Source organism: Camelina sativa, chromosome 12 (genome assembly GCF_030686135.1).
Source record: "Camelina sativa cultivar CO46 ecotype springtype chromosome 12, ASM3068613v1".
Classification (NCBI taxonomy): Eukaryota; Viridiplantae; Streptophyta; class Magnoliopsida; order Brassicales; family Brassicaceae; genus Camelina; species Camelina sativa.
Window position 1 is genome coordinate 16966395 of NC_141891.1, and position 270015 is coordinate 17236409.

General features: G+C 35.8%; 28 protein-coding genes, 8 long non-coding RNA genes, 1 other non-coding gene and 5 pseudogenes across 48 annotated transcripts; 20 read left to right on the forward strand and 22 right to left on the reverse strand.

Annotated features, from left to right (window-relative positions):
- Window positions 1–6153: 6153 nt before the first annotated feature.
- Window positions 6154–7735, reverse strand: LOC104732012 (uncharacterized). Of its 2 annotated transcripts, XR_015574126.1 has the most exons (5): window positions 7170–7735; window positions 7018–7086; window positions 6811–6915; window positions 6613–6652; window positions 6154–6506 (listed from the first exon to the last, which is right to left on the reverse strand). It is a non-coding gene; the product is annotated as an uncharacterized LOC104732012 (long non-coding RNA). The 2 variants fall into 2 exon arrangements; XR_015574127.1 differs by lacking the exons at window positions 6154–6506; window positions 6613–6652 and having other exon boundaries at window positions 6719–6915; window positions 7170–7338; window positions 7432–7636.
- Window positions 7736–9186: 1451 nt separating this feature from the next.
- On the forward strand, window positions 9187–12111 carry LOC104733598 (F-box protein SKIP17-like). The gene is made up of 12 exons (XM_010453164.2): window positions 9187–9558; window positions 9665–9834; window positions 9932–10024; window positions 10139–10249; window positions 10718–10797; window positions 10874–10986; window positions 11076–11140; window positions 11246–11318; window positions 11414–11476; window positions 11554–11609; window positions 11713–11838; window positions 11918–12111. Exons 1-12 carry the CDS (start codon window positions 9202–9204, stop codon window positions 11964–11966), a joined length of 1356 nt encoding a protein of 451 aa, XP_010451466.2. The 5' UTR covers window positions 9187–9201; the 3' UTR covers window positions 11967–12111.
- A 900-nt stretch (window positions 12112–13011) lies between these two features.
- Window positions 13012–15255, forward strand: LOC104732013 (protein GAMETE EXPRESSED 1-like; annotated as a pseudogene). Its single transcript, XR_015575631.1, has 6 exons — window positions 13012–13491; window positions 13593–14180; window positions 14261–14387; window positions 14470–14656; window positions 14753–14897; window positions 14994–15255. The product of XR_015575631.1 is annotated as a protein GAMETE EXPRESSED 1-like (transcript).
- A 2773-nt stretch (window positions 15256–18028) lies between these two features.
- Window positions 18029–19596, reverse strand: LOC147930634 (uncharacterized). Its single transcript, XM_087476965.1, has 3 exons — window positions 19354–19596; window positions 18484–19293; window positions 18029–18343 (listed from the first exon to the last, which is right to left on the reverse strand). Exons 1-3 carry the CDS (start codon window positions 19594–19596, stop codon window positions 18029–18031), a joined length of 1368 nt encoding a protein of 455 aa, XP_087333091.1.
- Window positions 19597–36955: 17359 nt separating this feature from the next.
- LOC109128129 (uncharacterized) lies at window positions 36956–38084 on the reverse strand (annotated as a pseudogene).
- Window positions 38085–41223: 3139 nt separating this feature from the next.
- On the forward strand, window positions 41224–43061 carry LOC104732017 (uncharacterized). 2 transcript variants are annotated; one of them, XR_758710.3, is made up of 4 exons: window positions 41224–41456; window positions 42196–42407; window positions 42519–42676; window positions 42856–43061. It is a non-coding gene; the product is annotated as an uncharacterized LOC104732017 (long non-coding RNA). The 2 variants fall into 2 exon arrangements; XR_015575537.1 differs by lacking the exon at window positions 41224–41456 and having other exon boundaries at window positions 41489–42407.
- Window positions 43062–45030: 1969 nt separating this feature from the next.
- On the forward strand, window positions 45031–47482 carry LOC109128069 (uncharacterized). Its single transcript, XM_087479034.1, has 7 exons — window positions 45031–45304; window positions 45422–45505; window positions 46590–46652; window positions 46758–46805; window positions 46928–46990; window positions 47079–47141; window positions 47296–47482. Exons 2-7 carry the CDS (start codon window positions 45449–45451, stop codon window positions 47311–47313), a joined length of 312 nt encoding a protein of 103 aa, XP_087335160.1. The 5' UTR covers window positions 45031–45304; window positions 45422–45448; the 3' UTR covers window positions 47314–47482.
- Window positions 47483–53688: 6206 nt separating this feature from the next.
- LOC109124802 (AMSH-like ubiquitin thioesterase 3) lies at window positions 53689–57471 on the forward strand (annotated as a pseudogene). Its single transcript, XR_015574000.1, has 13 exons — window positions 53689–53911; window positions 54174–54238; window positions 54312–54387; window positions 54487–54681; window positions 54794–54888; window positions 55302–55407; window positions 55516–55565; window positions 55651–55978; window positions 56297–56386; window positions 56494–56556; window positions 56659–56733; window positions 56879–56941; window positions 57033–57471. The product of XR_015574000.1 is annotated as an AMSH-like ubiquitin thioesterase 3 (transcript).
- A 77-nt stretch (window positions 57472–57548) lies between these two features.
- Window positions 57549–61254, forward strand: LOC104732019 (importin subunit alpha-2). The gene is made up of 11 exons (XM_010451544.3): window positions 57549–58072; window positions 58189–58285; window positions 58384–58475; window positions 58574–58705; window positions 58815–59000; window positions 59083–59246; window positions 59346–59424; window positions 59826–59954; window positions 60101–60228; window positions 60338–60712; window positions 60864–61254. Exons 1-10 carry the CDS (start codon window positions 57848–57850, stop codon window positions 60708–60710), a joined length of 1605 nt encoding a protein of 534 aa, XP_010449846.1. The 5' UTR covers window positions 57549–57847; the 3' UTR covers window positions 60711–60712; window positions 60864–61254.
- Window positions 61255–62066: 812 nt separating this feature from the next.
- On the forward strand, window positions 62067–63622 carry LOC104732020 (GATA transcription factor 17). Its single transcript, XM_010451545.2, has 3 exons — window positions 62067–62277; window positions 62366–62536; window positions 62977–63622. Exons 2-3 carry the CDS (start codon window positions 62366–62368, stop codon window positions 63361–63363), a joined length of 558 nt encoding a protein of 185 aa, XP_010449847.1. The 5' UTR covers window positions 62067–62277; the 3' UTR covers window positions 63364–63622.
- Window positions 63623–66242: 2620 nt separating this feature from the next.
- Window positions 66243–67239, reverse strand: LOC104732021 (uncharacterized). Its single transcript, XM_010451546.3, has one exon. The coding sequence runs from the start codon at window positions 67081–67083 to the stop codon at window positions 66580–66582; it is 504 nt and encodes a 167-aa protein (XP_010449848.1). The 5' UTR covers window positions 67084–67239; the 3' UTR covers window positions 66243–66579.
- A 1325-nt stretch (window positions 67240–68564) lies between these two features.
- LOC104732022 (L-arabinokinase) lies at window positions 68565–75921 on the reverse strand. Of its 2 annotated transcripts, none has more exons than XM_010451547.3 (29): window positions 75161–75921; window positions 74932–75039; window positions 74780–74848; window positions 74595–74678; window positions 74409–74485; window positions 74118–74184; window positions 73925–73982; window positions 73754–73821; window positions 73611–73673; window positions 73384–73437; window positions 73184–73286; window positions 72990–73099; window positions 72777–72896; window positions 72600–72656; window positions 72271–72446; window positions 72028–72196; window positions 71656–71739; window positions 71417–71542; window positions 71154–71284; window positions 71003–71084; window positions 70676–70763; window positions 70535–70578; window positions 70361–70456; window positions 70150–70226; window positions 69760–69960; window positions 69485–69650; window positions 69275–69346; window positions 68971–69171; window positions 68565–68862 (listed from the first exon to the last, which is right to left on the reverse strand). In XM_010451547.3, exons 1-29 carry the CDS (start codon window positions 75263–75265, stop codon window positions 68749–68751), a joined length of 2970 nt encoding a protein of 989 aa, XP_010449849.1. In that variant the 5' UTR covers window positions 75266–75921; the 3' UTR covers window positions 68565–68748. The 2 variants fall into 2 exon arrangements, with proteins under 2 accessions (XP_010449849.1, XP_087335593.1); XM_087479467.1 differs by having other exon boundaries at window positions 74118–74245; window positions 74292–74485; window positions 75161–75405.
- Window positions 75922–77308: 1387 nt separating this feature from the next.
- LOC147930635 (uncharacterized) lies at window positions 77309–81305 on the forward strand. The gene is made up of 4 exons (XM_087476966.1): window positions 77309–77590; window positions 79717–80653; window positions 80741–80836; window positions 81142–81305. The coding sequence occupies exons 1-4, from the start codon at window positions 77336–77338 to the stop codon at window positions 81303–81305; spliced, it is 1452 nt and encodes a 483-aa protein (XP_087333092.1). The 5' UTR covers window positions 77309–77335.
- Window positions 77825–79341, forward strand: LOC104732023 (uncharacterized). 2 transcript variants are annotated; one of them, XR_758712.3, is made up of 6 exons: window positions 77825–78174; window positions 78252–78357; window positions 78602–78695; window positions 78804–78869; window positions 79047–79100; window positions 79180–79341. It is a non-coding gene; the product is annotated as an uncharacterized LOC104732023 (long non-coding RNA). The 2 variants fall into 2 exon arrangements; XR_002034533.2 differs by having other exon boundaries at window positions 78252–78695.
- Window positions 81306–86386: 5081 nt separating the features above from the next.
- On the forward strand, window positions 86387–89681 carry LOC104732024 (COBRA-like protein 7). Of its 2 annotated transcripts, none has more exons than XM_010451548.3 (2): window positions 86387–87295; window positions 87991–89681. In XM_010451548.3, the coding sequence occupies exons 1-2, from the start codon at window positions 86740–86742 to the stop codon at window positions 89415–89417; spliced, it is 1983 nt and encodes a 660-aa protein (XP_010449850.2). In that variant the 5' UTR covers window positions 86387–86739; the 3' UTR covers window positions 89418–89681. The 2 variants fall into 2 exon arrangements, with proteins under 2 accessions (XP_010449850.2, XP_087335842.1); XM_087479716.1 differs by lacking the exon at window positions 86387–87295 and adding an exon at window positions 87407–87819 and having other exon boundaries at window positions 87870–89681.
- A 349-nt stretch (window positions 89682–90030) lies between these two features.
- LOC104732025 (two-component response regulator ARR2) lies at window positions 90031–93788 on the reverse strand. Of its 2 annotated transcripts, none has more exons than XM_010451549.3 (6): window positions 92959–93788; window positions 92312–92464; window positions 91813–92220; window positions 91644–91720; window positions 90410–91564; window positions 90031–90310 (listed from the first exon to the last, which is right to left on the reverse strand). In XM_010451549.3, the coding sequence occupies exons 1-6, from the start codon at window positions 93101–93103 to the stop codon at window positions 90242–90244; spliced, it is 2007 nt and encodes a 668-aa protein (XP_010449851.2). In that variant the 5' UTR covers window positions 93104–93788; the 3' UTR covers window positions 90031–90241. The 2 variants fall into 2 exon arrangements, with proteins under 2 accessions (XP_010449851.2, XP_087335594.1); XM_087479468.1 differs by having other exon boundaries at window positions 92343–92464; window positions 92959–93663.
- Window positions 93789–99594: 5806 nt separating this feature from the next.
- TRNAT-AGU (transfer RNA threonine (anticodon AGU)) lies at window positions 99595–99668 on the reverse strand. Its single transcript has one exon. It is a non-coding gene; the product is annotated as a tRNA-Thr (tRNA).
- Window positions 99669–99787: 119 nt separating this feature from the next.
- LOC104732026 (uncharacterized) lies at window positions 99788–102378 on the reverse strand. 2 transcript variants are annotated; one of them, XM_087479336.1, is made up of 7 exons: window positions 101813–102294; window positions 101346–101557; window positions 101081–101173; window positions 100747–100975; window positions 100521–100606; window positions 100336–100427; window positions 99788–100249 (listed from the first exon to the last, which is right to left on the reverse strand). In XM_087479336.1, the coding sequence occupies exons 4-7, from the start codon at window positions 100933–100935 to the stop codon at window positions 100005–100007; spliced, it is 612 nt and encodes a 203-aa protein (XP_087335462.1). In that variant the 5' UTR covers window positions 100936–100975; window positions 101081–101173; window positions 101346–101557; window positions 101813–102294; the 3' UTR covers window positions 99788–100004. The 2 variants fall into 2 exon arrangements, with proteins under 2 accessions (XP_087335462.1, XP_010449854.1); XM_010451552.3 differs by lacking the exon at window positions 101081–101173 and having other exon boundaries at window positions 101813–102378.
- Window positions 102379–104208: 1830 nt separating this feature from the next.
- On the reverse strand, window positions 104209–108289 carry LOC104732027 (putative disease resistance RPP8-like protein 2). Its single transcript, XM_010451553.3, is given in 6 exon segments — window positions 104209–104346; window positions 104348–104731; window positions 104734–105821; window positions 106026–106172; window positions 106268–107145; window positions 107576–108289. Coding segments are annotated over 5 exon segments (2511 nt in total). The 5' UTR covers window positions 107136–107145; window positions 107576–108289; the 3' UTR covers window positions 104209–104322.
- A 291-nt stretch (window positions 108290–108580) lies between these two features.
- LOC109124760 (topless-related protein 2-like) lies at window positions 108581–116520 on the reverse strand. The gene is made up of 25 exons (XM_087479469.1): window positions 116144–116520; window positions 115866–116045; window positions 115529–115642; window positions 115278–115436; window positions 114749–114923; window positions 114515–114647; window positions 114173–114288; window positions 113720–113852; window positions 113516–113625; window positions 113220–113289; window positions 113069–113139; window positions 112890–112985; window positions 112700–112792; window positions 112381–112508; window positions 111888–112122; window positions 111613–111771; window positions 111428–111523; window positions 110943–111092; window positions 110728–110838; window positions 110414–110590; window positions 110108–110236; window positions 109795–109890; window positions 109526–109708; window positions 109076–109251; window positions 108581–108973 (listed from the first exon to the last, which is right to left on the reverse strand). The coding sequence occupies exons 1-25, from the start codon at window positions 116221–116223 to the stop codon at window positions 108766–108768; spliced, it is 3378 nt and encodes a 1125-aa protein (XP_087335595.1). The 5' UTR covers window positions 116224–116520; the 3' UTR covers window positions 108581–108765.
- A 4218-nt stretch (window positions 116521–120738) lies between these two features.
- Window positions 120739–121715, reverse strand: LOC147930636 (uncharacterized). The gene is made up of 3 exons (XR_015574384.1): window positions 121314–121715; window positions 121174–121222; window positions 120739–121094 (listed from the first exon to the last, which is right to left on the reverse strand). It is a non-coding gene; the product is annotated as an uncharacterized LOC147930636 (long non-coding RNA).
- Window positions 121716–124952: 3237 nt separating this feature from the next.
- LOC147930637 (uncharacterized) lies at window positions 124953–126936 on the reverse strand. Its single transcript, XR_015575265.1, has 2 exons — window positions 126547–126936; window positions 124953–126470 (listed from the first exon to the last, which is right to left on the reverse strand). It is a non-coding gene; the product is annotated as an uncharacterized LOC147930637 (long non-coding RNA).
- Window positions 126937–134236: 7300 nt separating this feature from the next.
- LOC104732029 (uncharacterized) lies at window positions 134237–135482 on the reverse strand. Its single transcript, XM_010451555.3, has 2 exons — window positions 135423–135482; window positions 134237–135319 (listed from the first exon to the last, which is right to left on the reverse strand). Exons 1-2 carry the CDS (start codon window positions 135480–135482, stop codon window positions 134237–134239), a joined length of 1143 nt encoding a protein of 380 aa, XP_010449857.3.
- Window positions 135483–136920: 1438 nt separating this feature from the next.
- Window positions 136921–138649, forward strand: LOC104718781 (uncharacterized). The gene is made up of 3 exons (XM_087479788.1): window positions 136921–137257; window positions 137355–138052; window positions 138143–138649. The coding sequence occupies exons 1-3, from the start codon at window positions 137201–137203 to the stop codon at window positions 138525–138527; spliced, it is 1140 nt and encodes a 379-aa protein (XP_087335914.1). The 5' UTR covers window positions 136921–137200; the 3' UTR covers window positions 138528–138649.
- A 259-nt stretch (window positions 138650–138908) lies between these two features.
- Window positions 138909–143530, forward strand: LOC104732031 (uncharacterized). Its single transcript, XM_010451557.2, has 7 exons — window positions 138909–139677; window positions 140094–140291; window positions 140774–141046; window positions 141476–141578; window positions 141729–141847; window positions 142255–142431; window positions 142594–143530. Exons 1-7 carry the CDS (start codon window positions 139387–139389, stop codon window positions 143407–143409), a joined length of 1977 nt encoding a protein of 658 aa, XP_010449859.2. The 5' UTR covers window positions 138909–139386; the 3' UTR covers window positions 143410–143530.
- A 573-nt stretch (window positions 143531–144103) lies between these two features.
- Window positions 144104–146028, reverse strand: LOC104732032 (uncharacterized). Its single transcript, XM_010451560.3, has 8 exons — window positions 145664–146028; window positions 145463–145593; window positions 145235–145312; window positions 145101–145145; window positions 144949–144993; window positions 144805–144856; window positions 144627–144723; window positions 144104–144396 (listed from the first exon to the last, which is right to left on the reverse strand). The coding sequence occupies exons 1-8, from the start codon at window positions 145962–145964 to the stop codon at window positions 144231–144233; spliced, it is 915 nt and encodes a 304-aa protein (XP_010449862.1). The 5' UTR covers window positions 145965–146028; the 3' UTR covers window positions 144104–144230.
- LOC104732033 (uncharacterized) lies at window positions 145986–148322 on the reverse strand. Its single transcript, XM_010451561.3, has one exon. It carries the CDS (start codon window positions 148243–148245, stop codon window positions 146104–146106), a length of 2142 nt encoding a protein of 713 aa, XP_010449863.1. The 5' UTR covers window positions 148246–148322; the 3' UTR covers window positions 145986–146103.
- A 957-nt stretch (window positions 148323–149279) lies between these two features.
- LOC104733605 (TNF receptor-associated factor homolog 1a) lies at window positions 149280–151404 on the reverse strand. The gene is made up of 8 exons (XM_087479908.1): window positions 151225–151404; window positions 151007–151118; window positions 150821–150909; window positions 150660–150728; window positions 150453–150585; window positions 150177–150335; window positions 149600–150080; window positions 149280–149499 (listed from the first exon to the last, which is right to left on the reverse strand). Exons 1-8 carry the CDS (start codon window positions 151286–151288, stop codon window positions 149329–149331), a joined length of 1278 nt encoding a protein of 425 aa, XP_087336034.1. The 5' UTR covers window positions 151289–151404; the 3' UTR covers window positions 149280–149328.
- An 8557-nt stretch (window positions 151405–159961) lies between these two features.
- LOC147930638 (putative F-box/FBD/LRR-repeat protein At1g22000) lies at window positions 159962–190389 on the forward strand (annotated as a pseudogene).
- On the reverse strand, window positions 166203–167832 carry LOC104733606 (nuclear transcription factor Y subunit C-8-like). Its single transcript, XM_087479515.1, has 7 exons — window positions 167677–167832; window positions 167509–167563; window positions 167306–167376; window positions 167003–167062; window positions 166624–166725; window positions 166458–166529; window positions 166203–166319 (listed from the first exon to the last, which is right to left on the reverse strand). The coding sequence occupies exons 1-7, from the start codon at window positions 167824–167826 to the stop codon at window positions 166317–166319; spliced, it is 513 nt and encodes a 170-aa protein (XP_087335641.1). The 5' UTR covers window positions 167827–167832; the 3' UTR covers window positions 166203–166316.
- On the forward strand, window positions 171500–172003 carry LOC147930639 (uncharacterized). The gene is made up of 3 exons (XR_015575209.1): window positions 171500–171534; window positions 171633–171829; window positions 171912–172003. It is a non-coding gene; the product is annotated as an uncharacterized LOC147930639 (long non-coding RNA).
- LOC147930640 (uncharacterized) lies at window positions 173430–174919 on the forward strand. Its single transcript, XM_087479514.1, has 6 exons — window positions 173430–173619; window positions 173685–173955; window positions 174060–174174; window positions 174298–174440; window positions 174523–174607; window positions 174704–174919. The coding sequence occupies exons 1-6, from the start codon at window positions 173578–173580 to the stop codon at window positions 174783–174785; spliced, it is 738 nt and encodes a 245-aa protein (XP_087335640.1). The 5' UTR covers window positions 173430–173577; the 3' UTR covers window positions 174786–174919.
- Window positions 190390–211817: 21428 nt separating the features above from the next.
- LOC104733608 (large ribosomal subunit protein eL19z) lies at window positions 211818–212911 on the reverse strand. Its single transcript, XM_010453175.3, has 3 exons — window positions 212848–212911; window positions 212402–212643; window positions 211818–212291 (listed from the first exon to the last, which is right to left on the reverse strand). The coding sequence occupies exons 1-3, from the start codon at window positions 212909–212911 to the stop codon at window positions 212250–212252; spliced, it is 348 nt and encodes a 115-aa protein (XP_010451477.1). The 3' UTR covers window positions 211818–212249.
- Window positions 212912–213762: 851 nt separating this feature from the next.
- Window positions 213763–219433, forward strand: LOC147930641 (uncharacterized; annotated as a pseudogene).
- Window positions 219434–224087: 4654 nt separating this feature from the next.
- Window positions 224088–224782, forward strand: LOC104732034 (uncharacterized). The gene has a single exon (XM_010451562.3). It carries the CDS (start codon window positions 224150–224152, stop codon window positions 224555–224557), a length of 408 nt encoding a protein of 135 aa, XP_010449864.2. The 5' UTR covers window positions 224088–224149; the 3' UTR covers window positions 224558–224782.
- A 2147-nt stretch (window positions 224783–226929) lies between these two features.
- LOC104732035 (uncharacterized) lies at window positions 226930–227571 on the reverse strand. The gene has a single exon (XM_010451563.3). The coding sequence runs from the start codon at window positions 227494–227496 to the stop codon at window positions 227257–227259; it is 240 nt and encodes a 79-aa protein (XP_010449865.1). The 5' UTR covers window positions 227497–227571; the 3' UTR covers window positions 226930–227256.
- A 5335-nt stretch (window positions 227572–232906) lies between these two features.
- On the forward strand, window positions 232907–233607 carry LOC104732036 (uncharacterized). The gene has a single exon (XM_010451564.3). It carries the CDS (start codon window positions 233005–233007, stop codon window positions 233275–233277), a length of 273 nt encoding a protein of 90 aa, XP_010449866.1. The 5' UTR covers window positions 232907–233004; the 3' UTR covers window positions 233278–233607.
- A 4990-nt stretch (window positions 233608–238597) lies between these two features.
- On the reverse strand, window positions 238598–240107 carry LOC104732037 (uncharacterized). The gene is made up of 3 exons (XR_758714.3): window positions 239933–240107; window positions 239717–239849; window positions 238598–239362 (listed from the first exon to the last, which is right to left on the reverse strand). It is a non-coding gene; the product is annotated as an uncharacterized LOC104732037 (long non-coding RNA).
- A 1531-nt stretch (window positions 240108–241638) lies between these two features.
- LOC104732038 (uncharacterized) lies at window positions 241639–242481 on the forward strand. Its single transcript, XM_010451565.3, has one exon. The coding sequence runs from the start codon at window positions 241727–241729 to the stop codon at window positions 242144–242146; it is 420 nt and encodes a 139-aa protein (XP_010449867.2). The 5' UTR covers window positions 241639–241726; the 3' UTR covers window positions 242147–242481.
- A 2674-nt stretch (window positions 242482–245155) lies between these two features.
- On the reverse strand, window positions 245156–246329 carry LOC109128136 (uncharacterized). Its single transcript, XR_002034596.2, has 3 exons — window positions 246268–246329; window positions 246078–246168; window positions 245156–245492 (listed from the first exon to the last, which is right to left on the reverse strand). It is a non-coding gene; the product is annotated as an uncharacterized LOC109128136 (long non-coding RNA).
- A 986-nt stretch (window positions 246330–247315) lies between these two features.
- On the forward strand, window positions 247316–249966 carry LOC104732040 (putative pectinesterase/pectinesterase inhibitor 43). 3 transcript variants are annotated; one of them, XM_010451566.2, is made up of 4 exons: window positions 247316–248019; window positions 248133–248850; window positions 249007–249391; window positions 249482–249966. In XM_010451566.2, the coding sequence occupies exons 1-4, from the start codon at window positions 247348–247350 to the stop codon at window positions 249780–249782; spliced, it is 2076 nt and encodes a 691-aa protein (XP_010449868.1). In that variant the 5' UTR covers window positions 247316–247347; the 3' UTR covers window positions 249783–249966. The 3 variants fall into 3 exon arrangements, with proteins under 3 accessions (XP_010449868.1, XP_087335829.1, XP_087335830.1); XM_087479703.1 differs by having other exon boundaries at window positions 249043–249391; XM_087479704.1 differs by lacking the exon at window positions 249482–249966 and having other exon boundaries at window positions 249036–249266.
- A 3266-nt stretch (window positions 249967–253232) lies between these two features.
- On the reverse strand, window positions 253233–254689 carry LOC147930642 (uncharacterized). The gene is made up of 2 exons (XM_087477963.1): window positions 253558–254689; window positions 253233–253267 (listed from the first exon to the last, which is right to left on the reverse strand). The coding sequence occupies exons 1-2, from the start codon at window positions 254687–254689 to the stop codon at window positions 253233–253235; spliced, it is 1167 nt and encodes a 388-aa protein (XP_087334089.1).
- Between the last annotated feature and the right edge of the window lie 15326 nt (window positions 254690–270015).

A 270015-nucleotide genomic window follows, 5' to 3' on the forward strand; every position in this document is an offset into this window, starting at 1 on the left:
TTGGGCAAAATTAATCGATTCGTTTAAAGACTACGAAAACAAGAAACAGATGTTGAATAGTTGCTTTGATTAATCAAAGTATCGATTGCAAAGTACAAGAAATCAAGCACAGCAAGTCAATCTATGAACTGAGTTGCGCGTCTTGAAGTTTCGTGAAGTATCTTGCCTTTGCTATTGATTTCCTCCCGTGGAGTCTCTAGTCGTCCGTCTTCAGTCGCGGTTGTTGTTCGGGTAGCTTCAGGAGTTGAGTTGAGGTCTTGCATCCGATTTACTTGTACGCCACGAAATCTTGAGCTTGCTTCAGTAAACATTCTTCCTACTGTCATCAGCGAGACGTTCTCCTCTCGTAGCCTAGCGTTATCAGCCTCGATCTGCGTCAGCTTCTGCACCGTCTCGTTCATCTTGGCAGTTAGGGCTTCCAGCTGGGCGGCGACAGTCGCTTCAACATTGGTCGTGTCACATCTGTTTCTTGTTTCCGTAGTCTTTAAACGAATCGATTAATTTTGCCCAAACAATATCTTTCGGGATAAGCTCTTCAAGCATCCCATGAGATGTATTTCAAGTCATCCATATAGCATCCATTTTGTTTGATAAGGTATTTTAACAAAATATGGCGCGAACACCATTTTGTTATATATAATTATACCCTTCTGATGCTTGGACCAATAGTCCAAAAATTACTCGTTTTCATACGAGTTTATATAGACTTGATTACCTCTTTATTGGCCAATATATATCTCTATACACTCACAGAGCGGAGATTTATGATCCTCATTAATCACATTGCACGATATAATATTTTTATTGTCGACAATATGTCTTTGGTTCCATATTTCCCGTAATGACATGGTTAATCGAGATCTCTTTAATCATTATATAAATGATCTTATTTAGGTACCTGATTTCGTTATTAACCATATCAATCGGTTTCTCTACTCCTCTTGAGAAGTATCTTGCTCCTTTTCTTAGGAGTGTATGTGCTCCTCTCAGGGAGTCTATTAGCTCTTCTTTAAGAGTCTATCTACTCCTCTTTAGGAGTTCATTTGCTCCTCTTTTGAGAGTATAAACCTCTTTTTAATTTGCTCCTTTTTCTTTTTGAGGATTTATTTATCTTAGAAACCAAAGTAGTCTATCACGTTTCTTATGTGTCATAGACTTAGTATTTCATCCGTCAGAGACATATTTTATTGGAGCATTTTTAGCTGGGATGTAAGATTTCTCAGAACTACAAGTTCATATTCATTTATGTGAGGATCAATAATATGAAATCTCATCCATCAGCTTTTTGCAATGTATGTTTTGAATAGTGATTTGTTAAACTTCTGAACTTTCAAGTTCATATTCATTATATTCATTTGTTCAAAGATTCAAACTATTCAATGATTCTCCCATAATGATGGAGAATTTTATCATCCAACATGATGATATGCAAATCTTGCAATAGGCACATCTCTCATAAGATGGCTCAATATTATTATAGTGGAGACTCATCTCCTGCATCTATATATTTCATCCTCTGTGGATGATATTTTTATGTGGTGTGGAGGAGCATTTTAAAATATATATCACACACCCATAAGATTCAAAATGAGAAATATTTAATCTCCAACAATGAATATATAACTTTATAAAATGTTGGCCTCATATATAAAATTTACTACATGCAAAACTGCATCTTCCATGTTTTAACATGGAGATTAAATCACCAAGAACCGTTTTACAATCTCTTTGAGTTGCGCTATGAACGATTCATTATAGCTCATTTCAAGAGTGAACATCATGGATGTTCCACTTCATCATATGTGACATATATATGTGATAAACTAAATGATATGACTTCACCAAAGTTATATCGCTCTGGGGTGTCAAATTCACCAAAGTTTATCGACTTATTGTCGATGTGGGATTCCTTGAATTCTCCCCCTTGAGATGATAACTCTTGGAGTTCAATCATCTCGTACTGAATCCCACTTAAGGATCAACAACATACCGATTTCGGCTATGTCTATTATCTTAGATCCTAATAAGATGTGAGATTAGTATTATCCCCTCTCAAGATGATGAATTTTATGTCCATTCACCTTTAATCGAATCTTATTTTTAGATCAGTTATATTTGGGGTTTAATTTGAGGATTTATCAAAGAAATCAAATCATCATATATATACAATAAGCTTGTTAATCCAAAAAGGATGGTGAATGAGCCAACATTATATGATTCTGGAGGCATAGCCTACCACATAATTAAGGAGGAGGTATACAACCATTGACTCTATAAATAATAAATAGAATTTTAAAATTAATTTTAATAAACTGATACGAACATAATATAAATGATATTACCTCATAAAATGTGAATGGAGGCATGCAATGCTTGAATAAGCTTCTTTTTCTTTTCATAAATTTCAATGATATTTAATATCATTTATAGATCATGATGGATTGATTAGTTATGCTATGTTTAAAGCAAGCATTAATAAATTTCATATTTTACTATTATTGTACCATCTTTGTTTTTGCATGATATAATTATATATACATGCGTGTCTCCAATATGGTTGAACATGCGATACCATATTTATTTATTCTCTCAATATAATAATTTTATGCAGACAAAATGTCCTTAAAACTCCATAAGTTTATTTGAGACTTTGGAGAACACAAGACATCGATAATTATGAATCTGATGTCTTTGGAAGTCGAGAGACTAACTCATCTAGACCTTCCAAGTATTTTTTTGCACTGTCTAAAATATATTGACATGTGCTTAATATATTCTCATAAGAGAAATATATTTTTTATTAAAGACATTTCATTGTCTTTAAATCTTATATAACACATATAATTATTCTTTACGAATAATTAAAATTAAATAAACAAACATATAAATTCAGAAAAAAAAATTAAGAGCTATAGCCTTATATATAAGAATTTAATAGACATAACTTTTCTTTGATCGTAGGCAGAGCCTATCATATATAATGATCAATTCATAAAAGATAAAGCTTTTTATTTGATCATTAATGAGGCAGAACCTCTATATGTATAATGATCAGTCCGGAAATGACATAGCCTTATATTGATCATATAGGAGGCATAGCCTGCCATTTTTAACGATCTTTCCGGAAAAGACATAGTCTTTTGTTATATCTGGAAGGAGGCAAAGCCTACCATATAAAACGATCTATCTATCCGGAAAAGACATAACTTTTATTTGATCGTGAAGGAGGCAGAGCCTACCATATATCTAACGATCTTTTCGGATATGATTTAGCTATAGATTTTATCATAAAGGAGGCAACACCTACAACTTATGATGATCAATCCAGAAAAAGGCATAATTTTACGATGTCTATAATATTTGTTTTCTATAAACATAATTGAAACAATATAAACTTACTTACCTCGTAAAAGCTCCAGCGGTAAAGACATCGTGCTGATAACGTGTTGTAAATTATAACCAAAATACACTTAACTTATGTTTGTAATACTTTGTAAAGTAAACAAGAAATAACAAAGAGAGAGAGAGGGAGAGAAGAGAGGCCACGAGAAAGGGAGAGAGTTTGGGAAGGTTTTGATCAAAGAACTTATGTATTACTAACTCTTCTTACATAACCTCTTATTTATAGTGTACTACAAAACACATGAGTCACTACCTATTAGTTGTGGTAATGACAAGTGGAGAGATGTAATGACAAATGTTAACACTTCAAATATTACATAGACAAGTGTTATGCCATGTGTCTTGTGATGGATTAATCACAATTATATTTCATAATAAATACTAATTATTTTGGGTTTTAGATGACATGTTTTTATTATTTGGTGTATTTTTATTCCAATCCAAAACCATTGGGTATTAAACTTCCAAATAAAAATAACTTCGGGTCTTTTTTGGCATTTTTCCCATTAATATTAATACAAAATTAATAATTTACTAATACCCGCCGTATACCGTAGGGCAAAATTATTTAAATTATAAGTTGTATTTGTTGGTTAAATATGTTATAGTTTTATAATAATTGTTAAATAAACTATAAAATAACGCAATATAATTTATTTTTTATATAATATTTATTTAATCAATTTAATTATATATGTTTATTCTCTGACAGTGTTAACAAAATAATGAAATGATGTTTTACCCGTCTAACACCGAATTAATGATATTTTTTAATTTATATAAATATCGATAAAACCCGTCCCGCTATATAACCCCGTCCCGAGATATTTTAACTCACACTATATCATCTTAATTTTTAATATTTATTGTGTATCTACGGTATAATATTTATCATATTTAACTTTTTAAAAGTTTCAAATATTTTTCATATTTAACCTTTTAAAAATCTTTAAAATAAAGAACCGGAATAAACCAAATAAAATTGTTTAAAGTTTGAATGCCTGATAAATCAAGGTTTCTACTCATTTGTATTCAGAATCATTCTGGTCTCTTTTATAGTATGACTCTAAATCATTGTCCAATCTTTTTAGACAATGTGGGATATTATACCTGTATTTTATATTCATCTATTAAGTAATATATGTCAGTTTTTAAAATTATGTATTACATCATATGCTGGAAAAAATCACAATTTTTATTAACTAAATGTATTATAGAATAATTTAAGATAATTTAAATAAAAATTCAAATAAAAATGAAAAGGAATCATATATTTATATATTTATGTTTGAACTAAGATAGTACCCGCGCTACGCCGCGGGGTTGTTTTTTGTATTTTTTTTATTTTAATTATTTTAAAAATAATTTTTATATGGTGTTCTATTGGTAATATTTTGTTTTTAGGTTTTTGTTATTATTTGTTTCTTGTTATTTTTTATTTTATTATTGTAATGAAAGTATAGACTAAAATCAGTTTTGTTTTTTTTGTATTGTGATGCATTGAAGCACCATTATAAGTGTTAGCTTTCTCATCATAGCTCATAAAACCTATGAATTATTATAATTAATCCTAGCGACATGTATAGGAAGAAATTTAAACAGCTCTTCCGTATATAGGTAATGAACACAAATCACTGTTAAAAAGTAACTATTCTTGGAATATACCCTATATGCAAATGCAACAAAAATAAACAAACAACTTGATTGATATTCGCGCTACACAGCGGGATTGTTTTTTATTTATTTATTTTTGAATATTTTTATTTTTTATGTTTTTGAAAAAATAATTTTATATGTTGTTTGTAATAAAAAAATCGTGAGTAAACATAGTTTTTGATGGTATTTATTGATAATGTTTTAGTTTTTAATGTTTAGCAAATGAAATAATGAAGAGAGGTTAGAATTTGTGTACTTTGGATTCACTCGGATCCTACGGTTTGAAAATACGCCATGTCAGCTATCTGAATGATCTCTTCCCATTGGCTCTCGTTTTATGTATATTTTTATTCCATTTTAATCTCTTTTTCTTAATTTAAAATGTTTTAAAATACTATTATCAAATGGAAATGTGTTATCATAATGAGAATATGATCATAATTTTTTTTTTAACAAAGATTTCAATTTATAAGTATTTTTTTACAAATAAAACCATAAAACACAATGTAAACTATTAATGAAAGAAGGCTTACAACTAAACAATTTTTATAATTAATTTGTATATTTGTAATATTATATTTATTCCTATTGTATGTTATTATATTTACAAGATAATTTTTAGTTTCATTTTATTTTGTTAATTTATAAATAATAAAATACGTCTTAATATTGAACTTTAAATCCTAAACCATGAAATCTTGAAATACATTTCACTATTTTTAAAATAACAAAGTAATATAAAAAAACATTTAAAACTTTTTACTTAAATTTTATTTATTAATTATTAGCATATGAGGCATTAATATATATATATATATACATTAGTTTATTCAATTTACTTTTTTTTTTATATATGTCAAAGCTACAGAACTATCTTGGTTGTTGTATTTTTTTTTTTACTATAGAAAATTTAAACATTTCATCAGTCAATAGGATTTTAACAAATCCAAGTTATTCACTCTAAACTGAGGAAGGAGAGAAAAATAGCCCATCAAATATGTAGTAAGGTTTAGTGTATATTATACGATTAGTAAACTTCAAAGACTTGTTAATTTTAATGATTTTTGGTTAAAGGCTAATTACGAATATGTAGTATTTTTCACAAGTGCCAATCATTCTTTTTACATAAATATTGGTAAAATTTTATTTACAAAATAAAGGTACCGAAGAAAATAACGACATTTTGAAAATATATACAAGAAAAAAAAATCAAAAAGTGTAAATTTATAATATTATATAGTCAACGACATCTTGAGAATTTGGATTTTTTCCCTTCACTATGTCTGATCCAAAACTGTGGAAGTTCATCTGCAATATCTTCTTCCAAACCGTGCAACTTGGCAAAAGATATGCATTAGCTTACATTTCAATTCGTTAAGTAACCTCAGGAAATAAATAACATAAATTATTAATTTCACTTGTACATAAAACTGAAAATATGACTACACCTGCAAGTGTATAAAACGAAAAATATGTTAAAGTTTGAATCTCAATAGCAAGTAGTAATATAAAAAATTTTGTCAAACTTTTGTCAAAAAGAAACAGAAGTCTTACCATTCACATATATCAACAGCAAAACTCGATCATTTAAACACTGAAATAGAACAAAATTGCTAAATCTAATCGAAACGAGGAATAAAGTAACCAAAACCAAAAAAAAAATAGTCCAAGCTGTTGTCAATGAAGTAGAGCTGCAAAAAATTCACATTACAAATAGGGAAGACAAATAACTATAAAGAATTGAAAAATTACGCTGGCTTTGGCTTCAATAATCACCACTCTGAAGGAGTAGTTTTGCAGCTTCATTGCAACCGGCCAACCGTCCTCGGCTGCCATGTGCAATGGAGTCTCACCATACTGAAGACAAATTATAGAACAGCAAAATAAGTGACAAAATCTAAAGCTCAAGAAAAGAAGAGTCAGGGGAGAACTTAAATCTAAAACAAACACCAGACTCACAATATCCATTGCTTCCAACTTAAATTTATCATATACATGTTAGTTCTTCGTAATAGGTGCAAAATTCAACTGCAAGAACAGTCAAAGACATATCAATTAGAAATCGGTTACACTGAATAAATCGACTCTTTACCAAAACCAAAACGTGATACCTGGTCACGTCTTTCTCTACCGACCAAACGATCCTGTTTTCCCTAGGCTCGTGCTCGGCGGCAGTATGAAGTTTATCAGAAATACAAAATTATCATCAGAAAAATCAACTCAAAAAAACATCAATCGAAAACCCAAATTGAAAGTAGAACTACTGAAATTGAAATCTTCCTGCAATAGAGCGAAACAACTAAACGGATCAAACCCAACATGATTTAAACACTAAATCACTGCAAATAACGAACACCCAAACATATATTTTACCCTTCTGTGTCAATTTCGAGCTCACCAATTTGATTTGGATTGATGCATGTGACTCCTCACTATGAGAGGGTGTTGTAGATCGTCGATGAATCTGACTCAGAAGGATAATGACTGAGAGGGATTAACTGAGACTGAGAGGGATCGAAAGTGAATGATAAGACAAACAAATTTGGGATTGAGTTTGAGGGGTTTCCAATCGAGTTTCAGAGAGATCGACGAGAGAAGAGATTAGCCAAAAAAGGTTTAGATCTCTAGTTTAAAATCGTCACGAGTTACTAAGTAAAAGACAATTACGTGACTTGGCGAAGAAGAAGCTGATCTGTATTATTTGTTATAATTTTATTGGCTAATAATTTTAACTGATGTGTCAATACCAAGTTGAAAGTTAAGGCTGAGGTGTCAAGCCCTGGAGATAAACGCATTCTGTTTTTATAGTATTGATGAGATAAAAAGATTTCCTTATTTTTTAAAGTCTTACCTATAATTAATTTTAAAGTTTTGGTAACTAATATTAAAATCAATGCATTAAATGTAAATACTTTCCAAAAAGTATTTTTGAGCAAAAACTGCTGCAAAAATACTAGTATAGATATCACTTAACCTATGTTTACTAATTTTTCATTTTTTAACATTATTTTTAAAGTGATATAAACTTCATCAAACATCAGCCTTCCCACAATTGGATGTGGCCAACTACACATGTGTGGGTAATGCAGATTTTGCTGCTGAACTAAAAGCTGAAGGCAGACTAGGGTTGTTCTTTGATAGGGCCAGATCTTGTCGGCGACCGATTGCTGTCACCCTCGACGTGACTGCGTATAACAATGGAATAGTTTCCACCATCTTCGAATCCATGATGACTCACCTACTCTAGAAGAAGAAGACAGAGCTTAGCAACAACAGCAATATCACCAATCGGCTCACTCAAGTTTCGAATCAACTCGCTATTGGGGCATGTGTTGCAACTTATGTCAAACTACGTCCTCTTATAGTTACTGAATTCCCCGACAGGTACACTTCAGCTTATCTCAAAAGGCCAAAAGGAATCACGGACGACTTACCTGTGGTCGTTGCACCATTTACTTTTGCAATTCAACAACTCGGCGCTGTCAACATCACTAACCTCCCTCATAAGGCACGTTATGTCCCAGCTCTCCCTCCTACAAGACATCAGTACGGACTTCCGAACAACCAAGTTTGGAACCCCGAGGCGTACACCCAAGCTGTGGAATTTGCTAGAAACTTTGGACTTCACTTTCACGTGGTTGATCTTAACCTGAAGACCGGTACCCCCTGGTGGTTACTGAGACAACACACTTGTCTGAACAAAATGTTCGAGTTGAAGCTCCCGTTCCCCGAGGTAAACTACACTTCTGACATGGCACTCACACACCCATCAAATGCTATTTTCGATCTCACCCCTTGCGGAGAGTTAGACTACGGTTCCATACTACGTGACCCTCACCCTGGCATCAACGTCACCACGTTCATGACCATTGATGAAAGTGCCAAACAGTTCGTTTCTTAGTTCTTACATGTAACTTTTGAAACCACTTTTGAGTTTTTAAAACGATAATGTTGACTTTAATGGCTAAGTTTAAGGACTCCTAATCCTATGTTAAAATTGTTTCATTCTCCTCTGCTTTGTGGAAAAAAACTCACAACTCCAAAACACTCTGTTTAGTAAAACGCTGCGTTTTATAATTTGGTGTTGTAGTTAAATTGAAAGGGAGTCTAATTTCGAAAGTTGTCTACTTGTGTGACTCTGTGATGGAACCTTCTCAAAACCCCAGCAAGCGACTTTGCAGAATCCAAAACCCAAACCCTAATTCTCTCCCTAATGTTGCCGGTTACGAACAGAGCCACGTCGATCTGATGATCTCCTCGTTCCTCTCGTTACCGGATTTGCCTTCCTTATCCTCGCCGCTCTCCATCAGCTCCTCCTTCGACCGGGCGGTTGAGAAATTGTTCGAAGCTTCCGGCGATGACTCCGTTCAAGATCTTCTCACTGATCGAGAACTCCAACTCGCCTCGCTTCTTCAAGATTCCACCAATAGATTTTCCCGAAAGCGCGCTTCCCTCCACAATTCCAATTCCTGGTCACTCTCCCATGACCTCACCGTTAAGGTAACAAAATTGTGACTTCCTAATTGAGGATTCTTAAGATTATACAGTGGATAGTGTGAATTTGAGGATGTGTTGATGTCTCATGTATTTGGGTTTTAAAATGCAGGTGTTTTCGATGGTTGATACAAAATCTCTGATGCAAGTTTCAGCTTGTTGCACCATGTTCAAAAAATGTGCCATGGACTCTTGTTGTTACTCCCACATTGACTTGACAACTGTGAATGTTAGAAGTAGTGTTGTGTGTAGTATGATCCTTAAGGCTGGAAAAGAACTCAGGTCAGAGATTTATTATTGGAAGCTTTTTCCTTTTTCTGATTTATTTGAAATTTTTGGTGTATCTAATCATCTCTCAGGGTTTGTTTGATGCATGCAGATCCCTAAAAGTTGGTTGCTTGGAAATATTTGCGACACCTTTGCTTTCAAAATCTTGTCTCGCCGCACTATCCTATAATGATGGGTTTCTTGGGTATTGGCTTTATTACCAAAATTCTGTTTTGACTCTTTTACCATACATAGAAATTGGTTTCTGTGGCCTTGCATCTTTGATAACTTGTAGTTTTTTTTGTTTCTATTCAACAAGGAATCTCGTGGAAAGCCTACACATTTATAATCGCAATTGGTTGGACGAGGAGTCCTTATGCGGTGCGTTATCGGTCTGCTCAAATCTAACCGATTTAAAGATTGTTAGATTGTAAGTTGCCCTTACCTGTTGCTTACCATGTTCCTTGTATGTTAGTTTCATGAATTCTCCATTACATATCTTTTTGCTTTTCATCATCTATGCCTTACATTATTTGTTCATTTGATACTTTTTTTTTTATGTCTGTTGATTTTAGAATCTACTAGTTCCTTTTCTACCATTTTGATTAGTTCCAAGAATTTATTAATTCAGTCACCAAAGAACGACACCATAGAGAGACTTTGGCAAAGGAGAGAATTCCAGCTCTTAACCTAAACCCTATATAAGCCAGAATGCCTAAACTTATCTGCCTAGTTCCCCTTTAAGCCTACCCACTCCACCAACCGATTGAAACGTCTATTACTGATCTTCCAAGTCTCGATACATCTCATAGGCTAGTTACAATAGTCCTAAGATGGACTAAAAAAAGCTTTGTCACATTTTTCTCACGTTCTGCAACATTTGTGTTTCCTCTTACAGGGTTCAGTCATTAGATAGCGTATTACGCCGTCTCACAAGAAATTGTCAGCATCTGTTCTTAGAGAAAGAGCTTGGATATGGTAATTTTTTTCCACTGTGATGCTTTGCTTTTGTTTTCCTTTCATGTTTGCTTACGCTGACCCTAATGTGTGTCAGTTAAACCGTACCGTATACGTGGTTTGTCCTTTGAAAGAAACTGCCCCAATATGACTTCACTATCACTTATAGGTTTTGACCTAAGTGATAGAAACGCCTACCATCTTATTAAGGTATGACTCTTTTGGTTTTGTGGTATTTCTTCTATTTTCATTTGGTGCTATCGAAATGTTTTACAAAAATATTGGATGCTTTTTTGCAGGGTTTGCGTAAGCTTAAGTACCTGAACCTATCCAGAACAAAGAGAATCAAAGGACGCTTTTTTAGGTTGATGTTTGCTGAGAAAACATATTTGATGATGATATCCTATTAAGTATTTTTTTCTGTTAGCAAAATTTCTTATGGTGGAGAGTTTTTTTTTCTGATGGGTAGGGATGTAAGCCATGACTGCAAAGACTCTCTGCTCGAGACTCTGATATTGCAAGATTGCGATTCTCTAGAGGAGGTAAAGGAATTTAAACATAAGACAGTTTTTCTTTTGTTCTTGCATCTCATATTAATGTCACTAATATTTGACCCGTTTGAGTTACACATTTTCAGAGAGATGTTTGCCTGTTTTTGAATTCGTTACTCATAGGAAACTTCAGATTCATTCGACACATTGTAAGTTCACAATAACTAGTACTTAACTTGTTTTGGTATAAATACTGCTGGTTACTCATGATCTTTTTCTTCAATAGGACGTTTCAAATACTTACGGATTGATTTATGGCGACAGGAGATGTAGCAAACCAGTGTAACTGAATTTTTTAAATATTGTTTACCATTTAACAAACAGTAATCTAATAACTCGGTTTTAGTGACGTACTAGTTTATATGGCTATTATTGTGTGTTGTAGGTTACCTCTGGAAAAGCTGAATGAAGAAAGACCAGGGTTCACTTTTGTGGCAGAATTTAGAACACCAGCATCATCATCATCATCATCATCAACATCGACATCATCATCAGCATCGTCATCTTCAAGGTTGATCAATTTGTTGTTAGGCTTTTAAAACAATATATTAGGAATTGAAGTTAAATAATTTGTTGTTTGTAAAATTCAGCTCAGGGAATTCTTCCTCTTGCAGTGGAACTGACGACGATGAAGACTGAAGTGTGACTTGTGAAGTTGTGATAATTGTCTCGTCTTTTTTGCTGAAGACAATATTATTAGGCAGTAATATTTTTTAAAAAAAGACTTTAAACCAATAGACGTGTAGTAGTAAAACCTTTCATGGCAAACAAACATTGCATCGAATTTTCACTCGTCCAAGAGAAGTACTCAAACCCAAGATCCAAATTAAACCGAACCGGATTAAATTATAATCAAACCGGGAAGTAAACCAAACCAAACGTTTCCATCTGTTCATGTTACTTTTTTAATATCCCTTTTCTCACTTTCATCCTAATCACCGACTTAAAGAAGACAAAAAAAAAAAAATCAGCAAATTCTTCAGTTTTCTGGTAAGCATTGGTTTCAGTCTCTAATCCTTTAATTACTTGCTAAACTGTTTAGAATCATGAAAGGTTGTAGTATCTGTTAAAGGTTGAAATTACGTTTCGTGTTTATTTTGGTACTTGATTTGTTTTGCCACGTCTCTGTTATGAAATTGAGTGACAAAGAGGTTGAGAGTCTTCTTCTCTTATTCAAAGTATTAACATAACTATTTTTAGATTTTTTGTGTTCATTCATTATGTTTTTTTTCCTCTCTCTCCTAATATCGACTCTGAATTTGACCTTGGTCATGTGATTTTCTTGTTCTCTTTACGATATTATTTCTTAAGAAATTTTGTGTTGTTGGTTAATCTTTATTGATACGATTAACTTATAAGATCTCAGAAAACGAAAAACAAAGTGGATACAGAGATTCTTCCTTATTTTAGAAAGATTTTTTCCTGAAACACTTTAACGAAGATTTTAAATGTCTTTTATATTCTTCTTTTTTAATTTGCAATTTGGTTCGTTAAAAAGATAAATTTCCATTTATCTAATGGGAAGTTCAAGGGGTTCCCTTTTTCTTGCGCTCCAAGTTTTTCTTATATTCACAACTCTTGTAACGTAATAATCTTCTCTCTCTTTTGTTATTTTGTAGGTGATCGATCACACATCTCCTCCAGAAGAAGAAGATCAGAAGAGACCAAATAAAAACTCGATCAAATGGATCGTTTGAGCAGAAATTTTCTTCTGTTTATATTGGTCTTACTTATAGATTCCCCTTTGCCACAGTTGGGGATGGTTCACTTCTTCTTCATCGGAAAACACTGACTCTTCTTCTTATTCTCGGTCGTCTCATCGTAGATCCAACCCCGAGTTCTCCATTGAAGTTTTCAGTGACCAGAAGGCGGTTCGTGTCCTTGAAGACGCTAAAAACAAGCTTGTTGGTCCAAACAGTTGCTGGCAAAATGCTTATAGATACCTCTTCTCTGGCTGCAAAGAGACGATTGCCACAGAAGAAAAGAGAAAGAGGTTTGCTTGGCATTTAAGCGATTGCTTTCTTAAAGACTCTGGAAGACCTGCTTTTCCAACTTGTAGTGATGATTCAACAATGATGAGTTGCCTCAAGAAGCTTGATGATCATGAGCATAAGATCTATCTCGAGTTCATGCTTGAGACCAACACCATCTGCCAACAATTACAGTAAGATGACTCTCTCAAACATGAGATTTTATTTCTTTTGATTTGCGAATTGGTTTCTTAATTTGCCTCTTTCTTCTTCTTTTTCTTTTTTTGTATGGCAGGAGTTACGCGTTCAAGAACGAGATAGAGAGACTTGTGAATGAGCTGAAGAGTTCAGCTCAGAATACAGAAGATAAATTGGATATTTTGGAGAGTAAATCTGATTCTTTAATACAGAGCTCGAGCTTGATTCATGATTCTCTAAGGTCAATAGATGCTCGGGTTCAAAACGTCGCTCATGTGACAAACACCATAGAAACTAGTATGAGTGGACTGTCTCAACAAACTGCAGAAATATATCAAGAACAAAAGAGTATTGCAGAATCACAGATGGAGTTAATGGACGGTCAAGTGAAGATGAAAGAAACGTTGAAAGATGGAATGGAGATGTTCAGTGATGCCTATACTAACATCCAGGAAGGAGTTGATAAGTTGAAAAGCGATACAAAGCAGATTGAAGGGGAAATAAGTGTACTCGGAGATAACCTATCAACTAGAATGAATGATTTGCAGAGTAAAACTGATGACACTGGAGTTAAGGCTGGTAGCTCATTGGATAAACAACAGAAGCTTTTAGATGGCCAATCCGTGGCTCTTGACGGTATCCAGTTTCTTACCCGGTTTCAGTCTGAGGCACTGCAAGAGAGTAGGTAAGTTTCAGTTACATTAGAGTAGTTTTAAGTTCAAAGGCAATTATTTTTGTTTTCTAACTTTTGCTGCAACTTTGTAGGAATACATTGCAACGGTTGAAGGAATTTAGTCAGGAGCAACAGGAAGATCTTGCAAAGCGGCAAGAAAAGCTTCAGGAGGTTCATGATCATATGTATGAAAATTCAAAATCAATGTTGGAAGCTCAGGTCAGTCCTCTAAACCTTTACACAATACTTCAAGCACATAAATCAATCTTTTATTTTTAACAATGTGTTTTTTTTTTTTCAGGTAGCATTTGAGGCTAAACAGGCGAACATGTTTGTGGCTTTGGATAAGTTGTTTGCTTTGCACAATGCCATGCTACTCGAGTCCCGAGTGATTAAAGCCTTCATCATCTACTTCTTGTCCATCTTTGTCATCTACATGTTTACAAGTACAAAACAAACTTATATCACAAGGCCAAAGCTTTACATTGGTAAGTATCATATTCCAAATCTCTTTCCTAATACTATATTTATAACAGTGGAAATACACATTCGTTTAACAGACCTTTTCCATTTTGCTGATGCAGGTTTGTGCGTTACCTTAGTATTAGAAGTGGCAAGTTTACGCTACGTGAATGATGCAGAACGTCAAGCATGGATTATAAACATTTTGAGGTCTTTATTCGCTATTCTTGCGTCAGCTCAGCTTCTTCATTCTGTTTTCACATACAGGTATGACTAATTAAAATGATAAAAAAACAGGATATGTTTAGAACAAAAAAAAATCAGAAGCTGATCTTATTATTATACTCTTGTCTGAATTTGCAGGGACTATGACGTACTAAACCACCAGATCCTGTTAGGATTAGTTGACAAAGTTAATAACATGCTAAGCAAGAGAGAGATGTCGTGGGATGAAGAAGATACAGAGAGCGAAGTAGACTGGACATCTTGGGTCGATACAGATCTAACTGATGATGACAAAAATCTTGGAGATGCTGATTTCAAAATCCCACAAGTGATCAAGAACAAACCGGATATTACTTCTCCGACGATGACTAGAAGAGTGTATAACTTGCGTCCGCGGTAGACAGGAGCAAAGTCTTTTTGACTTTATATAATTGTATGCTATTGTGTTGTAATAATGTATCTCCACATGCCTTGACTAATACTTAAGCTACAAATATATGCATAGATAAATATATATATGTACTTTAAACTTGTGGAGAAGGTTTTGCAATTTTTCAATCTCATCTTAATTTTTGCAGTAATCACATACATTAAACAATATAGGTAAACTACGAGTGAGAATGGGGAGATGTAGGTAAATTACGAGTGAGAATGCGGAATAAAGGGGTGAAGAAAGTTCCAGGGTACAGTTGGATTGAGAGAGACAAGATTTGTTGGAGGACCCTGGAACACAGTGATCTTGGTAAGAGCAATTGCAGATTTCTCTGAAACACAGGGTTCTTGGTAAGAGCAATTGCAGATTTCATTGAGAGAAACACAGGGTTCTTGGTAAGAGCAATTGCAGATTTATTGTCAACTCGTATTGTCACTTTCTCACTATCGGTTCCGGTAATCTCAGCAAAAAGATCTTGAAGCCATATGGCCTGTTTAGCCGCTTTTGTGGCCGCCATAAATTCCGCTTCACAAGAAGAGAGTGCTACAACCTGTTGCTTCTGAGTACACCAAGTAATCAAACAGTCATTGAAATAAAACATGTGTCCGGTTGTGCTTTTACCATCATCTACATCCACGGCAAGACTACTGTCGCTAAAACCTATCAGACCAGCTTTAGACCCTAGTTTGAAGAACAAACCATGTGAAACTGTTCCACGTAGATATCGCAGAACCTGTTTCAAAGCAGTCCCATGTGACTCCCTTGGATCCTTCAAGTAACGGCTCAATACACCAACAGCAAAAGAAAGGTCCGGACGGGTGTGAAGCAAGTACCGAAGACAACCAATATTCCTCCTATAAGTTTCTCCATTTATGCGATTCTCATGCGGTGCTTTTGACAACTCCAAACCAAACTCCATCAGTATAAGAACTGAATTGCATTCACTCATACCCGCTTCCTCCAAGATCTTCTTAGCATACTTTTCTTGCGTCAATCTAATCCCATCTTTTCCTTGTAGAACCTCAATACCAAGATAATAAGTAAGCCTTCCCAAATCACTCATTTCAAACTTACTTGACATATCCCTTTTGAACTCAAGTATCAATTCCAAACTCGAACCAGTGATGAGAAGATCATCCACATACACTGCAACGATGAGAAGCTGCTTCTGCACTATTTTCTTGTATAACGAGGGTTCTTTGGAACATTTTTCAAAGTCAAGCTCTAACATAATTTGATTTAGCTTAGTGTTCCAAGCCCGAGGCGCCTACTTCAAACCATAAAGAGCCTTATGCAACTTGTAGACCTTTCCTTCACACCCATCAGTTATGAAACTTTCAGGTTGAGCAACATAGACATCCTCTCTTAATTCTCCATGTAAAAATGCAGTCTTCGCGTCCAGGTGATGCACTTCCCATCCATTCGAAGCTGACAAAGCAATGAGAAACCTTATGGTTTCGATTCGTGCCACAGGAGCAAAAACTTCGTCAAAATCCACACCATGCCTTTGCACATAACCCTTTGCCACTAGCCTCACCTTGAATTTATTGATGTTATTATCGGAGTTTCGTTTAACCTTGAAAACTCACTTTAAGCCAAGTGGTTTACATCCCAGAGGAAGATCTACTAAACTCCATGTTCTATTCTTGGTTATGGACTTAATTTCTTCTTCACATGCGTTTCTCCATGCCTCAAACTTGATTGTTTCCTCATATGTTGCATGTTCCTCATTAAGCATTAACAAGAGATATTCTCCCTCAAACTCTGCAAGTAGCACATAATCCTTTAAGTACCCTGTTTTTGCAGTTAGTCTCTCGGATCTCAAAACTTGTATCGGTTGAGCTGTTTCTACATTATCTGAGTTATCTATCTCATCTTCGATCTCATCATCATCAACATCTCCTTTGTTTTCCTCTGCAGGTTCGGTAACTGAACTCTCTGCAACTCCATTGTTTCCAAAACCACCTAAGTTAATAGTGAACGAACCAGATTCTTCTTGACTCTCCTCAGAAATATTCCACTTCCAGCTTCTACTTTCACCAAAACAAACATCTCTGCTTACTGTTATTTTCCGGCTTGTTGGATCAAGAAGTCGATAAGCTTTTGTACTAGGTTCTGTCCCAAGATACACAAGCATCCTAGATCGATCATCAAGCTTTCGAAGATGTGGAGCTTCAACCTTGGCGTATCCAATGCAGCCAAAAACTCTTAAATGCTCGACATTTGGCCTTTTGTGCTTGAATGCTTCATACGGTGTTTGATCAGTCAAAGATCTGGTTCCAACTCTATTGATAAGATACGTCGCATGTCGTACAGCCTCACCCCATAGGTAATTAGGCATCCTCATATGCTTTAGAATGCTTCGAGTCATACCTAATAGGGTTCTGTTCCTTCTCTCCACTACTCCGTTTTGTTGAGGCGTGTAAGGTGCCGTTAGATGTCTGTTAATTCCCTTTTGTAGACAAAAATCTTGAAATTCTTGAGATAGAAACTCTCCTCCTCTATCTGTTCGACAAGTTTGGATAGAAGTTCCTGCTTCCTGTTCAACGAGTGCTTTGAAGCTCTTGAATTTGTCAAACGCCTCACTTTTCTCCCTTAAGAGGAATGTCCACATGTACCGAGAATAATCATCAATTAGTACAAATATGTAGTAGAAGGTGAAATTGGTCCACAGAGATCCCCATGAACAAGCTCAAGTGGACGTGATGCTCGAAAAGATGTAGATTTTGGAAACATGTTCCTAGTTTGCTTTCCAAATAAACACGTCTCTCGGAGCATTCGGTATTCCAACAACCAGATCCTTTGATACCATTGTTCTGATGGTCTCGAAGTCGACGTGTCCTAGACGAGCATGCCAATCCACTGAGTTTGTAGACACAACAGTCCCTGATTCTTCTGTAGTAGCAGTCTGCAAACATCTTGTGTTATCAACCTCCAAGATAACTTTATACAACCTGTTCATCGATCTGTTTGCTCTTACTAAGAGATTTCCATCCTTGTCATGTAGAGTGAGGTAGTTTTGTCTCATTCTAACATCACAACCAGCTTCAGTGGCCTGTCCAAGGCTTACGATATTGCTTCGAAGATCGGTATGTAATAAACATCAGTTAAAATTTTCTTTTCTCCGCCTTTTGTCAAAAACAGAATGGAACCCTTTCCTTCTATATTGAGTCTTGAGTCGTCACCAAAACACACCTTACCTGTCACAGAAGGATCAAGTTTGTAGAACCAAGCAAGATTCCCTGTCATATGATTAGAAGCACCATTATCTAAGTACCACAGCTTGTCTGAAGATGTATCAAGTTCTTTCGGTTTTACTTTCTTCTCATTGAGATAGACCACCTCATGCATCATAAGGGATTCAGCTTCGCGTGTATCATCTCCTTCTCTGTCTTCTTTGTCTTGTTCCTCTTGAACCTTTATGAGTTTTAACAGTCGATCTGGACAATCTGAAGCATAATGCCCAATCTTATCACAACGATAACATGTTATCTTGCTCTTATCTCTTGATTGATATCCATACTCCTTCTGCTGATAACTATAATCTCTTTGTTGATAAGAGAAGCGTCCATAACCTCTTCTGCGACCTCTACCTCGTCTGCGGTTAGCTACGCTGCCTCGACCTCCTTCATGGAAATAAACAGGGGACTGGGATTCTGAATTAAGATACATGAGTTTGTTCTGTCCTTCTTGCGATTCTTCCTCATCATGAATCCGTTCCTCATAAGTTTTCAACCTGCCAACAATTTTTCCAAAGGTTGTCGTGTTGAGATCGAGAACCTGCTCCAAGGATGCAACTATATGTATGAACTTCTTCTTCGGTAAACTGTTAAGAAACTTCTTAACAATTTTGGATTCCTCAATGTTTTGCCCCAAGGAAGCTGATTTTGTAGCTATTTCCAAAAGCTTACCAACAAAATCATCAATTCTGTCTGTTTCTTTCATTCTAAGTCTATCAATGTTAGCTGTTAAGGTCTGCAGTCTCGCTTCTTTAACTCTGTCGGCCTAAAGGTTTCTTGTTTTTATTGAGTCCCAGACAGCTTTGGAGGTTTCTAGGTCACCAACTTGCAGAATCATAGATTCTGGTATGGATTGAAACAAGAGAGCTCTTGCTAAATCGTTTTTGTCTTCTTCATCTGATCCAGGATCAATCGTCTCCCTTACTTTGTTAACCCGGAGTGTTACCTTCATTCTCATAGACAAAACGATATAGTTAGTATCGTTTAGCATTCGACATTGTATGGATGATGATGATGATGATCCTCCTTCCTTCAAGACAGGATTCGTCGTTACAGTTAATTCACTCATATCTCGAATGAATCCTTTCGTAATAAAACAAAACCTTTAGATATCGAACCTGTATGCTCTGATACCAAATCTAGAATATGAATATAAAGATCAAATATAAAGCACTTCTTTATTAGCTTTAGAAAACTAACTCAAACAACTAAAGCTTTGATCTCTCTCTCAAATTCTTAAGTTATGTCACAACTTTGACATCTCCTTATATATAAAAACTTAGCCCTAATCCTATTAGGAAAACCTATGCTTAGATAACTCCTAAGCACAAATCAAACTTATCTCTTAACCATAACTCGGTTAGGATAATGACACTTCTTTCTTCAAGCTTATCCAACAGAAGAAGAAGAGAAGGAGCGTATGGTTCAGTACCATAGCGAGAGACTGGCTGTAGCGTATGGAATAATGCATGTGCCTTCACGGAGACCTATCCGTGTGATAAAAAATCTGCGTGTGGGTGAGGATTGTCACAATTCCATCAAGTATATGGCGAAAATCATAGGGAGATTGATTATTTTGAGGGATAATAACAGGTTCACCATTTTAAGGATGGTTCATGCTCTTGTGGAGACTACTGGTGAAGTGATGATGATTTCATTTCATCTTGATTCAATATAACTATTGACTAATTAGAAAAGGAAAGTGATCCTTTCACCATTGATGTAAGCAGATTGGGTAACCGTTTCCTTAACTTAGTTACATGAATCTGTCACCTTACATGTTAGAAATCAAAGTAACTGATTGATTGTTAACTGCTGATGTAGATCACGAATCAGTTTGCGGGGTTCTAGTGAGTATATAAGTATCTCCAACGGGACCTCTTAGTATAAATTCTTGGCACTATCCCTTGGCAGTTATTGTAGGACCAAGAGACGATTCTTTAGTAATTCTTTGAACACAAGAACTCTTTGCAACGTCTGTGAAACGCCATCAAACCGAGCATCGAGAACTTCTTATCTCTTGTTGTTTGATGAGTTTGATGCCCAATTCAAACCTTTATCATAAGCAAGACTCGACTTATCTCTGGGCATCGAGCGAATGATATACAATACTAGCATAAATCTAAAAGAGATATGTGTGAATCCCAGAAAAGTATGTGTGTATTATTGATAAACATAAGATATATATAGGTACAATAGACGTGATCCCCAAGTAGAGTATATTGACATAATATATACTAACTAAACAATAGAAACTATCCTTTATCCTAACACTCCCCCTCAAGGTGGAGCGTGTAGATTAAAAACGCCCAACATGGACCGTAAATATTGAAACTGATCACGACCCAGCGCCTTGGTAAAGATATCAGCCGGTTGTTCATGAGTATTAACATAAGCAGTAGCAATAGTCTGAGAGGCAATTTCACCCCGAATGAAATGACAGTCACTTTCGATATCTTTCGTACGCTCATGAAACACCGAATTAGCCGCAATATGAAGAGCAGCTTCACTATCACTAAATAGACGCATAGGATGAGAATGCTGGATACCAAGAAATGCAAGGATTTCTTTAAGCCACAAAATTTTTGTACACGTCATGGCCATAGCCCGATATTCAGCTTCAGCCGAGGAGAGAGACACACGTGATTGTTTCTTAGTCTTCCAAATGAGAGGAGAGTCACCAAGCATAACCATATAACCAGTGAGAGAACAAAGGGTAGTTGGACACTTATTATAGTCCGAATCACAGCAGGCATTAATCTGAAGCGGAGAAGTAGAAGAGAGAACAATTCCTTGGCCCAGCGAGGATTTTAAGTAACGAACCAAATGCAGAGCAGAGTCCCAATGATCCATAAGCGGAGTTTGCATGAACTGGGCCAGAATATTCACCGCATAACTCAGCTCAGGACGAGTATGTGTTAGATACACAAGACGCCCAACAAGTCGACGATATTGATCAGGAGCAGAGAACGGTTTACTCGTAGATGACAGCAATTTATGATTCTTCTCTAATGGAGTATCAGCAGGCTGAGAACCCGTGAGACCACATTCATCAATAATATCAAGACAGTATTTTCGCTGAGAGAGAAAAATTCCGTCGGGTTCACGAGCAACTTCGATGCCAAGAAAATACTTCAAAGCACCAAGGTTTTTCATCTTGAAGCAGCAACTCAAATAATCTTTAAAGGACGAGAGGAGCATAGAGTCATTACTAGAGACAATTAAGTCGTCCACATAGACAAGGACATGAAGAACAACAGACCCGCGAGTGTAAGAGAAAAGGGAGTTGTCTTTATGTGAACGAACAAACCCATAGTCAAGAAGTGCGGTAGATAGCTTGGAAAACCAACAGCGTGGAGCCTGCCGGAGACCATAAACAGACTTCTTAAGCTTACACACAAGAGAAGGATCATCGGGAAGAAATCCCGGAGGTGGTTTCATATAAATGTCTTTGTCGAGGTCTCCATGTAATAAGGCATTATGCACATCCATTTGGTGAAGCTCCCAATTCTTAACCGCAGCAATTCCAAGCAATGTGCGAACTGTAGGTAGCTTAGCGACATGAGCAAATGTATCTGTAAAATCAACACCCTCTTTCTGATGATTACCAAGAGCAACCAATCGAGCCTTATACCTTTCAAGTGTACCATTAGAGTTAAATTTAAGACGATACACCCATTTAGAACCGAGAGCCTTTACACCTGGTGGTAAACGCGTAAGTGTCCATGTCTCATTAAGTTCTAAAGCATCAATCTCCATGCGCATAGCTTCTCGCCATTCAAGAATCTGAACAGCCTGCTTATAAGTTACAGGTTCATCGACCATAGTCACAGCCGCAAGAAACCGCTGATGGGAAGAACTGAAACTGTCACAAGATACATAGTGTGCTATAGGGTAGAAACAAGTACCTGAAGATGCTGGAGATGAAGCAGGCTTGAGTGAGACGGGAGTTTCATCGTGACGTGCAGAGTAAGTAACATATGGTTTTAGACGAGTAGACCTCTGGTTTTTGTCTATGACCGCGACCAAACGGTTCAATACCAAGATCAAAACCCGCAGAAGCATCACCAGAGCCCTCATCAGAAACATCAACAGGAAGATCAAGATGAACTGTGGATTCATCAACAGGAGACGGAGGAGAAAGCGAAGCGGGAGACGAATCCGGAGAGGGCAATACGATGCTCCTCCTGTCTATGACGTTGGGTGGTGTGACCTCATCAAGAAACTCGTCATCATCAAGAACCAGATCTAGCATAAGCGGAGTAGGAGGTGTCGAAGAAGATATTGGCTCCTTTGCAAACGGAAAAACTCCCTCATTAAAGATAACATCCCGGGAAACAAAAAAAATCTTGAGTTTCCATATCTTAGACTCGCCAATCTTTTTGAGTGTGAGGATAAACCATAAAGATACACTTGCATCCTCATTCTTCAAAATTTTCATGACGGGACGAATGGCGTTTGGCAAAGCACAAGCAGCCAAACGCACGAAGATGAGCATATATGGGAGGAGTAGAGTGAAGAATCTCATACGGTGTCTTACCATTAAGTAATGGAGTAGGTGTACGATTTATTAGATACGCAGCGGCGAGGATACTTTCATCCCAAAACTTAGTGGGCAAGTCAGACTGAAAGAGAAGAAAACGCGCCATGTTGAGAATATGGCGATGTTTGCGTTCAACCCTACCGTTTTGTTGAGGAGTGTATACGTAAGAGGTTTGATGTTGAATGCCATGATCCTTGAAGAAAGAGCGTAGAGTCATAAAATCACTCCCATTGTCACTACGAATCACTTTTATCTTTTTACCAAACTGTTGCGAAGCCATAGCTACAAATTGCTTAAGGTGAGTTGCAACTTCACTTTTGGCTAGAAGAAGATAAGTCCATACAGCCAGAGAATGATCATCCACAATAGTTAGAAAATAGCAAGCTCCACAAGTAGAAGCAAGATTTTAAGGACCCCACACATCACAATGTATCAAAGAAAAAATATCTTCTTCTTTATTAGTACTATCAGGAAAAACTGATCTTGTTTGTTTAGCTTGAATACAAACTTCGCAAAAACCACTACTATCACTACTAGGAGGTGCAAGATCGGGATAACTAGAGAAAAAACTAGAAAGGATCTCCGAAGACGGATGCCCCAAACGCTCATGCCAGAGAGACTGTAGATGTCTTGACATGATGAGTCTTTGCGGAAACTGCCCCACAAAAATGATAAACTCTATCACTATCTTCACCGGCGCCAATCAGCATCTTTGAAGTGTGGTCCTGTATAGCACAAAATGCATCAGTGAATGATAGACAGGTTTTCATCCAAGGTATCAATCCCCTATGCAGTTGTAGTACAAAGGGTTATCAATCCAATCGGTTGTTTATTACTAGCAGGAAGGATATGATCAGAACAGTGCAAGTCAAGCCAAGCAATTAAGGGTTTTGATTTAACAATTCTAAAATAAATAAAAGGAAAGAATATAAACAAGAAACCACACGACCTAAGCACTCGATGCAAGCATTCGAGTAAAGGATTGGGTGGGGTGATCGAGTAAGCAAATGGGATATGAACAACTCGAGGTGTTACTCGATGCAGGTTATCGTGTACCTGATCGGGTAAGGGTTCGAGTAATGAAAGAAGATGTAAACAATTAAAATACGAAAGCTTATAAGGATGGGGTAATCGAATCCTAAGTATTCTTGACCAGTACAGATGCCTTACATGCCTCAAGCAAATATTTCCTAGACAATGAATTTCTAAAATCTTGTTAACACACTCTCGCACTAGAAACAATCAACCTTGATCACTCCCCTACCCAACTCTCGTTGGAGAAACATGACCAAGCATGCATTAAGATCCGATTCGTTATTGTCAGTAAACCCCTTACTCATCTAATCTCTTAGGCTAAGTGAGTAAACCTCTAGCATTGGTTGATTCAAGCATCTCATCTACACCTCTCGGTGGTAAAACACCTTAGATCTAATCTCAACATCTCGGTCTGTTGACAGCATTAAGAACAACAACCTAGAAGGAAATCTATCAAATACATACAATCAAACTAAGGCATCCTAACCGATCAAGAACACAAAATCATCTATCCCATCCCTAGAAACTTTACTACACTACTCGGACAAAATAACAAGAAACATAACAACAAATGAGAATGAAAATTGTATTATAATAAACGGTAGAGTAGAGTAAAAAGAATACAAGATAGAAATCTAAGAAATGATAAAAAGTTATGAAATAAAATGTAAAACTAAAGGGAAAAGTGTTTGAGTCGCTCAGTTCTCTCACAAAAGCTCTCTGGTTTGAGGGTCTGCGGCGTGCTCGTTTGCGAGCTAGGAGAGGAAGGGTTTATATATGGAAACCCCTTTGACCTAGCTTCCCAGACCTGCCCGATGGTCTACTCAATGGGGTACACGAGGGTGAAGTCAGGTTACTCCTCGGGTAGATCTTTAGGTCGTTCTTCCGGCTCTTGGATCTTCCTCGATCGTGTTGGGGTTCGGACTTGTTCTTCCAGCTCGATGGCTCCTTCGGGTACATGCTCGGGTTTATCTTTGTTTTTCCCCATTTTAGGCTCTTTAGCACATGTTTTCATCCAAAACATGCAAATGCAAAAATGCAATACCCTAAATAGTCTAAAAGTGAAGTCCTACAGTTAATGACCTAAAAATGCTAAGTTAGAGGTATGAACAATGCAAAATATGGACAAAAAAGGATGCTAAAAACATGTAAGTTAGAGATTTATCAGTGAACACAACATAACAAGATAGTTCACGTAAAAATCGCGCCAAAGAGATGAGAGTGCAAGAAAGATTGGGAACATAGAGGACACGGTTAAGTTGAACGTGATCACCAAGGAGCATTGCCCCTTCTTTAGTAGCGAATGTGTGTTTCCCATTAGGAAGAACAATAACGCTACGAGGAATATCATGAATCTCCACAAGTAGCTCATCATCACCGTTCATGTGATGAGATGCTCCAGAGTCAAGCAAAAATTCAACATAAGTAGACTTACCAGAAAGTTTGTCATTACTAGTTGATTTATCGGATTTCAACAAGTTCACAATTGCAGACAATGTCTCTTTACTCACACCAGGAATATCCAAGAGGTCATCAGCAGGAGATACGTGAGCTTGAGCATTGTTCGCGCAGTAAGAAGAAGAAGACGAACGACCACGACCACGTCCTCTGTACGAACCACGACCCCGACAACGAGTAGACTCGTTACGAAAACCACCACGAGAGTCACCATGCTTCTCAATCCACCAATCAGGTAATCCATGAATTTTAAAGCATGTCTCAACCGAGTGATTAGTGTGGCCACAATGAGTACATGGTCCTTGATTTAGGCGAGTAACAGATGCAATAGCATTCACACCAGATTTTACAGCAAAACCAATAGCATCAATGTGTTCTTCCTTAGATCGTGCAACAATGAGATGTCGTTCTTCAGCAATAACTTCGGAATAAACATGATCCAGCGTCACGTCGGTATCACGGTTAAGATGACTAAGTATGTTGGTACGCGTAGTACCAAACCAAGAAGCATCAAGACCCATGAGAAATTGATGGATATGCTCAAGATCGCGACAAACTTGTTGCTTGAGACGTTGAGGACATGTCGGAGAGCTACAACAACAGTCAAGAAAGGGCTCAAAATCGTCGAGATCATCCCACACCACTTTGAGCTTCCCGAAATAGTCAGCAACGGTTTGTCCATCTTGAGCACAACGAGCGATGGAAGACTTAATTTGATGAACACGTGAAGTGTTACCAATAGAATATTGAACACGCAAGGTATCCCAAGAACCTTTGCGTTGTCAACAAAAGAGATCACATTCTGGACTTGAGGATCTAAACTCACATAGAGCCAGCCACAAAGCATCGAGTTGACTTGTATCCACCGTTGATAGTCCGGGGAATCATGAGAGGGTTTGAGAAGCGCGCCATCAACTAAACCAAGTTTGTGCTTTGCAGCAAGATTGTTACGCGCAATCTTGGCCCACTTCTCATAATTCTCTCCGTTGAGAAGAAACGGAGTAAGAACATGATGTGGCTCAGGGCCAGTCCTAGGGTTAAGGAGGCCTAAAGCATTTTTTAATATGGTATTTTATAAATATACATTAACCATCCGTATATGATACATACAATAGAAAAAATACAAAAACTGCCAATGAGGGGATTCGAACCCACCACTTGATGCTTAATCTAAGTACCAGATAACCAACTGAGCTAAGAAATATTTTGTCAAATAGTCCAAATATTTTGTATTTATTGGGTGGCCTAAAGCAGATGCTTTAGCTGCTTTAGGGGTGGACCGGGCCTGATGTGGCTGATCATTAGAAGCTAGGTAGTATGGAGACCATGTGATAGACTCTTTAGTAGTAGTAGTAGTAGTAGTAGAAAGAGCAGAAGCAGTATCACCAGACATGGTTTAGTAGTAGAATCGAACAAAAAAAAAAAATTTGTGTTCTTGAGAAAAAAAAACAAGCGGCAGAAGATTTTAGGAATTTAGGGTTTCTTAGTTTATGGCTCTGATACCATGTGAATCCCAGAAAAGTATGTGTATATTATTGATAAACATAAGATATATAGGTACAATAGACGTGATCCCCAAGTAGAGTATATTAAACAATAGGAAACTATCCTTTATCCTAACAATATGCATCCTTTAATACTTACATCATGTAGCGTCCGGCCAAAGAAGATCTGTTTCACGTAACACACAATAGATGGATAGGATAACCTGATTTGGCTATTCAACGACAAGGGGATAGGCGGTTCGACTATGATCTTCAGGCTTGGTTTCAAACAAGACAATGAGATTTTTTTTCCTCTTAATGTAATTTAAATTCTGTTCGTTTGTTCAAACAACCGCTGTGCACTAGTTATAAAACATCTATTTTTCTTTGAATATAATTTAACATTAGATTTTTAAAAAAAAAAAAAGATAACCTGATTTGGCTAACACCAGTCATCTAACAAATAATAACCAATAGACAAACAATCAACAATCGGACAACATAGCCGCTAAGTTATTAATAAACGGGTAGGATAACGGTTTATATTTACCGGAAAATGGGAATCATACTGGGTCTATATATTTTGAACATCACATGGTAGTTATATAATCAAAAGTCAAGCAAGCAATATTCATGAATTCATCACATTTGACCAAGTATAAATATATAAACCTCAAGCATAATTTTACTATAATATATAACAGCCTAAATAATTTGAACCTAAACGTGTGCTACTTTCACATGTCCGAGAACTTACCTTCGCCTTACTTCCGGGATAACAACTACTTAAACCATCCCTATTGAACACAATCCGGCCAAGCTTTCTCTAACTCTTCAGGCCGACTACACAACTTTGAAAAATACTCTAGAAATAATATAAGATAATAAGAATAAGGTCGGAACTAACTTACCGGATTCCCGGCTACGACTCTCGGCCAACAATTCTACCCGACTCGTCCTCCAACGAACTAAACAGTTTAAAGAAAAATTTCTAATGGATTTTGGTGTGAGGAACTTGAACTTGAACATGAAATCTAATTTCACTGCTTTTCAAAACCAGCAGACTCTCCTCTCTAAAAAGGTTCTTTTTAAAAAAGGTTCCACAAAAAAAATCTTAATTAGTTCATTGCTTGTAAACATAGAAACAACTGTTCACAATTAACAAAATTTCTAACTTCAGAAGGAATTTTGTTAGTCCTTGTAGTTAATTTATGTTCTCCCAAATACTAATTATCTTTATAAAAAAAAATTGTATGATATAATGTCAGTTATAAAATAAGATATAAATGTCTTAATTGTTTATATGGTTAGACGCATTATATATATACATTGTCTAGTTATCTTTCCTAGAAAGGAAACTAGTTTTGAAGGATTGTACATTTCATTAGCTTTCTTAGGATAGAATCATTTCATGTTTTGAAAGTGACATACTGACATTGATCGTATATCATCTGTGAGTGGTCCGGTGTTAACTTGTACTACCTTTGTTCTTAATCAGCATTCTTTTTCCAATTTATAATATCGTTAATTAAGAATTTATATATGTTTTTTTTAACAACAATTTATATATGTTGAAATACTTAATTTATTAATCTCTTTAAAGTGTATAGTTGTCTAAACCTTTTTTAAAAACTCTCACGGTTCCAAAGCCACCATAATGTTGGTGAGAAGAAATGTGAAATATGTGCATACATACTTCTAATTTCTTCTTACAACCATTCTTCATTTAATCTGGCACGATCTCGAACGCCAATACCATTGAACATTGTTTATTTTGCATCTGACCCCCTTTGATCATTGATTTATTGTCTCATCCCAAAACTGATATCTTCAATAAAGCTAATTGATCTTCGACATTTCTTCAATTTTCCTCGGCAACATAATATGTCCGTTGATCAAAATTACATACCTTGCTTAAAATAGATAACCACTAGATAATTATTTGATTGTTTCCTTCAACTATACCTCCAATAATTATCTCAATAGCCTTAACTGCCTGATAGTCTGATTCTTGACTTTTCGAAAATAAGATAGCCGGTCTAATTCATTAACTTTATAATTCTTGACGTCCTTTTTGGTCTCTTTGTATCTCCATTAGTTTGGGCAAGTCTTGTTTACCCGTGGTTCTAACCACTTTCCATATATATCCCAAACATTTACTAAAGACTTGGTTGGATCTCTCCTTACAGAACCTTCCCGTCTGTTTACTAGTCATAATAAACATGGACATGATTTAACAAGTAGTACAAATATATATAGTTCTGAAAATCAAAATAAGAAACTAATAGTTGATTAGCAAATATTACATGAATAAAAGATTAAAACAATTTATAAATCGTCTAGATCATAACTTTTTGACCAACAAATTTTGTAACTTTAGCACATTATATAATCCTTTCGAGTTGTCAAGTATTATATACATCGGTTTGGGAGGAAAGAGAGGATTTTGGCTTTCACTTAAGTCTTCCAAGTGGAAGAGAAGGTTTGGTTTTAACCTGGACTAATAGGCTCTTAAGAGGAAAATGAGGTTTCACGTAAACCGGCATAAATTAAACTGGGAGCCGCCTAAAAATTTTAAGCTCTTTTGTTTCTAAGTTCTTTAAGGCAATATAAAAACGTGAGTTCTCATTGAAATGTAAAATATACATTAATTCCACTAATTGTAATAATTAGGTATCGGAAAGAAAATGGAAAACTTAAATCTACGGAGAGTTTGGTACCTTCCAATATATAGAGAAACAAATGGAAGTCTATGTCTCTATGATTGGACAGGTGATGCCCAAACATGCATATTTAGAAATATGATGCAAAGGATAGCAAAGCATGATAAACAGACAAAAAACTTTAGTTACCATAATTGGGTGTAATCGGATGAAATATAGAAAGAAGCTCTAAAACTCGTTTTTTATATGCTCGAAATAGGTTCCTAGCGCGAATGCTGCCGTGGATGATGAGTTGTTCACAGTTTTAAGAAGTCTTTAGCAGAGGAAGTTAGAGGAAAGGCCTGACGGGAGAAGTTACACATCCACGACTATTTTCTCAATTCTTAGTTCTTAGAGCCGAATTGTATTTAAAACGACAAAATAAAAGAACTAGAACGTATATCTCACTTTTATTTAAGTGTTCGTGTCATATAATCAGTTTTCATAACATAATTATCATTGGAAAAGCAAAAAAAAAGAAAGTAACTAAAGCTGCACTGGTTATCATAAAGATAGCAAAACGCTCTTAAAATCTCGTAAAATCTATGGAGGGATTAAGTGGTGCGATAAAAAACAAAAACAAAAATTTGGTAACATTTAAGATCTAAATAACTATCTTATAAAGCAAAATAAGAAATTGCCATAAGAAAACTAGACAAAACTGGTAGCCCTAATTCTTTACTTGCTCCGTTTGTGTTTCCGGTCATGTTTATTGGCGGGCCGTAAAGCTTGGTGCATTCACTCACACATCCGTCTTTGTCACCGTAACAGTTGCTGGGACTTGCAATGCAGCAAAAGCAGTAGTGTATATCGGTGCATATTCCTCGGTAACACGTTATGTTACGTAGGCTTATCTTGTTATCTTCGATAGCCTCCACGTTTCTACCTAAAAAACAAACAGTGATTAGACATGATTATAATATAAAGATGGTACGTAGTAATTATGAGCAAAAGCAAAACTTATAAAGATACTAACATTCATGCACACCAAAGAGGGAAACGAAAATTATGCAAAGTATAGCAAAGCGTGCTACAGACATTGTGAACGATTCTTTGGTTAAACAAGTTTTTTTCTTTTCTTTTTTATTGTTTGCTGTGAGATTGTCAAAAGCCCTTGCTACGATAATTCTCTATTCCTGTGCTGCTGTGCATGTATATACATATAGTAATCTCACCAAAATGTAACATACTCATTCCGTTAAGGCATATATAGTAAAGAAATTGGACAATTAAAATCTATGGAGAGTTTGATAATTTACAATATTTAGAAAAGAAAATGTAAGTCTACCCAAAAGGGCAAAAGAAAATATTAGTACACATGTGTTCGTAGTTTGTTATGAACGTAAGAATGTGTGTGTTATTGATAGATGTACAAAAGTATTTATACAAGAGAGATCCTAAGTTGTAGGGATATGATCTGATCCTATACATTATATAGATTACAACAATATGTATGTACAACCATTCCAATCCACGTACTAAGAGATCATCGTGATTATGTACACTATGTAAGGATACAATGTATATAGATTACTTAGGGAAACAATGTATAACATACATATTGTTGTAAAACAATGTAAGCACTAAGAGATCATCGTGATTATGTACAACCATTCCAATCCACGTCACAGTAAGCAGTTAGACGGAGATCAGAGTCGGCGTGAAGTAGAATGCCCTGACCAGGAGAACCCTTGAGATAATGGACAGTACGCAACGCAGCTTCCCAATGAGCCTGACGAGGAGACTTCATGCACTGAGACAAGATGTGGACTGTATAACACAGTTATGGTCGAGTAAAAGTTAGATAAATCAGATGACCAACCAAGCGGCAATAAGTTTTCGGGTTATCAATGAAAGGACTAGTTTTCGGGTTATCACGAAGAAGTTTGTGATTGAGTTCAATAGGAGTAGAAATCGGCTTAGACCCAAGAAGACCAGTTTCCGCAATGATGTCCAAAGCATATTTGCGTTGAGAAATAAAAAATACCTTCGTTATTGCGGGCAACCTCAATGCCAAGAAAGTACTTGAGCTTCCCTAAGTCTTTCATGTGAAAGCATTGACCTAGATAGTTCTTAAAACGTTGCATCGTAGAGAGATCATTACTAGCAACAATGAAATCATCTACATAAATCAAAATATGCAGAATAGTCTTCCCAGTGATAAAAGAAAAATGTGAGTATCAGCTTTGCTCTGTTTGAAACCATACTTCTTCAAAGCATCACTCAGCATAGCAAACCAACAGCGGGGTGCCTGTTTAAGCCCATAGATGGATTTACGCAAACGGCAAACCTTGGAAGGATCAGAACTTTCAAACCCAGCGGGAAAATTCATATAAACTTCTTCATGTAAGTCACCATGTAAAAAAAGCGTTGTGAACATCCATTTGTTGTACTTCCCATTTCTTAGCTGCAGCAATCTCGAGAAGCATCAGTACAGAGTGGGTTTTGCAACTAGAGCAAATGTATCAGTGTAGTCGAGACCCAGAAGGTAATGGGTTACTCCTACAGCACGTCCTTGTACAATGCTCAAGGCTCTAGGCTGAGTAGTAGGAGAACAAGATAGTGAGGAATTGTCCATACGTAAAATCAGAATTATTGATACGGGCCGAGTGGTAAGGCGGGGGACTGCAAATCCTTTTTCCCCAGTTCAAATCCGGGTACGCTGATGATTCCCAAGAGCGACTAAACGTGATTTGTAGCGAGCAATCTTCCCATTTGAATGATGCTTTATTTTGTAGACCCATTTGCTACCAATCATCTTTTTACCTGGAAGGAGTGTAGTCTCATCCCAAGTATGTTGTAATCCAAGTGCAGAATACACATCAGTCATAGAATCATTCCAAACATTATCCTCAACAGCTTCTTTAAAACAAGTACGCTCAACCGCCGAGGTAACAGCAGCTATAAAATCCCTGTGACCTGGAGAAAAAATCAGTTCGAGGAAGATAATCGACAATAGGGTAAGGAGTGGTATCTGAGACCAAAGTAGGAGGACCAAGAGTAGGAGACAGAGGAGTGAGAGGGGGAGAAGCAAGGAGGTGCGAGGTCTTGACAACAAAGTTCTTGAGTAACATAGAAGGTTGTTTCACACGATGACCACTTCCTAGCAACTCTGTAGACCAGGAGAAGAGACGTCGGGTTGTGATGAAGACAAATTCTCGGTACGAGGAGATGTACTAGGAGACGGTGTAGTTGGAGATGATGGTGTGTCGGACGTCTCAGTCACCAAAGACGGTGTATTCAAAGGATGAGGAGTACTAGGAGAGGAGTTAGTATCCATCACTGCAGCCGGAGAAGAAGATGGAGAATGGTCAGCAGAGACCGGAGCAGGAACGACCTCGGGTGGGACCGAAACCACCGGAGCGTCACGAGAACAAGGTAGAGGCAAGGACGACACTGGTGGAGTGAGTGGTAGTAGCCAATCATCAATAGTTAAATCCGGTTGATAAACAGCAGGTGTACTCCGGCTTCGGGTGTTTTACCACCTAACCTTGTTTGTCGACTGAAGAAATCCATCTATGGATTGAAACAAGCTTCTCGACAATGGTATAAGTGTTTCTCTTCTGTTCTCTTGAACAATGGATTTACTCAGACTCCTTCTGAGAATACTTTATTTGTCAAAATGATTGATTCTTCTTTCATAGCACTTTTAGTCTATGTAGATGACATCATGATTGCAAGTAATAGTGATGTAGAGGTCCTCTCTGTTAAGGCGATACTCGCGCAGGCTTTTAAAATCAAGGATTTAGGACCGGCAAGATTCTTTTTAGGGCTCGAGATAGCTTGAAATTCTGCTGGAATATCTGTCAGCCAGCGAAAGTATTGCTTGAATCTCCTCAGTAACACTGGTTATTTAGGTTGCAAGCCTAAGAATGTTCCCATGGATCCTACTAAGGTGTTATTCAAAGACACTGGTGTTCTTCTTCCTGCAGCTGAGATTAATTCTTACAGAGCATTGATTGGAAGTCTCCTGTACTTAACCATCACTCGACCTGATATCACTTTTGCAGTTAACAAACTAAGCCAGTATCTCTCATGTCCTACGGATGCACATTTACATGCTGCTCAACACGTTCTCAAATATCTCAAAGGGAATCCAGGACAAGGTTTGTTTTACTCTGCTCACGATGATCTTGGTTTGACTGCATTCTCTGATGCAGACTGGGGTACTTGTCACGATACTCGACGCTCTGTCACAGGCATGTGCATTTTCTTAGGCTCTTCACTTATTACTTGGAAGTCTAAGAAGCAGAAGATTGTTAGTAGTAGCAGTACAGAGTCAGAATACAGGGCAGTGGCTATAGCTTCTGATGAGTTAGTCTGGTTAACACAGCTATTGCGGGCTTTTCATGTTCCGATACATGGACCAGCTAGGCTCTATTGTGATAATAAGTCCGCCACTCACATTGCGAACAATCCGGTCTTCCATGAACGCATTAAGCATATGGAGATTGACTTGCATCGTACGAGAGATCGGGTGCTTGCTGGTGTTCAACAAGTGCAACACATTTCGACTGGGAACCAACTTGCCGATATCCTCACTAAACCTCTGCAGGCTGGTCCTTTTCACTCTGTTCTTGACAGAATGTCAGTTTCAAGTATTTTCCTTCCATCATCTGATTCCGGTTCAATGCCGGGTGAAACCCATATCCAACATGTGAGATTCAATTTGTTCAAGGGATTTTGAGAGGAGCGGAGGAGGAAGGGTAGGGTTTCGGAGCCGGTGACGAAGTAGGTTGGAAGCGAAGGCGACGATGTTCAAGCTGCTGCTAGCACAACAATTCAGTTTTAGGACAAAGGCGAGTAAATCTAGTTCTATCATCACTCGAATTAGCTTAGATTGAGAGATTAGGGCTCATTGGTTTGAATTTGTTTAGTTATGATTTGGACAATGTTTCTTTTTTTTCTGATGGTTTCTTTTTGCGGATTTTGTTTGCTCTATCTCTGATTGATATTAGGATTATTAGCTCTGCTAAAATTAGGATTCTTAGAGGGATATGGAGTTTTCCAGCTTTTCAAGTGGGAAATGTGGTTTAGGGTTTGAATTAGTTTAGTCAATAAGCATATAAAAGATTGAGAGATTGAATTTTGTTGCGGCTGTGTGAAGATTGTTTCTGTTTTGATGATGCTTCCCTTTTGGAAGCTCTGTTAAAATTAGGATTCTGTTCGGGTAAAGAGGACATTGGAGTTTTCCATCTTTTCTTGTGGAACAAATGTTTTTTTTGCATTTAGCTCACGTCGATTTATTCTTTCTGTTCTAAATATGCGGGTTTTTTAGTTTGAAACGGTTCGTGTTTTGCTGTAAAAGGCATCGCTTCAAAGGTTGAACCAAATAACACTGAAGCAAGAGGTAAGAAACCACTGCGATTTGGACAACTTGTCTGTTTACGTCTTTCTTCCACAGTTTATCTCTATGGTATATACCAGTCAGTTTTCTTAGTAACACTTGACGCACAGGGTTATAGTACAGTATTTGATTATACGAAACAATAACTTGACGTTGATTTTGGTTTCTGTGTAGAGTGCCATGGAACTGGTGAACCAAACACTGAGCCGCAGGTGAGTTAATCAAAACAACCCTGTGAAGGTCTTGTGATGCCTGTGAGGGCAATAAAAACGTGTAAATGAGGTTCATGTTTTATACACAGACACATTTTACTTAAAACGATATGTTGAATTGTTTATTATGAATACAAATGTACAACTTCTTCCGTATATCAGTTTGAAGTATGATCTTTGCATTTCTCTTGTTTCAAAGAAGATATAGGTTTTATATTGTTTAAACATAAATTAGTTTGGAGACTGATGAGAGATTATATAGCAAAGTTCGTTTCTGCAAGATTATTTCTCAGTCTCACAGAGGTTATATATGCATGATAGTATATTTGATTTTGAAATGTTTAAGATATAAGTATATTCTTTTTTAGGACTCTCTTTACATATGTTTCAGAAACAACTAAGGGAGGCATCAACTAGGTCTGATGTGAGCTTGTGATTGCATCTCATGGATGGAGGTTTGATCCGTGAGGAAGCAACAATATATACGGTTAGTTCTGTAGTCTTTTTAGTAGTTTAGTTTGTTTTTCTTTGTTGAGGCTTAATATCGTTTGGAATCTTCTGGTGCCTTATTTATTTTTAGAGATGCTTGATTGGATTGAATCTAATGTGGTATACAAATATAGTCTCCTTATTTATTAGCTTAGCTCTCTCTGTCTCTGTCCTTGAGATGATGTCTTTGTTGCTAGTGAGCTTTGTTCTGAGTCTGAAGTATCTAATATAAAACTTAAAACAGTTGATAAAAGGGGAAAATACTACATTGTCTCGTTTCTACCACGCTTATCTAAGGGATTCGAGTCTATATACCAGTCAAAGTGTCCCAATAACTTTTAGCTCTGCAGCAAGCCTTTGAATTAATCATGCGGTCTCTCTTTGCTTTGGTATGCACTCTTCTTATTACAGAATATGGACTCCGATTGTATGCTTTGGCCTCGCAAGGATGTTACTTAGCTAAGATGATGTTTCTGTTGCTAGTGAGCTTTTTTTGTTCGGAATCTGAAGTGTCTAATATGATTCTGATGTCTGAAAGACAATTGGTAGATGTGATAAATACTACATTGTCTTGTTTGAGACTTAAGGGAACATGATTATTCTGAAATGTCTCTTCATAAATCTGTTAAGACTTATTCTTTCTACTGAACCTTTCTTTCAATTCCCTCGATTAAGGAACCTGGTAATGGAGCGGTTTTTCTGACACAAGTCCCTGAAAGGAAGGAAGCAATCAATCATAAAAGATCAAAGTGACAGAGAAGATGACCGATGGGAAGATCCCTCCAGGCTCATTGGCAGGAACAAACCGGGAGACATAAGTAAATCTACAAACACCAAAACGAGGTGCATCACTTTTCGTTTAGAGATTATAGCAAAGCTTCTGCAAGATTATGTATCAGTCTCACAGAGAATTTGATGTTTGAAAGGTTTAAGAGAGACTCTAGAAGACTCTCTACCTCAATTCCAAACTATTTTTTATGTGTAATGATCTAACACCACAGCCAGATTTAGTGTTTTCCTCTCGAAACAGATTTAGATCTTGTAGCTAGAACCAAGGAGTTATGATCCCAAAGGAAAGTGTACATTTCTAAAGGCACAACACACAGAACACCTTTCGATCAAATGCCTCGTAGTAGTTGGGAAATTTATGCAGTGGATTTATAAAAATAGATTTTGGTGTTTGAAAGGTTTAATAGACTCAAACCCAATACCAGACTGATATCTCTAACAATCCCACTTTTGTTTAGCCAGCTTGAAAATTCTTTGTTCGTCGACATCAAAGATTCTGACGAAGTTAGGTCGACCAAAGCAGAGAGAGGTGCTCAAAGGGACACAGAAAGCTTCAGTGTTGGTGAGGTAAATGCTTTGATCTATGAGGCCTGGAGTGTAAACAGCGTTTCCTTGTTCGTCTATCTTGAACACCATTATTGCTTCTGTTTTCTTTCTCGGAACACCTTTGATGATCTCTGCGGTCTTCTTGTACGACTTAACGATGAAAGTTTCAGTGGTAGTAACTGACTCCACTAGGTGTTCGGTTGTGTAGCACGAATCCAAAAGGTCTCGTTTTGTCTCGGACAGCTTGGGAAGGTTTTGAAACCCCAAGCTCTGCAACTTGGGGTTGTTGCTAGGGTTGTGGAGATCCCATGATCCTACGAGGTGGCCTCCAGAGCCGGCTATGCGAAACATGTTATCTTGGAATACATGACAGGGGAGGAGAAGAAGCATGGGTCTGTCATTCTGATGTTGACCCACTCGGAGTTCCTTCGAGCCGGTCTGCAGAAGCTCAGCTGAGGTCCCAGGAACTTGACAGCCACAACACAGTCCTCTTCTTGGGGAGAAGAAGAAGACATGGCCACGTTGGTGACATATTGGGTTTGGCAATGAGGCAGAGTTACAAGAGGAGGAAGCATAATGCGTTTCGGATCTGTTTCACTGTTTATATTCATTTCTCGGAGACGCAACACGCCGTCCTTCAAAGTAGGTAGCCATCCACAGGGTGATCCTATCGTTCCCATTTCCTTTTTCATCCACAGGATAACCTTTCTATCGTTCTCACTTACCTCTTCGCGCTCTTTGAAAGAAGAAATGGTTCGAAGGAAACCACCAGTCCTCACAGTCGTGGAAAATCCGCGATTACCTCCGCATGGATCAGCGCAGATCAAGACACAAGAATGAGAATGAATTGGCAAAGACAAAGATGAGATGCCATCAGAAAGATGAGGAGAGGATCTCACCATAAAGGTTTCCGAAAGCAGAGCTTCGAGGGCTGATTGAGAAGCAAAGACATGAATAATGTTCTTCTTAATGGGAAGCAAGATAGAAGAGAAAACAATAAAAACTAATTGAAGAATTGGTGATCTTCTCAACCTAAAAAAAAACCATTCATAACTTGCTCACCAAGTTTCCCATCTCCAATATATATATTAATTGCGGTCTTTGTGAATTATTTACATTTACTATACAAGTCCTTTTCTGGAGTGGGTTATTCCACCATACCAATAATTCTCATTAAGTTTCCAAATTCTCTCATTAAGTTTCCAAACATTTCCCTTTTCCAAAAACTACTCCGTAAATAAAGTGACGAACACCCTATCTACGGAGATCTCGACCCTCTTTTTTCACATTCAGAAGATGGGTAGCATTACAAGAAATTCTGTTGAATATGGAACTGAATGGTTTATCATATGCTAGGTTAAAACTTGGGTAGTTGATGGTCATTGTGAATTTTTCATTCAACGGAGAAATTTTGGCGGCTTAACATTTAAAGTGCTTAATTTGTTTGATGCATGTTTGAATCTTGCTAGAGATTTATAATTTAAAAAAAAAAAAAAAAAAAAAATACATATAGTGAATGATCATTATTACTTGTTGTATACGTCTGACATATATATACGTCAAATAAATCTTTACCATATCGATATCTCTCTCTTGGTTTGGAAAAAAATTACTCGATCCATCATGTGATCCAGCAAGATGCACGTCGTAGTCACTCAGTTACTTCTTGTCCAACACCATATCATGGGTTGAATTTTAATTAACAGCTTTCAAGTTTGATATTTGACAACACTGACACAAATTAGAGACCATCGGCTTCAAGTTATGTACTATGTAAATCTCATCTTACAATTAAATGAATTAATAAAGGCCTGTACTCTTAGGCTTTACCACGTAAGGATTATGGTGTAAATATAGTATTATATATATATATATATATAACTACGAATTTGAATAAGTTTGTAGTAGATTTGAATGTTTCTTTTCGTCAAGAATTATTGAGAATGGAAGATTAGCATGTGACCTATGCTTTTAAAAATATTTATAGTCAAGATATACCACAGCGAAATCTAGACTAATCCCGAAAACTTACGGGAAATCATGTAAAACATCCACAATTTTCAACATGATTAAAATCGTAGTGAAAATAATCTAACTCTATATACATGATATATCTTTCAACTCATATATACGTAACACAATGAGTTGGTCTGACGCAATTTTTAAATATGAAAAAAAACTCTCAACGTTGTTTTTGTTAATGATCTATATACTCATAGAATACAACATCGACGACAACTTACGAGTCTAGATTCCTTTGTTAACGGTTAAATATGAAAATTCCTTTGTTTGATTTCACTAAAGAAACATTATCGTATCTGTATTGAAACTATTTAATGTCCCATGCAGTTCCCAAGACCATTTAATAATGTGTTACATACACAGCTTTGTGAACTGCGGACCACTCTATATATAGACCATAGTAAGAGTAAAACACCACATTTTTGTGAACATGAGAATACTCCCTCATGAGAAGCTAGTAATTCAGACGAAGTTATGCATGAAATCTAATTTCACTGCTTTTCAAAACCAGCAGACTCCTCTCTAAAAAGGTTCTTTTAAAAAAAGGTTCCACAAGAAATCTTAATTAGTTCATTGCTTGTAAACATAGAAACAACTGTTCACAATTAACAAAATTTCTAACTTCAGTACGTAGGAATTTTGATAGTCCTTGTAGATTCTGTTCTCCCAATACTAATTATCTTTGGAAAAAATAAAAAATTGTATGATGTAATGTCAGTTATAAAATAAGACATATATGTCGCTTAATTGTTTTTGTTTATATGGTTAGACGCATTATATATATACATTGTCTAGTTATCTTTCTTAGAAAGGAAACTAGTTTTGAAGGATTGTACATTAATTTCATTAGCTTTCTTATGATAGAATCATTTCATCTTTTGAAAGTGACGTTGATCGTATATCATCTGTGAGTGGTCCGGTGTTGTACTACCTTTGTTCTTAATCAGCGTTCGTTTTCCAATTTATAATATTTTTAATTAAGAATTTATATATGTTGAAATACTTAATTTATTAATCTCTTTAAAGTGTATAGTTGTCTAAACCTTTTTGAAAAGCTCTCACGGTTCCAAAGCCACCATAATGTTGGTGAGAAAAAAAATTAAATATTAGGTTGTACTAGGTTAGACCCGTGCTACGCCGCGGGATACGTTTTATAACTATTTTTAGATATATTGAATTATTGAAAATATAATTTTTAAAAAAATTGAATTAACTGTAAAAACTATGGTTTATACAATGATAAAATAGAAAATACATTAATAAAATAAAAATAGAGAAAACTCAAATTTAAGATGACTTATAAATATTTGAACAATTCTTGGGCTCACTCTTAAGGTGAACCCATATGTTCACCTCTCCTTGTTTTAACCAATGAAAATCTGATATGTCATAATACATTTAACAACTTATTCATTCTCCTTATAAAATAAACAAAATCTATATACATTATTATAAAATTAAAAACTCAAATTGCTCTTTCATGAACCTAAAACCGATATATAATTTTATTCGACTTCTATAAATCTACTTCTATAAAAGTTCAGGTACATAAACAATTAATCTACAAAACATAATTTGACGAAAATAAATAAATTAAACACCAGTAAAATTTGCTTTTCTTTATTAAAGTTGGATGGAGTTATCGTCGCACCTAGCGACAAAGGAGCCTGGTCCAATCCCACCCCTAAAATGGGGATCAAATTTTCATATGTGTCTGGTCTAATGATCGTTGGTTCAGGAACGATTAATGGTCGTGGTTTAACTTTTTGGGAGGTGACAATTTGATATATCACAATATTTACTCGTTTTATAATTCATTGTAACAAAATCGTAGTTTTTTTCAGTTAAATTTGAAAGCTTCTCAACGATCTACCGTGAGTATCAATACAATAAAAGAAGAATGCGTTGCATTCCTGGTGTGACACATCAGCCTCAACATTGAAGCTGGTGTTGACACCTCAGTAAAAACCTATAACCAATCAAATTATAACATTAATACACATCAGCTGGTTTTAGTCTTATGCTTGATTTCTTCTTCTTCGTCACCGTTTAGATGAAATTGAGAGATGCAGCTTAATCTCTTCCCATTCAGTTTTGGGTAATCCATTTCTCTTATCTAAACGAACTTGGTTATGGTGCTGAATTCGACGGCTCTAGGGTTTTCTTCTTTCTCCCTTTCTTATTATCTCAGGGTAGTGATGGGATGGATTTGTCTAAGGTTGGTGAAAAATTCCTCGGCTCTGTTAAATCTGTTACGTAGCTTGGTCTCTTACCTTCTGCTTCTTTCTCTGATCATCCTGAGGTAATTTCTAATTCATAACATCAATGGAGTTTGTTTTTAGGAGAACTGAAATTATTTTAAGTGTGGAGATTAAAAAATCCATCTTTTAGTAAATTCTTGCATGTGTTGCAGTCTTGCCACTATGTAAGCATTAATTTTTAAATCTCCATTTAGCTTTCTCGACAAAGCAACGAAATTGTCATCTCTACTACCATTTCTCCGACTTGAGAATTGAGAGATGGATGATAAACTCCGATTTGTTAACTTTTTTTTTTTTATAGTTCTCAGTCACTCTCGTCGTCCTCAATACTTGTGTTAAACTTCAATCATCCTCTATCTATTCATTCTCATTTCCTAGATTTTTAGTACAATAGCTTGATCCAGAATATTAGATATGATGTGATTTGTTTAAACATTGTTATGGTATGTTACAATTGAGGTTCTTTAAGGGTTTATGATTAGGGTAAATTCAAAAACTGGGTTTACAAGAAGAGAAAACTGGGTTCCAAGTAGCCTCATTGGTATTGCTTTGGGTCTTTATCTATTATGTTTTAAGATAAACCAAAAACTGGGCTTATCTGTTGACATTAAAGAGTAACTAACATTTCGAATGCTGGTCCATTGTCATTTTTCTCAATTGTTAATTGCATATGTGTGTTTAGCACTTGACTTGTTTTACATGTTGGTCCTATTTCTCTGGCTATTTTCCCTCCAAAAAATCATGATTTCTTACTTATGCTTATATTTTGTCCTTATACAGCATTACCGTGAGAACATGATGATGTGGGTATTTGGCTATGGCTCTCTTGTGTGGAACTAATGATTTCACTACGATGAGAAAGTGTTAGGGTTCATCAAGAGATATAAACGTGTCTATGACTTTGGTAACTCTATAGTCTTTGGTTAACGCTTTCACTATGAAGCCGCAATACAAGTCACAAACCAAACCATAAGTGTTTAATTAACCAAACCGTAAGTGTTTAATCTGAGTTTAGTCTAGAGCATAGTGTTTAATGTCTGGTAGATATCTCCTTTGGTTTAATGGTATTGAGAAGCAGTAACATGCTTTGCCTTATTACCCAGGTGGGGTTCAAGATGTTCTTAGGGGTCACTGCATCAGTGACAAGCTGGGACGCAGATGAGGCTTGCTGCAGTATAATCTTGGAGGACTTCCCAATACTTGCCAAGGTCTTTACTACTGCAATGTCTTAAGTGGAGTCATTAGAGGAGCTTTGGAAATGGTCAGTCTCCTTTTTATTCCCATTTTTTTGTTACATAAAAAGGCGTTTTTCAAACTTCTCATCAAAACAGTCTCCCTAGAAACTTAAAAGAAACTTCTCTTACTCCTCAATTACCAAGTGTAGAAGAATATTTTTGGGCTGAGTGCTTATGTTCTTATATCCATCTCCACAATGAACAGGTTTCGATGACATGGACGTGTGATGTTCTTCGAGGGGATGATGCTTATGAGTTGCAGGAGAAGCTACTGAAACAAGTCGCAGAGGAGTACAACGATGATGAACAATTTGTTCAAAATTACAAATTTGTGTGAGGGAACAAACTGAATGTAACTACAATAGACTACAATAAAACCCAATACGAGCCAACTTTTTTCTAAAGACCAAATAACCATTTAGCTTGTGATATGAGCGTTTAGTGGAGCAGCCGAGCAGCCGGTTGCTTCTATACCATATACACGATATACTTGTGAGTTGGTATGTATCTTTTCAAATAATGTTGGCCGAGCAAACAAGTTAAAGATAGAAACTTCGATTAGTGTGGTTTGAAAAATTTGTGTGTACTCAATATGGTTTTAAAAATGTAAATATGTGTCTAAGCAAAAACAAAATTAAACATAGTGCATATAGTTAATCAAACGATATATGTATATTTATATGAAGCATTCATTGCATACGTCATTGAATTCTCTTTAACAAATACGTCCCAACTTAAATTTCACTTGAGAGCATACCATAAACTCGATATTATCTCACGCTCAAAAGTATTCATCATTTTCATTAATTCTTCCAATTCTACAGTTCAAGATATGCAAACATTAGCAAACAACAGTTAAAGAGAAATCAAAACATCTTCAGGCAATAATATAAATTTGCTAATGTATCTAAAAGATTTAAACAATTTTAATTTAATTATGATTGCACAGATAAAACAAATATAAAATGAAAAAATCATCCAAAAACAACCCGCGGCGTAGCGCGGGTATCAACCTAGTATCTACTAAATTAGCTATCATCCACTATCTGGAAAAAAAAAGTATTGATCGATTACAAATCATCATATATTGTTTCTTTTTTGTAGGCATTACATATTAGCAAATGTGATAAATGATAATTTTAGGATAAATGGGCTAACCTCGATTGATAGTGCAAAAACCCATATATCAATCAACAAATGCAACACTGTTGTAATATCGAACATAAATCTTTTTGCACCTGAGACAAGTCCCAATACAAATGGAATTGATATAAGTGAATCAACTAATATCAACATATTTAACTCTACAATCTCTCGATCGATCTCAATAGTATTAATGTCAATAGTACATGATGAATTGTATTAATTCTTATATTTTGATTGGTTAACTGTTTTAATTGATGTGTCAGAAGAAAAGAGCAACACATTCTAGTTTTATTATATTGATACAATACATAGAAAGCATAAAGAAATATTACATTCTCATGGTATTCTATTGTATTTAAGATTTGTATAATGTCATTTTAGACAATGACCCATATATATAAAACACTTGTCGGTTGAACATGTGCGAGATGGACCAACCAATAGTAGTGATGTCTTAACGGCATGGAGATATTTGAGTTCTATACAACTAATATTTTCTTCCTTGACTTTGTTACACCCTAAAAACAAATAACGCAAAAATATTAAATAATAGAGAAAAGGGAGTCAGATCAGTGAATCCCAATATACTATTGAGATCGATCGAGAGACACAGGTTCTAGGAGATGACTTCAATCTATAACTTTAGATAGAATCTTATATATATATATATATTGCAAATAACAGAAACTACAGTCTCCATATATTATCATTCTTTGACTCAATCTTCGGAGTTAGACTGATATGCATGTATGTAATTCCCCACTTGTTTGGCAAAGCTTAGAGAAAGAACATTAAACACGCACATACCGTGGAAACAATATGCATCTATCAACCCAACCAGAAAATGTAAAATGAGACCATATCAAAATAATTTAATTTACATGATAATCTAGTATTTCAATATTAATTTCAAAACTCCATGCACGTGTTTTCTTATTTGCAAAATAAGTATAAAAAGATTTCTGGACCCATTTTGATGATATTTTCCATGATAAAATATTATTAAATTGCTTGACAATGCAAATATATCATATTAAATTCAATTTGATCTAAATTTCAAAATATAATTTATTACCCTTTAATAATGGATATGCATACAAGTTATCTAAGATTAGAAAAAAACAAATTTTTATGTCCATCTGTCTATACAAGAGACTATATATATATATATATATATATATATATATATATATATATATATATATATACCAAAGTCTTACTAAATGAGATAAGTATAATAATATTAGTTCATGGGAACTTTTACCACCAAAAAAATAAGATAATAAAAATATCTAAGAAGCTCACACACACGTGTATGTTGCGCTTAGCCTATGTGCCTAACTACTACGCACGCGTGTACAGTATCTCTTAATTATGTGTATATATATATATAAGTTTGCCAAAACGCATATTCTTCAATTCTTCTTTATCATCATCTGATCTCACCGTCTTTTTTTTTTTAATTTCGTCTTCATCATCCTTCTCCTCTCTGAACCTCTCTAACTAAGGTCTCTCTCTCAACCTAATTATCTTCTTCTTTTATAACTTAGATTAATTCCAAAATGCAGTTTTATTTTGATTATTTACTTAATTGATTGTTTTGTTCTGTAAATTAATTTGATCAGAAACGAATAAGGAATTCGACAGAAGAAATGGCGACGGATTACAACAGAGCCGATGATTTCTTATTTTCTCAGCAACAACAAGAGGTAATTTTTTATATATCAATTTTATTTCGGCGATTTTTTAATATTTTTCTCTGATTTCTTGATATTTTTTTTTAAGCCATGGATTGGTGGTGCAATGTTTTAGGTAATTTTTATTTTATATAAGGTAGATAAGATATTAACGTTTTGATTTAAGGGTGAAAATGCATATACGGTTTAGAATCACTCTTAAAAAAATATATTTTAAAGATGGTATTGAATCCGACCCTAAAAATATTCTAAATATTCTAATCAAATGGTTATTCCATTTTTAAAAAATATGGTTTAAGAAAAAGTTTTGACTACAAGTCTAAATTAATTTGATAATTATTAGGGTCGGATTAGTAAGTCAACAAGTCAAAACATTTTTCTTTTGGTGTGTGGTAAATTACCAAACCTAATCGTCGGCAATTTTAACGACGGCGTACACGTTTCTTTTCATCTTTCTTCTACATTTCAAACATTGTTTCACATTTTCTAGTCAAAATTAAAATCTATATACGTTTTACGACATTTTCTAATGAATGGTTGAATTTTTTTAATTTGTCGGATGCAAGATATTTCTGGTACTGGTAGGAATACAATATACGTTTTCCCTTACATAAAAATCTTATGATAAGATATTTTAATGTAACGGACGGTCGTAAACTATAAGCTCATCTTCAACTTTGAGAAACCCCCTTGGCGAGATCAACGGTTTACTGAATTGCCACGTAGTACCTTTGATGACACCTGTTCTCTATCCGGTTTGATCCGGTCCATATGGAAAATGTCGATTTCGTTTTGGTCTGATGCATTTCCATTATGTTTTCTGTCCGATTGTTTTTTTGTTAACAACAATCGAAATAATCGGTTTAGCAAATTAAACCCTTTTTGTTAACCAATCGATATTACGAAGCATTGGTATAGAAATTGCTTTCCGGTTAAGGAATTGTCGGTAGGCGTGTCATGAATGACTCAAATATGATCATTCTCTTTTTGCCTCTTTTAATTAAAGCTATAGACTTAAATTATTGGTTTGCCAAAAAAAAAAAAAAAAATACTTAAATTATTGAACTTCCCGATTTGTTTTGGTGTTTGTCATTAGTCTACCACTGGTGCAAATAAATACGGAGGACTTGTGCCAAAGAAAAAGCCTCTTATCTCTAAGGTGAATCATCTTTAACTTTTAAGTAACCCACTTATTTTCATATTTATTCGTATGATCGTTAGTTTGTTGTTGATTATTGATTAACAAACTTTAAAATCAATGCAGGATTACAAACGTGCTTTCTTTGATTCAGCAGATTGGGCTTTACACAAGGTATATATTATCAATTTATGCAATATATCAAACTGTAATTTAAATATTCATATTTCAATCTTTTTGACATGTTGAAAGCATTCTTGTAATGGTTTTTTACTATATATTTGATATTTTCACAGCAAGAAGCAAGTATAGATGAGAGAACAATAGCGGCAATAGAAAATCTAAGACCCAAATTACAGGTAATAATGCTTAAACCAGTAATTGCATTTGGTTAATAATACTCTTAATTATTCAACTAAGTTTTGTTTCGTTGTATTTTATTTTCAGAGAACGCCTCGCAAGCAACTTCCCCCTAGAAGACCCACATGTGCATCTGGTCATGAGAGTTTGGTGAGAAAATAAGTTGATTTTAATTACTTACTTTTACAAATCCTAATGTGGTTTTTTTTTTCGACAACTAATGTGTTTTCTTCATAGTAAATGTAAATGCAATTTTTTTTTATAAAGAAACAGATATTTATAAAAATTGCTTTAATAATTGCAGACAGAGTCGAGCTTTTAGGGTACAAGGAAAAGGGTTTTGATGTGGAAATGGAACGTGATTGGTTTGGTAGTGAGCCTGCCTACTCATGTGTTTCATGTTTCCATTAAAACTTGTATGCAGCTATGCACAGTTGTTCGTTTTTTTTTTTTCACTCTTGGTTAATAAAAATACTTGTCGTTTCAATAAATATCGCAGACAATTGTTGCTGTTTCTTTCTTTTCTTGTTTGTTCCATTCACAACATAAATGAGACAACACCACACTAGTTGAAAACCAATACCGTAGAAAGTACGAATCAATGATCATTAAGTTTGAAGTTATAATTACTCATTGATTGTCTACATAGTTACTTGTTTTAGGTTTTTGATCAGCCTAATACAACCATATTTATATCACCTTTAGTGATTGTGTTTCCACTAACCTATTTTAGCTTACTGCTTAATAAATGGCATATATAGTGATGTTAAGATGGGCATTAAGCTTGCGGACCTAAACGGGTTCATTGTAATATTTTTAGACCCGAATCCATCTAAAAAACAAATAATGTTAAATAGGTTTATCCTTTTAAACCCGTTTATAAATGGGTTGTTGTAATTAATTTTAAATTGACAATCTGTTTTTTTTTTTTTTCTAAATTTTTTGAAGCAAAACGACAACGTTTGCTCTTTTACTTCACGATTTTCATTGCTCCTCACCAGTTTCCACCGTCACAACGACTCAATTTTTGCTCTTTGATTCTGGTGAATCCTCTCCACCATCACGACGAATCAATCTTTTGCTCTGTGAATCATCTCCACTGTCACATTCCAAGATCAGAAGAAGAGAGTTGCGTCTTCTTTCTCTAATCCCACTTTCAAAAGTCTCTCTCTCTTATCCCTCAATTCAATTTAAAAACCCATCTTTTTTTTATCTCTTTCAGAGGTCTTGTTTGTGTTTATGATTCATTAACATTACACACATGCCTCAGAGGTCTTGTTTTGTTTTATCAGAAGTCTATTGTAGCTTTTGATTGATTGAGTTCGAAATCGAAGTCTGAGGCATGTGTGTAATGTTAATTGTGTGTGTGTGTGTGTTTGCAGGTTTCAAGTTGTTTTGTGTGTGTGTTTCAACCCTTTTTGTGTTGCTTGATTTGATTTACCGTCCAACCACTAAAGAAGAAGCTACCGCAGCTAAGGTAGCAAAAATTAGCTTTTAATTTGGAGTTTTGGACTAGATAGCTATATAAGTGTGTTGATCTAGAGAAGTTTTGGAAAAGCAAAGAGCTATATAAGTGAGATTTGTTGTGTTTGTTGGTTTCCATTTTGATAGCTATCTATGTTGAGTTTTGGCTACTAACTCTGCACTAGATTGGTATAAAGTTTAACATTACACCCAAAAAAAACATATACATAATCTGATCAGTTGGTCCAAGCAACTAAAAGCAATTTGGAGGATATTAAGGTAATAATAAAATCATTCCATTTACCTAATTCCAACTATACCCCTAAGAATTTGATTTTAAAGTAAACTTTGGTTTGGTAATCATGTTGACATTGGTTTCTTAAAACGACACAGTTTTTAATTCCTCATAATTTTAAACCTTAACAATTAATTTCACTTTGATAAAAAAAAAAACAATTAATTTCACTTAAAAAAATTACTATTTAGTTAAGTAATCGGACCAATCAAAGAATATGATGTCATGTTAATATTAAAGTGATGTTTTAATAACTTTGAAAAAATAGTCTTGCAGTATTTAATCTTCTTGTACTTACAGTAAGTTTTGAAAACAAATTTTAACAAAGAAAGTGTAGAAAGCATTGAAGCTATATATTAGTATTGATCATGACCTCACCGGCAAATATTTTTTTTATGTAGATTACTTGCCTATTGTATGGTAATCATCTACTTTTTGCTAATCCGAAAATTATAATAATGAAAGTAATCCTAAAATTTTGATTGAAAATTTTTAAACCTTAACAATCAATTTCACTGACAAACAAAAATTACTATTTAGAAAAGTAACTAGACCAATCAAAGAATATGATGTCATGTTAATATTAAAGTGATGTTTTAGTAACTTTGAAAAAAACAGTCTTGCAGTATTTAATCTTCTTGTACATGCAGTAAGTTTTGAAAATGAAGTTGAACAAAGAAAGTGTAGAAAGCATTAAAGCTATATATTAATATTGATCATGACCTCACCGACAAATATATTTTTTTATGTAGAGTTATCTTGCTTATTGTATGGTAATCATCTACTTTTTGCTAATCCAAAACTTGTAATAATGAAAGCAATCCTAAAACTTTGATTCAAATTTTTTAAACCTTAACAATTAATTTCAATTACAAAAAAAGATTACTATTTAGAAAAGTAATCGGACCAATCAAAGAATATGGCGTTATGTTAATATTAAAGTGTTGATTTAGTAACGTTGGAAAAATAGTCTTGCAACATTGAATCTTCTTTTACGTACACTAAGTAAAATCTGATGTGGCGATGAGTTGTTCATTTTTAGTGCAAATTTGATGAGTTGTTAATTAGAAAAACCTAAAATATGATGTGGCAAAATTTAATTGGCCAAATGACTTGTAATCTATAGTATAAAGCATTTGGTTTAAGAAAAACCAAATTCAGATGCAGTTTTAATTAAGGGTTGTAAACATATACATAATCTAATCTGATCAGTTGGTCTAAGCAACTAAAAGCAATTTAGAGGTTATTAAGACAATAATAAAATCATTCCATTTAGCTAATTCTAACTATACCCCTAAGACTCTGATTTTTAAAGTAAACTTTGGTTTGGTAATCATGTCGACATTGGTTTCTTAATCTTCATTTACTTGCCTCTTGTAGCATTTAATCTTCCTGCAGTAAATTCTGAAAACTAAGTTTAACAAAAAAAGTGTAGAAACTAGAAAGCATTGAATATTAATATTGATGGCGGAGAGAGTATAGATGGAGGAGAAAGAAGTCGGATCTGTGTCATTTCCTTTTAAAAATACACACTATGTATCATACACTCCAGTTAATAGTAAGTTACCCTTAATCCAAAAATCTTGGATAGGGAATATTTTTGTATCTACATTTAAAGAAGTGTGTGGTCCTAATAATATTTATTATCCCAAGTCTAGTTTGGTCATAATAATATTTATTATCCCAAGTCTAATGATTGGTAATGATAGAATCAGTGCCGTGCTTAGGTTCATATTGGTTTAGGGCGAAAAATTGATTTTGTTTTGTGTTAAAAAAAAGTTTAAAATAATATATATATATATATATATATATATATATATATATATATATATATACTAGATGGTTACCCATCAGAAATGTAGATGATATGTATTTTTAATTGTTTATATATTTATATTATTTTGGGACTATGAAAAAATCATCTACGTATATATAAATTATCTGATTGCTTGATAGATTGAGTATAGTTTACATTAAATTTTATATAAATTTAAATTGTATGTGTGATTATTTATATATGGCAGCAAATTAGTCATTTTTTGGTTCTTTGAAATACTGAATATATATTAACAAAAACTAAGCAAAACATATGCAAAATATAAACAAAACATAAGTAAAATATTTCTACGTATGTGTTTTATAATGTATTAGATGTTTGAAAGTAAAATTGAAAAACTACATGAAAGTTGAAAATTTGCAACCACACCAACAAAATGCTAATGTGACAATAAAAAATAGATGGCATGATATTTGAGAGTCTATTTTATTTGTTATTATACATTAGCATTTTGTTAGTTAATTAATAATATCTTTTCGTATAAATTTTTAATACAAGTTCTCAACTTTTATGTAGTTTTTCATTTTCCTTCAAAAATTTAATAAATTATATAATACTTTAATAATGCAAATAAAAGATTATGAAATATGAAATAAGAAGAATTAATAACAAAAAAAATATTATAGATTTTTAAAATAAAAAGTGTAAACACATTTACAAACTAAATACATAAGCTAACGTAAAAAAATATATGTGGCCTTACAATTTTTTATATTATGTGGCCTTAGGCAAATGCTCTTTTCAATATACATGAGGCACGACACTGGATATAATTAGAATTCCGAAAAGTGTTTGGCATATATGTAACTGTTGGTAAAATATTCATATTCAAGATGCGTCAGTTTTCTAGTGATATAATATCCTTAAACTAACTTAGTACTAAATATAGCTTATTTTTAACGGTTGAACATCAGTTGGCTTAAAATTTTGAACAGTTAAATATATTTAAACTTTTGTTCATATTCATAGATTATCTCTTGAACTTATATTAATTATTAATTATGATTTTTATATAAATTCATAGATTGTCTTTTGTTTTTGTTCATTTTTTTTTAAGTAGAAAAAACTAAATCTGATGTGGCAAAATTTAATTCCAAGTGACTTGTAAACATATACATAATCTGATAAATCTGATAAAGGATTTGACTTAAAAAATCCGAATTCAGATGTGGTTTTAATTATGGGTTGTAACTTGTAAACATATACATAATCTGATCAGTTGGTCTAAGCAATTTAGAGGTTACTTTAAAATCATTCCATTTAGCTAATTCCAATTATACCCCTAAGACTCTTAATATCTATATAAAGTAAGGTTTTAGTCTCTTCTTATTGGTTGATTTTTATTTATTACTTTCTAATTTTTTTTCTTTCTAATTGTTTAATTGCTTTAAATAATATTTAAGACCTAATTAACACAATACATTTAATTCATACATTAAAATAAAAAATTATAACTAAAAATAAAATAAATTATGCATTAATCATATTCCACCACTCAATTTTATTCAAACACAATAAATAATATTTGTAACTCCAATAATTCTAAATGTAACTTCCATCAATTCTTATCATATAAATAAGCATTACCTCATTCTCTCATATTGGCATTTTTCACTTTCTCATTTTCACATTCTCTCATTCTCTTCCACTTCTCTCATTCTCTTCCACAATATCTCAAATATTTTTATGTTTTTTTTTATGTTTTCAATTTATTATTTTTGTTGTATGGGTTACAAAAACCAAATGAAATATCATTGTAAAATTTTAATGCTAAATTTTAATTTTAGAGACTACATGATATATATATTTTACATTGTTTTTATTTTTAAAGATTTATCTCCATCATCTAATTTGGATTATCATCTTATAAGTAATCATTCTCTCCTCATCTCTCACCAATATCAAATGTTGTTATATCTAATATGTGTTGTAAGAGTTTGATTTTATATTTTAATTTAGAAAGTATTTTATATTTTAATTATAAAAAATTGATTTTCTTGATTTAAGCTAAATGAAAAAGTGAAATATAGAAAATAATATAATTATTAAAATACCATTTAACTAAATCCTCTAAAGATGAAACCATTAGTATGAAATCTAGCACTATAAATTAAATTGATGAGTGAAAAACAAAAAAAAAACAAAACAAAAGGATTGAAGTTATTCTTGGGGTTTTAAAAAATCTTTAGATTGAAGTTCATATATTTTTTTAAAAAAACTAATTTAATTTTTCACTTCAAAAGTAATATTTTCAATTTGGAATATTATGTGTGAGTGTTGAGTTTATATCAACAAAACAATCAAAAAGTGTAAGTTTAGATTTTGACTGAGCCACTTGGTATTCCTTTTCTTTTAAGTCAAAAATAAATTAAAATATTTATTTATAATTAACCCACTTTTAAAGGCATTTAACTCCATTTAACTCAAATTTAACTCCTACCCAATAATTTTACATTCATTCCTCCAACTAATATATATATATATATATATATATTTTTGTCATCATTGAATCAACAAGGCCCGATTCTCCAACTAATATATTTATCTTTCAAGAAAAATGTTTTTGGTAAAATTTTAATATATTTTTAATTATTTTAATTGCTTTAAACTTTGAAATGAGTAATATTCTATATACAATAATTTTATACGTAGTTACTAAATTTTTGATAATTTTATTTGATTCAATTTTACTATATTACATTCTTATGTTTACAGTGTCATTAAGAAAATATCTTTAAATCAATGTTTAACCTCTATAAAACATGATCATAAACATAGATTCTCTCATATTAGGAAAATGTTTAAATTTCTATATTATTATTTATATTAATATAGCTAATCAATTTGTAATAATTTTTTGTAGTATTGGTTAATTTTTGATATATAAAAACGTTTATATATTCTAAATTTTGTATAATAAATAACTATACCAAAAAAATGTTGACAGAAGTATTATTTTGAGAAATTGCTATAAATTTTTTTTTGAGATTCATATATTAATATAATTTTTTTGAAATTTATACATTAGTAAAACAATTATGCATACACATTGCGTAGACTAATTACCTAGTTTAAAGTAAAACTTTGGTTTGGTAATCATCATGTCGACATTGGTTTCTTAAAACGACACAGTTTTTAGTTCCTCTCCGACTCTTACGTTTTCCTCAGCGCCATTGATCCGTTCGATCTCTCTCAGCGATTTGAAACTCGGATGATACGGTGAAGATGAAGATTGATCTGAATAAGGTTGCTCGTAAGATCGAGGTGGATAATCGTATTCCTCTCCGTAATTACTACCGTATCGCCGATAATCTCCTCCGACAGGTCTGTTCCCGATGTCGCAACGAATCTCAATCTCAAATTCATATGAAGCGTTTCTAGTATTTGATTTTCGCACCGTTAGTTTAGGAAGTGATCGATTTGCTAGGTTAGGGGTGTTTGAGAGTTTAGTTTATCAATTAGAGAGTTTTTTTTGGAGTTGATTGGAACAGTGTTCGATTTCTTGTTTCCGTAGTAAACCTAATCGGGCTACTTTCAATAAATCAGTTCAATTCATTGGCCTGTTGTCTGGTTTTTGATGGTTCAGGCCAGCATATATCGCGATGAGAAGAATGTTGTGGATTTGTATATCATGCTTCTTAGATATTCAAGGTGAGGAGAAAAAGTATTCATTTGGCATACTTGTATTTTTCCAAGCAAGAGCTTACAAGTTTTTGTTCTGCAGTTTGATTTCTGAAACAATTCCATTCCATCGAGATTACCAAGCATCGCTTCCACAAGAAAGACTTGGGAGCAGGAAGGTCAGGTATTTCTGTTTTATCCTTCCAAAAATGTTGTTTGGTGTTATACTATACATAGCAGTGTCCTCAGATGTGGTTTCTTTTTCTTTTGTGCAACAGAGGTTGCGTGCTGTAATCAATGAGCTCGAGTCTCTGAAACCCGAATTTAACCGGCTAGTGGATAAGCTAAACAGAGCCGAGGAGGAATCCCATCGGGTTGGAAATGATCTCCCGGTTGTATCATATAGTTCAGATGCTGTTGAATGGCCTCCTTCCCACAATGCTTCATCATACTCCAGTCCTGATATTAACAAGGTCTAAGACTTTGCATTTGCATCTTGATATAATCCATGTTCCCAAAACTTCAAATCATTGTGCTTTCTTACCAGCGTTTCCTGTAATTTTTCATTTTTTTCCCCTGGTACAGGCAGCCTTGCCGACATCTCAACCATCCTGGACGTATAACAATAATGTAACTTCATCTTCAAATCGTACACCGATTGATCAGCAATTCCAGAAGCTGTGAGTATTTCCCCAAAGTATAGTTGTCACTTGTCAGTAATTCTCTTTGATAGGAAATCAACACCATAAGTTCTCTTAGCATCTGGGAACATTGAGAAATAGGGACATGCAATCCCGTATATGTCATTGGTTTCCTTGCGTTAACTCTGTCTGTTTCTGTGATCACCATAAAATGATGATGTTTGGGTCATATCTTACCAGACAAATTGCCAATCTGATGGACTAAACTGCTAATGCTACTTGACTTTTCTGTTTATGGTATCATGTTTGAAAATGGTTGTTGTTTGTGTTTTGTAGTATTTATCTTTAGTTTCAAAGTATCGAGACAAGAAATAGGTATATGAGACTCAAGTGCTTGTCCATATTAATCCGCGATGATCATTGAGATTTTAATTGTGCTCCTGTACCTGCAGATCATTTGATTTTCTGCCTCCAAACCAAGCAACTTTGTCTAGACATTCATTTCTAGGTCCAAATGGTCTAAAAAGTCAGTGGGTTGCACCCAAGTCGGAGATAAAGGTTATCATTGTTATCCTCCCCACATTTTCTCACTCTTTCTTTCTCTTCGCGGTCCAATCCAGTGTTAATCTTTCAGATCTTAAAATATTATTTTGTATGGAATGACAGGTTCAATATCCGAGTAATACCGACTGGGGTTGTTCTGCTGAAAATTCAGGGTAAGTACTTATCATATGTTGCCTTTTGTAGTTTTACTATTTTAAATTCATGGCTATTCGTAACTTACTCTAAGGGTTTCTACAGTTTGATTGACACTGGACTGAGCGGTTCCGCAGCATCACTTAATGGTGATTCTCAAGAGATTGCAACGCTGAACTCTGTACTCTCCTTAGATGATGGTCGATGGCAGCGTCATTCTGAGGCAGTAAATTCCCAGTTTATTAGTGACGCAACTGAAGACCCCTTTCAGTTTGTTGGTATGAAGCAACCTTCCCCTCCTCCTGTGCTTGCCCAAGTTCATCAAGAGCTAGCCCAAATTTGCCCATCTAAAGTTGCTGATCCTAGACCAGGACCTGCAATTCCTTCTCTAGAAGGAAAAGAGGGCAGTAATACTTATCAGCATTTGCATGTTGTAAGTTCCAGCTATCTCTTCTTTTATATTTGTGCAATTCCCATCAGTTCCATAGTTTTTTGTGAGTGCAAAATAGAAAATCTGAGACGATAGCCCATGATTATTCCCACTATGTGATCAAGAATCAACACATGGATATACCCTGAACTATTCCGTGGAACATTTGAATAGTAGTGTGTTGGAAAATATGCTTTATATTAAAGTATTAGATTTATGTCCATTACATCTTATGAAGAGTTTGCTAGAATTGGTGCAGGAAATATTTCTCTTTTTCGTTTTTTTACTAATGTCGTCTCCCTGTATCTAAATTTGCTGAAGCCGGTGCGCATAATGGATGATTTCCTAAGGCTAGCTCGGTCAAACACAGAAAGGAATTTAGAAACTTGTGGAGTACTTGCTGGCTCTCTGGTACGTTGATGGAAACATTTGCATGTATATTAATTTATTCAAATCTCATGATCAGCTTAAATCATCTTGTCATCACTTATATTCTGTTTGTTTTCCCTTTTTTGCAGAAAAACAGGGTTTTTCATATCACTACTCTCATAATCCCAAAGCAGGAGTCTACCTCAGATTCTGTATGTTCGTCATTTTTCTTAATCATTGACATCAATAACGATTGTTTCAACTCTTCCTGGGATTTTTCTCACACTTGGTCCATCTTCATTTGTTAATGTCAGTGCCAAACACTAAACGAAGAAGAAATATTCGAAGTACAGGACAGGCTCTCTCTATTTCCCTTGGGTTGGATTCATGTAAGTTCTCTCACCCTAATGAAAAGATCTTCCATTTCCGGATGGTGACTTACCACAAAGCTACTCGGAACAGTTCTGAATCCATATAGTATCCACTAGTTGATAAGCTTATCGATTCTTGTGGCTAATTACATTTTGGTTTCAGACACACCCTACACAAACTTGCTTCATGTCATCAGTTGATCTCCACACACACTACTCGTATCAGGTATAACAAACTCCCCCTTTCAATTATCTCATATGTTAATAACTTATGTTGCGACTATACTCAGATCGTTATCTATATCTATTGGTCCCAGATAATGCTACCGGAGGCAGTTGCAATTGTAATGGCACCAACAGACGAATCAACGCCTCACGGAATATTCCATCTCTCAGATCCATCAGGTGTATCCGTGATCCGTAACTGCCAACAACGAGGCTTCCACCCGCACGAAGAATCAGAAGACGGTAACCCAATCTACGAGCATTGCTCACACGTCTTCCTCAATGCCAAACTCAAATACGAAGTCCTTGACCTCCGCTAAAACCAACAACCCTCGTCACCATGTTTGATTTTTCCTCAAAGACTCTTTAACATTTATAAAAACACCTCTAAGAGATCAGATGTCTCTCCCGTACATATTATATATGTGTAGCTTCTTAAAACTTGGCTGAGCCTTCTTGAGTGACGATGATTGTGTTTTATTATCTAAAACGAATATACCTTAAAATTCGTATGTACCATTTCATTTCACATAGCCAAATTTGCCAAAACTGTAATTTCTTATGATATCACTTTTTAAATTAACTATAACGAGTAAACAAGTCAACTCAAAAGGTAAACGACGAATCTAAAAATTTCTTATAGAATTTACCAAATGTATCTGTAAAGCCAACGAAACTCTCACTTCAAATTCTCTCTGTGGCTCTTTTTTCCTCTTTTCTCGTTCCCCTCTACTTCGTCTAGGGTTTATCCTCTATCTATCCGCCGATTCCTATACATACACTTTTTGATATATATATATATATATATATACTCTCTCCACTCGCCTTGGCTTTCATTTCATTCACCGGCACGAAGCAAACAAAGAAGAGGAGAGATTTAGCAGTATCCACCACCACCACTACCACCATGTCTTTGAGACCTAACGCTAAGACTGAGGTTCGTCGTAACCGCTACAAAGTGGCGGTTGATGCTGAAGAAGGACGGCGGAGGAGAGAGGACAACATGGTTGAGATCCGTAAGAGTAAGCGTGAGGAAAGCTTACAGAAGAAGCGTCGCGAAGGTCTTCAAGCTAATCAGTTACCTCAATTCGCTCCTTCTTCTGTTCCTGCTTCATCCACTGTTGAGAAGAAGGTAAATACTTGTAGGGATCTGGAATTGATTTTGAGGATTTGTACTGTGTTTGTTCTCTCTGATTGTAACTGATTAGATCGATTCCGATTTTTTGATTTTGGTTTTTTTTGGTAAAGTTGGAGAGTTTGCCTTCTATGGTTGGAGGTGTGTTGTCTGAGGATAGAGGCTTACAGCTTGAAGCCACTACTCAGTTCAGGAAATTGCTTTCGATTGGTAATTTTTGCTATGTTTGCATGTGGTTCTTTTTTTAGTATGTTTGTATTCGATTTGGCAATTTCTTGAAATGAATCGATGGTTTTGAACTTTGGCAGAGCGTAGTCCTCCAATTGAAGAGGTTATTGATGCTGGTGTTGTTCCTCGCTTTGTGGAGTTCCTCACCAGAGAGGATTATCCACAGCTTCAGGTTTGGTGGATCCGTTATTATGTATCTGTCTGTCATATTTGCTATAGGATTATCATCTGATACTAAATACTATCTCTGTGTGTGTTCTGTGGTTTCAGTTTGAGGCTGCTTGGGCATTGACAAACATTGCTTCTGGGACTTCAGAGAATACAAAGGTGGTCATTGAACATGGTGCTGTTCCGATTTTTGTTCAACTGTTGGCTTCTCAAAGTGATGATGTCCGTGAGCAGGTAAGATATGTTGTGTCTATTGTCTTTTCTCACGCCGGAGTCAACTTTTGTTTGTTTTCGGGAGCAAGCATGTTCTAAAGTTTGTTTTCTTGATCTGTTCATGTGTAAGGCTGTTTGGGCATTAGGGAATGTTGCTGGTGATTCTCCACGGTGCAGAGATCTCGTCCTTGGTCAGGGAGCTTTGATACCATTGCTCTCTCAGTTGAATGAGCATGCTAAACTCTCAATGCTGAGAAATGCTACTTGGACCCTCTCAAACTTCTGCAGGGGAAAGCCACAGCCTCCTTTTGACCAGGTTTGTCTCTCATTCCACTCTTAATCTCTCCCCAAATATCAAGGAATTTTTCTCTTTAATATCTGTGATCTCTTAATAACAGGTCCGTCCAGCACTTCCAGCTCTTGAACGCCTGATTCATTCGACTGATGAGGAAGTGTTAACGGATGCGTGTTGGGCTCTCTCTTACCTTTCCGATGGCACAAATGACAAGATCCAATCCGTCATTGAAGCAGGTGTTGTTCCTCGACTCGTCGAGCTTCTCCAGTGAGTTTCAAGTCCCAAGAGTTCATTGTTTGTTTGTTTGTATAATGAATGTTATGTGTTAACTGTTAATGAATATTATCAAATTTTATTTTGTTGTAGGCACCCATCACCATCTGTGCTTATTCCTGCGCTTCGTACTATTGGTAACATTGTCACTGGAGATGATCTGCAAACACAGGTATGTTTGTTCTTCTACAGTGTTGTTCATTCCTATTATCCAGGATACATAGTCCAATGTTGATGGGAATAATGAAACACCAATGGCTTAGAAAGCTGAATCTGAACTTGTTGATATGACATTTGGTTGTCATAAGTTATTAAGTAGCTTTTGATTGCCCTGCGAATTTTAGGTGATATCTGGAATGGGATTTGTCGTTTATTCGTAGATTTTGTTTTCCATAGTTACCCTAGTTATTTCTATGATGCCTAATGTCCCTTGTGGATAGTCATAGACTAATATAAGGCAATTCTCCTCTAGATGTAAAATGCTATCAAAAAATCTCAAACGTTTACTATTTCTCACTTATATCTCTTTCTTCTTTGGTTGGTTTTGAGCTGATGAATTTTTTTTTTTTGCAGTGTGTAATTAGTCATGGTGCACTCCTTAGCCTTTTGAGCCTTCTGACTCACAATCATAAGAAGAGCATAAAGAAGGAAGCTTGCTGGACAATCTCAAATATCACTGCTGGAAACAGGGACCAAATTCAGGTGAACATTTTCTGAAATTGTTGTTTTTGTTCAGCTTGTCAGTTTCTAATACTGTCGAGCGATCCCATGTTTCAGAAGCCTTTTGTTGTTTGAAAAAAGTTGTTGTGTGTGTTTTATGCTCGATAAATATTCTTTTGGTAATGCAGGCTGTATGTGAAGCTGGTTTGATTTGCCCTCTTGTCAATCTGCTTCAAAATGCGGAGTTTGATATAAAGAAAGAAGCTGCATGGGCAGTATCAAATGCCACTTCGGGTGGTTCTCCTGACCAAATCAAGTAAGATTATCCGATATTAGGCCCATCTTTTCTTGATCTCACCACCTTTGAAATCTTTGCTTGCTCTCTTTCGAATGGTCAGTTATATTCTTTCCTTTTGTGTTTTAAGGTACATGGTGGAACAGGGAGTTGTGAAACCACTGTGTGATCTTTTGGTGTGCCCTGATCCAAGGATCATCACTGTATGTCTGGAAGGATTGGAGAACATACTGAAAGTCGGGGAAGCTGAAAAGGTCACAGGAAATACCGGGGATGTAAACTTTTATGCACAGTTGATCGATGATGCTGAGGGATTAGAAAAGATTGAGAATCTGCAGAGTCATGACAACAGCGAAATCTATGAAAAGGCAGTGAAGATTCTTGAAACATACTGGTTGGAAGAGGAGGATGAAACTTTACCACCAGGTGATGCCGCTGCACAAGGCTTCCAGTTTGGAGGTACTGATGCAGCCATACCACCAGGTGGATTCAACTTCAAGTGAAGGTAAAAAAAGAAAACTCATAACTTGGGAACTATTTAGTCCTGTCCAGATGTCTGAGCATTTGAAGCCTAGACTAGGAAGCCAGAGTAAAGTAAATCTGTGGCTTTGTGTCTTGCTTTTGTAAAATCTGTGAGTCTGGTTTTGTTTCAACAGGAGCTGAGCATGATGAGTCTGAAGAGTCGAAGCAGCTTATTAAAGAGTCTGGGGGGCACTGGTTGAAAAGGGTCTGATTAGAGAGTCTGGTCTTCTGTGTAAAAGTCAGATGGGGGTGCCTTAAGTCTGGCCTGGTCTGGTCTGGTCTGGTCAGATTCCGTGTCAGTGGTTGGTGGGTTTGAGTCATGAAATAAGCTTTGTTGTGGGGGGGAGTTGGGTAGGAGTCATCAAAGGGTAATTTATTTTTATATAAGGGGAAATTTGGGAGAAGGGTTTATATAAGTTTTTTAAAAAGTGTGATGAGAAGAAATGTGTGTCCTCTCTGGGTTTTGTTACATTTTGTACTACACAACACTGCAAAGTCAAACATAAAAAAGTTGGTCAAACTTCATTTGGTCTTGTGGGTGACATAAAAGCCCAATTGGTTTGTCTCTTTTATTTGTTTTTTTTAATCTGTTTTAGTGCGGTCCAGGTCATTTTGGGCTATGGTCTGCATTTGCACGCGTATCCATATTAAAAACATATGTCCATAAATCGATGCTATTAATGGTTATCGTCAATTTCAAGTAGGGTTTTCAATTATAAAAAGACATCTTAATGTTTTAGTGCGTAGGTAACCTTGAACCAAAAAATATCTCGATACACAAAATCGATTACACAAATTTGAAGAGATGGATTTCCCCGCAGAAAAAAAAAGGTTTAAAGAGTGTTGATTTAAAAACATAACAACAATTTTTGAATTTTTTTTTAAAACATTCTCATAATTCTGGATAAATTGTGAAAAGTTCACACAAAAATATCTAAAAGACAGAGAGTAAAAAAAAGTGCATGCATGCTCTAAGCCCAATTTAAGAAACACAACGTGGCATACAATCGAACTACTAAAACAGAAACAAGCAATTCAAGTAACAATTTGTGCGCCAGCTTTTGAAAAAAATTCAAATTTTGGTACCAAGAAGATAGATATTAAAAATCCCTCCTTGGATTGTTGTTATTACTTCATTTCATTTGGTAAGTAACAAAGCTGTAAAAAAGAGTTTCCCTCTTCTTTTTTTTCAGTTTGTGGTTGTTTTATGTTTTTTGGCGGGTGGTCAGAGAGTAATAAAAAGGCCCGCTCGAGGGTAAAAGAGTAAATAAGAAATAGAAATCTAGGGTTTATTAGTCCCCGCCTCCTCCTTTATTATAAAAAGCCTCTCCGTTTGTTTTATCCGTTACTCCTCTGCGGCGTCTCTCTCTCTCTTCCTTATCATCATCTTCACTCTCTCTCTCTCTCTCTGTCTCTCTACGCTTCACAGAGCCATCCGAGGTCTCTGATCGCTCTCTCATTCTCTCATTTCCTCTGTTTCTTAAGCTTAAGCTTAAGCTTGAAGAGAGGGTTTCTATCATTCTCAACCTTTGCTTCTCGTGGATCAATGTGAGTTTACTTGATCATTTTGATCCTTATTTTTACTTACTTGTAGTTGTTGATCACGTTTACTAAACTAGTGAGTTTTGTGTTGTAGATGTCAATGACGGAAGAAACAAAGACGAAGCTCGAATCGGCGGGAGATTCGTCCGATGTAGACAACGGGAACTGTAGTAGCAGTGGAAGCGGAGGTGATACGAAGAAGACTTGCGTTGATTGTGGAACTAGCAGGACTCCTCTTTGGCGTGGTGGCCCTGCTGGACCTAAAGTAAGTATTGATCATGATCTCTCTGTTTTTGAAACCCTAAAAATCAAATCTTTGAGGTCTCATTTGTTAGATCTAGTCTAATAGGTACCTTAAAAGTACACTCAAATGTTGGTTAATCTTTTGTTCTTAGCTCTTTTTGCTAGTGGGTTTTTGCGCATTGATGTGATCATGTAGTAGGTAGCATTATTTAGGTAGGTAAGGATTGTGTTAGTCTAAAGATCATAGAAGAAGAACATAGCTAGATGATCCGTATTTTTTTTTTTTTTTGATTCTGTGTTTGATATATTATGACCTGTTTGATCAGAGGTTAATTGTAAACAATTAGTATTAGGTTAAGTTTTTGTTCAACACTGCTTATGATGATGCCGCCGTCATATGCTCTTTAACTTTAGATCTGCTTGTTCTCTCTGGTCTGATCATGGTTTTTACTTTGTTTGCAGTCATTGTGCAATGCGTGTGGGATCAAGAGCAGGAAGAAGAGACAAGCAGCTCTTGGAATTAGACAAGAGGATAACAGGATCAAGAACAAAACTAGTAACAATCTCAACCTTGAGAATCGAAATGTCAAGATCGGCAAAGGTGAACCAGGAAACGTCAAGGCTAGGATCATCAAAACAGATGCTGAGAATTACAGTAGCAGTAACAACACCAACAACAACAACAGCAACAGCAGCAAGAAGAATGTGAAAAGGGTTAGTAGATTTTTGGATTTCGGGTTTAAAGTTCCGGCGATGAAGAGATCGGCGGTGGAGAAGAAGAGGCTATGGAGGAAACTTGGTGAAGAGGAACGAGCCGCAGTACTTCTCATGGCTCTTTCTTGTGGTTAAGATTAGTTTCTTAACTCCTTTTTTTTTGGTCTGAATGGTTTGAGGGAGAAGAGATTTAGGGGAAAATAAGTTATTAGTAGGGAAATGATGAAGAGAAGAGGTTTTATTAATCCTAATTATATCACATAGTATATGTAATTCAGTCGATATTGTTTTTAGGTAAGCTAATGTTATAATATGCATCTTACTAATTTAATTATTCGTTTAAACTCTTTGTCTAGTTGATTACTACTAGTTACTACCGTTAATTTCTACAAAAGCTGTTGAATTGAGATATGTAATCTCTATATCTCTCGCGCATAATCTTTTCAATTTTCTACTTTAAAAAGTACCTTAATGTTCTTTTTAGTTCTAAAAATGTGAAATTAAGGATATTTTTGTCACTAATTATCATGATTTTTCTTCTTTGTCAACAAGTTATACTTATATTAGAATGATGTGAATATAAACATTTTGTTAATAACCTTTACCCCAAAATAAATTACAGCTGTTGTTCACGCGATCTAGAAGCGCGTGATCTCAGAACCAAAGACAGCTATAAACAGCTCATGATGTCTTTTGGGCTTTTCGTTGAATGAAATGAATATAAAAAAATCAGATTTTGATTAGAACCTAAAATAAAATAAAGAGTCGGTGATTGAGACAATTGCGCCTCTCTTCTCATTTTCTTGCGATTCTTTTTTCGATTTCTATGTCCCACTATTTTCTTTTTCTACAATACAATATATAAAAAAAGTTATATAAAACATTTTTCTGGCTCCCAAAAACTCTAAAATCGAATTTTATACAACTTTCATGTTTCTCATAGTCAATAGCATTTCTAGATTAAAATTTTGCGGCTACGGAAAAATTTATGATAATGAAGAGGCGTTAAACCACTATCAAGTAGTATACTATCAACTAGAGGATTCTGTGTACACTTGCATGCAAATAGACCACCAATGTGAACATGTTGAAAGACAATAATGATTGTAAGACTAGAATCCGCGAATCCATGTGTATGATGTGTTCACAAGATATGTTACTAAAGAGTTTTGAGAATTTTTGATAGATTAAAGTTTTGTAACAAAAGATTACAAGGTTTCTTTGGGAGTTTAGTGAATCTACACAAAAGACATTGATCCTAATTAATGTTAACCAAGCTAAGAGATTCTCCAAGTAAAGTTAAAAGGAGTTTCAAATTAAAATAAGACAAACTTAAAAAGGAGTTTCTGATTTAACGAAATATGTACATGTGTGTTTTACAAACACTAAAATTTAAGTTTTCTATAGGTTTGTTACCTACCTCGCTTAAAACAATGATTAAGAAAAGAAATAAACTTAAATGAGAAATTAACCAATAGAAGACTTGATTGATATGATCTTTATTGCTTGATTTTTGGTAAAGTAAGGGAAATGTGAAGTTCTTTATATATTTGGACAGCTTGAGCATGTAATGATTTATCTTCAGGAGTCTCTTGTACATGTAGAAGGTCCTTCAAGTCGTCTCCAATAAATTTTGAAAATAGTTAGTTGTTGGCGTTTTAGTGCGATTAGATTCATATTAACGAAAGTTTAGTATTCGATGAGTTCGCTTAATTTTATGTAGTTCAATATTGGATGAGTTCGCTTAATTAGATTTGAGTCGTGTCCAAATTGTGTGAAAGAAACCTAACTCAACAGTAGCCATTGGTGATACAATCAACTAAACCTAACTCAAATCTCTGGTCTGACTCCAAAAGAGTGATAGCAACCAAGATAGGACAATTTAAACCCAAAAAAGAAAACCAAGATAGGACAAAAAGCATTATGTTTATATTTCCGTTTCTGATCATTTATTTAGTAACACATTTATTATCTTTGTTTCAATCGCTCTAATCCACCAAATTTCGTTGTCGGAATATGTTACACTGGTTTTTAGAACAAAACATAATTAATGTTGTCGTAAAACTGAAACATCAACTTAACAACATCGGATGCTCGACGTCGACGAGCGTGTAGGCCCAAAAGCACACCTATAGCAGTTTTGGGCTTTTCCCTATATCAAAAAAGAAAGTAGGACCAAAATATAGCCTCGACTGGGTTTATTCACACTACTCATTTACTCACTACCTCTGTGTGTGTGTGGCTCATGATCCTCTTCCTCTACATCATATCTTCAAAGTTTCGTCTTTATTATAGTCATGAAGTAATATGTAACCTTGTATTAGGGTTGTAAATTGGTCTGTCCATAACCAAATGGGCATGTCTATTTGGGCACATACAATTTATGGTCATTTATGTGTCAAGACCCAAATACACCCGCACCCAAATATGTCCAAACCAAATAGGACCATGACCAATTGGTCTGTCCATTGGTTGCAGATTGAAGCAAAATTCATAATCTCATAAACTCATAATTATAAAGCTAAAGGTTTATAAACTCATAATTATAAAGCTAAAGATTTATAAATTCATAATACACTCATAATACACTCATAATACACTTATAATACTCATAAATACACGAAGAAAGAGAGAAGCGGCGAAAAAAAAAAAAAAAAAATCCCCCAAATAGTAAAAACCCTAATTTTTTAGGATTATTGGACAGCCCACATCCAAACTAGTTTAGACAATATATAAATGGACTAAATTGGTTTTAGGCCCATTTGACCGTTTTAAATTTGGTAATAACCAAAACCAGTCCAAATTAATTTGGACCGGACAGCCCATGGTTTTAGAGACCAATTGACATCTCTACCTTGTATGATATAGTTAATGTTATACGACAGCTATTTTATATCTATACTAATATATAAGAAAATGATGCTTTTTATTTTGTCCTTTTAAACCAAACTATTGCGTCAGCTAGTTTGTTGAGATTGGAATATTTTAAGTTCAGAAAATAAATTGAAACCCAATTATTCAAAATATTTATTATCATTATTATTGTAACGAAAGAGTTACATTCACTAAACACAAAATTTGTTAAAAGATAGAAGTAGTAGTAGTACATTTATATATGATTTCTACTTGTACAAAGCAAAACAAAAAAAAGTAGTAAAAATATAGAAGAAACAATAATGTAATCGTTTCAATATTGTAGTGTGAAGATCTCTCTCATGCATAGCCTTCAATCTCTACCTTCTTCTTCTTCTTCTCTGCAAGGATCTGAGGAAAATCTTGTGATACTAATATAAGCTACTTCGACTTCCTCTACATATCATCTTCTTCTTATTAATCGGGGGTATTGCTATATTATTGTAACAAAAAACAAGTGAAGATTAAGACAAAAGTAAATCCGTAAGTGAATCTGTTTCTTGCATCGGATCCGGACATAACAGATTGCGGCGGAGGGTTGTAGTAGTAAAACGGAAAGTACGGAACGATAGGGTTTGGAGGAGGAGTGAAAGGGTAGTTTCCTCCGCTTTTAGGGGGTGGATAGACGTAGCCACCGCCGGAGGAAGATGGTGGTGGACGGTAAGAGCCTGATTGAGAAGGAGGTGGGTAGTAGTAGTATGGACCGCCACCACCACCACTACTACCGCTGGAGCTAGGAGGTGGAGGACAGACTGTGGTGGTGGGAGATGGAGGCGGCGGAGATGGGTTTGAAGGCGGTGGAGGAGAAGGGGTTGGTTGACAAGGGTTGTCACAAGAAGTGCACATTGTACAGTCTGCGATCTGAGATGGTGACGTCAGTGTAGTAGTGATGAATGTGAAGAAGAGAAAAAGAAAAAGATGGAATGTTCTGAAAGTTTTCATTGTCGGATGAATCTGGAGTTTGTGTCTGGTGAGAGAATCTGAGTGAATTTGAGGAAGAAGGAAGAAGAAAGAAGAAAGAAGGGAAGAGGACAAAGAAAGAAGTATGAAGCTAAGCACAAGTGTTTTTGTTTGGTGACTCTTTTTAGAGTGAATCAGTGGAACGTGTTAGATTGTGTCCCAACACTATCTTTTATTTCTCACCATTTGTAACCAAAAAAACTTTATAAATATATACGTCATTTACAAATTTTCAAATTAAACTATATGTAAATATATATATACATATAAATATATATATATGTATACACAAAATCACATGCATAGTTTTTATAACGTGTGAACTCCATTAATTTATCGCTTAAAAGTCACGGAAAGATCCAAACTATAGAGAAAAATTAAGGTTAATATATATTTGGTATTTAGAAGTACATAATAAAAAGTAAAAACAGTAGTCAATGTAAACCAATACCACTTTTACTGAAGTTTGAAAATCTGAAAGCTTCGATATATATAATCTATAATACTATGTGATTTGACGGAAGCCACATATATACTATTACATTGTGACATCAAAATAATTGATCTCGATTTCACTTACACAATGTTGGAATACTATTTTCTAGTATTAAAGAAAATCTTGTTTATAAAACTACAAAAGCCTAGTTGCGTAATTACGTACTGCATGTGTATACAAATATTTGGATGGTTCGTATCGTCGTAACATTGTACGTATGATATTTCGATCGTATTTTTTTTTTGTTTTTGCACGGTACGTGGGTGGGTTTTATTGAACTATGTAGTCATTTTCCAAATGATGAAACGGGGTGAGTGCAGAGCACGTGGACAAATGATGACGGTTAGATGAAAGAAGGCTCATAGGATCCGATGAGAACGCGAGGGCACGTGCATGTCGGCTCGTTTATCAGTAGTAACTCTTTAAGTTTAAGTGTGCCTTTTTCATATTTGTTCGGATCTCTCTATCCTTTTTAAATGTTTCTTGTAAAGAAACGAGATTAAAGAAACGAGATCACGATTTATGTTTACTCCTTCGGACTTCATTTTGTGAGTTAATGATTCGTCAGATTTGAAGCTTGTAAACGAGACTAATAAATTATCAACGAGACACTCACTACTTGCATCTTTTGAAATAGGAATTTCCTAACTTTTTCAAATAAAGGCAGAGGGAAAAAAAAAAAAGGGTATGTAAAGCAATTAAAGGCACATGAGATGAGCAATAATTAATAAGCATCTCGGGTACTGTGTGTGATACTACTAGTCTACTACTACCCGGAACCTTCCCCCAAGCCCCACCCTTCCACTTGCTTTAAGCGTATTTACTGCTTACTCAGTTACACACACACACATAAATCTTGAAGTAAATAGAGAACTACTGTATGTATGCAAACACATTGAACACATTTCAGATTAACAGAAGTGAAAGTGAAGAGTAATTGTACTCGTTTGCATAAGATAAGATAGTATTTGTTTAAAATAACGTTTGTGTATATATTATATATCATTTATCTAAACAAACGAAGATAATTATCATTATTATTATTTTGAAAGTGGAGAACAACGACGACCTACTTATTTGTGAGATTTAATGAAACGTAGCATAAGGAATAAATAAATAAGTTTATCAAATTAAGGACAAGTTGAATGGAATCAGAGAGAGATACGACGTCGGATTCGGAGGTAACCAAACTTGCCAGCTCCAGGTGATGAACCTTCGAATATCAGTGGCAAATACCCTGTCGCAGCTTTGTATCTCTGCTGAATCTGAACATTTACAACCAACACCATTAGGCCTTTTATATGTATACAACTAAGTTCCTTACTAATCACTTGGTGGAATCTAGAGGTGGTGTATATATATAGTATACATACCTCGAGAATTTGTTGGCTGCTGCGCAATGAGTTACGGCCTATGACGCAGACAGTTCCACCTGAGCCTCCGCCCGTGATTTTGGCTCCATACAAAGTTCCATCCTCGGATTTAGACTTGTTATGCTGCATCCCTTGTACTAACTGCACCAGCCGGTTGGTTCCATCCGATCCTAGCCCGCAAGCGCTGTAGCTATAGTGACACTGAACCAAAAAAACGTATAGTAAAAGAGCATTAACAAGTCTTTGTCTGAAATTCATTTCACATTCAGACTAAACAAAATTTGGTAGTTTGAAGTAATAATACCTGATAAAGAAGTCCCCCAAGAGCAGTAAGTTGCTCCTCTGATGTTGCAGAAGTCAATAGAGCTTTAAAAGTCTACAACAAGAAGCATTTCACATTCGTATGGATTATGTAGGCTAAAGCATAGATATTATTAACCAACCAGAAAAGGATTCAAAAACACAAGATGAGAAGATTTTTTATGTAGGCTGTTATATATCAAAAGAAACGGACCTTGACCCGGAAGTTTTCGTATATAGGGTGTCTGGCAGGAGCTCTAACACTGTAAGACCGCTTTCCATCAATCACTGTGACTGGATCATCGTGATCCAAGTATTCCTCAATGAATGTCTGACCCAGCATGGTATCTGGAACCTTATCTGCATAACGGGCTTCATATCTGCAACAGTAACCAGAGCGACGAGGATTAGCCTGATATAATGCTGGTGTGTGAATTACAAAATGCTTTTACTGAGAACATGGATGGTTTCAACCACTTCTATTCTAACCTGTGAGGCGACAAGTTGCACAAGTAGTCTAATGAAGCTTCCATCTCAAGTAAGTCAATCCCTTCATCCTCTAGTTCATCCGAGTTGCCTCCATTAGCACTTGACACTGATTGTGACAGAATAGAAGAGGCCATTGACTTTATCATCTTTCTCCCCATGTAGGCACCAACTCTGACTGACCCATAGTCTGCACCTCCAACGCTGCAAGATGAAGCCAATTAATGAGATGCATTGAGTGATAAAACATGAAAGCGTAACGGAATCCAAAATCTATTTGAGTAAAAAAGGACAAAGTAAGATGTTTATCTAGTGAAGTAAAAAGGTATTAAGTGAGTACAGCATTATAGGCATAACAATGGAGAGAAAAACAGAAACGACAGTAAACATTACCTGTGTCGAATTCCGGAATCAATTCCCCAAAATCTGACATGGTTGGGAATCTCAACAAGCCCAACTACTTCTGCAGGCTACATGATTGTTTTTTGAAAAGGAGTAGATCAGATCATTTTATCTCCAAAAAGAAAAAGGAGATGTCATATGTGCTACAAAAAAAAAAATCATGATATTTTTTACTTCTAGCTTAGGCGTTACTAAGACCTACTTGGCAGATCATGGCCAACAGTTTGTTGGCTTCCCCACAGGATGAAGTCATCTGATCCATAACACCACATGGAGCTCCAACAATGTGATTCTCCACCTAGCAGGCAACAGAAGAAATTTAGAAAACCAAAACATTGCACAACGTTAGGAAAGGAGCTAATGCTTAACATGAAACCTTTTGGCAGAGTATAGCAAGATCTCGCGGATCGATACTCAGTCCTGCATATTTATATCAAACAATAAAATTTCCGAGTTTTTCCACCAATGGTCGTAATCATAAAATTCTCATTTATGACGACACATTAAAGTGAATTACCATGGGCAGCAGCTATTGCCGACATGCTTGCCACCTCCACAGCAGCAGATGAAGAGACACCTTTACCTTCAGGCACAGCAGAAGAAACCTAAGAAAACAAATAATCAGTAAACTCTTGACATGCATCTTCAATTGCATTTATTCCTTTACTGTTTTGATAATGCCACTCCTAGAACATGTTAAACTTAAGTATGTACATCAGAACAAATAATAGGGCAAACAAATTTTACCAACAAAACTAAAAATCACAAAGAAACAAAACTGTATCAGGAGGGAATCTGCAGCAAGGGATGATAAATTTTAACAAAAGAATGGAAAAATCCGCACCAGGAAGCTGAGGCTATCCTCAAAACGCACACCAAGTTCTATCATCAATACCAAGATTGTCCCAGCAACATATGCTGCCCACCTGGAAGTTTATACAACCTTGTTAATAAAGAAATATCAAAGTAGTTCAAGCAAAAGAGGAAAGACTCACTTTTGTGCTGGATCCTGAGCAAAGAACTTCCTTGCTTTTTCATAAGAAATTGGTTCATCTCCATCCATAAAGTCAGACAAATCCATATCAAAAGTAGGAGCACGATTGCTGATCTCTGATCCATATGAGACCTACAACACAAAGGTTCAAGGCAATCTCAGCAGGACCACAAGGAAAAATCTTAAGCTAGGACAATCCAGTTCACTATTTAAGCAAGCCCATAATGTGGATACAGGGACTTCCTTTAAAATACTCATACTTACAATTTGCAGAACTGGTGTTGGTACTTGTCCCTTAGCTTGCTGTCGGGCTTGCGCATGTTTCCACAGTCTATGTTTTCCAGGATGGTTTCTTTGAACAGCTACATGGCAAGCTTCCCTTATTGGCATCTGAAGTTGTGAGAATATGGATAAGATAACTGTTGTAGTCAATCAGTAGATATCAAACGATAAAAAGGATTAGACACAAGTGACCCGCAAAACCAATAGTACAGAATTTTGACCTGCAGGACAAGGCTTCCTGAATAGTCAGCAATTCCACCCATCACATCTAATCTTCCAGGTGCTCTGGCAACAAATATTTCTTCCTGCAAAAGCACTAAGATTTCTCAACATATAACAACTAAAATCAGAGTTATAAGAGGCTAACTTAGCCTGATAGCAAGATTGTTCCTTACGAAAGACGCTTGCACCAATTAAAAGAAATGATGCCACCATCTAACTGTGACTTACAAAAACACTTGCAATAAAACCATCCTTTTGGAGGCATTGCAAGTTTATTTTTGCAAGGCATTTAGGCATGAACCAAGGCCATTAACATTCTTCTATTTCTTTTTAGTAGAATGCTTATAGGGGCTACAAGAAAAATATATTACCTCCCAATTGAAGAGCCCACCAGCAGCTTTTCGTTCACGCATGGTTTTCTTCTCCGTACTCTTTGCAGAATCATGAAAATCATCTAGCATGGCTAAACTCTTAAGAAATGCCCATGTATCTGAAAGACCTTGAACATCACCTTGAAGGATATCAAAATCATCGGTGCACCTGCAAGATAAGTGAAGGGATAAGGAAGAAACACAAAATTAGAAAATACCTAGAGTGACAAAAACAATACTTACGACTCCACCAATGAGTTGTTCTCGTTCGCTTGAACAGTAGGTGATGATCCAGCAGATTGACCTAGTTCATTTTCAGCCCTTGAATACCACTCGGGAATAGCTATGTCCCTTCCAGGGACCCTCTGTAGCTGATACCCTAGGATTATGGCATCACGTAATCTTCTTGCACCACTTAACTGTAACATACAGAAAACTCCAACATATTTATTGAAAGAAGATTTCTGATAAAATATGGAATGATCACACACACACAAGGTACTTTTGATGGCACAATATTTCGGAAATCTTATAAAATATCGATTGTTCATGTTATACAATATGAGATTTACCTTATCGGATGCACAATGTCTTCCAATGGCTGTCTCCTGTAAAATGTGAGCTGCAATCTATAATTGCACCAGTATGCAAAAAAAGAAGTTAGTTAACACATTTTCAGGCAAGGGATTAACACAATTTCAAGAATCTTACATATTAAGAGATAAATGAAAACAAGATGGAGCATCTACCTCACCACCATTGATGCCACCTTCGTAGCAAGGTTTCAAGCTAACTGCACGTTCAAGATATGGCTTCCATTGGCCCATTAATAGGTCTCTCCTGATCATCTCAACACCACACTGATAAAACTGCAGAAGAAGTTTGACCAGAGAGTCTGAACTCTTTAAACTGAGGTAATTAAGGAGGAAAAAAATCAACATTAAATAAGGATTTGGTTGAACCTCGAGCATATTTCTGAGAAAAGGTTCTTCATTGAAGTAATCTCTGCGTACAAAGACAAACGGCACCTTGTACGATAAGGCTTCACTGACAGTGCCATAACCAATTTTCCCTGAAACCATGGACAAAAGTATTATTGAAACGCCACTAGCCATTTGATTTCATTGACTACTACTTAAGCAGGTAACATACTAACCAAGCATACAGTCAGATGCAGCTATAATATCAGGCGTATAAGCATCCTTAGCAAGCTTTACAAAATTTGGTGGAAGCTCCAGGGTCTCAGATGCGCCACAAACCTGAACAAAGTATTGACAAGTTTAATCAACAGCATAGAATCCTCAACTTGAGAGTAACTATACATAAAACGGACGCAGGGTAAATGTTATGAGATACCAGACACAGCCAGCCAGTCGGTAGTGATGTTTCCTTCAAGTTCCACCCTGAGGGCTGCACATTTGAAAAAGACAACATAGCTGCAAATGAGAATTTGGTCTTTTGAGTAGGCCAAAATAAGGAATACGCAGACATGACCAATGAGCTTTCTATAAGATCCGAGCATTAGTTTGGAGAAATTCAAAAAAATTCATGAAACTTTCAAATGGAAGAACAGTCAGCCATACCTGTCCGCCAAAATTGAGTATGACAACATTCACATCTTCAGCAATGCCGAGTTCTTTCCTCACCTGATCAAAAGGTACATTAGATGTTATTTGGATAATTTGTGCCACTGAAATACAAGGTCAATGAAATGTTGCTGACAGACCTCCTTGCGAGTTTTGTGAAGTCTCCTCACAACTAACGGTACATCTATGACATCACGAAACGCAGGCACTACAAGATAACAGGAAATAAAGTTAAGGCAGATGAGCAGAATACACTAGAAGAAATGAAACATACTAAAACTAGCAAAACTGAAATTAAAAACGCTACATACTTGGACAATATCCTGGGAGGCGAATAAGGAACTCGCAATGAGAATAATCTTCAGCTATCTATGTCAGGGAAGAAAAGTATTAACAACAACTTCGTAAATTCAGTAATAACTACAACTTACGTGCCAATAATTAGAGTACTTATCACCTCTTACAAGCCAATAAAAAATGTACAACTTGTAGAGAGAATTATACCTGCCAAACGATGGAGCGATGGTGATATCCAGCAGCCATCACGTACTCAGCATAGATAAAATCCCAGCTAAAAGTAACATAAACATAAAGTAATAAAATTTAAATAAACTGAACATTTTTTACTATAACTATGGGCCTTTAAAAATGGGGGAGGTGAAAACTTATAACAAAAACTGGAGATTTTGAATGGTAGAGACAGAGTTACAGGCCGTGAACAAGGACTGAAACAAGTAGAAGAACTCAGGCAAAACAAGACACACAAAAATGGATACTAGAGCACAAAAATGTCACCTGAAATTGGTAACACAGACAGATCGTATCCCAGCATCAGCCGCTGCACGGCATGCGACAGGGACAACATCAGACACCTGTTTTTTTAACAAAAGTTTTTATCTTTGTATGAAAATGATGGGAGTAAGAAAGCAAAAGTCTCTGATAAAAGTGCAGAGATTCTTCTATGAACCAAAAAAAAAGTACCACAAAATCAGCTTTGATAGAATGAAGCCACTCCACTTCTGTTTTCAAAATTTCAGCTCGAGGAACAACAGCTGTTTCGACATACTAATTAAACACACACACCCAGCATCCAAAATGTTAAAATACATTCAAAAGGGAAGACCAACATGGTCATTGAATCATATGATGAAATTATCAATTAAGACCTTTTCTAACGAGGCAAGACGATCAACGGTCAATGCATCAGCTTGGACAGCACCACAATCCAAAAGAACCTTAAAGACAACACACAACAATTCCATATATATCTTTGATCCGAGTAAACCAATTGACAAAAGCAAGTAAAAATCATGGCCACCTTTCGAATTTTGAGTCTCGGGGACTGGATTTCGGATGTGAAGACGAAATCAGGCGCTCCGGTGACGACATGAACATCATGCCCCGCCGCGATCAAGTGACGGGCGACCTGTAAACGAAATGCCACCAAAATTAACCCACAAGCGAACGATCGAACGATGGAAAAGAAAACAGAACACATGAACCAGAGATGCAGAGAGACAGAGAGTGGGAAGGGAGAAGAAGAGAACCTCGACGACGCGAGTAGCGTGACCGAAGCCATGACCAGTGACGTAGTAAGCGAAGACTAAGTGCTTGCTAGAAGCAGAGACACCTTCGTTCTCATCAATCCTCATTCTTCTTCTTCTTCTTCTTCGGGTAAATCTCTGAGAGGACACGATCCGATTACTGGACTGATGCGATGCGAATTGCAAGGGAAGAAGAAGAAGAAGAGAGTCTAAATAAATAAATCTCCCAGTTTTGTAATTTTGTTCATAAAATCTCAAAATTAAACACGAAATTAATTTACAGATTTTGTCCTCCTTAAAATCGTTATAAATAAATAAAAATTTTAGTTTGATAGGAAGAAGGAAGGGTGGTTACGTAATGCTCTCTCGCAATTCGAGAGAAAAAGATAAAACGGATTTCGTGTCTAAAAGATTTTATTTATGGATAAAAATAGATATAAATTCCAAACACTATATATAAACTAAAAGTTGCAAAGTAGGATTTGCGCAAATATATTTTTGGAAAAGTATAGTGTGTTTTCTCTTATCTAAACTCTGTAGGAGAACAAGAAGAAAGGGAAGAAACACAAATAGAGGAGTTTTTTGCCGATATGGACGTATAACTACAATTGATCTTATCCTCAAATAAAATAGATATCAACATGATCGATCTCATCCTGGTTACTCTACTTATATAAGTTAGTAGTTCTCAACATAGTTTGTTATTGTTTTACATCGTTGTAATATAATAATTTCGGTTCTAAATATAGTAAAAAAAGATCTGCATTATTATGACTTTGTAGCCGCAAAGTTTTATTATAGCAAAAGGTTAGAATTTACTACCAACTTGTAGGAGTAGCGGTTGCTAGCAGATAAGGTCCATCGTCATTTACCTTTTTACCTTTCTGACGCTGCATATGATATCTGTGACTAACCATGCCAAATAACAAAAAAAACAGATCACTTAATTAGCTTGTACCAATCAATCAACATATATAGTCTCATTTATCTTATCCATTATTTATTTCTTTATTTAAAGTTTATTAACGAAATAATGCACAGTCCTGTGTTGAACGAATCATTTGTGTGCAGGCAGCAGCCAGCAAGAGAGTTTCCGGGAAATATATCAAGCAAGACAGTACAATACTAGGAAGTACTTGTTTGGTCGGAGGATTATAACTTAAACACTGAAATATTTTGGAGATCATTTAATTATTGGTATTTCATGATTTAATTTGGCTGTGAAGATATGTCTCTTTTGCCTCTTTGGTCTTCTTAGTTGTTTGTCCGAAAAAAGAGGTCTTCTTAGTTAAGCTTAAGACGAGCAAACCCTTAACGGATGTCTCTATTAGTTTACTTGTTAGTTGGTTACTAACTCAAAAGTGATGTAGCCAGAAGTTTACGTATTATTTCGGTTTTGGGCTTTTTCGTTTATATTGGGCCTTCGTATTTGTTTTAAAGTTGTTTTTACACAAAATGTGATGATGACTCGTTGACTCCTTTGGCTGCAACCCCTCAAAAATATCACAATCAAACAAGTTTTGTTTACGATCAAATCTCAATTTTACCTGTAGAAACTAGGTTTCCACAATAAATTTGTTTAAAGGGGGAAACAAATTCAATAAAGTAATCTCTCTAGATAATAGATCTAAGCTCCGAAATTAGAAGAAAGGGAATAGATCTCGAAGAAACTAGGGTTTTAATTGCTAAGAATAAGAAGAGAACTCAATGATTGTATTCAATTGTGGATGCCTTACAATGGAGAAGTCTCCCCTCATTTATACATGTACATAGATTGCATAATATATTAAATTTCCTTATCAGACAAAGTAGAATATGGAAAACTGCCTTATTACTCGAGTCGGCCGCCGTGCCGAAGTAGAGATCGGTTTCTTCCTCTCCAAGACTTCACTTCGTCCGAATTGACTTCAAATGACCTAATCGGGTCCTTAACCAGATTCCCGGCTAAATAGTCAAATAATATTTCTGGTTTAGTTTGGTATATCGGGGGTGCTGAATCCCGCACCAACATTACCTAACAAATACAATCGGTATGCATTATTTTAGATATGATTTTTCTCAAACTAGATATTGTTAATTACTTTTAGCTATTCGTTTTTTACAAAAATACTTCTTTTTTTTGAACATTTTCATTTTTGCCATTTTTTTAATGCCATTGCAAATGATGATTTTAAGAGAATGCTTGAAGCTGCTGGACAATTTGGACCTGGTGTCACTCCGCCTAGTCAATATCAATTGAGAGAGCCTTTGTTAAAAGAAGAGGTTGGTAGAGTGAGTGGTATAATGAAAGCACAAGAAGATGAGTGGAAGCAGAGTGGATGCTCTGTCATGACAGATTCTTGGTCAGATAGAAAAAGAAGAAGCATCATGAATTTGTGTATAAACTCCAAAGAAGGTACAATGTTTCTCTCCTCTAAAGATTGTTCTGAAGATGCCCACACTACAAAAAAAAACCTACATTAATAGCACATGAAGATAGCTCGATTTACTCAATTGCTATTGAAGATAAGTTTGTAATTTTAGACGTGATATGATAGCACTTAATAAATGCTAAGCCAAAAAATCTCTAAGCGGGAATCTAAAATCCCATAGTCCGCCAACACTTAGCCAAATAATTCAGAAAAACACCTTTTCCTCTTTCTCTAGTCTCTACATCTATCTCTCAATACTTTTTTCACGCTCTCTCCTTCAACCCTAATCCCCTTTCTCTATCTCCAAAACTCAAACCCATAGGCAATAAAAAAAAAAACAGATCTGATCTTCCTATTGTCTACGTCGATGACCAGCCCAGAATCAAACCCAGATCTTCTTCAACCTCTTCTCATCGTCTTCTATTTCTTTTCTCCTCCTTCTCGGCTCATAACCTTCGATCACATCACCATTAAACACTATAATTATTTTTCCTTCACCTGTACTCAGAAATTTCTCCGATTTGGTATTATTTGAACTCAAATCTCCTTCATCCTGAGTTGAGTCTGAGTTTACTCGCCGTCCGAGCTATTGCAAAGAGGACTCAGGTTACTTATATGCAATTTCGAACCAGAATCGATTTCAGTTACAAATTAATATTGTGTTTGTTATTTTAAATCTTCAGATCTGATTTTGTATCCCACGATATAGCGATTATGAAGCCAGAGAGAGAGACGAAGAGAGGAGTCTGGGTTCGATAAAATTGGCGGAGGGAGAAAGAAAGAGTCTTGGTTCTTACTCTTATCTTAGTTAACATCTTATTGTTGACATATTTATTTTATGTCAACTAGAACATGATCTGACTTGTTACAACATATATAAGTGTTATCCATTGGATTGAATTCTACAATATTTAGGTTTGCAAAGATAAATTTCTTAGGAAGTTTGAATTTGTTCTCACGGATTAGGATTTAGGACAAGTTTTTGGTTTCTAAACAACATTGTGTATTGTTCTTTCTTGTTGTGGTGTGTAAGGAGCAAAGGATAGTGAAAGCAGAAGAGTGGGATTCGTTAATGGAGATCCTTCTTAAGCCATTGTCTGCTTTCAGAGTTATTTCCAATTGCTTATGTATGCTTTGTTTATCTACATCCTTGAACCGTTTAACAGTTTCATTCATGGTTTAAGTTTTTGACTTTTTAATTTGGTTGGATCTCTGTTTATTATGTGATTCTTTAGTGGTTAATTTGCGATGATCTTCGACTCAAGTTGGAGAATGATTTCATGAAATCTCTTCAGGATGAGGTAAATAATACATTGACTCTTGCTTTTGTTTTTGTATCATTTTGTACAATTCTCAAATGTTGAATTCTTTGCCTTCTACCTAGGCTATAGAGAGTGGTGAACTGGAGGCTATCAAGCCTTTGCCTTGGTACCCTAATAATCTTGCTTGTCATTCTAACTTTTTATGTATTATTTCAGCTGCTTGAAATAATTCATGAATCATCAGAATCAGGATCTCTACCTAATGGAATGGTTTGTTAAACTCTATCATCTTCCATTCATTTTGGTTGATAGATAATTTGTTTGTTTCTAATTGCTTTGGTTGATTCAGGTGGTGGTGAATGAACTGCAACAACAACGATACTTTGTCCAAAGAAGCATCTGAGGTTAATCATCATCTGAGTTACATGTATATGTTCTAGAACTTAGAAGTTTGTCTCTATTTTTTGGTGATGTTAGTTTATTTTAATTAAGATTTTTATGTAAGACTTTATGTTATGTAAGACTTCATTTTGTTAATGTAATAATAATTTTATGTATGTTGGTGATTTTATGAAATAAAAATATTATATATATATATATCTAATTAAATAAATTCTGCAAAATAGGATTCAAATATACAAATTATAAAATTTATATACCAAAAAAATAACACTAATTTTGTGTTACCATAAAATGTATTATAGCAGTAATCGAATGCTATAATATGAAAATGCTATCGTATGTAGGTATTTATTATAGCATGTCAAAAACGCTATTGTATGTGGGGGGTCTACCATGGCTGCCGATGTCACAGCATTTACGATAACGATATGTAATATCTATGATAGCAGTTTTCTCACGCTAACAATGTCAATATTTGTTGTAGTGCCATACAGGTCAATATATTTTTGAGTATGTCAATGAGTGCATTGAGAAAGTGGGTGAAAATCAAGTAGTTCAAGTGGTAACTGATAATGACACTAACAATATGGCTGCTGCTAAGTTATTAAAGGAGGTGAAGCCAACAATATTTTGGACTTCTTGTGCTACTCATACAATAAATCTGATGGTAGAAAGCATTGCTAAGCTTCCTTTGTTCAAGGAAACGATTGACAGGGCTAAGACATTTACAATTTTTATTTATGCTCACCATAAGACTTTATCTTTGATGAGGAAGTTTACAAAGAGCAGAGACATTGTGAGGCCTGGAGTAACTAGATTCGCATCAGCCTTCCTTACTTTGCAAAGTTTGCTAGAGAAGAAACAACATTTAAAGATGATGTTTGCTAGCACCGAATGGGACACATGTAAATGGGCAAAAGATTCCAAAGGACTCACAGCATATCATACAACAACAAATATGGAATTTTGGGATGGTGTGGAAATGTGTATCAAAGTCTTTGCACCCTTGGTTAAAGTACTTAGGTTAGCTGATGGAGATTTGAAGCCAACAATGGGATTTCTACATGGAGAGTTGGAAGAAGCAAAGAAGGAGATATGCAAAGTCTTAGATATTGAGAAGAACTACAAACCCATACTTGATATCATTGGGCAGAAAAGTAAAGGTCGACTTGATAGTCCTCTTCATTGGATGGGATATCTCTTAAATCCTTATTATTTTTATAAGGATTCAACTATCCAGTTTGATCGGGATGTCATTAGTGCTACTTTCAAGTGTGTTGATGCGTTTTATCCAAATGATCTTGATTCTCAAACATTTGTCATCAACACTGAACTTGCAAAGTATACCAAAAAAGAGGGAAACTTCGGGCATCCTACAGCCATGAAAGGATGTTCCAAAAATGACGAAAATTATGATCCTGGTTTGCTCTCTAAGAACTCTTGTATTTATTTTATTCAGTTTTTCAATCTTTTCCATAATTGTTTAGTAAATAAAATATATATTTTAGTTCAATGGTGGAGCTTCTATGGAGTTGAGGTTCCTAAGCTACAAACAATGGCAAGAAAGATTTTGTCTTTGACAACAAGCTCATCGGGATGTGAACGTAATTAGAGTACTTTTGAAGGGGTAATTGGAACTACATATACTATTTCTTTCTTAACTTAACAAATTTTTTAGATTTGTGTCTAACTAGTCAGATTTAATATGACTAGTTAATATGAGGTTGTTTCGTTTAATATGAGGTTGTTTCGTTTAATGCACAGTCCAAAAAACGAAACAGACTTGATACACAACGTTTGAATAATCTTGTCTACGTCCAATTTAATATGAGGTTGTTGGCCAAACGAAAAAAATAAAAAGAGAAGAAAGTGGACGTACTACTTGCTGATTGTGCTATTCATGCTCAAGATTGGATCGTTGAAGAAGATGATGTGGAACTAGGAGATACTTCTGAAACTATGGGAGACACATCTAAAGATTATGATTTGACTAGAGAGCTTGATGAGTCTGATTATGAGGAAGAAGTAGATTTTGAGTTTGAGTCAGATGATGATCATCCTTTTGATGGATAAGATGAAGAGAGGTGTGACTAGAAGCTTCATTTTATTATTAAAATTGCATACGTTTAGTTTTTTATTTGACGTTATTAGAGTTTGGACTTTGGAGTGAACTTTTGATTCATATTTTATTTTTTATTTGACAGATTTTAGAATTTTTATTTATATAAATTATTTATTTAAACATTATATAATAATTATATATACAAAAGGATTTCTGCTAAACCGCCTAGCCCGCTTAAAAATTGTCTAGGCCCCGATTAAGCGTTTTAGGCGCTAGGCGCAAGGTGTCCGCCTAGACACCGTCTAGCGCTTTCTTGAACATTGGTTATACTATGTTAAATTAATTTTTAGTATTTGCTTTTTTAGGTTTGGGTTCCCAATTTACATTTAGGGTATAGTTTTTAAAGGATAGGGTTTAGTATTTAGGATTTAGGGTTTATAATTTTGTCACTTTATATATTAAAAATGGGTATTTTTGAAAATGGACACCATGAAAAGGTATTTTTAAAAAGTGACATAGAAAAAGAGGTATTTTTGAAAATCCTCCAAAATAAATTGAATTCATTTACGGTTTTTTTACAGGATTTTTTTTATAAAAAACTAGATAAGGACCTGCCCGATGTGCGGGTTTAAAGTTTTGTAAATAGAATTAAATTTAACAAAAATATATTAAAATTTGTTGTATGTTCTTTATAAATTTTATTTTTGCTATAATATACCGATCTATATCTATTTATAAATCTTTTATGTATGTTACCATTAAAAGCGTATTTTTTACACCTAAATATATTGTATGTTACAAATATATTCTTTACCACCATCTAAAAAATGTCTGTATAAACACATTAAGCCAACTATTATATGTCTTTTTATTTTCACTTTTGCATAGTTTTTTTAATTACTAAAATTGTTGGCTCAAAAAACATTTCGAATAAAAAATATATTACATAGTATACTAATCAATGATGTATCATCACAATAGTGTATGACCAACCATGGAGAGAACCTTGGCTCCACCCTTTTTCCCCATGGAGAGAACCTTGTGTCCAGCCTCCTCCACCATGGAGAGAACCTTGACTCCACCTTCCTCCCTTGGGGAGATAACTTTGCATCCAACCTCCTCGACCTTCCTCCATTTGGGAGATAACCTTGCGTCCAATCTCCTCCACAATATAAAGAACCTCGACTCTGCCCTCCTTATGTGTGGAGAGAACATGTTCACGTCTTTTATCTATCTCAAAATGGCTTGCTTCGACAACCAATGAAACTATAGACTCTTTTCTAACTTCAAAAAATCTTTTGATAGTAACTAATGTTAAATTTTCCATTGTATTCGTGAAGTGTCTTTGACACACTATGATGTAGGCTTTGTCTCTGGAACGCCCTGACTGCCATCTTGCTTAGTGAGCGCCATGTCCACTTCCAGGGGAAAAGGGCCATTTCATACCCGTACACATCACAAAAGTGCGAATTGTTGCCTGTACAAACAAGGAGTGCCAATTTAGACATGTACCCTAATACATTTCTAATTTCATACCTGTACTCATAAAATCGAGTCAATTACAAAGTCCATGTTAATAGATTTAAGTCAACCGTTAGAGATGCTGACTCAGAATCCACGTGTGTATTGACGTGCAATCGCAAATGCAAAACGACGCCGTTTTGATACGTTTTCCTTGCAAAAATATTGTGGACATTCCACACTCTAGGGAGATTCGAACCCTTGAACTCAAACATTTCCAGCATTGGACTTAACCAATTGATCCCACAACAACACTCAATAATATGATACAATTATATTCTTATAAACCTAAGGTAGCATCCAAATCGAAAAAAATGTGGGAAATACACACCCCTGGGGGTCAAACCCGCGTCCTCAGATTTTAATAGCATAGGACATAACCAATTGATCCAACAACATTGCTCGGATATATCACACAATTTTATCCTTATAAAGCGAAAAGATATCGGGTCTGATTGGTAACGTAGTCAAAGCTGTACAGAAAAGCTGTAAGCTGAAGCTGTAAGGTGTTACGGAATAGTGCAAAGCTGTAAGAAAGAGCTGTACGTGAAAGTTGTACAAAAAAGCTGAGAGTAAAGCTTTTAATAAAGTTTTTGGTAAAGTTTTTGTGATTGGTAAAAATTCAAAGCTGTACCATTTGTAATTCTTTGTGTGTGTTTACCAATCAATACCATCTAAGTCCCAATTAAAAAACCAAAATCAATTTTAGTGTAACCAAATAATTTTATTTTATTTTCTCAAAAGTTTTTAATATAAACAGATGTATTAAAGTAGACGTAATCTAAAAAAATTAAATTAAAAATATGAATTAATTAATCGAAATTTTTAGATTGATTAAATTTTTTAGATTAATTAATTTTTTTAGATTAATTTTTTCTAAATTAATTAATCAAAATTTTTAGATTAAAAAATGTTAATTTTTTTAATGAATTAATTAATCTAAAAAAATTAGATTAATTAGATTAATCTAATAAATTAGATTAATTAATTCATTTTTTAATGAATTAATTGATCTAAATTTTTTAGATTACATCTACTTTAATACATCTGTTCATATTAAAAACTTTTGAGAAAATAAAATAAAATTATTTGGTTACACTAAAATTGATTTTGGTTTTTTAATTGGGACTTAGATATCTTTTCGCTTTATAAGGATAAAATTGTGTGATATATCTGCGTAATGTTGTGGGATCAATTGGTTATGTCCTACACTATGAAAATCTGAGGACGTGGGTTCGACCCATGGGAGTGTTTATCTCCCACTTTTTTTCGATTTTGATGCTACCTTAGGTTTATTAGAATATAATTGTATGATATTACCGAGTATTGTTGTGGGATCAATTGGTTAAGTCCAATGTTGGAAATATCCGAGATCAAGGGTTCGAATCTCCCCAGACTGTGGAATATCCACAATTCTTTTTGAGGAAAACATATTAAAACGACGTCGTTTTGCATTTTCGATACACACGTGGATTCTGAGTCAGCATCTCTAATGGTTGACTTAAATCCGTTAACGTGAACTTTGTAATTCGCTCGATTTTGTGAGTACAAGTATGAAATTAGGAATGTATTAGGGTACATGTCTAAATTGGCACTCCTTCTTTGTACAGGCAGCAATTCGCACTTTTGGGGTGTGTACGGGTATGAAATGGCTCTTTTCCCCCACTTCCAGTCTATGGGTCACCTTCCTCTATGGGCCCCACGTATACTCCTGGCCCACCCATATCCAATGACCGGTTTGTTACGTCGGGAGGCTTAAATACTTGTTTACCGACCCTACAAATCACCATATGATATTTCCCTGTGTTTTGTCCTCACTCGCACAATTCCGACAATCACTTCTCGAAAGGTCACCTATCCTGAAACTACTCCAGCTCAAGCATGCTTAACTATGGAGTTTTTTCAGGACCATTGATCGAAAAGATAAGTGTACTTTGGTGACATAGGTGGTCAAATCAATTCTTTTAAACCTATCCGCAAACCAGGGTGTCACAGTCTCCAAACTCCTATGGATCTATCAACAACAATTTATGTTTTCCCAATCTATCTATCTATGTTTGATAGCTTATTTTATCTAACTATTAGGTTGATGAGCTTCTAATCCTTATCTCCCTTCAGGATTGAATGAATGGTAAAATTATGTTTCCACAAAAAGAGTATATGACCAACTAATCAATGTTGAGAAATTAGATTAAAATAAATTTGACATAAATAAAAAAATAATAAAAAATTATAAGCACAATAATATATGAATCCCAAATAATTCAAAGGTGAAAAGATAAATTAAATAAAACAATCTAAAAATACTACATTAAATTTTAAAATACAGTATTAGAAAAGGAAGACTCATATATTAAATTTTTTTATTAGGTAAACATATTAATCTTACATATTCCAAACTGAAAAAGGAGAAAGTAGGAAAAAATTTTGGTTTTAAAAAATAAGAAAATTTTACCTTTCCATTAAAAAAGTTTTACCAATAGAACAAAGTTGAAAGCAATATTTTTGAATAAATTATTTTGTTAGATAAAAAATATGAGATGATCTATATTTATATAGAAGTAAGTATTTACAAAATTTAGAATTAATAATTAACTGTATATTTTCCTTAATCCCATTTCTATATTTTTGTAGAATTAATAATTAACTGTATATTTTCCTTAATCCCATTTCTATATTTTTGTAGAATTAATAACTTAAAATTAAAAATAAGTAAACAATGTTATAATTTCAAATTTTATGAAATATATATATATATATATATATAATCTCCTTATAATTATTTAATAAAAAACTTTTAATTTTTGTAATTTTTTTGATAATTATCTTTTTTACATTATTAATACTATTATTTAAAACAAAATATTTTGTTTTGTGTTGTAATCTCAAATCTTTCCTATTAAATATTAACTTTTAAAAATGTCAAAATCTCAAATTGATATAAACTTGACACATGTCAAAATCTATTTTTGTAATTTTTTAATAATTATCTACTTACACTATTAATATTATTTAAAACAAAATATTTTATTTTTTGTTGTAATCTCAAATCTCTCCTATTGAATATAAACTTAACACATGTTAAAATCTTGTTAATGGCTAACTTTCAAAACCAAAACCTTTAAATTTTGTAAGTTTTGTAATTTTTTTATAATTATCTTTTTACATTATTAATATTATTTAAAACAAAATATATCTATTTTTTTTTGTAATCTCAAATTCCTCTTATTAAATATTAACTTTTACACATGTCAAAATCTCATATTGATATAAACTTGACACATGTCAAAATCTATTTTTGTAATTTTTTGATAATTATCTTTTTATATTATTAATATTATTTAAAATATTTTTTTTGGTTGTAATCTCAAATTCTTCCTATTAAATATTAACTTTTACACATGTCAAAATCTCAGATTGATTAATGGGCTGGTCAGTTGTGGCCTAATAGTTGACCAAAAAAAAAAAAATCCCAGATTGATATAAACTTGACAAATGTCAAAATTTTGTCAATGGCTAATTTTCAAAACCCAATTTTATATAATAAAATATGCTAAACAAGAGAAAATTTACAAACTATATGATATCCATATATAATTTTTTTAAAAATAAGAATTTTGGTCTCTCATAAAGTTTCTTATATTTACCAACTATCCAAAAAAGAAAAGAAAGCCAACAAAGAAGGCTCCTGAGAAGAATTTGAATTTCCAATAATACATTTTTGTTTTCATTACTACAGCCTTGCACTAATAACAACGCGGTCGCTTTTTATCATTTTCATTCATCATCTCTTTCAAACAAAAAAAATCAAAAAGCTTCCATTTTTCTTTGTCGTCCTCCTCTCATCTCAAATTCAAATTCAAATTCAAAACCTTGTCTTCTCTTCTCTTCTCTTGGGTTCCCTCATAGAATTTAGGGTTTCCAATGGATTCAGCTCCCAACTTTACTCCACACTTCCTTCTCCTCCTCCTCTCACTTCTCATCGTATCAATCCCTCTAACATCATCTCAACCCAACGCTACCACTACAAATCCGCCACCGTCAGATTCGGATCTATGCAACGGCGTTTTCGTTTCCTACACTCACACTAAAGGATCCAAGATCCATCCCAACGACACCGCGAACCAACCCTACCGGTTCGAATCTGTGATAACCGTACTCAACCACGGCCGCGACGAGCTCAAATCGTGGCGTGTCTTCGTCAAATTCGCCCACAAAGAGATCCTGGTCTCTGCGTCGAACGCTGTACTCTCTGACGGCTCGAGCTTACCGTTAAGCGTCGAAAACGGCACCGTCTTCGCTGGTTACCCTTCGTCGGATTTGAAATCGGCTATTCAGACTGCGGGTGATGTCACTCAGATGCAAGCTCGTGTTGAGCTTGTTGGGACTCAGTTCGGAGTTGCCCCGCCGAATGTTCCGCTTCCTAAGAACATCTCTCTCGCTACTGATGGATGGAAGTGTCCTAAACCTACTCAAAAAGGTGAATCTTTTTCCCCAATGTCTGAGATTTTATAGTGTCTTTAAATCTTTGAAATTTTGCTTCTAGTTCCATGTTTTGTTTGGCTGATCTTTGGATTTTTGCTATATTTAGGAGTTTTGTTTTAGTGATCTTGGTGTTGCTATGTTAAGGATGAAGTATCTAGTGTAGATCCCTATAATCAAGGAGGGATTTTTATATATTAGTAGAGATAGTCAAACTTTAGAAACAATTGCATTGTTTTAAGTCCCATGTGCTCACTCGTGGATAGAGAGTCTTATGTTTGTTACTTGGTAGCTTCTCTTTTCACACCTAATGTTTTGATTTAGTCAAATGGGGGGACTCTAATAATTGAATTCTTAGCAACACATTTGGTTCTTTGTGATTGGTCAGGATTATGAGGTACCTGCCTTAAGATCTTCTGCAGAAGTTACATAATAGCTAGTTTATGATTCGATCCACTTTCATCACATTTCTAAATATGGTTCTGTTGGTAAGAAAAGGAAAGTCTTGACATGGGAGAGTTAGTCTAATTGATAGACTTTTAGGAATTTATCTTGTGTTGTGCCGTGTAAAGCTTAAGTTATTTTGGCTATGTATGTGTTTGCTTATGTAGATAATCATGGCATTGTTCTTTTTGACTGTTGCTTTCTTTGTCGTGTGCTTGAATTTTGTGTGTTTCTCTCTGTTTTTACCAGGTAAAAATGTTCTGCAAGTATGTTGCACGCCGGACCCGGACTATGATAACACAGACATCATTGATAATAAGTACCTTCCCCGACAAGATGGAGACCTCACTATCATGTACGATGTGGTCAGATCATATTCATCGAATTATATGGCACAAGTCACGATGGAGAATCATAGCCCGCTTGGTCGGCTAGATAACTGGAAACTGAGTTTTGACTGGATGCGGGATGAGTTTATCTACACCATGAAAGGAGCTTACCCAAGTGTTGTTGATTCATCACATTGTGTTGATGGCCCACAGGCGAAGTACTACCAAGATCTTGACTTTTCCAACGTGTTAAGCTGTGCAAGACGGCCAACCATCATAGATCTCCCTCCTACGAAATACAATGATTCCACGTTCGGTCTTATCCCATTTTGCTGCAGAAATGGGACGATTCTACCACGGTCAATGGATCCTAGCAAGTCAAGCTCAGCTTTCCAGATGCAGGTGTACAAAATGCCTCCGGATCTCAACATCTCTGCTCTATCACCGCCTCAGAACTGGAGAATCAACGGTACACTGAACCCGGATTACAAATGTGGCCCTCCTGTTCGGGTGAGCCCGAGCCAATTCGTTGATCCCAGTGGGTTGCCCTCAAACAAGACTGCTTTTGCCAGCTGGCAGGTGGTCTGCAACATCACTCAACCAAAAGATGCGAGTCCTAGATGCTGCGTGTCATTCTCTGCCTACTTCAACGACTCGATCGTTCCATGCAAGACTTGCGCTTGCGGATGTTCTAACAACAAAGCGGCTCGAACTTGCAGCGCAACAGCCCCGTCTCTTCTTCTACCCCAGCAAGCTCTTCTGGTTCCATTTGAGAACAGAACTGAACTCACTCTCGCTTGGGCTTATCTAAAACATCGGCCTGTGCCAAACCCAATGCCTTGTGGGGATAACTGTGGAGTCAGCATCAATTGGCATTTGGCTACAGATTATCGAGGGGGATGGACAGCTCGGGTCACAGTCTTCAACTGGGGTGAAACAGACTTTGTAGATTGGTTTACTGCAATTCAGATGAAAAACGCTGCCCCTGGTTTCGAGAGAGCCTACTCATTCAACGCAACTACACTTGGTATCAACGGGGAGAACAACACTATCTTCATGGAGGGTCTTCCCGGATTAAACTATCTCGTCGGAGAAAGAGACGGGGAGAATCCGTTGAAGAACCCTCGGATTCCCGGGAAACAACAATCTGTTCTTTCCTTCACCAAGAGACTGACTCCTGGGATCAATGTCCCTGGAGGAGATGGCTTCCCACGCAAAGTGTTCTTCAATGGCGAGGAGTGCTCTCTCCCAACTATACTCCCAATGAGAAGCAGTCAACACCGGATACACATCTCTGCTTTACTCTTGGCATTACCTGTTTTGGCTCTCTTGCTTCTGCGGGCGTAAACACACTGAAGCCTCCCGTGGGGTTGGCGATACATTTTCATGATTCATCCCCGGTTAACTCGAAAACCGGTCAGTTCCGCCGTTTTTGATGGAGAATCAATCGATTTTTTTTTTTAACCTGTGATGAGTGTTGGAACTTGGAAGAAGCTTTATATAGGTGCTATGAAGATATGTTACCATTCTTGTATTGTTTTTTGATTAAAGTTTTTCAGTAATTACTAATCAGTATGTATAATATATGACTATGTTACACTTTCTCGGCCATGGACTAATTCCTAATCTTCCAAACTGGTACTCATCACCGAAACAACCAGTTTAAAATGCATGTAGCAAATCTGGTCAAGACTGAATTAATAGCAACATTGGCCAAAACAGGGTAAGCAAAGATGGCCAAGACTGACTGACTGAGTTTTGTGGATTTGTTCATTGATCGGATAAAATACCGTATCTTTATTATTATGAAGCAACGCATAGATTCATATCTACACAAAATGATCCTAAAGCTCAAAAAAAGAAGCAAAACATAGCTAATTGTCGGAAATTAGATGGTCAAGAACCCGATGTCTCAGTGTTTTATGTAAGACCGAGACAGATGTAGAAAGTAGAAACAAAATAACTCAAACGAAATGGACATTACATTACTCCTAACATTTCAAAAAGAAAACAATTATTGTCTTTTATAATCTGGCTTTTGAATTTCCTGCAGATTATCATCTAAAGATACAACACATGATAACATCTAAAGATACAACACATGATACGTTCTATTCTGTAGTGCTTTTGTAACAAAGAATCTTGCAGTCTAGTAGTCTGAGTTTCTGAGGTCAGACTGGAATATTATCGATGGAGTATCCGTCAAAATCGAACTCGTTATCTGCCGATGCAATGCCTTCCTGCATTTATGCCAAGGGAATGAACATAAGTGTCACTGATGATGTTCATGCCTGTTACTAGTGCTGTGTAGTTTTGAACTTTCGAGTAAGGAATCAAACCTGTTTGAGAAGTGCGCTCATGAGATCTTCTTGATGATACTGCTCGTGAAACAATGTGGTTGCGGGAGGACAGGTCACTGTCTCCGCCACTCTCTCTGACTTAACTCTGACCGATCCACCATCCATAAAAACATGGTTCAGATGATTTAGAATCCGGCTCGGTGGTTGCTGATTCTGTCCATGCGCGGTCACCACTGTTGCGTCCGTTTCCCGCCTTTTTCTCTGCATGGAAGACGAAGAGTACGCTTCCGAAGTTGAAAAACCTGCAGAGGCTGCTGCTGTGTCCTGATGGGAATAGACCAATCCAATATTCCGCATATCCCAATCATTCAGTTTGCTGTTGTGCTGTTGCTGCTGCGGAAAATCGTTGAATATGTCGTAGCTCGGGTTACCAAACCCTGCAGTAGCAGCTGATGAACCGCCTTTCGCATCAGAGCTGTTGACCTCTTCTTGGTAAGAAGCTGACACTGGAATTGATATCCCCGGGGCACTTGCCAATGGGAAGTTGTTTTGAGATAGATCTGCGGGGAAGTTGTTGAAGACCGAGTGGGTAGCTGGTACCACTCTGTTGTTAGTCTCAGGGATACTGTTTCTAACCGCACCAGTGAGATCGCTTCTCCTTGAAACGCTGGCTGACAACATCGGCTGTTGTTGCCCGAGGGATGATAGCATTGATGTCCCTCCTCGGGGCAGAGGCAACATCATCCCACTGCTTTGAACATTCTGTCCTGGACGCACACCAGCCATTTGTTGCTGTACTCGCATGTGACTACTACCTGCAAACTGTTTCGGTTCCATACCTGTTGGGACACCGTGAAGCAAACTCATCTGCTTATTACCATTGTTTATGGTCTGTCCATGTCCATCTCCAAATCTTATTTTCGGATTTTCAAAGTTGAAGATGCTTCTCTGATCTACAAGGGGAGAACCCGACATCCCGGGTTTAATGAGCGAAGACCGCCCAAGGCCAGCTGCTTGAAGCTGTGCGAGGCTCTGAGCAGGAAGCTGCCCTGCAACAGCTAGAGCTTGAAGATCGAATCCATTCAACGAAGAAAGAGGACCAAAACTCGGATCTTGGCCAGTCATAAACGAATGGTTCATATTTCCTTGGTGCTGCGATACTCCTCCAAGCCGTCTTAGATATATACGGTACTTCTGCAAATCCACAATGTCACCAGTGTTAGAAAACATAAAAAACGGAACAATGTAATACTATTCAGTCACACATATCTACCTGGAGGTGACTGGCTACGTTTTCTCGAGTCAGGCCAGGTACATTCATCATCTCTAAGATCTTCTTAGGAACCGCTTCTGCATTGGATAACGAGGATGGTAAAAGATTAGACAAGAAAACTAAACATTAATACACACAAACACATAAGCAAACAAGTTTATTCACTTACTGTCAACACCGAGCTGATTCACAGCAGCGACAAACTGCTGATGCAGTTCAACCGACCAAACCACTCGTGGTTTCTTCAAACTCGACGTGTCCTCTTTGTCATCCCCTTGATCATCTACTTCCCCTTCCTTGCGCTTTCTCGAGCTAGAGCTCCTCCAGTTGCCTTCATTAACGGAAGACGAATTGTTATCAGCATCCTCCCTCGGCTGCTGCATGTCTCTGTCGCCGCCAGTATCTTCAATACTTCCTCCTGAATGTTCAGAAACATTCCACTCGTTCCGCTTCTTCCTCACCACATGTTGCCATATATTCTTCAAAGCCTCAATACGTACTGGCTTAATTAGGTAATCGACCGCACCGTGAGTCACTCCTTTCAACACAACGCTCTTTGAATCATCCGCAGACATCACTAATAACAACCAAAGATTTCAGATCTCAAAAGAGAACAGTTAGAGTAAATGAAAAAGAAAGAGGAGACAGGATCAAAAAAACAAACATACTAATAACAGGTAAATCCATCTCTAAACCAACATGTTCAAGGAGCTTGAAACCATCCATGTCAGGCATATGAACATCACTGATGACAATATCAAAACCATGCTTGTTCTTCCGGAGCAGTGACAATGCGAGCTCAGCTCTGTTGCATTTAGTTACTGTAATAACAGAATCAGAGTAAAAAAACCACTTAGTCAAACTAAAGCATAAAAAAAAAACAAAATTATGAAAGAAGACAATCAAAACAAAATTACCAGAATCTCAAACTAAATCAGAAGGATCTCTTAGAATTTTTTTCTTTTTTTATATAGATAACAAAATCTTTAGTTTCTGAATCACAATCTTCTTGAAAAATAAGATCAGAATCTTTAAAAACAGATCACAATGGATGATATGAGAACAGAGCAGAGAGGACTAAGCTATTTATAATTGAATCTAACAGTGAAATCATATTCAACAGTCAATGAAATTTCTTAGTCTCTAGTCAAAATTCCCCAAAAACTCTTGTGATTTCTTCTATATATGCCATAGTCTACCAAAAGAAGAAACCATAATTAACCACAAAAAGAAAGATTATGATAGAATTTTCTCCAAATTAGGAAACTTTGAATAATAAAAATGAGATTTCTTTCTATGTTTGGATTTATTTTACCTCTGTAGAGACAAGTCATGAGCATCCTCTCTAAGATCATGAGACAAGTTGGATCATCATCAACGACAAGAACTCGAAGACCCGCCGGAAACGGGTCAGAATTGGTACCCGAATCGGGTCCTCTTCCGTGACCCGGATTTATCATTCTCTCTCTCTCGTCTCTCTCGTCCAGAGAAGAAAGATCAACAAGAGATTGAAACAGAGAGAGAGAGAGAGAGAGAGAGAGAGAGAGAGAGAGAATATATGCCTTATTAGATAGAGAGAGATATATGAAAAAAGGAATTGATGTGGTATGATTCCAAGAAGAAGAATTGGGGATAACAACAACAAATCAAACCCAACAAACAAACAAAAAGTAACAAAATCTTGATACCAAGATGATGATGATGATGAGATTTTGATTATTATAAAAAAATGAAATTTTGTTTTGCGGTAAAATGAAATTAAAAACAAAATTAAGTGGAAAGGTTTAGTTATGGGGTTGATGATGAGATGTGAGAGTTGAAGAAGAAGAAGAAGAAGAAGAAGAAGAAGAAAGAAGAAGGCTCTTCTTTGTGTCTCTGAAGCTTGAATTGAAGCTCGATTTCTCTGTTACTGCTTTTTTTTTTTTTTAGTAAGTTCTGCTAATTTTGTTTTTTAATTTAAATCTGAAAGTATGAAAATGTTTATACAGTAGTATTATTATACTATTATATAGTTTACAATACATACATGTCTGTGTATAATAATATATGTACGTGGTGCAGAGGGGAGATGTGTCCTTGATGTTTTGCACTTCTCCAGATAGAGACCATGTACTTTATCATGTTTACTTTTGTATCCCCTTTTTCGAAATTGCTATATGACCAAGGAAACCTCTTCTTCCAAAACTCTTGTCAAGTTTATTGCTGCTACACACACACAATTTTTGTTTCTATCTATGATCCATGCTTAGATATCTTTTCTATCTTTTATTATTTTGTAATCTTTTTGTTTGTAGAAACTATTTTTTAATTTTATACAAAAAATATATTCCAAGTTCACTATATTGACTTTGTAATTGTCTATGCTTCTTATAGATTTTGTTCTCTTTTTTTTTCTAATTACTAGAATCTATTTTTACGTTTTTCTCTTTTATATTTAAGACATATATGGAAATGTTGCAACAAGTACGAACCATATAATATATATAAAAAAAAGAGATAAATATAAGATGAGTGAGATAATCCTTGCCATAGATTTGAAGAAGAAGAGAAATGAGAAGCAGAGATGCTAGAATTTCACGCACCTACGAAATCATCTAACTATTCTCGATGCGTCTGAAAATAAAGAGAAGTGAAATATAGGTAAGGATTTTTTTTGGATAACTCGTAGTTGTCAAGACATCTTTTCAACAAACATGATTTATGATTTTAAACATCGTAAATTAAATTTAGTAGTAAATTTTTTTTTACCTTATTAGATAACCAATTTTTTGTAATTTAAAAATTTGGTAGATAAAAAAAAGATAACTTATAACATCCTAGTATTTTAAAAATAGTTTGCAATTTTTTTATTGTTTATGTATAGTAGGTAGATATAAACTATTTTTACTATTTTCTATAGTTTTACATAGTAATTATCATGAAAACATGTATTTTCAGTTTTTTCTTGTATATCTTATGAAGCACACATACCTAAACATGGGTTGTTTTGGAAAGATATCAAACTATGTGGGGTTGATCTTATATTATTTTAAACTACTGGGTACGGAACTTCTAATAATTGAGAAGAGAAGAAAAAAACGGGTCCAGAGACCCTTGGTGCGCGGATCCAGCTCATTCATGAAAACATCATTTTATTTTAAAAAACCTAGCTAACCTTAACAAATTATACTGTTATTTTTGTTCTCCAATGTAGTTTTCACTTTGTAAAAAAAAACATATATATATATATATATGTCTATTTATTTATTTATTGCTTATTTTTTTCCATCATCATCTTATAATTTGTTACTATTCTATTTTAACCAAAAAACCCTAAAAGAATTAAGGACAATACTATATCCTCCCAATAATTTGGTTCTATTTTCGACTTAATTTGGTAACTATAATAAAATATAAACCATGCCTTCTACATCTTATATGAGTCTATGACCTACATGTATCCCTTAAATTAATGGGCTAAATACATATAATATATGCTTTCTTAAATAAATAGAATAATAATACATCAACGCACATTCAAGCATATGATTAACAAAAGGCAACGCATTTTCTAACAACAATATGTTGTATAGTTGTACACACACACATCGCAACTTGTAGTATATGTGTATACAGTATATATTTACGTACGTATGTGCGTATTAATTCGCTCGTAAACTTAATCGTTAAACGAAAATATTAGTATATATAACTCCAATAGCTGTTAATCGTTTAACAAAAATAAAAGTAGCAAGTATAGGAAATAAAACCAAAAATTTAACTAAGTGACTTTGGTTCACGGTCACTACACACTCCTCCTTAGAGGTTTTACGGATAAAGTCATATGATATATTGATATTAAGTTATTAACTCTTCCGCTCGATGATGGTTCGGATAACATTTTGAGATGACACCGAGCCAGCCGGCCATGTAATAGAAGTACAATAAAAATTATGGCTACAACCGAGTAACCGAACGTTTAGGTATTATATTTGTAAAAGAAACAATTGTTGTGTTCGATCATACCAAATGTTAATTAGTGGTCAAATGTTATCGAACATCACCTGATTTGTTTTATTTATTTATTAAGCAAGCATATATAAGACAAACGGAAAGAAAAAGGAAGCAAAACAAAAAGAGGTTCACAATTGCATTGCCACTTGCATGGTCGAAAGTTATTAATAATGGAACCTGTACATGACATTTGTGTAACCTCTGTCCAATAGTATTGGGAAAAGTGGCAGCAACGCACTTTGGTAAGTGATACTGGTGGATCTCCTCCTCAATGTTTGCTCTCCACTATGACACTTACTCATCGACCCTTTTCTTTAACCACAAATACTATGTAAAATATTTAGTTACATTTTTTTAATAAGTTATCCCTACTTATTGGAATACAAGCTGGTAGCATAAAATGAACATGTTTCAAATTGTATGCAAGTAGGGAAAATGTTTAAATTATAGAAAGCCTTTCAAAAACGATTAAGTCACAAAAGATAAAGTTAACCACTTTGATTATGCGTAAGAAATATTTTTATACCATATCCTCCATAACACGTACACATATAAAAGTTCTTGAATTCTTATTTATAACAGATGAAATCAGTAAATTACAAATGGACGATATAAGTCACAACATCTTGATGACTTTGTTTGTAGAGTAAATTATAAAAATCTATTGAAATGGAATTTTGGATTTTATTAACAAAATAGTAAAAACTGTTAGAATCTATGTTCCCTATTTTTTTTAGGAAACCCCATTTTTTTCAAAATCTTTTATGGTTAAAAAAATAGATTTTTGGAAAAACGAAAACCAAAAACCATTTTAAAAACTATAACCATTTAAAGCCTAAGTTTACACTTTACATCCATAAGCAAAAAATTGCATTATCTGAATCAAACTAGCTATAGATAGACTAATGATGACTTATTGTACCAACGGTTTCAACATTTTAGATTAACTTTAAGTGATATATTTGTTGCAACATTATTATTAAGGTTCATTTTTAAAAATAATATAAGGTTTATCGTGATAGTTAGATATTTAGATTATGGATTATGTAGATTGTTATTCATAAAAATAATATAGTATGTTTTGGTCATGATATTTGAATTTGTGTTAAAACAAACGATGATTAAAATTTAGTTTCGAAAACATTAATATAAAGGTTTAATTTCTCAAGTAGACAAGAAAAGAATTTCATAAGTACTATAGAATTGTAATCTTGAATATTAAATAAACTCTTACGCTCTGCAAATTTAAGAGTTGATATCATTCTGATAAACCTAGGTGTAACATCCGCGAACCGGATTTTGTGATTTTGAAAGGAGTGTCGATCGACACCCTAGTGGCATCGATCGACACCACTAATTTCTGGGTTCGGCCGGTTTGATTAATTGCCGAATTGGTTCGGTTTGGTTCAATTAAATCCCTAAATCGTGTTATAAGCGTCTAAGGACGAGTTTAAGGGTTTTTGGGGAGTTATTTGGTCGCCGCTTAGTGAAAGAAAGAGAGAAAAGAGAGAGAAACGTTTTTGTGACTTTCTGGGCTTGTTCTTGGAGTTTTTGGAGAGATCTGAGGCTATAGGAGGGTTAGTTGTTGCTGGAAACGAAGGGGGAGCTTCTGGAGGTGTTGTTTTCCACGTTTCTCAATCCAATCTTCCTGTTCTTGAGGTGAGTGCTTGACCATGGTTGATCTAAGCATGAGATCTCTCTTGTTTGTGTGTTTTCTTTGCTGTTTGTGTTGTTTTGTTGCTTGGGTTCGTTGCTTTTGTGATTCCCAGTGATTTCTGAGGTAATTGGGTGAGTTTGAGACAGATTCGAGATGATTGGGAAGGAGAGTTCGATGTTCGGTTTCGCGCAGATCGTGTCTGCAGAGGAGGCATCGATCGACACTAGGAAGCATCGGTCGACACCATTTGGAGTGGCATCGGTCGACACTGTTTAGCATCGGTCGACACCATTGTTTGTAGCATCGATCGACACCGTGAGGCATCGGTCAACACTGGTCTCAGTCGAGACTTGTTTTCCTGGTTTGATGTATTGTTGTGTGTTGTTTGTTTTGCTTAAACTTGAGGGTCTCATATGCTTGTGTGTATAACCCAGTAGATGGGAGGACGGCCTCACTAAGTATTTATGATAATACTTACGCATCTCAATTGTTGTTTGTGGTGTGCAGGTATGTGACGTGGAATCATGGCGATGAGGAGGAGGATGAACTAGGGTCTCGTTTGTGTGTTGTTGGTCTTTGTTATATTGTTTAGGATGGAACCTTGGATAGAGATATGTTAGGTTGCTGGATAGAATGGATAGAAATGCTATTGTATTGGTTTTGTATTATTGATATGTTTCCGCTGTGCATGTAATTGGATGTTGGTTTATTATTGGTTGGTTACCGGGTGTTGGTTGGTTTGTTTAATTAAGTAGTATGGGATACTTAATTATATATTGTATTTAATTATTAAAAAGAAAAAAAAAAGTCGGGTTGTTTCACTAGGAAGCGAAATTTGTTCAGAATTCTTCGAATATACTATACTAACTGGTTTTTTTTGTTGTGTAGAAGAACTCTAAACTCTAATAATTTCGTTTATTAAACTACAGATGACTTATTGTACCAACGATTTCAAAATTTTAGATTAACTTTAAGTGATATATTTGTTGTACCATTATTATTAAGGTTTATTTCAAAAAATAATGTAAGGTTTATCGTGATAGTTAGATATTTAGATTATGGATTATGTAGATCGTTATTCCTAAAAATAATATACTATCTTTTGGTCATAATATTAGAATTTGTATTAAAAGAAACGATAATTAAAGTTTTAGTTTTGAAAATATTGAAAATATTAAATAAAGGTTTAATTTCAAGAAAATAATTTCATAAGTACTATACAATTGTAATCTTGAATGTTAAGTAAACTCTTACGCTCTGCAAATTTAAGAGTTAATATCATTCTAATAATTTTAATTGTTTGTTTTTTTTTTTTGGTACATAAACCTGCCAAGCAAAATTTATTAAGAATTCTTCGAATATACCATACTAACTGTTTTTTTTGTGTAGAACTCTGAACCCATATAATTTCGTTTCTTAATTGGTAAATATTTAGTGCAATTTAATCTGTTACTATTAGAGATGTTTTAATGGAAAACACAAAAAAAAAAAAACTCAAAGTTAGTGACCACAAAATTAACAAGTAGTTGTTGTAATGTCAATTTTGCGGAGGAGCTTCCCCGGGATGCAAAGTGTCGAATCGATGGTAAGAAGTAGATAAGAATTATTAAAAACCCATTATTTGAGAAAACTTAAGTGTCAGCATGTGAATCCAGCCACCACTTTAGCCAATTGAAACCATTCTTTGACCCAACTTTTTTGGATTTTGACGTTATTTCCAATTATCGACCTCAACTCTCTCATAGATATTTGAGTTGAGTCATTCATAAAATATTCACGTGAATGAGCGCTTAAAACGTGTTGTAAATTTTGAAGTAATTGAATTTGAAGTTTGAACTCTACTCTCTTATAACACATCTACTATGCATAGTAATTGAATTGATCCACCCTATGATTTAGTAGAACGAACGAATAGGTTAAACAACAATGAACACAACGTGTTGGTGATTTATATAATTAAGTGAAGCAAGATAAGTTGTGTATAAAAACTCTAAATATGATAAAAATGAGGATAACTTGTGTATAAAAACTCCAATTTTTTTTTTTTTTTTTTGAAACACGTGTATAAAAACTCCAAATATGATAAAAATGAGGGATAATAATAGTATAGTAAACAACAAAAATGTTTATTTTTGGCGTGAGGTGTTATGGTCTGTCCGAAGAAAAGAGGCCGTACGTTAACGTGAAACAATTATAATACGCAACTCCTTCAAAGAGTCGAGACAAAACATATTCAAGTATGACCAAACAAAAAATATCAAAAATGTTGAATGAAGTGACAAAACAAACTTATAAATAAAATGCTCTCGTTGAGAGTTGAACTCAAGACCTCCCGCTTACTAAACGGGTGCTCTAACCAACTGAGCTACGAGAGCTTCTTGCTACCCTTAATTCAAAGAACTCTAAAACCCTTAATATCAAATATCTCTATTTTAACCAGACACACCAGTACAGTTACAAATACTACACAACAGAAGTAACAAAAAATCTTATATATAATAAACTCTTTTTTTTTTTTTTTTCTTTTTTCCAAACTGTGTCAATTACATAACAAGTTTCCACGGTAATAAAACACAAATTTACGATCAGTGTCTATACAGATTTCTCATTTTCCCCTTCAAAAAAACAAACAAAAGTTGCTGAAAGATGCTTCACTTTTGCTATATATCACTCTCGTTATTTATAGTTTTAGGAAACGACTATTAAATATATCATCTCCACGCGGAACCACTATGCGTTATGAAGTGTCTAAAGTCTGGTAGGATCACCTTCAACCGCCTGAGCCACTCTTCAGCTGCTTGTAGCAGCGTCCCGACTCTTTGGTTCTCGTCAGCGTCACTCTCTGGGCTCCATACCGACAGCTTAAACTTGTAGGAGGCTAGACCGAATGTCGGCAAAGGAAGCTTCGATGATGCAACCGGTTTGCTTGAGCTTCGACCTTCCTCATTGCTTGTACCTTTTTACAAGATAATATATAAGAGTTTGATTCGGAATGTTTTATATTAAGCCAGACTACGTTTTATATATGCAGAGATGACTTACCTCGACAGGGTGTTGATAAGGAGTGGAATGTTAAAAAGCAAGCGTCGAGGTTCTGTAATGATTGACCTAATGGTATTCGGTATATTGGGTACCTTCAAGAAAGTGGGATGACAAAAGATTTAGAGAGAGCGATCTGGGAAACTAAACTCATAAAAATGTGGGAAAGGACAGATTAGATGCAATACCAAGCTACAGAGACCCAACTGGAAGGTGATAGATCGCAGCTCCTGTATGTTCTGAGTGCTGGAAATTGTGATGACAGGTTTGAGATCTGAAATAGTAAGGTTAAAATTATAATGAGACAGAACAGAACATTTTCGCCGGCTATAAATTGAACACCATGTGACTGTAACATGTTAATAGAGGTCTAGCCACTTTTGAAACACGTATAAGCAAAGATAATAAGCTTACCTTGTCAGTCAATGGTTCACGGCCAAATGGCATAGCAGCTTCAAGATACTCAAAGACAAGGTCACCAGGAGAGATACTGCTGGCCTCACTCTCATCACTCGATGAACCAATGCAAGGTTTCTCTTCCAAAGAGGCTCTGTATAAACTCTGAGAAAGCTCTCTACAGTCATTACTGCCATCGCTACTCATGTCTCTAGGCGAATCACCATCACTTTCTTCACCAGGTCTCCTGTTTAAGAACATACACCAAAACAACGGTTTTATCTAAAAGGCAGGGAATCAAGGAGAAAGCTTAAGAAACCAAACTAATTTGGAATTCAACACCATTACATACTTGAAATCTAGTTCCTACAGCGTTCCCATCGTCTAGGTTAAGTAGCAGGGAACGTAAAAAGTTGGTATTCCTATCGTCTCCGAAGATTAAGAACTATCCAAGAAAGAGATGGCTTCATTTCAGAATATATAATTGACAAGAAAATAAACTGCTAAATATCAGTTTCCCCAATCTCAGCTCTTCAATAGCAAAGAACCAGATCACCCTCCTACTAATGATTGATAAGGAAGCAAATAAAACATACGCAAAATGATATGAAACTCACCTCTTACTCGTTGAAACTCTAGATGGGTCTTCATAAAGCTGAATTCCAGAGAGATAAGGAACATAATACTGAACAACCGAATCCATCCCATTTAAGAGAAGAGGAACCCCAACACCGTAGGCACTCCACTCCTCAAATGAATCCCACAAATCATTAAGCAAGAAGTAAGGACAGTGCTCTGGTTCCCGGTTTCTCCACCCTTTCATGCTTCTCTGAAGGACACATAAACTAATAGTAAGCACAACAACAACAACAACATCTCATTCTTAACTAAGCATCATACTTTGTGAGTCTAGATTCTCTAAAGTCTATCCAATAACCCTAAATCCAATAAGAGCATGATCGTTACCAAAAGAACGATCTTTAATTGCTAAAATGTGCAATGCAAAAAGTAATTTTGAAATTGGATTGTGAAACTTCCCAAAATCCAATTGAAATATCGAATAAACCTCAAGAAGTAAAATTACCAGAGGCAAGTGTTGCGTAGAGACAACGGGAGTGGTGCACTCGATAAACCGGCCTAAATTGGAGGAAGTGCCGGTGGTGGTTGTGGTGGTGGAGGAGGAGACCCGACCCGGTACAAGAGAGGAATCGGAGGTAGAGCACTCGTCGGGTTTCTTAACTTCCTTATCCTTGGACTTAATCTGGCGATCGAGCATCTTCTCCTTAGCGTTTAACTTCTTTTTCTCTTCCTCCTCGGCTTCAAGTCGCTTCTTCTCACGCTCCTGTTGAAGTTTTCTCATCGGAGGAGGGTTGTAAAACCGATTCTCGCCGCGGATCCTACGGGTAGTCGACATTTTGTTCAGGCGCCGGCGATAGAGAATAATAAAAAAAGTAGTTGGGGATGATGATTATGAGGATTATTTGATTATCGTTTGGTCTTCTTCTTCTTCGTTTCTTCGTCTTCTGTGTGACGCAGTTTGAAAAAGGGCCTCAATGGTTATTGTTTATTATTATGTTTTAGGGTTTTAGATTTTTTTAGATTTTTTTGGGTTAGTGATTTAATTGAGTAGAGCAGTCAAAGATGCCTTTTATTATGAGATTTTGTTATTTACAGTATTTAATCAAATGAATAAATTCATACCTACGATCAGTGTTTGAAAAAGCGGTCTAGGCGGTCGCCGCGCCTAGGCGCTCAACCGACGCCTAGACAACAACCTAAACCGCCTAAAATCACATATATTTCGATTTAATATATTTATCTAATTTTTAACTATATATAATTAAAATTTAAAGTTTTACATTCATATACATAATTACAAATCTTTATATGTTGTTGATATCAATTAAAAACTACATTTTTTCCTAAGTTTTGTTTATGGTTTATTACTTTTATTTATCTAACATATATTTTTGTCTACAATATTACATATATAATGTTCTACGTTGAAAACGCCTAAAATCGCCTAGCCTCCGATTAAACGTTCTAGGCGCTAGGCGTTGGGTCACCGCCCAATTACCGCCTAGCGCTTTCTTGAACATTGCCTACGATTATAAAAAACTCATACCCCAAAAACAATCTATAATAATAAAAAAATATATATATAAGAACATTCTTTTATATATATATATAATTACTTCAATTTCAGTTTTTATCTTCATCAAAATTGTTGAATCTAGAATTCACACAATGAATTTGTTTGAGTGGGGAACAAATTCACTTAAAGATCTCTCTCTAAAAACTGGATTAAAGCTAGAAAATAAAGAGGGGTTATGATTTCTTGAAAAAGAAGGTTAGGGTTTTGCTCAAGAACAATGAAGAATTAGGGCTATTGTATTAATTTCTGGATGCTTTACAAGGAGAGGATATCTCTCTATTTATATGAATGCATTAATTACAAAATAAGTCTATTTTCCTTAAGTCTTTGATCTTCAAATATGGTAAGTTTCCTCTTCTGATGATCAGGTCGGGCTTAGGGGGCGGTTTCGGAGGTCGGTCAAGTGACTTCGCCGGGCTTCTGCTTATAGGCCCGTTTAGCTAGCCCAAAAGGGGGGGGGGGGGGGGGTTCCTCGGTTTAGCTAATGTGCAGAGTTATTCGGTTTATTTTTGGTTTAGATCGGTATGTTGTGGGTGCTAAATCCCGCACCAACAATTAGTCCCCCCAGTTCGGTAGATTCGATTATCCATTCGAGTTTCCGAACTATAGCCCTAATTCTTCATTGTTCTTGAGCAAAACCCTAACCTTCTTCTTAAAGAAATCATAACCCCTCTTTATTTTCTAGCTTTAATCCAGTTTTTAGAGAGAAATCTTTAAGTGAATTTGTTCTCCACTCAAACAAATTCATGGTGTGAATTCTAGATTCAACAAAAATCAAAAATAAAAACACTTTTTTCAGTTGTGATTTGATTTCTTTGGCAGTCATTTTGAGTTTGATTTTGTGTTAATGTTGAGAATAGATTCAAGTGAAACAACGGAAATATATATATATATATATATATATATTTTTTTTGTTCAACTCAACGGAAACACTTTACTTCAGAGATATGAACAGATTGGAAAATCTTAACTATAATGATGGAACAAAACTCTATAATGAGCTTAAATTTTAGGTTTGACGGTTTTGTCTTTATCAACAACCTTAACCTTTTTAATGGATCCACTCATTCATGATATAATCCATTCTATAATGATGGTTTGATGGTTTTGTCAAGTGTGTGTACATCTGACACTTCTTCTCTACATGGATCCAAATGATATTGTCTCATGTTTTTGTTACATGCACAAAACGTTACCTCATCTTCACATTAAAACCAAAAAAAAAAAAAGAAAAACGTTACCTCATATTGTTCAATCTGCATATTCTCTCATATACTGAACACGGGGGATATGTTGGACTTTGTAGTAGTTTTGTCCTCCTTCAGACAATTTCTCCTTCCATCCCATCATATACATGCCCGCAATTGTCATTTCTTTTAAGGATGTTAAATACTTGAGTCCATCCGGAGGCTCTTTTAAACTTCTGCATTCATTTATAGTCAAAGTACGAAGACACCACATCGAGCCTTCTTCTACTACCCAATCTTCCAAATCATATAGTCCAGATAATTTCAGCACATGTAACTGAGGAAACCCGCCTTTCGAGCACACCATTCTCTTTCCAGTGAAAGCACGGTATGATAATTCAACCCACTTCAAGTGAAGCAACTTCTCTAGAATCGGCATTGGATCCTCTTCCATGCAGCAATACCGTAGACATATGTGTGCAAGGTTTGGAGGGAATCGATGTTGTTCAAGCAGTCTTGGTATATGCATGCCCACCGTTAAAACTTTGAGATGAACGGAATCAAGAACAAGTTTCCCTTCGTTATGGCCATCATGCATGACCTCATACAATGAAAGCTGCTCGAGTTCTCTCGATTTGAAGAGAGATGAAGACAGAGTTTCTAAAAAGTACAACCATTAAGGGAATGGATAGTGAGAGTTCTGAGATTAGTCATACCACGAAGGTCCTTCACACTACTGTTCTCTAGTGAGTAACCGCTCAAGGTCTCTAGGTTCACCAGATCACCCAGTTCCAATTTTGTTTTAACATCCATTAGAAAAGGTAAGATAAGGTACCTTAATTCTCGCAGCTCTTTCAAAACATTTGGCACATGAACTGAAACCCCATGGACACCTAAATTCAAATAGAGCAGAAGCTTCAGATTCCGCAGAGAAGAAGGTAAATAAGATACTCCAGCCCTGTATAAGCTCAGGAATCTCAAGTGGATAAGCTCTCCAATGCTGGAAGGTAACTTCCCTCCTTGAAACTTGACTCTAGAAAGATCCAACACCCTGAGAAATGGTAAACTCCCAAAGTCTAGAAATGATTGTATCAGAGCTTCTTCCTTGGTCTTGAAGTACAAAAGAGATCTAACTTTCTTAGTTTTTTCATGTCCCATCATTTCAAATGCCTTACTACTATGCACAGCGAGTCTGCGAGAAGATTGACCACTGATGGTAGAGGTAGATGTAGGGACTTTGACGATTTGTAGAAAGTTCTCTTCTTCGGCTTTAGACAAACAAACTCCTCTCATGATGTCATGCATATGACAAGACTCAATCCTCGAAGTCAAATAGTTTCTTTCAGAAATAACCATATTTCGTCTCACTAACTCTTCTAGGTAGCCTTCCGCATTATCTCGAATGGTTCCTCGATCGATCATTACAACTCCTTCTGCAGCCCAGTAATTAAACAATGTCTCCACATCTATCTTGTAGGCTTCAGGGAAATGGGCGAAGTAAAGGAAGCAATGCTTTAAGCCCATTGGCAAATCTTCATAGCTCAAAGACAATACTCGATAAACCGAATTGAAATTTAAGCCAGATCCTCCTATGATATGAAGTCCAATATTCTCATGTACTCTTTTCCATTCGAGAACTGTATGTTTCGTAGCTAACAATCCTCCCAACACTTTAACAGCTAACGGTAGTCCTCCACAATAGGTCACCATTTCCTTACCCATGATTTCAAGCTCTTCATCAACAATGTATTCTGCATATCATCACAAAGTATTATCTTTCAAGTTTTGAGCCTTAAAATAAAGATATTGCCTAATTACATCACTTCCTAAGAGAACTGGCCGTGTAGGAGATATTCTAGTCTAGAGGAATGTTGATATAAACATCTTAATAATTCTGTTCATCAGGAAAAAATGAACAATTTGCAACATACTGAATTTTATATCTTAAAGTATACCTGCTTCGCCTCTCCTAGGAAATGCTAGTCTTTGGCATAGAGTCCAACTTTGTTCAAGAGTAAGGGTTTTAGGCCTAAAGGAAAAGCATGTGGGATCTGCATGTAAACCAACACTTTCATTGCGGGAAGTAAGTAGCATCTTCCAACCTGCAAAATGTTTCTGAATTACGATTGGGAAATTACATGCAATTATGACTGAATGTGTACAGAGAAAACGTTGCATTTATTTGCTAAGAAGTCACCTCTTTTCTGTGGAAACACTTCTTTTATTCGGTCCCAGTCTTCTGCTTTCCATATATCATCTAGGACAATCAAATATTTGTCAGTCTCCAACAACTGAAAGAGTTTACCCTGACGTGTAAACTCATCCATCTCTAAAATCTCCCCATCATCTGGTCTAAGCTCTTGCAAGATTCTTTGCCAAACATGCTTCTGTGTAAACTGTTGCGAAACACAGATCCATGCGAATCCGTCAAAATGACGCCGTACTCTGTCATGATGAAAAACTTGTCTGGCCAGAGTGGTTTTACCAATACCCCCCATCCCGGATATAGAAACCACTTGAATGTTATCATTTCCCACCAACTGAGCAACCAAATCTTCAACACTCTGATCCATCCCCACAAGATCGTTTTCAGAATTGTTAGGATATGTATGTCGGAGTTCCCTTTGATTATCCTCAAGGGACAATGAACGCCCACACTCAATCATCTGTAGTATTCCAAAACTCTGCATTGATGAGATCACATCAGAGATCCTCTTATTTATTCCTTTGACATCTGACACTATCTTCGGACGATCCACTAAGATGGAAGCAAGTTTGGTGACACGCTTCTTGATCCCTTTTTCTTTTCTTCTCCCTTCTTTCATAAGAAAGGTTTCGATTATATCCTCAGCGTCATAAACAATGTCTTTGATATCTTCCAGAAAGTTTCTCACCCTTTCACTTTCATGTTTCTTGGCATCTGCATCTTTCAACAAAGACTGTAACCTTCCCAACTGACGTTTTAGTTCAGAAACTTGCTCATGGACTCCTTGGAACTGCTCTGATTCTCGACTCACAAGATCCCAAAGCTTCTCAATTCCAAACAAGATAACTCCTTCAGCCATAACTTCTCTCCTGCTCCACCATAAGAACACAGAAGTCAACAATCACCGACGAGGGACGATCACAAGAAGCCCGGAATCCACAATCACAAAGTGGAACATTCTTGTAGAAATTATCTAAAACTCAATTGAATCATCATTGAAGTTAAATATGATATTTTATTATATCCAAACACCAAAGTACCAAACGACACTTTTCTTAATAGACAATTACAGAAACCCATAACTATGATTCAAGTTTGTGGTTGACAACGAAAAACTAACCAAATTAGTGAAACAAGACCAGTGATCATTCAGACATAAATCTTAAAAGCAGATTCAAGTCACCAAAACAAGATGGAAAATACGAATCAACGCATAGCAAGCAGAAAAAATAAAAAGAAATTAATAAGATAACATCATTAAATTATCAAAAAAGGAAGAAGAAAGATAACATCATTTACCTCTTGTCTGAAAAACACTGGCTTGTTTGTGTTCACAGCGTTCTTTGGAAGATAATAATAGGTGGAGCTTGTAGTTATTCAACGACAATGATTCGTCGTGAGTCATGCCCTTTATTAAACACGGCTTCTTGACTTCTTTTTTGTCCCTCACTAAAAGGAAATTTCAAAAAAGACCCTTGCTGGTTTCTATAACTCAGAACCAGTTTCACACTAGTTTTATAAGTTAACTATATTACTATACAACTAAGGAGGGCTGCTTGTTTCTCATCTTAACTACTTGCATAGATTCCACAAGTCAGCAAATTCAAATCAAACTAGCCTATTTACTTATGCTGACATGTTGACTCATAATAATAATGGCAACGTAACCTGGATTTATTTCGGGAATCTGCATTTGCTCGGACCACACTAGAACTCCATCATAACCTCTGTTAAGTAAACCCACACCCACTGATCATATAGCTGCCCATGAGAATCAAGTGTCTGCTAGGCATTTTGTCGAACATCTTAACTGCGTCTTGAGATTTACCGCTCTTCACATACCCGTGGACCATTGAATTCCAAAGTAACCAAATTTCTCTCTTCCGTGTAATACAGAAAACTGTGACCAAAGCAGTCGCGAATAGCGTAAATTCCCAGCAAAAATAACCAAGACATTAGGTTTCGGCTGAGTCCAAGTTTAGTCATACCCTTTTAGTTACATACGTATTTCTTAGTTGTTTCAGTTTGATAGTGTGTTCGTAGAAAGGGTATATCGTGGGAATTTTCAAATATTGTATCAGGTTTTATCATCTTATTTTACTTTCTATGCAAGTGTCAAGTGTGTGTCAATTTGTGTTTTTATCTCATGTGACAAATGTACGTACCATGTATCTGAGCACGATGATTAAATTAGTTCAAAAGCATGAATTGGACCTCTAAACCTTGTGGAACCTGCGCACTTTCGATAATATCAGAGCAACCAATATTCTTGTCTCCGTCTTAGACATGACAACTAATGGAAACTTTGACAAGATGCATTCATTAAAAAACTAACAAAACGAAACTACAGCTACTGAGTTCTGGATTTTACTCTAAAGCGTTTTACTTGTCCCCAACACAAAAGACCAAAGCTATAACAGATTTACACTAACAAAGAAGAAACCCAACTAACTTTATCTGTCATCTTGTTCTTCCTTTTTTTTTTTATTCTACCTTTGAATCTGATCTGAACCAGAGTTATTAGCCACCGACGCACTTGACGGCCGTCCATTTTCCGTCCCTGCTTTCTCTGCAACGCCCCATCTTCTAAAAGGTTCCGGGGTTTCGAGAACTTTTACCAACCCATCAGACAGTCCTACAGCTATTTGGTTCGGTTCTTGAGGGTGAGCAGTAATTACCAGTGGCATGATTGGAGCACTAATTTGCAGAAAGAGAAACAAGATTTTGTCAGGACGATTAGACAGCTTCAAGTAGTTTGCAAGGTTCATGTGTAATTAAGAATTTTAAGGTTAAACTAACCTGTTTTGTGTGGGTTGTGGCATGTAGGCTGATGGGGCAATGCGACATCTGAGTCTCAAGTATTCAGCATCGAAGACTCCGATGTTTCCATCCGCGAATGATGCGTAAACCAGTTGACTGTTGCAGGAGTAAGATGCGCAGGTTATGGGTGATGATAGCGATTCTTGTGGCACCCACTGCATCATAAGAGACAACAACAAACAATAACAAACATGACAAATAAGCCTTGTCTATAATTATGTGATTCCAATATGGCGAAAATGAGACAATCTTGTCATATAATGCCAGTAAAATGCAATCACAAGAGAAAAATATCAACTTTGAATTAAAAACGATGACGTAGAACTATTTGGACAGGATACTAGAAGCATATGTGTGCATTAACCAGGACGATATACTTTAAATACACTTCACTGGTAATCTAGTATTAGTGAAACATTATTTTTGTACCTTCTGAATGCACTCCATCTTTGAACCGTCATATATGGCTATCTGTGTCTCATGAGAAACCAGTAAATGGACCTGGTCGTTGTGGAACTGGACACGAGTGTCACCTACTGGTGACTTTCCAGCTGGTAGTGGGATAGCTGAAGATTTCTTCTTCTCCCATGAATCAGCACTCCAAAAGATTAGCTATAGCATAGAGAGGTCCATACAGTTACAACCGAGTTTGGTGAAAGCTCAATAGCAGTACCAAGAAAATTAAACGCTTAGCATACCTGGGCATCAGCACCAGATGAAACTAGAATATTTAGAGCGGCAGAGAACGCTAAACCAGTGATGTGCTTTTGGTGGCCTTTCAACTTTGTTTTCACCTGTAGATTAAAGAGAGAGATTCTATTACCAATTCTCCAAAGTACAAATAAAGATATCCTTTATTCGTCAGTTCCATTTCATTAAAGATTGAGTGCAAAAGATATATTATAGCAGTTAGCTCAACACAATCTTGATAGACAAAACTAAAATAAAAAGTTCAATATGGATACCTTAGTCAACAAATTCAGTAATCAAGATATCGAATGAATTAATTACCTCATCTACCCTGACGTTGTAGATATGAATAGTAGAATCCTCCATCCCAATTGCAATAATGTTATTATCTTGCGGATGAAATGCAAGGAACGTTGAAGCAGGAGGCGGTGGCATGAAAGTAGTCATCACCTGTGAACAAAGTGAAAATGCCAGTAAGTTCACATATTTGACACATATCAGTTCTTGCTGTTGCAGAAGTTTTTTTATTAAAAAGATACTACTTCCACTACAAGCCGAAATGAGGCATCAATGATAAAGACGTAATTGTCTGAGCACAGGGTGAAAAAAATAGATAAAGAAGCTTACCTTAAATGTCATCATATTAAACAGTGAAACCTTTCCACCACAAGCAGACATTACGTACGAGTCATTCTTCGAAAGGGCTATGCACGGAACAGTTCCCTCAGGATTCTCCGGAACATCATTTGTCATTAAGAGACCACTGTTAGGTTGCCAATGCTGTGGAGTGACACTAGCGGTAGCCTTGAAAAGAAAAATTACAATCTCAACGACTTGGAAGGGAGAACATAGAAGTGATCCAAGCACACATACTTATATGCATACATGTAATATATACAGATATATATTAACTGTACAAGTTGAAGTTAAGTTTGTATTACCTTTCCAGTTGGATTTTGCTCGCTGCGGCTCCACTTCCATAGTCTCTGGACACCATTAGTTCCAAGAGCTAATACGCCAACACCCGAATTTGTATAAAGAAGCCGAGCAACCTTAGACATGAATATGACACCATTATTATAATACACAAACAGGTTAAGTAATGGAAATCCCTAACTGAATATGAATAAATTTATTAAGGAAATAAATAACAAACCTTGCTAACAGAATCCTTGCTATCTGGCATGGTCACTTGTCTGCATTGAGCCGGATCTACAATTTCCATGAGCTCCGAGGGTTTGGACTTTTCAACAGACTCCAGGTTTCTTGGCTTCTCCATAATTCTTGACATTGCATCAACCCCGTTCTGTACACATAATAACACCAAAGTTTGAGGACAAAGCCGCAAATCGTATGTGCAAAAAAAACTTGTGAACTATACAAAACAAGATACATTTTTCAGTTTGGCCACGGTTCTAATATCCCAGATCAATAATTTTAGCTGTTGATTAATTGCATGGATAAAGGATTTTGATCAATCTGTAAACTTGAGTGATGCCATTAGTGCCTCAGGATGGATTGTACTGAAGAATTAAGCCAATATAATATGTTGCTACCCATACATGGCTCTAACTGTCCCATTTATTCATCTATTGCTGAAAGATTATAAATAATGTAAAGCCGAAATATCGAAAAACATACAGGAATAGGGGTTGGCCTTGTAGGAGAGCCAATATCCATTTGTTCCATTTTACCAACAGCTGGGCCAATATTTGTAACCATTGCAGATGAGGATACCTGATTACCGAGGATAAAAATTGTAAATTCTATTAGACAAAAGGTCTGACAAGAATTTTTTTTCAAGAAAAACGAGAATTAATATTAACCTTCATCTCAGTCGATGCTCTCGATGCTTCGAACGAACGAGCTTCCATGACCCTTAAGGTCCTCAGACCGTCCCCATTAGCAAGAATTTTGAATCCGTTATCAGCTGTAGTCACAGCAAGAAGGTTCCCTTCCTTGTTGAATCTCAATCGGGGAAGGCTCTGATAGAGGCAGTACATAGCACGGTTAGGAACAATCAAACATATGCAACCATAAAAAGGAAAACGAGAAGATATTTATATACAAGTAGTCAAGAGCAATAGCTTGTATATCATACCGGGAGTCCTCCATCAGCCTCGACAGTTGTTAAGAGATTATTATTGTCCATATCCCAGAATTTTAATTGGTTATCTTCACCAACGGCCAAGAATCGGTTGCGTGTTGTATCAAACTGAACCACCCCTGAAGCTTTCTTTCTAAAGCCCAAATATGTCCTCTTGATGGCACCTTCACTTTCATTCCACTCAACCAGGAAAGAATCTCCGTCTTTACTCGTACCACAAGAAAATAATCTGAAACAATGGGAAACTTTAACATTTACTATGGCCACAACTTGCAGCAGACGACCTATTAATCTGATAACTAACTAAATTCTTATATAAAAATCTTCCACCAATGAAAATAATGCAAGTTTGTTACTTTTTTCATATGATTTAGCTGTCTTATATGAGCCACGTCAATTGAGTCTTTTCTATAGTTTTCAGAACCACTGAACCAGACCACATATCAAGGGTTTTCTTATATTTATTTCAAGAAAGAATCAGAATTACCTGCTACCATCAGCACTATATAGCATAGTTGTACACCACTGTCCTGGTGCATCATAGTCAACTCTTGAGCCCACATTATCATAGAGCCAAGCCTTGATCTTACCATCAAGAGCAGTTGAGAATATAAACTGCGTGAAGGAAAAGAATAATAATTATTACAAAAGTAAAACGGAAGTTTCCCTTTAATTTACACCCACAGAGAATCCACTCCGGAAGATGATAGTTAACCTCCCATGCAGCCAAAATGGAACTGGATTGCTATGACCAATGGGAAAAAAAATCCCATTCTTCAAGACTTATCGACAAGAGATGGCTGTACCTGGATGTTTTCTTTCTGGTGAGGGCAGATGGAGTAAACTGGTGCCTCGTGCCCTTCAAAGGTATAAAGTTTCTTCCCAGTCAAATCCCAGACCTACTCATAAAGTATCTGTCAGACAGCTATATAGGGGAGCCATAGAAAAGGCACATAACAGCCTCAAAAATTCACTGTTTTGAATTTGCATAATTACCTTTATAACTTTATCATCCCCACAAGTCACGATACAGAGTTGCTTATTTGGGTGGGCGAAGGCCAAGTCATTCACACAGCCAACATGAGCATCCATCTATAAGCAGAAACGAACTATTTATTCACTTTTTGCAGATTCCATAAAAATGTTCAACTATATAGAAAAGGGAATAGGCATGCCTCTAGGTGTTGACGTAATTCAGACCCTTGGTAAGCATATATATGGATCAGATGTTTAGTAAACGCAACCCCTGTACATGAGAAAAAGGAATCAGATTCAAACATTGTATCCAATTGAAAAGATATGTTTGATGATCTTCAAATAGCGTACCAATCAAATTTCCATCTGGACTCCATGATACACGACTAACAGATATTGATGGGTCCTTGACAATAGAACCCTGGCAAATTAAGGTGAAGATGTCATCATCACATAAAAGGCTGATGGTGCAATGCTTAAACTTCTTTTCATAGAACAGAACATTCACTGAAGCATGTATCAAAAACAAAGCTTCTTACGTTGTCCACATTCTAGTTACATCATAAGTATACGATCCAATTATAATATATGAAAAGAAACGCGATGAGATTCTCAATCCCAGTTTTGAGAAAAGGTGAAAGACCAACCTGGAAGTTCACAGAACAAGCTCCCATATTCCATATCTTGAAAGGCTCTGTGACAACCTTCTCCCTAGATCCAACTTCCCACAAGGTGACTTCACCGCTGGAACAACCAACTAAAAGTAACAAACAGTTATAACTTGAAACATGAACCAAACAAAGCTCAAGTGCTCAACTCTGTTAGTCTCTACATGGTGGCATTAGACTAACCAGTGAGCAACGTGTGATGGGAAGGGTGAAAATCCATGCTTGTCACTACTGACCCTTGGCGCATTGTACTCACTACATTTCGAGGGAGGTCATCAAGTGAGACGGCAGACTGAGAATGAGCAGGATATGTGACCTGGAACATAAGAATTACAAGCCATATACTCGATGTCATACATACAGACATGCAAAACAAGAGAGTTTTCTTTTCGTACTGGGAAATGAACAATCTGCTAAAACCAATGAGGCATGCATCAGATACTTACTATCGCCAATCTTAATGATTACAAGGAATCACAAATGATGCAAACTTATATTTAGTCCTCTGATAATAATGAATTAATATGAAAATCTAATAGCCAAAATTGGACAGTCAAAGAACTTTCAACACTAAATTAATATAATGGAAAGTAAAAATACACCAAGTAAATTATCAACTATAAGAAAAATAATCACCTCATCACCAGTTGGTCCAGACCGTAAACGTTTCATAAGTTGCTCGTGATCAGCACTTTGATAATCCATCATTCCAAGAGAGTTTGAGGATGGACGAGGATGTTTTAGCATAGCAACTGCCATGAAATACAGCAACAAGAATTCAGAACTAGGAATAAACTTTTAAAATTAACTTTCCAATACCTGATATGACAAATACAAAAAACAAGATTACAATCCTTTGAACCATGAAAAAAGTTCTCTATACTGTATTAATCATGACCAAATATTAACTCAGAACATCATAACTCATAAGCAGCAGTATGTTACAAGTCGCCTAAACATTGGAGTAACAAGATCTACCTTGATTTGGCTGCATAGGAAATGGGGAAGAGGCCACAACACCACCAGGAACTGATGAAGATGGATTTGGGGTTGCCATCCATCCAGCTAAAGCGTTTGCGTTAGGAGCCGGAGCAGACGAAGGCTGAAAAGGCTGTACAGAAAATGGTTATATAAATTACGTCCATTTCTCAAATGTCTTATAAAGTTCTTGAATATGTAAAAATAATTGGATTGTATGGTATGTGATCGTACTCCACCATGTACCCCAAGAGGAGCATATGTTGAAGGCTTTGCAACAGCACCAACTGGAAGAACAGGAGTGGGTGCACGGGCTCCATTTTGTGGTGAGCAAGTGTGATCAGTGAACAAAGTTTTGATGTCTGGATTAGGCCTTGGGTTTTTACATAGCTGATGTTGCCAATTCAAGCTGCAAATTACCAAAAGCATCAAACCTTAGATGAAGAAAATGACTAATATGACACCTTAAGTTCACTAGCTGGTTCAGATAATAGGCTAGATAAACTGGTTTCAACCACTGCACACGATAAGCATAACAAAACAAACATATTCTTTATCGACACTAATGACAGTTTTTCATTTCTAGGTGCTTGAAAATAAAGAAAAGTAACTGATAACAGAGGTTGATATCATAGTCATCCAAGTGCCACTTTTGCAAATCACTAAAATAGTGGCGTGGTTACCAACTTAAACTATTTCGAACATCAAAAATAAACAACAGAGATCATCAACTAATATCTATCAAAATAAGGGGGTCGGTCACCTTTGATTGATCAAGGTTCGGAGGCGTGAAGCCTTGAAAGTGGGTAAAGCAAGCTTCTCTCTAAACAGAGGATTAGCCTCAATCAATTTCCTCAACTCCCCAAGCATAATACCCCTAGCTGATTTGGTATCACCGTATTTCGATAACTGTTCATTCTCCCTGGAAAGCAAAAACACCACATTTCAACTCCATATGGCTGCCATTGACGACACAACCCTTGAACTTCAAAACTATCAAAAATACACAATTACCTAAAATTCTCCAGAGTAAGAAGCTGAGTGATTTCCTTGTAAAGCTCCTCGTTAAATGTAGCAAAAACTTTCAAGTCCTTTGCTAATATCTCAACAGCTTTTGCCCTATCTTGTCTGAAAACAAAGAACAACCAAGACAACAATGTATAAAACATAACGCATACAAAAAAAAAAACATTCTCAATCACAAAAATAATCATCAATTTTTTGTTTTAAGACCAGACAAATCAATAAGACAAGAACTAAAAAAAAAAACTATGGTTAGGTGATTACCCAAAATCAGCTAACCAAAAATTCCCTAAATTGTAAAAAAAGAAAAATTGCCAAAAAAAATTACCGATCTAGCGCTTCGAGATACTTTTGCTTCCTGATTTCGAAGAAAATTTTCATAGAGTAACGATTATCATCAACCTTAGTGAAACCAGAAAGATACTTCTCGACTTCATCCCACTCCCCAAGCATAGCTTTCTCTTCAAAGTACTTCAAATTGAAATAGTACCCCGACTCCTGCTCAAGCCTTACAAACACACACACACACCCACCAAAATCAAAATTCACAACCTATAACAAACCAAAATAACCGAGAATACAAAAAAAACAAAAAAAAAAACTTACTTGTGAACAGATTCTTTGAACTTTTCTTCATCTAAGAACTGAAGAATCAAGAAAACTAACTCTCTGCTTAGAGATGACATTTTTTCAATCAAGTGCGATCTGGGTAATGGTGAGAGAGAGAGAGAGAGAGACGGTTACGCTAATTTCCCAGATCGGTGGTTTCAAGTTTTTTTTTTTGTTTTTGTTTCTTTATAAAAAAAATAATGGTTTTTCTAGGGTTTGTGTGTTGTTCGATTTCTTCGCGTCTCTCGAAACTAAAGAAGGAAAGCTGACCCAGAAAAAAAATTATAAATCAATTAAAATTTTTTATGTAAATTCAAATTTAAAAATTTTCCTTTTTCTTTTTAATTAAAAGAAAAAAGTGTGACTTGTTCTCCACTTTCTTCGATGCGTTTTGCAGGGTTTTTATCACACCGACTGTGATTTGATAAGTGATTTAGGTTATTTATGATAAGTAGAGGTTCTTATCAGTATAAGGTGATAACCTCGTTTGTCGGAACCGCTCCTCCTTTGGCGTTTATCCAATACAGCTCAGCACACCCAAGTAGGAATGGACCGAATTTAATTTTATCCAGACTTCCAGAGTGTTTTTTTTCCTTCCTTTTTTTTATAAAAGATAATTTCAGTGATACAGTTTATTTCCAACCAATTTACTAGTATATTTTAAAAAAATACTAATAATTTTGAAAACAGATTTCTTTAGTTTACGCAATATACTCACTTCTCTTTTTGGCAAGATTTACATAGTACGTAATATAATATTATCTTACTTATTTTTGTAATATTATTTTCTTCTTTTGGGTTAATTTTCTTTTTAGCTTAAGAACAAAAAAGGAAAAAAAAAATTCCTAGATACATTATACGCTAAATATGTTTTTTTTAACTCTTAAATCTTTATTAATAATATTGAAGTGGGGGCTATTGGTTTAAGATTAGAATAGAGTTTTAAAACGGAAGTACACAACATTGTTTTGGTAGACTTTATAATTTTTATAAATGGTTACAAATAGGTTATACATATATTATAAATTAATCCATATATTAATTGTAACAAATAAAATCTTAATTGTAACAGAAAATCTTAAACGGATTATTCCAAATTGATAGTTCATGGATATTTCAAACTTTATTTCGGAAGATCACGTATATGGTTCCAAATATCTAGAATCACAATATTACCATTTTATTTTCCACATATTTTATTGATAAACCACATCAATAAAAAAATTATTTAAGGGATAAAAATATACTCTCAATCATAAAAAATAATCAAATCTCGCTAATTTAATAAGATTAATCGTGATCTTCGGGATCGTATTCAGAAATTAAAAATTAAACATTAATGCTAGATTAGGACCGTGTTAGAGCACGGGTTAAAATTCATTTTATTTATATTATAATTTTCGAATAAAATATAATTTATATGATTGATTTTAAAAGTTTTTAAGGTCCTAATCTAGCATTAATCATGATCTTTAGAATCATATTTTATTATAAAATTATAATATAAATAAAAGGAATTTCAACCCGTGCTCTAGCACGGGTCCTAATCTAGTTTGAAATGTTATGTAGAATTCTTTGTTATTAGATCAAGATTTTGTTAAACTCTGTTAAAGTTTAGTGTTATTAGTTTGTGATTTGTAAAAAGTTATTTAAAATCTTAACAAATATGGGTCATTGGATTCAGACTTTTTATAAAGTCATTAAAAGTTTTGTGTTATTCAATTAAAACAAAAGAATCTATGATTGTAAATGAGTTCAATTATTATGTTATTGGTTCATGATTTTAGACACTTTCTTTATAAAATAAAATCATGAAAAATATTATAAAAATACAGGGATTGTATGGAAGACTTTACAAGATTTTAGAAAACTAATCAACAAAACTCTCTAGCAATTTTTAACAATCTTTCACTTATTCATTTTTAATGATTTTGTTGAACTCTTCAAAAATCTTTAAAAATCTCAAACCAATACCACCCCCGAAGTTGTTCACAATGTAACTGAGGTAGTTAAAAGTATGGTATATAGTGATAGAGAAATGTTTTCCGAATATTCTTTCTTTGCTAAAATGTCTGCACATTTGTTTCTTCTTCTCGGTATACAACAAAAAGGAACTCAACGTAAATATATTTTTAAAACATTTTAATTTTGTTTAAAAAGAAAAAGTTATTTAGAAAAGTTTAACATATGTTAATTGACCGTTCTGATAATTAAAATTTGAAAAGTGTCGAACTTTTATGAAATACAAGAGTGATTAGCAACAATTTTGAGGTTCATGAACTTGCGAGTAGCATATATAATTTGTTTTGCCGATATCTATAAGCCTGGTTCCATTTTAGTAAATATCAATTGTGTTTGGTGATTCAGTTAATGTGGGAAGGACTTGGGCTAGGAGGTGGTGATGGTGTGGGGAACTGGAACATGTATATCTATAGTAGCTTGACCATAACCTCGACATAACAAAAAAAGTAGCATCGATCGAAACTAATGTGTTAACTACAGGAAATGGTAGGTAATAGTCAGTATATTTTGGAAGATGAAATTGTTTCTTAACATTAACCAGGTACCTTCTTAATCTTGTGGTGTCTTTGTTAATGTGAAATAAGTATTTTTAAAGGGCTTTTAGTAAGCTTGGAAAACGTTATAGCTGATTCTGAAGAGACAAAAGCTATGATCTTTATGAAAGTACTGGTTTGTTCAAGGTACTAGGATACTGTAGTAAGCTGGCAAGCAAAAATACCCAATATGTATCAAAACCAGATGTCTCAGCCACCTCCGCAGCAGAGCTTCTTGAAACAATTGAGTTATTATTTCATACCAAAGAGTAGAGCTGGAATGCGCAACCACCAGCTTCAATGACGACACTAATAGGCTGGTGAGCCAATGCTTTCTTTAGAGATGCCTCGCTGTTCTTAGGCACATCCTCGTAAGAATCAATTGTGACAACTTTGGCATTTTTCTGCAACATTAACAAAAGAAACATAAATTTTCAATTTCAAATTGAGGTTTCACAAAACTTAAAATGCACAAACCAAAACTAAACTAACCATGTTTTGATCACAACAACCATCAGAAGCCTTGTATGGATAATCATGTTCGGTATGAATACCACATTAAACCTTTTCATACTTTAATCACTTTTTTTGTATAAATTTCTTTTAACTATATGATTATAATAAATAATAATTACAATTAAATTGCATATATTTTTCTTATTAATTGCACATATTTTCTTATTGAAATTAGTAATTTAATAGATAACTTTCCTATTAGAATTAGTAATATAATAGATTACTTTGGTCTTATATACTTTTCAAAAATATTAATTGTAATCCTTTTACTTTTAGGATTTTAAAATTTTCTATAATTATTAAATAATTTTTTTTTTCACGCATGTCAAAATATTATCGATATACTTGACACATGTCGCGATTATATGAATTAATAACTTTGAAAACTAAGGTTTATATAATAAGATTTCCAAAGTTATATAAAACTAGATTCGGATCCGCACGTACGTCCGGGATTGATTTCAAGAATTAATGTTATTTATCAGGTCTACAATATGTTATGTATGTGTGAAATTATGTTTATAAACATATTTTTAACAAATATTATTAATATTTATAATCTAAACTCATATCAGTACAATATTCTATTTGTTTTAGTCAAAAAGTAGGATCAGATCTGTTTTGTTATTAGTAGAAACAACTACAGTTAAAAAATAAGCAAAAATAATATGTTTATTTGTGGACAGAAAAATTCGTCATGTCTCATACATATCATGTTTTTTCTATCTGAGAATTGTGGTTTTGGATCAAAACTGATTTCACAATAACATTTGGATCGACACGACGATGCATCCAAATCAAATGCGAACCGAAGTGATCGGTTATAAAGATTAACCAAATTGGATTACCTAAATTGTCTAGCTGGGGGAACCCACATTGATAGGCCTACCTTGTAACGATTTTGCTATTTTTTACTCTTAGAAAACCGGTTCTCTAAAAACAACATGAGCAATATCTGTATTCATACTGCTGAATTTGCAAAACCTATGGGTAACAGGCGTTTCAAAAACAAAATTCTAATCTATAAAATATGTCTTTTTTATTAACCAAATATTAATTAAAATATAACTCCAAGTTATTTGTCCAAACTTGATAGAAGTTGTTTACAAACATAATTTGTGACACTAATGATCTATAAAATATGTTTTAAGAGATCGGGTAAAAAATTATTTTCTGTTTTGATAGTCTCAAACTCTGTAATTTTTAAAAGTACCCAAATTTTTGAAATAATTGTCCTAAAATAGATATTTATCCATTCGAAACTCTATAAAATCGCATTATATGGTTCACGAAGATTAGAGGGATTCTTTCTTTTTAGTTGGTATGATAAGTTCTACTTATGCGGTAGAATTAAATTTGATTTCCTTATATTATTTGAATTTATAATTATCTTTCCAAAATTTGATTGAAGATTACTTGTTCCTATCAGTTTGGATAGGCAATTATAGCCATATATTTTGTTTTGTTTGATCGCCCCAATTTAAATAGCACACAAATTAAATGAAAAGAAACGAAAATGTGAATTTACAATTCGAATTTTTTTATAAAATATATTAGTAACATTTTGATTTTATTATACCACACATATATATACCTACACTATATGTGGGGATGGATAAACAAATCTAATATATAATTACATGTTTTTCTCTACATATAAAATCTAAACCAATGTTTTGAAATCCGGACCGAACCGGCCGATCGAACTGGTTTAACTGTGAATCAGAAGGTATCCCGGTCCGGGTTATGCTAAAAACCCAAGCATTTAAAAACATTGATCTAAACACAATCAATTAGTGAAATTGATTAGAATCAATAACTTCTTCATGTTTCTCTTTCACATCAGATGTAGTAACAACATTTGTTCTTTTTACCACCTGCAAACATATATATACATATAATTATTATTAAATCATGTGTGGCTAAAAAATATTAAATTCATTAATATTTTGGTACCTTCGTGTATCTATTGTCTTCTTATTCCACCAACCTTTATGTTCTTAACCTATATTTAAAAAGTTTAGATAACCATTAGAATATTTTGTGAAAATTAACATCTATTATACTCTCTAAATAATAAAGTTTAAACTTCTGACCTTGTATTAGCTGGAGGCAATACCTTATGGTTCTCCAGTAATGTGAACTTCAAGCCCTACATAAACACATCGTCGCTATTAGATTAGTCAAAAGAACAGACAATTATATACTAAAAGAGAGATTAAACTGGAAAAAACATGTTTTAACAAAGAAACAAAATAAAGAACATCCTGTTTTATTTTTTCGATTTGATATTTTGTAGTAAATCAAAGTTCTCTTTCCTTTGAAAATAAGTTTCTGTTTCGGAGTAAAAGAGATTTGAGAGTTTTTTTTTGAATTGAAGATGATTACTGTAATATTTATACAAAAAAAAAATTTGGCCGATTCGTATATATTTTTTTTAGTTTTGATAAGAATAAATATTTTTACAATCTTGTTATTACTTAACATTTAGTTTCACTAATGAATTCTCCTAAGATTATGAGTATTATCTAAAATATATTATTAATATAAATATGAAAATTTGTTTGAAAAACACAGGTTTTCTCATAATTTGGTAATATTACCTTGTTATTAGTTTGCAAATTATAATGATTTGGAAAGAATACATGAATTTCACATATCTTAAATGTTGCAATTTGAATTATCGATGATAAAAAGAATATATTTAGTATTGTGATCTTGTAGTTATGGTAGATATTAAATATATGAGATTTTGAATTTATTATAATTTCCTTATGTTGTGTTTTTTTATATAACTATATTATTTTCAGCTAAGAAAGATATTAATCACGCTTGGATTATTTTCTTATTCAAGATTTGAAAACTAATGATTTGAATTTAATTGTTTAGATATTAATTAAGATAGTTTGTAATTTTTAAGGATGCTGATTTTATTCTGTTTTTCCTAATCTAATAAATCATTCTGTTTTTTATGGTAGGATTTAATTACACCCGATTTTTATGTATTAACATCATTTAATTTTTGTTTGGGTATTACACAACTAAGGACTATCAATCTGTTTGGTTCCAATTAATATCAATCTGTTTGGCTTCAAGAATTATATATCCTTATTTTAATTTGAGTGGCATTTCATTGTAATAATCTCTAACCCTATGTCTCTTTATTAAAAATGCTTCCCTTATCTTATAAATGAGCACGAGTCCTTACCAAAAATTCAAATGTATAAATATACCATATCTTATTCTATTCTAAGATACACAAACTTTACTTTATGTGATTTTAAATGTTGATTTGTTTTACTCTTTGGTCAATTACATTTATGTCTGTAATTACTTTTCAAATAATATTTACAAATGAGCACGAGTCCTTACCAAAAAAAAAAAAATATCATCGCTATGAGTCCAAAATTTCAACAATCCTTTGTATTTAAGGAGGATTATGTACTTTCACTAGATCAATTTTGTTTCTATAATTACTTTGTCGTGTTTCAGTCCCTATACAAATAGTGAAATAGGTGTGAATATTTAAAATATGGATACAATATTTAAAATCTTTATATGAGTTAAATGCTAATTAGTTAACAAGTGGTTTAGTCTAGTAATATTTTAAAAAGAGACAATAATTAAGAAAGGGTCTATAGATTGACTCCACTTTGAAAGGAAAAAAAAAAAGATGATTGCAAATGCAATGTTTGGTTATATTGATATTAGAAAGTCACTATTTAACTTTCTTGATCATAAAAAAAATACAAAAAATTAATTAGAAATAATTTTTTAACATCAAAAATTTTTAGAATCCGAATTAAAAAACCGATAAATTTCAATCTTAAAAGCTTAACAGAATCTTAATAGGAAACATGTATAAGAACATTTATAATTTTAAAGAAAAAAAATTTGTATAACCTATCTAGCTGACAAAAAAGAATTATTCAGTTAATTTTTTAAAAAATAATAACTATTTTGTATTTATTTTAATCTAACATAGTTGTCTTAACCTACTAAGAAAAGAAAAACAAATATTTAGCTGAAATTGTGTTAATGTTGTAGTAGATTCTAGGCATGCGGTTTATATATACTCGAACTGATTAGTCCAAACCAAACCGGTTTTTGGTTCAAGATCAGTTTAACAATTGCTTCAATTAGGAGGAATTTTGAACTACAACCGAACCGATCGCTTATTTAAAGTTAAATTTATTTAATAAAATAAAAAATTATACCTAAATTAAACCAAAATAGATACTAACCCAAACTGAATTAACCGATTTTATCCAATTAAACTGGTTTTACCTGATTTCAACCAAAATCTCCAAGAAAAATCAGTTTGATTTGGTAGAATTTCACTAATCGAACCGAACTGAATCGATTGATAATTTGGTTAATTTGGGTAGTATTGTTTGATAACCATATAAACCGGTCCGGTTTTGTTTCGGTTGATTGAATGCGCAGGGATATATTCTGGCCCATTGGAATTGCACGGAATTGAGATATGAAATTCAACTAGATTTAACAGATTGAGGTGACGTCCGCAACATGTTGTTGCCTTTTTGGGTGAAAATGATGTGGACTATTAATTTCGCCAGAAGTTACTTAATATCGGGGAAAAAAAACTCAAAATGTTGAAGAAGCTTGAGATATCGTGAGAAGTATACCAATTGAAAACTCGAAAGCGACAGATATCGCAGCGAGCAAGTGCTTCTCATTTGACAGGGACAACTGATAAAGTTGGTGTAATTAAACATATAGGCAGCACTAACCACACTAATTATATTATTAGTACATTATCCATTTGTTGTTATTATTGGGCCACAAAACAACGTATTGATGAAAATGTCAAACATAAAACACAAAGTCTTTTTCCTGAGTTAATTGTAGGTTAATTTTCTTTACAAGTAAATTCAACTAACATTATTTGTAAAAATATTTTTAGAACTGTAAAATTGCTAGGAAATAAATGTTACTGTAGTCTGTAACATTAAATACATGCATGCCATGTAAATTAACATATCATCATAAAAATAACGTGAAATTTGTTAAAAACAGGTGTGAATTTTTTTAAAAAAAATTATTTCTAATTTTCTTTTCTTATTACATTATTTTGCGAATAAATCTCTAAATTTTGAGTATTTAGTAGTTAACCTTTGTGTAAACCATAATTATGTAGAGAACCTGACTTGATTTGGATTTTCCCCAAAGTACTTTTATACAGATTTGGCCATGTGATTAAAGATATATATATATTTAATATATTCTAGAAAGCTTTTTCTTTTAACATGGGATCATTTTAAATATTGTGGAAAGTCATCATTTATTTAGTCAAAAAAAATGAAGTGGATACATCAAATTTAAATTAGTGTATGCTTTATATAGATAGCATCTGGTTGCAGACATATTAAACAAACTTTTTTTTACCAAAGAAACATTAAAGTTTTATGTCAATAGAATATATGAAAATTCGTATAAATGAGTCATTCCAGTCGAAAGTTGAAGCTTAGAAGAAACAAAATAAATAATGTTGTGTAAACTTATAGTCTTATATATAGATATATATATCTCTATAGATTTCTCTCGATGGGTTTCTTAAAAACATATTTTTAGTAGTTTGTATATGGGTTCTAGTTGAGTCGCCTATATATTAACACTGCAAATCAAGATGCAATTGTTTTTGTGTTTAGTTTTTTCTTTTTTCTTTTTTAAGTTACTCACAATCTAATTGACCTTATTACAAAGAAAAGATTGAGACACACTAATTTGAAAACAGAGTTTTCGCAAAACCAGTATTTTAATATAACAAAGGGACATATAAAAAAAAACAATTAATATGAGAAAATTAAAGAAAGTACCGACAAACTACAGTATATGCAATTTCACAATGGACTAAATACAATGGTTTAATCCTTTTTTATCACTACGTCAACGAAAGGGACACTATTGGTGTAAATGTAATGCTTCTTTCTGGCTGTGGTAGCTGGGTCCGCCTCTTCTTGATAGCGATGAATGATTACAGTTGGGTTTTTATCTCGTAAGAAAAACTGAGGAAACATATAAGTTTGAGAGTAAAATAACAAGCAGCTAAAAAAGTTGAGAAGAACAAAATTTGTTGGGACCAGCCGACCAGCTATCAATAAAAAAACCAAGCACTTACTTAAATGAGTTAATGATTTTGGTAAAGGTTGTCGGTTTGAATTTGGATACTTGTTCAGTTGTTCTAGAAACATAAAAGACATTGCAGTCGCTAAAACAAACCATATATATATAATCAATCACATTCATCTCTCAATTAAAAATAAACCTATGGTTTTACTATATTAATATAGTTAATATTATTGTGTTTGTAATTAAAAAATCGCTAAACGGGTCGTCTATAATGCGCTGCTAGTATGTAAATCTTCTACCCAATAGTACGAACCGGTGACTAACCAACAACATGAACCGGACCAGACCTACCAGAGATATGAAGATGGCTTCCAATTAAGGGATCGAAACTGAAGAAATAGAGGAAGAAAGGCATAACTCGAAGATGCCAAAGCTGGTCTGGAAGAACCATAATAAGCTTCAAAGTCAAAAGCGACGATAAGTGAACAGACAAAATAACCGATGATTCTTTAACCCAATAAAACTAGTGGAGGACATTGTAACTAGAGAGACATTGGAGGGATCCAGTAAGGGAGGAGTGATGCTAACGAGAAGGCTGAGGGAGACTTGGGACGGAAGGAACGTGGTTTTATACTGGCGATATCGTAAACACCATAGCCATCGCCTGCAAAATAGATTGAGTTAGGGTTTAGGCCAGGGAATGAGCTTGCCTTGACACAGAAGGGCTCATTATTGCCTAGGAATATGCAGAGATCTCCATTGTCCTCTGTGTAAGACATGACCCCTGTTTCTTCTTCCTCTCTAAACACCATGAAACGCTTCGTTCCACGACACAGGAATGTCATCCAGTTACCTGGTTGGTGGTGCTGAGCGTACGTAGTACGTACCACTTCCTGTTACCAGTTTCTCGATCAAACTTTACAACTTCCTCCTATGAATGAACTATTTCGTCCAGAGATTCATTCACAATTTCGTCTAGAGATTCATTCACAATTTCGTTCAACAGTTTCAAAAAAGCTTGAAGATTTAAAGACAATCTCATCAATCACACAAACTGTGTCACAGAGCTTCTTCTTCACTACGAGACTCTGTCGAATTCAATTTTCACAAAACATTTTTAATTTGAGTTCCAATCACTCTTCCACTCACAGTTTCAACACCTGATCATTAATAGAGACAAAATTGCATTAGGTTTACTTTCGAATATGAAGAGAAGAGAGAAAAATTAAGATCAACCTTCCGGAACTGATGTTTGTTTCTGAATAAGCATCTCATCTCTCCAAGCCACTCTGGCCCGTCTCTTCTTCGAGTTTTTTTTTTTTTTTACTTTCGGTTCATCAAATGACTCCTTGCTATGTAGTTCTGTTTGTTCATGAGCACTGTCAAGCAAGCTCTCTTTCTCTCCATCTCCATCTCTTTATTCACCTGCAAGAAACAACTGATCTTGCCTGGTCCCTACGACTACGAGATATATTCCATTGGTGTCGTCTAGCTTTGAGCTCTCTTTCTCTTTATCTCCATCTTATTCTTCACCCGTGAAACACCTGTTTTTGCGTGGCCTCTACAGAAACATGACTCCAATGAATACATTCCACTGGTCATTATCAGAGAGGATAAAAAAATTGACATGTGTTAAGCTTAATTGTAATTACATATATAAAAAAACAGAAGATCACTAAGAAGAAGATTACATATAATTGATTTTTTCAACTAAGTTTACTAATATTACTTTGTGTTTATGTAATAATACCTTACTAGTTTCTAATATTTGACAAAAGTAAATAATACAAAAAAGTAAATATATGCATGACACAAAAACAAAGTAAAATATATGCATGATATAAGCAAAACATAAGCAAACAAATTAGACCTATGTGTTTTATAAAATATGAAAGGATCTTTTGAGTGAATTATATCCTCTCTTAATATATATGTATATGAGATACAATAATACGTTGTATATTTTATACAGTTTAATTAGAAGCTTCCAAGCACTGTTCACCAGATACTTGTGGGTTTATCACACAAAAACTGACTTTGTGCAAGTAGTTAAGATGCAACAAGAGACTTGTGTATATTGTAAGTGTGGGAGGTGTGTGGTAAACATGCACAGAGCAAGGTGTATAGATAGTTTAGATTTTAAGAAAAAATAAATTATATTCTTTTCAACAAGCAGTTTTACACTCAAAAAATATAAAAGTTCAACTTTAGCAGTGAAATTTGATAATATTGTTTATTTTCATTTTCGTACCTCACGGTTCCGTGAGTTCTTACTTGGGCCTCGCCCAGTGCCGGTTCAGGATTATTGGGTGCCCTACGCACAGCCCAGTTTAGAGGCCTTAGAACAACTTTTTTTTTACTCTTTATATTAAAGAAAACAAATTATGGACCTCTATTTAATAGATTTACACTAAAATTTTTAAAAATTTGACTCAAATTCATACTAAAATCTGATTTCTGGAGCATAAATCTATTTACTTTTTTTTTTTATAAAATTGAACATTTTTCTACAAACTTACCTAGATAAAACTTTAAAAAAGGCTTTAATTACTTAAAAAAAAAAAAAAATTGGAGCTGAAACCTTCGCTTGGATAGCTTCCCCTCTGGGCCGGCCCTGGCCTTGCCTTCTCAGCTATCTTGTGAGCTACGCCACCCAGTAGGAAAATGAGAGAGCATCTTCCATCTCTCTGTTCACTCCTCAGCCAGCATTGTGTTTTACTTTTTCGATAGTTCGATAACGCGTTTACCATTTTTGTCAAGATACTCTCAATTACATGGCGATGGGTATATGGTAACTCAGGCCTCAACATACTTTACACCTCCGAGATCTGTTCCGAGAGTCATTTGCACTGTGATGCCAAGTTCTTCCATAACTTTTCTTGCTCTCACTTGGTACATGGTGGAAGTGTTCCCTTCAAGTGCAGCAGCAGTAACAACGTTTCTTATAGACATATTTGGCGTTTTGGAGCAAAACGTTCCTTACAATTGATATTTTTTCCCGTTTGAATTTATCTACGCAATAAAATAAGAGAAAAGTGAGAGATGGACAATATAAATTATGTAATTATACAACAAGAAAGAGAGAGAGATGAGAGACTTACGTATATTGTAAGTGCAAGGTGGATGTGTGTGTCCGAAGACCATCTCGATCCCTCATCTTATAGAAGAGGTCTTCTCACAATTATTAAAAAAAAAAATTATTATTATTTTAATGTATGAGTGTCTTTAAATTGAGATATTGGGTTTTTAATGTCTTGGTGGAGACATGAGGATGTCGCCCTTTTATAAACCATTCAAAATTAATTATTAATTCTTATTGTAACTTGAATTTTGTTAATATGTTAGAGACACTCCCCATTGCATGTGCAATGAAGAAGTTTTAAGACCATCTCCATCGGTAATGTCTTTAAATGAGGTTAAATTTTAACAATATTCATATTTTGATATAATTGATTTATTTAAAAATGTGAACCACTAAAAAATAAACATCTGGCAAATAAGGGTCTAAGTGTGTCTTAATATGTTTATGCAAAGATACTATCATACTCTTTCTCCTATTTTTCTTAATTTTTATTTTTTTAAATGAGAAGTTACTCACTAAATGTCACTGATAGAGATGCTCTAAACATGCACAGAGTGTATTGTATATAGCCATTTAGATTTTGAGAAAATTTATTTTTATCTTATGGTTATCTGTTGTCAACTAGACACAGATTCGTAACATGTACTTCTTTTCCTTACACATTTTGAAATGTATTCAACATTTTGATTGTGCTCTAGAAAACATGTGAGTTATTTTTTGATACATGCAAAACCAAAAAAATAATAGAAATACTATCCTAAACCTGATCAAATGCAACACCACTGGAATTATTGGCCCAAGAGACGTCATCCAGAAAGTTTTAGAGAATATATGACTTAGACAAATATTTAGGAGAGTCAATATGTAAATCTAAATATTATTGTAACATAAATTAGTTAAAACAGAACAAAATGGAAAACAAAAACTTATATATACATATGAAAATATTATTTAGTTTATTTATTTTAAGAATATTTTTTTTGGTTTTGCATCGAATCAGTTGTTAACCCGATTTAGAAATATTTTCAAAAAGAATTTTGTGATCTGATTAAAATGAAAGGGAAACATTATGAACAATATCTAATATATTGAGGACTCGGTTAATATCGGGGATTAATAGTTAAATAGATCGATTTATAAACCGTATCTTAAAAGTAATGTATCGCAGACAGCGAGTACATTAGATAGTCACAATCATCTCGGTAACACGAGTCATATCATTATTGCAATTTATTTACCACTCACAGTCATCTAGGTAACAAGTCATATCACTATTGCAATATATTACGGGGGTAATATTCAATCTAATATTTCAAATGATTTAATTTTTCATGAGATTTTAAATGATTTTGATAATTTTAGTGAAGTTGATATGAGATTTGAATTTCTATATATTTAACTAAACAAATCCTCCAGAATCTCTAAAAATCATTAAAATCCAAATCCACAAACTGTTTTGAATAACAGTGAATTTTAAAGTAATTTTTTAAATCATCAGTTCAATAACAATGAATTTTAAATTAGATTTTAAAATCATTAGTTCATTAATAGTAGATTTTAATAGACTTTTTAAAATCCATGATTAAATAACATAAAATTTGTAAAATTTATCCAAATCACCTAAAATGTCAAATTGAATACACCTACCTACGTTTTCCCAAAGTTTTCCTCTTTAAAAGGAATCTGTATCTAAAAACAGAGTGACCACAAATGCTATGCGGAGAAACCACGTTATATTTTTAGCAGCAAAAACTGTGATGCTAAAAATATATATTTATTCGGTGCGTTACTGCATTACTACTTATTTCTTTTAGTTTCTTATTAATGTAGCTAACAACAATGACAAATTTAACCCGTGTGGCTCGTTATCAACTAGGCACAGATTGGTAAATGGTAACACATAAAATTCTTGGGTAATAATAATAAACTAGGTGATACCCGTGCTACTGCACGGGATTATATATTTTGTTAGTTATTTTTTTTTGTAATTTGTATTTTTGTAATATAGTTTTTTATTTTGATTTATTTTCTTTGTTTATATAGTATTTATTTGTATATTTGGGGTTATACAGTAAATTGGAAATCCTAATAGAGTAAGTAGTTTGTAAAATGTAGTTTTTCATGGAAACAGACACACCACAATAGTAGATAGTAGTTTTGTAAGAGAATAGACACTCCGCAATATCGGATAGTAGTTTTGTAAGAGGATAGACACACCCTACTTCCATGGCTTAATTTATAGTTTGATAAAAATACATGTTTTAACGGATTTAACTCAAAAAAAATTTATATTTTAAATTTTTAAGAATTAAAATATTAATATTACTTAAATATTTTATAGACTTTAAATTTATTATAATATTTTAAACTTTCGACGGAGTTCAAATATTTATAATAATTTAACCATTCTATAAAAATTTAAATATTTATAATATCTTAAACTTTTTTAAAAAATGTAAATATATTATAATATATTGTAATATGTTTACTTTTTAAAAGTTTAAATATTCTCAAATATAGAAACAAATTAAACTGTTAAATTTGGATACCTGATAAATCAAGTTTCCTGCTCATTTGTACTCAAAACATTTTAGTCACATATTTATAGTGATTATGAACCATATTCCAAAATATTTAGTCGATGTGGGATATACAGTACACTTTTTCTGTAAATTAGTTTACAACTTTACATATATATAATTTCTGCGTTTTTAATTCTTTCTATCTATACTACTCACAATTAATTACTATAATTTTGTTAAGGAAATATTATAATATCGGAAATCAAGCAATTTAGTCAGATTTGGTAACTTGAATATTCGTTTTTAAAGATTTTAACTGAATCACTAAATATTCCTTTTAAAAGATTATCTGTTAAGATCAATATTGGTAATTAAGGAAATATCCGAATTTTTGGTAATTAAAATTTATGATTTTCATTTAAATACCTTAAAAAAAATGAAATAAGAGTGTTTGCCTATATCGAATGAGTTTGTTTGGGATCTTAAATAACTAATCTTGAATGAAATAATATACTGGATCCGAAAAATATTATTCTGGAATACAAACAGATCCGCCGGTTTTTTTCCTTCTGTAGTCGGATATTTTAGGATCCGCGTCCCGACCCGGCAATTTTTTAAGTGATCAATCAAGGGTATTTTTGTCATTTAAAGAAATCGAAACTATAGGTTAATTAGATTAAATTTTGTGATTCTCTAATCATTTTTAATGAAAAACCTACCAAAACCAAGTCATGGTCCATTTTTACTCTAGAGAGTACTTCTGCTTTAATAGTATAGATTTCTTGTTATATACATATACGTTACTATGTACTTAATATCTTTACCAAAATAGTGTACATAAATTTAAGATGTAATACAGAAATGTTGGTCTTTCAATTTTCATGCAAATATCTCTTTGGTTTGCTCACACCCACCCAAATTTATGATCCACTTAATAATTTAACCCTACCACAATCTCTAACTACATAAATTTTATCCGTAAGCATAACCTACTAAAACAACCTTGAGAGTAATTATTACTAAGGTTAAGCTTTTAGCCAAAAACCATATAACGAAATACATTATCATTCTGAATCCAACAAAAAAGGAAAACATTGACTATTGCCTGATTAGTGCATGCAATGATAATTAGTCCAAGTAGTATTTTTTTTTCTCAAACAAAATTTGTTGTAAGTAATACTAATAATTTATGGAGAAAAAATAATCAAATTATACATGTGATTTAGACCATCCCTTTTGAGCCACCTATAGTATAGTGTTAGTAAGACTCATGAAGAGATGTATTTTAGAAGCATTTAAAAAAAAAACTCAGTTTCCATGGAATAAACAAAAAAAAGTAAAAATACCAAACATGTACTCGATCGTTTTCCTTATACATTTGAAAATGTACTAATTTCTTTACCAAAATAGTAAAATAACTTTAACATGTACATTATGTTTGTTTTCAGTTTCCATGCAAATATATCTTTGGTTTGCTCTCTCCCACTAAATTTTCAGATGCCCTTAATAATTTTGAGCCTACCTTAATCTCTAACTACATAAATCTTATCCGTGCAGCATAACCTACTATTACTAACACAAATTCGAGAATCTAACTATTATTACCAAAGTTAAAACTTTTAGCCAGAACAAGAAAATGTCAAATACAAACAATGAAATATATTCTAAATCCAACCCAAACAAAAAGATCGAGTATTGTCTGATTAGCACCTGCAATGATTATTTTGTCCAAGTCTTAGGTAATATTAGTATATTACTACAGTTTTGTGGAGAAAATTGATCAAATAATATTTTTTTTTTTGGTGCAAAATTGATCAAATAATTTACATGTGATTTTTATGCGTATGTATTTTACGTCCCCTTTTGAGCCACACAAAGAGTACGAGGACCAGTGAATAGATGAATTGTAGAAGCATATAATTTTTACTCATTAACCATGGGAGCAACATAAATTTTTAAATTACGAAATGATTTTATATTCACGTGTACTCAATTATTTTGCACATTTTAAAATGTAATTAATTTCCTTACCAAAATAGTGAAATAACTTTAACATGTACATGCATGTTGATTTTTCAATTTCCATGCAAATATCTCTTTGGTTTGCTCACATGTCACGCCCACTAAATTTTGACTCTACCACAATCTGTGAAGCATAACTCTTAAAATTCGTGAAGCATAACCTACTAACACAAACTCGAGAATCTAAATTATTACGGAAGTTAAACTTCTAGCGCCCAAAACCAGAAAATGTCAAAAAGAAATATTGAAATAGATTCTGAAATTCAACTAAAAAGAAAAGATCGACTATTGTCTGATTAGTGTCTGCACTGATTAATTAGTCCAAGTCTTACGTAATACTAGAATTTCGTGGAGAAAATTAATCAAATATTATATGTGATTTAGATGCATATGTACAATGCCATTTAAATCATCAAAATCATCGAGTTTACATTTTCGTTGATTTAAAATATGAATTAGAAAAAATATATATATATATATATATATATTTTTTTTTGTCAACCAAACATTAATTTAAAATAAGACTCCAAGGTTGGTTACCCAAACTGGAGAAAAAGAGTTTACAAAATAATTTGCGGAAAGTAAAGATCTTGAGGATCGAGCAAGGCAATCTGCCCAAACATTGGTCGTACGCGGAATCTTCAAAAGCTGGAAGGAAGGAAAGGAAGAGCGAAGCAGATTGAACTCATCCAGTAAATTGGAGAAAGCGGGCCACTCATCCGGGCATTGCACCATTGACACTAGTTCGGCACAGTCTGACTCGAAGAGCTGACAATCAACACCTGACTCCGAAAAGGAGGTCATCGCCCATAACAGTGCCTGCAACTCCGAATGTAAGGGTGAAAGACCGCGTCGCTGACTTGAGAAAATATTATTTTTTATTAATTCTAATTCAATTGTAAAATCTTGTTGACTTGCCTCTATAATGCACAATGTTAAATGGCCAAACGAAGAATTAACACAGGTTAATTAACCAATTAAGAGATCCCGTCAATAATAAACAACGTCGTTTCTTTCCTAACTAAAACATAATCAATTCTGATTTTCTCCAAAATCCCCAAATCAGAATCCCTAGATCTAATTTGTGATTTCTCTCTTCTTTGAATTCAACTGATGACTCCGAAAAAGAAGCTTCTCTCCAATACTGAAACTCAAACTTGTGTGACACAGTTTAGATCCATATCAAGCACCTACAATGTCATGATCACATAATTTTCCCACAAATGATAAATTTGATTAGTACAGACTACTGTAAATGACAACAACATAATCTAGGCATAACTAGTGAAGGACAATGTAACTAGAGAGACATTGGAGGGATCCAGTAAGGGAGGAGTGATCCTAATGAGAAGGCTGAGGGAGACTTGGGACGGAAGGAACATGGTTTTCTAGTGGCGATATCGTAAACACCACAGCCATCGCCTGCAAAATAGATTGAGTTAGGGTTTAGGCCAGGGAACGAGCTTGCCTTGACACAGAAGGGCTCATTATTGCCTAGGAATATGCAGAGGTCTCCAATGTCCTCTGTGTAAGACATGACCCCTGTTTCTTCTTCCTGTCTAAACACCATGAAACGCTTTGTTCCGCGACACAGGAATGCCATCCCATTGCCTGGTTCGTGGTTCTGAGCGTACCACTTGATCAGGAAACGTTGGCCTGAGGGAGACTCCACAAGGTATACAGTCTTTGAACATGAGTCCAGCAGCTCCCACTCGGACTGGGTGAACTCAGGCAGGTTGGAGAACTGCAACTCTTGCAACTCAGAGCCGGTCATGTCTTCCTCGAAGAAAGAATCCCAGGAAACCAAGAACTGGCCTCCAAAACTAGGAGTGTAGAACTTTTCATCTCTCTTTGAATACATGACCTTCGATTGATCAAAATACTGGAAAGGAGTTTTAAAGACGACCGAACCCGATTCCCTGTGTTTGCCACCAGGCCTATTGAAATTGATCATAGGCCCTAAACACTTGACAGCCACTGCAAATTCATTGCTCTGATCAGGTGAACAGTTCATTGCGGCGTTGGTGATGGCTTGCTGTTGGATAGCTATAGGTTTACCCAGGGGATGCAAAGGAATGTTTTTGACTGATTTGGAGCCACGAGGACTGTAGTAGTCGGTAACATATATGGCTTTATATGTATTATCATCACACACGGCCTTGAAAACTCCCCAACCATGGGACATTCCGACCAGACACCCTTTACGCAACTCCATTGGTAACACCTTGTCTCGGACAATAACTTCATCTTCCTTGACCGGGTCAAAATAGTGGATATTGCTTGTTACATTAATATCATCCCAAGAACTTCCATAATGTGTGACACAATACAGCAAGTAAGGGTTGGTGCTAGAGGAGGAGAACATCCTATGGGTGTGACATCTCTAGGGGAAGCGAAAGAAGTAGAAATCAGAAGCAGAACACATAGATTATACTTAAAAAAAAACTAGAGAGAGAGAGAGAGAGAGAGAGATTGAAGAGACTTACCAGCTGAGCAAGTTTGCGGAGAGAGGGCTTGGAAGAGAGGCTGAGAAGAAGAGACGACATAGCTAGCTTTGTTTTGTTGATATGTGAAAAATCAAAAAAGAAACAGCGAAGTCCCTTCTTGCATCGGCGTATATATGCTCCGTCCTTCAGAATTATTTGATTTTATTTAAATCGAAATGAAACAATTATGTAAGGAACGTTCCTTAATAGGGGACGTTTATTTCTCCGTCCTTCATTACACGTGGCAGCTTTATCGTCGAAACAGATGAAGACGATGCAGAGTCGAAACAGAGGAAGAGATTAAAAATCCTAGCTCTCGATAACCAACTGCTCTCTTGTTAGGTAATGCTATGGATTTTGAATGAATCTCTAGTTTCGAACAGATTAAGGGTTTAGCTAATAGAAGACACGAGAATCTTGTTTATGGAGAAAAAGGAAGACTTGTTATTGCTAATGTAGTTTGATCTTTTAAGTTTTGGTTTGACATTGGTTATGTTCATGTTAAGTTGTGATTGAGAGATGCATTGTTTTTGCAGAATCAAATCTACAAATGGAAGAAACAAGAACCATAGATATGGTTATAAGTATGCGCAATGCCTTCACCTGCTTTCTTAGTAGCTGCGTATAAACTCGCAGGCTGATCAGTTTGGTCCTTCTCCGAAAAGGGTACTTTTGAATTGAGTCCATAAACAGAGCTAGACGAACACACCTGACCAACTACAACGAACACACCTGACCAACTCTTCTGTCTCTATGAGGTGTTCTTGTTCCTCTAGCATTATAAGTTGTGAACTTTGAGGTGTTCCTTTGAAGTCATCTCAAGTGTTTGTTTTGTTTGACCTTCCCTGTAAAAGCTATTTTCGAAAGAGAGGCTTGTGTGTAGCTCTTGATATCTGATTTTGAAGCTCAGTTTCGAAAGAGAGGCTTTGTGTGTAGCTTGTGAAGAAGAGTTAGAAGGACCAAAATCTGAGGGACACCAATGTTACACACAAACTTAAGAAACTCTGAAAATATGAATAAAATAATTGAAGGACCAAAAATTGTCCTTGACCAAAGTGTTTGGCCACAAGAAAAAGGGTTTTCAGTATACTGTACAAATGTCTCTCTCTTTTTCTTTTTCCCTTATTGTATAATCTTGTGTGACAAAGCAAAAGGAAAAATCTTGTGATCAAATTTGTACTACACAAGATTTTTATTTCTACCCGCACCAACCACATTCATTTTTGTACTATTTAGTAGAAAAATATATATATTTACTTCTTTACATAAATAATCTAGATGTGGTATTGAGGAAATTGTTTTACCAAAACAAGAAAATCTTTTTATTTTTTTCTATACACCAAGTTTTCATTTTTGTACTATTTACTTATCTTTTTCTCTTCTTTACATAAATAATTTACTAAAATTATAAAACTTTCAAATTTTAAACATTGATGTAGTTGGTGAGGTAGAAATGATAAATGTGGGTATTCAATACAGTATGTGATTAAAATTGAGAGGGTGAAAAAGGAAACCGAATACTTTGGTGCATAGCAAAGAAGCTTGTGTACAAATTTGATCACTAGACTTTTCCTTTTGCTTTGTCTACAAGATTATACAATAAGGGAAAAAAGAAAATTGAAGAAACAGAGAAAAATTAAGAAGAAGAGAAAGAGACATTATTGAAAACCCTTTTTTCTTGTGGCCAAGTACTTTGGTCTTAGGTCTAAGTGAAGAAGTGACTTCATTGTTGACTAACTCCAAAACCATTTTGTTTCCTTCATTATCAAAGTGAAGCTATGTCGCCTCTGCTTCTCAGCCTCTCTTTCAAACCCTCTCTCCGCAAACTTGCTTTTGTGAGTCTCTTCAATCTCTCTCTCTCTGTTTCTAGTTTTTTTTGGGTGTAATCTCTGTTTATTCTTCTGATGTATGCTTCTTCTTATGGATCCCCAGAGATGCCAAACCCTTCGGATGTTCTCCGCCTCAACCACCAACCCTTACTTGCTGCATCGAGCCAGTGAAGAATCCCAACTGACAGAGTTCGTCATGTTTGACCCGGCCAAGGAAGAGTATTCCAGCATCGTTGATAAGCCACTTCCCAAAGATTTGTTTAAGTCTAGGCTGGTGGGAAGTTCCCATGGATGGGGCGTTTATCTCAGCTCCCCTGACTCCATTGTAATCAGCGACTATCCCTCGAGCTCCAAATCAAACCCCAAGATCATCCCTCTGCCTCCTCGGCCAAATGTAATTGGTTCTCAAACTGAATTGGTAAGTGGTGTGGCAATCTCCTCTTCTCCTGAAGAGGAAGACTGCATTATTGCTGTCAAGTACACGGGACGTCCGGTGAGTATATATACGCCCGGTAGAGCCCATAAGGGGTTCCTCCTCGCTATGTCTACTGGATTATTCGATTATTTTGAGCAATCAAAATTGATGTATTCCAAGAGGGACCAAAGGTTCTACATGCCAAGTTCTGGTGGCCACCACTTGTGGTCTTGGGGTGGTCTCTCAGGCACCACGCCTCAGTACCATGAGTTAAAATTTCATAACCTTCCTCAGCTTTCCCAAACTGAGTTGCAGCTTTTGGATTCCTGTTACAGGACACACGAGCTTGTGGAGTCTTCTTCAGGGCAACGTTTCCTAGTCAAATGGTAGGTTCGAGTTGTGTGTTTGCCTTTTCATGTTGTTATATAATCAGAAGAATATTATTAACATGTTCTCTTGCTTGACAATAATGGCAGGTATGTCGAAAGCCCTGCGATGAAGTATTTAGCATTCAGTTGTGGCGGCACAAAGCGGTTCATGGTTTTTAGAGAGGAGGAAGATATGAACATGTCTTACACAGAAGACATTGGTGATCTCTGCATATTCCTCGGCAATAACGAGCCTTTTTGTGTCACGGCCAGCTCATTCCCTGGCCTAAAACCTAATTCCATCTATTTCCTCGGTGAAGGGTATGGTGAAGGCTACGGTGTTTACGATATCGCCACTATAACCCCACGTTCCTTCACACCCAAGTCTACACCAGGTTTCTGCTCGGGACAAATTGTCCTCCCTTATTGGATCCCTCCAGTCCAGTGTCTCTCTAGTGTCTCTCTAGCTAGTTACATGCATGCCCTTCACTAGTTATGTATGCCTAGATTATGTTGTGTATACAAGGATGAGATTAATCAAACTAATCATTCGATTGTTAAACAAAATATATGTTATCTTAAAATATTACATGGAAAAGAAAATTGTGGTTTTCCATTTTTTGAACAGATCACTCATCATGGAGACTTTGATAGAGCTCTGTTTTTAATCGTAAATTGTCTAATTGTTTTTTAAAAAGACTAAAGATGTGTTCATCTGTTTCTCTGTTGTAAAATTGTCTAGTTGTTTATATTAATGTGAAGTAAAGTCGTGAAAGCAAGGGACCTTGTGTTAATATACAAAGATAACACAAGTTGAGTGTACTCGAAAGCAATCGTGTATGATCGTGTGTTCATCTTCCTCTACCATAAATTCAATTATGATTAGTTTGTATGGAGCTAAACTCTATAAGTTTAGTGTGCTAATCCTGATTAAAGCGGTGATACTAGTATCATTCGATTGCTTTTACGTAGGTAACAAATCTATATATGGTTACCTACTTATCCCTGAAATGACGAGAGTACCCCTGATATATCTTGGTAGATGCCGACGCGTTCATGTCCTTTATCGTAAATTTAAACCTTAAAAGGTAAAAAAAAAAAATCATGAATGATTGGAATCATAACGATTTCTCAATTTCATTCTCTTCTCTGTCTCAATGCCCAAATCGGGTTGTGTTATTGGAGAAATCGGAGCTTCGACTCATGCATTATAAGAGCTTTATCTTGCACAATTTCGAAATCAGCGTCCTCGTTTTCGAATTCGCTGAATCGTTGAACGGTTTTGTGATTAAGGAGGAGTGGGAATTGGATTGTTGAACGGTTTTTGTGATTAAGGAGGAGGAGGATCGGAGATGGCGGCGGGTGCAATGGTGACGGCAACAGGAGCAGTTGTGATTCTATACTTACTGAGCCGTCGGATCGTGTGGGCGAGAAACGGGGAAGATGATCCAGGAGGTGAATTGGGTAAATCAGGTAGATCCGGAAGGAGGAGGATTGTTAGGAGACCGGCTCAAGCGCCGGCGACTTGGCTTGAGACTATTTCAACTTTATCAGAGACGTTACGTTTTACGTATTCAGAGACTCTGGGCAAATGGCCTATCGCTGATCTCGCTTTTGGTATTAACTATTTGATGCGTAGACAGGTTTGAGCTTTTTAATCTCATTCTTCTTCTGGGTTTGATTTTTTTTCAGTTGTATCTCTGAATTGGATGCATAAATTAGCGACCTTGATATGATCTTTTGTGGTATATATATATATGTTCTTTTAAAGAGTTGTCTTTTTATTATATTTATTAATGTCCTCACTGTTCTTTCATCTTTGTTTGGATTTTTGTCTTCCGTTGTGTTCATTTTAGTGCCAGGATGGTGTTGGTTGATAATTCTGCATGTGGACAAAATTTATAGACTTGTAATCTAATATGACTTAGTGTGTAGTGATGCGTCACTATCTGTATCCTTCAACTGTAGTTTTGCTGTTGTTATTAGTTTAGATTCATTGGCCCATTTTATGTGTTATGTGTTAGTGACATTGTATGTTTGCATTTTTTTTTTTTTCCAGGGAAACTTCTCAACTGCTAGTGTTTATGCTGGAAGTAATTGTATAGAGTTAAAAGGACCACATATTATCATGGAGTTGACAGAGCTACTGAGATTTTTGACCCTCTGTATGCTTTTCTCCAAGAAGCCATTTCCCGTGTTTCTGGAGACTGCCGGTTATACTCATGAAGATGTCCTTCTTCAGAAGCCTAAAGCAGGGGTATGTCATACATATCAATGTGTTTTTCCTTCGTGCTATATTACTCATGAGTAGCTTGTTTATAGTGACTACATGCTTTCTTTTCCAGACTAGAAATTCTTTTTTTTTGAAGCACTATATTTTCATACGTTTTGGATAGATTCTCTTAAGAACATATGTCTTTTTGGGAGGCTAACAAGTGTTTGCCTCACATCGATTTTTTTAATAACAAGTATGTATTCCCCATAATGATTGATCGTCAGTGCTGTTCGTGTACTAAAGATTGGACCCAACTTGTTTCAAATAGTTTTATCGGTTGAATTGTATATTTGATAAAATTTCTATCCTGCTGGTCAAACGGAAACTAAAAGAAAAGTGGTAGCTTGATAAGAGCTCAGTGCCAAGTGATTTGTTTCGTTGAATCTTTTATACCTTTGAGGTCTGTTTTGCTGTTTTCATTTATATCCGGAACCATGAACAATTTTATCTTGGGAACCCTGCAGATTATGCAGCCTGCCTTCACGATTATACGAGATTGCAAATCAAAATGTATCCTGCTATTGATCCGTGGCACTCATAGCATTAAAGATACATTGACAGCAGCAACTGGTGCAGTGGTCCCTTTCCATCATTCAGTTTTGCATGATGGTGGGCTAAGTAACTTAGTTTTAGGTTATGCACATTGTGGAATGGTTGCTGCAGCTCGATGGATTGCTAAACTTAGTGTTCCTTGCCTCCTCAAGGCCCTTGATGAGAATCCTAGTTTCAAGGTTCAGGTAAATGCTCTGTATTTAGCCATACATTATTGATTTACAGATTACTACTACGTCTTCTGTTTTAACTAATTCTTTGTCTCGTTAGACTGCTAGATTAACTACCGATAGGTGTAGATGACTTAGAAAAAAAGTATGTCATTTACTCATGTGATCATTCAGATCATATTTTTCCTTCTAACTTTCATTTGGGACAGAAGTACTCTTCCCAGTTGCATTCCCGGATATTATGTAGGATCTCCGCATCTGTCACAGTAATCATATTTCAGATGATAAAATGTACAAAAACATCAGAGTCTATTTAACTAATACTCAAGTTCTAATCTCAATTCATTTAAGCATCCGTGTTATAGAATGTTCTTTAGAATTTCACTGTTGAAATAGGTTGTCCTTTTCTACTGTATCGTTTCTAAGGAGCATATATTGTTTCAGATCGTAGGTCATTCTCTTGGGGGTGGGACGGCTTCACTTCTAACATATATTCTGCGGGAGCAAAAAGAGTTTGCCTCGGCTACTTGCTTCACTTTTGCACCAGGTACACCCAATTTAGGAGTAATGGTGGTATTTGCTTGTCTTTTATGTCATCTGCTCCTGTTTCTTAATTTGAATCACCAAACTCTTTATATGCAGTTAGTTCTGATTGTTACAATGCTTTGCACTGAACTTTTTATCGAACAACTTGCAGCTGCTTGTATGACTTGGGATTTAGCAGAATCAGGCAAGCACTTCATTACTACTATTATCAATGGATCTGATCTAGTCCCAACATTCTCTGCTGCTTCAGTCGATGACCTTCGTTCTGAGGTATGTGACCTGCTTTTCCTATGTATGTGAATGCTAATATCACGGAATTTATCCTTTTCCACCATCAGAGTAAATGGTCCTGAAATGGTACAATATATTGCTAACCATGGTATGTCAAACCTAACATGCTTAAATAGGTACTGCCATCGAGAGATATCTATAGAGATATCATCTTTCCCCTGCTAAATGATTCATAGACTTTTCAGACATCGTAGATATTTTCACTTTTTGGCACAAGTGCATCAATGGTCTTAGCTCTTAATCGTGATTTCTGTGGGTTCCTCCTGGCCATGATTCTCTAGTTTGTATCCACTTTTGCAAGCGTGGTTCAAATTTTCTCGTAAAGTAGTATATGTAACTCATTTTTGACACAGATAAGATCCTTTTTTTCTTCTATTTGGTGGCAGGTAACCTCGTCCTCATGGTCAAATGACCTGCGTGATCAGGTTGAACACACTAGGGTCCTTAGTGTTGTTTATCGGTCTGCAACTGCTATAGGATCTCGTTTGCCCTCTATAGCCAGTGCAAAAGCAAAAGTGGCTGGTGCTGGGGCGATTTTGCGGCCTGTCTCAAGCGGCACTCAGGTAAAATCTGTTGTAAAACAATACAATTATCATGAGCCAAAATGGTTGCGGCTTTATGAGTGAAGTGTGTATGTGGAACAACTAAATATATAGATTCGTGAACAAGTATTTCTTTTTTCATGATGATGTTGATGAATGATTAATGGTGGAAAATTTGTTCAGGTTATGCTAAAGCGTGCCCAAGATGTAGCGCATGCTGTTGTGCAGACCCGTTCAACTCTCTCATCATGGTCTTGCATAGGACCACGCCGTAGAGCTATTAGCTCCCAACTTAACTCTAAAGTCACAGACTTGCCGGAAGCATCCGCTCTTATACCCGAAAGAAGAAGCACTGAGGCTTTACTGGCTGAAACCGTAGTGATAGATCGTAAAGGTCACAAGAAAACAGACCATTGTTCTTCATCAAGCAGCAGCGAATCAGAACGTGAGGATGCAGAAGAAGAAGATGAAGAAGAAGAAGAGCCATTGATTTCAATCGACCAAGTCATTGCTGAAACATCTTCAATAGAAGAAGACGTGACAGAAGGCGAGCTATGGGATGAACTGGACAAAGAGTTGACTCGACAGGAGAACGAAAGAGACAGTGAAGCCATGGAGGAAGAAGCAGCAGCAGCAAAGGAGATAACAGAGGAAGAGACTGTAATTACGGGCGGGGGAGATTCCTCCACAGGACAGAACCAGAGTCCAGTTTCAGCATCTTCAGTGGACTTGTTAGAGGACCAACGGTTTTACCCGCCAGGTAAGATAATGCACATAGTGTCAGTGACTGAGACAGAGTCTGAAACAGAACGTGATGAAGTGATGGTGGTGGGAACGACGACGACAGTGGAGCGTGTAAGGTTATATGAGACGCCAAGAGAACTGTATAGAAAGATTAGGCTATCGAGAACAATGATAAATGATCATTATATGCCAATGTATAAAAAGATGATGGAACTCTTAATTACTGAGCTCGAGTGTGATCCACACTCTTCATGAGCTTCCCCTCACCTCATCAAGTCAACTGTACATTATAAATATTTTATACACAGAGTTTACATTGTTTTCCCTCAAATGTACAGAGATATTAATGGAATAACAAAATTCTTGGTTGTGTTTATCCTTGTTGCTCACTGTTCAACATTTTTCATACCTTTATTGTGATGATCTAACTCTGAAACAATAGCCTCCACTTAAATTTGATGCATATTCACTGGTTTCATGAAGATCCATTACAGTAGTTCATAGTTTAGACTCAGTTTTCAGTTCGATTTGATGGCAATATGGTGAATGCCTAAATGAAAAATAATTAAGGGACATCAAATGTGGTTCAGACTGGTTCAGTTTTCATCGGGTTGATCCGGTTAGGTGAAGTTTCTATATTAATTTCGTTTCAGCAGAGCCTCGATAATCGAGGCTTCCAAAAATTGACGGGCAGGCCCAACCAAAGTAAGGCAAGGCCCACTCGCCTTTATAATGTTCGTCAAATTCTGTGCCGGCACGATCCGCCGTCTCTAAACGATCATTGGCGGATCATCCTTCACCTCTGACAGAAACGGGTTACATAAAATGAGAAAACGCGTTTCTTTTTATAGCCCCAAAGATTCACCCTTTTTCTCAAAACTTCCGATGTGGGTTTGTTGATGTTTTTTTTTTTCTTTTTAACTCGGATTTAAGGGACAACCATAACATATTTTCTTCATTTAAAATAGTTAAATTAAAGCTGTCAATATTAAAACATTAACACCTATCAGTCTATTTATTTATTTTAATAGTTTCAAATTTGATAGAACAATCATCTTTACATCTTTGGTTTTTGATCAACCTCCATATCTAGACCTGAGAGCCTCCGGTGGTTCTTCTTCCATGATACCAGACCCTGTGGTACTTAAATACTCTCTGATGGTTGTTTTTCTATCTCCCAAGAATGTATGATCCAGAAAGTTATTGTAAGCTTCATCTCCCAGATTTTTAGCAGCCAACACACTGCAAACACAAGAGAATCTTCAACATGTAAATTTTTTTAAATCCAGATATAGAGGAAGCTACGAGATTTCTATCCAACTACCAAAAGTTCAAGAACTAAGTTTTGGTTAAACAGTATTAGTTGTTGTTTGAGCCAACACATGTTTCTCTCAGTTTCATTTGAAACAAGTTACGGTTGTTTAAACTGATCATTTAGCTTCAAAGTTAGATAAAGTAAGGAGAGTGTGTACCAGTGTCTTAGATAGAGACGACAAGGTAAGATGTCGTCGCGCCATATCTTCTCGATGTTGAATCTTCCATAATGTTGAAAGTAAATCTCTTTGTCTCCTGCAGAAAAACAAAACATGAATAAATTCTAAAACTTCAAAATTTGAGACACTTAGATAGACTTGGAAGGACCTATCCAACCTTTGCATCTAATCTGGAGAAACTCCTCATCACTGTATCGACCACAAAGTACCTGTTCATGCCTCAAAAACTCAGACTTGGCAAAGAGTAAACAAACAAAAGAAATGTCACTGAGAACAAAGATTCGTTTAAACAAAGACGAACCGCAGAATTGGTGTAAGGTTTGCCTTCCAATGTTTCAGGAACAACCTATATGTGTAAAGGAAAACGTATTAGCAGTGTGACACACAATGAGACATATCTATCACTGAATATCTTGGAACTACTAGAAGAAGACAAAGGAACTAGTAACTCACAGCAAGAAACCTGAACTCAAGCTCCCTTCGTATAAAAGCCGGAATCTGTGTGTTTGGTGTATCAAAACCGTCAAGAAGAATACATATTACTTTGTAACAAAAGAGTGAAGCACTTAAGTTATCTTTAGGTATACCTCAGAGGTTTTGATCTCAAAGACAGTTACCACAAGACTCTCTCCTTCACATGGCTCTACACTCAAACTTGAAATCTCCTGGTTTCATTTCATCACAATCATCACAATCAATATCTACAACTACAATCTATGATTCATTTCATACAAGTTTCAGAATCAGTTTCTAGCTAGCTCCATTTTTCCAATACAGAACCAATTCTGAGAATAAGAAGAAATCGAATGAGAAACCTTAGTTACAGGATTTGCGATGCCACGCTCGAAGAAGATCGGAGCTGAGTGTGCGAAAACTCTTCTGAATCCTTGCAGTTTCGCGATTCTGAAGTTCTCCAAATCTGGAAATGTACTCCTCGCGCTTCTCTCTGTTAAAGCAACCAAATCAATGAAATGATTCCGATGATAACACAAAACGAAGAAGGGAAGTGTACGAACCAGAGAGAAGAGAACCGAAGCCTGTTATGGAGATCCGATTATCCGATGAGAGAAGCTTCTCGAAATCAGATTCATCTTCCAATTCCATCACCTGCGACAAATCAGAACTGCGGATGTCACCAGACATGGCTGCTTCAATTGATCGTCGACGATCTTGTCGAAGCTCCGATCTTCTGGTAGAATTCAACAACGAGACGGCGGTGATACGTGGAGGAGAGGCTCGTGATTTGCACGTAGTCGAGGAAAGCGCGTAGGAGAATGGTAACGATGTGAGTGTGAGTGTGAGTGAGAGAGCAGTCATTGGAGAAGAAGACGAAGACGATAGAAGAAATGTGAAGTGGCTTTATTGTAAATAGTAAAAATACGATTTTTTTTTTAACTAATTCCACTAAAAATACCAAAAGTTATCATTTTTTTTTTTTTTTGCATAGAAGCCAATCTTAAGCAGAAACTGGAGTTTTGGTGTGAGTTCTTCCGAGTTTCCATTGTTTGATCTTGGCCAATGTGTTCTGTACTTTCAATATACGAGCTTCCATCTTCAATGCTAGCTCCTCTATTGCAAGCTTTCTCTGCTTCAATCTCTCATCATCATCTTCTTGCTTCTCAGCTGCTGGTCCATTGGAAGGCTTTGAAGGGGTTGTGCTTACTGATTCAGTCTTTTGCTCTGTTTCTTTTGTTGCTACAGTCTCATCATTAAGCTTTTGAGGAAGACCTTGAACATTTTTCTCCACTCCAAGTCTACTTCTTTCTCCTTCAGTATTCTCCATTTTGGCCCACTGCTTTCTATATTTGATCCTCTGAGCAATGGTTGCGAGCTTTCTCTGCTTCAATCTTTCAGCATCAGTAACATCATCTTCATCAGATGAACTTGAGGAGTTCTTTTCATCATTCTTTTGCTCTGTTGCTACAGTCTCATCTCCATAAGCAAGCTTTTGAGGAAGGCCTGAAACATTGTTGTTATCTACTTCAAGTCTACTTCTTTCTCCTTCAGTATTCTCTACATGATCACTACACTTCTTCCTAGATTTGACCCTCTGATCATTAATGGTCATGTTATCATCATCTTCTGTATCAGCACTCTCATCATCCTCACAAGCTCGCTTGCGTCTCTTGTTTGGCGACTGCTTGGCTTTCTGCTTCTCAAGGATTTGGCTCAATGGCAATACCTTAACAAGTATATCATCATCACTATCATCATAATGATCAACTGTACTGCTTACATTGAAAGTTTCGGTCGATTCTTTCCGCATCTCTGAAACAGATTTCGTCCACCAGTCTCGGTATCTTGAAGTAACTGAAGCTGTGGCAAGACGAGAAGGAATGTATAGCCTTAAACCATCAAGAGATGTGTTGTAATCATCCCATGCTTCTTGTTTTGTGGAGTTTCTGCTGTGATTTGTAGCCAAAACAGGAACATCTTGCGCCAATCCGAATTGCATCGCTACTCGGTTTGGATAGTAGTTCTCTACTAAACCAATACCAACAAGCTTAGAAACTCTCACACATCTAGCAAACGACTCAAACACATCATCATCATCACAATCAAGACTCTCACCAATCCTCACCCACTTAGCATCTTCAAGGTAAAACCGAGGTAGGTTCCAATTCTCCAAAGGTTCAGTATAGGGACGCCAATCAAAATTACCATCAAAAAGTATCAGTCCTGCATTCCCAAATCTCTGTTTCAGACCACTCCATTGAGCAATTCTTGGTTTGCCCCAAGGTATCACCTTAGCTTCTGGTCTTATACTCTTGAACCTCTCCCATATCCATACTTGGACAAGCTTAAACAGAGAATTGGGATAAACGTTTTTCGTAGAGGCTAAAGCACAGATTTGACTCAAATCATGGTATAGATTTGCAAGAACAGCAGGAGCTAAAGCAACCCTTTCACCTCTGGCTAGACGAACAGCTATAGGGAAAACATCACTGTTAACCGAACGGCCTAACTTGTCTGGAAACACAAATTTCGAAAGCCACAACACAAGAAATGCTTCATGCTCCATTTCATCATCTACAAAGCTTGAAATCCATGAATCCTGACTCATACCCTCCTCCTCTCGTTCCTCCAGTTTCTCCACTGCTTCTCTCGTCCCTGAGCTCTCAAGAGGAGCACATACAAATACAGACGAACCCAAAACCGAAAACCCCAGAAGCACATTCACATCTTCGAGGGTTATGGTTGCTTCACCCCAAGGGAACACAAAGGTATTGGTATCAGGACACCAGTTCTGAGCTAGGGAGAGAATCAAAGACGGGTTTTTGTGGATTTTGTAAGTGGATGCCTTGATTGCTTCAAAGATCCCAGATTTTAACCAAGTGGGTTTGTGTAAAGCAGCCATTTTTTTAGCCCAAAACTGAAACTTTTTGTTGGGTAACCTCCACCCACGAAAGGAAACACACAAAGACGAAGCTTTTAACTCAGGACAAGAAGCTGGACGAAGCATACCTTCAATGGAGGTGACACAGTGTTTCAAAAAGTGAGCTTTTTTAATCATAGGTTGACTGTTGTTTTCACTGTAAGACACCATGAGTTCTTCTCTCTCTTCAACGAGATCTTCATTAATGGATGTTGAACCCATTGGAGAAGAAGAAAGATTGAAAATGGAGAATTTTGTTTTTATTTTTGTTTTTGTTAAAGTTTGAACTTATAGGGTCAAAGCGTGAAGGAAGCAATGTTGCTTGGTACAGTGGAACATGTCCTTTATTTTGGTAACTGAAAAATTGGGAGGAAAAAAAAAGAAGAAACTAATAAAATAAATAGAAGAAAATAATTTTGTTTTATGTTAAAATATCCCAAAAGCTTTTCATTAATTTAGTAATCACTTCAGTGATTGCAGTTTGTGACGTGTGAGTGAAGATTTTAAAGAGAATTAATAAATTTAGCTTTTATAGTAGTAGACTAGTAGCTAGTAGGAAGGTGACAAAAGTGAACCAAAACCTTGAATTTCTAACTATATGTATAGCACTATTAACATACGATTTTTAAGTTTAGCCCTGATGAGTGTTTTAGTCCTAGTTCAGTTATGGTTGAACTAGAGATACTATAGGGCTCCTTGTTAGTTTTCAATTCTCATGCTTCTTCATTAATTGAAAGTTTGAAACTAAATAAACAACAGAAAAGACTGATTAAAATAAGCCAAAACTTTGCTTCAAGACTGACTTGTATTGTATCATAACCTCCTTTTTTGACCAAAGGAACCAAGTGTAATTGTGACATTTCAGCAAAATGTCTCATCCAATGTGTAACTCATGGTAGATAACTAGATATATATACCACTGATTTAGTTTTGTTAATTAACAAAGATGTAACTAACAATATTACAGAAAAACTCAACTATCATATTAAACCATATATCAGCACATACTTTAAGTTAAAACTAAATTTGCTTAGAAAGTTAAAACGATACACTAGTGGACTATCAAAGACAGAATATATATGCTAGTCAATGTATAAGAATCTAACGAGTTAAGGAGAAAAAAAAAAACAATAACCACCATTTTCTTCTTAGGTTTTATCACATAATTAAAAACTAGAAAGCTTATCTTAAAATGTCTTAAAATCCAGAACATTCTACAAATAAATAAATAAGACACTTAAAATAGAAATCATTCATTTTTTTTTCCCAACAAAACATTTTTTTACTTTATCTATAAGCTCTTCTTCATGAATAAGCTCTTCCTGCCTTATCCAATGCAATAGCGTCTTCGTATGCGAATTCAATTTTGTTGCAGAAGATATGGTCAAGAACAAATACCTCCAAAGCCAATCTACCAAAATCAGCTAATTGCTTCTCATCGGGCTCCATATCATTCTGTGATGCAGCACTCCTAAGCTAAAGAAATTTTGAAAAGAAAAGAAAAAATATTATCAGCATGTACGTACAAGTAATTTTTTCTAATAGGTGTGGAGCTATATAGAAGCTGAAAACTAACCTGCACAAGCTTTGGAGAACCCATTTCAGGCAATGGCGCAAGAACAAATCTCTTTAGAAGTAACATCGGTTCTTTGACAATACACATATCATTGTCCACGTTAGCAATTACAGCTGGAAACTTATTGGCATCAGTTGTTCTCTCAGTCTTAGTTTCGTCTTCATCAAGAGTGCTCAAAGCGAGTTCTTTGTCATCATTTTCTCTGTCATTCTTAGTGGAGTCTTCAAGACTCTTCATAGCGGACTCAACTTGGTTACTGCGGATCAATTCTTTCACAACCACTTTTACAAGTCTTTCTAAATGGCTCTTATTCTCTTTAAGAGACTTTAACCCATAAAACAAGAAGTCCATCACCAAAGTGGATGTAAGTTCGTTCTTGATGAAGAAGTGTTTCACAACTAGTTTTAGAATCACATCCTTATTCTCTCGAGACATCTCGAGCCTCGAAGTTGGTTTCATCTTTAACCAAAAGGCACATAAGCTACACCATGAAAATTAACAAAAAAAAAACATTTCCTTGTATAGTTATCGATCAAAGTTGCTCAAACTTTTAAGGAAACAAACATGAAAAAATTACCTCCTCCATCGGGTTTTGTCGTCAAACAACTTCACAAACTTGCTTCTTTTCTCTTCCACAAAGCTCCGGAACTTTTCCTCTACAGATTTGAAATAAACTCTAACAAGTTCCTTCCTATACTGACCATCAATGCAAGGAAAAGGTCGGTTCACACACTCTCTACAAGAATTAAGAAAAATTGGTTCAACGTTAATGGTGGCATGCATGGAATAGTGTGGCTAGATAGATACATATATATCACTCAAGACATATCATACTTAAAATCTTGGCATTTACCTAATTACTTGAACTTGAGCTTTAAATACAAGATCACCAAACATATTTATGAATCCATCATGTAATCTTGGTAACTCACTAAACTGTTTCCATCCCCAATCATGCTCTTTCTTCCAAAACTGGTGAACCGTATCTGCGAAGAAACGTGTTCAGTTTGTCTGCGTTATCATACTGATTCAAATAAAGTTAAAAGATACAGAAAATAACCTGAAGACTTCGATTTCTTTGGATTTGTATGCTCCACAGCTACAGTAAACAGAGCTAAATGACTCCAACCTGTTTCAGAATGTTATAATTAACCTAAATGATGATGATAAAAGGTTTACAAATCGAGAGAGATAAAACAGAATAAACAAAAATACTTATACCTGGATGAAGTTTCTCATAGTTTGCAACACATAGAAAGAGAGAGAGATGGTTGGTAACATCACACCCTCCTGGATAAACTAACAAATACCTGTCATAGGTAAAGAATAAAGAAAACAAAAAAGCATACAAAATTTACAAAGTTTCAACCTTAATTATTATGAAAATGAATATGTCATTTCACATACCATCTGTGTCCACCAATTTCAAAAGTATTGCTACGGATCTCTCGCTCATTGATTTGTGTAAATTTCTTAATCTTCCATGTAAATGTCCCATATAGTTCAGATGGACTTGATCCTAGGAATTATATAACAATTTTCGAGCAATTTAAATACTTGTGTAATCAAAGAATGAAAATACAAACCGGTTTGCCCAAAAGAAAAGAAAAAAAGAAAATACTAACCATAATCTTGAATGTTGTTAGTCAAAGTGCCCTCTCCAGAAGTTTCATTAGTGATCTCGGACATATCTCTCGCCTCCAAACTACGGAAATAAGGATTAAGTGTAGGATTGATCTTACGGATGACAGCCTTATTACAATAATTTTATAGACATGGCACAGATCGAATTATGAAGCGAACGTAATAAATACCATAAGATTATTAGACGTACGAATCTAGGGACCAAATCGTAACACCAAAAATTCCCAAATCCGATAACAAGTAAACCCTAAAAGTCAATCTTTAAAATGTAGAAAAAAACACTTACACGAAGAGCAGAGCTGAAAGAAGCTTAATCGCCCCCTACTGTAATAAGATATACGAAGTACTGTAGCTAATATTGACACAATCAACAAAAAAGGAAAAGAAAAATTGCTAATATCACGGAGTAAAAATTCTTAGATCAGTTATAGAAGATCTATAAAATATAAATATTATTATACAATTATGGTAAAGAAGATCTACAAATCTTTTCTCGAGAAACAAATCTTCCAATTCGTTTGATGAACAAATAGTCAACGAAATATGAAAATGAAATTGAAGATTTAAGAAGTAGTGAAATGTATACGAATAATGATTTTGAGAATATTCCTGCTAAAATTTGATTCATAACAAAAAGAAAACTGTTAAAAAACCGTGACCCTTACGGATGCACTTTAGCGCTTTTAGGTGTAACATCTAGAGCGCATACCCTACAACTAAACTTTTCTCACACCAACAAATGAATATTTCCGATACATAAACTGATAAACAGTAATGGAGAGATTATTTTGGTTTGTTTACTTTGCTTAGATTTCTAATAAAATTTATATCAAAATTTTTTGTTACTATTCATCTAATAGTTTAAAGAAAACTAGAAATAAAAAATAAATATTTAAACATTTTTCTGTTTATGCATTTTATAAATAAATGTCAACTATTCTGAAACTATCCCTTATATCCAGAGCGCATACCCTACAACTAAACTTTTCTCACACCAACAAATGAATATCTCCGATACATAAACTGATAAACAGTAATGGAGAGATTATTTTGGTTTGTTTACTTTGCTTAGATTTCTAATAAAACTTATATCATCTAATAGTTTAAAGAAAATTAGAAATAAAAGATAATTATTTAAACATTTTTCTATTTATGCATTTTATAAATAAATGTCAATTATTCCAAAACTACCCCTTATATATATTAGATTAAAAAAAATCAAAGGAAATTAACAACAATGATGAAAAATAGACGAGGATACTTATAATGTCATAAATATGTTTTTTTCGTTTTGATGGATAAAATTTGATGGAGATACTAATTGATTATTACAAACCAACCAAAAAAATCCATACAAGTGCTATCTACTCGTTTAGGAGATACTAATTGATTACTACTAATCAACCAAAAAAAATCCATGTAGATAGAACCATGCATTATCACTTCTGTATACGAGACATTGAAAAATGTGTTGACAAGCAAAGCAAACGTTTAATGCGTTAAAACTAGATTAGGTAACTAGAGTAATTAATATTTTTTAGAAGAAATGGAGAAAGTATTTTCTTTTACTTGCATGCATCTTAAACTCCTAAAAAGTCTAATAAACTAAGGAAAAGAAAGAACATACATAAATTAAGACCATTGATATATGTCCACGTGGCAGTCACAATAAACACACGTTCAACAAATCAGGTCGTGAACTTCGGTCCTCACTGGGAGACCAAGACTTTCTCTGCCATCGATTTAACTCCTCCGGCGAAAGGATCCACGAGTGGTCGGCAGAGAGGACAAATGGAATGAGAATGAAACCACATATCAGTACAGTCAATGTGAAACATATGGTTGCAGTATGGCAAAACCCGACATGTTTCGTTATCCTCGAGCTCCGAGAGGCAAACCTCATATTCCATAGCGGTTGGTGGCGGAGAATGCGAATTCAGAGAGAGAGAGAGAGATGCTTTTTACTTCACGTTTTTTAAAGACACAAACATTGACTTACTTCACTCTTTTTGTGCATGTTTGAGTGCACATACATATATATATATGTTGGTTAATTAAGGTGTATATACAAGAATCAAGAGATATTTCTTTGATCAAATTTTCATAAAATGCTAATCACTGTTAATTAATTCTTATATACCCACTATCCCTATTGAGATATTATTTCATGTGATGATCATAGACACATTGCATTTGAAAAAAAAAAAAAGACACATTTCATATACTATATTAGGAATTCACTAGTGGAGGCCATCTAATTCGTTAATCAGGTCTCATATACGTACATATTATCGATGTAAAAAACCAAAGTCTATTTCATTAATTACTTTTGAGAGCACATACATTAGTTTGTGTTACAGCTATGGACTTTATATTATTTATGGCAATCTCAACTCTGTGTAGAGGTGATAGAAAAATGAGCGAAAGCTTATTTGTTTGTAAAATGCTAATAGTTCAAAGGTCATCAGTACATCTAGCATTGTGGTCGCTCGCTCATGGTATCACAAATATGATATAAAATGTGTGTACGAGTTGTATACATTAAGAAGAAAGTATTAATTTGATCAACTCCATTACTATATATTACACATAAATCCTAATCTTACAACATTACATACGAACTGTATTACTTGATAAATGTGATGTGTGTGTGTGTGGCATATTTAATGCTTTTACAATTGTGTGTTTACCTTTTACGGTTTTACCTCATACATACGTAAATATATCACCTACAGTCTACAGACGCAAGGTTACAAAATATAAACAACATTGTGATTTGTATCCGTCATTAAGGTTCATGAACCATTTTTCGAAAACAAATTTGTTTTTACGAAGTTATAGGATTATTTTAGTAGTTTAAATTCGTGGAACCTAAGTAATGACATGAAGACTCGATAAAAAAATTAAAAAATAAGAAAATACAATTCAGGGACTTACCTTTCTTCTTTATACGTATAAATTAAGTAATAATTGAGAGGAGAAAATTTTAGAAAATGAGGGAAATTATAATCAGCTCACAACAAATAAAAAACATGCTTACAATTCATTCTACGTGAATGGTTACGGTTATGAGTTTAAGGTATACGAATAGTATATGTGTGATGACATTTGTGCTGTTATATTTTAAAATTGTGTATGCATGATCTATTTATTTAGTTTATTGTACTTTTTGATTCTTGTTGATGACATGCTACGAGAAAATAAAGAAAGGTTACCAGAAATAGTATACAGCATAAAAGAATCAAGGCACATACATGTGCACCGTGCACGCAAGATGACGTGAGTAGAACAGCGAAATCACTTTTTATGTCTCAATCCTCAACCCTGACTGTTTTTAGCAAACTCCATTTTCTCAAACCTGTTTTTAACTCTTTACCAATGTGGAGGTTACGGTTCAAGTTCTAATGATCATACACGGCCCATACATACTTTTGTAATTAGACGACTACTAATCTCTTCAAATGATCTATAACTATTGCAATTTGTATGTTTAGGATAGTTCTAGGGGCTGCTTCTAGGGAATGATACAGCTTATTAATACTTCGACATTTTTATTTAATTAGGGATACTCAAAACGAAGAAATTTGGTTATATTCTATATATTTATAGACACATCTGCTGTACAAATGGGTTCTAAATTTCATAACTTACATATAAAATTGGGAATAGAACAGAAAGATAAAAATTAACTGTTAAGATTATTTTTTTAACAGATACACTAATACTGTTTGAGTAAATTAAACAATCCCAAAAGAATTATAAAGTAGGAATATAAAACTGTTAGACACATATAATCAATGTGTACGTAATCGTTTCTACATTTTACAACTTACATGCATAAAAGATTAAAATTTGAAAAAGATGAAAAATTATTATAGGTTTAGGCTTTAAGATCGTGCATGTTTTTTTTTTTTTTTTTTTTTTTTTGTTAAAAAGATCGTGCATGTTCTCTCCAAACTTATTTATATATATAAGACCTCAAAGAGTTAGTGCGAAAGGCCGGCCTCTTCCTAAGAATATGTCAAACTATACGGGCCAAACTAGCTAATTGCTACATTCCTAAGAAAACCATGAACTTATTCACCAAATTCTGACAACGAAAAATTATTAACCAAATACTGTGTATTAAAAAGTATGAAATTCTATTGCTAACTTTTTTTTTCTGTTTGACTTAATTCCCAAATTTTAACTCTAAAAAGTTTGTCTATATATTGATTAGATTTTCGAAATGCTCCATTAATACATCAATAAACACATTCGAAGAATAAAACTCAAGTACAATTTTATGAAAATCGTATTATTAATTTAATGTTAATAAAATCCTTCTTTGTTGCTTTTTCTAACCACCCAAAACAATAAACTCAATACATTCTTTTTATTTTGAATAAATAAACTCAATACATTCTTAATCTCTATTAGGATATGTCTCAATATATTCACGAAGATACGACTCTATCGTATTATGCAACTTGTACATGTATAAATACTACTCTTTACCATATGAATAAACACAACTTTACATTCTATTCTATTATATTTTATGGTATCAGAGCAGAAGATTCTGACCTAATTTTTTTTCTTTTGGCCGCCGTTGCATCCTTTGTGACCGCCGTCTTTTTCTATCTTCTATTTTCTCTCCTTTCATCGTGTTTCCGATGACATCAACTGTGGATCCTCCCTCTAGTCAACTTGCCGTGGCTACCACGACAACCAACCCTTACTCACTCGGAAGCTTCGATAACCCCGGTTCTCTCATCTCCTCCGTTGTGTTAAAAGAAGATAATTATCCTGAATGGGCTACTGAACTCCAAAACTCCCTTCAGGCAAAGCAGAAACTTGGCTTCATCGATGGCTCGGCCCCTAAACCGACCACTAACCCAGAACTTGCACAGTGGCTCGCGGCAAACTCCATGATCGTGGGTTGGATCCGTACGTCTATAGATCCTCGTATCCGCTCCATGTCTCTTTCATCTCCAAAGCTTCCACTTTGTGGGAAAGTCTCCGTGTCCGTTTCTCTGTTGGTAACGGAGTCCGCAAACAAGTTCTCAAGGATGAGATCGCTTTATGTAAACAAGATGGTCAACCAGTCCTTAAATACTATGGACGTCTCTCCAAGCTATGGGAAGAACTCCAGAACTACAAATCCAGTAGGGTTTGTCGTTGTGAGGCTGCTGCTGATTTCGCCAAAGAACGTGAGGATGATCAAATCCATCAGTTCCTTTTTGGTCTTAATCTCCCTCGGTTCTCTCACATACGATCCAAAATCACCGATGAGGATCCATTACCTTATCTTAACCAGGTCTACTCGAGAGTGATTCGTGAAGAACAAAACCTGGATGTGGCACGTCTCAAAGAAACAAGAAAACCTGAGGCGATTGGTTTTTCTGTTCAGTACGACCAGTCTTCAAAGGTTGCTGCTATCTCTGCTCCCAAACCTCGTGACTGTGTGTGCACTCATTGTCACCGTCAAGGACATGATGTGAGCGAATGCTTCTTACTTCACAGTTTTCCGGACTGGTAGTATGAGCAAAAGAACATTCCTCTCTCCATACCCGAACCAGGCGACTCCTCCCGCATTGACACCAAACCCGTTCAACGTGGTGGTCGCTCGAACAGGGGTACTGGTCGCGGTCGTGGACATGCTTACACTGCGCTGGCTGCCTCTTCTTCTACAACTAGTACTGATCAGATTTCTCAACTGATCTCACTTCTTCAAGCTCAACGCCCTAATGTGTCTTCTGAACAGTTATCGGGTAACACTTGTCTCTCTGATGTGATTCTCGATACTGGTGCTTCGCACCATATGACAGGAGACTATTCTATTTTACATGATGTTGTTGATATTATACCCTCCAATGTCACCAAACCCGATGGGACTGCGTCCCGTGCAACCAAGCGAGGCGTTATTCCTCTCAATTCTACTTATAAATTACGCGATGTCCTCTACGTTCCTGATTTTGATTGCACTTTGATCTATGTCTCTAAGCTTCTTAAACAAACAGGCTCTATTGCGATATTAACTGACACTTTGTGTTTCTTACAGGACCGTTTTTCGAGGACTTTAATTGGGGCGGAGGAAGAACGTGATGGAGTGTATTACTTTACGGGTGTCCTTGCTGCTCGGGTTTACACGGCTTCGTCGTCTCCCACCGTCTCTGGAGCTTTGTTGCATCAACGAATCGGACATCCCTCTTCTAGTGCTTTGTTTTCTTTACTGGAATTTAAACAATCTTCGCATGATGTTTGCGAGATTGCACGTTGTGACATTTTTTTTCGTGCTAAGCAAACACGTGATTCTTTTCCTATTAGTATCAATAAAACAATGGAATGTTTTTCTTTGATTCATTGCGATGTCTGGGGTCCATACCGAACTCCTTCTACTACCAGTGATGTTTATTTTCTTACCATTGTCGACGATTACTCACGCTCTGTTTGGACCTATCTTATGTCCGCTAAGTCCGAGGTTTCTTATCTCATTCGAAATTTCTGTGCTATGACCGAAAGGCAATTCAGTAAACCTGTTCGTGTTATTCGCAGTGACAATGGTTCTGAGTTCATGTGCCTTACTTCTTATTTTCAAGAACACGGCATTCTGCACCAAACATCGTGTGTAGATACTCCACAACAAAACGGACGTGCTGAGCGTAAACACCGTCACATTTTAAATGTGGCTCGTGCTTGTCTTTTTCAAGGCAACCTTCCCGTTAAGTTTTGGGGAGAGAGCATTCTCACCACCACTCATCTTATTAACTGAACCCCATCCTCTGTTTTGAATGGCAAAACTCCATATGAAGTTCTATTTGGTACTCGTCCCTCTTATGACATGCTACAGACATTTGGGTGCTTGTGCTATGCACACATTCGTCATCGTGACAAAGACAAGTTCGGGTCTCGCAGTCGTAAGTGTATTTTTCTCGGTTACCCCCATGGAAAGAAAGCTTGGCGTGTTTATGATCTTGAAACGTGCAAGATTTTCGTGAGTCGCGATGTACGGTTTCAGGAGGATGTGTTTCCTTATGTTGATCCACCACAACCATCTCCCTCGCTACCATCTCCACCTTTGGTTATCGACGAGGATGACTGGTTTGCTCCCGTGGACTCTACTATCTCTGTCCCCTCGCAGGCTCCGGCTGTGGTTGTTAATTCTCCGGTGCAGGCTGACTCGTTACCCGAACCAATTTCACCAACCGCCACTGTTGTTTCTCCTCCGACTCCCTTGAGTCCACTTACTTCTACTACTGCAGCTGACTCTGTTTCCGACCCGGTTGACTCTGGTAGCACGTCACCTGGTCTTCCTGAATTACTTGGCAAAGGGCATCGGGTTAAGAAGCCCTCCATCTTACTCAAGGATTGCTTCGTACCCCCAATACACTCTACTTCTCACGTTCTCTTCCCTGGTATCCCCACGTCTTCCTCCTCGAACTCGGTTTCTGGTAAGGTGTTATATCCTTTATCCGACTATTTATCTAATGCTGATTTTTCAGCGAATCACATCGCATTTCTCGCGGCCATCCTCGACAGTACGGAGCCCAAACATTTCAAGGAATGGTGTGATGCTATGCAAAAAGAAATCGAGGCTCTTGAGGCTAACCATACATGGGACTTAACTGATCTCCCGGCTGGGAAGCATGCTATCAACTGCAAATGCGTTTACAAGCTTAAATTTCACTCTGACGGATCTCGGGAGCGTCATAAAGCCCGTTTGGTTGTTAAAGGAAATCATCAAAAGGAAGGTACCGACTTTAAGGAGACTTTTGCTCCAGTTGCGAAAATGACAACGGTTTGGTCTCTCCTGCCTGTTGCTGCTGCAAAAAATTGGGAAGTACATCAGATGGATGTTCACAATGCCTTCCTGCATGGTGATCTTGAGGAGGAGGTTTACATGAAGTTACCTCCTGGTTTTAAGTGCTCTGACATGAACAAGGTTTGTCGTCTAAGGAAATCCCTATATGGTCTTAAACAGGCGCCTCGGTGCTGGTTTGCAAAGCTGTCTACGGCTCTTCGCAATATTGGCTTTACTCAAAGCTACGACGATTACTCCTTGTTCACTTATAAAAACGGGTCGAACTATATACATGTTCTGGTCTATGTCGACGTTTTCATCGTTGCCGGCAATGATCTTGATGCCATCAATCATTTTAAGGCTCAGCTTCACAAGTGTTTTCATATGAAGGATCTTGGAAAGATAAAATACTTCCTTGGTATCGAAGTCTCGCGTGGACCAGAAGGTTTTTGTTTCTCGCAATGCAAGTATGCGTTAGACATCATCAAAGAGGCTGGTATGCTTGCCTGCAAGCCTTTGGCTGTTCCTATGGAGTTGAATCACAAGCTTGGTTCTGTTGAATGTCCTGCATTTGCTAATCCCGAACAGTATCGACGCCTTGTTGGTCGTTTCATCTATCTCACTATAACCAGACCCAATCTTTGTTATGCTGTGCATATCTTGTCCCAGTTCATGCATGCTCCTCTTGTCGCTCATTGGGAGGCGGCTCTCCGCCTTGTAAGCTACCTTAAGGGCTCGTCCGAACAGGGAATTTTTCTTTGATCCGACAGTCTTTTGTCTCTCACGGCCTATTGTGATGCTGATCATGGAGCGTGTCCTCGCACCCGTCATTCTCTCTCTGCTTATATTATGTAACTTGGCGACTCTCCGATCTCTTGGCGGACCAAGAAACAAGATACTGTGTCTTCTACTCTGCTGAAGCTGAATATCGATCCATGGCCTTTGCTCTCAAGGAGATCAAATGGTTGAAGGCTCTGCTCTCGACTCTTGGTGTTGAGCACTCACATCGTATTCCTCTGTTTTGCGATAGTCAAGCGGCTATTCACATTGCTGCCAACCCTGTTTTCCATGAAAAGACCAAGCACATTGAACGCGACTGCCATCAAGTTCGTGACGCGGTTCAAGACAAGTTAATCTCTACTGAACACATTTCTACACATGATCAAGTTGCTGATCTTCTAACCAAATCTCTACCTCGACTGGTGTTTGATTATCTATTGTCCACGTTGGGTATTCGCAATTACTACTTACCAACGTGAGGGGGGTATTAGGATATGTCTCAATATATTCACAAAGATACGACTCTATCGTATTAGGCAACTTGTACATGTATAAATACTACTCTTTACCATATGAATAAACACAACTTTACATTCTATTCTACTATATTTCAATCTCTCTCTTTCTCTTACAATGGAACTTGCTCGAAAGGACCGGCATGCGATGATAGTAGGAGATGGGTTACAAAAGCACAACAGAAACACTTCGATGTCAAATATTCATAGTCGTCCTTATCCTTATAACCCCATTCCTTTTCTCTCTATACCCAAATTAGGTCTACAAGTAAGTACCGTCATTGCTGGTTGCAGTCTTTTCATCACAGTTTTGCTTCTTTTTTGGCCTCTAAAACAATTAAATCGAGAGAACTTTTCAAATATTTAAGAGAGAGTGAGAGAAGCTAACGAGTTTCTTAAGAGAAGCTAACGAGTTTCCAAGCCGAGAGAGAAGCTCACTCCAAATGGATTTATCTGAGACAAATTGAGGAAGGCGTTCGTTAAGTAAATGTCCAGAATTCAATAATTAGAGGAGGGAGACCAGAATCCTACACTTTCTTTCATAGAAATGCTGATGTGAGAAACTCATTCAATTCCATAAGATCAATCTCACTTCCAAATGGGGAACTTGAAATATATCTAGTCATTTCATGAACATTGTAGCGCCAAAGACTCTTCCTCCTATCTTGATTCTTCTGAGCTGGTTACAAAGCCTACAATCAAAGAAATGAAACTATTCTATATATGTCCATTATTCCATCTTCTGAGGAAATTCAAAGAGTTTAGATGAAGCTAAATAAAAAAAGCACCGGGACCAGACGGTTTAACCTCAGGTTCTTTCAATGCTTCATGGTCAATTTTGTGAAAAGAATTGCTGGATTCAGTGCAACACTTCCTCCCATTATCACCAATAATACTACAATTCTCACCTTGATTCTAAAGAAGCGAGGTGCTTCTTTCCTTGCAGATTATAGACCTGGTTCATGTAGCAATACAATTTATGAGTTCATATCTAAGCTACTAGTTGCCAAACTGAAACCAATTATTCAAGATGTGATTTTGCCAAGTCAAACTGCATTTGTAAAAAACTAGAGTATTTTGGCTGGAGAACTCGTGCAAAGGTATCATAAGGAGAAGGGGCCTAAACGCATGCATAGTGATGGAGGTTGATCTTGCAAAAGCGTTTGACACAATAAGATGGGAAGTATTATTTGGTTGCTTGAGAAGTTTAAACGTGCTTGAAGAGTATCTACAGTGGCTAGAGGATTGTGTAGACACCACTAGTGTTTCAGTTGGGTATAATGGTGCAATCCATGGATATTTCAAAGGAAAAAGCGGTCTAAGATAAGGTGATCCTCTGTCTCCCTATCTCTTTGTAATAGCCATGAATTGCATATCGTATATGCATATTAATGCAGCAGAAGAGGATGACCTATTTACTTATCATTACAAATGCAAGAATTCTAAGTTAACACACCAATGGAAGCCATTTGCACTCGTTGAGAGCTTTGCTTTAAAAGAGAGCTTCCTTTGTGGTGATCGCGGGTGAGTTTATGAGGAAACACTCTGCCCTCACCTCATGCCCTAAAAGCACAAAACACATAAATTGTTCTCATAATTCTCGACATGCTTATAAATTATAATTATGAGTTCAAAACTGTCGTTTCATTTTTAGTTTCTACTAGACAGTAGTTTAGGGTTCATTGTGACAAAGGTAAATATTATTTTAATATTTTTTCTGGTTCTCAATGGAATCATTTTTTCTGCTTATAAAATTAAAATGAAAAATAAAGAAAATTTTATCATTAGTTTTGGAGTTTTCAATTTTGATTTAGAAGACATATATATTCTAAGTTTTAATTAGGATGAAATTCCTTATCATTTGAACAAGGACACTGCACTTTTATTTATTTAATTTAGAAATACACTGTACTTTAATTAATGTATTTATTTATTTTTTCCCTTTTTATGGAAATAAGCATATAAATGTAATTTTTAAGACACAAATCTATAGTTGTTTTCTACAAATGTTAACAATTATTTTTGTCTTAATATTTTTATGAAAGGGAATAACAATAAATAATGTGTTTAAAAACAATTTATCAAAGATAATTTACTAAACAATATCTGCCTCAAGATATTTTTCCTTATAATAATTTTTATTTAATTTGTTAAATACATTCTTTTAATTTTTTCATATTTTCCTAATTCTCTATAACTCCTACATAATTTATAATTTATTATTTTAAGGTATTCATATCAAAACTTTAAATAAATTATTTATCCACATAAGCAATATAAAAAGGTTACTTGGGAAAGAAAATCAGTAACTATTTAGTAAAAATGTTAATAGGCTTTATTTTTTGATGTATTCTTTAAAACAAAATTGCAATATATAATGGGTGTGTGCATGCCCGGCCCACGGAGGAAGCCACTGAAGCTAAAGATTCGGACCTAAATTTTTGAAGGTCCTTTTCACTTAAAAATCTGCTAAACAAAAGACTTATTTTTTGTAGGGTATGTATAAGGACTTTTTTATTTAGATGTAAAAAGCTTTTTTTTATTTTGTAGGATATGTAAAAGGGGCTTTAAATATAAGTTGTGACCTTCTATAGAAAATCTAAAACTTTTGTAATAGGTGAAAAAGGTACATTTTTAGATTTTTGAGTAGGACACTCGTGAATGTTGGGCCGGCACTTGGTGTGTGCATGCATATCACTAATTCATAACATTTTCGTCAAGATCGTATTCCTTGTGTAATATTGTAGGTGAAAACATGATCAATACTTTACCGTATGATTTGCTTGTGCAAATATTGTTGCTTGTCCCAACAAAAGATGCAGTGGCTACCATGATTTTGTCAAAACGGTGGTTGTCAATTTGGACGATGATACTAGAACTCGATTACAAAGAGAGCGACGACGTTATTGGTGGTGAACGCAAAAGTGTTTGGCAGTTTCTTTATAACACTTGTGGAGTGTCTTACAGAAGCACTGCCACCTGGTTCTGAAAGTTTAACAGCTCGGGATCTATGGAGTGATGGGACTGGTTGGGATCTCCCGCACATATCACCGTTTGTGTCAGATTATACTCGATTTGAGCTCATGGCGGTCGTGTTGGATAGTTTTACTGGAGATAAGGATCGATTGTCATGGGGGGAGAGTCCCGAAAGTAAATTCACAGTTAAGTCTGCATATAGTCTCCTGACAAAAGCGGATGCACCAGGACATAACATGTCAAGCTTTTATCAGCGGATATGGCGGGTAGTAGCACATGAAAGGGTTAAGTTGTTTCTCTGGTTAGTTGTGCAGCAGGCAATTATGACAAATGCAGAGCGTAAGCGGAGGCACACTTATGTGATTCAGATGTGTGCATAGTTTTTTTGTGGGGGTATAGAAACAATCATTCACGTACTTCGAGACTGCCCAACAATGGCTGGACTGTGGACACTTATTATCCCGCCTAGCAAACGACGAGGGTTTTTGACTACCTCTTTGTTTGAATGGGTGTTTGAGAATCTGAAACATGGACTTGCGACCAAGGAAGGGGACTGGTCCACGACCTTTGCTATGGCCGTATGGTGGAGCTGGAAATGGAGGTGTTGTGATGTGTTTGGTGATAATAGGATGTGTCGCAATCGGGTTCGCTTCATTAAAGACCTTGCTGTGGAAGTTACTTTGGCAAACTCACGAAATTGTGTGCAGAGTAGTTAATATTGGGTGTTGTAGCAGTCCCTCGATATCAAGGGAACCCTAAAACATTCCAACCAATCGGGTGTTTACACACGCCCTTTCCAAAAATAGACAACTTCTAACTATTTATAGAACGTTCTATTTGTTTGCAACCACACTTTCCATAAATAGCCAAGCTCTAACTCCCTTAAAACTTTCTATTTTAGAAACTTTCTATTTATGGCTATTGTAACGCCCCGACCGCCACCTCTTAGTAGGCCCCATGTCTAATCCCAGTCCATGGGCCCACCTTCTTTAATGGGCCTCACGTCCTCTCGCTAGTCCCGTGAGCTCATCTCTATCCGACGGCCGGTTTGCAACGTCCGGGAGATTCTAAAGACTTGTTACAGTTCCTACAAATCACCACATGATCTTTCTCTGTGTTTTGTCCTCACTCACACAGTTCCAACAATCAGTTCTCAGAAGGTCACCCATCTTAAGACTACTCCAGGTCAAGCACACTTAACTCTGGGGTTCTCTCAGTTACTTTGACCGAAAAGTTACCGTGGAATCTCATTGAAGGCTCGAAGATGATGATTCTAGGACTCCATACCACATGAAAATTGACTAACTACTCATAATCAATTCCATCACACAACATCATGCATCAAACAATAGGAAAATAATTCAACCAATTAAATTCCTAAACCACTCTAAACCATCCATTAACCCGCCCTAGAACCGTAAGGGCTCTGATACCAAACTGAAACAACCTGAACCATTTTTGTAATAATAATAATATAATTAATTACCCTATAATATTTAATTACAACCCACACAATAAACCAACAATAAATCAACATGCACAGCGGAAGACATACTAAACTAACTCTAATATATTAAAATACAATACCAATCATAACCAATATAAACCAACAACCTAGCATGCTTCTAAACCAGGTTTCAACATAAATAACCTAACCAATAATACAACCGAGACTCTAAATCATCCTCCTCCTCATCGCCATGATTCCACGCTACACATGCATTACCTGCACCACAAACAAAATGAGATGCGTGAGTATTACTAGAAATACCCATTAAGGCTACCCTCCCATCTACGATCTATACACACAAGCAAATCAAGAGTACAACCACAAATAAAACATAACAAACTAGTCATTATAATAAAACCCCCAATAACACATTCACCACACCTACTCATCATCACACAAAACAAGTCATACAACCCATTCGCTCAGATAAGCTCATGGTCACGCACTCACCTTAACAAGCTGATTCTAACAACAAAACTAATCAGGAGAAACTCTCCTTGCGTCTACAACAGTCCGGAAACGTCCGTTAACTATCAAATCCCTTCGATGAAAAGCTAGCCCTAGACGTCACGAAGCCTCCCACAAAAATCTTGTGCCGGTCAGAAACTAGACGAGGCCACGATCTCAGTTACAATCCCCGATGGTCCCAACTCGCTTATGAGAAAACGTGTCCCACGAAACTTCCGAAACGATTTGAGCAGTCTGATCCTCCTTCTCTCAAACCCCGACAGTTCTGTTTCTCTCTTTACTCTAAGGAAAAAGTTTGATCTCCTTCTCTTTCTCCTTTACACCAAATAACCAAGAGTTCTCTCTCTTTTTATCCTTCTCTCTGATCAGAACAATGTTGACAACAGCCACCCAGCAAAGGAGAAGAAAGCGTCACTTGATTAATAATAGGATTTCTGGTTTAATTAAATTAAACCAAGATTTACCTAAACTGGAATTAATTAAACCATTCTTTGATTTAATTAATAAATCGACCAGCTTAGCAAACCAACCAGAAATTAAACCGACTCATCTCTAGTTCTCGATATAAACTTCAATATTCATATTTTTTTTGGGACATAGGCGTTACATAACGCAAACAATGAGGTATGTGCTAATTATAATTACGAAAATAGTTAAAGTTACAAGCTGGGAATATTCATATCTTTTCTAACTGTGATATAAAAGGTTTAGTTTGCATTTAGATGAAAAGTTACAAGCAGTTCATTGCAAGCTATTTAGTCTAGTGGTGTATTTTACTTGCAGATAGTTGTATATATTGTTTTAAATGTACTTAATTCTCAAAATTAGTTATGGCTTACTGGCCATACAACTTTTGTTTTGGCCACAAGTGAATCATACATATAAGAATGTTTAAATATTTAAAGGTAAAACTACCCATTTCAACAAATTTCTCACAAGCATCATATTCAAAAACATGGTTTTGGGTGAATTGTTCTTCATATGTCTTTTCCATCTTTCAGCTGAGTTTCTCTTCCATAACAGCTTCCACCAAGACAATTTTCACTGCAAAATCAAAGCCATAAGAACAACCAAATCCTTTATGAGTTTTTGTGTTTTTGAAATCCATTGTTATTAGCTCGGTTCTCTTTTTCTTTTTTTGAAGTTTGTTGTGCACATAGAAGTTCAAAAAAAAAAAACCACCTGGAGCTTAGGGTCGTACTCAAACTTTCCAATCTCAATAAAATCATCAGCGGTTAGATTGTAAAGACTTTGCTGAAAATGCAAGAAACAAACAAGATATCTAACTTAGAGTTGCATCATCTTGTTTGTTCTCAAGTAATACCAATCAAAACGTCAACTGATATACCTGCTGAATTTGGTCTATATCAATCGGAGCTTTCATTTTCGGCACATCCACATTTGCAGGTGTATTCAGTTGCCCATGTACGACACCTTGTGGCGACATACCCTAAAACATAACAGAATAGTTTAAGAAGAGAATATTAGCATAATTAACATGGATAACATACATTATGTAAAATATAAACACAAATTTAGTTGATTTCATAAGGTAAGATTGCAAAAGATGAGAATATAACATGATGGTAGACAGAGCATTTTTCAAAAAATACATGATCAGCAAGTTTATCATAAATATCCGAAGTTTTTAAGGCTTCATATATATCACAACGTCGGATGGTGGTGCGAGAGTGTGATTGAGTTTGTGTCCAGGCACGGAGGGTTACCTCCTGAATGAAAATGTCACAAGCTTTAGCCAAAAGAACAGGACTATTCCAACCGACCATCTGAAAAAATAAATTGATTACACTCAACAATTCTGTTTTTCCAATAAAATCAATAAAACAACATATTTTTATTTGTCACCCCTATTTCATGATTATTTGAACAGTAAAATCACTAACAATAACATTATCTAAATTTAACAAGAGATTTTTTGTTTATCATAATGGAAATTTTGAAAAACTCCGAGCAAAATCAACAAAAATCATAGGATTATCGAAAGAGACAATATATGTGAATTTATAAACCTTGACTTGAGGATTGGATTTCATAACTCGTTTGATCCTCGTATGAGGTAAATCAACCTTTTCCTGCAACCCTGTATTCACCAGAATAACTCAGAGAGTTTGGATAAGGGTAAGCGGGAAAATATATTTGAGATCTAATTATGTTATATAAATATGTTTTTTTTTTCTGTGATAATGCTCTTAACAATACTGAAATGAATTACCAGTGGAATTATGGTAAGCCCAAAACATCTCCAAATCTTGTTTTAGAATATCTCTCTGCCAAAAAAAAAATAATTTTACAATTTTAGTGTAGACCATCATACCAAAATGTTGAATACATGAGAAAAAAGATTTCAAGCAAAAATAGGACAAAATGATGATCAATTTACCTCCCGGTTCGCAGGACAAGAAGGCTTTCTTTGATCAACTCTTTTCCTTCCGCTATGCACAGAAGGCTTGCCATATTCGATCATCAAGCAAGATTCTTGCACAGAATGATTTGGAATCACAGTTGATGTTGCAATGACTGGTCTCACCATGTTATATTTTAAAACAGATAAACAAAAACAATGAAGATGATGAAGAGAGATTTTGTGAAAAGCACCTATATATATATCAACCTAGAGCCATAACAAATAATAATTATCATTAAAACTCTACCAATATAACTAGATTCACTACCTAATTGAGAGTCCTAAAGAGGGAAAACAACTGATTATAAAATTAATATTTTGAAAATTGGATTATGTATACCTATTTGGGCTCATGAGGTTTGAATAAGAAAATCAGTCGCGAACGTTTTCCGTGAAGGTCACGCGCCATGACAACTGGTCATCATGATTTTTCTACGTGGCGCGTGGCTTTCATAAAATACTTTCTTGACTAGTTATTCCTTATACAAGCTACACAAGCTCAAAGAGCTATAGATTTACCAAAGTTGTAGAATTAATGTTCCAATGAGTTTTTTCCCTCCTTAAGATTCTTAATACAAGTATTGAATCTAATTATATTAGCATTCTCTTAAATGATAATTACTGTTTGTTATGGCTCTAGCTCGATATATATATATATGTGTGCTTTCCACAAAAGCTCTCTTCATCATCTTCATTGTTTTCGATTATCTGTTTTTGGAATATAACATGGTGAGACTGGTCATTGCAACCTCAACTGTATTTCCAAACCAATATGTGCAAGAATCTTGCATGATGATGGAATATGGAGTCTTCAGTGCATAGCGGAAAAAAAATAGTTGATCAAAGAAGGCCTTCTTGTCCTGCGAACTGGGAGGTAAATCCATCATCATTTTCGCTTGTTTTAGCTTGAAATCTTTTTTATTCATGTATTCAACCTTTTGGTGTGATGGCTACACTAAAATTGTAATAAGGTCAAAATGTTCACATGAATCACAAGCCAATAGCTTATGTTAGGCATGGGATTATAAACCAAACATAAATAACCGAACCAAACCAAACTGATATTTTAGATGTTCGGTTCGGTTTCGGCTATCGCGGCTGAACCGATCGGTACAGTTTTTTTTTTCAAAAAACCAAAAAATTTTGGTTATTTCGGTTCAGTAACCGGTTAACCGAATTTTTCTATTTTTTTTTTTTATTTTTATTTTATTTTTAGGAAAAAATTTAACAAAACTGAAATTTACCCCTAAAATAACCGAACAACCCAAAAAAACCGAAAAACCTGAAATTAGTTCTAAATAACCGAAAAATTCAATTTTTTTTGTTTTAAAACAAATTTCGGTTTTGTTAAATAACCGAAAAAATCAAAACCTTTTTAGAACAAAATAAACTCTTCTTCCAAAGCTAACACTACCTAAGAGGATGTTGTTTTTTTATACCTGATAAAGTCTCTTCAACCATTGCCTCTCCTTCATCATCTTGATTTTCACTACCAAGACATCCATCCATGTCATGTTGTTCATTAATTAGTTAAAATTTGCTCCTCCAGACATGGCATTCATATTGTCTAAATTTGGTGTTATCATTTCTGTTATCTCCATTTTCCAAAAGAAATAAATCACCTCCTGTAAAAAACAAAGCATGAACATTTTAGAAATGTTATAAGGACAACAAACTGAAAGTTATCACGTTAGAATCATACCATCGACAGAATGAAAAAATTAAATGGTTCACATCTATACTATTAAAGCAGAAGTACTCTCTAGAGTAAAAATGGACCATGACTTGGTTTTGGTAGATTTTTCATTAAAAATGATTAGAGAATCACAAAATTTAATCTAACTAACCTATAGTTTCGATTTTGACAAATGACGAAAATGCCCTCGGTCGATTACTTTAAAAAAAACGGGTCGGGACGCGGATCCTTAAAAAAACCGACAATAGAAGGAAAATAACCACCGGATCTGTTTGTGTTCGAGAATAATATTTTTCGGATCCAGTTTATTATTTAATTCAAGATTAGTTAATTAAGATCCCAAACAAACTCATTCGTTATAGGCAAACACTCTGATTTCATAAATTTTAATACCGAAGAATTTGAATATTTACTTAATTACCGAAACATATCATAGCAAATATTAATTTAAAAGGAAATTTTTCTGATTCAGTTAAAATCTTATAAAACGAATATTCAAGTTACCATATTTTGTTTAATTCCTTGATTTCCGATGTTACAATTATGAACTAATCTTTTACGATCAAATTTTCAAAGGAATATTCGTTTATCAGTTGTAACGAATCAAGCAAGTAAATATATTTTGCGTATATTCCTGATATCAAATCTTAACTATACATTGATAACCTAAATCAATGAATTTCACTATAAATATATTGAGAACTTTCTATTGGATTATTATACTAAAATAATCCATTTTTACTTTGTTACATAAAATGATGGCTCTACCCCTATCTTACACTCCTTTGAAAGACCTAAAACCATACAAAAACGCTTGGCGTATTCAAGTCAAAATTCTCCACAGTTGGAAAATGAATACCGCTAAACTTGGTGAATCACTCGAACTAATTCTCGCTGACGAAACAGTATGTATTTTAAGTATAGATTTATTATTCTTTTGCTAATATATTAATATCAATTCATTCTAAGAGTATTTTTTTTGTTTTATATAGGGTGACAAAATAGGAGCTTCTATCAGAAAGGATCATATCAAAAAGTTTGAATCTGAATTGAAGCCTGGATCTTGGAAAGTTATATCAACTTTTGGTTTGAATCTCTGTACATCCTACTTGCGTCCTTCTCTTATAAAGTATAAGATAAGTACCAGATATGGTACCACAATTATTCCTTCTGAAAATGTATCTGATGATCATTACCTATCATTCACATCGTTTGATAGTATACTTGCTGGAAATCTTGACAAAAATCTCCTGCTAGGTAATTTCATAATACATATATTTTGTTACTAATTTACAAAGATGATTTTATTAATAGTTGTATTATTTATATTTACAGACGTTATTGGTCAAGTAGTCAGTTCTGGAGGTTTAGAAGAAATCACAAGTCGTAACATCATTACCAGGAAGAAAATTGAGTTTGAGATAAGAGACACTGAGTAATATTATAAATCTAAATATATATTTTTAGATTTTTTTTTGTTCATAACAAAAATAATATATATATTTTCATGCTTATACGTTATCCTTGATCAAAATCTATTTTATATAGATTTTCATGCTTATACGTTATACTATTTTAATATAATCTATGTCTGTTAAAATTCTTATTTAGGGATAAACGATTATCATGTACTCTATGGGAAACCTACGCTGAAGCTTTAGATCGTGCTATCAATGATTCAAGTGATGGAATGGTTATGTGTTTCCTACGCTTTGTTAAACAAAACAGCTATAAAGGTAACAATACGCATAATATTTATACATTTAATTTCTAGGGCACAGAATATTTATCAAAAGTATTTTTAGAAAACATTTAACTATTGTATCATATTTATATTTCATTTCAGAAAAACGATACATTGAGAATGCTTTCGATTCTTCTATCTTGATGATCAATCCTCAGTTACCAGAGATGGAGGCTTTTCATAACATGTAAATTCAAATAGCTATGAAATTATTAATAAACAATATGTTTCATTATGATTTACTATTCCACTTTTTCATTTTAGTCTTCCTGCGGATCAATTGGCTTTAACAGTTACCAATTCTGGTGGAAAGAGAGTTTATAACCCGTCTGGCTCCAAGAGTGGTCTTGACTTTCCTTTGCAAATGATCGCTGACGTACTTGCTGAAACAGAGGTATTTTACATTTATTAATAGTCTAACAATATGTTAACATAATCTATTTTGGAAAATGTATGAGTTATAAGCTTAAGGATGTAATATTATTTTGATAGGTAGGAAAATGTAGAATCGCATGTACTATTTCAGCAATCGATACAGATTGGGGTTGGTTCTACATTAGCTGTCGAAAGTGTAATAAGAAGGTTGATAAAGAGGACCTGTCAATTAAAGTGGAAGATGTTAAGAAACCAAGCAAACCAAGGTGGAGGTGTGAAACCTGTAACGAGTGGGCCACGTTGATTGAGCCTAAGTAAGTCTTCTAATTATTTGTCATATATTTTGAAATATGAATATTTGTTGGTTTATCTATTAGATGATTAATTCCTCTTTAGGTACAAATTACATGTCCACGTTTGGGACAAGAGTGGTGAAACCAAAATTTTCATGTTTGATAGTTGGGCATCAAAAATTGTTGGTGTTTCCGCAGCTGAAATCCTAAATGGTTCATTTGAAGAGGTATATTTTTAAATTCCTTGGTTAGATTTTTTTAAAAATATGGAATCATTCACAATATCGAATATGCAGATTACGGATCCTACTTTGATCCTTGATCAGATTAAGGCTGTGTGTGGGAAGACCTTTCAATTTCTGATATGTATTGGTGGGGACAATCTTTCTGGTGCTAATGATAGTTACAAGGTTGCTAATGTCTGGGAAGACAATAAATTCATGGAAATTAGTAATGAAGCATCTGAAAATACTATTGACAGAATTAGTCTCACCTCTGAACATGTTTGCCTTTTTTTATTAAATATAGTTTCTATATATCTATATAGTGCTATCAGAAACATCTAATGTATATACTTTTTTACGTGCAGGCATCACTGATGATTACTAATGGCACTGAGCCTTATGAAACTGATCATTCTTCCAGTTCAACTCCTTCGTCGAAGCGCAAAACAGAAGCCACAGACCCAAACATTGATCAATCATCTACAAGCAAGAAAAAATGTTCCGATCAGTCTACTGATTTCACCGAAGATAAAGGAGATTATCCTACCAAGGATTTGAATGAAGTCATTAGCTGTGAAGATGTTGATCACGGAAAAACATAGTCCTACTCCACGTTTGGTTTCCAATTATTTTCACATTTTTCCTTTGAACAATAAAAAGCATTTTTAAATGCTTATTTTAAAACTTTGTTGGTTATTTATTTGGTTCAGTTTTTAATATTATTTTGCTTTGGTTATTTATATGGTAATTTTATTGTTTATAATTTATTTGTTCAAAACTTAATTTATTTTACTAGATATTTGACTGTTTAGTTTTTTTCTATACTTTAGAATATTGTACTCAATTATTTAATTTAGAAATCTTCAATATAGTAAAATAAGGATCTCTTTCAACAGAGACATTGATGATGAATTAGACTTCTAAGAATCATAGTTTCAATGGAGTATATGATGATGAAATCTACTTTGAAGTAGCATCAGTTTCATCATGTATCTATAAATGTAAAAGAAATTTATACTGATTCTAATTTTTATTGCAGTACATTCGATTAGTAAAAACTGCAATTCAAGCAGACTGTCTAATTTAGTATTAGTACAATATAAATATGAATTAATCTATTACAATGTATAGTTTCGATCAAATTTAACCATTGCATGTATGGATTATACACCAAACATAAATTTTTTGTTATTTTCAAAGTCTTCGCCTTGATTACTTCAATTTCGAACTGACAATAGAGAAACCGACATAAATTTGTAAGTAACTTCCAATCACTTTTCATATTCCTCTTTTCTAGATATATATATATATATTTTTTTTTATTTTTTTTGCAACTTCAAACTTCATTCACGATAAAACATTTACTATATATCTATTATCTAAAATATTCTAACCTCTCACCTTTCATCATCTTTCTTCTTTCTCCAAAATAATCAAGAACCAAACCAAAAAATGGTTGCATACATAGAGGATTTGAATCCATCAACAGATAGGTTGAGTGTTGCTGTTAAAGTACTGAGGCTCTAGATACCCAAAATCATCATAATGCAGCCTACCTACATTTGTTTGATCTTGGTTGATGAGAAGGTAACAATCCATTTATATCCTTCTTCTTAATATTTAAATCTGAAATTAGTTTTTATATATTTTAGGGAACAAGAATTCAAGCTAAACTCCGAAGTCAGCTTTACTTTGATCAGTACATAGATTTGTTGCAAGAAGGACGATGGTTTCTTCTTTACAAGTTCCAGGTTATTGAAAATCAGAATATTTACAGGAATTGTAACAATTCTTCTGAAATATTGATCACTAGCCAAACTCGCATCACTGAAATCCCTCCTAGATGTCCAGACAACTTTTTCCATCTAATAGATGCACTAACAGTTGAAAATGCCGCAGAAGATGAGAGAAATTGTTGTGTTGGTAATTTTATTTAAATATACTGTTTAACTTACAGTTTTAATAAAACATTATTTCCTTAGATTCATAGTTTTTTTAATTTCTTTGCTCTTTTCAATCAATTTCAGATTTGTGTGGAACGGTGGTAAGAGTAAATCTACCGCGTAAAATTGTTTTTCTGGAAAATGAAGTTGGATTCAATGGTCTGAAAGATGTTCTTTGCTTTACTGTAATTGACATCAAGTAAGTTAAAAGTTTATAAATTTTTTAAAGAAGTACTACCTCATTTGATTTATATTTGCCATTGAAAATAATACATAGAAGAAACCACTGAAGTTGTCCATTGTTAATTTGTTTATTGTAAAGTAACGAACAGATTCAATGTATTGCCGTCGGTGATACATGTTCTAAATTTCGGGAAAAATGGGAACAATATGTTGCGAGTCCTTCCTATGCCAGTGAACCAGTATTGTGTCTGCTTATGTTTTGGAGAATCTCTGTCTTTGAAGGTACTAAGCAATATATTAGCATTTTGTTTTAGATAAGCCAATAGATCAAATATAAGATTTGTCACTTACTTTTTTTTTAAAGGTCACCGTTGTCTAATGTCTCAAATAAGATGTTCTAAACTTTTACTTGGTAACGAAGCAAGACCATTCACTACAGATCCTGCACTGTAAGTTCATCTATAACATCTATACTATGACAGATTATTAATATGGAATCATTACTATAAGCTGTTTTAACTATTGTGTTCCTTTATCTTTCGCAGTCTTTGTTTTCATGAATCATCAGACGATGAAGATTATAACGGCTCAGAAGAAGATGAGAGTGATTCTAATGATTCGGTGTAACCTTAAGATTGATCAAGTTTACTGTTAATTTCGTTAAAAACTTTCATTTGTTTTTTATTTGAATAAGTTCAGCTCTTTGTTGTTTAGATTTTGGACCTATATTTGCAGATATTATGCCAATTACTCTTTTCAAATCTTGAAATTATGTTCAAATATATCTTTTTACCAAATTATGCATAATACCTTCAATTTCAAAGATTTTTTTGTCAGAGTATAATTCATGATTGACATATGCATGCCATTAAAAATTTGAACATAATTTACGGTACATCTAAGACCAATGCATGCCATTTTTGAAACAGTAAGATTTCGATTCCCATTGTTTACCTTTTTTGTTTTCTCTAACTATAATGATTACGTAACATTTATATTTCCAATAAGGGTATACGAATATTGTTAAAAAGATATCAAAGAATATAAGCGGTTATTATATATTTTGCATTATAAATATTTATTCTTAATTAAGAAATCGTCGTAGTTGTCAATATATTAACAAATCGTTGTAACGATTCATAAACGACGTGTATTGACTATAAAAGGAACCAATATTTGTCATTTTAGAAGTTACCTTCTATTATCTTTATCGATTCTTGACAAAAAAAAAACACCGATCACACAAAATGGCTATTTATGATAGAGTTAAGGATCTTCTCACATGGACATCAAGCCAGAAGATTCAAGTTAAGATCTTGAGGAAATGGAGGAAGGAGTCTGAGGAAAGTTCCACAATTCATCTAATCCTTTCTGATGTCTTCGTAAGTATCTATACATTATCTTCGTAAATTCATGACTGTTTGGGAAAATATAAAAATTTGTTTTTCCATTAATTGTTACATTTTTTGAATATAGGGTGAAAAAATTGAAACAACAATTTCTCCGGATCTGTTCCAAATTTTCAACAATCAAATTGCTGAAAATGATTGGAAGATTGTTTCCAATTTCTCGGTGTGTTACCATGAGAGACGTCTGAAGCACACTCATAATGATCATAAGATCATTTTCTCCAATGACACCATCGTGGAAAATTCAGAAGTTGTTTCCAACAATCACTTCTTTGAACTCCAAACTATTGACAGAGTGTTTGATGGATTTCATTCTGTCACACAACGTCCACTAGGTAAGTTTCAAATATTTTAACAAGTTATCTGAACTTAACTATATTTTGATGGATCCGTAATATTAATCTAAGAACTATATTCCCGTTTTCTACCAGACATCATGGGCGAAGTGATCGATGTCGAATCAATGATCCATGCACATGATCCAAATGTGGAGGTTCCTAATGAGATTATGAGGATCTTACGGTTTTCAATCCGTGATTTGAGGTTCGTTAAAATTTTCACTAAAATCTTAGGTCAGTTTTATATCAAGCTTTTTTAATAGTATAGATATACTGAAACTATGTTTGATTGTTTCATAGTGGTATGGATATAAGCTGCGTGGCATATAATGAGACAGCCACCTTTTTTAACGACAATTGGTTGACAACAGGATGTTACCATGTTGTTGCAGTATTGCAGTTTTGGCATGCCAAATATCCAAGTTTCGGTAATTAAATTATACTTTATATAGTTGTTATTCTAGATTTTTATGGATAGTAATTTTAATTTGTACGATTTTGATCAGTCGAATGTTTATACCACAACTTATAATAGGACAAGGAATCATTTGATTGGTTCTTTGAAAATATCTATAGTTATTGGACATAAGTATGTAGAGATTTGTTTGATTGAAACATAGTTTATATCTTTGGAATTAATAGGTAAACGAATTGAACTGTACTCTACCCCGTTGGTATCAAGGATTCATTTTAATCCTCCAGTTGCAGAAGTCCAAGATTTCAAGATGAGGTGATTTGATCAATTTCAATTTTAATATAAAAAAAAAAAAATTTATTGACTAATATGATCTAACTGAAATTATGCAGGCTAGAGTACCAAGCTGCTGAAGATGGTGGAAGTGATTGAGAGATGCTGAAGATGGTGGAAGTGCGAAGAGATTGTTTTTAATTTGGTGTTTTAATAATGAAACTACGTTTGTCGTTTGTTTTTAATTTGTTGTCAAGACTTGAATCTAAGTTATAACTAAAAGATTTAGTAGTAAGTTAAAATGTTTTTCTTATTTTCAGTTTCATTTAATTCAAACTTATTGTTTTCTGTTATAATATTATAGAGTATATAACTAATAACTTATGGATATATAACTCAAAACCAATATAACTTATTTTTAACAATTTAAAATATGTATAAATATAGATGGATATATAACTAATAACCAATAGAACTTATATTAAACAATTTAAAATATGTATAAATAAACTAAACTTATAATTTAATTAAACTTATATTTAATTAAAATAGAGATTTCAAATGGAAGATTGTAACAAAATTATTTTTTCAAAAGAACTATATTAAAAAATACTTTGCCTTACTCAGATAAAACATTATTATGTATATATCTATATTATACAAATAACTGAGTAAAAGAGGAAGATGATTTGATTTCTATCATAATCGAATCTTCACAAAATCTGGGTAATGGACTGTGCATATGTATACAAATTTTTAACATTTAATATAAATAAATATAAAATAGGAGTGGAAGTATTTTTACGTTTCACATATGTACACGAAGGGACTTTTTCCATTCTCTTCCCTTCCAAAAACCCTATAACTATCCAAACACATTTCAGGAAAAAAAAAGAAAAAAAACCTTCAATCTCACCAAAAGCAAAATAAATTTTATATATATTAGAAAATGGTTATCAGTAGAATTGCTGATCTCAGTCCTGGAAGGACCGATTGGACGATCATCGTTAAGGTATTGAGTACTTGGAAGACACATGATTTTTTCAAAAAAAGGGTCATGCTCTTGGTGGATAAAGAGGTAAATCTCAACTTAGTATATTCTTTATATCCATTTTATATTTTCTTTTGGATGTTTGATTTAATGATAAGAGATGATAAGATAATTTTGATTTTGGACATGCAAGGGTCAAACGATTGAAGCGACTTTAATCCACGATCCGCGGTTGAAAAATGTTCCAAGATATATCTATGACGGTGAATGGTATAAAATTGATAAATTTAAAGTGATCTATCCAACTCTCAGAGAAAGAAACACAACACATCCTTACCAGATAAGAATTATCGAGAAATCTGAGATGATCACTTTAGCAGATGAGGGAGAGGGTGACTTCTATCGATTCAAAGACTTCTTAGACATTAAAAATGGCAGATCGTTAAATGGTTCATCTTTTGGTAAGTACATTCATTTAACCATATTTCCAATTCCAAAGATAATCATATTTACATATATTAATATTAACATATATTTATTTATATTATTACAATATAGATGTATGTGGATGTATAATCGATGTGGAGCATAAACCTAACGATAGTAGTGCCAACGGTTATGATGAAGTACTATTTACACTCATCAATGGCAGGTACTATTTTTTGTTTTAAAGTTTACACTATGTGTTGTTTTATCTCCATATGTTTTTATTGATTTTTACTACATCAATTAGAATTATCATATTTAGATACTAAGAAGATAATAACTTTTGTTATATTTTTTTAATTGTGGAAATAATAGGAATGATAAACTCATGTGTTGTGCAAAAGGATTGTATGCTGACTATTTCATGTATTCTTGGAGATTAAAAGGATGCCATCTCACATACAAAACCGACCCAGTGTTTTGTGTTTTACGTTTTTGGAATGTTGGTGTTATTGGAGGTATGTCTCGATTTTAGACTTTATTCAACTAAATTCTATGATCAAATTTAATTGAACATAGAAACAATGATAGGAAAACCATGCATTGTCAATCGCACTGGCTCATCCAGGATCTTCATAAAACCAAACTTTGCTGGCTTAGAAAATCACAAAACAAAGTAAGTTTTATTAATAAATATTTATAATTTCTTCTTAATATGTTGTGCTCAAAGATATGTTGTTCATATATCCAGCTCTGAATTTGCGGCGTCGTATTATATAAGGAACCTGATGGGACAGAATGATGAAGACAATCGAACATTTGCATAAGGAGATCAAGGATAAAGTAGTTTCTTATAATTGAAATATATGCATCTACCTTTTTATGTATTAACTTTTGTATTATGTTCTTTTCTTTTGTTGTACTCAGTATTTTACTTCTGTTTAGATAATTAACTTTGGCATGTTTTTATAGTCCACTTATTCAATTTCAATCGCCGAAACATCTAACTGTATAAGGAAATGCATATATGCATTATACTTATTACTTTCCACTATTGATTATAAAATCTACTAATTAACCAAATTATAGGGGAATTATATCAAAGAAACTAAATTAGGAATAAATATCTTTTTAATTACTACTGTAGTTAAACGTAATCACAACAACTAACAAAATTATCTTTCTTCCTCTCATTCTCTACTTTTGGGCTGATTATAGTTTCAACTATCCGCAGTTTCTCTAAACATACTGTTAAATCAGTGACTATGAAACGCAGGAAAGATGAATGTGAGAATAAAACTCCTAAATCTCCACAATTTTCAAACTTAGAGAAGAAATTTCGGATAACTCCATCTTCTGAAAAGGAGAATCCACCACAACCATTTATTGGATCTAAAAATACAGTCCCTATTAAATCTGCATTTCGTGCAGTGTTGAAGGATATTATAAATACCATTGAAAATAATAAAAGTGTTAGCAAATCTACACAACAGCCACAGAGAAGGTCAGCACATGAAAAAAATGGGACAAAAATTCCTTTAACATCATCCACTTCAAGAAAAGAACTCCATGGTATGTAACTCTTTACTATATATAATATAGATTGTACATAATAATCTAATAACATAAATTCAAATCATTTTTTTATTGTTTGTCAGGTCCTATTCATCCATCTCCTAAAAATATTGGATCTAATAATACAGTCCCTATCAGTTCTGTATACGTTCGTCTGTTTAAGGATTTAACAAAAAAAGGTTACAGTAATACAAGTGTTACTTTTCCTTTAGACCGATCACAAAGGATGTTACCATATGAAAATAATATCAGAATCAATAAACTAACACCATCGGCTTCAAGAAAAATCCTCCAAGGTATGTACCTCTTAATTATAGATTAGAGATAATTATTTAACTCCATTAATCCATATTATTTCTTATGTTGCTAAGGTTCTGGATATGCACCTCCTACCAATATTTATTTTGTAGATACCCCGTGCACACCTAATGTATGCATTTCTCCAATCCGGCGTTTGTCGTCTCTAACGAATGAAGCAAGGATTAGTCCATATTCAAAAGGTTATATTTACGTATAATCATATAATATTTTTGTTAGTCACTGAATACTTTATAATTTAGTTCTAATACACATTCTTATCCTATGCAAAATATATATACAGGAAATGGATCAAATTTCTCTGAAATCATTGACACTCCAAGCAGAGATTCTGTAAATACTAATCAAGCAGGCAATATGAATAAAGGAGTTACCTTGGATGTCTATACTCAAAATACAACTCATTCGTTGCTACCAAGTATCATAGATCCAAGCCACGACATCAGTAAAAAACAACAAACTAGATTCGGTAAACAATTTTTTTACAAATTATTTAGGGTGATTATAGTAATCTATTCTACTCAAAATCTTGAAAAAGAGTTTATTTTACTAACCCCTATTTTTAAAAGCAGGCAAAGTATGTGTTTCTTCAACTTATCCTTCTGAGGATAACAATACTATCAGTAAATTCAGAGATTTAGACAACACATCTGATCAAGAAGAGAACTCGGAACTTGAGGATTTTGAAAGTGGTATAGTACAGGATTGTCTCTACTAATTTTCACTCAATAGTTATTGAATTCATTATATATATCTAATTAATGTTGTATAACAGATGATTCAGAAGCTGAATATGAACAACAAGTCTTTGATTGTAGTAGTCAAGAAGATGAACCTCATGACCCATCTGATGCTATTGAGTCTGACTCTGATTCAGAGCCGATTACACAAACCATTGAAGATAAACATAAAGAGGCTAAATGTCGTTATGATTTCCTAAACCTTTTTGATGAGGCTTTTCAAAAGGTGTTTGGTAAACATAATTCAACTGTGAAGGACAATATCAATTTGAAGGAGAAACAGAAGACGAAAAACCCAAAAGACGGTATAGTTATCAGAATTTTCTTTTTTTTTTTCTATATATATATATCAGATACTGATTTTCGAACATAATTAATAAACTGTTTTTTTATAAATTCAGCTTATGAAGATGACGGTGATCCTGTCCACACATGTAAGGATTGTGGTGCTATTTTCTGGTATGGTGAAAGATTAAATCGGAGGAAGAATACAAAAACACCAATATACAGTGGATGCTGCATGCATGGACAAATTCAACTACCTACGTTTAAAGAATCTCCAGCTTTGCTTTTGTGGTTATTAACATCTGATGATGACTTAGCCAAACATTTCCGAGAAAATATCAGAGCTTATAACATGATATTCTCATTTACCTCTATAGGAGGTAAAGTTGATCGTTCAGTAAAGAAAGGTCGAGGTCCTTCTATGTTTGCTCTGCAAGGCGAAAATTATCATCTAATGGGTTCTTTGAAACCAAAACCTGGCGACTATCCAAAGTTTCAACAGTTATATATTGTTGATACTGAAAATGAAGTAGCAAACCGAATGAATATAATGAGGTAATTCTATATCCAAAATATTATTGGTAATATAGTTTTTCTTTTAATTAATTTACTGTATTTGATCCTTTCTAATACTAATTCTATTTTCAGTAAAGGTAAAGATGATGAGAATCCATCTGAAAAGAGAAAGTTCAAAAAGGAAATTGTTGAAAAACTGCAGAAGATGTTGAATGAAATAAATCATTACGTACAGCATTTTCGTTATGCAAGAGATAGGTTTGCTTTGGAAAAAGAAAAAGCAAATTTCCATATGCGAATCGTCTCTACACGTGAGAAAGATGGCACCAAATATAATTTGCCTACTGCTTCTGAAGTTGCTGCATTGATACCTGGAGATTTCCATACCGAAATGAATAAGCGTGATATAGTGGTTGAAATGCAATCTGGTAAGTTGAAAAGGATTCATGAGTGTCATCTTGCTTTGCAATATCCTCTTTTATTTCCACTCGGTGAAGATGGATACACATTGGGTTTGAAAAAGAGGGTTAAAAAAGGATCAAAGAAGAAGAAGCGAAAGGATATAAGTATGAGGCAGTGGTACGCGTATAGGCTACACGAGAGGAAAGATGAGAAACATATATTATTCCGGTCTAAGCGTTTATTTCAGCAGTTCTTGGTTGATACGTATACTATGATTGAGTCTAATCGTCTCCGGTACCTAAAAAAAACCAGAAGAAATTAAGGAGTTCAAACATAAAGGAGATTCAGCTCACAGCGGATGAAGGAGAAGATGATCTCACAAATCGTGGTAACAGAGTTGTTATTCCACCTTCTTTCACCGGTGGACCAAGTTATATGAGGCAAAATTATTTGGATGCTATGGCTACATGTAAACATTTCGGTTTCCCAGACCTTTTTATAACCTTCACTTGTAATGCTAAGTGGCCAGAAATCACAAGATTCGTCAATCAGAGGAATTTGAAAGCTGATGATCGACCGGACATCATTTGCAGAATTTTTAAGCTGAAACTAGAGAAGTTTATGGATGATTTAACTAAGAAACATATATTGGGGAAAACAGTTTCAGGTAAATCTCTTCCACTAAAATCTTGAATTTTAAAATATTAAATCATTTTTAATTGAAAATGATTAAATTTATAAACATAATCTGTTTTGCAGCTATTTATCAGATTGAGTTTCAGAAAAGAGGTCTTCCTCATGCTCAAATTATTGTTTGGATGGATAAAAAACATAAGTTCCCAACAGCCGATCATATTGACAAGATAATTTCTGCTGAAATTCCAGATAAAGATGAAGATCCAGAACTCTACGAAGTTGTCAAAGAATGTATGATTCATGGTCCCTGTGGAAGTGCGAATATGAACTCTCCGTGTATGGTTGGAGGAAAATGTTCAAAGTTCTATCCTAAGGAGTTTGTTGATACAACAAACTTAGACAGAGATGGATATCCAATTTATAGGAGGAGGGATGATGGTCGTTTTATAGAGAAGAATGGTTTCAAGTGCGACAATACATATGTCGTCCCATACAACAGAAAACTTTCTCTAAAGTACCGAGCTCACATTAACGTGGAATGGTGTAACCAAACTGGATCGGTCAAGTACTTATTTAAGTATGTGCACAAAGGTCAAGATCGTGTTACTGTATCTGTTGAGGCAGGTCAAGAAGAGGATGAAACAGAGTATACCTCCGACGGTGTCAATATTAACTCATCCAAAAAAAAGGATGATGTTCAAGATTTCTTTGACTGCAGGTTTATCTATCTAAAACATGTTTAAATAGTTCTATAAGATGATACCCCGTCAAATGAATTGAATGATATGAAATTTTTCCATTTTGCAGATATGTTTCCGCATGTGAAGCTTTCTGGAGGACGAATCAGTATCCTATACACTATAGAACAACACCTGTTGTCAAACTTACATTTCATGAGGAAGGGAAGCAACCTGTTTTCTACAAAGATGGCGACAAGCCAACTACCGTATTAAATCGCCCAACTCTTGATCACACGATGTTTACCGCTTGGTTTGAGTTGTGTCTAAGGGATGAGGAAGCAAGAAAGCTTACATATGAACAGATTCCAAATAAATACATCTATGATAAAAAGGAGAAAGAGTTTCGTCCGAGAGGTAGAACTGGTTTCTCTATTGGGCGAATCAATTATGTGCCACATAATTTAGAAGATTCATACCATCTTCGAATTCTCATAAACAGCAAAAAAGGTCCTACCAGTTTCAACGACATTAAAACTGTCAAAGGTGTTCTTTATAAAACCTATAAAGAGGCATGCTTCGCTCTAGGTTTGCTAGATGATGACAAAGAGTATATTGAAGGCATAAAGGAAGCTAATTTTTGGTGTTCATCAAAGTTTTGTCGTAGACTTTTTGTGATAATGCTTATATCTGAAAGTTTAACTTCTCCTAAAACTGTATGGGAAGAAACATGGAAAATTCTTTCAGAAGATATTGAGAGAAAAGAAAAACAGAGGAGACAACGTCCAGGTATATTTTTACTTCTATATCTACCAATAATTTGACTATATATTATTTATTAAATATATGATAGCTTATTTTCATTTCTCTAACCATATGAGTAAATATTGTTTTTGTTAGACTTTTGTTGTCAGACACGGAAAAAAAGAAATTGCTACTAAGAGAGTTACAGAAGCTAATGAAAAGAAATGGATGTTCATTGCAAAAATACAAGCTTATGCCACACATATCTCTTGAAGATGTAACATTGCCTAATCAGTTGATACTGGATGAACTCAACTACAACCGTGAGGATTTAGCAAAGAAACATGATGGTTGGAAAAAGATGCTAACAGAAGAACAGAAGAAGATCTATGATGAGATAATGGAAGCTGTAATCAATGACAAAGGTGGTGTATTTTTTTTATATGGATTTGGAGGAACAGGGAAAACATTTTTGTGGAAAGTATTGTCTGCAGCAATAATATCAAACGGTCATATTGTTCTCAATTCGGCATCTAGCGGTATTGCCTCTCTACTACTGGAAGGAGGAAGAACAGCTCACTCTAGGTTTGCCCTTCCTTTAAATCCAAATGAAACTTCTACTTGCAACATGTCAAGAGCTCAGAACTTGGTGTGTTGGTTAAAGAAGCAAAGTTAATCATATGGGATGAAGCTCCAATGATGAGTAAATACTGCTTTGAGACATTAGACAGAAGCTTGAAAGATATTATGAGGAGTAAAGAAGACAAATTGTTCGGAGGAAAAGTTGTCCTTTTTGGAGGTGATTTCAGACAAATTCTTTCCGTTATTGTTGGCGCAGGAAGGGAAGCGATTGTCAATGCATCATTAAACTCTTCATACTTATGGAATCAGTGCAAAGTTTTAAGATTGACAAAGAATATGAGGTTGCTTCAAGACATTGGTAAACAAGAGGCCAGCGAGATAGAAGAGTTTTCTAAATGGATACTCGCAGTTGGAGAAGGAAAAATTAATGAGCCTAATGATGGTGTGTGTGAAATAGATATCCCACAAGAGTTACTTATTCCAGAGGGTTCCTCTCCGTTAGAGTCAATCATTGAAGCTGTTTACGGAAAGAACTTTGCCACTCAAAAAGATCCTAAATTTTTCCAAGAACGAGCTATTCTTTGCCCTACGAATGAAGATGTCAATTCTATCAATGATGTCATGTTATCAAGTCTAAACAGTTAGTTCATCTTTATTCGTCCTTTAGTTATTGTTAGTAATCATACACACTTAATTCATCAAATTATTTTTTTAGATTTTGTTTTTTCTTATTTTTACAGCTGAAGAAAGAATTTATCTAAGTTCTGATTCAATTGACCCTCAAGATAAACATGCTCTAAAAAATAAGGTTTACTCACCAGATTTTCTAAATACCATTAAGGTTTCGGATATACCTTATCATAGGCTTCGTTTGAAAATAGGTTGTCCAATTATGTTAATGAGAAATATTGATCCGCATGGTGGTTTAATGAATGGTACAAGACTGCAGATCACCCAAATGGCAGACCATGTTTTGCAAGCTCGGATTTTAACTGGTACGCGAGTTGGTAAGATAGTTCTCATCCCTAGGATGTTGATATCACCATCAGATACTAGGTTGCCTTTCAAAATGCGCCGAAGACAGTTCCCAGTGTCAGTTGCTTTTGCAATGACTATCAATAAGAGTCAAGGTCAATCTCTGGAAAATGTTGGTATATACTTGCCTAGACCCGTTTTCTCCCATGGTCAGTTATATGTAGCAATGTCAAGAGTTAAATCAAAGTCTGGATTGAAGATGTTGATAACAGATGCTGAGGGAAAACCTCAAACAAAGACCACCAATGTTGTTTTTAAAGAAGTTTTCCAAAATCTTCACTAGGAAATGGAATGGTACTTACTCCCTAAATTCTAGGTATATTATAGTTTCGTTTTATTAATATATATGTTACTAACTCTATATTTATTCTAATTTGCCCTACAGAGAAAATACAACACATGGTTGAATGGGTTAATGACGGAATATGGTACTTTCATGACTATATGAGTCATTTCTACTCTTACTATTATTTTTATTTTATTTTATTATTGTTTACTTTGGATATTAAACATTCATAAACACAAATTATTATTATTGTTTAGAATCTTAAAACACAAACCTACAAAACTATAGTCCGATATTGCTTTCTGCGTAATCCATTACGAACCTACTATCCGATATTGTCCAATATATACCCTCTAACATATCTACTATTCAATATACTCTTTGTCTGTCTGATTTTGTAAGCAGCTATATTATGCAAAGTATGAGATTATATAAAGCGACTGAATTAGTTTATTACCGATTACGTTTTTATTTTAACTTTGATAATAAGATAGATTACCTAACTTAGATAAGAAAAAGGTTAAAAAAATTTAATCCCGTGCTGTAGCACGGGTTATCCCCTAGTATTTATTAAAGCAGCAAAATTATTTTTTTAATTATGTTTTTCTATCTTATATTTGAAATTTGAAGGGAAGTCTAACATCTCCCTGTAACCAAAATGTAGTATATAATCCTCTAGTTTTTCTAAGAACATTAATTATTTACATGACACCTATGTGAACACACAAATAATATTGTATGACTTAATACTTCCCAATGTGATATAGAAATGGTTTCTAAAGTCCAAAATTTTCTGAAAACTTAAACAAAACTCACATAAAGGACACACCAAGGTACTTATTTCCTCCTCTATTTGTCAAACTGCCCACATAGAATACTCATGGAATTGGATCGACAAAGAAAATCAAATTAAACATGAACTGTATTAAAAAAAATAGTAAACATGAATTGATATAATCAAATTGAGTAAGAGTATTAAATAAATAAATTTTTGATAAGAAATAACTTTTAAACATACAGAGAAACTGAAATCACACTAAATAGTATCCAAAGTTGAAAGCTTTCATACAATAAAATTAACAGTGCATAGAGGACATATCCACTTACTAATATATTGTTCTAAATGCCTTACCACTCGTAAAAGAAAATACATCTTAATCTTTGGAAAACAAATCAAAATAGAACATGAATTTACATAAACTCAAGCACCTAACATTGAATTAAAAAGGTTGATTATTTGATACAGTAATCAATTGCAAGGAAAATATCGTAAGTACTTCAAATCTTATCAATTACTGAATATGAAACATGTACCCTTTCTGGAATTTCTCTTGGGTGACTCGAAACAATTAAACAACTTATTATTATTGGAACTTGATGAGAAAATGGATGAATAGATGTGAGTGGTTGTCAGAGCATTGGGTTAGATTACATGAGACAATGAAAACAGGAAGAGAGATTGAAGTTACAAGTTCTTGAGGGATAGATTTGTTTTGTACATGAGGAAATTATACTTTTTGTTAGATATTTATACAAGCCTATTAGTCTCTCTTTCATTAGTCAAAAGAAGATAAAAATCCATTAATTAGGCTTTTAAGAATAATGAATCTCTTACTTTTTAATTTTATAATTTCTATTAAGTAATTTCCCACATACAATGCATGTAATTTATGGAAAGTTATTTTTAAAACTTGAAGTGATGTTGGATGCAATCACATTGAACATTATTTTCTCAAACTCATTAGTCAATATAAGATAAGAAATTCATTAGTTACACTTTATAATATTTTTTAAAAAAGTTTGTAATAGGTCACTTTTAGCATGTATTCTAAGACAAGTTATCCTTACACTTTAAAATGATGCTGTATGCAATCATATTAGTCTTTCTCTCATTAGTCAAAATAAGATAAGAAATCTATTAGTTGGGCAACTAAATGAAAGATATCTTTGCACTTTCAGGATAACTTTTAAGTTATGATATTCTCTCTCTCTCTCTCTCTCTCTCTCTCTCTCTCTCTCTCTCTCTCTCTCTCTCTCTCTCTCTCTCTCTCTCTCTCTCTCTCTCTCTCTCTCTCCTCTCTCTCTCTCTCTCTCTCTCTCTCTCTCTCTCACATTAGTCAAAGATGATAAGAAATCCATTAGAGGAAATATATCTCTACACATTGAGTATAAATTTAAGTGATGTTGTATGCAATAACATTAAACATATGTATCTCTCTCATAAATCAAAATAATATAAAAATCCATTAATTAGGTTTCTATAGGGAATATGATTTTTTGGTACTAGTTATTTTCCCACATTATGCTTATATTTTACAAAAATATCTTTACACTATGAAGTTTTGTTTATGAAATTATATGATTTGTTTTTGTTTTAGCATATTTACTTCAATCAAATAATAAAATAATCTGATTAAGAGTTTTTCTTGAGCTTTAAGAATCATGGAATATCAGTACTAGAAGAGAAGAAAGGAAAAAATAAATTATATCTAAAAGAATTTGTACTTGACGATAATGATGAGTGTAACATACATATAGGAACAAACAATAAATAATTTGCTTAATTAGTGAATGGATTTAGAAGATACAAAAAACTATGGTCAGGAGGCTTTATAGAAGCCAACCCTACATATCACCACATGATCTTTTCTTGTGTTTTGTTATCACTTCCAACAATCACATCCCAAAAGGTTACCTATTATGAAACTACTCCACCATAAGCACGTTTAACTGGAGAGTTTTATAAGAACATTTGACTGAAAAGACAAGTGCACTTTGGTGACATAGGTAGCCAAATCAATTCTTGTTAACCCCTCCGCTAAGACAGCCACCTCTTAGTGGGTCCATTTCCAATCCTACCACATGGGACCACCTCTCTTAGCGAGTCCTACGTCCATTCCTGGTCCATGAGCCCACCCAAATCCAATGACAGGTTTGTTACGTCCGGGTTGCTTTAAAGACTTGTTTACCAACCCTACAAATCACCAAATGATCTTTTCCTATGTTTTGTCTTCACTCGCACAGTTTCGAGAATCATTTATTGGAAGGTCACCCAACCGGAAACTACTCCAGCATAAACATTGCAGTTGGCAGAGTTATGGGGGGGGGTGTATTATGGTCTGTACACAGTCTGGGAGAAGCGAGTCACGCGGTTGGATGTGGAGGTGGACTCACAAGTGGTTGTCAAATTCTTATTGACAAGGATAGATGAGTCCCATCCTCTGTTGTTCCTGGTACGTCTGTATCACGGCTTTCTTACAAGGGACTGGACAGTCCGTATTCGTCATGTGTATAGGGAGGCTAACCGTCTGGCTGACGAGTTAGCGAACTATACATTTACTTTATCGCTTGGTTTTCATGGTTTTCCTTTAGTTCCACAGTTTGTTGCTACTTTGTTGAATGAGGATGTTGCTGGTCACACATGGCCGCGACTAAACCGGGTGTAATTTCTATTTTTCTTTTCTAATAAAGTTGGGGGCTCTGCTCTGTTATTCACCAAAAAAACAAGCAATATAAAAAGGTTACTTGGGAAAGAAAATCAGTAATTATTTAGTAAAAAAGTTAATAGGCTTTATTTTTTTGATGTATTCTTTAAAACAAAATTGCAATATATAATGGGTGTGTGCATGCTTATCACTAATTCATAACATTTGCGTCAAGATCGTATTCCTTGTGTAATATTGTAGGTGAAAATATGATTTGCTTGTGCAAATATTGTTGCTTGTCCCAACAAAAGATGCAGTGGCTACCATGATTTTGTGAAAACGGTGGTTGTCTATTTGGACGATGATACTAGAACTCGATTACAAAGAGAGCGACGACGTTATTGGTGGTGAACGCAAAAGTGTTTGGAGGTTTCTTTATAAGTCCTTGAAAATTCACAAGGCACCTTTATTAGAACATATATCTGTAGAACTCGGCCCACGATGTCCTGTTGATGAAGATGTTCAATTGGTCAGCAAAGCCTCTTGAGTTGCCTAAGAGACTTTACACATGCGACACTCTCGTCTCTTTAGTACTTATCAACAAGATGTTAGTGGATATTGTTTCTCTGCCTTGTCTCCCATCCCTTACTAATCTTGGTCTTACATATGTAGTTTTTAAAGACGAAGATTCTCTACATGGACTCTTGTCAGGTTGTCCTATTCTCAAGAAATTACATGTGAAACAAAATTTTGAAGACAACGTGAATATTTTCAATTTGAAAGTATCTTCTTTAGAGATATTAGTGTATGAGTATGATACGAATGATGGTAGAGGAGATATTAGAGGATCTTTGGTTATAGATTGTCCTGCTCTAAAGACAATCGTCGTCTATGATAATACGGGAGACTATTGCACTATTGAAAACACACATCGCGTTGAGAAAGCAAGTATAATAGTTGTCTTACCCCGGTGACAAGTTTATGCTCTCCTCTCTCATATTTTTCGATTTAGTTTTGAACATAGCAACGGTACGTATTGATATTTCTCTTAACATAACTTTTGTTTCTAGTGGTCATATTTCAAACGACCACTTATGTAGTGATTATATTCATGGCAGGTTAAGTATTGTACCACCAATAAATTCTCTCAGCTTGTAGAGTGTAGGATACAACAACCAAATGATTTTGACTGGTTGGAACCACTTATGGTTTTACTTCAAAATTCTCCAAAACTAAAACTGGTTCTTATCGACCGGGTTCGTACTCTTTCCCTAAATTATTTCAATCAAGCGCATACAATTTTCGGTGAACTAAAATTTAAGTAAATGCTTTAATCTTTCTTTTGTATCTTAACTAGAGCATCGGTGAAATTAAGGATTTGCCACTTTCTTGGAATCGTCCGTGTTCAGTTCCTAAATGCATGTTAACTCATCTCGAAATCTTTGAATGGAGAGAATATGTGTTAGATAAAGATATACATGAATCTTTATAGGATATGTTAGGATCTCTACAATGTATATCTTCTGTATCTCTACAATGTATCACAAAACCAATGTATATTCCGATTTCAAGTTCTTTCTTCTCTCTCTCTCTGTCTTGCAGTCCGACTGACTTGACAAGTTTGTGTCAAGCATGTTAATTGGGTAAACCCACTAGGTTTTCATTTTCCTCTTCACAAACTATTGTTATTCATCCTTTTGAAATAATTCATTCAGACATTTGGACTTCTCCTATTATGAGTGTTAGTGGAATCAAATACTATCTCCTATTTCTTGATCAATTTTCACATTATGTATGGATTTTTCCTCTTCGTCGCAAGAGTGACACTTTCTCAACATACGTTCACTTTTCTAAGTATGTGCAGACCCAATTTAAATGCTCTATCAAAGCTCTTCAACGTGACAACGGTGGGGAGTATGATAACCGTGACATGAGAGCTTATTTGGCATCTACCGGCACTGCTTTGTGTTTCTCGTGTCCTTATACCTCACAACAGAACGGGCGGGCCAAACGCATGATTCAAACTATCAACAACATGGCCTGCACTCTGCTTCTTCAAGCCTCCATGCCTCTCACGTATTGGGTGGAAGCTCTTAATGTTACTGCTCATCTACTTAACCTGCTTCCCTCCCCTGCCATTGCCCATGACATCGCTCACCTCAAATTATTTGGCCAAGTTCCACGATACAATGACCTCAAGACGTTCGGATGTCTCTGCTTCCCCAATATGTTGCCGACATCGCCTCACAAGCTTGCCCCTCGTTCGACCCCAATTGTGTTTCTCGGGTACCCCTCGGACCATCGCGGGTACCAATGCCTTGACACTAAGACCGGAAAGATCATACTCTCCCGCCATGTCACGTTCTTTGAGTCTTTGTTTCCTTTCTCCTCTCTACCCTCTCTAGTTGCTCCTCCACCTCTTCCATGGGTCTTACCATCCATTCCGCCTATTCTTCCTCTCCATCGTGCCACTATCGTCTACTGTGATAACGTCTCTGCCATCTATTTATCGTCTAATCCAGTCCAACATCAGCGCACTAAACATGTGGAGATTGATATTCATTTTGTATGCGAGAAGGTTGCTCTCGGCCATGTTCGTGTCTTTCATGTTCCGTCCGCTCGCCAGTTTGCCGATATCTTCACCAAAGGATTGCCTTCACCGCTGTTTCTTGATTTCCGACACTGCCTCAGCGTCCGATAACCGCCGCTTAGTCTAAGGGGGAGTAGTGTTAGATAAAGATATACATGAATCTTTATAGGATATGTTAGAATCTCTACAATGTATATCTTCTGTATATTTAGATAGACACAACTCATGTACTATATATATGTTTGACATGAATACAACAATCTCTACGGAGTTTTACCTTTCTACATGGTATCAGAATCTTAATAGCCACCAAGCTAAAGCAAATCGATCCTCTCTGTTTTTGTTTCTCCTTCTAAAACCTCTCTTTTCTTTTTGTTTTCTTTTCCCTTTCGTTTTCTTTGTCATCATGACAACCTCTCCCTCTCCTAATGACAAACCTTTTTTCATCTCTCAAATCAAAGCGTATATTCCTATTACACTTGACATGACCAAACTCAACTACCAAACCTGGCGAGAACTCTTTGAAACCCATTGCATCTGTTTTTGCGTTCATGGCCACCTCACCATCACCACTGCTTCGACTCCAGAGACTGCACAAACATGGCTGGAACATGATGGACTGGTTAAGATCTGGATCTACAAAACCATATCTGAATCAATCGTGGATACTGTCCTTACCACCAAGGCGACTACTCGGGATCTGTGGTCCACCATTGAAGGTCTTTTCCGAGACAACAAGGAGGCCCGTGCCCTTGAGCTTGAACATGAGCTTTGCACCATGGTGATCGGTGACCTCACCGTTCACGAATACTGTAGTGCCCCTCACTACAGAATAAATTTTTCCTGAAGAAATGACCTGGAGAGGGATCAAAAAGAAAGGGAGTTACGGGAAACGGGAAGGAACCCGCTAAAAATAATGTTTTATTAAGCGGAGTTAGTGAAATTGAAGTAATTAATTAAATATTCTTAGTGGAGGAACCACTAAGGAATTATTTAATTTGGTGGAGAGGAAAGTGGAGAGGAATATTCCCTTCCACTCGATTTTGTCTCTTGAAGAAATGGAGAATTTATTTAATCACACAAGAGAGTGAGTGGGGAAGAATATTCTAAGATGCCATCGAAAATGTGTGAGTGGAGGAGAATATTCTTGATTCCTTGGAGAATTTAGTAAGTGGAGGAGAATATACCTTGATGCCATGCGAGCTGGGTGAATGTAAGCGTGACACATTGACCCCTTAGGTGTCAACACCACACGCCTGAGACATGAGAAGGCGACACCTCACCTCTTTTGCATGTCTCCACTACTTCACTCAAGACTTTATAAATAGCCTCATTTCTTTCTCATTTGAAGAAGAGAAAAGAGAGGAGTGTCAGGACTGTCGAGAGTGAGAGAGAAGGGAAGAGAGCAAAGTTCTGGAGAATTTTTGAGAAGTCTCGCCGATCAGTTTCTGCATCTGCGAAGTGAAGATTGAAGCTACCAAGGATTCCAACGGTTTCCTCTTGGGTTCTTCGACAAACTGTGAGTTCAGGGAGCATAGATCTGCACTAGATTGTTCTCAATGACTCAATCTAGTGTCAGTTTGCATGTGCATATAGTTGCATTTCTGCTTGATTTTCTTGTTAGAATTTCTTGAGTTTTGCATGCACTTTGAGTTGGTTGCTCAGTGTGGGATGTGCTCCATGGTAGATCTTATGCATGATTGCGGATCTGAATTTTATATCTATTGCATGTGAGGTTAAGTGGTGGTATTTAGTGATTTATAAGTTCTTTAAGGCTTCTAAACTTGAATACCCACTTTTGAGAGGATTTAATGTGTTATAAGTTCTTTAAGGCTTATAAACATAAGTACCCATAAAAATGGAAGGTCTTAGTGTGTGGTTTTGTGACAGGAGGTTCAAAAGCCATAAGCACACTAAGACAGGGATATGTCTGACCTTCGTCCGGTTGGTTACAACATGCATCAGACATAGGTGATGTGTTGCATGTCGAATGCTCGGAGAGACTTGGTTAGCTACCATGGTCGGAGCTCTACACAACGGTGTAGTTTTGTAGAAATCTCCGATTGCATGCCTAGGGTGGATGCAATGCGGAGAAAATGGGTGATTGGCGAGAGGCAGCATATCTGGGCCCTAGTAAACTTGTTTAAAAATATTTTATTTTTATTCAAGTTTGCATGTTTGTAGATTGCTTGCATTTGTAGTTTTTTAGCTTCTGCATGCTTTCTTTGCTTGATTGCTTGTTGTGTGTGATTGCTTGTTGCGTGTTGCATGATTGATTCCTTGTGATTTTGGGGTTGGGATGGAAATCTAATCTTCTGCAGGGACCCCTGATACTCACTAAGTAATCTTAGATTCTTATGATAGTGTTTGTCCTGCAGGCAACCAGTAGAGGGTGTTAGAGGGCGTGTTGGAAGATAGGAGCCCGAAAAGTAGATTTTTGTGCCTTTTTGTAAAGAAAAAGTATGTTATATTTTATAAGAAAAATCTGTATAATCTTTTTGGCAATAGGCCTGACCATAAACGCTATAAATATTTTGTTGAGACTTGTGAAATATTTTATTTAATGAAAGAATCGGTTTTATATTCGAATACGAGTATCGGCTCATAGATCCTTGTCCGGGACAGCGCAACACTTGGGTATCGCGAAGGTATAAAAGCCTAAGTGGTTTCTATAGTGGTGGAAACCTCACCGATGGACCGGTCAAGGCCGTAAATGGGTTTTAGAACCTCGGCCGGGTCATTGGTGGTCGTTTCCAAGTGACGTCTCAGGGCCGTTCTGGGTATTTCCGGCCATAGAACGGTTCGGAGGCGTTATAAATACTGTCAGAAGCTGAAGTCAATTGCGGACCTCCTTGCTAACCTTGACTCTCCCGCTACTAATAAAGCTTTGATACCATATTAGTAATGGGCCTAATTCACTCCCAAAAGCTAGCTCAAGAGAGGAGGGTTGCCACACACCATCTATATTGCCTAAGAATCACAAACCCATCCGATGTGGGACTATATTCTAATACACCCCCTCACGATCAGGGCTGGACATCTGTAGCGTGACGTTTGTGGGACTGGACATCCACGATGTTGATGTATGAAATCAACAATATAAATAATACAAATATTATTGGGGATAAATCGGATCTGGTCCTTTTATTAACATAGAATTAAAGTGAGGGTTTACAGAAAATGCAATCAAAGTTCTAAGCGCAGTTAATACGAGAATAAATGCTCTTTCTCTCTGATTACCAATACTTCGGATCCCATGCTCTGACAATGACATTTGGTATTTATAGTGGGCTAGTGACCTAGGGCTCATATCTCTTCCATAAATGACGATTTTACCCCTGCGGCCAGATGGGCCAAATCCATGACTTCAGGCCCTAAAATCTTGAGAATCTCTTGTTTGGGCCTCTTTAGGTGTTGGGGTGAAGCCCATATCCAACAATGGTCCCCCCTAGTCCGATGAGCGATGGCTTTCTTGAGTTCGTCGGGTACAATTGTGTGTCTCTAGGTCCATCTTGCGAAAGGAATAGAAGATTTTAGGGGCTTGGCATGTTCTTGTTGAGTTTGAAACCATCCGGAAGGTTCCGAGATGAATAGTGCGTTGCGCACGTTTTTCAAGACATTCGGAGAGTTCCAGGATATAGTGCGTTGCGCACATTTTTCGAGACATTCAGAGAGTTTTGGGATGAATAGTGCATGGCGCACGTTTTTTGAGACATTCGGAGAGTTCCAGGATGAATAGTGCGTTACGCACGTTTTCCTAGGTGTGGTGGATTTTGAATGGGAGTTTTGAGGGTTCCATGTGTAGCCGTGTTCGTCGATCAGATCCCGTGGCTTCATGGTCACGTGTGAAGATGGTTGAAGGTACGGAGGTCTCGTCGTGATGATGGTCGTTGTGCGATGGCTTGTTGATTTGGAGACTTGTGAAACATTCAAGGCTTTGGCACGATAGAGCGGTGGCGCGCTGAGTTCGAAGGCGTGCCGATCTGGACCCTTCTTCTAGTTGGAGCCTTGGATTTTTTGAGCTTGTAACGAGTATTGGCGTGGAGCGGCTTGGTACAAAGCGTTGAGCGACTTGATACAAGGCGTGGAGCTTGATTCTGGGTGGAAACGACTTGATACGAGGCGCATAGCGACTTGATAAGAGGTGCAGAAATGCTTGATACGAGGTGCAGAGCTGCTTGATACGAGGCGCAGAACTGCTTGATACGAGGTACATAGCTGCTTGATACGGGGCACAGAGCTACTTGACACGAGGCGCAGAGCTGCTTGAGACAAGGCGCAGAGCTGCTTGATACGAGGTATGGAGTGGCTTGGTACCTATTAGCGCGTCGGCTCGTTCGATGGCGTTTCTGGCCTTGGGCGATGGTCCGAGAGGTGCGCAGTTCTTGGAGTGATGATGCATGTGCGCATTGACGTTAGGGCGTGTTCTTCCCAAATCTCAGGGGGCGCGCTAGTCATGGCGAGGAGATCATATAGGCGCGCTTCATATGGTGGCGCGTAAGAGCTTGGAGGTTACAAACTAGTCGTGGAAATCCGCGATTTGAGTGGTTGTTGCATGTACGTCATCGTGGCGTCAAGGCGTGCATACAAAATGGCACGATGATTTGGCTTGACGTGGTTAGGAGCATACGAGAACGTCGAGGCGTCGAGGCACACATACGAAACGACGAGATGACTTAGCTTGACGTGGCTAGGATCATACGAGGAAGTCGTGGTGTCGAGGAGCGCATACGAAACGGTTAGATGATTTTTGTGATTGCACCTAGACGTGAAGTCATGTCGTGAAGATGATATCCGCATTTACGCCTAGACGCGAAGCCATGGTGTGAAGATGATCTCGAGCCCTTCCCGGAGTTTTCTACTGGAGGCGCCGACAAGACTGCTCAAGAGTGACGCGTCGTATTATCGTTTATTGCTTTTGTTCTTTCTTTTTTTTTTGTATTGCAAACATGATTGCATCATGAACTTGGTTATTCGTACTCTTATTGCTGATTTAAGCGCAAAGGTTGATTATTGCCGATTTTTTTTTCTCTTTTTTTTTTTTTTTCTATCTTCATTACGATGAAGTTGCTTTTGAATTTTTATGTTAGTCATTGCGGGGCATGTTTTGTGGTGCAGGACATCTCCTGGCTTACCCTGGATATGTTATTTTCCATAACACTGAGAGTAGACAAGACGGACTTGTCATACTTGTTAGGTGCGGTCAGCGTGACCGGCTTACCCTGTGGATGCTGCAAGAGTTGCGAGAGTGTGCGAGTCGGGGTCTTCGACTTATTCACTCTGCTCCCTGCTAGCTTTTTGCGAGTCTAGGCTCGGCTTATAAATCATTACCAAAGCCGTGCAGAGGCCTGTAGCGGGTTGCGCAGAGGCATGTAGCGGGTCACGCGGAGACAGGTATTGGATCACGTGGAGGCGGTGCAAGATCTCAGATGTGGCATGGAGGTAGCAGATGACGCATGGGTCTTGTTGTGGTGGCGTGCTCGAGAATTGTCCCGGCGTCTTGGTTTGCGGCGCGAGGTTCCAGGCTGGCATCGTGGGCATGCTGATCGCGATGAGCTCGAGATTGCGACGAGACCAAGATCGTGGCAAGGTCGCTGTAATGACCCTCACCAAGAGTAAAAATCCCAAAATAAAAGATCAAGGGAATGGACCAGAAAAGGCTTGAAAAGAAAGAAGATGTAAAACAAAGAAGAACGACCAGAAGAAGTCCGAGGAAAAAGTCAGGAGTTGAAAAATGACCAAACCAAGACGGAGTGACCGGGAGTATGGCCAGGACCCTAAGGATGATCGAGGAGTCGAGAAAAATTAGCGAGGAGTCGAAAAAGGTTGCCGAGAAAACTTATCAAGAGGAACGTTAACGATTAACCAATGGACGGTAGGACCGATAGCCATTGACCGAACTATCAAAGAACTGGTCTGAATGCATCAAAGAATGCTGGAAGGAAACATCGAAGGTGTTAGGCAAAGGATGGAGTGTTTTGGGAAAAATTATTATTTTCTCAAAATTTCGGCCAATAAGAATCAAGATAAGTGGGAGATTAATTTTTTCAAGAAAGCTTAGTGGGATTAATGGGAAATTAATTCCCAAGGAAGAAGTGGTGTTTAAGGAGGCCAAGTCATGCAATTTTACACCAAGGAAAAGAAGTGGAGCAAATTAGGCCAAGTCATGCGACATTAAGAAAGGAGTTAGTGGGAGAATTAAAAATTCAAGAAGATTAAGGAAGTTAGTGGAAGATTAAGCTTAATCAAGGTGATTAAGGAAGAAGTGGTGTTAAGGTGGCCAAGTCTCACTAATTTCTACCAAGAAGACTTAAAGAGAAGAAGAGAACCACATTGAGCCAAGTTTCATCAATTTTGGCCAAGTAATTCAAGGGAGAAGATGTGGGTAACATGGAGCCAAGTCACCCCTTTGCCTTATAAAATTTTGTGGAGATTAGAAGACATGCACTAATAGAAGAGAAGGCATGCACTAATAAGGAGGAGTTTTATGCACTAATAGAGAAGGATTAGGAGGCTAATTGGCGAGCTTTGATTGGAAGGAGAAGCACTTGTCGCATAAACAAGAAAAGGAGAAGACACATGTCGATTTGCACTAAGGAAAGGAAGAGGATTCGAGCATTATAAATAGAGGAATGGAGACTCATTACCAAAAGTTTCTCACATTTCTCTCAACACTCAAACGCATAAAGCTATGCTTTCTCTCAAAGACAAGAGAGGAACAAGAGAGATCACCGAGAGAGAGAGATCATCGAGTAAAAGGAGGAGTTGCCGTCGAATTATTTATAGAAGAAGGAGCGGAGCTGTTAGCTGGTGATCATCGAGAAAACACGGTGTTAGTGTTGATATCAGGCTGTCGAAGAGAAGGGAGTCTCTGTCGAAGAGGCCGTTGAGAGAGAGACGCGGTTGGACTGAGTAAGTCGAGAACGGGAACGGTTGAAGGAGTGGAGGATTGTCAAGCGAGGACCGTCTGATCGTGTGGTGCCGTGAGTCTGTGCAGTCATCGTCGATACGCGAAAGGTGAGTCTGAGGTAGTGTATGTTGGATGGATGCATGTAGCTTTGGTTGAAATTGATTGCATGCCGAGTAGGATTCATTTCAGTGAAAGGTGTAGGAACACATCTAACTTGAATCCCCATGCATGTTGCGTTTTAAGTAAATTTGGGACTTAAAACTTGGTTAGAGTTGCATGCTAAAAAGAGTTGGTTTAACTTGAATATTTTCTTGTTAAAATCCGGTTGCATGCGTGATAAACGATTAAATAATTTGCATTGTTTTGCATAATTTTAATCGAGGTTAGAACATGCACAAATAAACCTAAGGATTTAAATGAGTAAATCGGTTAGGCTGCATGTTAATTTGGACTTAAGATTTAAATGGGTAAATCTTAAATGGTTGCATGTGTAATAGGACTTGTAGCATAATTTCGCTCAAGTGGCTTATATTGTTTGCATGCCGGTAGAATAATCTTAAGTTGCTTGATTTATATTCTTGCTTCTTGTTGATTATTGCATGTTGTATTCTTGCTTGATTTCATGCTAACGTGCTTGATTTATCAGTGCTTGAATATTGGGGTTATGTGTTTTATTTTAGCTTAGTCTCTTGAATTCGTTTCTTGAGTCTTAAGCTAGAGAAGTGTGACGATATTTCTGTTTCCAAAAGTGTATGTCGCGCGTGAGTTCCCAACGACCACTCGCGCGAGGACATTGTCACGGCTGGCTAGCTACTAGCGTGACCGCTACATGACGATGTAGCTAAAGATGGGATCATGCCGGAGAACTTTGTGGTCTCGGCATGGAGAAGGAGATGGAACGGAACAGATTATCGAAGGGCCCTAGGTGTAGAGAGTCTAGAGTAATCAAGTGTCTCTTGTTTATGGCTAGGCGTCTTTGCATGTTGCGTGTGGCGAGGTGAAAAGAGTCTGGGATATGTCAAGCGTTCCTTGTCGTATCCTAGATGTCTTGTTTGGTTGTTCGCTTAAGGAGTTTAGGGTAGTTCAAGTATTCCTTGTTTATCCTTGTTGTCCTTGCGAGTTGTGCATAGATGAAGAGTCTAAAGTGAGCTTTAGTCGTTCTATGTTGCGTATAGAGAGTTAGAGCGTTGAGTCGAGTCACGTTGATCTAACCTCTCTTGGTTGATGGTAATTTTATTTGCTTCCGCTATCGCTTTCGGCTGTGTTGCTTTGATTACTTGCTTGTTTTCTTTGCTTGCCGGGGTAGTCGGGTTGGGGAAGTAGAATCCTGTTTAGGATGAAGGGGTACCCAGACTCACTGAGTAATCTTAGATTACTCATGTCTCCGTTGTTGTTGTTTTGCAGGGAAGCCTAAGTGAGTCTAGAGCCGGAGCAAACTTTAGGGTACCGGATAGGGTTTTCATGTGTTCCTTGTAAAACCCTATAATTTCACAAATGGTTATGTATATATTTTCCCGACTATCTAAATATATATTGCTTTAATAATTTGTTTGTGATGAATTATTTTACTAAAGTAATATATATACGGTTTTCAGGAAAACATGGCAAGTTGCAAATGATACTCGGCCTTGTCCGGGCTAACACAACGCACCAGGCCGCGAGGGTTGAAAAGCCTAAGTAACCTCGGTTGCGGGTGGAATTGTGCTAGGGAGGATCGGTCGGGAAGTCTGCAGCTTCCGTCCCTCGGCCGGACCACCTCGGCGCAATTCTGCATGTGGCGTTCCGTGGCTGTCCGATGGCCTTCGTGGTCCTAGGACGGTTCGGGGGCGTTACAACGGTGGTATCAGAGCGGTGTTTTCGAACCCGCGAGCACTTGTGCATTTCAAAGTTTTGTCGAGTAATGTGTCGCAAGAACATAGAAATTTTATCCGGTGGTTTGCTTGTCTAGGTTGAACCTTAAAACGAACTAAGCATCTGACCTTGTTTCTTGTGGGTTTTTAGATGTATTCAGGTGATTCAGGTTGCGGGGATGGTTCAGGAGATGAGGGGCCGAGACATGAGGGCTGTGGACATCATAACGGGTTCTTGTCAACGGAATCAGAAAGCGGCCAATGGCTATATGATTCAAGTAATGAGAGTGAGGACGGTGTATTTGATGCCGACGACACCAATTGGTCTGTCGAGACCGATCCGTCCGAGTGTTTGGAGGAAACGGAGGAGTTGGAAGTTAATCAGGATGACCAGACAATAGTATTGGAGATTGGCGAGCCAAGTCGACTTCAAGTACGAATGGACGCGCAAGGGAAGTTTGAAACTATCCCTGTGGGAGATCATGGAGAGGCGGAGGTGGAACTAGCCGACAGATTGCAAAAGTTATTATTGGATCTTGTGGAGGACCAAGGCGAGGATGTCAGTCCCGAAAACTTTATAAGGGAGTACCCGGAGGCGATTGATAAGATTCTAAATTTCTTGACGGACGTGTATGTGCCGGAGGAAGAAGGAGCTGCAAGCGGTACAGGAGTGGTACCCGAGGCCGGAGGTCCGAGTGGTGAACAACCAGCGGAAGAGAAAGCAGAGACGGGTAGCAGAATTGTATTGGTGTTGGACGAGATGCGCTCACCGGAGAGGGGGAAAGAAGACGATGGTGAAGTTGAGGTACCGGGAATCAAGGAGGATTATGAGTTTGGAGAACCAACGGCGAGAAGGGGTAAAGTTGTGGAAGTGATTGACTTAGTGTCAAGTGATGATGAACGAATCCCAACTTTTGTGGTGGAGACAAGAGACGAGCAGGACCCGATACCAAGTGATCGAGAGCAAGAAGCTGATACGAGTACGGAGTTTATGGAGGACGAGAGATTGAGACGTAGTGCAAGACGGGTAGTAAGAGGACAAGGAGAACCAAGTCAAGTTGCGAACGATCAAGGAGATCAAGACCAAGTAGTACCAGACCCTATAGTGTCGAACCAGATAGCGCTGAGGCGTGATAGCCCTAGTCGAGCTGTGCCATTACAAATGGTATTACCGGAGGAAGAGGAGGAACCAATGGACCGGGATTTGGAGAAGCTCGCTAAGATGTATGAGTTAAGAAGGCAGAACCGGGAACAACTAAGGATGGAGATGGGAGAAGGTAGTTCAAGTTTGAAGAGAACAAGAGAGTACTACCAAGAGCTGCAGGCGAAAGGGGAGTTGGAGATGCACTCCGTGACCTTTCAACCGAGAGGCAGGCTGAGGGTGAGAGCCACTGCTCGTAAAAGAGTAGTCTATCCGAATCAAGTTCACATGAGAAATACGCCTTATTGCAAACTGTGCGAAGGCATCGGGCATTGGACGAAGAACTGTTGGAGACCGGCGTTAAGATGCATATGCGACCCAACGGACCAAGATTGTGAGTGGTGCGGACTGCGAGGGCACTTTGCTTATCGTTGCCCAAACCCAGACCGAATGAGATATTGGAGGAGATGTGAGGCGTGCGGAGAACCAGGGCACCCGAACAACCGTTGCTGGAGGACAAGACCGCAACACTTTCCGGACCTGGAAGATATGGTGTGTACCGTATGTGGTGGAAGAGGACACTATGTCCATGAATGTCCGTATCGGATGGTACGAGAGAGAATAAGCCCAGTCGGTCGATGGGAAGAGACGAGAGAGAATCCGTTAAGGCAAGCTGAACGAGTGGAAGAGAACCCGATGAACCAAGCTAGAACCTCGACGTCTGCTGCCTCTACCTCAACCGAGTCTCCCGCTGAACCGCCACCTGATGAGCCAGTTAGCGAGTGCGTATGCTTTTGCGAAGCATGTACTAGGCTCAGGAACCCGTAGAACTCTTGGGGGGTAAGGGAAGGTTGTTTTCTTTTTGGGCGTAAGTGTGAGGGTTGGATAATTTTCTTGTTGTGTACCTAGAACTAACCTTGTTGTGTTGTCTAGGATCCGAACCCTTAGAAATATCGGCTAGGTTGGTGTAGAACTCGTGTAGCTTTTCCATCGGTTTGTAAAAGTACCTTATGTTCTCTAGCCGTATTTCTCGAAGTACTATTTAACTGCTTGCTAATCCTTGCATGTTTTATTACTTGCTGTGATTGTGCTTGAGTTTTATAGGTTTGCATAGATAATTATATTGCATAATTACCTTGCATTATTTAACGCGATCGACGAAGATTCACATAAGTCACCACAAAGCGCGATCAGACAAGAAGCTCAAGAAAGAACAAGAGAGTTCGACTAAGATAGAACAGTCAGTTCAGATTGTTAACTAAAAGAAGGAAGAGTGAAAAAAAAAAAGGAGAAAGGGATGATAAAGAAGGTTGAGGCAAACTCAAAGAAACCAGAAGAATAGTGCAAATCAATCGACAGCGGCAAACGTGCAGAGAGTGTCAAAGTAAACATGACCAAGAATGTGCAAGAGGAGGAGGACAAAGAGGGTGCAAGAAAATAATGAACAACAACGGCAAAGCCCTAATATGCTTAAGAGGCAAAAACCAGTCGAAAAAAAAAAAAAAAAAGATAGGAGAGAAAATCCTAAGGCGTGTAAGGATGAAGAGGTAGGCGAATTGAAGGAGCATCGTAATGAGGCCAATTCAAGTTCTACATTGAAGTGTATCAAGGAGAAATGAGTTAAGCTATGAACGGAAGGAAGAGAGAAGAGTCCGGAACAAGCTGAAGAAAGAGAAGCATTGACTCAAGGAAGTTTATGGTGACCAAGCAATGGTACAACAAAGCAAGAGTCTCAATGTGTGGAGAACCATAAATATGAGGAGGAGCTAAGTATATGCTGGAGATGCAGAGGTTTTCCAAGAAGCAACTGCAAGCAAGGTCCGAGTGTTTTAAGTTAAAACGGTGGTATGAATGTGGAGTTCAATGTTGGAGACAAAACGGCCAAAGGAAGGAGGATTTCGGCAGAGATATAAGCACGATAGTGATTATAAGGCAACGACATCTGTGCCAGGAGTATAACCGGCACCAGAAGGAGAATGAGAAGTGAGAATTCGGGGACGAATTCTTATAAGGGGAGGAGAATGTAATGACCCTCACCAAGAGTAAAAATCCCAAAATAAAAGATCAAGGGAATGGACCAGAAAAGGCTTGAAAAGAAAGAAGATGTAAAACAAAGAAGAACGACCAGAAGAAGTCCGAGGAAAAAGTCAGGAGTTGAAAAATGACCAAACCAAGACGGAGTGACCGGGAGTATGGCCAGGACCCTAAGGATGATCGAGGAGTCGAGAAAAATTAGCGAGGAGTCGAAAAAGGTTGCCGAGAAAACTTATCAAGAGGATCGTTAACGATTAACCAATGGACGGGAGGACCGATAGCCATTGACCGAACTATCAAAGAACTGGTCTGAATGCATCAAAGAATGCCGGAAGGAAACATCGAAGGTGTTAGGCAAAGGATGGAGTGTTTTGGGAAAAATTATTATTTTCTCAAAATTTCGGCCAATAAGAATCAAGATAAGTGGGAGATTAATTTTTTCAAGAAAGCTTAGTGGGATTAATGGGAAATTAATTCCCAAGGAAGAAGTGGTGTTTAAGGAGGCCAAGTCATGCAATTTTACACCAAGGAAAAGAAGTGGAGCAAATTAGGCCAAGTCATGCGACATTAAGAAAGGAGTTAGTGGGAGAATTAAAAATTCAAGAAGATTAAGGAAGTTAGTGGAAGATTAAGCTTAATCAAGGTGATTAAGGAAGAAGTGGTGTTAAGGTGGCCAAGTCTCACTAATTTCTACCAAGAAGACTTAAAGAGAAGAAGAGAACCACATTGAGCCAAGTTTCATCAATTTTGGCCAAGTAATTCAAGGGAGAAGATGTGGGTAACATGGAGCCAAGTCACCCCTTTGCCTTATAAAATTTTGTGGAGATTAGAAGACATGCACTAATAGAAGAGAAGGCATGCACTAATAAGGAGGAGTTTTATGCACTAATAGAGAAGGATTAGGAGGCTAATTGGCGAGCTTTGATTGGAAGGAGAAGCACTTGTCGCATAAACAAGAAAAGGAGAAGACACATGTCGATTTGCACTAAGGAAAGGAAGAGGATTCGAGCATTATAAATAGAGGAATGGAGACTCATTACCAAAAGTTTCTCACATTTCTCTCAACACTCAAACGCATAAAGCTATGCTTTCTCTCAAAGACAAGAGAGGAACAAGAGAGATCACCGAGAGAGAGAGATCATCGAGTAAAAGGAGGAGTTGCCGTCGAATTATTTATAGAAGAAGGAGCGGAGCTGTTAGCTGGTGATCATCGAGAAAACACAGTGTTAGTGTTGATATCAGGCTGTCGAAGAGAAGGGAGTCTCTGTCGAAGAGGCCGTTGAGAGAGAGACGCGGTTGGACTGAGTAAGTCGAGAACGGGAACGGTTGAAGGAGTGGAGGATTGTCAAGCGAGGACCGTCTGATCGTGTGGTGCCGTGAGTCTGTGCAGTCATCGTCGATACGCGAAAGGTGAGTCTGAGGTAGTGTATGTTGGATGGATGCATGTAGCTTTGGTTGAAATTGATTGCATGCCGAGTAGGATTCATTTCAGTGAAAGGTGTAGGAACACATCTAACTTGAATCCCCATGCATGTTGCGTTTTAAGTAAATTTGGGACTTAAAACTTGGTTAGAGTTGCATGCTAAAAAGAGTTGGTTTAACTTGAATATTTTCTTGTTAAAATCCGGTTGCATGCGTGATAAACGATTAAATAATTTGCATTGTTTTGCATAATTTTAATCGAGGTTAGAACATGCACAAATAAACCTAAGGATTTAAATGAGTAAATCGGTTAGGCTGCATGTTAATTTGGACTTAAGATTTAAATGGGTAAATCTTAAATGGTTGCATGTGTAATAGGACTTGTAGCATAATTTCGCTCAAGTGGCTTATATTGTTTGCATGCCGGTAGAATAATCTTAAGTTGCTTGATTTATATTCTTGCTTCTTGTTGATTATTGCATGTTGTATTCTTGCTTGATTTCATGCTAACGTGCTTGATTTATCAGTGCTTGAATATTGGGGTTATGTGTTTTATTTTAGCTTAGTCTCTTGAATTCGTTTCTTGAGTCTTAAGCTAGAGAAGTGTGACGATATTTCTGTTTCCAAAAGTGTATGTCGCGCGTGAGTTCCCGACGACCACTCGCGCGAGGACATTGTCACGGCTGGCTAGCTACTAGCGTGACCGCTACATGACGATGTAGCTAAAGGTGGGATCATGCCGGAGAACTTTGTGGTCTCGGCATGGAGAAGGAGATGGAACGGAACAGATTATCGAAGGGCCCTAGGTGTAGAGAGTCTAGAGTAATCAAGTGTCTCTTGTTTATGGCTAGGCGTCTTTGCATGTTGCGTGTGGCGAGGTGAAAAGAGTCTGGGATATGTCAAGCGTTCCTTGTCGTATCCTAGATGTCTTGTTTGGTTGTTCGCTTAAGGAGTTTAGGGTAGTTCAAGTATTCCTTGTTTATCCTATTTGTCCTTGCGAGTTGTGCATAGATGAAGAGTCTAAAGTGAGCTTTAGTCGTTCTATGTTGCGTATAGAGAGTTAGAGCGTTGAGTCGAGTCACGTTGATCTAACCTCTCTTGGTTGATGGTAATTTTATTTGCTTCCGCTATCGCTTTCGGCTGTGTTGCTTTGATTACTTGCTTGTTTTCTTTGCTTGCCGGGGTAGTCGGGTTGGGGAAGTAGAATCCTGTTTAGGATGAAGGGGTACCCAGACTCACTGAGTAATCTTAGATTACTCATGTCTCCGTTGTTGTGGTTTTGCAGGGAAGCCTAAGTGAGTCTAGAGCTGGAGCAAACTTTAGGGTACCGGATAGGGTTTTCATGTGTTCCTTGTAAAACCCTATAATTTCACAAAAGGTTATGTATATATTTTCCTGACTATCTAAATATATATTGCTTTAATAATTTGTTTGTGATGAATTATTTTACTAAAGTAATATATATACGGTTTTCAGGAAAACATGGCAAGTTGCAAATGATACTCGGCCTTGTCCGGGCTAACACAACGCACCAGGCCGCGAGGGTTGAAAAGCCTAAGTAACCTCGGTTGCGGGTGGGATTGTGCTAGGGAGGATCGGTCGGGAAGTCTGCAGCTTCCGTCCCTCGGCCGGACCACCTCGGCGCAATTCTGCATGTGGCGTTCCGTGGCTGTCCGATGGCCTTCGTGGTCCTAGGACGGTTCGGGGGCGTTACAGTCGCCATTACGGGATACATTGGCAAGGTCACCATTTATTGGATAGGTTGGCGAGGTTGAGATGCGTTGGCAAGGTCGCCGTTTACGGGATACGTTGGCAAGGTCTCCATTACGAGATACATTGGCGAGGTCACCGTTACGAGATACGTTGGCGATGTCGCCGTTTACAGGATACGTTGGCAAGGTCGGGATGCGTTGGCGAGGTTGCTGCTACGAGGTACGTTGGCGAGGTCGCCGTTTACGGGATACGTTGGCGAGGTCGAGATGCGTAGGCGAGGTCGCCGTTTACGGGATATGTTGGCGAGGTCGCCATTACGAGATATGTTGGCGAGGTCGCCACTACGAGATACGTTGGGCGAGTTTGCCGCTATGGGATACGCGGTGATTTCAGCGAGCTTACGGTCGTGTGTGATTGCTCGCATATGGGCGTGGTGGATACGAGGATATTGGTGTGATTGCTGGCTGCGAGTGACAAGTGCTCGGACTTTGGCGTGCTCGAGATCGTGGCGAGCTCGAGACTTGGCAAGCTCAAGAATTGGCATGCTCGAGATCGTGGGCGAGCTCGAGAGTTTGGCGAGCTCAAGAGTTGGCGAGCTCGAGAATTGGCGAGCTCGTGAATTGGCGTGCTTGGTACTTGATGTACTCGTCGTTTTGGGACGTGAAGTGATGTCGGCGGGTTCGCAGTGTGCGAGAACAGTGCATGGGACGCTGGAAGCTAGACGCAGTACACGGTACACAGTGCATGTTGATGGGTGTTGGGCGCGTGATGTGCGTCGATTGCATGTACGATGGTGTGAGATGGTTTGGGCGATGCACGTAGTGCCGATGGCTACACCATTGGTTGGAGCGACGCATGTTGCGCCTGCGGCTGCGCGATCGATTGGAGTGGCGCCTACGACCACTCGATCGGGGAGCGTAGCGCCTATGGCTCCGCAATTAACGAGCATAGCGCCTTTGACAGCGGCTTCTTCGGTTCTATTAGACCTTGAGGTTGGTTCGTCCTAGCACGGGTGTGCCCCCATATGGTCGGCCTAGGAGACGCAACATGTCGTGGGAGAGCGTGGCATGGAGGTGTCGACGCCTTCATTGCTGGAGAGATCAGCGTGAGACATGCTTCTTGGTTTTTCTGGAAACGCCTTGATTTTCAAATTCTATCTGTCACAAGAAAGGATTCCGTTCGGCCCCACGGTGGGCGCCAAATTGTTGATGTATGAAATTGACAATATAATAATACAAATATTATTGGGGATAAATCGGATCTGGTCCTTCAATTAACGTAGAATTGAAGTGAGGGTTTATAGAAAATGCAATCACAGTTCTAAGCGCAGTTAATATGAGAACAATTGCTCTTTTCTCTCTGATTGCCAAGATTTCGGATCCCGTGCTTTGACAATGACATCTTGTATTTATAGTGGGCCAGTTACCTAGGGCTCCTGTCTCTTCCGTAAATGACGATTTTGCCCCTGCGGCCAGATGGACCAAATCCATGACTTCAGGCTCTAAAATCTTGAGAATCTCTTGTAATATCTAAAACACGCTTGGTCCACAATTGGAATTGGGCCTAGGCTCTGATACCATATTAGTAATGGACCTAACTCACTTCCAAAAGCTAACTCAAGAAAGGAAGGTTGCCACACACCATATATATTGCCTGTGAATCACAAACCCATCCGATGTGGGACTATATTCTAATAATATGGAGGAGGAGACGAAGAGAAGGAACTTGTGAGATACATCCTTGCTAATTCTAGGTGTTTAAAAAGAGTTTCGATCTCCGTGAAATCAACATGTGATCTTGAAGATAAAAAGATGATGGTTATACAGAACGGATTAGTTAAAATCTATGCCGATGATTTCAAAAACTTCTAATCAGCTTCATGAGAATCTAATAATCCTGAATGATGATTATATAGAACGGATTAATTAATTGATTTTTTTCGTGAAATGAGCTCACAAAATTCATAATTAAATTCAAAAGTTCAAAAACATAACAAGTTTTATTTTTCTTAAGTTCTCAGTTAAATGTTTCGAGTGAATTATAGATTAATTATAGGGGTTTCGTGCACAACCAGAAAATAAATAATTGTTTCATTTTAGAAGACAAAGCATAACTATTTGTTAGAAGAAAAAAATTGATAGAGATGTAAATCTAAAATATCGAAATAATTTTCCACTATTAATATCATAGATATTTACATTATAGAAAGTTTAAAATATCACTGGACATAGTTATATGGTGGACAGGTTTGGACCAATATTAATATGAATTTAAAATATCTTTAACTAGATAATACATCATATGTAAATTATCATTTCACTATTTGTTAACCCATCAATATCATAATATTAGACATATCAAATTAAGTTTATTAAATTATAATTATGAAAAAGAAAAAAATTGTCTAGCGGTGTTCTGGGTTAAATCATAGTATTGTTATACACACAAACACATTATATATCGTTATTGTATTTTATTAAAATATTATAAAGGTATAAACAATTAACATACATGTAATTTTTGTGTTAAACTTACTTTATATACTGCTTATCTTATTATATAAACCTTGGTTCTCAAAGTTAGTAACTCACCAGATCGTGATATGTATTAATTTTAACGATCAAATATCAAAGTTAAAAACTCACCAGATCATGACATGTGTCAATTTTAACGATTAGAGATCAAAGTTAGTAACTTATCAGATCATGACACATGTCAATTTTAAAAAGTTAGTAACTCACCAGATCGTGACACGTGTTAATTTTAACAATCAGAGATCAAAGTTAAATACTCACCAGATGATGACACGTGCCAATTTTAACGACTAGAGATCAAAGTTAGTAATTCATCAGATCGTGACATGTCAATTTTAACGATCAAAAATCACAGTTTTCAAGCTTGGTAAAACAAAGCATAATATAATTATAATCTTATTATATTAAAAACAAAACAACTAAAATAAATATACTATGTACCATCCATATCAAAGTTTCACTATTACAAAGATTCTCAACCACTACATGGTAAAATAAATATACTATTTGCCATCCATATTTGGTTGTATAATTATACTATATAACCTAGCATTAAATTTTATGTTTTTGTTTGCACAAAAAAAATTATGTCTCTATAGTTAGCCAATTTTGGACACTGAGTACTGCAACAAGATTTGTGAAGGCACATGCGAAGAAAACGAAGATCATGGAGAACCGATTGGCATTCTTAGGAAAAAAGCTTGAACTAATCTTTTTATTATATTAAAAATATTATTATATAAAGTTGGGTTTTCAAATTAACCACATGTCAAAAATTATTATTTTTCAAAACAACTAATTAAAAAATAACATTAAATCTAAATAAAACTTACATGTTTATCTAAAAAAAAATTCTAAATCAAAAAGGAAAATTAACAAAACTAATATATTTTCCATTGTAAGCTACTTATGTTATACGTGTTTTCTCAATAAAATTTTGACATGTATAAAAAAAAAAATTAATTCACTAAGCATGTATATTATTATTAATAAATTATGTCAAAAGAATAAGTTGAGAATAATTAATAAAATTATCCCCCTCTCCAGGATATCATCGCCCTACTTTTGATTCGGGTAAAAAATAAGTTGAGAATTTATGATTCGAGAATATTTGAGACGAGGTCATAACTTATGTACAACTGGATATTTCTGAAGAGTAAATAGGTCGTTGATCCTTAACGTGATTATGACATATGTCATGTTTTGGATTGTATATAAAGTTTCTATTTTGTATATCTAAATTATCTAAGACTTATATATACCATCATGATTATAATTTTCAAATTTTTATTTTTATTATATTATATTAAATTTCTTCCAATTTCTCAATTTTATTGGGTTATTCATAAAATCATTGTAATTGAGTAGATAATTTTCACCAGTTGTTCATCCAATATATTTGGAGTAAAAAAAACTCCATGGTTAAAGAAATTATGTCACAAAACAATTTTAGTAATTATAAGAACTATAATTATGCCAAAATGAAAGTAAAGCAACATAAAATTTGTTTAATTTGTTTAGAAGACATTTTATAGGTGGTGATAAAGAGCATACTTTAACAATAAAATAATTTTGGGTGTAAGAACATATTTTTAATAGTAAAACATAGAGTAAAATTGTATGTGGTTACTTATTAGATGTTGCTTTGATGAATTTGTTGCATGTAAAATATTTTGTGAACAAGTTGTGAAACGTTTTTGAAATTTGACAATAATAATATTTGTAATGATGAATATTTGGCAAAAGTTTTAGTGGGATATAATTTAGCTTTAAATTATTATAATCATTGTTATAATATATTAATAATATAGAAATATAAATAAATGTATGAAGGTAAATACAAATATTCTCTAACTTAAATTATTTATATATTTAGTTTAGAAAAAAAAATTTCTTTATATATTTTTGAAAAATTGTTTTAGATTTAGGATTTATTTTTTTCAAATAATTATTAAACCCACAAATCGTGCGGGCCCTTATCTAGTGTCCATAATGATATATAACTTCGAAAAAAGAAAATAATTTTAGAAATTTAACTCTATAAGAATAAGAATGTTAAGAAATATTATAAACAAAGAAAAAAATAAGTTCAGGTTGCCATAAGGCACGTTATGAATTTTCAAAAATATACTAAAAACACTTGTTAATAAAACTGGCTAGGTTTATAAACTAAAAACTAAGTTATTAGCAAAACATGATCAAACAATCTTAGACGATCATTGAAGAAAAATATAAAAGGAGGTTTTTACCTCTACAAGAAAACTAGAACTCAAAATTTAATACCCTAAATTCCAAATTGTTCCCAATTCACCGAATAACTATTTTCACTTGCTTTAAATGCTTATGAAGGTAAAATCAAAAATGGTGAAATTGATGGGACAATAGTCTCTTATTCAGGAACGAAACAAAAACATAACAAAAGTGCTTGAGCGCAAAACAAATGTTAATTTAGATCTAGAACATGACAAAGGAATCCTGGGACAGATCATTAAAGATAAAGGAATATCTTACTTCTACAAGGATAGGCTCCCCTGAACTCAAGACAAGATAGAAGACTAATGTAAAGGATAGTTCTTTCTTCAACGGCTCATGAAGAAAGAAAACTTGTGAAGGTGATGGAGACGAATGTTCTGGAGGTCTTTGACCAAACCAAACGATGAATCAAGAAGAGGAACACATTGCACTTTCTTTCGGGTTCACAATGAGTAAGTACCAAGAAACCCCTCAATACCAAAATGTCGAGATCTTTTACTTCTTTAGTTGAGCTCATCCTCTTTACTTAACAAAGATGGGAATAAGATGCATGGGTTTCTTACTCTACTCGTTAAGGTGCTGATGCTGGTGCAGCATTCTCTCCTTCAGGCTCCTATGAGGTGTTCAAAATATAAGCAACCAAAAACAAATTAATTAAAGCAAATAACAATAATAATTGCCCAAATAAAAGACTTGATAAAACATGATTTCATATTTACTTACCTGAGCCAATGGCTTGTCACAGCTTATAGCAAACTTTCTCTCCCTGCTAAACTTGTGCATGCTTTCCAAAAGAACACGCTTGTTCTTGTAAACTTTTCCTTTCACCTTCATGAGCATGTCATGGTACACGTGTTTTTCCATCTTCTTGTTATAACATAACTTTTTTAGCAAGCGTTTTAACATTTTCAGCCTTCTCATTAAATTTTTCATTTTTCGATCCATCGCCTCCATTGTATTCTTACCTGAAAAGCCAATATAAAATACTTTCTAGATAATTCCCTTCATACATAATATTACAGTACTATCACATGGATCACCAAGCTAGATTAGTAGTCCAAAAGACTTCAATCAGTGGTACCGAGGACATACACTGGTCACTAAATTACCAAAACGAAAAGACCTACGACGAAAGACAAATTTGATACAACATTTTCATTCATACTTACTGTAACCACGGTGATGACACTTTCTCTTTGCACGAGAGCGTGAGTGGAAATTGATCGACACCATTTCTTATCCCCGTGACCTCCTATCCTCTTCGTCAGGATCAGCAGCGAAAACCTAATATGAACTAGTACTTATAAAGAGATTATAACCCTAATTGCTTTATCATCATGGGCCTAAACTACATGACCTGTTTAATATTTGTATATAAGCCCTAAGCTAGCTAAACTCACTTCTTTCGTAATGTAAAAATTTTTGTTTCACAAAATGTAAGAATAATAATTTACAAATGTGTTTGTAAGCGGATTATAAATTATATACTAATAAACAACATCCAAGTAAATTATTTATAAATTATTAATAATTAAATGATATAAAAATCATATATAATATATAACATGTAATAAATCATGGCAAAAAGAGGGATTGATATATTTAGTAAAAGATTCATAGGGGAAGTGGGGGAATTTATAAATGATTTATGAAATATTTTTGTATGATCTTAATATTTGCTAATGTCATGACAGAACTGATGTAAATATTAACAAAATGAAGGTTTTTTTTTTGCACCAAAGTCTTTATTCAAATCAGTCGGTTACATTGGGGATACACGTACTCGGACAAGCACAAACTGCAAGCAAAAATAGCTAACGACAATACTGCTACAAGCTCCAAACATAGAAACAAAAACCTATAGTTAAAGAGATATACAAGAGTAATCCAAACATTAAGGAGTCCTCCAACCTTGGCAACATTAGAAACAATAAGTGAAAAGGCGTCTCGTGAAACAACAAGCAATATAAGTGCTCTAATGTTCGAGCTTGAAACTGCCACTTGGGCAGAAAAGCAATGCAATGACCCAACAGCCAAAACAATGTGGAAGGGAATGGTGGCTGAAAACGAACAGCCAAAACGAAATGCAAGCCATCACTAATGGCTCTAGGCTGAAAGCAACCTACAGAGACGCTGGAGGAAATTCCGGGTGAGCAAACATCGCCAAATTTGGGAGAAGTCCGAACCAAGACTGAATGCAAAATAGACATGTCGGAGAAGTATATGATGCAGGCAGGGAAGAGCAGGAAAAATATCTGATGCTCTGTTTGATGAAGAAGCAGAAGAAGCCCAGAGGAATTGTGTAACGACCCGAAACCTCGGTAGGAGATAGTCGAGAAATCCGAATCGAGATAGTCGAGAAATCCGAGTCGAGATAGTCGAGAAATCCGAGTCGAGATAGTCGAGAAATCCGAGTCGAGATAGTCGAGAAATCCGAGTCGAGATAGTCGAGAAATCCGAGTCGAGATAGTCGAGAAATCCGAGTCGAGATAGTCGAGAGATCCGAGTCGAGAAAGTCGAGGACTCAGAGTCGAGAAAGTCGAGGACTCGGTATCGAGGATTTTATCGAGGATTTTATCGAGGGTTTGTCGAGAGTTGCCGATACTCATCGACGGTGGAAGCCGACAGTTATGGGGATTAGGCGATGGAAATGGAGAGTTTGAAACTACTGAAGTAGTGAACAGACGTTCGAACTGGGGAAATGGAATCCCAAGTTTACAGTGATCAGATCATTCAGGCTTGCAAGTTTCTGGATGAAAATTGGTTCGGTCGAACAGGTTTGTAAATTGCCGAGAAATGGGATGGGAGGTTTCGGTACTTAGTCCGAGAGACAGTCCGAGTAAAATAGGAATAAAAGTCCTAGTGATAGTGATAGTGATAGTATAGTGATAGTGTTAGTGAAGTGATAGTGACAGTGAAGTGCACTATCCGGAAATGGTTGCATCGGCGATCGATGGACCGGGCCGATGGACGAGGTGGCATGGTTTGGCCGGTGGGCCGATAATGGACTAAAAGGACTCGATATCTCGCGGAGATTTAAGCCGACTCACGAGAAAGGAAACCCGAGAGAAATGGAAACTTGCGGTAATAAAAAGATAATCGGATAAGGACAGATGCGAGAATTATGGGAAGTTATGGGCGGTGAGACTTATCGTTCCAAGGAAACTTAGGGCGATTCGTGGATCCTATATAAGGGATAAAACCCTTAGGAATTTCTCTAGTTCCGCATAAGAATCCGAGAGCCGCCGCAAGAGAGAAAGAGGAGAGTTTCTGTCGAGCTTAAACCGAGAGAGATCCTAAGTCTAGAGTCGAGAAGAATGGTAAGTGTTCTTCCACCTTGATTCGTCGATGGTTATGGTTATGGTTATGGGATATATCTCGGATACTAATGGTATCGATCTGTCCGTGTAGAAGCGGGGATCAGATCCGAGCATAGAAACCGAGAGATCAACACCTTAGGTCGATACCAAAGGTGAGTGCGTGACTGTGGCCGAGTTCCATGGTTGATTCTCTTGACCCGTGGTTTATTTAGTCTTGTTAATTGCTTGTCTTATGGTTATGGTTTCTATTGCAATATGAATGATGGTTGGTCTAAGAGATTTAGGCGACTATCCATGGTATTTGATTGACTTGCGTGACTTGATTGGAATATTCCCTGTGTTAGATTGAGATCGTTGAACTGAGCCTAGTGAGACGGGATGACCGCTCCACTAAGTAAACTTTGTTTGCTTACGCCTCCTTTTATGGACGCAGGAAAAGATAGGTCCGATGATCGGGATTATAGTGGCTGACCAGCTCGTGTGACGGAGGCAAGGGAGGAAGGAGGATGGTGGCTTTGGGTAGAAATATTCATGGCGTTATTTTATTTAGTTTTTGTTATTTCCATGCATGGGACAAGTTGTTATTTCGCTGAATTGAACCTCTCAATATTTTAATAAATTCGTAAGTTTAAAGTTAAGTTCACCTGTTATTCATACTTGTTGTTATACTCGTTTAATATGCGCATAGAATTCGTCGGCCTTAGAAAAAATTTTATCGGTCAGTTTAAGTCCGAGTATGGTTTCTAGGGTCGGGGTCTTACATTTGGTATCAGAGCACGGTTATAGTTCTAGGACATGTTCATATAGCGGGTGCATGGGTTATTGTTACTAAAGCCATCCTTCCTTGCCAAGAACGTCTCACGGTAAGACTGGTCATGTATAGATTATAGGGTGTGATAGGCTAAGTTGGTTTGGACGCTAACTTAGAATCGGTTATGGTATTTCAGATGGCACCTAACACTCGCAACTCGGCTAATACCTCGGCTAGACCAGGAGTCGGAGGGAACACTGAGGAAGCACCGAACACTGCTGCGGTGAATGTTGAGCAAGTGGGTGCGAGGACCGGGACGGAAACCGGAGGGCATGGAACCCAGGGAGTCGGTACGAGAGCGATACCAGTAGGGGGTACGGGTGCTAATGCGACTGCGAACGTGGGGATGGGGCAAGTTTTGGAGACCTTGGTCCAAATACTGAACCAAATGACACCACCTCAGGCCGCAAACCCGCCTGTACCCAATGTGGTGCCAGTGGTGGCAGCTCCTTCGTACTTGACTATCATGGATCACATGCTTAAGTTGGGTACGCAGTACTTTAGTGGAGGAGCGAATCCGACCGAGGCTGATGAATGGAGAAGTCGCCTCGAAAGGAACTTCGACTCGGTGCGTTGTCCGATGGAGTATCGGAAGGACATCGCTACCCACTACCTGTCCGGGGAAGCCCATGCGTGGTGGACAGGCATGGCAAACCGTATGGTCAACCCAAATTGTTCATGGGAAACTTTTTGCGGGTTGTTTCTTGCGAAATATTTTCCGCAAGAAGCTATCGACCGTCTTGAGTTGGAATTTCTAGACTTAAAGCAAGGGGACCGGTCCATGTGAGAGTATGAGACCGAGTTCAACCGACTCAAGAGGTACGGTGGAAATGAGATGGTAGAGGAGCAAGTTCAGATTCGTCGGTTCTTGCGGGGCATGAGAGTGGATGTCCGGAACCGGTGTATGATTTGGAACTTCGGGAGTCTTGCTGAGTTGGTGGAGAAGGCAGCCATGTTGGAGGACGGACTGGCTGAGGAAGCTCGGCAGAATCCTGGAGGAATCACGGTGCAGAAGGCGCCGATGGTAAAAACTGAACCGGGAACCAGGAGTAAGCAGACTGGGAGTCGGAAACCTACGGGTAAGGGCAGTGTGTGCTTGTGTCCGACTTTCCGTAAGAGACACTCGGGTCAGTGCCGGCAGTTGATGGGCACATGTTTCAATTGCGGTGAGAAGGGTCACATGGCAAGTAGCTGTCCGAAGAGGGGGAGCGACACACGAGTGTGCTACCAATGTGGACAGCCGGGTCACATTCGGCCGGATTGTCCGCAGTTGGGAACCCAAGGGCAGAAACGGGCCAGCGAGGTGCTGCCGTTGCCACCACCGCCGAAACGGCCAGCGATTATGCCTAGAGTATATTCGATCGCGGACGGGCAGGTGGAAGCGAGCACTTCACAGCAGATCACTGGTAAGTTGGATACTCACCTTAGTGAATTTCTTGCGTGAATACTGTGTGTGTGTGCGTGCGTTTGTTTGTGTGTGGATAGGTTCTTAGCAAGTAGAATTGTGTAGGGACCTTACTCATGGGCGGTGTGGAAACTCATGTGATGTTTGACACTGGGGCTACGCATTGTTTTGTGAGTCCGGATATGATTGGTAAAGGAGGTTTCCGGAAGGAACCCCGAGATCATTTTGGATTAGTGCAAGCAGCGGGCGGTCAAGTGATGTATACGTACAGGGTGGTACGTAGCATCTCGGTCATGGTAAGCGGTATGGATATGCCGGCAGACTTAGTCATATGCCGAGTAAAGGCACACGATGTGATATTGGGTATGGATTGGCTAAGCAAACACCGAGCTCACTTGGACTGCTACCGCGGGCGTGTAGTGTTTGAAACTACGAAAGGGATGTTAGAATATCAGGGCATCAGGCCATTGTCGGGAAACCTTTTGGTCTCGACGCAGGCTGAGCAGTTAATCAGTAATGGGTGCGAAGATTACTTGTCTTCGATCATGATATAGGAAGTAGGCACGAGTACAGGACTATCAGAGATACCAGTGGTACGAGAGTACGAAAGTGTGTTCGGACCCTTGTCTGGGTTACCACCATCACAGTCAGATCCGTTCACTATCGAGTTGGAACCTAGTACGGCTCCAATATCGAAGGCTTCGTATCGCATGGCACCGGCAGAGATGGCCGAGTTAAAGAAACAATTGGGAGAGCTAATGGAGAAGGGATTCGTAAGACCAAGTAGTTTACCATGGGGTGCACCGGTACTCTTTGTAAAGAAGAAGGACGGTACCTTTCGGCTTTGCATCGACTACCAAGGATTGAACAAGGTCACGGTGAAGAATCGGTATCCTTTACCAAGGATCGACGAGTTGTTAGATCAACTTCGAGGAGCCACCTATTTCTCGAAGATTGATTTGGCTTCGGGATATCACCAAATCCCTATAGAGGAGTCCGACATTCGGAAGACAGCCTTTAGGACAAGGTACGGCCATTACGAATTTGTGGTCATGCCGTTTGGGTTAACCAACGCCCCGGCAGCTTTCATGAAACTCATGAATAATGTTTTCCGAGAGCACCTGGACGAGTTTGTGATCGTGTTCATAGACGACATTTTGGTTTACTCAAAGAGTAAGGAGGAGCACGCCGCACATTTGAGGATAGTGCTAGAAAAATTGAAGGAGCAGAAGCTTTTCGCCAAGCTAAGCAAGTGTAGCTTTTGGAACCGCGAAATTGGGTTCTTAGGGCATGTAGTATCGAACAAAGGAGTGTCCGTGGATCAGGAGAAGATTCGATCCATAGCAGAGTGGCCTAGACCGTGGAATGCCTCCGAGATTAGAAGCTTCCTAGGATTGGCCGGATACTATCGACGATTTGTGAAAGGGTTCGCAAGCATGGCGCAGCCGCTGACCAAGCTAACGGGAAAGGACGAACCGTATGTGTGGTCGGCTGAGTGCAAGAAGAGTTTCTCGAGACTTAAGGATATGCTGACTAGTGCTCCGGTGTTGGCACTACCGGATCCGGACGAGTCGTACGTAGTATACACGGACGCGTCGGGTCGAGGTTTGGGATGTGTACTTATGCAGAATGGGAAGGTGATAGCTTATGCGTCTAGACAATTGAGGAAGCATGAAGCGAATTACCCAATTCATGATCTGGAGATGGCAGCCGTAGTATTTGCACTAAAGATTTGGAGGTCCTACTTGTATGGTGGTAAGGTGCAAATATACACGGACCACAAGAGCTTACAGTACATCTTTACTCAGTCAGAACTGAACCTACGACAGCGGAGATGGATGGAGTTAGTCGCGAACTACGACCTGGAGATCAATTACCATCTGGGTAAAGCCAATTCAGTGGCAGACGCCTTGAGTAGAAGATGGTCGGCTATCAGTGCTGAGAAAGAAGTTGAGGACTTAGTTGGTATGATCAGAACCTTGCGGCTGAATGCATTGACAGAGCAGTTGGAACTGTTGGGCCTCGGGGCCGCAAACCAGGCAGATTTGCTAACACGGGTACGGTTAGCACAGGAGAAAGACGCGGAACTGATTCGGTTGTCCAAGGTTGACGGAACCGAGTATGAGACAGCGAATAACGGTACTATTTTGGTTAAGGGGCGAGTGTGCGTTCCTTCGGATAAAAATCTTCGTGCTGAAATCCTTAGGGAGGCGCATTAGTCTCAGTTGGCAATCCATCCTGGATCCACCAAAATGTACCAAGACTTGAAGAGGTACTACCATTGGTCGGGCATGAAGAGAGAAGTAGCAGAATGGGTCGCAGCGTGTCCGACATGTCAAAGAGTTAAGGCGGAAAATAAAGTCTCGGGCGGTTTGTTGCAAAATTTACCGATACCCGACTAGAAATGGGACATGATAACCATGGACTTCGTCACAAGCTTGCCATCGTGTGACAAGAAGGATGCTATATGGGTCGTTGTGGATCGACTGACCAAGTCGGCACATTTCTTGGCCATAAACAAAAAGGACGGGGCCGAGAAATTGGCCGAGGTATACGTACAAGAGATAGTACGGTTGCATGGTGTTCCAGCGAGCATAGTATCAGACAGAAACTCAAAGTTTACTTTAGGAATATGGAAGGCTTTGCAAAAGCGTTTTGGGACGCGAATGGATTTGAGTACGGCCAACCATCCGCAAACGGACGGGCAGTCCGAGCGTACCATACGGACGCTCGAGGATCTTTTGCGAGCAAGTGTCTTGGATTGGGGAGATAACTGGGTAAGGCATCTGCCGTTAGCAGAATTTGCCTACAACAATAGCTTCCATGCTAGTATAGGCATGTCACCGTATGAGGCTTTATACTGTCGACCTTGCAGAACACCCTTGTGCTGGACACAAGTAGGGGAGCGAAGGGAGTTGGAGTTTCAGGTTGGAGATATGGTTTATCTCAAAACCGTGACTTATAAGGGTAAGGATCGGGTAGCACTGAACACTAAGTTGACGCCTAGATACATGGGACCGTACCGAATCCTGGAAAGGATTGGTCCGATGGCCTACAAGTTGGAGTTACCTCCGGCTATGTCAGCTTTTCATCCGGTGTTTCATGTGTCGATGCTAAGGAAATGCATCACGGGATGGGAGAATGTGATCTCCGAACCCCCTCCTGACCTGCAAGTGAATATGACCATCATCGGTCGGCCAGTTCGGATAACTGGTACGAAGATGAGAGGTAAGCATAAGAAGAAAAAGACGAAGTTAATTCAGGTAGTATGGGATTTTGAAGGGATAGAGGAGACGACTTGGGAACCAGAGGAAGTTATGAAAGTGAACTTCAAGAAGTGGTTCGATAAGAGAGAGATTCCTCATAAGGAAAGTAAAGATTCGAGGACGAATCAGTCCTAAGTAGGGGAGAAATGTAACGACCAGGAACCTCGGTATGAGATAGTCGAGAAATCCGAGTCGAGATAGTCAAGAAATCCGAGTCGAGATAGTCGAGAAATCCGAGTCGAGATAGTCGAGAAATCCGAGTCGAGATAGTCGAGAAATCCGAGTCGAGATAGTCGAGAAATCCGAGTCGAGATAGTCGAGAGATCCGAGTCAAGAAAGTCGAGGACTCAGAGTCGAGAAAGTCGAGGACTCGGTATCGAGGATTTTATCGAGGATTTTATCGAGGATTTTATCGAGGGTTTGTCGAGAGTTGCGGATACTCATCGACGGTGGAATCCGACAGTTATGGGGATTGGGCGATGGAAATGGAGAGTTCAAAACTATTGAAGTAGTGAACAGACGTTCGAACTGGGGAAATGGAATTCCAAGTTTACGATGATCAGATCATTCAGGCTTGCAAGTTTCTGGATGAAAATTGGTTCGGTCGAACAGGTTTGTAAATTGCCGAGAAATGGGATGGGAGGTTTCGGTACTTAGTCCGAGAGACAGTCCAAGTAAAATAGGAATGAAAGTCCTAGTGATAGTGATAGTGATAGTATAGTGATAGTGTTAGTGAAGTGATAGTGACAGTGAAGTGCACTATCCGGAAATGGTTGCATCGGCGATCGATGGACCGGGCCGATGGACGAGGTGGCATGGTTTGGCCGGTGGGCCGATAATGGACTAAAAGGACTCGATATCTCGCGGAGATTTAAGCCGACTCACGGGAAAGGAAACCCGAGAGAAATGGAAACTTGCGGTAATGGAAAGGTAATCGGATAAGGACAGATGCGAGAATTATGGGAAGTTATGGGTGGTGAGACTTATCGTTCCAAGGAAACTTAGGGCGATTCGTGGATCCTATATAAGGGATAAAACCCTTAGGAATTTCTCTAGTTCCGCATAAGTATCCGAGAGCCGCCGCAAGAGAGAAAGAGGAGAGTTTCTGTTGAGCTTAAACCGAGAGAGATCCTAAGTCTAGAGTCGAGAAGAACGGTAAGTGTTCTTCCACCTTGATCCGTCGATGGTTATGGTTATGGTTATGGGATATATCTCGGATACTAATGGTATCGATCTGTCCGTGTAGAAGCGGGGATCAGATCCGAGCATAGAAACCGAGAGATCAACACCTTAGGTCGATACCGAAGGTGAGTGCGTGACTGTGGCCGAGTTCCATGGTTGATTCTCTTGACAAGTGGTTTATTTAGTCTTGTTAATTGCTTGTCTTATGGTTATAGTTTCTATTGCAATATGAATGATGGTTGGTCTAAGAGATTTAGGCGACTATCCATGGTATTTGATTGACTTGCGTGACTTGATTGGAATATTCCCTGTGTTAGATTGAGATCGTTGAACTGAGCCTAGTGAGATGGGAGGACCGCTCCACTAAGTAAACTTCGTTTGCTTACGCCTCCTTTTATGGACGCAGAAAAAGATAGGTCCGATGATCGGGATTATAGTGGCTGACCAGCTCGTGTGACAGAGGCAAGGGAGGAAGGAGGATGGTGGCTTTGGGTAGAAATATTCATGGCGTTATTTTACTTAGTTTTTGTTATTTCCATGCATGGGACAAGTTGTTATTTCGTTGAATTGAACCTCTCAATATTTTAATAAATTCGTAAGTTTAAAAGTTCACCTGTTATTCATACTTGTTGTTATACTCGTTTAATATGCGCATAGAATTCGTCGGCCTTAGAAATTTTTTTATCGGTCAGTTTAAGTCCGTGTATGGTTTCTAGGGTCGGGGTCTTACAAATTGCATCACGGTGGCGATTGCCGAAAGGAACGGTAACGAACGCACCAATTGACACCATCAGGTTCGTTTGGTTCTTCGGGTCGGCAAGAGAGACGGAGATGAGATTGATGGATAAGCAGTGAGGGGGGAGCTTCAGTAGAACATAGGACTTAAGTCGGAGGTTAGAAGCGGTTGAGGACTTTGCCAGAAGAAGGTGGGCAACGGATCGAGAGAGAAAGCTTCTCCAGAACTCGCCGAGGAGGTCACAAATCCAGATTCCTGCGGAGAAGTGGAAATGGCCAAAGACACCGCCAAAAGGAGGTGAGTGCGGACTGGGAGAGAAGGGTTGTCCAATAATTCAGCAGAAATTTGCGATCCAGAGACGGGTAGGGAAACGATGTCGCTTGGGCAATCGCCGAAGGAGAATGTGGTACACAAAGCAAATCCTGAAAATCTAGTAGGCATAATGACAGAGGCGAAAAGGAAACAGGCCACGACAGAGGTAATGTTGGATTTGAAACCGGAAATGCAGTTTGAACGAATAGTTAAACTGAAACAAGATTAGATTTGACTGGAGGAAGCGGAACAGCAAATAGAGGACAGAGTCTGACGCCGCGAGCCATAGCAACGCTGGCGCCAGAGGGCAGAGTCTCCTTTGTCAACTCGGGAATGGTGGCTAGGACGAACTCAAACGAGGAGAGAGAAGAGTGCCCTTTGCAAAAGCATGCGCGTAGATGTAACAAAATGAAGGTTATAGTTTTAATTTTCTTCGTAATTTATGTATTGAGATAGTAGATAGATGGGAGAGAAAACATTTGTTCCCTAATGTGTTGATCAGGAACCGTATCTCTTCTTTCTGCTACTTCGACTCTACATTTTCAACAAGATTCTTGTGTAGAACATATATGTCTACAGTCTACATATGCATCGAAACGTGTAATGTAAGTATGCATATGAAGTGATAGGAAATCAGCTTTGGGAAGGTTAACGTACTGCACTGGGAAAAAGACAAGTGGTCGTCTTTCGTAAGATTTGGTCTCGATTGTTTATGTTCTCTATTATTTCTTCTCATTTAGCATCCCATTCAACTCTTCTATTATTCCTCGACATTGTTTTTCCTTGATTTATATAGACTTTAGTTGGTGTAATTAATGTTTGAAAAATAAGAGAGAAAGAATGTTATTCTCTATAGTCCTCAAAAATTTTACAATTTATTTTTCAACATTTAGACATGGGACCGTACTTTATTCTTATAAATTCACCATCGTTGATAAATTATAAATCAAAAATGTATTTTTTTTTTCCAAAACTAAACAGTATATATGTTGTACCATGCATGAGAAGCAAACTGGTGTCACCACTACCGCGCACCACACACTAACTTAATTCTCTCTAAATATTCAATGTTCTTTTCCTTTTCTAGGTCAAAGGAACTCAATGTTCGTTCCACATATACTGTCTTTTCTAGTCTTCCTTTACAAAAACAATATATGTCTCCGGCAAAAAGTCTCCCCTTGTAATGTCAAGTTTCAGTTTCAGTTCAATTAACCATTACAAAAGTGGCTATTCATATGCAAAGTCAAGGGATAATTCCAAAAAGATAAGTCAACAGAGCTAGACTACTAATCTAATAAAGTGAATATTCGTTTGCTAAATTTTCTATATAAGGGAGGCCATTAGCTTTCTTTGCCAAACCAAGCTAAAAGCGAATAATCAAAGATAACACACAAAGAAAAATACAACTTTCTTCTCTTCTAGTTTGTTATTTGACGGCAATGGCTCAAAATGATAGGGATACAAGAATCGCCCAAAAGGCTTTTGAAATAGTCGATAACGTGTATGGTAAGTCCCAAAAAATAACCCCTAAACCATATGTTCCTGAAAACGAGTTTCCTATTCATTTTAACCAAAATTCCTACGAATATGGTGGTCCCAAATTTTATACGGTGAAAGAGTCAACTAGTACTATTACTGCTCGCCGAGTCATATATCAATCTCCAAATGAGTCAACTATAGTAAAACCGATTGTTTATCATCCTACGGATCGTATTCAATACTTCAGTGGCGCCCGTCCTTTTGTTGGCCATGTTGACCGCTTTGAGAGGCCGAAAAAACGGGCTATTAGCTGTGACGAGGCCGTTCAGCGCTATGGAGGGGTGCTTATAAAGGAGTTTCGTAATTAAGTGGGGTGGAACGCAAGCTATGCAAGCTGAAGATCGATGCAATATACTAAGTGATAACAAGTATGATAGTTTATATTTCTGCCTTCGGAAAAAGTACAAACCAAGACATATGTGTTTGTTACTTAAATAAGGTTTAGATCACTACCAACTGTTGGGTCTGTTATGTATTCAAATGAAGTGATATAAGCTGAAACTACTCTAAGCTGAAACTATAATGTTATGGTGTAACTACTAGTAATGTAATCTGATATGCTTTTCTATTAAATGGAATTATGTAAACATTAAAACATGTATGGCATGCGCAATGAAACACGTCAATGAGCATGCAATAATGCATGTCCTATACACCAAGAATAGAAAAGTTCTTTTTGTTATCGGATATAAAAACGAGTTGACGACAAATATCGATCATGACTTTTATACTTGATAATTAATTTTGCATGTATCTAAATAGTCGGATGATCTACAAAGTGAGTTGATTTAAAAAACTCTCTAGTTTGATTATATATATATGTGCATACTACTGTGTACTCAGTATATTTGCCCGTGTCATCTAAAAATTAACTCAATCGTGATATTTTTGCAAATGCAATTAAAATCATACTGTTTTTCTCTTATATATCATTTGCTTCTCAAAACGGTATCCCTGTAAAAGTTAATACATGTATGGAAGCTTAAACTAAAAATATATATATATATATATATATATATATTGTGAAGTCAAAAATAAAATCACAACCTTAGAGCATCTCCATCACTTTAGAACAATAGAACCTATAACTTTTTTTTTTCTGTGTCGAACAGTATACGAGAACTAAAATATAAATATTTTTGATATAATTAAGAATTAAATTTTAAATAAAAAATAAACTAAACCAATCACAGATGCACATATGTCTCCAAGAGTTTGTAGTGTGTGAAATACGGTTATGATCATTATTCTACTTTCTATCTTTCTTTTCTATTAAATTTATTTTTTAATAGTGAAATACTCCTTCAGAGAAGTTAAGATCATCTCCAATAGTGAAAAACTTCAATGGTAAACTTTTTCTTAAAAAAATTGAAATATTATTTTTGAAAATTCAAATTTATTTAACTTGTCATACTGAACAAAATAAAGCAAAATGAACCAAAAGGAGATACAACTTGCCACCTTCCTTAACTTGTTCTCCTGCCATCTTCTTTTACAAGTCAACTTATCATCTTCTTTTACTTGTCAACTTGCCAAAACTGATTGAAACCGAAAACATAAACACAAACCATATGCAAGAAGCAAGAAGGAGAGAAAGTCGAGAAAGAGAAAGAGAAAGGAAATAAAATTTTTTTTGTTTTTGTCTAAAAAATTAACCAACCAGATATTACGCGAAATTGACATTTAATCTTTGTATACATGTCCTTTCCATTGGCTTTTAACTTTAATGAAGTACATTAAGAATATGATCTAACTAATCCTGAAAGCTAGCTCAAGAGAGAAGGATTGCCATATCCTTTATATATTGCCTAAAGATCTTTACCCCATCCGATATGGGACTTTAGACTCTAATAAAATATAACACTATCGACTAAAACAGTCGAGGTTAAAATGTGGGTGAAACGTCTTAGTTCACCACCATATTCAGTCAGAACATAAAACCGTTAAACCAACATATATGGGAAAAATTTCGATTCAGAAATATATACATTGAAAGACATATAGGACAATGGTCAAAATTCTGATTGTATATTGTACTATACGATAGTTACGGTGGAGAAATACGATGTTTTCTCTCAAATGTGTAACGTAGCATTTATATTACATTTTAAATAACATATTTATAACTTTAATAAAAGGAAACACAATGCTTTGAGAAAAAAAGAATGCTTATGCTTTTTTTTTGTTTCCTTTTCCTTTCAATTTCTCAGTCTCCTTTCATCATATCATCATCATTCCATCACTGTAAACGGATATCAAATTTATGCCTATAAAGATTCTTCTTCTTTAGAGCCATAAGAAAGAGCTACTTAAACTGAAATTCAGTTAATAAGAAAAAAAAAACGCTGAGAATGTTGTACTTTTATATTTAAATATTAATTATTACAGTATTTAAAAATTTATCATTCAAAAAATAACTGTAGTGTCACATCAAACATTTTAATAGAATACTGTATAAGCGGTCATTAGCGGTCGTAAAGTTGCAAGTGTTACACGTATAACTAGTTTTTGTATACATATACAAATAGACTGTGTACACATAAAGTTGGTATAATTCCTTAGAAAACTCGTATTGTTCGTGTATATTTTGGAAATAGTTATATACGTATATAGTTTGTGACTTTTGTTACTGGAATTTTTCCTTATAGTTTTGTGTAGGTAATTTTGTTAGGTTCCTATCTAATCGAAAATTTACTAATTTAAAATATAAACATAAATACATAATGATCAGGTTACATATACGTACATTTACATGTTACAAACAGACACAAATCCAAGTTGACATTATTACAACAAAACTCTCAAGGGAGTAAAGTTTGAACCGGTCTGCATCCACTCACACCATATCTAATTTAGAAAGAAAGAAAAAACTGTAAAAGAGCCTAACATCTTTGGCCATACTAACTTTTTCATCCCTTAACTAGAACGTTGAGGCTTGTTGCTTGCGTTTGGTTTAAGCAAGAGAGAAGAAACATATTTTTTAGTTGCGCAAAAACGGCTGCTTGAACTAGCTCGTTGAACATTGATATACCAAAAAGGTGGCACTGGTGGAAGACGTTATGGACTCTTTGACGGTACGTACTTGTGGACCGTAGTAGATGTAAGAACTATTTTGGGTATAGAGAGAAGAGAGGTTGGGGTTACAAGGATAAGGAATATTAGGATTTGACATGGAAGTGTTTCTGTTGTGCTTTTGTAACCCATCTCCTGCTACCATCGCATGGCGGTCCTTTCGAGCAAGTTCCATAGTAGTAGAAAGACTATGTGAAGGAGAGAGAGATTAAGAAATGTATTGATTTTGTTGTTTTGGGTGGTTAGGAAAAACAACTAAGTTAGTGGATTTTATATAGATAGAGTCCTGAGGGTGTAATTGTCTTTCTGACATGATAATATTAACATTAAATTAATAATATGATTTTCATAAAATTGTACTACTTAAGTTAATATTCTTCGAATGTGTTTATTGATTTATTGACGGAGAATTTTTAAATCTAATCAATAGATAGACAAACTTGTCAGAGTTTAAATTTAAAATTAAGTCATATTACGAAAATAATTTAATACTTTTCAATATATATACGAGGGTGTTCGTATATGGTTAATAAATTCATGGTTTTTGTAGGAATGTTGCAATATGCTTGTTTGATTCGTATGAATTTGACATAATTTGTAGCTGGTCGATCGAGATAGGATTTTAAAGAACCCGGCCCTTCGCACTGACGCTTTAAGGTAGTGGTTTTGCTGGATTCGGCGGCACATTAGGTATATATATACATATATGAGTTGGAGAGAACAAGATCTTGATTTTTCTTAAAGCCTAAACAAATAGTACCGGTCAGAACCAAGAAGACTCTTTTAAGACAAGACCAAGCTGGTAGCAATATATTCATGACTTTTAACATGATTTGTAAGGAATATATATCGAAATATCATATTGGATGATAACGTGTAATGGAAGTATGTATACTCTAATGTACATAAGCAATGTATCAATTAAAATATCATGTATTCTTAGAGTAGAAAAAATCTTGAGAAATCTTGGGAGAGAAGGGATATGGGATCTGCTTCCGGAGGTTAAAGCGACACTGCTTGGAGAAAAGGAGAAAAGTCGGTAAGGATTTGGTATTCGTTATATTCTCTATTATTTCTTCTCTTTTAGCATCTTATTCAACTCTATTATTATTCCTCTTTATCTCTTTTCATAGACTCCTTTCAGTTTTTTGTTCTCAGAATAATATATCCAAGGATGCCAGTTTTTAGATATTATAATTCTTATCGTAATGAACTAAATCACTAATGATATTATCATGAACTTTTTTTTTTTTTTTTGTAAGAGACCGTAGCATTTGTTGTCTAAAAACGTTTTTACAATTAGTGCATCTTTTCGTAGAAATCAGCTTACGAGATTTTTCAAATCCTAAAATTTTAATACATACATATACATATGAATATTTCAGGCATGACAATAAATATGTGTATGAAAGTTTTATATCAGTACTATATCAGTATACCGTAATTCATAAAACCAAGGATTTGACTTAATTAATTCCGAGTTGGAGAATTTTACCAGATCTGATTTTTCTTGCTTTAAAATCCTTCATCGTGAGATTTGTAATTGGTTTGACACCCTAGTTCTATTGCAAAAAAAAAAGGCCATAGTATAGATTTCGCACCTGAAAAAGATGATTAAATTGATGAAGAATTTCGAAACCATAACCTATCAAACGCTGCAAATAAAACCCCTAATATAAAACACACAATTTATCGTTTTGACCATTAGTTTAAAAAACGTTTGTGTTTTATGTTTTATTTATAAACAACTTTTTTAAAAACGGAGGAAAGCTATGATAGAGAAAGATAAGAGCTTGGAAGCTATACATCCAAGGGTTTAAGGAACAATCTGAAAGCAATAGACTGTAAACGATACACAAAACTCGCCATGTACTACAAATAAATCATATCAACGATCCAGTGGACGACGGTAAGTTGTTAAATTTAAAAACCCATAGCTTTTGAATACATTGTTAAATTCAAAAGAAATCAGTTTCTCTTTTATTTTATTTTTTAACTTGGTATATCTCTTTTTTGATACAGAACTTAGTATAAGTTTTAACAAGATATCAATCTTCCTCCTGAATCTAAAACTTGATTATATAATTTGAGATATTTGAATCCTTCTATATATATATATATATATTTTTGAACAGAAAAGGATGAAAATATTCATTCATTATTAAGCAACATTAAATTCTTGGACCCTTAGTTTTGTAGGAATCTGTCTCTCTATAAAAGAAGTTTCAACTTGGTACAATATATTATTTTTCTTTGTTGAAGAACTTGTTATAATATAATTTCGGGCAAGATATAAATCTTCGTCCCAATCGAATCCAAATCTATGCTTTAACAAAAAAAAAATATATCTAAAAACTGTTTTATAATTTAAGATATTTGAATCCTTGTAATTTTTTTCTAACAGACAAAGGTGGAAAGATTCATTTAGTATTAACCAACACTAGGTTAGATCCGCGCTACGCTGGAGGATACTTTTTATAACTATTTTTAGATATATTGAAGTATTGAAAATATAATTTTTAAAAAATTGAATTAACCGTAAAAAACTATGGTTTATACAATAATAAGATAGAAGATGCATTAATAAAATAAACATAGAAAAATCTCAAATTTAAGATCGATTTATAAATATTTACATTTAAATCGGATAGACTTAAATACTTAATTGTATAAATAGAACTAACCATAATGTATGTTCTATTTTATTTTCTTTACCTTTTGTGGGAGAGATATATTATTAATATAGTTTGAATTTATGATGTACTTTTTGTAGTTTATACAAATTTAATCACATAATTGTTATATAGTGTTTTTTTTTGGTTAAGAAATTTCTTATCAAGCATAATTTATTACAATGGTTTAGCATTCTTAAACTGCAATGTCAAAAACAAACCTTCCAAAAACTTAATTCCAGATAAAACAAAACAAAAGCAACTATGCTATGAATATGAGCTCACATATTCAAATCGATATCAAAATGCAGTTTAGTTCATAAAATAACTCAGTAATAAATCTAAAGCAAACACTATTGAGCTAAATCCTATAGTTCCATACCAATTTGGACAATGTTCACAAGCCAGAACTTGTTTACATTTTTATTCATAATCTTCAATCACCTAACAAAGAAATACTTCAAAAATGTCAAATTTCCCTTCTACCCTCGAAATCAAGGCGAATACCAAATTCGCAACGAGATTCAATCGGGAAAACTCAAAATTTCTCTTCTACACACAACCACGAACACAAAGATAAATCATAAAAAAAACTCATAAAAAATCATAGATTCGAGATAGCAACACAATTTATTTTCCACATGATCCACAGTCTTGGCTTTTGCTTAACTCGATGGAATTCGAATAAAATAAAAAAAGAAAGAGGCAGCTGCTAGAAGGGGGAATTTTTTTTATTTAGATTTATTAGACCATCTACATCCCAGCAACGCTCATCGTTCTCTCAAAATAATATATTTTAATTGTTTTATTTTAATATTATTATATATTTAAATAATAAATCTGGATAAAGAAAATAAACTTATTAGAAACTAACACATGTCCTTTTTGTCCAGAGAACCGATTCTTACGGTTCTGGAAGAAGAAACGCTACTCAATTTTTATCTTCCTTTATTATTTTCTTTTTTAATTAATAGTACCCCTAAGAGAAACTACCATTGGCCATGCTCTTATGTCTTTTTTAAAAAATTATTTGAGAAGATATACGAACTTGAAAAAATATATGTTAATATTGATTTTTTTTAATTGGGTTGTGAATATTTTTAAATTTGGGTTAAAAATATTATTTAGAAGAAAAAATTCCTTAACCAACACGCAAAAGAAAATGAAAATTTTAGAGTAAGTCTACCTCATTTTGTTAAACGTATATGATTCTGAGCTATTGCTTTAGAAATATTTCACTCAATAATCGGTAAATCGAGGAAAGCGATGAAGATGTTCATATAATTTGGTTGTACGTTAGGCTGCTAACTGTTAAACGATGTTGTATCACTTTATTCAATTTATTTGGCCATAATGAATATTAAAGCCCAGTAGGAAGGGCTATATGTGTGATAGGACATGGAACATAATTCAATTTCTATTGGCAATAGAAGTACGTGATGAATTGTATTAATTCTTATATTTTGATTAGTTAACTTTTTTAATTGATGTATCAATACTAGTTTCAAAGTTAAAACTGATGTGTAAGAAGAAGAAAACAACACATTCTAGTTTTATTATATTAATTAAAAAGCTTAGAAAAAACCCTAAATTTTATTTAATCCCACACTTGCAAGTAATCATAAAGATCTCAATAAAAGAAAAGAAAGTAAAAGACATTTATATATGTCTATTTCAGTAAAACAAACGGTGGATAGAAAAAGAAATTAGCCAAATTGTTTTTCATCTTATTTTAGTGGTTTGTGATATTATAGGGAACGTTTGTCTTCAGACCATTTACAGTATTTAATTTTCGATAGATAAAACAAAAAGGCAGACAGCAAAAGTTTATTGGTAAAATTTTGTTATGAATTTTGTTGTTGTTGTTGTGAGTTTTATTAGAAAACTTCGTTCATATCTTTGTACTGGTAATACTTCATTATGTCTAGCTTCATGAAATTTTTTACAAAAGCTGTTGTAACATTGAGTCATTGATCAATGTTTTAAGCACGAATATATATATTTTAGATTTTTTAAAAGGAGGCAAAAAGTTTTGGAAAGCCGGTGATCCATTCGCCAGAGCCGGATGGTTTTGTGTCCAGTTTCAAGATCCGACGTCAAGTATGGGAGCTACTAACTTTCGACGGAATCTTCCCCCCTTACACGCTGAAGTCGAAGCTTTCATCTGGGATCTGGTATATGCATTGTATGATCGGACATGATTACCGTAATGTGGCGTTCTACTCATACTGCTCTGATTTGGTGAAGATGGTGTCTTCGCCATATGACTGGCCGGCGCTCTCGACATATCTCGACGATATCAAGATAGACAGGGAGGAATTTTCTTCTTTTTCCTTATCTTTTATTCCTAGAAATGCAAATGTAAAAGTGGATCTTTTGGCACACCATACGCACACATCTCTGCATCATGTTTTGTATGTAAATAATTTTTTTCTTATTGACTCTGAGCTAATCTTCTATTAAAAAAAAAAAAAAGGCAAATAGTCTGTTTTTATATTTGACAGTCTTTGGTTTCCTTCGGATAGTATGAGACGTAGTTCATACCGATCGAAATGGTGGAAATTAAATTACTCTTTCTGTTTCATATATACCCATAATATGAAAGGATTTATCCAAAAAGGAAAAAAAGGATCGGCCAGACCGTCAAACCGTCCATGACCTTTGTGAGGGAATAATAAATTTGATTCCATGTTTGAGATGACTACACGTATCATATTTTCAACAAGGAATATATTAGACTTTGAACTTTATATTAAATAGAATAAAACAAAATGAAGACGAGTGTAAGTGTTCATATGGAAATATACAAGTGGATAATTCCTAATCACAATTTCACTAAATAAAGTAATGAAAAGCTATTTGTAAAGGAGTATGGGCATTGGGAGGATTTGCACACACTATATAAAGGATTAAAGAGATATCTATCCCAAATCACACACTAGAACGAAAGACACAAAGATAACACACTAAAACAAAACACTTTCAAAGGTTCTTCTCTTCTTTCAGCTTCGATGGCAATGGCTCAAAATGATAAGAATAGATGGGTCGCTCAAAAGGGCTTTGAAATGCTCGATACGTACCTTCCTTATCTATTCCCACCTGAGTCAACTATAAGAGAACCTGTCGTTTCTTACCCGGAACATATTAAATCCTTTGGCGGTACCCGTCCTTTTGTTGGCAATCCCAACCGGTCTGAGAGGCAGAAAGGACGGGCTATTACCTGCGATGAGGCGGTCAGACTCTATGGAGGGGTACTTGTAAAGGAATTTCGCAATCGTAAATAAGCCGTGTAAAATAACTAATTTCAAGTTATGTTTGAAGATGCATGGTGAGTTTGTAAGTAAGTGTGGTGATCTTTATTTCTGCTTTAGAAAATAGTGCAGACCAACACATATGCTAAAGCTTTTGTAACGGTTTTGAGTTAGAATAAGCTTTAGATCACAAAGAAGTGTTTGTGTCTGTTATGTATTTAGAAGTACTATATGTTGAAGCTTTGTATAATAGGGGGATGTTACGGTGCTATGTAAACATATGTATGTTTCTTGACTCTTTGTAAACATAAGTAAGCATGCATGTGTTAAAAGACTTTAATAAGCATGTCATATATGCACCAAGCTGGGCCTAATATTTTTAGAGACGTCAAGCAGAACAAAAATATTTGACCCGTTTTGGAGGTAATTCCTAAAAACTAAAAAGTATAGATACTGTATATTAGAGAAATGCCCTACTCAAGAAATACACCTCTCTTACGTTTTAAGACATTTTAAGAAAGTTTTAATAATGAAATTTGTTTTTATAATATGTATGTACATTTATATATACTAACAGAAAGTAATTATGTGATTTGATAGAATCCAATAGTAATAAATAAAAACAAAGAGTAATGAAAGCATAAAATAATTCGATTCTGCAAAAAGTATTTAAATGTGTTGTGGTCCTGTGGAACCTTAAATATAGAGAATAATTATTTTTTCCAATTTGTTTAGCAGATTAAGAAACTAACTAGATCTAAGACCCGTGTTAGAGCACGGATTAAAGTTTATTTTATTTATATTGTAATTTATATAAAATATAACTTATGTGATTGTTTTAAAAAGTTTTTTAGATAAAACATTATGCAATAAAATCATATGTTAAATATGATGGCTTAAAAAAAGACACATATTTTGTCAGTTTTATATTGTTAATGAGTCTAGATAAGTACTCGTGCTATAACACTGGTTAACTTTTATTTTATACAAAAATTTGTATATTTTCTATTTTAAAATAAAATTTTAATATATTGTATTAGGTTATATATGTGAAGTTATTTTAACAATGTATATTATACATCATGACTTAAATGTCATTATAAGACATAATTGTGTAAATTTGGTTTTTAAAAAGCGAATTATTATATTATGAGTAATTCAATATATTGTTATATTTTTTGTTTTAATATACTTGGTTTCTTGAAATTCTTTCATATTATTAACATAGCTATAACAAATCAATTGAGAGTGTTTATAGTTTCTAACTTTTATATCAAGTTTCAATATATTAAAAATATTTCAAAATAAATTATTTAAGTTTATTATATTATATAAAATTATAAAATTCAACAAAAAATATAAAATTGAATTTAAATAGTCAAATTTTGACCCGTTACTCAAAATGTTTTTAAATTCAATAGATATTATTTTTAAAGAATAATATTATTATAGCTTGAACATTTTATAGATTGAACAATTTATATTTGTTTTTAAAAATTCAACTTATATCTGGAAACAAAAATATTTTTCAATTATAATAAATAATATGATAATTTATTTGTTTCAAAAAATAGAATCATATATAAAAATGAGAGGTGAAGTATAATAATAATTAACAAATTAATATGTTAAGTTAGATATCAAAAGATTTTATTTGATAAATAATTTAACAAAAGAAATTAATATGCTAAGTTAGATGATATGATTCTTTAGAATATTCTGTTTAAGATTTTCTGTATAACATACTGTATTTGTAACCAATTAATCTATCAATTAATGTATAACCTATTTGTAACCAACTTGTTAAAACTATATAGTGTACAAAACAATGTTGTGTACTTCCGTTTTATTATAAAGGGGATTGCAGTTTTAATTGATTGAGTTCTGTAAGTAGAGATCCCATAACTCGATGCGTTTTTTTGTGTGGCTCGAATCTATTAATGTGTGTACTCTACTTCCTTTCAGGCCGGCTCGCATATGCATAAAATGTAGTACTAGTTTAGTTAAAACATTAATCTAAGAAGTTGTCTTCGTAGATGACTAGGGAGCCATGTATTTTGTGGTATGAATTTTGCATGATTTTATTTTATTTTTGAAAAAGGGTTGTATGATTTTTTTTCGTTGTTGAGCTTTCTCTTTTTCCATTATCAAAAAACCTTTTCTAACCAAGCTTTCCGGCGTCGGTGAAGTCTTTGCCCGCCGGCGTCTGGATCTAATCGACCATTATTTTGTTCAACTCTTCTATTTTTTATTATAATTTTTTAAAAGTTTTTTCCCAACTTTTTCCCCTTTTTTAACATTTTCAAACCCTAATAAAATCTGTTTCAGATCACACTAACGAACACCGTATGTTTCCGCCGATCTTTCACTCACTGGAGAGTTTCTCTTCGCAAATCTCGGGGCCAAACATACTTATTCCTCACCGTGTCAATTTCAAGTGAAAATAGGGTTTTCTCTAGTGGATCTAATTTTTATCGTCAAACCAAACTGAGGCTACCGGCTGTTCCCGCCGATATTTTACTCACCGGAGATGCTCCTTACAGCATAAACCTCTCCGCCACTCTCGGGCAGCCATCACATCTTTGTTTCAGCTTGGCAATCGTTTGTAAAGTTAGGATTTTCCCTAGTAGACCTAGCTACCAATGGTGACTCTTACGCCGATCTCTCACTCACCGGAGAAGTTCCCTGCACCGTAGATCTCTCCGCAATTCTCGGGCGGCTACCAATCTCGACATCCCTCGCGGCTCTTCCTTCTGAAACTAGGGTTTTCTCCAGTGGACCTAGATTTTAGCTTAGGCACATTAAGTCCAAAAAGTCCTAAATCCACCAACTCCTCTCAAATATGCAACATTAGCAAGTTTAAGCCCACTTCCTCACCGTCTATGACTCGTCATTGCCAAGTTCTGTTCTGTTTCCCAATAACTGATGGTCGAAGACTCCATTGGAGAAAGGTAACACCAGCTCTGCTTTGGCCACTCATACATTTTGTACAGAACCTGGCTATAGTTGTTTTTAGGGGATTGCAGTTTGAGTATAAATCAATACAGTTCTATATGTTTCTCGATCTGCTCTAAGTGATATGCTTGGCCTTGAACTCTCTATGTTCAATGACGAGTATCTCTTAAGCTGGTCATCTGATGATTCCAAGCATCCTTCTCGTACCACTCCCATCATCCAGATCTCAGACCAATTAACTTTTATTGCGACTTATCGAAATGATCTGATCCTTATGCTTTGGATGGTAAAGCAACCTTGTCACGACTTCAAAACCATAGACTCCCGGATCTTTGCTGTTTTGTTACTGTGGGTAGTGCTTCTCGCCCCGGTGGACTCCAAAACATCGATTCTATTCTCAACGTCTCAACGTCTTTTGACCGTGACCAACCAATCGTTCTTCGAATTTTTCAAGGATGGCCTCTCGACTTACTAGGACCTCACATGTGTCAAGGGGCTTCCATGCTCATGGTGCACAGCTCTTGGATATACGATCGATGAACTATCTTTCTAACCTTTTGGCATTGGAGAATGCCTTTGTTTGTATTGTTTTGAACTTTGCAAATCTTGCTTTTTGTACTTGTATTTGTGGCTATCTTGAATGAATGAATTAAAGCAACTGTTTTGACAAAAAAAAAAAAAAAAAATCCACAAATCTCGACCTATGATCAAACTCCTGGCTTAACACAAAGTGAATTCGAATTTCGATGTAAAAGCTGCTGAATTAGACATCATTAAAACGATTTGGTTAAAGGCAACTCCTCTCAGTGAATGTTACATCATACATCCAATGTTTTTTTCTTTTTTTAACCCAACAAAGAACTCCTCATTTTACAAGAAAAAAATTCATATTTATATTCTTAGACAATATAATTTACTTTTTAATTATCTGTAATAAATGTTTCTGGATCTTGATCGATGATGATAGATATTTTAAAAAATTCCGGTTAAACATATACTTCTAATCTTTTTTGAGGGTCCTGAAAACATCTACAAGGATGAATACTAATTTATAGACGCTTTACTGTATTTTTTCAAAAAAAAGTTCCAGACTAAATTAATGTACCAATACAAAACTAATATACAAGTACTAACACAAAAAACATAAATTTGCATGGTGACAACTGACAAATATAAACAAACATAAACGATGTGACCGACATATCATAACCAAAGCTGTGCAAACGTTAACGATTATCAAAAACGACTGAAAATATAATATCCCAACTCAAACAAAGCAAAATTGTCTACAAAAACAAACACCATCCTTTTATAACAAAATTAAACAATGAAACAAACTGACAAACAAATTTTAGTTTAAAATCATTTTGTATTTCAAAAACCGTTAACCAAACTTTCAAAATCAACTTGATCGGTAAAACAATGAAATCACTCAACCTTTTCTATGACATACTCGGACGAAGAGAAGATTTTTTTCAATTTTGTTCACTCTATCATTTTCAAGAGTGTCAACTTTTTCTTTTCATTTTCACTCTATTAGAAATCCATATTTTTTTCGAAGTTCTTCATTATACATTGAGACTTTAATGTATTTAACTTATAAGCCTTTATTATAATTAACTAGACAAAAACCCATCCAATGTGCAAGTTTAAAGTTTATAATTAAAATTAAATTTAAGAAAATATATTAAAATATATTGTATATTATTTATAAAAACAAATAAATATATGTGACCTTGGTTTTTTCTCAAAACCAAATGCCATAGACGGCCCCTTCTTTTTCTCTCACGTCCCCCCCGACTCTGACTATAAGTCTTATAACTGTAAAACCATATAAATTGTCTCTCGGTTCAACCTGACATTTACAATGGCCAATGAATGGGCGCTGTCATTTGTTTCTTTTCTTTCTACTTAAGTCGTGAAAATTCGAGTAGAAAGCAATTGGGTTCATTGAGTAACTCGAGTTTATATTTTCCGGTCGTTTTCGTCTTCTGGTTTTGGTTTTAATTAATGAAAAAAAAAATTAAAAATCAAGTTAAGAAACAATAAATAATATTAGTTTTAAGTCACATATGTTATGTTTGTTTGTGCATTAATGTAGTATAGATCTTGTGCAAAGTGTTGAGTATTACGAAAATACATAATTTGCTTATTTTTTATAAGAGAAGAAAATATTATTAACGATTATTAAAATTTCATCTTGATCATTAGAATTTAGAAATCAATATTTTTTTATGATAATATTAAAAAATTTATAATGTTTAGCTTGATAATATGATGGACAATTGGCAAATATATATATATACTAGTAGTAGTACGGGACAAACAAACTTGTATTAAAAAAAAGGGAAATCAAGATGATTATTTTTAGTTGATTTTGATAAAATGCGGGAAAATAGTTAAAATTGATGTATATACCATTATTGTTAATCATTTGGTTACTGAGTTTTATCACAAGTGTGAGAAAGAGATTTGGCTCAAATGACTAAAGACATGTAAGTAAAGCTTCGAAAAAGAATCATAAGAAATTCCAACTGAAACTAACATGAGTTGTGAATTGAAATAATTTTTTACTGAACACTCTCATATTATTGATTTCACCTTACTTTTACGTTCACCCAAAAGGGTTTTATACTCCAAGTGGAACAATCTGAAATCCTCATATTATTGATTTCAAACGATGCCTAATTATGTTGAGTGATTTGCCTTGGGAGTGGAGAATCTCAACCTATTTGGATCGATGAGCCTTCATCTTTGTACATGCACCGACCTTCTTCTTTACTCTGATGCACGAAGAGACGTGTTGACGACTGTGGTGTACCTTTTAGTGCTTCATTTGTTTAACTGGGCTTGTCTTCAGTTGTTGTTGTGGTTTTGTTGAGTGGTCGAGGCCCATCTTCTTCGACTCCTCTGTTTCAAGGACGGATAAGAGGCGGAGAAGTGTGGAATAACATCTCAGACATGTCGTCTTTGGTTGGAAACAGCTCTTCAAGTAGATCATATAAACTCGATGTATGCAAGATGCGATACAAATTCAAGAGTTCGTCACAATTTCTTTAGGCTGCGGCTACGATGGCCTTTTTTAGGGTGAGAAAGCTCAGACCCTTAAATTTGTGACTCCAATTCCGTCAACATAATCTCCGATAATGAAACGCAAACAACTCTGAAAAACAGATCATAGAACAACTCATATGAGAATACAAATAGATCTAAAGCAACAATGGAATGAAATTATAACAAAATTTGATTTAGAAAAGGGCAAAGAAACGGGAGAATGATAAAATCAAATCATGTAGTCTGCAGGAAATTGTAAACATAAAGACAAACAATGTGAAGAGTAGGAGTGAAGGAAATGATGAATTTTTCAACAGTTGAATAGGAAGGGAGAAGTGGAGGAGATTAATGATATCGTGGAAAGGAGCAATTGAAAAAGAGGGGTTTGTTATGTTTTTCATGAGCTCTATTTAAAAGAATAATCTATTTCAGAGTAAAGTGATACGAATAACATAAAACATACCAATGTAGAATACTTCCTGGTTTTATCTTTTGGATAAAAATTCTAAGTCCCAGATATTAGAGCTCTGATCTTCCATTCTTTTTTCAAAGAATTTAGATTTGAAAAAAGAGTATAATCCAGAGGCATCTTCCAACTGTATTAAAAGAAAAATCGGAATTAATATGAGTTAAAGAGAAAATATATGGATATGAACAAAAACTAAAAGATTTACGTTACCTGCGTGAGAATTGTAATTGTGGTTTATATAGCAACTACAAAAAAAAACGATGGAGTGGAGATAAATAACAGAGAAGGATCGAGAGAGAAGACACTAAAATTGGATTTAAATAGCAGATTCGCTAGTAACCATAATCATGAACGTGGATGCGTTAGTGGGCATAAATATAGGGATGACTTTTTCTTTTTGTTACAGGTTGTGTTGATCGTAAATCTTAGTTGGAGGAACGATGAAGAACCAAAAAAATTGTGGGCTTGGGCTATAACACATAAAATTAGACCTTTTTAATAGTCCAAAGGTTTTTATAATTTCATAACATTTAGGTCCTGATCGGTAACGACTGTTATTTGTGGCTGTAGAGACTTTGACTGTATAAAATTTGGCTGTAGATACTTTAACTGTTAAAATCTGATTATTAAAAAACAAACTTTTAAAACTGTAATTGTAATTTTATGAAAAATAAAATTATAAGAACATACAAAGGTGATGATAAAAATAATAAATTTGTGAAGAGAAGTGGATATTAAAAGAAAGAGAAAAAAATACTAATAATTAATCTATAAAAAAAGGTTTGTATTAAAATATATATAAAATTATATAAAGTTTTTAATTATGATAGAGAAAGAAAAAAAAAAGTTTTGTAAATTTGTTGGTTTTAAAAGTTTTACAGCGTCATTTTGAAGCTTAAAAAAAAGAAGGAAAATAAGGAAAGGAAAAAATTAAAGTGGCTGTATAAACTTTAAAAATTAAAAAGTTATTAAAGCTTGATTGGCAAATAAAATGATTTTAAGACTTTTAAATGATTTTAAAGTCTTAAAAGTCTTCACCAATCAGGACCTTAATTGGTTAATTTATTTTTATTTTAGACTTCATATTTTTAAAGGATCGTGTGTATATGTGTTTTCGTTTTTCTTTTAACTAAAAAAATCTGATGTGGTAAGTTTTTATTGACCAGGTGACTTGTGAATTATAAAATAAAAGATAGGACGAAAGCTCTGTATGAAGAGTGATTTTTTAAAAAGAATCATTCTAGAAAGGATATCCAGTTGATTGCTCTAAGCATAATTTAGGTTCTTTATATATATTTAAAATTTCAGATGAAAATAAACATAAAATATAATTTATGTATTTTTATTTTATTTTCGGCAGACTTTGATATATGGTTTTGAAAAAATTTCCCTCAGGCAGAGCCATGCGTCAGTTCATACAAAAATGATTACAAAGAACAAATGAAACAAACATTTCTTAATTATAGAGCGATGGTCTTTAAAATTGAGTTCAAATCGTGAATTTTGTCCTAACTAATATGCATACTTAATCTTGATAAATTTATCATGATATGTTAAATATCTAAATATATGGGAATGAAAGGAACGGATAGGGCAGACCGTCGCACCGCCCATGGCCTTTGAATCAGATATACATTATTGAGGGAATAATGATTATTTAAATTCTTTGATATGAATTATTATTTAAATTTGATTCCATCTTTTGTGATGATTACACGTATCGATAGATATTATTCACAAGGAATATATTAGAACTTACAACATCATATTAATATAATAAAAGAAACCGAGTGTTTTCTTACCAAAAAAAAATAAAAAATAAAATAAAACGAGTGTTCATAAGAAAATACAAGTGGATAGAAAAGTAACGAAATGCTCTTGTTAAAAAGAGTATAATGGTGCTATATAAACGGCATTGGCCTTCTTTTCCTTATCAACTAAAACCAAAGAAACGAGGATAATACACTAATTACAAAACTCCTCTCTTCTCTTCTTTGCGCTTCAATGGCAATGGCTCAAAACGATAGGAATACAAGGATTGCTCAAAAGGCTTTTGAAATGGTTGATAAGGTGTATGGTAAGTCCCCTAAACAAACCACTAAACCATATGATCCTAAAGACGAGTTCCCTTCTCGTTTTAGCCAAAATGCTTACAAATATAGTGGTCCAAAAGTTTATACCGTACAAGAGGCGACTAGTAGTACTACTATTAGTTGTAGTCGAGCTATTTATATGTACTCACCTGAGTCAACTATGAAAGAACCTGTTGTCTCTCACCCCACTGCTCATATTCAATACTTCGGTGGTGCCCGTCCTTTTGTTGGCAATCCCAACCGGTTTGAGAGGCCTAAAGGACGAGTTATTAACTGCGACGAGGCTGCCCAACTCTATGGAGGGGTGCTTATAAAGCAATTTCGTAAATAAGCGGTGTAAACCTCAAGTTATGTTGAAGATGCATGGTGAGTTTGTAATTAAGTGTGATAATTTCTATCTCTACTTTGGAATGTGCAGACCGACACAGATGCGAAAGCTTGTTGTAACGGGTTTGACTTGGAATAAGCTTTAGATCACATCCAAGTGTGTGTGTGTGTCTGTTATGTATTTAGAAATAGTTTATGGTGAAGCTTATGTAATGTAAAATGCGATCGTGCTATGTATACAATGTGTAATGTGTCTCTACTTTTTGTATGCATAAATAAGCAAGTATTAAAAACTTAAATATTTGACCCTTTTTCTAAGGGAATAATATCTTTTCATCAGTATTTTTTTTCTTAATCATAGAGCGGTTTTGCATATGCGCTATTATCTTGTTTTCGTAGGCGTTACAGAGTAAATCATGAAAACACATATTACACGACATATTTAGTTAATTAATCATGTCGTTACATCCTACATTAATTACTTTTAGTTAGTTTTACCATAATTGTATTAATTTGTTTTCGTGGACGGTCTCTTTTATTTTTTGGTTCTCAAACCCTAAATAACTTTTTTGAAGATGAGGTGAAAAGAACTTTGTGTGACAATAAAAAAACGAGAGACTTACTAGTTTGACCCAAATTGAGCAGTTAATTGCTAGATTAGCTCCTAAAATTTGAGGGTCAGTTGGGTTAGTTTCATACCAAAAATACCTTTTTTTTGCTTTGTTAGGAAAAAAACAAAAGTCAATATTACCCTTTGTAAAAAATTCCTGCAATTTCGGTTTTTTTTTTTTTTTTTTTAAAGTCTGCCATACATGTAATGGCAGACTAATTTGCAAGTGGCAGATTTATTGTTGATGGCAGTTTTTTTTTTGGCAGACTTATTTTAGATGGCAGATTAATTTGCAGAATTTGATGGCAGATTTGTTTTATATGGCAGATTTATTTGAAGTGTGTAACGACAGATTTTTCATGGACAGCAGATTTTCTTAACACGACAGACTTATATATAAAGTTATGACAGATTTTCATTGTTTTAGTCAAATTTCTAGGAATTTTGTGGCAGATTTTTTATGATTGTTGCAACAGTTTTATTTTTTCACTTAAAAAATCTGTCACATTACGACAGATTTATATACGTAAAAATAATTGCTAGTTTGACATCTAGTGGTGACAGATTTTTTTTTAGTTATGACTGACTTTTGGATTGAAGGGAAAATCTGTTGTTTGATAACAGATTTTCAAAAGTCTTTTAAAAATTGCTATATTGACCCACATGCACAATATATGTTGTGGCAGATTTTCTTATGTTATGACAGTTTTTTTTTTCTTACTAAAAAATCTGCTGCTTAATAACAGATTTATTATATATAAATACAATGATAACAGTTTTGTTTTTTGTTGATATAGTGACAGCAGATTTGTTATCTGTAATGACAAATCTATTATTTTGCATTTGATAACAGATTTTTTATAACAGATTTTTTACAGAGTAATGACAGATTTATTAGCGCCTTTGGTGACAGATTTTTTTTTAAGTTAAGCGACAGACTTTTGTAGCAGTTGCCATATATGGCGAGAATCTAGGGTTTACCCTTTTTTGCTCTTTTGTATCGTGCCTCCCCTCCCCTATATCGACTGAAATTTTTTTCTTTTTTTGGTTCATCTTATTTTTCCATAAATTCCTTCTTCCTCCTTTCCAATGTGGATTTAATCATGCTTTCTTCCTTTTGGGGTTCATAATCGACTTGTCTATTATTTTCCTTTTAAGGTGGTTTTTTTTTTTCATTTCCTCCTTCACGTTTTAGAGTAATTCACATTCAACCAAGAGAATATGAAGCAGGTGATTCTCGTTTGTGGTAATTGGATCTTTGACAACAATAAATGGTTGTTTGTTGTTGATAATGAAAGGGGTTCACGAATTCTACAATGTAACGATCAAAGCAGATTTGATGATTGCATTGGAATGGTTTATGAGGATTACAGGCTGGATAACAAGGTATTTGATGTTGTCTTGAGTTACAAGATCTCGAAGAGGTTATTGCAGGATTTACCCGGTGATACACCACCAGTTATTATTGATAATTCTCGTCAGTTTCACACTTTTCTGGGACAATTGGAAAGGGATACAGGTCGACTTTGTCTTGAAGTGAAGAAGAAAATACAGACTGATTTGAATCACAAAGGTAAGAAACGAGGAAGAGATGAAAATGATCAGGTTGGAGAAGAGTATCTTGATATGGCCAGCGACACAAATGAAGAAGAGATGGATGAAGATGATAGTAGATTTGATTATTGTGATGATTCTGACGGAACAGATTCTGATGATGAGAATTTTACCCTGTATGGAATTCCACCAGAAGAAGAGGATCATAAATTGCCAATGAAGAAAAAGAGTTCATCTTTTTATATTGAAGAAAATAAGGAACCAGTTGATGTCTCAAAGGTAGACTTGTCTTCTGTGAATTTGGCTGTTGGGCAAATGTATGATACAAAGGAGCACCTAAAAACACGGTTGAAGATACTAACCTTGGTTCAAAGGTTTGATTATTATGTTTACAAATCGAGACCAACCTTATTGATTGTAAAGTGTTAGGTTAAAGGATGCAAGTGGAGGGTAACAGCTGCAACATTAAGACACTTTCCAAAGTTTGAGGTGCGTGTGTTTATTTCAGCACATACATGTTCAGTAAAAGAGCGCTCTATGCGTGCCCGACAAGCAGATCATCATATTCTAGGAGAGTTGTACAAAGATTTTGTTGGTGGAGTTGGTCCCAAGGTACTGCCAATGCATGTTGCTGAAGCGTTGAATAAACGTTTTCATATCAAGGTATAATTTTTCTATTTATTTAGCATTATTTCGATTATTTTGTTTACCAGTAGTATTTTTCCGTTTTTTTCACAACAATGAAAAAAAAATATTTGTTGATGATAGATGGATTATTGGAAAGCATATCGAACGTTAAGGCATGCTCGCAAGTTGGTCAGGGGTAGTCCAGAGAGTGGTTATGAGCAGCTTCCTACATATTTGTATATGATAAAAAGGGCAAATCTAATTGGCCTATCACCGATCAAAGACCAAACCTCATGGATGTTGTTGATTCTCAGCTGATGTGTGAGTAGATAGTGAACTCTCTGCGCAGCCCATGTGTATTCCAATTCAGCAAACTTTATAAACACTCCAAGAGATGATTCCTTCAGTTTATCCCACACGTCCACACCTAATCCTTCTCTCAAAAATCCAATTTTTGACATAAAACAATTGTGGTTCATGCTTCTATGTTGGAGAGGTGATTTCCCTTCTTCATAAAGTAGAGGAGGATATTTGATGCTATTGCTTGAAGATGCCATTCCTAAACAATATATCAAATCTCTCATTAAAAGAAATCAAAGAGAATCCGATAAGCAATTATATCCAAAAACAACAAATCGACACAAAAAAAATATATAAAATCAAGACACAATTCTTCAATGACTAAAGACTCAAAATATATAAAAACGTGAAGCTCATGACCATCAATTGAGACTTGTGGACAACAGTTGGAATTGAAACTTGATCAGTGACACAATATACTTTTTTTTCTATTACTTAAAAATGTTAGATATCCAATGATCTCAAAAGAGAACTACTTACGTAACAATTCATGGCCATTTGGTTACTATATATTCCAGAATTCTGACACGCATTACCAACAATCAGATGTAGTATAACTAACACCAAACAAGAGTCACCAAGAAAAGAAGAAAAAAGGTTTGTTCAGACTATTAGCTGCAGTATAGACATCAAGAACCAATGTAAAAAAAACAAACATTCAACTCTCACGTTAAAAAATAATCTTAATCTGCAAATTATAAACATTGTCATTGTTGATAGAATCCTGTAAATTTACTAACAGAAAAACAAAAATCCCATCCGTGAATAAGGATAAAAGATATACCTGCTTTTAGTTTGGACAATTATCTGCAGATGGTTGATTTAATCTTCTGTTAAGTCCAATGCCACTTGTATATCAAATCCTCCTTAGGACTCTAAAATCATACAAACATCATACAATTCAATGGAAATCAAAGAGCTTGCATAATGTAGACAGTGATAATTGGAGAAAATATCATATCATAAAGCCTAACCGGAATAATCAAGCTATTGAGGATCAAGACCCAACAAGAAGCCTAATCCTGCCCACCGAATCTGTCACAAGAGCAAGACCCAAAAAAAAACAAGGTTAATCTACAATTGCAATTAACAATTCTGTCATTATTATAATAATCCAATTAAAACTCACCGCCAGAGAAAATCACCAACCACCGAAGCCACTAAGTTCAAAGCCACCGGAATTCTTTAACCCAACTACGCCGGTGTCTGTAACTGGATGGAGCAGTGAACACCGGTGATTACAAATCACCAACCACCGAAGCCACTAAGTTCTTATTTCGCCGCCGGAACTCTTTAACCCAACTACGCCGGTATCTGTAACTGGATGGAACAGTGAACACCGGTGATTACAGCTCTTAATCGCCGGTGGAAGATGACGGCAAATCTGGTTTTTATGGGGACTGTATAACCTCTTCTTCGTTCTTTGTTCTTCGCCGGCGGAGGACACAAAGTTTTCTATTGTTTTAAAAAAAAAATTTCGGGTTTGGGATGTTTTGATTTAATCGATTTGGTTTGGGATTTTTTCTTTTTGGGATGTTTTCTATTGATTTAATAGAAAAGTGTCGGGTTTTCTATTGTTTCTCACTTAATTTTTATTTCTTATTTTATTTTTGGTTGGGCTTTTGGTAATTTTAACATAATATTGTGTTATTCTAGTTTTTCCCTAAAAGAGGGTGTCAATCTAGCAATATTTTTTCAAATTTGTGTCAATCTGGTCCATTTTCACTAAAAAAATAGAAGTGAAGTAGTACTCCGGATTTTAGAATGTAACTAGGGAAAAGATTTAAGATATGTTTTATACATCCAATTTTGTGATTAATCACCTCCAGTGGTAAAAAAAGAAAATTCAATTTCCCCGCAAGTAAAGCAAAAACCACTGGAAACAAATTTCAAATCTTTCTGAGAATCTAATTACTGCCTCATGTTTTTTTAACGGTAAATGTGTAACTTTCCCTCCCTTCTTCCACATATAAGTAGAACTTGGAAACCAACTCAGATTTAGCAATTGATATTCTAAAAAAATCCAAAAAAAATCTCCGGGAAAAAAAGAAAGAATGTGGAATGGATCGAATTATTCAAACAAGATGAAGAAGTATGTCGTGTTAGGCGTCGCGGTTCTCATTATAGCAATGGTCATTTGTGTGGAGGCCGATGATGGCAGCATCCCGAGTAGAAAAACAGAAGAGATTCACCGTGAAAGCAAGCTGGTGATAACAAAGACTGCAGTGAGTATTATATGTGCCTCCACCGATTACAAAGAAGATTGCACATCGAGTCTCGCAACTGTGAGGTCGCCTGATCCCCGAAGTCTAATAAGAGGTGCGTTCGACCTGGCTATCTTGTCGATTCGAAGTGGAATCGACAGGGGGTTGATTGATCTAAAGAAAAGAGCGGATGCGGATATGCACACGAGGGAGGCGCTTAATACTTGCCGAGAGCTAATGGATGATGCAATTGATGATCTTCGAAAAACAAGGGATAGATTTAGGGGATTTTTGTTTACTAGATTGCCAGACTTTGTTGAGGATCTTTGTGTGTGGCTTAGCGGATCAATCACATACCAACAGACGTGCATTGATGGATTTGAAGGGATCGATAGCGAAGCGGCCATGATGATGGAGAGAGTCCTGAGGAAAGGGCAGCATCTAACTAGCAATGGCTTAGCCATTGCCTCAAATCTTGATAATTTATTGAAGGCTTTCCGTATTCCAATTCCATTTCTTGGGGTACGTACCTTCACGTCACACTTTATCAACCAACCTTCATTTCAGTATCATTCTTTAACTTTGTCCTACGAATGTGTAATACTAATACACACTGGATTTTATGTCTCCAACAGTCAAGGGGCAGACTCGGCATTTTGGGATCGCGTTCTTCGCAAGATGAATCGTTGGGTTCTTCCCAAGACCCGCCTCCAAGTTTGGATTCTGAAAATTCTCCAGCAACAATGGACTCTTCTGAGAATCCACCATCAAATAACAGACCGTTAGATTCTTCCGAGACTCGGCCGTTGGAATCTTCCCAAACTTCTCCTCAAAACTCGACTTCTTCCGAGAATCAACCACTGGCTTCTTCCGACATTCCTTCTCAAAAATCAACTTCTACCGAGAGTCGACCATTGGGTCCTCCTCAGAACTCAGATTCTTCCATAACTGGACCGTTGGATCCTCTGCGAAAATTAAATCCCCTTAGAAAATTTGATTCTTCAAACGATCGACACTTATCAGAGGAAGGAGAGTTCCCACCATGGGTGACACTGCATTCGCGGAGGCTTCTTGCACGTAGACCTACAAATAGTATCAGAGCGAACGTTGTTGTTGCAAAGGATGGGAGTGGTAAGTGCAAGACTATTGCACAAGCATTGGCAATGGTACCAATGAAAAACAAAAGGAAGTTTGTGATTCACATAAAGCAAGGTGTCTACAAGGAAACAGTAGAGGTAACCAAAAAAATGCTTAACGTCATGTTCGTCGGAGACGGACCAACAAAGACGATTATCACTGGAGACATTGCCTTCTTACCAAACCGAGTTGGCACCTTCCGCACTGCCACCGTTGGTAAATTATATATAACATTTTACATATATAGGTGTTAATATAATTTATCTATTATTGATTTAATCTAAACTATCAAAAAGGTTTATTAAAAAAAAAATCCACAGTAAGTTTGATGAATGAGTTGATTCTTATATATATTTTTGATGGTGTTTGAAACGGTGAATGGGGACTATTTCATGGCAAAGGACATAGGGTTCGAGAACACGGCAGGAGCAGCACGCCATCAAGCAGTCGCACTCCGAGTTTCGGCAGATTTTGCCGTGTTTTTTAACTGTCATATGAATGGTTACCAAGACACGCTTTACGTCCATACCCATCGTCAATTCTACCGCGATTGCCGCATCTCTGGCACCATTGATTTCGTCTTTGGTGATGCTAAGGCAGTTTTTCAGAACTGCGTATTTGTCATCCGCCGTCCCATGGATAACCAACAATGTATCGTCACAGCCCAAGGACGAAAAGACCGGCGTGAGACGACTGGAATTGTTATCCACAATAGTCGTATAATCGGTGATGCGTCATATCTTCCCGTCAAAGCCAAGTAACTATAATTAATATTTAGTCAAGTGCTCTAACCATGTATGATTTTTTTAAAGAACCGTTGTTTATATGGACCTATATTTATATACAGGAACAGAGCATTTTTGGGACGGCCATGGAAGGAGTATTCGAGGACAATCATAATGAACACAGAGATTGATGATGTGATAGACCCAGAAGGTTGGTTGAAATGGAACGAGACGTTTGCACTCAACACGTTGTACTACACTGAGTACCGCAACAGAGGTCGTGGTTCGGGTCAGGCTCGCCGGGTTAAGTGGAGAGGTATCCGACGGATCTCTCCTAGAGCCGCAAGGGAGTTCTCCCCAGGGAATTTCCTACGTGGCAACACATGGATCCCACAAACGCGTATACCGTACAATGCTAACTGAGCATACATGTCATTATATCATCTCACTCTTTCTTATGGTAAAGTGGTTTGTGTAATTGTGGTTTAATTTGTAGTGTATATAAATCTGGAGAAACAAGATTTGTATATAGTTTTTTTTTTTGGTGGGAAAGTATATAATATAGGTGACAAAAAATAGTGCTTTTTTATATTTGTATTTATTGAAAATGTTTTTTTTCTTCTAATTTTATTATTACGATGCAAATTGTAGAATTAAGAGAATATGTGTGTGTCTTATTAAACAACGGCGTTACAACGTCTATATACACGACTCAATCTCTGAGAAACCCTACACAAGACTTGCCGAGCAAGTTATACACATTAGACACAAACCGCAGCCCATATGCGGCCCAATACTCCCCCTCAAGTTGGAGGAGGAAGTGAAACGAGACCCAACTTGGACATGAGAAGGGTAAACTGTTGAAAACCAAGAGCTTTTGTCAATATGTCGGCCAGTTGATCTTCGGAGCGAACATGGGCTGTCGAGATAACACCATCCTGAATAGCGTCGCGTACAAAATGACAATCCCGTTCGATGTGCTTCGTACGTTCGTGAAAGATGGGATTTGCCGCAATGTGTAAAGCAGCTTTGTTGTCACAAAACAACCTCGTCGGAGCGTGTTGTGGGAACCCAAAATCTTCAAGAAGCTGACGCAACCAAATAATTTCCTTCAAAGCATCGGCCATGGAGCGGTATTCCGCCTCTGCCGAAGAACGAGAAACCGCCTTTTGCTTCTGAGTTTTCCATGAAATAGGACAGCCACCTAAAAACATAAAGTATGCACTAAGAGAGCGACGGGTTAAAGGACAGGTACCCCAATCTGCGTCACAATATGCCGTGAGAGTGAGATCTGTATCAGCTCGCAATAAAATGCCGTGACCAATGGAGCCTTTAAGATAACGAACCACCTGTAACGCAGCATCCCAATGTGCCTCACGAGGAGCTTTCATAAACTGAGACAAGATGTGTATAGGATAAGTAAGCTCCGGACGAGTAACCTTTAAATAAATTAAACGACCAACGAGTCGCCGGTAGCGCATGGGATCCGATAGAAGAGGACTGGAGTCAAGACCAAGTTTATGGTTCTGATCCATAGGAAGCTTAGAAGGCATGGCCGCTTGGAGTCCGGATTCCGCGACGATATCAAGCAAATACTTGCGTTGAGATAAGAAAATACCTTCCGTACTACGAGCAACTTCAATACCAAGAAAATACTTAAGCTTCCCTAAATCCTTCATGTGAAAACACCGGCTCAAATACTCCTTAAACTGGGTCAAAGACGGTAAGTGATTACCACAAATAATAATATCGTCGACGTAAACAAGAACACGCAAGTCTACATCACCTCTGGTCATAGTGAACAAGGAATAATCTGCATAAGATTCCTCAAAACCATATTCCAACAAAGCATTCGCCAACTTAGCAAACCAACACCTCGGTGCTTGCTTAAGACCATACAAAGATTTATGTAAACGACAAACTTTATTTGGATATTTGTGACGGAAACCCATAGGCAATTGCATGTACACTTCTTCTTCAAGATCTCCGTGAAGAAACGCATTATGCACATCCATCTGATGAACCTCCCATCCTTTAGATGAAATAATTTGCATGAGACCTCGAACTGTAGACATTTTAGCAACAGGAGCAAAAGTCTCCTCAAAATCACGGCCAGCCACTTGTCTATTGCCAAGAACCACAAGACGAGCTTTATATCGCTCAATAGACCCATCCGTATTATACTTGATTTTATACACCCATTTGTTTCCAAGAGCTTTCTTTCCGGAAGGTAAATCGACAATGCTCATTGTATTGTTAAGCTCGAGTGCATCGACTTCACTAACCATGGCATTATTCCACCGTTCGTCTTGCACAGCATCGCTAAAACAAGAGGGTTCCATACCCGTAGTAACAGCTGCAAGAAAAGCACGATGTGGAGAAGAGAACAAATCATCAGCAATATAGTGCGTGAGAGGATACTTTGTGTTACCTGAACCCGTAGACGAGGACTCGATAATGAGAGGAGAGGGGAGAGCGTGATGGGTATTATCAGCAACACAAGCGGAATATGTGACGTAACCGGTTAATCTGGTTGATGGAAACTTTGCTCTTTTCCCTTTGCCTAAATCGTCATCCTCATCGGGAGAAGTAGCAGCAACGACAGTAGATGGACCAGCGTCAACAACAGTAGGTGTAGGAGATTCTCGAACAATAGCAACATCATCATCACAAACAACGACATCGTCGGAGGGTCGTGAGTTGATAGTAGAAGATTCATCACGTAGCGGAAGCGGAGAAAATGGAACCAGATCACGACAAACGTTAGAGGGAGAGACTTCCTCAGGTTCGTGAGTCACCGGTGGAGTGGTAGTCGGAGAAGCAGAGTCTAAAGTCACGGAGCTACTACTCCCCCTGTCACCGGAACCGGGTTGGAATTCCCAATCACCATCGGTGAGAACCGGTAGTTCCGTAATAGACATTGACACATCAGGCTTTTGTAAATATGGAAACACGGTCTTGTGAAACACCACATCTCGAGAGACCAAAAATTCATTGGTTGTCAAGTCATAAACCCTCCAACCTTTCTTGCCAAAAGGGTAACCAACAAATATACAGTGACGACTCCGCGAGCCAAACTTGTCCTTATCGCGAGCGCGCAAATGTGTATGACAAGAAGAACCAAATACACGCAACTGGCCATAGTCTGGTTTGATACCGGTTAAAACCTCATAGGGTGATCGTCCCTTATGTAGCTTGGAAGGAGTGCGATTAATAACATATGCAGCAGTAAGAACAGCCTCTCCCTAGAAGAAAACCGGCAAACCAGCTTGAAATAACAGAGATCGAGCAACGTTAAGAATGTGACGGTGTTTACGCTCAACACGACCATTCTGTTGAGGTGTACCAACGCAAGAGGTCTGGTGGATAATCCCTTGACTTGCAAAAAACTTTCCCAAACAAATAAACTCTGTACCGTTATCACTACGCACCATCTTGACTTTCTTATCAAACTGACGTTCGGAATAAGCACAAAAATTTTCTATCACCCGTCGTACTTCAGACTTGGCAATAAGAAGATGCGTCCAAACAGAACGGGAAAAATCATCAACTATCGTTAAAAAATAAACAGCTCCACAAGAAGAAGCAACACGGTATGGTCCCCAAACATCAACATGGATTAATTCAAAACACTCTGTTGTCTTATTGATACTATCATAAAAAACATCACGAGTTTGCTTAGCCCGATAACAAACGTCACAAGGACGAGGACTAGCACAATTTGAAATACCAGAAAAAACGGGTAATGAAGAAAGAACAGAAAACGCCGGATGGCCCAACCGCTGATGCCACAAAGTCTGATCAACCGAAGCCGCCACACGAGTCACATTAGTAGTTGCCACATCCGTTAAATAGTAGACCCCATCACGCTCTTCACCGGCTCCAATCAGGGTCCTCGTGAAACGGTCCTGTAAAACACAAAGAGTATCGGTAAATAACGCAAAACAATTCTTCATTTGCTTGAGAATCTTCGAAACCGATATTAGAGAACAGTTTAAGTTGGGAACATAAAGAACATCCAACAAGGATACACGATCCGTGAGATGGAGAATGCCTTTACGATTTGAAAACGTAACACTACCATCAGCAAACCCAACCGAGCAAGATGGTGTGTCAACCAAATCAGTAAGAAGAGAAATATTTCCCGTCATGTGATGAGAGGCGCCTGTGTCAATGATCACATCGCCAGGAATCTTACCAGAGAGCTTATCGGGATTGCTTTTCATCTTTTCGAGAGCAACCAAGGAAAGAGCTTTCCACTGTTCAGGAGAAAAATCAGAGAGAGTGACGTTAGGACTGGTAGTATAGGCAGCAACAGCTTGACCACGTCCACGACCAGCTCCTCTACCACGACCGCGAGCAGCAGCAGAACCTCGGCCGCTGTTCCGAACGTTACGTTCGGTATACCATTCCGGATATCCAACCAATTGCCAACAAAACGCCTTTTCATGACCAGTGCGACCACAATGAGAACAGAGCAAACTACGCTCCCGACCTGAAGTTTCCACACGTGGATCCCCACTGATCGGAGCAGAAGAAAGAGAGTCACGTCGAGCAACAAAACCAACAGCATCATGCTGTTGTTCACGAGACCGAGCCGCCAAGATCCTCTGTTCTTCACGGATAACTCGTGAGTAAGCTTGATCCAAAGCGGGAGAAGGATCAGCATCAATAATCGAATGAATCACATTCGCAAACTTTGTTTCGTCAAGACCCATGACAAACTGATTCACCTTCTCCTCTTCTCTCTCTGCGGCAATCGTTGTGTAAACACCACAAGTACAACCATCACAAGAACACACCGGAAGAGGTTTGTAAGTGTATAGCTCATCCCACAAAGCTGCAAGCTTCCCGTAATAATCAATTACGGACTGTCCCTCCTGGCGACAAAGAGCGATTTGAGAACGAAGATGATTAACGCGTACTTTGTTCCCAACCGAGAAACGTTTGCGCAAATTTTCCCAAAGATCACGAGCACTAGTGTGATATGAAACTGTGGAGCGTACACGAGGTGTGATCGAGGTACGTAACCACCCAACAACCATGGAATTGACCGAAGTCCATGATTCCAAATCAGAGCTATCTGCTCCGGGTCTCTTCAAGGAACCGTCAATAAAACCAGTCTTCTTCTTCGCACGAAGAGCATTGAGCATCTCCGAAGCCCATTCGTTGTAGTTGTCTCCGGTTAAAGTAACAACGGAGATCATAGCGCCAGGGTTGTCCGTTGAAGACGTAGAGTATGAAGCCATCACCGTGTTTTCTCCGCCTGTTGAACCAACGGCGGCGAGAGCTCCGGATGTCGTAACAGATTGTGTTCCTTGTGTAGTCATGTCGTGAAAAGTTTAGAAAGAAAAAAACAAAGGCACCAAATAACGAGAACGAAACAAAGAGAAACAAAGAAATCTCCACACACGAGATTTGAAAAAAAACCAATGATCAACTGATCAAACAAAGGGTAAACAGAAGAAAGAAGGAAAAAATACAGAGATCAACTGATCGAGAGAAAAATTTGAGAGAAAAAAATTGAGAAACGAAAGTTTAGGTTTCAGGATTTTGCTCTGATACCATGTAGAATTAAGAGAATATGTGTGTGTGTCTTATTAAACAACGGCGTTACAACGTTTATATACACGACTCAATCTCTGAGAAACCCTACACAAGACTTGCCGAGCAAGTTATACACATTAGACACAAACCGCAGCCCATATGCGGCCCAATACAAATCAAAGGATAAAATTAAACTGTGTGAATCTTTCCCGTGTGGTGTTCCGACGTCGACACGATAGACCTAGAAAATAATGTTTAGGTGACTGTTAATTCGAAATTTTATTGTAAACCATTAGATTGACTATTACAAACGAGAGAGAATGAGGAAGAAGAAGTTTGTTAAAGATATTTTCTCATTCAATTAATCCAAAAATAGCTGTACAATTTGTGTTATATACAAGTATACTAAACCGAATACTAAACCGGTTAACTTATATTTACATCTAATCCAATAGTCCCCCTCAAGATGAGGCAAAAATGTTTTTAAGACTCATCTTGGACTTGAGATGTTCAAATTGTGGAAGGAAGAGAGGTTTAGTCAAAATGTCAGCTACTTGATCCTCAGTCCGAACATGTAGGAGTTTGATTTGTCCGCGATCCAGCTTTTCCTGAACTGTATGACAATCCACCTCAATATGTTTAGTCCTCTCGTGAAAAACTGGGTTTGTGGCTATGTAGATCGCTGCAGTGCTATCAGAGAAGAGAATCGGAACAGAGAAAGGACCAACTCGCAACTCACGAAGTAAAGTAGTGATCCACATCATCTCGCAGGTAGCCAAAGCAAGAGCTCGATACTCAGCTTCTGCAGAGGAGCGAGAAACAGTGTGTTGTTTCTTATAACGCTAGGAAATGAGTGACGAGCCAAGAAACATCATAAAACCAGTGGTTGAACGACGGTTATCTGGACAGTTAGCATAATCTGAATCTGCAAAAGCTTTCAATGTGAGGTCTGGTTCTGCAGAATAGAAAAGTCCCTGTCCAATAGTCCCTTTAATGTATTGAAGAACTTGATAAGCTGCTGTCAGATGAGATGTGCGTGGAGCAGAGGAGAACTGACACAACTTATTCACAGCAAAAGTGATGTCTGGACGAGTGATAGTGAGATACATCAAACGGCCTACAAGACTGCGATACATCGCTTTATCAGTCAAAATCATACCAGAAGTCCTAGAGAGATGTAGGTTTGGTACCATGGGTGTTGCGACGTCTTTGCAGGCTAACATGCCAGTAGAGGTCAGAAGTTCAAGGGCATATTTACGTTGACAAATAGATATGCCAGTAGAATTCCTAGCAATTTCAAGACCCAAGAAGTATTTTAAAGGACCAAGCTCCCTTAGCTTAAAACTCTGCTTCAAAGCTTCAGTTAACTGACTCGCACCTGATTCTGTAGTACTAGCAATAACTATGTCTTCAACATAAACCAACACAGCAACAAAATCATCTCCAAAAGTTTTAACAAACAGAGTGTGGTCGCCGTGACACTTTGCAAAGCCCAAAGACAAAAGAGAAGTAGAGAATTTCAAGAACCATTGTCGAGAAGCCTGTTTGAGACCATAAATGGACTTCTTCAACTTACAAACAGCATTCTTAGGCAAAGTGTCCCCCTTAATCTCAGCATACCCTTCTGGAAGTCGCATATATATATCTTCATCAAGATCTCCATTCAAGAAGGCATTTGAAATGTCAAGTTGATGTAGAAACCACTGTTTGGAAGCAGAAATCTTTAATAACAGTTTCACCGTAACCATCTTCGCAACTGGTGAAAAAGTTTCATTATAATCCAAACCCTCCTTTTGTGTGTAACCTTTAGCCACCAACCTGGCTTTATATCTTTCTAGAGTGCCATCTGCATAAAACTTCAAGGTAAAAACCCATTTGCAGCCAACAACTTTCTTACCAGGTGGAAGACTAGTCACATCCCAGGTATTTGTCCTCTCCATGGCTCCAATTTCCTTATCAACAGCCTCACACCATTCCTTGGATGCCTTTGCCTCTTTATATGAAGAGGGAATGGGAATCTTGGTAATATTATTAATATAAGCCAAGTAAGAAGGTGAAATGTTTGAATAAGATAAAAAGGAGGAAATAGGATGAGAGACCTCATTGTCAAGAGAATAACAATGATAATCGCTCAAATGAGCAGGAGGCTTACGAATCCTTTGAGAAGAAATTTGTAGTGGAGGAGAAGAAATGGAATCAGAATTTTGTGGAATTGAGATAGTATTACCAGGAGACAAAGAATCCATTGGTGTGAGAGTGTTGACAGGAACAATCTCCTTCTGAGAATCTGTCAAGGGAAAAACACCTTCATGGAATTCAACATGCCTGGATATATAAATCATATGACTCTGCAAATCCAGTACTTTGTACCCTTTAAAACCTGCAGGATATCCCAAAAATACACATGCTCTCGACCGGGGTTCAAACTTGTATCTTTGTTTTGGAGACGTTGAAGCATAACACAGGCAACCAAATGATCTGATGCGAGAATAGTCTGGTTGCTTACCCGTGAGCAATATTGCAGAGGAATATTTGATTGGAAGAGGAGTGATCGAGCAACATTGAGAATGTGTTGATGTTTACGCTCGACGACTGAGTTCTGTTCAGGTGTCTCCGGACAAGAGTGATAAGAAACTATGCCTCGTGACTGATAAAACTGAGTGAAAGCTAACTCTTTAGCATTATCTGATCTAACCGACTTCACTTTAACATTATATTGATTCTCAACTTGATTGATGAAAGCAGGGAAGACAGTCAGAACATCACTCTTGGCCTTAAGCAAATAAATCCATGTTGCTCTAGAATTATCATCAACAATGGTCAAAAAGTATTTATAACCTTCAACTGTTTCCACTGAAAATGGTCCCCAAACATCTATGTGTAACAACTCAAAAGTTGAATTACAAATGTTGTTCTCTGATATAAAAGATAACTTCTTCTGCTTAGCCAAGTGACAGACATGACAATAAGCAGGCTTCTTATTTTTGTGTCCTGTAGTTCCCAAAGCTTCAGAAATCACATCCAGTCTCGAGTAAGAAGGATGTCCAAGCCTCTTGTGCCACGTACTAATATCCACCACTGCATTCACTAGGATTGTTTCTGTATCGAGCACATAGAGCTTGCCAATTCGACGACCTTTACCAATCATCTCCCCCTTGGTAAGATCCTGTATTTCGCAACAAGTAGTATCAAAAATCACGCGAGAACCAAGATCTGAAGTCAAAGAACTGATACTGATGAGACTTAATCTGAATTCTGGGATAAACAAGACATTCGTGAGGAGTAAGTCTTTATTTAAACGAACCATTCCCACTCCACTGATCTTAACACACTGTCCTGTTGGCATGTTTACATAACTTTCCACAGATGTATCCAAAGAAACAAAACTATTTCGGTCATGAGACACATGGTGAGTTGCACCAGAATCAATCACCCATGTGTCTATGGACAGTGTATGTTTCGAAGCAGCCAGAATTCCAATAAAAGAATATGTATGAGTAGAGAATGAGATACCAGGGTGATCAAGTGGAGTTTGTGGAATATGAGAAGAACTCGCAATAGTAGCAGGAACAGCTCCGGGAGAGGCAGATTGAAGCTGAGAGCTAAACAGAGCAATGATATTCTGTAGCTGATCAGGAGAAAGATTTCCAATCAAGCTCTCCACATTAGTTGGAGTCTTATCCGGAACTGGAGACAAAGAAACTTGAGCCGCTACTATCAGAGGTTTCCGAGCCTTCTCATTGAATTTCCCTTTTGGAGTAAAGCCAGGAGGAAAACCATGTTTCCTGTAACATCGATCAACAATGTGTCCCACACGATTGCAAAAAGAGCATATTGGACGTCCTTTGTTTGGACCACTTTGAACATACATCACACCCGAAGATAGTGGCGAAGGAGAAACCATCTGAGGTGCAACTTGTGAAACTTGAAAAGCTGTGGGAGCAGTGGGAGCGGTGAACCCTTTCTGGCTGTCATCTTGGTCCAGGATGTGGTATACCTCTACCAGAGGAGGTAACACCTTCTTTGCAATGATTTGTCTGCGAACAATCGCATAAGATTCATTTAGACCAGCTAAGAATTTCACCGTTTTGGCTCTCTCTGCCTTCTGTTGCAGACGAGCACCTTTCCCACACACACAAGGATCATCTGGTTCCTCTGAACCATCTAGCTGATCCCAGAGAGTTTTGAGACGAGTATAATACTCAGACAACGACATAGAACCTTGACGAAGGTCTTGGATCTCTTGAGTTAGATTAAAAGTGCGTGGAAGGTTAGTCATATGGTAACGACCATAGAGATCTTTCCAAATATCTGTAGCATCTTTCAAACGCAAAATACTACGATAGATCTGAGGAGAAACGGAGTTCAATAACCACGACTTAACCATACTATTGCATCTAGACCACAAATCAAAGTTAGGATCTGTAACCAAGGGCCTAGGCAAGCTTCCATCAATAAATTTTATCTTATTCTTAGCATCAAGAGAAATACGCATCGCAAAACTCCAGTCATCATAGTTCATTTCATCCAAACGAAGAGAGATGATACTCAAACCTGGATGATCTGCGCTGTGTAGATGGAACGGAGAATGAGTGGGATCAGCGAAGATCGGCGATGTGACAGCTCGCGAAAGCCCGGAAACCTGAGGATCGGCTACTGGGAGAGTGATCGGAGCAGAATCATCAACATCGGAGTTCAACCTTTGCGATTGACGAACAGCGGAGCTCGATTGTGATTTTATTTTACCCGTTCTTCGGTTCGCACAAGATGCGATCACCATTGGAATACGAGATGAGCTCAAAATCGAAGAAAAATGAGCTTAATGAACTGAAACGATCAAGGATTAGAGGTGGATCTGAGCTTTGATGACTCTGATACCATATTACAAACGAGAGAGAATGAGGAAGAAGAAGTTTGTTAAAGATATTTTCTCATTCAATTAATCCAAAAATAGCTGTACAATTTGTGTTATATACAAGTATACTAAACCGAATACTAAACCGGTTAACTTATATTTACATCTAATCCAATATTGACCAAACCCTAACGTTCGTTGATGATATCACAAACGAAAAATGTTTGGTTAAACTTATTTTTTCTTTTCTAATTGGCTTTCTAAGCACAAACTCTGTTTCTTTCTTATTTTATTAATCAAGAACAATTATAACTAACACTTTTATATAGAAAGTTTTACTACAAGAGAAAAGTGTTATCTACTTGGTTGGACGGACGGACCTATTCACATGAAAAGGGGTCAGTTGACCTCCCCAAATTTCAATAATTTTCTTTTTGTTATAAGAAAAATAAATTGGATTCATAAAAAAAAAAAAAAAAAAAAAAACAGTTATGCTTAGTTGGATAAAATATCATTATAGGTCCATTATTGCTTAGGAGATACTAATTGATTACTACAAATTCATATAGATAGAACTATTCATTTTATCATGTATAATTGTACAAATACTTTTTGTTGGATATTTATATTTGCACAAAAATGAGTCATTTACTAAAATAACTCTCTAATATAGAGTTATATTAGAGAAGAGAGAGAAAAAACATATTTTAGAAATATATTTTATATAGTATATTTTACAAATTATTGTATGAAAATGTGTCTACTAAGAAAAGTAGGCAGTTTTTGTTAGAAATTTAAAAATATACACTTTTTTAGTTTTGTGAGATAGAGAATTTGTGAGAGAAAGTATAAGATAAAAACAAATAAAAAGACCAATATACCTATGACCATGTGTCATAAAAAGAGAGTTTTATTTGTGATCTTATTTTTAGATGAAATATGACCAAAAAAAAAAAATCCAATGTACCATATCTATCTTCCAATGAAATTTTGTGTGTGTGGTACCTGATTTTAAGGTATTGGATCAAAAAACTAATGTTTCATGGTCCACTTAAATTAAGAAAATTCTCTCAAATAACACCAAATAACTATTATTTTCAAATTTAGCACACTAAAATTCTAAAAACAGATTAAACCCTAAACTCTAGATACTAAAATCCTAACCCTCATAATTATATATTAATTTAAAATAGAAAACCCAAACCTAAAAAAATATTTCAAAAAATTATTTTAAAATATTGTAAAGTGTCAAATAATACTATTTTGGTGTACCATTTAGGTTTGGTATATCATATGGATTAAGTGTACGATCTGGGTTTAGTGTACAATCAAGGTTTGGTGTACAATCTGGTTTTAGTATACAATCTGGTTTTAGTGTACAATCTAGGTTTGATGTAAAATATGCGTCTGGTGTATCATCTGGGTCTGATGTACTATTTAAGTCTTGTATATCATCTACGTCTGGTGTACCATTTGGGTCTAGTGTACTATGTGACTCTGGTGTACCATCTAGATATAGTGTACTATATAGGTTTGGTGTACCATCTGGGTATAGTATATTATCTAGGTTAGGTGTATATATCATCTAGGTAGTGTACCATTCGAGTTTGGTTTACCATCCAAGTTTGGTGTACAATCTAATTAATTTTTGAAAAATTAAATCCTATACTCTAAATACTAAATATAGCCCTTCAAAACTATATCCTAAATGTAAAATAGGAAACCCAAACATAAAAAAAAATTTTAATATTAATTTAAAAAATTGTAATCTGTGAAATACTTTTATTTTGATGTATCATCTGGGTTGGGTGTACAATTTGATTTTACTGTACTATCTGGTTTTGGTATACCATCTGAGTTTGGTAAACCATCTAATTAAATTTTCAAAATTAAACTTTACACTCTAAATTAAACCCCAGAGAAGAAGAAAATATCTTGGATCGCTTGGTCAAAGATGACAAAAACAAAGAGAGATGGTGGTTTAGGTTTTAAAGATATAACAAGCTTTAATCATGCTCTACTCGCAAAAGTCAGTTGGAGAATACTCACTAAGCATCCTCTCTTTTGGCAAGAGTTCTGCTGGGCAAATATTGCAACAATGCTTCCTTTCTAGATTGTTCAGTGTCTACTGCTTCCCATGGTTGGCGGGGAATTTGCATAGGTCGTGATCTACTGAAATCACAACTCAGAATAGTCATTGGATCGGGAGAAGACACGAGGGTTTGGTCAGATACGTGGACCTCCCTTGCAACTCCACTTGCCCCAGTTGGCCCACCATCAAAAATCACCCAACATATGTTAGTTAAAGATCTCATTTGTCCGGTCTCTAAAGAATGGAATAGAGAAAAGATTTGGGAAATCCTACCCCTATATGAACAGAAAATCCTTGGTCTAAGACCGAGTAAGCTGGACGCAAAGGATAAATACATCTAGTTAGCCACCAAAGATGGAGCCTATAGTGAAAAAATGGGATACCATGCAGCACAAAAGGTGGATATCCAACCAATGCAATCCCCCATTCCACAAAGCTTCAACTGGATCAAGGAGATATGGAACCTACAATGTGCCCCAAAAATTAAATCATTCCTTTGGAAAGTCATGACGGAGGTTACCGGTTGGGAGAAACTTACAGCACCGAGGTATTAATCTGAAAGCTTGCTGTCCCCACTGTGGGGAAGAGGAATCGATATTGCATCTCTTGTTCCACTGTGCTTATGCAAAACAGGTTTGGGATTCAGCGCCCTTCAAGTCCCCCCTTAACACCCCTAGCATTTTAAGCTGTCAGATGGGGATTGAGGCCTCGAACAGACTTCTGAGCCTTCCACCAATTTGTTCAATCCACGGCTCTCTCTCCCCCTGGATCTTGTGGACGTTATGGACCACCAGAAACAAGAAGATATTCAATCAGATCTGCCTGTCAAGCTATGATGTAATTTCCACATCTATTACCCAAGCCAAAGAATGGACCTCGCTCAGATCCCAGCCGTTAGAAGTAAACTGACAGAGCCATCCAATCAGATCTACAACTTCACACCTGATACATTCCGATGCTTTTCAGACGCTACGTGGAAAGAGGAATCAAACCAGGCCGGATTTGGGTGGATATTGGAATGGCAACTGAGCCAGGGCATGGCTTCAGCAAATAATGTAAGATTCCCTCTCATGGCAGAGGCTATGGCTTTACAACACGCTCTCAATCAAACTCTCGATCTTGATGATAACAGGTTTTTCACCCAGGGTATCAATTCCCTATGCAGTTGTAGTACAAAGGATTATCAATCCAAATGGTTGTGATGTTAGCAGATAAGATATGATCAGAACAATGCAAGTCAAGCCAAACAATGGTGTGAGTTTTTGACTGTCAACCTAAGGTAAACAAAAAGGAAATAAAAACAAGAACCACACGACCTAAGTACACAATGCAAGCAATCGAGTATTGGATCGAGTGGGTGGTCGGATAACAGCAGAATCAAGAACACAAAGATGAACAACTCGAGGGTGTACACGAGGCTGGTGATCGAGTACCAGTTCGGGTAGAGGATCGAGTTATAGACAAAAGGATTAAACAATTAAATAAGAAAGCTCCTAAGGATAGGGTAATCGACTCATAAGTGTTCCTGATCAATTTGGGATGTCCCACATGCCTCAAGCAAAATATTCCCTAGACAATGAACTTCTAAACCTTGAAAATCCACTCTCGTTGTAAGAACAATCAACCTTAATGACTCTTCTACCCAACTCTCGTTGGAGAGACATGACTAAGCAGGCATTAAAATCCTATTCATTATTGTCAATAAACTCCTTACACGTCTAATTTCTTAGGCTAATTGAGTAAATCTCTAGCATTGGTTGGTTCAAGCATTTCAACAAACATCTCTTGATGGCAAAACACCCTAGATCTAATCTCAACCTCTCGGTCTGAAACTAGCATTAAGCATACCAATCTAGAAAGGAATTTTCATAAAAACAATCAAGCTAAGACATCCTAATCGATCAAGAACACATACTTGCCTATCCCATTCTTAGAAACCTTGATTCACTACTCAGATTTCACGGCAAACAATATGAAAACAGAAATGAATAAGAATTGCATTGAATTAAAACGAAAACTGAAGTAATGAAAAATACAGAATCGCAAATAAAAAAAAGTAGTAAAAGAAGTAAAAAGTAAAATCCTAACAAAGCTTGAAAAGTGTAAATCGCTCTCTCTCTCTCTCTCTCTCTCTCTCTCTCAGAAGCTCACGCTCTCTGGGTTCGTGAGTTTTTGCAGCTTGCTAGGGCGAGAAAAGGGGGTTTATATATGGAAACCCTTTTGACCTAGCCGCTCAGTTCTGTCCGAAGATCTGCTAGAGGCTATGCACGAGGTTCGAGTCATGTGGATGCTTGGGTAGGGTTTCGGGTTGTTCTTTCTGCACTCAGATCCTCTTTAGTCAGATTAAGGTTCAGACTGTTCTTCTCGCACGATCACTCCATCGGGTACATGTTGGGGTTTTACCTCATTATTCTCTTTTTTGGGCTCCAAAGCACATGTTTTCATCCAAAATGCACAAATGCAACAATGCACCACCCTATACAGCCTAATTGCAAATTCCTAAGGTTAAGGACCTAAAAATGCTAAGGTTATGGTATTTATAATGCAAAACATGGATAAAAAAGAGTGTCTAAAACATGTAAAATAGAGAGTTATCACTTGGCTTCCAGAATGTTTCTTTTGCTTGAGATTCGCATTTGCTGATCAAAGCACTCAATTTGGAACTTCAACAAAAGGAGCTCTACGAGATTCAACATGACATCCTTTCGCTTTCTTTTCTTTTCGACTCTTGTGATTCTATCTTTGTAAAACGGGAGAAAAATGTAAAAGCCGATAAGGCAGCTAAAGAGGTACTTATGATGTCTCTTAACTCTGTACCAAACTCATTTTAAATGAAAGTACGGTCTTTGACAAAAAAAAAAAAAAAAAAAAAAAATCCTTCAAAACTATATCCTAAATGTAAAATAGAGAATCCAAACATAAAAAAAAAGTCTAAATATTAATTTAAAAAATTGTAATGTGTGAAATACTTTTATTTTGGTGTACTAATATGGGTTTGGTGTACCATCTAATTAAATTTTTAAAATTAAACCCTACACTCTAAATATTAAATCTACCCCTTCAAAACTATATGCTAAATGTAAAATATAGAACCCAAACCTAAAAAAATTCCTAAAAATTAATTTAAAATATTGTAATGTGTCAAATAGTGCTATTTTGATTTACCATTTAGGTTTGGTATACAATCTGAGTTTTGTGTACGATCTGGGTTTGGGATGTACCAAATGAGTTTAGTGTACCATCTGAGTTTGATGTACCATCTAGGATAAATAAATACAATTCTACATCCTTAAAAACTATTTTTCTGTGTTTGTGTTATTTTTGAAAAATAAAACTTTTGTGATTTTTTGGAAAAAAAACTTAAAGCTTGGTATTATTAAGAGTAATATCAAAGTGTAGATTAATATTAGAAACTAACCATTAAATCCTAAACACTAAATCCTACCCCTAAAGACTATACCCTAAATTTAAAATTGTCAACGCAAACCTAACAGAATAAATTCTACATCCTTCAAAACATTTTTTTTTTGTGTTTGTGGTATTTCTGGAAAATAAAACTTGTGTGGTTTTTTGGAAAAAAATAGTTAAAACTTTTGAATATTTGTTATTTTTTTAAAAAAAAACTTAAATTGTGGTATTTTCATGATTAATATCAAAGTGTAGATTAATATTAGAAGGTAACCATTTAATCCAAAATACTAAACCCTACATCTAAAGACTATACTTTAAATTTTGAAATAGTAAACCCAAACCTAACAAAATAAATTCTACATCCTTAAAAATAAATTTTTGGGTTTTTGATATTTTTGGAAAATAAAACTTATGTAGTTTTTTGAAAATAATAATTAAAATGTTTTATTTTAGGAAAAACTTAATTGTAATATTTTGAGAACTTTCTATAATTATTATATATAAATTAATAACAAAATCAAGATAAAAAGTCAAAGAGGAAAAAAAGAAAAAGAAAGGAAAAATGTATGATTGTACAAATACTTTTTTGTGAGATATTTATGTTTGCACAAAAGGTTAAATGTGTAATTTACTAAAATGTCTCTCTAATAGAGAGTTGTATTAGAGAAGAGAGAGAATAGTGCCTATTTTACAAATATATTTTATAAAGTGTCTACTTTACAAATTATTCTATGAAAAAAGTCTCTACTTTTCTAATTAAGTCTAGAAAGTTTTACTACTACTAGTATACAAGTGTCATCTATTCGCTTAGGCAGGGGTGGACCTATTCACATGAAAGGGGGTCAGTTGACCTCTCTAAATTTCAAAAATTTCCTTCTTGTTATGAGAAAAATAAATTGGATTCATCAAAAATAAATTTTTATGCTTGACCTCCGTAAAATATCATCCTAGATCCGTTATTGCGCTTAGGAGATACTAATTGATTACTGCTAATTCATGTAGATAGAACCATGCATTATCACTTCTGTACACGAGACAATGAAAAATGTGTTAACAAGCAAGACAAACGTTCAATGCGTCAAAACTAGATTTTGTTATTAGAGTAATTAATATGTTTTAGAAGAAATCGAGAAAGTATTTTCTTTTACTTGCATGCATCTTAACTCTTAAAAGTCTAATAAACTAAGGAAAAAACATATATAAATTGAGACTATTAATACACGTACAAGTGGCAGTCACAATAAAGACACGTTCAACAAATCAGGTTGTGAACTTCGGTTCTCACCGGGAGACCGAGACTTCCTCCACGAGTGATCAGCAGAGAGGTCGAACAGAAATTCACGCCCTGGGCATATTAACTGAATCTGAAACCTGAACCCGAACCCAACCCGAAGTGAGCAGTTCAGTTCGGGTTCGGATAGGGTAAAATACCCGATCGGATGTGATTTTTCATAAGATCGGATACCCGATCGGGTTCGGATAATATCCGATATCCAAACCAAACCCGAAGATACCCGAAGATAATAGACCCCCTAATCCCTAACCCCCTTTTATTTTCTTTGTTATTATCGATTTCAAACTTGTTATAGCATGTTCGACTACCCAGATTCAAAATCGAAGCTACTTTTTGCTTTTACCCAATAAAACCAGATATTAATTTAATTTGTTCAAGCTGGAAACCCTAAATCCTTTAGCCTCATCCCCTCCTTCTGAGACTTCACGACGGAAATCACAGGTTTGTTTTTGATCTCAAACTCATCGTCCTTTGGTTTTTTTATCACCTTCTGCAACTGAAACCGAAACTAAATCGACTTTCTCTTAAGTCTTCTCTGCAATTTCTATATATGTAGAGAGAAACACAAGGTTTTGCAACAATATTGTTAGTGATAATACTAAGTTTATCTTCGATTTTAGAATCTGATACTACTTTGATGTTCTATGTTTCATCTTGTTTAATGTTTAGACATAGTTTGAATCTTAAAACTCCGTTGTAATGATTATATTGTAGAATCTGAAATTATCTACTTGAGTATGAGGTTTATTTTGATTATACTTGTCTTAATTTGATTGTTATATGGGAAACTATCTACTATCACTGACTTAGTGACTTTGCTATCTCTGTTAATATGATATGCAGATGGGTTCATCATAACCATTGAACGAAGATTATACCGATGATGAGTTAAATGATGAAGAAGAAATGATGACACCGAGAGCAAGAGGAAAAAGGAAACAAACTCGTGGAAGTGGATATGGTGGTGGCACTACTGCTGAGCAAAACAAGACACCAATGACACTAGCACCAAGGTCTGGTGTATGTACTCATTTCACGAGATTAGCAGGCAGCCGTAACAGGTGTAAGTGTAACTATTGTGGAAAGGAATTAGGATGTGCAACAAAATCAGGGACGAAGAACTTGTGGAATCATCTCGAAATATGTAAGGCCTACAAGGCATGGGAAGAAGGTCAAGATGCTACAGGAAGACAGCAGGTGATTAATAAGGAAGGAAATCTCCAGTATTCAAAGGTCCCTGAGCATGTTTTCAGAGAAGCACTTAATCAAATGTTGGTGATAGGAGAGTTGCCATTGTCTTTTGTAGAAGGAGTGGCATTAAAAAAAATTTGCGATAAGGTTAGTCACTTAGTCTTTTCTTATGTGCATGATTTAATACATGTTTCTTATACACTTGATCTAATCAATCTTATCTATTTGTTACGGCTTTAATCAGTCTATTCTTATATGTAATTCATTTAGGTTAACCTCTATAAACCGCATTCAAGAAGGACAGCAACAAGAGACATTGTGAAAATGTATGTGGAGAGGAAGGCTACTCTTAGGCAATGGTTTTTGGCTAATAAGCAAAAAGTCTCACTCACCACTGATATTTGGGTTTCTTCGATAACATGTACTTTTTTAAAAACTAAAATTCTGATCTTAGCTTGTTATTCTTAATAACATATACTTACTGTTATTTTTTATTCTTATAGGTTCAAGTTACATGGTTATCACAGCACACTACATTGACAAACACTGGCGATTGAAGAAGCTAATCATTGGATTTAAGAATGTGATAGATCACAAAGGTACGACAATTGCAAACACACTTATAGAATGTCTTGCTGAATGGGGGATAGAGAAGGTGTTCAGTGTCACTGTTGACAATGCAACTGCTAATAGCAATGCTCTGAGTCAGTTTCAATGTAGCTTCTCTGAGATATCAAAGGATTCTCCGGTTATGGATGGAGATTTCATGCATCTTAGGTGCGCTGGTCATATTATAAACTTGATAGTGAAGGATGGATTGACTGAAATCGATGCTAGTTTGGCTGCTGTCCGTAATGGTATCTCATATGTCAGGTCAGGACCAAATAGAAGAAAGGCATTTCAGCAAAGAGTCGAAAATGGTAGGTTCTCGAAGGGTAGTATGCCACTAGATGTGCAAACAAGGTGGAATTCTACGTATTTGATGCTGACAAGGGCAATTAAGTTTAAAGGAGCATTTGATAAAATGGAGCTTGAGGATAAGCTTTACATTCATCACTTCTTGGAGTATGACAATGGCGTAAAAAGGATTGGACCTCCTCAAACCTTAGATTGGCGTAAAATTGAGAGGTTAGTTAAGTTTCTTAATGTTTTCTATAAGGCTACATTGGTAGTATCCGCCTCCACTACTATGAATGCACATCAGTGTTATGGCGAGATAGTTAACATTGCTGTGAAGCTTCAGTTACTTTATGCTACTGGGGATAACCATGTGAAGTTAAATGCTGAGAAAATGTATCAGTAATTTGATAAGTATTGGGATGGGTTGAAGAACATTAACAGGATGTTGATTATTGTTAGTGTTTTTGATCCGAGAAAGAAGATGAAGTTTGCATATTTGTGTTTTGAGGAGTTGTATGGGGTAGAGACTGTAGAAGCTGGGGCAATGAAAGATTCAGTTAAGGCTATAATGCGTGATATGTATAAAGAGTATAGTGAAAGATATGCTGAAGCAACAGCATCTGTGGAACAAACTCAGTCTCACTGCTCATCTCAGAGTGTTCGAGAGAGACATCAAGACATATTTGACTCAGTCGATGATGACTTTGATGGATACAACCGGTGGAGCAGAAGTATGATACATTGCTCAGAACTATTGGAGTTAGAGATACTAATGAACTAGATACTTATCTGAGAGAAGAAGTTGAGAATCCAGATTTGATGATGGGAGTTGAGTATGATGTACTCTCTTGGTGTAAAGTCAATAGTGCAAGGTACCCTGTTTTATCTCAGATGGCTAAATATTTATGGGGAAAATGTCATAAAAATCCCCAACTTTCAAATTTGGGACGTTTTATCACCAACTTTCAAGATGCCATTTTAATTACAAACTTTTCGTTGACTTGGCCATAAAATAGCAAAGTTTTTTGGACCACGCCGTTTTAAGCACGTCGTTTATTCTCTGTTAAAGATCTCAAAAACAGAGTAAAATTATACGTTATCTGCTACCGTTTTGCATAAACGACCATGTTTTTAACGCTAAAACCAACATCTTTTAGCAAATTGAAGAAACTAAATCCCCAAATCAATTCCAATTTCACAAATCCATAACCCTAGAAAGAAATCCCAAATGCTTTCTACACATCGATGGCACACCACACTCACCGACGCAACCAGATGTGTCAAAGCTTGAACTTGAACTCATCAGAACAGAGAGATTGCATAAGAGATTTTGGTATTATAGAGAGAATTTGGGATTTTTTTCTAG

Coding starts and splice junctions, on each gene's coding strand:
- LOC104733598 (XM_010453164.2), top strand. CDS start 9,202: ATGGAACCTTCTCAAAACCCCAGCAAGCGACTTTGCAGAATCCAAAAC. Junction 10,798..10,873: donor AGAGAAAGAGCTTGGATATG/GTAATTTTTTTC, acceptor AATGTGTGTCAG/TTAAACCGTACCGTATACGT. Junction 11,610..11,712: donor AGGAGATGTAGCAAACCAGT/GTAACTGAATTT, acceptor TGTGTGTTGTAG/GTTACCTCTGGAAAAGCTGA.
- LOC147930634 (XM_087476965.1), bottom strand. CDS start 19,596: ATGAGTGAATTAACTGTAACGACGAATCCTGTCTTGAAGGAAGGAGGA. Junction 19,294..19,353: donor CAGAATCTATGATTCTGCAA/GTTGGTGACCTA, acceptor AGAAACCTTTAG/GCCGACAGAGTTAAAGAAGC. Junction 18,344..18,483: donor ATCCTTCTGTGACAGGTAAG/GTGTGTTTTGGT, acceptor AGCCTTGGACAG/GCCACTGAAGCTGGTTGTGA.
- LOC109128069 (XM_087479034.1), top strand. CDS start 45,449: ATGGCGACGGATTACAACAGAGCCGATGATTTCTTATTTTCTCAGCAA. Junction 46,653..46,757: donor AAAAGCCTCTTATCTCTAAG/GTGAATCATCTT, acceptor AAATCAATGCAG/GATTACAAACGTGCTTTCTT. Junction 46,991..47,078: donor ATCTAAGACCCAAATTACAG/GTAATAATGCTT, acceptor TTTTATTTTCAG/AGAACGCCTCGCAAGCAACT.
- LOC104732019 (XM_010451544.3), top strand. CDS start 57,848: ATGTCTTTGAGACCTAACGCTAAGACTGAGGTTCGTCGTAACCGCTAC. Junction 58,286..58,383: donor CAGGAAATTGCTTTCGATTG/GTAATTTTTGCT, acceptor GAACTTTGGCAG/AGCGTAGTCCTCCAATTGAA. Junction 60,229..60,337: donor GGTTCTCCTGACCAAATCAA/GTAAGATTATCC, acceptor TTGTGTTTTAAG/GTACATGGTGGAACAGGGAG.
- LOC104732020 (XM_010451545.2), top strand. CDS start 62,366: ATGTCAATGACGGAAGAAACAAAGACGAAGCTCGAATCGGCGGGAGAT. Junction 62,537..62,976: donor GTGGCCCTGCTGGACCTAAA/GTAAGTATTGAT, acceptor CTTTGTTTGCAG/TCATTGTGCAATGCGTGTGG.
- LOC104732021 (XM_010451546.3), bottom strand. CDS start 67,083: ATGAAAACTTTCAGAACATTCCATCTTTTTCTTTTTCTCTTCTTCACA.
- LOC104732022 (XM_010451547.3), bottom strand. CDS start 75,265: ATGAGGATTGATGAGAACGAAGGTGTCTCTGCTTCTAGCAAGCACTTA. Junction 74,185..74,408: donor GTCTGTGTTACCAATTTCAG/GTGACATTTTTG, acceptor TGTTACTTTTAG/CTGGGATTTTATCTATGCTG. Junction 73,983..74,117: donor ATCGCTCCATCGTTTGGCAG/GTATAATTCTCT, acceptor TCCCTGACATAG/ATAGCTGAAGATTATTCTCA.
- LOC147930635 (XM_087476966.1), top strand. CDS start 77,336: ATGCTTGAAGCTGCTGGACAATTTGGACCTGGTGTCACTCCGCCTAGT. Junction 80,654..80,740: donor TGACGAAAATTATGATCCTG/GTTTGCTCTCTA, acceptor TATATATTTTAG/TTCAATGGTGGAGCTTCTAT. Junction 80,837..81,141: donor AAGCTCATCGGGATGTGAAC/GTAATTAGAGTA, acceptor TTCATGCTCAAG/ATTGGATCGTTGAAGAAGAT.
- LOC104732024 (XM_010451548.3), top strand. CDS start 86,740: ATGGATTCAGCTCCCAACTTTACTCCACACTTCCTTCTCCTCCTCCTC. Junction 87,296..87,990: donor TCCTAAACCTACTCAAAAAG/GTGAATCTTTTT, acceptor TGTTTTTACCAG/GTAAAAATGTTCTGCAAGTA.
- LOC104732025 (XM_010451549.3), bottom strand. CDS start 93,103: ATGATAAATCCGGGTCACGGAAGAGGACCCGATTCGGGTACCAATTCT. Junction 92,465..92,958: donor CATGACTTGTCTCTACAGAG/GTAAAATAAATC, acceptor CTGTTATTACAG/TAACTAAATGCAACAGAGCT. Junction 91,721..91,812: donor GAATCAGCTCGGTGTTGACA/GTAAGTGAATAA, acceptor TATCCAATGCAG/AAGCGGTTCCTAAGAAGATC.
- LOC104732026 (XM_010451552.3), bottom strand. CDS start 102,142: ATGTCGACTACCCGTAGGATCCGCGGCGAGAATCGGTTTTACAACCCT. Junction 101,558..101,812: donor CTACGCAACACTTGCCTCTG/GTAATTTTACTT, acceptor TGTGTCCTTCAG/AGAAGCATGAAAGGGTGGAG. Junction 100,250..100,335: donor CTTATCAACACCCTGTCGAG/GTAAGTCATCTC, acceptor TCTTGTAAAAAG/GTACAAGCAATGAGGAAGGT.
- LOC109124760 (XM_087479469.1), bottom strand. CDS start 116,223: ATGTCATCTCTAAGCAGAGAGTTAGTTTTCTTGATTCTTCAGTTCTTA. Junction 114,289..114,514: donor TCCTATGCAGCCAAATCAAG/GTAGATCTTGTT, acceptor ATTTCATGGCAG/TTGCTATGCTAAAACATCCT. Junction 109,709..109,794: donor CATCTGGTGCTGATGCCCAG/GTATGCTAAGCG, acceptor TCTATGCTATAG/CTAATCTTTTGGAGTGCTGA.
- LOC104732029 (XM_010451555.3), bottom strand. CDS start 135,482: ATGTCGTCTCTTCTTCTCAGCCTCTCTTCCAAGCCCTCTCTCCGCAAA. Junction 135,320..135,422: donor TCCGCAAACTTGCTCAGCTG/GTAAGTCTCTTC, acceptor CGCTTCCCCTAG/AGATGTCACACCCATAGGAT.
- LOC104718781 (XM_087479788.1), top strand. CDS start 137,201: ATGTCGCCTCTGCTTCTCAGCCTCTCTTTCAAACCCTCTCTCCGCAAA. Junction 137,258..137,354: donor CTCTCCGCAAACTTGCTTTT/GTGAGTCTCTTC, acceptor ATGGATCCCCAG/AGATGCCAAACCCTTCGGAT. Junction 138,053..138,142: donor CAACGTTTCCTAGTCAAATG/GTAGGTTCGAGT, acceptor CAATAATGGCAG/GTATGTCGAAAGCCCTGCGA.
- LOC104732031 (XM_010451557.2), top strand. CDS start 139,387: ATGGCGGCGGGTGCAATGGTGACGGCAACAGGAGCAGTTGTGATTCTA. Junction 141,579..141,728: donor TTGCTTCACTTTTGCACCAG/GTACACCCAATT, acceptor AACAACTTGCAG/CTGCTTGTATGACTTGGGAT. Junction 142,432..142,593: donor CTGTCTCAAGCGGCACTCAG/GTAAAATCTGTT, acceptor AAATTTGTTCAG/GTTATGCTAAAGCGTGCCCA.
- LOC104732032 (XM_010451560.3), bottom strand. CDS start 145,964: ATGACTGCTCTCTCACTCACACTCACACTCACATCGTTACCATTCTCC. Junction 144,994..145,100: donor TTGAGTTCAGGTTTCTTGCT/GTGAGTTACTAG, acceptor TTACACATATAG/GTTGTTCCTGAAACATTGGA. Junction 144,857..144,948: donor AACCTTACACCAATTCTGCG/GTTCGTCTTTGT, acceptor AGGCATGAACAG/GTACTTTGTGGTCGATACAG.
- LOC104732033 (XM_010451561.3), bottom strand. CDS start 148,245: ATGGGTTCAACATCCATTAATGAAGATCTCGTTGAAGAGAGAGAAGAA.
- LOC104733605 (XM_087479908.1), bottom strand. CDS start 151,288: ATGTCCGAGATCACTAATGAAACTTCTGGAGAGGGCACTTTGACTAAC. Junction 150,729..150,820: donor CTATGAGAAACTTCATCCAG/GTATAAGTATTT, acceptor ATTCTGAAACAG/GTTGGAGTCATTTAGCTCTG. Junction 150,081..150,176: donor GACAAAACCCGATGGAGGAG/GTAATTTTTTCA, acceptor TTCATGGTGTAG/CTTATGTGCCTTTTGGTTAA.
- LOC104733606 (XM_087479515.1), bottom strand. CDS start 167,826: ATGGTGAGACCAGTCATTGCAACATCAACTGTGATTCCAAATCATTCT. Junction 167,564..167,676: donor CTTGTCCTGCGAACCGGGAG/GTAAATTGATCA, acceptor TTTTTTTGGCAG/AGAGATATTCTAAAACAAGA. Junction 166,726..167,002: donor GTGACATTTTCATTCAGGAG/GTAACCCTCCGT, acceptor GTTATGTTTTAG/GGTATGTCGCCACAAGGTGT.
- LOC147930640 (XM_087479514.1), top strand. CDS start 173,578: ATGCAGCCTACCTACATTTGTTTGATCTTGGTTGATGAGAAG. Junction 174,441..174,522: donor GAGAATCTCTGTCTTTGAAG/GTACTAAGCAAT, acceptor TTTTTTTTAAAG/GTCACCGTTGTCTAATGTCT. Junction 174,608..174,703: donor TTCACTACAGATCCTGCACT/GTAAGTTCATCT, acceptor TATCTTTCGCAG/TCTTTGTTTTCATGAATCAT.
- LOC104733608 (XM_010453175.3), bottom strand. CDS start 212,911: ATGGTGTCGATCAATTTCCACTCACGCTCTCGTGCAAAGAGAAAGTGT. Junction 212,644..212,847: donor GTGTCATCACCGTGGTTACA/GTAAGTATGAAT, acceptor TTGGCTTTTCAG/GTAAGAATACAATGGAGGCG. Junction 212,292..212,401: donor GTGACAAGCCATTGGCTCAG/GTAAGTAAATAT, acceptor AACACCTCATAG/GAGCCTGAAGGAGAGAATGC.
- LOC104732034 (XM_010451562.3), top strand. CDS start 224,150: ATGGCTCAAAATGATAGGGATACAAGAATCGCCCAAAAGGCTTTTGAA.
- LOC104732035 (XM_010451563.3), bottom strand. CDS start 227,496: ATGGAACTTGCTCGAAAGGACCGCCATGCGATGGTAGCAGGAGATGGG.
- LOC104732036 (XM_010451564.3), top strand. CDS start 233,005: ATGGCAATGGCTCAAAATGATAAGAATAGATGGGTCGCTCAAAAGGGC.
- LOC104732038 (XM_010451565.3), top strand. CDS start 241,727: ATGGCAATGGCTCAAAACGATAGGAATACAAGGATTGCTCAAAAGGCT.
- LOC104732040 (XM_010451566.2), top strand. CDS start 247,348: ATGTGGAATGGATCGAATTATTCAAACAAGATGAAGAAGTATGTCGTG. Junction 248,851..249,006: donor CTTCCGCACTGCCACCGTTG/GTAAATTATATA, acceptor TGGTGTTTGAAA/CGGTGAATGGGGACTATTTC. Junction 249,392..249,481: donor TATCTTCCCGTCAAAGCCAA/GTAACTATAATT, acceptor ATTTATATACAG/GAACAGAGCATTTTTGGGAC.
- LOC147930642 (XM_087477963.1), bottom strand. CDS start 254,689: ATGACTACACAAGGAACACAATCTGTTACGACATCCGGAGCTCTCGCC. Junction 253,268..253,557: donor CAATCCCGATAAGCTCTCTG/GTAAGATTCCTG, acceptor TGTGTTTTACAG/GACCGTTTCACGAGGACCCT.